At 37.1% G+C, this 288,358-nt stretch overlaps 1 protein-coding gene across 1 annotated transcript; it reads left to right on the top strand.

Moving 5' to 3' along the window:
- The first annotated feature begins 60,185 nt into the window (after positions 1–60,185).
- Positions 60,186–252,356, top strand: SPON1 (spondin 1). The gene is made up of 16 exons (XM_082059584.1): positions 60,186–60,590; positions 67,327–67,433; positions 98,395–98,528; positions 122,535–122,608; positions 123,362–123,484; positions 127,756–127,904; positions 219,170–219,234; positions 242,012–242,213; positions 243,245–243,385; positions 243,763–243,838; positions 244,275–244,457; positions 244,794–244,964; positions 245,079–245,246; positions 246,129–246,293; positions 247,538–247,801; positions 248,636–252,356. Exons 1-16 carry the CDS (start codon positions 60,368–60,370, stop codon positions 248,797–248,799), a joined length of 2,409 nt encoding a protein of 802 aa, XP_081915710.1. The 5' UTR covers positions 60,186–60,367; the 3' UTR covers positions 248,800–252,356.
- Positions 252,357–288,358: the final 36,002 nt, after the last annotated feature.

The raw sequence follows: 288,358 nt of genomic DNA, 5'->3' as shown, positions 1-288,358 counted from the left end.
TACAGCATTAACTGAGGTCTTACAAAGTTCAAATCCTAACTCAACACTGGGTTTCTCCATAACTGCTGAATGTCTAAGACATTTTGGCCTGGGCTTTTTACTGAAAGTGATCTCTGTAGTGTTTATAAGTAGACAAGATTTCACCCGAACTGTTGAGCTAAGTGATGCTGATCTAATAAGTGTGTCTTTCTAAACTAGAGCACTAGGTACCTCTAATCCTTCTAAGAAACCCACATACATGGCAGTGTGCTGCAGTTTTGTGGAAGCTAATACTACTATACTACTGATCAAACAGAGTATATAAACTCCAGGTTTTTCTCAGAGGAGCCACTAATTTATCTCTTTTCTCTACCTGGAAAATAGCTTTTCTAACTTGAGGAAACACTGTTATTTTTTATTAACACTCTTCTGTCTTTGAAGGGAAGTGGTCAACAGTTTTGAAAGTGTAGGGTGGCTGACACACAGGGTGGTCACATTATCTTTGCTTCCATGGGCAATCAGGCTAAAAATAGGCAGGGAGATCTATAATAACTTTGATTTTGATTATATATTTCAAAGCCCAATTTTTTGTGAAAATGTTTTGATGAATTTTTAAACAGTCTCATAGAAATCCAGGAAAAGCATTTGCACTCTCAGTTACTTCAAAAAAGTAGTTCTTAATTAGTTCCTGGTACTTTTTCTTCAGTTAATTATTCTTACTGGTTGTACTGTAAATCCAAATGCTAACTTTTTGTAATTGCATACTTCCTTGTTTCAGACATGATAACCAAATTTAAGAAAATTAAAGTAGGTGTTTAAAGAATATGTATATTCATAGACTAATCATATATTCAGTTAAATATTTTAGTCTTGATGTCAAAGTCACTGACATAAAATAAATGTTGCTGTTGTTTTAAATAACTTATCGAGGCATAGGCTGAATACCTTATTTACATTGTTGCAGAACTCACCATGTATGTCACACCTTTATGAATGTGCAAAACCAAATTCTGTACCTGAGAGAAATTCTTCGGGCAGGGTGATGGGAGGAGGAGGGTAAAAATTATGATCTGTTCCATGTGTACCCCAGTGGCTGCTAAGGACAGATAGTCAAACGAAATCTGAAAAATAGATGATAATACTAAAACAAAAAAGACACCAAAGAGAGGTTTTATGTAAGTGTTGGTTAGACTGTTAAAAAGGGGAAAGAAGAGACAGTTATCAAAGGAGCAAAACACAAGTTTTCCTACTTTCAGATAATGACAGTTCTGCTAATATCTATGCTGCCTGTTTGAAAGGGTATAGGATTCATTTGTAGCTCCAAACTTGTAGTGTTTGTCAGAGTTAGCTTATGTTTAATGTTCATTACCTGTAGTTATACAGGTATACACTTTGCTAGCAGTCTGAAATATGTCTGTGCTGCCAAAGTACTGTTAAATAAGCCCTGTAAACAGTGATGATTAGACTTTTCCTCTTTTTATAGTTCCAAAGCAGAAAGAACCATTAGGTTTATCCGATGAGCCTTTTTACATATTACAGTCCATTACATTTCATCCAGATATCACATTTTACATATGAAGATTTCAGTAAACAAGTAAATTAAGCCAATTAATCTAGGAGATTTTACTTTATGCAACACACTGAATAGCAGGGATCAAGATGCATTTACTGTCAAGTATCTGCAGCAGCCAAAAAATTGAACGAGATATTCCTAGGTGATATCAATTGCCTTTTAAAGTATATTGCTGTTGCATCCCAGTTTCCCCTTAATCTAGGCTGTTTATTAAACAAGGTACCCCATAGCTGGAACTGTTCGTATATTTTTGTTGTGAATAAGGATATCTTGAAACAATACTGGAAGTCTTCAAGGGGAAGAATGGTGATGATTCTTTGACTCTTTTCAGTGGTCTTATGGGTTGGAGTCTGTGCTTGTCCCTTTAATCAAGAATTTCTGAATTTATTTTAACTCATTCTATACCACTTTCTTGTAACTCACTTCTTCCTTAGGTCTTTAACACAATTGCAACTGGCATTTTCTCCTTGGTCTCAGCTTTTACTTGTGTTTGCTTTGAGTAAAATGGCCTTATAGTACTTAGCTGCATTATCTTTGTTTCAAATTCCTCTCATTCTTCCAGTTTCCCTGACAACTTTCAAAGAAACGTCCTGTGGTAAAGGGTTTTCTGAGCTTAGCCCAGAGGTGTTGCTCTTAGAGGAAAAAAGCAAACTCTCCAAAAAGAGAAAATGGGAATGCTACAAATGAATGCAAACTATGTCTTAAACTTTTCCAAAATGATTAAAAGGATGATCTGTTGTGGTGGTGATGCCATGAAACAATGCAGGACTGTGAAGGAAGGGTGCAGTATGTGACCATTCACTGTAATCATAAGGCAGAAGATCATCAGGAGAAGAGAAAGATGGCCTTAAACTGCAGGTTTACATTCAAATCTACATTTTATTGTGGTTTGGTGACAATAAAAAGGCCCTCGGTTCAATCCTGGTTTTAAGACTTAAAGTTTCACAAGTTTTTCTTCCTCATAGTTAAATAGAAATTATGACATGCTGATTTTTCTTGTTCCTGAGCGGAAGGATTATTTCAGCTGATGCAGGAATGCTGACAGAAAACAGTAAATCTCAAATAATTGGATTTGCGAGAGTTAACTTGTCCATTTCTGATGCTTTACAAATGCCTGTAGTTTCAGATGGTCCAGTTTCCCGTTTACACCAACCTTACATCTCCCTGAGCTACTCTTTGTTTCAGGTTCATGACTTTAAATACCTTTAATTTTTAAAGACTTTAAAGTACTTTTAACCACTGACAGTTTTACAGGAAGAAAACATCACACTATGAGGAAACATTAAAGGGTTTATTTTTTCTTTTAAAAATAAGTCCAATTATCATTATTTTGAATTACAGCAAGCACTTTACAGAAAAATAATTTACAAAAATATAGAAAAATATGCATGTCAAAGGATCAGTTTTAAATATCAGTACATCAAGTAGATGCGTATACCATGTCTGCGTTTCTTCTCTTTAGCCCTATGTTTTTATGTCCCCATTCTGTCAGTCTGCAGTTTTAAACAAACAGTTCCAAATGTCACTGATATTTTTGCTTAAAAGACAGAATCTGTAACCCTTCAGAGATTGCATTAATAGCTGCAGCAGTTTGCTATACACAGTATTTCAACATTTTCCTTAAACACACATTTTAGGAGCACTAAATCTGTTAATCCTTAACCTTTCTTTCCTTTTTTTTTTTTTTTTACTAAAAGAGAATGTTAAATTAAATGATGCATTATTAATAAGCATTGTTTAAAATGGAATCTAGAAAAGACAATGCTATATATCAGGGCTGTCAAACTAATTTTCACTGGGGGCCACATCAGACTTGTGGTTGCCTTCAAAACATCGAATGTAATTTTTGGACTGTATAAATGCAACTACTCCTACATTTACACAGTCCTAAAATTACATTCAGCCTTTTGAAGGCAACCACAAGTCTGATGTGGCCCCCAGTGAAAATTAGTTTGACACCCCTGCTCTGTACAACCTGTTACAAAGAATAAACTACACCTAATTTCTCTATCCACCTGTACTGGTATTACAGTGTTTCCCTGTTTATTGTTCACATAATTACTTATTTTAGCTTGATTTTTTTACTATCTGTTTACTTATTCCTTTGCCTATATATGGACATACAAATACGCATCCTGCACTGTTGCCATTAAGCCTCTTAGTATAAGGCAGTGTAAGGCTCTTAGATTTATTTCCCGTTACTATTTTAAATACCTGCCTAGTCAGGTTTCTCGATTTTTTTCCCCTGGCTTGGGGTAAAAAGTAGAGAAGTTTTAAGTGAGATAGAAGTGGGCTATGGCAAAGGACGCTGTTGCTTTTGCTTCTTTAATGAAGCACCAGCCTGTGAAGTATGCAGGGTTGTGTGTCAATACCTTCCAAGACCAGCATTATGCCTGGGGTCGCATTTAACCCAAAGCACATCTGCTGTGTCTCATGGCAGTTAACATATCCATTTCTTCCCCAATTTCAGTAGAGAGAAACTTCGATATGTGCATAGACCAAATTCTTCTCTCTGCACATGCAGGTTCTGTGATTCTTAATGAGTTTATTAACGTTCCTGAGTGGAGGAGTTGGCTATAATGGCTGGATGAGATCCTTAGCTGTATTTTGAAGTTAGACTGTCCCAATTTCTGAGATGAAAAACTTCAAGTCTAACCTAAATACAGTTTAAAGCATCAAAGACCAAAGAAAAGAACTCACAATTTTTTTTTTCTACAAGTATTTTCATTTCATGAAGAAATTCAGTAGGTATCTAAGTGTAATAATCAAGAAAGGTTATCATATCCCAACATACTTTTCCAATTTCCTATAGTTTGTGGGGGTCATTTTGAGGAAGGAACACTGTGTAAACTTTCCTTGTTCTTGTATTATTGCCTGGGTCTTTTTCAGCCACTGTTGGACCTTCATGGTGGCAAGCCAGAGGGATCTTTGTCTACTTTGTGTTATAGTGGAGAAGTTTGGATACAAGTGTTCTATCATCAAATCAGCATTTTAATATTGCAAACATTATAGAGTGTCATATGTTAAAATCTAAGATGTCATGAGTTTTGCCTTTCTTCTTTTTATGTTATTGAAACATTGGTTACAATCTCACTAGAGAGACAATATTCCTCTTTTGAGAGAAACTGAGCTAAAAAAAACCATATGTGCCAAAGGGGAACTACTTGGAACAACAGCAATTTATGGAGTCTCACAGGAATTTATATTTGGCCTTAAATGATATTTTTAATCATCTTGTGAAATGATTGGTTTCGACAACAGTAGTGTGTGCAGTAAGGTAGGAAGTATCATCTGCTGATACCTTGGTGTACAAGTTTATACATTGAAAACTTCTGTCTGTTTTGTAGACTGAACTGGGCAAATAAATTTTCTCAATGCTGCAAATGTCTTCTGGATTACACAGCTCCCAAGAGCTGGCAGTCTAGCCAGAGCTGAGCAAGTGTTCTCACTTTTGAAAAGTCTGCTTGCCTGGACATTAGCCTACCTGCTCAGTTCTGATTTGCCAGAATATATACTATGGCTTTCATCTTTTGGACTCAGTCTATGACCATTTCACATAAACAGGAGAGCCAAGATGTTGTGAAATAAAGTCAAATTACTTCGTAAATGAAGCACACTGATACCTTTGCAGAGATACAGCAGAAAAGCATTTTAAAAAGAGTATGATTATTTGTAAGGCTTTTGTTCTTTTTCTGAAAGAATACAACATATGCTTGGACAGCTTTCAGATAGCTGCCCATGTGCCTGGGTGCTTTGAAGAGGTACCAAATAAAATGTTACATAGCTGCTGGTGCTCGGGGAAGGGAGCAGTGGCTTCGTGCCCTGTCTGCTCCGCTCGCGTCTGCAAAACTGAAGCAGATTTGCTGCTGAGAACAGCATGATTGGCTCAATACCAGGGGGTATTTGAAGGCACTCTGAACCAATTGCTGTAGTCTGAGTACTGGCTTAGTTGATTGTCTAGTGATGAGTCTGATTTGAAAGCATTACATTTCAAAACAGGTTACTAAATAGCTCAATTTTTTGGAGAAGCTGTTAGGAATCTCACTCTATACTAATGTTTATATTTTAAATTAGTTTACTTACTGTGTTCAAGATGATACATTTCTACCTCCTGATTTTCAAAGAAATCTTTTCACATGCTTGTGTAATGTCAAGCAATACCAGCAGATGTTATCCCTAACTAAACACAGGAGAACAGACTACTGTGTTTGTGTTAGGCTTCAGTTTGGAAATTTTTCTTCTCATCATGAACTCTGGAGTTGAACAGGAATTATTTGTTTTGACTGGAAGATTCATTTCAAACAAACATACAAACAAATAAAAGTTTGGCATAACTGTAGCCATTCATTCTTCTAAGGCAGAATTGCAGAATTTTAGATCAAAATAAGGGAAGGTATCATACTACATTCCCTTGCCCCACAGCACTTACAGTAGGCTGAGGCCTAAAGTGGTTCACTGAGATTTGGATATTGCAGTACAAGAGTCCTCTTCTTCCTATTCTAAGCACGAATTTAAGCTCTTAAACCTCAGTTTCCTGAGTACTCTAAACAAAATTACCTCAGCTTTGAGAATGTGGGTGGTCATTCTCTTAACAGCTTTTGGCTAAAATCCCTAAAAGTATCAACTTTAATGTAACATCTCAGATGTTTGCATAAGGCAGGGGAACTATTTCTCTTTCTATCTCATCCTGAGTGTTTCTGTATTATATCTAGCAGCATTTTGCTCTTAATGTCCAGCTGTGTGAATTTGTTGTTTGAAAGAGGAAACTTTGTATTTGATAATTTGACATTGAGCTTTTTAAAGTAAATGCCACAATCATTGTAGCTCTAATCTCTTCTACCTCTGTCAATCAACTCCTCTGATTAAATGACAAATTGTTTTCTTTTGTACCAAGCCATACTTAGGACTTCCATTTTGTACTTCCATATTTTCTTTTGGAATGTCTCAGTACAATGGTTAAAGATCTGTGGATATTTTTGTTTTGTTTTGTTTTCCTGCTTTGAATTTTATTCCTGTACTGATTTTTGATTAGGAGTGTGCTTTTGAATTATCCAGTTGTCCCCAGTCTGTTGAGCTTTGGTTCATAACCTGAAGCAGTCTCAGAGCACTTGCCCTGGATTACTTTTAGATGAAACTGACTGGAGAATACATTCTAGGAACAAGTCTAATGCATTCCAACCAGTCACTGGGTGTTCAGCCCCCAGCACCAGACCCCAGCTTGTCCAAGGTAAAAGTCTCAAAACATAGGGGAAGAGGACATGTGGTCCTCAGCTCTGGATTTCTGCTCCAGCTCTGCTACTTGCCAGTTAGGGTATAGCTGTAGAGAAACATTGGGTATGTTGCATTCTCTTATGCTTTTTCACTTTCTGGAAGCTCATCTGTACTTTAATGACCCATTTTCCCTTTTCAGTAGCTGTGCTGTCCAGGCAATAGATCATTTACAATACAGTACAATCTGTCAATGATTCGTACTTGGCTACAATAATAGTGGATTTTATATGTGTTTTTCTGTACATGGTATAAAATACATAAGCAATTAAAAGAAATCTTGAGGGGCAATGCCATTTAAAATTCAGTTAAACAACTTAGGAAACCAAAGATTACAAGCACTAATTTTTTGCTTTGAGATGATGCTGAGACATCAGGTATCTGAGAACGTCCTCCACTTCATTAATTGTCTTGATACTTTCAGTAAATTGTTTGTTTCTTCTGAATTCTGATGTGGGTTTATATTATTTATTTCTTAAAATTCTTTATCCCTGATTCTTCCCCTCAGGGAAATTTATTATAAGCATACTCTAAATAATCATGAGTGCCACACACCCAAGCATGATCCAAAGCCACTGAAGCTAGAGGGGGAATTTACTTTCAATTTTAAGGAGTATTGGACCATATTGCATTTATTTATTACATTTTAAATTTATGGTTCACAGTTATTGCTTATGTTACAATCCACAGGTATCCGTGCTTATCACCCAGAAGCTGATGACAAATTACATTGCAGTTATTCCATAGAAATAAGTTTACGGTGAGGTAACTCAGAATTCCCATTTCAATTTAAAAACTGGACTATTTTGTGAAAATGATTTTGCCTTAAACATTTTGTTACAAAACACACTGTAATCATTAACAGAGCCCAATGGAAAAAGTGATAGTGTAGCATGAGTCTTTGTTTTTAAAGGTGGTTTCTTGATGGTTATAATTATTTATCTTGGTTTGTTTGAGTTTAAACCTTCAGTTGATACTACAGACTCATTTTCTCAGGCTCAATATCTGCACATATGGAGAGATGGCCTCCCATCACATCTGTGTACATAAGATCAGCAAAAAGAGAGAAAAAATTACATCTCACTTTCTGATATGAAATAAGGCACAAAGCTTGGTTTGTCAATCAAAAGTTACAGAGAAAGCCTTGTGGGAAGAGTACATTATATTATTGAACCTGTGTTTGGTACAGACCCATGGAAAGATGCTATTTTTATGGGTGCCCAAATCTGTTGACAATTATTCCATAATTCTCGTGACCTTGATATGGTACTTATTGCTTACTCAGGTTTCCCATTAAATATGTTCTTTCTGTTCTTGAAATATAAATTCTGCAAAGTGTATTGCATATGTAATAAAGAGAAGTAAAATTTTGAAATAATCTTAACCAGTTAGCATTTTTTAAACAAATAAACAACCTGGGTTATGCCTATGAGGTGTCCCTTAACATCCCTTCATGTACCATCCAAACACTGAAAATTCAAAGCATACACTAAGAGTTCAGCTGTCCATTAATGCATCCAAGGAGTGAAATTCTTTCTTAGCCAAAAATTATAAGAAAATATATTGACAATTGTGAAAAAAAATATGAGATTTAATATTCAGTTTAGGAATTATTTATTCTAGTCATTTAAGTCCAGCCATCAGCATTAAACATAGTTAAGCCTAGTTCTCAGCATTCCTGCTTTACCTTTCTTGCCAGCATTGAATAACAGTTTAAGACTTCATTCTAAACAAACAACTCCTGCCTGCCCTCCTTATTGATAAAACAAACATATTTCTAAATTATTTCCCTGTTTTCAAGTAAAAATGTCAATAGCCTCTTTCTAAACCATCTTCCCAGAAGTTTCTGTGAATTTACTGGAGTAAAGAGGTATTGCACATACATAGTAATGTTTTAAAAACAGGTTTTCTACAGTACTTGTAGTTCAGCTGAAAACAATAATGCATGATGCATGGAAAATGGAAGAGTAACAAGATACAACAAAGTAGTTCAGTTGTAAACAAATAATTCTGATGGCTCTATTCCTTCATTTTAGTTTTTCATACTTCATTAATGAAAGCACAGTGTTTATAACAATCAATACAAAAAAAAAAAAAAAGGAGTTACTTAGTACAGTAGAGCACAAAGTTGTTGTTCATGGAAAGAAATAATTTCAAAAGCAATGGAATCAGTCTACTGACAACTAATCCAAGCTGTCATCAGTCTTAAAATTCTGCCCACACAGATGCTTACAAGTGTTGTGTTCTGAGGTCAGTGAGCTGCATAGAAATGAGTCTTTGGTATTTGCAGTGCTGCTTCATGAGCTTTTGTTATGTTTATGACTGTTTAATATGCAAGTAAAAAAAGGCAATATAACTAAAGTGTTAGTGACCTTTGGCTTTAGGTCGGTCACTGTTTCCTTCTGTCTTTGAGTTTAGTGGAACTAACAGAAATGAGAAACAACCTCAGACTATATTAGCTCTCTGGGCTTCATAATTAACTCCTAACCCTCCCCTTTGACCATTACAGGTAATTTCCACCTTCTGCTGTTTTACTTTCAGAGATGGTTCTAGAATATCTACAAGAAGCTACTTAGATTTTCTGGGTTTTAGGGTTTAGTTTTTTTGGGAAGACCTTAGGATTTAGCTGGGATACTTTCTAAGTTGAATGCATGCACTTGAAAACAAACGATGTTTGCTTAGTGCCATGCAGATGTCACAGATGACACTGACAGAAGTTAGCTTATTTATTAATGTATCAAAACCACTGACCTTTAAACACACAAAATGCTGTCCTAGATGTTTTAACTAAGTAGCCAATTTTCTAATTTGAAAAATCTTATTTGAGTTGATGTCTGCTTTCCCTCTCATTGATTTATTGGTATTTGTTCGGAATCACTTGTAAACCAATGCATTTGTTTCTCAAACATTTGTTTTTATCAATAGTTCATCTGCATCTGAGAAGACTCTTTCCTTGATCTCTTTCATGTCCATTTGGTTTTATTAACATTCCTCTCAAGATCTTATGAAATCTTCCATGATGTTTCCTTGTGTGTTTGCAGGTGTCTGTTTCACAAATAATTCCCTCAAGCTTTCTTATTAAAAAAAATCATTTGTTTGACTATATGAAGCACACAGGTGATACATCAATTCAAAACCCCTCCATTACTTTTTTTTTCTAAGATACAAAAGAAATAATGATAATAAAAGGTACTTTTTTGAGGGGAAAGAAGGGAGAGGCATATTTTGCTCTGGACGTGACTGAAAAGGCTAGAAGGTTAAGTGGACTCACTCAAGGAGAATAAATTCCTGTCCATGGTATAGGTGCTAACTTTTCAACAGAAGCATTTTTTTGAAAATACAAAACCCTTCTGTTCTCCTTCCTGAAACACCGTCTTCATGTGACATGTTTTCATTTTAGTGTATAGGAAATTCTGTACCAAAAGAAAAGAAACAGCTTCTTGCTTACTATGCAATGTATTCAGGAGGCCTGAAGTGTCAGGAGAGTTTTAGAGCTCAATCTTGTCATTATTTTTCTTTGACATTAGGGTTTAAGTTCAAAGAGTGTAACAGTGCAAAGGAGCATAATTTTACAGTTTGAAATCCTTGAATTCAGTACTTAATTTGTTTCAACACATATCATTTTTCAGAAGAATTATATTTGCTCAAGATCTAGTATCCCCTTTCTTCATTTAGTGTGTAACAATGTACCTTTGATAACTTCCAACAAGACATGGAACCAGAGCAAAGAAGCTATAAAAATAATGTGTAAAGACATTGCCTGTACAATGGTACATGGAAACAGAATCCATAATTTTCCAGTCTTTTGTTGTTGGTTAATATGTTTTATTTAGACTGAGCTCAAACTGTGGAATCCTTTGAGAAGTGTTGGTTTTAGACATTGATTTCTAGTGGCTTTCTAACGCTTTTATGTAGTTAAAAGCGAAATAGAATAGCACTAAAAGGAAATTGTCACTATTTTTCCAGTCTTTTTGTAAGTCTTCATTTGTAATGATTGCTGTAGATTTCAAGAATACATAGTCAGAACTTTTATTAATCATCTTCCTTTAAAGGACTTCTAGTTGGAGATCAATTTACTCAGAAGTGCAAAAACAATGCAGTGCCCTAAGGAATTTTCCTGACTGCCTGATATTCGACTATTATGAACAATCTAACTAAATCTTTAGTATTGGCTCTCTGTGTTGTATTGAAAAAAACTCATACATTTGTTTTTTCTTGTTTGTTTGTTTCTCAAATTGAAATAAAAACTTTAGAGACACATGGCACTCAAACACCTTAGCAAGTTACATCCTGTGATACACAGGAGCTGTGGAATGAACAGTAAAATCATAGCAAAATGTTCTGCAGGATTACTATTGAATAAGGTAGATACAGAAAATTTAGACATATATAAATACAGATTTGCTTATGTAGGAAAGCCTTCAATTGATATTCCTAGCAGCTTCTCTGGAAATCAGATCTAGTTTTATTTTTTCAAAAGAATTTCCGTCAATATTTCGATTTTATGTAGAAAAATTGTGCTTTTTTCTGGTGCCTTTTTTTTTTTTTGGAAAATTTCTTACTGTAAAAGCTTCATTTATTTGAAAATATTATTTATCATCAAAGTCTTTTTACTGGATACTAAAATGTAGCATGGAAAGCACACGTGTGTTTTGAACTGTACAAATGATATCAGGACCTGTGTCACCCTTGTTCTGTTCTTCCCTCCCTTCACACAGCTGTCTGCTCCCTCACCTCTGTCTCTGTTGACTGGAACACTGTCCTGTTCAATACTGCTGTCAGTGAGCTCTCTCTCCCTAGACATTACCCACATATCTTTCTTTTATACATCTTTCTTTCATGTTTGTTTCTTTTTATCTTTTCCTTGACAATTGTTTTTATGAATAAATGACTTTACTTTTTTATATTTCTTCTTGGTGACTGTTAGAAATTGTTGTCTGTTGTTGTCTGATGTCATCGGACATCAGACTTCAAACATTTAAAAACCACAAAATGCTCTTGGTGTAATTATTGTGAAATATTAATTAAAAGTATGGTGCATATTACCACTCTGTAATGAATCCTAAAGTTGCTTGTTTCTTATGTGAGGTATAGCCAGGCAAACTCAGTATATAACCCTCTTCAAAGGCAAATGATAGAGAATAATAATTTTTGGGAAGCTGTGTACCAGGTTAATATGTGTCAAGGGGTGACAACTGAAAGTCATCATCTTACAGGAGGTCTTCCACATCTTCTGTTTGAAATTTATAGATTCCGTTGAGGTGTTTTGGAGCTTGGAATGAGGGAAGATGCAGGCATGAAATAAAACATTTTTAGCAGTTCCAAGTATATTGCTCTAGTCACTATTTGCTTTATTTATGAGCCTATCAGACGCAAATGCATACTCACTCTTACCTGTGACAAACTGACAAGTGGGATATAAAAATGAAAGATTTTTTCCCTTAGCTGGTGGCTTAGGAATCATTGATCTTCTCTAAACTAACATTAATCTCAGAAAGGCAGCGAGAGGCTTGTAGGTCTTTCATGGAGGTTGAAGGCGGTAAATTGAAAAATGGAAAAAAGATCCCTTTGTCCATATTCCTTATTGTTGGGAATATTTTATAACACTGTGGTTACCAGTTTATTATAACTTTTATTTCACTAACGTTTAATACTTGGAGCACAACTATGCACTCTCTCAAGTAATTAGCTTAGGCAGTAGTCTACAATGTAATTGATTGGAAAACTAGACTTCTTTTGCTGCATGCATCATTAACAGAAACACTCTGGTGAGGAACTCTTAGAAATCCTCTGAAATATTCAGTACAACAATCTCTAGTGAGAAATTCCAAAGCAGTGACAGATAGTATCTTATTTTCTGAGCAGATCAGGTAATTTGAAAGAGCACAAAAGTGCATGGAGGCAATTAATTTTTAGCTTTCTGAAATTAAAGTAGCAGGGCTTGGGAGCAAGATGTGCAGATATTTTGGGGAGTATGTTGGATGTTTTGATTACTATGCCATCTAAATTCCTCCTTCTGCATTTCCCACTCCTTAGTTCTGCGTTAAAAGTTTATAACCTGTGATGGCTGCTTTGTCTTTGTGAGAAAGGGCCCAGACTGGTGAAACTGGATTTGAATTCCAGTTAGGACACAAAATTTGTACCAGGTCCTTTTGCCTATAAGAGATATTCAGATGATGTAAATGTTTCAAAATTTATAAAATGAGTTTGTACATGGTTGATAATTCCATATAACACATTAAATGCACAGACCTTGCTTTTAGAACAAAAAAAGTAGAACTTGGCAGCAGCAGCAAATACAATGATTTTGTATGTTCTTTCTTCTACAATAAAAACAAACTTCTCTCTCCTAGCCCCTCAGATCTGTCACAGGGACATAAACACACTTGTCAGTGTTGCAGCTTATTTTCTCTGATTAGTAAAATATGTAAGGAGAAACGTCTTGTTCTTGTGCAACTTGGGAAAAATCTCTAAACTCTCACATTTCTCTCTGACATAAACCAATGTAATGTCTTACTGTTATTCATCTGTTGTTATCTGTCCTCTAATACTTAGGATAACTCATGCCGGTGCATGTAAAATTGGTTATATACCATAGAGCTGTGCTGTTTCATCAGTCTAGAAGTATTCATTGGCCATCTCTCAGGTTATCATCACTGTTGCAAAAGGTAAAGTGCTCCTGAGTAAACTCTGGATATGCCAGAAAGACTGGAAAATGGCTAAGAGTGAATAACATGCCTTCCACTGTCCAACTTTGGCCCTGCTTTTCAGCAATACATCCATTTCATTGTAGATTTATCTACGTTACTAAATTCTTGCTGGTCTTTTATAAATGCATGCTTTTAGTTTTTGAAGTATTTGAAAATGTCGTTCCTGTGAAATAGAAACTGTCACCAGCCATGAAGACTTGGCTATCTTTGTATTTTAGAGTATTGCTTGAGAATGGGATTTGGTTTCTTTTGTATGGTAGGTCCTGAATCAGAGGGAGAGGGTGTCTCAGCCTGAACCTAAATGACTTCGGGTTTTATGATGGCTGATTAAAGGGAGTCAAATCCTGAACCGTTCTTGTGTTCCGTTTTGCAAATTAAATTAGGTAGTTTTCAGAAAAGTTAAAGTTCACCAACTGACTGTTTATAAGAAAGAGAAAGCAGACATAGAACCCCATCTTTGACAGATAAAAAAGTAACTCCAGGGTTGGCAAATGTTGAATGTTACTGGTTTTTGGCTAAACCCACTACTTCAGGAAGAATATCTCTGAACTAATATCTTTGAATTGCTTTTTCACATTTGATTTTTCCATTTTCTGCATCTCTCACACTATCTTAGTGATAAAATTGTACACTATAATGAGTTTAAATTATTAGTTAAAATTGAAAGAATTCCCTATTTGCACGATTTTACAGTAAACTATTTCTGAAACAGTGTCTATAATGTGTATTGTAAGCTTTCAAGTCATGTAATCCTAATTATGGATGTAATATATCTAGCCATATAGTAATGACATGACTAGATAAAGAAAGAAAAGTTTTTAATTATAGCATGTTTATTCAATGGTGTGCAGAGGCTACAATAACTCTGAAAAGTACATACTAATAGTTTCCATTGTTCATAAATGAACGAAATATTTTTATGCCAGAGGAATAAAATTCTTTTGACTTACTAAGATTTGGGCCATTTTTGAGAGTTGATAGTATTTTCTTTCAATTATGAAGCATATATAATGTTCCAAGTTTGAACTGTGACTTCTGTAGAGAAAGGGAGATGTGGAGATTAGACTTGTATCGCTGAAAATATACTTGGTACTAAAACTTAATGGATCAAGACATTTATAACTGTGTTTTCACATCTTTTACTCATACACAATTTTGCCAAATTATTGCCATCAGCCTGTTATTTTTATTCCCCATGTATTTACATATACTCTTTCTCAAATACTGTAAAACTGTGTGGAAAAAAAAAATGCTAAATTATTTTTGAGAGAGAAAAACTGAAAGAAAAACATGATAGAAGTTATGTTCTTGTCTAAAGTATCCAATTATAATCAAATAAATTAACAAGTTGTGCTTAGTGTTTCCCTTGGGTGGATTTTGTAGTTTAGACAGCTGAATGGTTCAAGACTATATCAAAGGAGGAACCCTTAGCTGGTCTCCAAAGAGAAGGAAAATGTCCAGGTGAGATGCTAACTTGCTGCTTTTTTTCTATTAAAAATATCCATGTGGGTTACAGATCAAACACCTTTTTTTCCTCCATCCTGATATTGTGTAACAGTCTTTCAGTTTTGATATGAAACACCTTGTCAACTCACTTGCATTTCTGTCCTGTTCTCTCAGAATGTCTCTGTGCTCTCCCTGTTCAGCACATGCGTCCTCCCAGTGAAACCTGGGGTGTGACAGATTAAACTCAGTGGTTGGTATTTTGTCTTCCCTGCTATTACTGTAAACTGGTTTTTTTTTGTTTGTTTGTGGGGTTTTGTTTTTGTTTTTCACTTGGCTATTCACTTAGACATCACCAAGAGTTCTCTGGTTTAGTCATTTAATTCTACTGACTTTATTTTAGATGATAGAGATTATAAACCATTCCTAGAAACACATTTGCTATTGAAAGTGTTTACCTTTTATCTTTCTCATATTTGTTTTGATGACAGTTCATCTTTCTGCTAATTTAGTATATTGTCTTGATTAAAAACCTGTATTAGCTTTTTCTACTGTGTGTGAGCTACAACAGTTCTGGAATCTGTGAAATTGTTTCTGTTTCTTATTTCTTTCTTCAATACGGAGCAGTGTCCTGACTTGGACGGGTGTGCTGTTCTGGTGTTTGTGTGGTGGTTTTTACTTTTTTGTTTGGTTGGTTGGTTTTTTGTTTGTTGTTGTTGGGGGTATTTTGTTTGTTTCATTTGTTTGGGGTTTTTTTTTGCTGGTTGTTTATTTTTGCTAGACCTCAGCTCTAAACTCTGTATGTCTCTTTATTGAATGTCACTTTTTTATAGCACCTTTGATCCTCGGTTGCATTAAAAATGGAACCTCACTACATATACCTCATTATGGACACATATATCCCCATTTCTCCTACATATTTGAAGATTTTTTTTTTCACTCCCAGCAGTATTTGTTAATTAATAAGCTGCACAACAAGAGTAAAACAGCATCTCATGGAAATACAGCGGTCAAAGAAAAAGAATCAATTACATGTTCTGTGTTGTGAAAGGCTGTTCATGGCATTCTTTGAAAGGGAAGAGAGGCAAAGTTAATTTACTGAGTAATATGTTGCAAGTATGAGAGAACAGAACCAATCATTAAAATGAATTGCATCCCTATAGACATTTTAAGTGTCTGAGATACAGTGGTGGGCAAAGCTTTAGAAACAGTTGTTTGTCATTGTGTAGAGACACAAATATACATGACAAAGAGCAAGCAACAGCAGTGAGTGATCTTTGCCTTGAGGCAAAGAGCCACCTGCGTGTCCATCAGCTGGTGACTTCTGGTGGGGTAACACAATGCCAGGTGCTCAGAAAGAGCCCTGGGAACTGTTTACTTCTCAGAAATAAAATGCCTTCTTTTCAGTTCTGTAGCCTGCAGTGAACATCCTAAAAGTACTGCCTTGAAGAAGAGGGAGGTGTACAGTTCTGAGATGCTAATTAAGTTGTGGGCCAGGTTTATTTTGAGGTATATAAAAAAACTGGGGAATGGTTTAATATATAGGTGTTGGAGAGGAATATTAAATGATATTGCATATTAGATGATAATGAAGTTTAGCAAATCTCTGTACTCATAAAGCAAATGTGGTTTGCGAGAGAGATGGGTTTTTACCACCGCTTTTATATCCTGAGGGAGTGGGTGGAGATAGGGAAAATAGATACATGATATTAAATACTATATTAATAGATTATATTAAAATAGATCTACCATGTCCTTACAAAATCATGGCCCCTTTGAGCCAGATATTCTCTGCCCATACTTGACAGCATTTTAGTACCTAAATACACAGAATGTGGGGAAAAGAGGGAAACAGCACAGTATGCATCTGTTAGAATAACACGTGTCAGAGGTACTTTTCAATGACAATCACGAATTGCACATATATAATATGATGATCCTTCCTTAATGTTAGCTTTTGGCTTGACTACTTCTTGTGCACAACTTTCTATTTTGTGAGGAATAAAAGGAAGTCTGATTATTAATGGGTAGAAAACATTACATTAGAAATAAAGAATGTTTGACAGTGCAAATACTCTGAAACTGTTTGGTTAGATGTGTCATTGTGTGAACCACATAACATAATAAGGGTGAGTTTTCACTCCACATATCAATTTAATTCTCTCTTCCTGGACTGTAGCTGAAATTCCAGACAGGTATAGATGGTTAGTTTGAAGCAATATTTATTTTATCTCTTTTGGAATACTGTAGATCAACATTTTCAAGGGAAAGAAATAAAGAGCTTTTTAATCAATGAGTTGCAAAACTTTTCCAGATCTGCTGGTGTGTCTTGGGTGTTTCTGAAACAATTTTATAATAATGAGAGGAATATTTGAGATAGTATGTGTTGGAATTTACTAAGTGTATAGCAATGAGATCCAGAGAAGACTCTAAAGTGACTTAGAGTTTGTCTGGAAGACAAAACAGTTCTGTCTGCCTTTCTGTACGATAGGTCTGTTCTTGCCATAGAAATGTTGCTAAAGCAAACTTGAGTTTATTGATGTTCTTTAAATGGCTTAGATCATTAGACCTCAGCCGGTAGTCCCACTGTTTTTTGTGACAAGCACATTTGCTTGCTTTTTTAAATATAAAGTATTTTTAATGTAGATTTTTAAAGTATATATTGGTGGCACTTTGTTAAGATGGTTACTCACAAATTGATACAAAGATAGATCAGGTTTCAATCTAAACAAAACACAAAAGATTATTTTGCCAAGACTTTAAAAGGGTCAGTCTTTAAAAATCACAGAACAACACTCCTTTATGTAATATAGTCATTTAAAAGAAAATAAGAGTTATTAATTATTTCTTTGTAGCATTCTTTGGGACTTCTGATTGCAAAAGCTCATGCTAAATATTTTCAGTAAATTAATATAACAAACTACCCTAGTTTGTCTTGGTTTTCTGTAATACTTTTGTAGGAGATTTAGATAGTAATCAAATCCATCTCTTCTCTGTTTCAGAGAAAATAAAGATTTCTCTTCTAAGCAAAGCTAATAGTTTTGAGATATTATTTTCATAGCTGTAATGTCTTCTGATCATAGGGCAGGCATTGTCTTGTGTACTGTAAGGACAGAACAATATTCCTAAAGGCAGAGAAACTGAGAACAGGTGGAAGAGAAATCCATATAGAACTGGTAGTAGAACTAATATCACTGGACAAGTGGAAGTATTAGAGAAGGAAAGAGAATGAGAAATCTTTCGGTGTGTTATATGAAAGAAAAGAATCAGGGAGAAGAAAGGGGATGGAAGCTGAGTGGAAGTGAAGGAAACAGTCAATACTTTTAATCGGTTCTGGTCTGGAAGAAACACGCAAAATCCTTTGCAGTTTTAGAAGATAGCTCATGGCTGTGGGAGTCAGTTTAAATTGGGAGAGGTATAGCTGCTCAGCCAGAAATACAACAGAACCAAAGAAGAAAGCAAATGTCTAAAGGGTGAAGCCAGCTGGACAGCAGGAATTGGGAAAAGATGCTTTGAAGCATAGCACCAAGAGTAGCAGATATTGTGGGGAAGAGAGATTCGGTGTCTGATAGATAAGATACTGCGGGCAAAAGAACCAAGAAAAAAAAAGAAGCACATGTACTATAGAATGTATGGAATGACACATAAACTCCTCATGGAAGAGGAGCAGGTGGAAGGTGGCTGAAAGATACAGTGAACCACCACAGATGAGCAGAAGTCATGGAAAGTGTCTCAGATGTGTGACAACGAGAGGGAAGGAACCAACAGGTCATTCTGAAACAGCTTAGGAGCTGGTCAAAGGAGAAACAAGTCATTCAAAGCAAATTCAGAAGAGCGGTATAAAGCAAGCCTGATGCTTTGGTGGAATGACCACAAGATTGACATTTGGCAGAGATGGAGATGCTAAACCTTGATGACTAGCTTGAAGTGTGAGTTTTATGAGCCACCACAGTCTTCTCACCTCACAGAAACTTCCATAGAGAGTAAGGATGATGAACAGAGATGAGTATGTAGTAGCTGACAGCAATATACAGGAAGAAAGAATTAGAATTTCAGAACTTCAAAAAGTATAAAAAGAATAAAGGGCAAGGAAGAAAGAACTCAAAATGACACCAGCTTATATGGAAAACTACAGTCTGACCTCCACACATCCATCAGGAGAAAATGACAGTAAATGAAGAATTAAATGAGAAAATAACGCATATCAATTACTGAACCTCATAATAGGGGCTGAATCTATTTCAGAAATTGCAGTGGGCTGACCCTGGCCAGGTGCCCATCAAAGGCACTGTCCTCCTCAGCTGGACAGGGAAGAGAAAATATAATGAAAGGCTCATGGGTCAAGATAAGGACAGGGAGAGATCACTCACCAATTACTGTCACAGACAAAACAGAGTTGGCTTGGAGAAATTAGTTTAATTTATTGCCAATCAAATCAGAGCAGGATAATGAGAAATAAAACCAAATCTTTAAACACCTTCCTTCTCATCCCTCCCTTCTTCCCAGGCTCAACTTTAATCCTGAATTCTCTACCTCCTCCCCAACAGTAGCACAGGGGGATGGGGAGTGGGGGTTGTGGTCATTTCATCACATGTCTCTGCCACTCCTTCCTCCTCACCCTCTTCCCCTGCTCCAGCATGGGATCCCTCCCACAGGAGACAGTCACCCACGAACTTCTCCAACATGAGTCCTTCCCATAGGCTGCAGTTCTTCACTAACTGCACCAGCATGGGTCCCTTCCATGGTGTGCAGTCCTTCTGGAACAGATTGCTCCAGCCTGGGCTCCCCACAGGGTCACAAGTCCTGCCAGCAAACCTGCTTCAGTGTGCGCTCCTCTTTCCATGGGGCCACAGGTCCTGCCCAGAGCCTGCTTCAGCACGGGCTTCCCATGGGGTCACAGCCTCCTTTGGACACATCCACCTGCTCTGGCATGGGGTCCTCCCTGTGCTGCAGGTGGAGATCTGCTCCAGCATGGACGTCCATGGGCTGCAGGGGGACAGTGGCCTCACCATGGGCTGCACCACAGGCTGCAGAGCAATCTCTGCTTAAGCACCTGGAGCACCTCCTGCTCCTCCTTCTCCACTGAGCCTGGTGTCTGCAGGGCTGTTTCTCTCAGATATTCTCACTTCTTTCTTCAGCTGTGGTTGACTTTTTGCCCCCTTCTTAAATATGTTATCACAGAGGCACTACCACCATCACTGATGGGCTCAGCCTTGGCCAGAGGTGGGTCTGTCTTGGAACCAGTGGTATTGGCTCTGTCCAGATGTAGAGGAAGCTTCTTGCAACTTCTCACAGAATACAAGAATACAAGATTAATTATTTTCCTGCAGTAAGACATTGTATTGAATATAATTTAATTCCGATAGCTTACCACGTGGCTTACTTGTGAATGTTTACATGTAAGCCGTTTCTCCTTCTAAATGTTCATACATAGTGAAGTAGTTTTAATTTCACTGGGTTCTAAAAGCAGAAGTCAGTCTGACTGCAGGAATTGCAGCCTAACAGCAAAAGCAGGAGTTATTGTGGAGAAAATACATTCAGTGTTTGAATGATCAATTCAGTTGGGCAAAAGACCACACATTACATGGGGTAGGAAGCAGAATTTAAGAGTATTGACTTCTATCTTTACATATGCCAACTTCCTAATTCTATTTGTATATCACATGAGCTACGCTGTTAGTAATCCATTCAGTAAGAAAATCAAGCTACTCTTGTAAAGCCTGAGAAATCTGATAGTTTTCACCATCAGGAGGATTTTCTGGAAGCACCATTGAGTGCTTCCAAATGTTGAAACAAATTCCAAACATACAAAACAAATCCAAGTGTTTTTAATTCATTCTCCTAAAACATTTAAGGCTGTATATTGTATGCACATGTATAAGTAGATGTTCTAGTTTCAATTTGGAATTATTAAAAAAATCTGAAAGATAAGACCGGTGCATAAATCAGCAAATCACTGAAACTTACACTTAATATGTATTGTCCTTAAGGAGGAGGCATTTAGGGATGCAAGTACATGTGAAAGCCTACTCCTGTATCTTTCTTTTTAATTTTATTCTTTTGCTTTTTAAAATCTGATTCTGGCACTGGGTTAATAATTGGTTCTTATTACCCCAGCCAAGGTTAGGACTCTACCATACAAAATTATATCCCTGTTTTTTAGAGGAGGTGAATGAAAGCGAAATAAAATTACTTTCCAACATTAACACAGGATGCATATAGACTGCAGTGTGAATTGAACAAAAGCTGGATGAAAACACCTCTACAGGAAGATGACAGTGAAAATAACCACTGAATTCTCTCTCTTTTTTTGTGTTTTGTTTTCCCTTCAGTTATACATAAATGGGGTAGAGTCTTGGGGTAGCCCACAGAACTGTAACAAAATTTTGTACAAGTCCCAGATGGTTTCATTTACTATTCTAAATAAAAATTAAAACTGCTGTTAGCTCAGAACTTTCAAGTTAGAAAATTCATCTAAAAATGAAAGTGAAAAGTAAAAAGATGGGAACTCAGTTTCGATTTCTTTTAGAATTATCCCAGAAAGACTCGTTCAGTTTAAGAATAGTTTAGTGACAGCTCCAAATTTATGTCCTAATAGAATACTTGCAGATATGAGAAGAATAAAGAAAGGGATTGTTTTTCCTTCTGAAATATTGCTTTTATTTTCTAGTGGGAATAGGAAAAAAGAGATATGTGTTGTGTCTCCAGAAAATTTCATTATGCTTGCACTTATTAGATGCAAATAATGATACTGTAACAGCTAAAGCAGTTTCTGAAATGATTCCAGAAGCTGAGACATTTAAAAATAATTCTTTTGATTGTTAGTCTAGTTCTGAAACAAACACTAAGTTTAGATTTTTTTAGAGGGGTAGGTTTTTTTGTCTGTTTGGAATATGTATAAATCATGGTTCTTCCTTTTAGTTTAACATGTTGAATGATACCTGAAGTACAAACTGATTTGAAAAGATTTATATTATTGCTGACCATGCTTTTAGTATTAGAATGTTGTAGTCATAGCGGTTTAAGGATATCAAGTAATGTTTGGTGTGCAGAGGGAATGTTTTTTTTTTGTTAACTCACTGTTGGAAGAAGTGGCTAAACTTTTCCCCCTACCCAACAACATGAACTGGCTTATTTGTCTTGTGTTCTGACTTCCTGTAGACTTGGGTTATGATAATGTTACTCTGATGTTTCCTACAGGGATTATCTAGATACAGGTGGTTCCTTTTATGGTATAGGATCAGAATCTTCATCTTTGCTCGTCTTTGTTCTGGCTTCATCACAGGTGTGAGTACTCTGGTGGCACTGCGAGTTTCGGAATTACGGCACCTGTGGGGCAGCTCTAGATCAGGAATGTGCAAAAATCTGGGAAGAGCGATGTTGAGGCTGTCTTGATGTTTTTTGCATTCTGTTGCACTGTCTGTCAAAGGTATTTGTTATTTACTGTTTTCTTCTGTGGCTTGTGTTGAATGAAGTATTGAGGATTCTTTGCTTTGGAAATTCTATCAGATTTAGGTCCTGTTAGTTCCATGACCATGCTATGGCCTATGTATGTGAAGCAGATACTGAATTAGACTTGCACTCACAATTAATTCAAAGTGAATGGCTGCCACACCTTTACCTGACGCATAATGAGGAATTTTTCCAGAATAGGTTTTAAATTTCATTGCATTTTGTGTAAAGTGCTAAATACTTGATTGCAAGTTGTATTCAAACATCTGGAATGGAAATTTTCTCTTTCAGAAGGTGTTTCTCTGTAGAATAACACCACATAATTAATTCTGCTCATTTACTGGGGAGTCATTATTCACATCAAAGAAAGTAAACTTTAAATCTGTATTCTGTGCCATAGGTTCTAGAGGGGTGATGAACTGTGACATGAGGCTCTGAATAAATTTAACAGCTGTGAAATTGCATAAAAACACATTTATTTGCATATAAAAAATGGGAGTCTTTGGATATGAATGAGATACTTCTGTTACCAAAGGAAATTTCTACAAAAAGCATTTATAAAAAAATGAAGGCACTCTCCAAAGACATTTATGAAGACATTGAAAGTGTTATCATATTCATTGGTCTGGATTGTCTCACCGGTTACTTGATTTACCTGTTAAGGATAATTGCTGGATTTTATGTAGAAAAACCATTGAGGTTCAATAAGAGAGTGTCATTTCACTGGCTTTCAAAACAACATTATGTAAATACACGGTAATGAGTTCACACCAGGAGAGAGAATTCAATGAGGTTTTTTTTTTTTCCTTGATCACACGCATTGTCTAAATTTGAACTCCAGATTTGTCACTGGCTTGACATGTTTTTGATAAACAAGTATTGGGACTTAATGAGCAAGTATGAAGTGTGTAATATCATAGGAGAAACAACGTAAGAGTGTCAAAATGATTCTAATGGACAGTGAAGTCTTTGCAGCACAAATTTAATGTCTTACACAAAGAGTCTCTGTAGGAAGAATGATAATGCTCTTTGATGGTCTAACAGTTTCTCCTCCTCAGGGACACCTAGTAAAGGAATCCTTGAAATGTTTTGTATCAGCCTTTTTTAATATCCCTTGTCAGTTTTAGATTGTTCTTTTCTGTTTAGTTAAATGAATTTCACTTTTGACATACACTCTAAAGTGTAGTTCTACTCCATAAAAATGACACTATTGGGTCCTATATTTACTTTACTTCAGCAACTAAATGTCAAGTATATTTACTGTTGAAAGCATTACTTGATAAATCCCACATCTGAAAACTCAGGCTAGATTGTAAAAGCTGCATGTATTTATTTTTTCTTTTTGTCTGTTTTCACTGATGGAGGAAAAGTTCTGCAAGAGAAATTATGCTTCTGGGCTTGCAGAAGTATAGCTGACCAGAACTCATTGGACAGCTGTTTTGGTGATGCCCAGGAAGAAAAAGAAATCAATTTTCTTTCCCTTATCTGGGACAAATATATATGGGGGTTTGTCATTTAAGCTGAGATATGGCTGATCGTCCACAAGGATCCAATCTGTTCTGTAGTTTGTCATAGTCTGTGTTAGAAGCCTCATGGGTGTGTATTCCTTCAGCTGCAGAACTGTGTCCAGCCCTTGGATGTTACTGCCAGGCCAATTTGCTGTAGACAGAAATCAACTATATCTCAAACTAGGTGTCCTGAGGTATAATGCTAAGGTGTATGTCTTCTAACTAGTCTTCCTTCCTGAAAGAAGGTCTGGACCCTCTAGATCAGGGCTGTCAAACTCATTTTCACTACTCCTACATTTATACAGTCCTAAAATTATATTTGGACCTTTGAAGGCAACCGCGAGGATGATGTGGCCCCTGGTGAAAATGAGTTTGACAGCCCTGCTGTAGATCATCACCGTCTTGTGGACCCTGAAATGAAGGGCACACAGACTTTAGAAAACATTTTATAAAGCCGTCACATCTGAATTGTTCTCAAAGCACAAAAGATTCACAGAAAAGAAAGTGAAGAGCAATCAACATGTATGTGCAAAACTATCCCATTACTGTCCATGTCATTCAGAGGAACCTTTGGGTTCCAGCCATTTGATTTGTGGGACTATTCCCTTTCCTCTTTCTTTACCTTGTCAGTCTTGCCTTCAGGCTCTCATCTCTTCTAAAATCATCAGCCTCTCAAGAAAGGGAAGGCTTAGCTATACATGTTAGGTGGCCTTGTTTGGCTTCAAATCTACTACATATGATTTGCTGCTTGTATTGTTAGCCCACAGTCCAAATTGGGAACATTTGCTACCAGTGATCCTGGAAACAAACACACTTTGGATAGATGGCTGCTTAGATTAGTAATTCTGGATCATTGCCATTCCTTTATCAACCCAGAATATACCAGTCTAACAGGGAGATCTAAAGGCACAAATTAACTGACAGTAAAAATTAAAACAACAGTTCAGAAAGCAAAATTGTGGATGTATTTTTAGTCCACTTTAAAGAAAGCTTTTAAGTGAGGTTAAAGCAGCTCAAATTTCTGTTCAGCCTGAATTCTGTGAATTGTGCATGTGGTTGTACAATATGTGCTGAAGCTGTGCGGCCACAAACTTGCTGCTGTTGGTGCTTGTGCTGCCTTGATTGAAGAATGAAACTAGTCACAACCATTAATCAGTAACCTTTGCAGAAATTATATGTTTGAAGAAATATTTCTGAGCATGCTACATCTGATAATAATTTTAAAACATATAGAATGTTTTCCTTAACAGTTATTATAATGTTTTATAACAAGAACAGATGTTTTCTAATGAACATACTGTGTTTTAATGTGTTTGAAAAACAAAGCCACACAACATCTATTTGTATTCTAATGTGGTTTTTTTACAGGCTATGCTCATTGGGCTTTTATTGACATGGATAAGTTTTGTTCAGGTGAGATGTACAGTTTGAGGTTTCCCAAATTTTATTTCATTTCTCAGTAACAAAGCTTGATTTTTAAAAAATCTGTTAGCAAAACATTCTTGATGTTTTCCTATGTTTGAAAAGTGTGTGTCAATATACAGCAACTGCTGCCATGCCAATGTCACTCTCAATGGTATACGGTTGCAAATAAAATTAAAAGCAACCGGTCATAAAAAAAAATTTGGATCATAACCCTTTCCAAAGGGTACAACATTATAATGCCCTGGCCTCCATCAGACAGATTCAATGGTGATTTGTAAGATTAAATATTCCTTTGAATTCATTCACTTTGTTAGTGACAATCTACTGTAAAAGGATCAGATTAAAAAAAAAAATTGTGCTGACCTAAAATTTTAATTAAAAAAGTAATCAGGTTATTGGAGGAAAAGGTAACTGTTTTGAGTAAGCATTCCTGAAATGTAACATGAAAAGAACATTAGTGTTTTTATTACCTAGGAGTAACAACTCAAACTCAAGTGTTCCAGCATATCTTCTGAAACCTGGAAAGGTTTATCTGAAAGTATATCTGAAAACAAAGCTGCATGATGAAGTTTTAAATTAGCATCTTAATCTAAGATGATTCATGCTACTTCTCTGACAAAAACTGTGTCCTGTGGCCCCTGTCACTCCTAGAGGACCTGACTGGCCCTGGGCTCTGCTCCTCCATTGCTCTGTGCCTCCAGGAATCATCAGGTGCAGCTGGAAACCTTCCCATCCAGCTTGCCCAGCTTCTGGGGGCTCTTCAGGGTGCCCTGAGCATTCTCTGTCCTCCCCAGCACCCTCATGGGGGGCCTGAACCACCCCAGTCCCCAAGTTTCCCAGGCAGTGTCCCATTTCCAGTTGCGTGCTTCTATGTCCACTGAAATATCCCCTTCAACACCTCTTTCTGAGCAAGTCCAGGTTGTGCAGCATGGGAGGACACACATGGCTGGGAGAGGGGGCCAGATGGCACTAATAAGACTTAATGGCCCTAAGGAGCCTCAGCTGGGTCCTCTCCACCCCCACAGACCCAGGAGCCCATTTGAGCTTAGCTGTGAGGAGGTCTACAGCTTCTGCTCCTCACAAAGAAAATGGATTTCAGTGCACGGCTAGCAAGCTTACAGAAGCAGTAAGTACTGGAATTTATTCTCTCCTGATTTCAGCGCTTCTCAAGTTAGGCTGACTGCAGTGGAACTGATCCTGGTGTCTTCCAAATCCAGGAGTTAGTGGATATTTTTATATAGATTTCTGGAAGGTAAGTTAGGCTTATCAGAAGCTGAACCTTAAAGAACAAAATCAGGCTGCTTAGGTGAAAGTGTTTTGACTAAATATCCAGAACTGTGGGAATGTACCTGAGCTTTTTCATTTATGTTAGTTAATCAAGTTTAAAATGATAAATATGCACTGCTCTCTGTGAGATTGCTTGTTTAATTGGTTATTAAATGTTTTCCACATTTATTCTTGCTTGAGGTGGAGGGAAGGCATGGAAACCTTGATCAGCAACTTGTGAAACTCAATGTATTTTCTGATCCCATGTTCCCTTACTAATTATCCTGTGAGAACAATTTGATGTTTGGTCAGGTAACATAACAAGCTATCAAAGTAGGCCATTGGTTATAAAATAGTTACAGATTGGTAATGTTGCCATGGACATACAGAATATATATTTTCACATTCAGAAAGGTAAAAAAAAAAAATTGTGTTCTATAGTAAAGAATTTCACTTACATCCACAAAAAAAAAAAAAAAAAACAAACCTGGCAAGAAATTATCTCCTAGAATCTGTACAGTTTTTTTTCTTCCTCATTCTTAGTTTGGGTTTTCTAGATCTTTCCAATAGGAAGTCCTCTGCAAACTTGCCAAAATTGTATGAAAAATGTATGTTAAATTTGATAGCAAATATACTTCAGAGAAAAACAACCAGTGAAGCTGACATGTAATGTTTTGTGACCTTACTGCTTTGTTAAATAGGCTGTTACCCCTGGCCTAAGAATTCTTACAGTGATGTCAGTGGATAAAGTGATTGTTTAAAATACTTACAGGTGAGACTTATAGAATTAGCTGTAGGTTTTAGATTATTTCCCCTAAACTCTTAGGCCTATGAGAGGGTAGAAACTCTGAATATGATTGTCTTTGGGTAGATTTTCCTCTCGCAGTGAGAATTTCACGTGTTGGATCATTGTGTATACCTCTTGTAATGCTAGGTACCGTAAAGGAACATACCTACAGTACTTGGCAGTGTATTGTTTAATTTCTGGCTCTGTGTTTATTGAAAGGAATAAAAAAAACAGCAGGCTTTTTTGTGCAGGGTGTGGAAAGTGATAAAGAGTCTTAAAGGGAAGAGGGGGTAGGGGGGGAAAACACTGCTCAATGATGGAGGAAATACCTAGAAGTAGCCAGAGAGACTTTATTTCTGTCTTGGAAATGATTTGATTGTTACATAAGATTTATGCAAACTGTAGAAAATAAAGCTTTTTTGTGATAGAAGTGGATACTACATGCCACAGAACTGGAGGGATCACTAAGGTCATTTTGGCAGAGAGCAGGGGGTTTTTCGGTACAGACTATTCACTTGGAGTGAGAGTTCAACCTCTTCAACACAACTGCTACTCTGTTTTTTTCCACCATTAAGTCTTGACTGATTGATGTCAATTGAACTGAGGAAGATGCTGCTGCTGAAGACATTCAGAAAGAGACAGCAAAAGATTTATGTGGGATGTTGAATCTCATATGTAGAGATGCTGGGCATTCCAGCGTGGAGATCTGTTCTGAGAAGCCAGCACCTCTTGTAGCTTATGATCATAGTCTTGACTTTTCTAGGTATTCTCTTCTTGTTTCTGTTGTTATTTATTAAGAATTATTATATTGCTAAAAGCACGTAAAAAAATTTACGTGAAATGCTCTGTAATGAATCTTGAGCCTTTGAGACCCTTTGAGATCCTGCAGCATTTCATCTCAATCTTCACTAATGCTTTTCTACTTAATTAAAGCAAGAAGGGGCATGAAAATTGAAATGTAGAACAGGCTGTGGATTACTGTGATTATTCCCCCCCCACTTTATCTGTGGAGCTCTTGCTCACAGTTTGTGTTGTTCACAGTAAGAAAGTGATTTCTCTCTTGTGTGAGCTGTACGTTTCCTTCTGAAGAAAATCTTCCTATATGATTAGCATGTCTTCCCTTAACACTTTAGCGTCATTAATTGCTTCTTTATTTGCAAAGTTTTGAACTACATTTTGGGTTTGAACTTGACTCTGTAATGATCAAGTATTCTGGTATATACGGAGACTTTCCACAAAAGTCAAGTTTTCCCTGCATTTAGTACTTGGAGATTTTTTCCTTTAAAATGAACTTCCTCACCCCTGCCCCAGACTATAAATACAACTACAGAAACTATTCTCCAGTTGCTATATAGTTGTTGCTATACATACCATACAAGATTTGAGTTTTGGATTCTGTGGTTCCTTTTGGATGGTCTGTCCACACAAAGTCTTTTCTAATCTGCTGTATGTAAACAATATCTTTTCTCTCTGAATTATTTAGAACATTTTAAAGTGTCCCCCAGAAAACTTGTTTCTGCTCATAGTTAATGCATAGAAACACTAACTTTTTGTCTGTGGATTCTGACTGAGGAGATACGGACACATTTGATCCAAAATGAATGTATGTTTGTTTAAATCAAAACAGGACCAGATTTAGAAGCAAGAGACTGGAAGAATGAATTTGCCTTATAACTGAATGACGTGAAAGTAATAAAATTCTCTTCTCCCCCTTTCATGGTATTCTCTATCCCTAATTTACTGTCAAGGTTGCTGAAACACAGAAAATAAACTGCATATCCTATGTGAGGGATCATCTGTTTTTTATATGGTTTTCCAGGAATATTTTTAGCTAAATGTTGGTGTTTTTTTGCTGATCAAGGCAATTTCCTCTGAGTATTTATTTCCAGGCATCTTTCTGCAGAGACAAGGTGGTTTTCTCACCCTTGTCTCCCCTACACTTCTGAAAACTAGTTTTCTTTATGTGATCATTAGTTCATTTCTGAAAGTAGTAGGAGTTGTAAATCTTAACCTGGGTCACTAGGATGTCTGGTGCTGTCTCTTAAATGTACTTCAAGTACATGGAATTGTCCTGTTCAGACTTGGTAGTTTGTTCACCTTCGGGTGGAACAAGGAAACACAAACACTTCATGTTTCTTTGTTTGCCATCTTTTAAGAACAACAGCATTTGCTTCTTTATGGGAAAGAGAGAAACGTGGGACATGTACAATAATCCTAAACATGTTACAAGGTATTTCCACATTGAACATAGACTGTGACTCTAGTTGCAAAGTTGTTTTTTGTACACTTATAGAATTGCTTACTCAGTGTTAAGAAGGGAACTCTTGCTGTAATTGTGTCATGTGAAAATAATTGCTGTTAATGTAAAAATTTTAATTTGTTCATGTTGCAGCTCCTTCCCAGGAAACTTTACTATATGTGAATTGTATTATAGTATGATGTTAAGCTACAGTTTACATGTAGTAAAATGATGCAGAGAACAGGCATTATACCACCCACAGTTTTAATGCCATTAATGAATGACATATTTCTCATAGGGCTGAGGAGGAGAGAGGCCAGTTGCTTTAAAGCACAAAATCCTGATCCCATTAAAACCATCAGGAGTCTTGTCATCGACTTGTTCCTTCCAAGATATGGCAGCGCCGACCAACACCAAACAAAAAAAAAATCCCCACAAAACCTTTCAATAATAATCTCCCATATTTATTCTGTATAAACATTTATCACTTTTCCACCCAGATTAAGAGCTGAAAATATATGCGTTCAAAGGCTGTCTTGACAGATCAATGATCTTGTAACTAAAGTTGGCCATAAAAGAGAACTTCCCACTTCATCCTACAAGCAAGGTGTGGATATCTTTATTTATATAGGTGAAATCCTGGCTCATCTCCGAAGTTATGGAAAAGGTGGTACAAAGATTCTTTATGGCCTGTACAGTTGAAGATTGAAGACCCCCTGCCCTGCCTTCCCCAAAAAAAAGGATCTAGCTGAGCTCTGTTACTTTGGAAGCGGAGATAGCTTGCTGTCTTTTTGAAAGAGCTTAAAAAGTAAATGCTGAATTAATCTGGTTATGTGCCCAGCATTCTTTGGAAAAACAGTTGTATTAAAGGTTGTAGGAAAGAAAAAATATCCATGAAAGATTAGAAGGTTAGTAGAATGTTTCCGCTTCAAGGTTGTCACAGTAGGTTTATGTTCTCATTCTGGGACAGTCTAGCAGTGCATCTAGTTAATCTACATACCCCTCCTGTGATATGATTAAATAATGTTTCTATTTAGCTATGTGTGCCTCACTTTCTGTTGATATTTTTGCTTTACTGTTTAACTGTCATAACTTCCTGATTGTTGATTTCCTTTGTGTGGATTTTCAATTTTCTAAATATGATTCAGGGGCTAACTTTGTACTTATGTTTGGACTAATTTTCCTTTGTGCCATGGATTTTATGCCTAAATTTCAGCAAATTGTTCCTTCATAGTTTCTTTCCTACAATTTCTTTTCATGCTAGTAATGGGGGTTTTTCTGTATTCTTTTGTGTATGTTACAATCAGTTATTTTGTAGTCAGTTCTCTAGTTGTCATTGCAATTCCTTTATTTAACCAGTCCTTCCGTGTCAGAAAAAGCCTTTTCTTCTGTTTGCCTTTAACTTAGTTGAGCATCACTTATATAATTTAAAATGCAAAATCATTGGGTTTGGGCATAATGCCCAGAAACTGCATGTTTCCAGTTTGTATCATCACAGTAACCACCGCTATGTTGAAACAGGCTGACTTCACTAACAGTAGCTTTCTCCGGGTCTGATGGCCAGTAATACCATGAATTCTACATTTTCACTCTTATCGCTTTGGGATTTGTCGTTTATTATCTATAATAGCTTTCTTCTCATTAGCAAGCCGTATCAGTAGATGTATATTTAAGAACTGTAATAGATCTATTTTTTTCTTATACTCTTAATTATTTGCATTGCTGAACTACATAATGAAAATCAGAATATTAATGTATTTTCTGTATGGAAACACTGCTTTTCATTAAGCTTTATGGAAATTTAATGTAACTCATGGACTTTTACATCCAAATTTTAATTTTGACATTTTTCACTTTCATTCTGCATACACTACTTCACACACCCAGAAAACACAAAAGGCTAGAGATGGACTTCAAAAAGAAACAGAAGTTGGTGGATCTAGAAATGTTCATGTGCCACCAGTAACTCCTTTGCTCAGCACTAGTTATTCCTATTTAGAATGATGAAATTATTACCTTAGTGGGAAACGTTTGGCAATGAGAAAACCAAGCTGGTGTTTTGGTTTGTTGTTGTTGTTTTGTTTTTTGTTTCTTTCTTTGTTTTTGTTGTTGGTTGGTTTTTTTTGTTTGTTTGTTTTGTGTTTTGTTTTCTACTATGGTGTTATAGCAATAGTACACAACATGCATAAATTTTGTAAAGCTCTCTGAAATCTACAACTGCAAATAGGTTGCTTCCAAGACTTTATTATTTAATCACTATTACCTGTTATTTTCTCTATTCAAGGTTTTAAAACTCTGCAAGATTTTCTTAATATTCTTTAGCAAATGTCTAATCCAGTTTGCTACAATTGTTTCCCATTTTACTTTAAAACAAAACCAAAATGAATGATCCCTGGAAAACCTTTAATGTGGTTCCAGAGATCTTGCCATAATTCCTTGTATGGTGTTAAGCTGTAGAAATTAATTTCATAACTGTGGTGACTACTAAATTTTCCAGGAGTTCAAGATGTGACTGGGCTAATCCATATTAGGAAAAAGTGAAAGAAAAATGTGAACTAGATTGGGGAATGCAATGCTGGAGTAGTATCAAAATAACTATTCCTTCTCCTTCTACTGTTTCTGAGGTATCCGCTGTCAAATAGTGCAATAGGTGGGTCTCTGGTCTCACCCAGGCTGGCTTTCCTGTGTTATGTTATTGATTCATTCTACAGCCTTTTCTTGTCCATGCATCTGGTGGGCCCACAGCACTGCCTTGTTGCCCACACTGACTTGTTCTCTTCATATGTATCTGTTTTAATCTCTTTCTGAAATACCAATCATAAAATCATTGAATGGTTTGGGTCAGATGGGACCTTCAAAGATGTAGTCCAACCCACCTGCCATGGGCAGATCCCTCTTTTACTAGATCAGGTTGCTCAAAGTCCTGTCCTTCAAGTCTCTTAGTTATTTTGGGCTTCATTCTCTGTTGCAACGTTTTGTGTCACTGAGAACATAGTGGATAGAAATCCAAAAGGAAAGAAAACAGTGGTATTCTTTTTGCTCTGTAATATTTTTCTGCATTATCTTATTTACTGCTGGCAACAACCTCCTCAAACAGGTAAATGAGACTCCCTTGAGTGGAGGTGATGATTAGTTATAAGCAAATGTCAGCAGATCTTACAAACTCTATTAGTGGATTTAACTTCTGAACAATTTCCCAGCTTTTTGAGGCTTTCATCAAGCCACTGTCAGGTTTGGCTGAAAATTAGGAGGACTTTGAAAAGACGCAGGCTGAAAAGTCTTCCAAGATTAATATAATCCCACTGAGCTGTGTGCAGTTAAAACCAAATTCATGGTGCACATTTGGAAGTTAGTATAGTAGTTCCTGAAAAGAGATCCATTGTAGAGTTCTCAATGTTATGATATCTTATTATTTGCTGTATTATTTTGGGGCAGTGCATGAGACACTTCGAACACACCTGTGGTGTGAACAGGCAGTGGAACAAAGAAATAATTCAAATCTTTAAACTTAAGTTAGTAAGCTTATTTTTTTTTTTTTTTTTTTTTTTAGCTAGTGTGGAAAAAAGTTGTAGAACCTGAGAGTTTATACATTTTGCAGGTGTTGTGTGTATATTGTTTGTGGGTCTTTTGTTTGGTTAGTTTTGGGTTTTTCGGTTTCTTTTTGGGTGTTGGTTGGGTTATTGTAGGGTTTTTGTTTGTTTGTTTGGCTTGGGGTTTGTGTTGTGTGGGTTTTTGTTTTGTTTGGGTTTTTTTTTCTTTGTGTGTGGTGTTTTGTTTTGTTTTTCCCTCATGAATATTTAGCCTTTGTCACTTCTGGCACTTCCTAAACGTCTGTACCCATATTTGAAGAGAGCAATGAACTACTGGTAGAGCTGGTATGTACATAGTGATGAAAGGTGGGGGACTGATCACACGTTGCTGCAGTGATAAAGCAACCACATAGAGAACTGTGCTGTCTTGCTGGAGTATTATGGTGACAAGGATGTATATAACCATTTGTGGAACAACCTCAGATAGGAACTTTAAAGGACATTGAAATGCCATCAAAGCTAGGCAATTGCATTTTACAAGCATTATATTTTTCAGTATTTAACTACTGGAATAGAATAATAACCAGAGACTTCCCTCCAGTTCAATAGGTGCTTGCTTTCGTGCAAAATACCTTTTTCTGACCTTTTTTAAAAGAGCTTATTTCTGCATCTTCCACATAAGCAGATACTGGAAAATGCATTCTTTCCCCTGGAAGACAACCTTTTAAATGGCTCAAGCTCATTACTAGGGAAATGCTAACATTTCAGTCCGAAAGATCAAGAAATCTCTTGGGTCCTGTTCTTGTCAGGATCCAAGGCCTTCTGCATTGAAAATTTGAAGTAAGGATCTGGTGTATTGTATGCTGCTGTTTATAAATTTACCAATGAATCGAAAAGCCATAAGGAACACAGAACTGTGGGGTATACCTTCTATTTCTTCCTGTGTGGTTTGAGGTCAGCAGGCCAGTCCTAACACTCAATGATAAAACTTGATCTGGTGTGAAAAACCTTGCATTCTTGTGGACTGTCATGTTTGCAGATCAGAAATTTATTAAGGCATCATAAAAAATAATATTTCTCAAGGCAATTAATAATTTTTCTTTAGCAGTGAAAGTCAAGCTAAGCTACTAACATGAATTCAGTAAATGAGGGTATACTCAGATTTGTTAGAATTCCTAAAATCATTGAAACAGGTTGAGTAACTAAATACTACTGCTTTCAAGTACAGGTTTAGTTGGGGTACATCCTTATATGCACACTGAGATGACTAAATGTTTTTGTTAATCTTGCTCACGCTACCTGAAATTCTCTCTGAAGTTGCCATGACTTTTGAGGTGAAACCCAGGAATTTCGTATGGATATAGAGCAACGGAAGTAGTGTTGATAGTAGAAAATGTAAGGCTGCAATGGAAAGTGGGGTGGAATAGCAGTAGGCAGGAAGGTGATGACTTGTCTTGGCTTGGGCTGGTGTTAGCAGCCAACTATGTGCCTAATCATAAACTTCTGTATTGATGGAGAGGGCTAGAAAGAAGCAGCACCATCTACTGACTAAAACACATCATTACCAACCCAAATCAGAAATTCCAATGCGACATGTGTGTTCTAACCATGTGAATGTAATTACCAGACCTCCCCGGTTTATTAGCTAGCTAAATAACAATAATAATAGCCTTGCTTATGGGTTCTTATTATTTAATTTATCTTCATTTTTTTTAAAGTTACTCTCTTTTGATTTGATATAGATTTTAAAGCTGATCTTGTTGGCTTCCTGACAATTCAGTTGATGTGAAGACTTTTAAATATATACTTGTTAATGTTATGTGTAGCTTCTGGGTTAGCGACATTGCTTAGGGAATAGGAAGCTGCTGTAGTATTTTACATAAATAAGTTGTTAGGGTGATAAGTAGAAACCTGAATGTTCAGATCCTCAAAGGTATTTATGCACCTAATGAATTCATTGGAAATATGAGTTAGATACCTGTGGGGAATTGGTCTTGCACAGGAGTTATTTGGCTTTAATGTAAGGCTTCGGCAATAAGGAGAACAGCTTTGGCTTGGTGCTGTCCATTCTGAGCTTGCTGTGATAAGCCAATAAAGCTCAGTTGTGTAATGTGTGAGAACACATTGTTTCCCGTGGAAGGCTTTATTCTTTTGTGTGTGCCTAAACGTGAGTTGACCCCTGTTGAATTTTTTTTTTTTGGTAAGGATTTTCTGTTTAAGGTGTTTTACAGTTGTAGTATTTGATTCTATAGCACATTGCTACAAGATGTTTACCACAGGACAAATTCTTGTCATGATAATCTGGAATTTTCCATGAATGCTGGTAAAAATTTCCAGATCCAGAAAGGTAATAAGGATGAAACTGATTTTCAGGGTAAGTCTGATAAATATCTCATCTAGAATACTGACATAATATGCTTTAATTCAAGAGATGACTGAAAAAAGTTTTGCCAAAAATAGTTTTAGGTCTTTCTTCCAAATTACTTAGAACTTTTACCATCTGCTACAGGTCTTCTGAACCTTCTTTTTAAAGGCCTTGTGTAAAAGACACAATGCTGTTCTGGTTGATGCTTAATTTATATACTTTATAAAGATAAAGGAAGGAATTATTTATGTTGTTGTTTGACATGGACATGAACATTACTCTTGACTCTCCCAAATGAATTATATTTTCTCGTAAACTGTAATTCTGGGATTTTTTCTTAAGCCAAACTCTTTTACCTGCCCCTTTGAAATGTCATAACCATTCATTGATATTTTTAAAATGGCTTTCCAGGTCTGGAGGCAAAGGGTGAAAATGGTGGTCTAACTCTTTGAAAGCAAAATGAATTTTAAGTGGGAATTTGAAATCATGAGAATATCAATGTCTTGCATTTTTATTCTTGAATATCAGTATGATTGATTAACTTTTTAAAATATTTGATTTCCAAATACTGTACCTGAGTTGTAATTCAGCTTTCAATATTTTATGAGCAGATTTCTTGAAATGGTTGCCACTGAGTTGCTCAATGATCTGATTTCACGTGTACAGCGTGTTAAAACATCAAAGTGAGAAAAACTCCAAGTGCAAGTAGCTGATCCCTGATTGTTACATCACTAAAATATTTTTATGTACAGTGGAGTCCTTTCCTTTTTGCCTAATAGATAACTGTTTATCTCTGTTAAATAGAAAGTTTGAGCCTCTGGAGACTGTCAGGTTCTGGCACACGTTCATCTAGCCTGAAATAAAGACTTGCTTTAGAAGCATCGAATTCCTCAAACTGTAGCATTAGTGGGCTTCATCTCTTTCAACAGATTTGAGGCTGGTAGAAATATCTCTGCTTTATGACATAACCCACATCTTAAAATTTGAGAATCCTTTTTATATTCTGTCAGGTCCTAACTAATTAACCTCATGAGGATCCAGCAAGGTAGTAATTCTCTCTTCTTTGACCTGTTTTAAATTTGAAAAAAAAAAAAAGTCTCAATTCAGATGAAGATCAAATTAATTTAAGTCAGATCAAATAATGGTAGATATGGCTATGAAGCTGAGCAAAAAAGTGGTAGCAAGTTGATATTTGTGGTAAGCCTAAATATCTTTGTGTTATGATTGAAATAGAAGTATGTGAATATTCTGTCAGAAATGTGTGTGTGACTTGCTGATACTTGCCTAAATGTTATTGTTTTCATACTTTGATATTTTGCTATCCCAGTTCCTCAATTCACAATGGCATTTTTTTAAGGTCTTAAGGAAGCAGTAAATTTATTCCTGTCCTAAATGCCAGAATCAGAATTTATGGATTTTTCATTATCCTCTGGAGAAGGTTTAATTATCCCTCAAGAAACTTTGATGATGATCATCTCCATACCCTGGGGCAGGGAGAAAGAACTGTTGTGGTGTTTCTTAAACCTCTTATTAATGGAAACTGCAGGCACTAGCTCTAATTGTTTATAAAATACCTTCTGTCACATTTGCCTAAAAACACAGATAAAGATTACCTGCTGCATCTTACTCCAAAAATTATTAGATAAAATTACATTGTGTTAGGCCTCCATATTTACTGAGGTCTGGTTGCTGAAAATTTTATTCAGTCTGAGTAATTTTTTTCATTAAAAGTTGCTCTGTGTTTGTTTGGTGTTTTACATGCAATCAGAATTAGGCTATATGTCTAAAGCTGTAAAATCCTCAAGGAATTAAATTTTCAAGCAAATGGAAATTACTTGATTGTTCAATTTTTTACAAGTTTAAATTTGAGTTGACTTTTAATCTCAGAAGTCTAAACAAAATCCAGCATTTGAACATTTTAGGAGCGTTTGTGATCTAGAGTTTTACTTTGTCTCTAGAGTAAGTTGTTTGCAAACCCAAATACTGGAAGCTGAAATCCAAACATTTTTCTTGGTTTCTTTGCTCCTTCTGCTTTCCTCTTAAAGTGCTAAATAGATTCAGACTTTTCTCAAGCTGCAGCTTAGGCTTTACTGAAAGCATTGGGAAGTTTAACAAACTTTCCAACAGACCAGCCTCCAGCTTGTAGTATGTAAACAAGCTGCTGCTAAGTTCTTGTGGTTTACTATTTTGATATAACAATTAAGGAAAAGTAACTTAATTGCCTTCTGAATAAATGTATTTTCTCTGATTTACCAATTCCTAGTAGTTACATCCTAAACCAGCAGGAAATTTATGTGAAACACTGAATCACAGATTCACAGAATGTTAGGGATTGGAAGGGACCTCATAGAATCACTGTAAGAGTCTAGGTTCTTTGGTCACTAGCTGAAAGAAGAATAGTTGGAAGTTAAATCTAATTAAAGGAGTACTTGTCCCTTGTTATTTCAGTATTATTTTGAAAATCAAAATATAAGTAATACAATTGATGACATAAAGAAATCTTGAAGTGTTTGAGTAACAACTCCCCCAAAATATTTTCTCTGATAATTTTCCCAAAAAGTAGCATTACATTGAAGTAACCAGTCCAGTGAACTGGATTTATTATAACTCATTTAAATACCTGCCACCTGCATACTTCATTGAGAAGGAAATACTGTAGATTTAGGAAGAGCTGACTACTTTTGTGTAGATTGAACTAAACAATTTTTTTTTCTGCTATTTTCTGATTGATGTAACTGCTAGACTGTATAATATATAAATTTCTAAAAACTGGAAGTGATTGAGGTAGAAGCTTTACTAGCCATAAGAAATTACATATTCATATACTATTAATCAGTAATAAATATTATGGCAATACAGCCATGAAGATCGTTTGCTGTGAATATGCTGTTCTTGAGTAAGAATTTGTAGAGGTGTACGGGTCTTCCAATATCAGACACAGTTCCTTGTTTTATAGTGAAACTTGTCACAGAATCACAGAATGTCAGGAATTAGAAGGGACCTCGAAAGCTCATCCAGTCCAATCCCCCTGCCGGAGCAGGAACACCCAGATGAGGTTACACAGGAAGGTGTCCAGGCGGGTTTTGAATGTCTCCAGAGGAGACTCCACAACCCCCCTGGGCAGCCTGTTCCAGTGTCTGTCACCCTCACTGAGAAGAAGTTTCTTCTCAAATTTAAGTGGAACCTCTTGTGTTCCAGTTTGAACCCATTATCCCTCGCCCTATCATTGCTTGTCACCGAGAAGAGCCTGGCTCCATCCTCATGACACTCACTCTTTATATATTTGTAAACATTAATGAGGTCACCCCTCAGTCTCTTCTTCTCCAAGCTCAAGAGCCTCAGCTCCCTCAGCCTTTCCTCAGAAGGGAGATGCTCCACTCCCTTCATCACCTTTGTTGCCATGCACTGGACTCTCTCCAGCAGTTCCCTGTCCTTCTGGAACTGAGGGACCCAGAAAATCTGTAATTTTATTTAAAATTCACACTGTATTTATACCTTTATTCCTTTCCTGACAGCTGGTCAATTTCAATGGTTCCGTGCAGCAAGAGAATAATCTGAACAAAACCTACAGAACTTAGCCTTTCCCCAGAACCAGTGCAGGATCTAATTTCTTATGTTGGCTTTGGTTCTAGGAACTGAGACCTACTTTCCTTAGGATCAATTAATGAATCACGTTCCACTATGTCAAAATTGTGGAGAAGGACAGCTCTTGAAGTGGAGTCTGATCGCATTTATATCTAAGTACTTCAGAGAAATGTATTACAAGAAAAAAAAAAAAAGAATATAAATGGTGTTTTGAGAGAATATAACTTAGTGGGGCAAATAAATCTGATAAAATGTTGCTTTACTGTATTTTATAGATAAAAAGGTGCAGTTGATCTTTACAGCATAGGTGAATATATGTAACATTGTTAGCTTTATTTGAAACACACAAGATACTTCAGGTAATCAATCTTCTACTTTCAAAAGTGCTTTTTGATGTGATACTTAGTTGACATTTCGAGTCCTTGCATCTATGAAACCAGTTTCTATTTAACGTATCTATGTATAAAGCAGGGACAGTACATACTATAAGCAAAAATTGGAAATCAATATAGCCTAGCATTATTCAATATTACAGCTTGTGTTAATTACTGGTCTGGGATTTATTTGAACGCAGATAGCTTATTATACCATTATCCATTCAGATTTTTAAGTGTTCTCTCTCCCTGTTTGCATGAACAGCTTATTCTAAACATTAATCTCATTTTTAAAAATTGCTGCAAAATGTTAGATTTGAATAACTGACACAGGATAAATATTATGACTTTCCTTGTCAATAAAAACTTAAAAAATTGGAATGCAGCCTGTAGAATTGCAGAATACCCAGTGCCACTGAGTATCTCTTTTGCATTAAGGCAACTTTGGAGGGAGAACAAGCAATAATAAAGGTTAAAAGAAATTACTAATTTTGTTAGTGTCTCTGGAATTACTTTCATTGATTCCGGTTAGGAGTAAGAGTGGGTTCTGAAGCTGGAGTGAGCTGGTCTGAAGACTCATATGTACTCTGACAACTGAATAACCATTGCTTTTGCCTGATTATTTCTGCCTCTGTGGTTGAAAGTACAAATGCTAAAATGCTGTGCTGTGAAAGGCATTAATCTTGTAGGTATTATGGTCCTGAACAAAAACTAGGATCATTTAAAAGCATGTTCACATGAATGGTATGGTTAATTTTACAGACTGCAGGGTCAGATGAGCAAGAGAAATGTTCTTTGTTGCATTTTACTCTTTCTCTCCCTTGGCATCCTTCCATAATGTTATCTATTTACTTAATACTTCTTATATTCATAGTCTGAATGAGTCGAATAATGCTCACCTCTGAGCACAGATATCCTTGAACACCATGCTGCTACTGACATTCATTGAAAAGATTTCTGTGCTGGATGAACCAATGTAAAAGGGATTCCTAGTTTTCCCTTTCATGATAAACAGCATCAGACCAGAGTAAAAATACTATGGTGAATATCTGGCAATTGCATATTATTGCCTTTGATTTAAATGTTCGTGCATGTAGTTAATATACGTTGTTGGAAGAGGGTTATGATCGTCAAAGTGTATTTGATCAGGAAAAAATGAGTTAGGATGTTCTCATATATCATAACTACAAATTCTACACTGAGAACAAATGCAATTAAAAGTGATAACAGAAGGGCAAGATAGAATTATTACAGCTATAACACCTCATTCATTCAAAACTATGCCCACATTTTTTTTTTTTTTTTTGTGCAAAAGTTTTCTCCTGAGACAAATATATAATAAAATTTTAATTAAGTATCTCTAAAGTACTGTATATAAACTAATATTATCCCATCCTATTGTTGAAAGAACTAGAACACAAAGAATTAAGTGATCTGTCCATGCTTAAACTGCTGTCTTGGAAAAGACTCATATTGGGTTTTCTGGGTAGCGGCTTAAAATGCCTTTGCATATCCTAAGCAAATATATAGGCAGTATGGGCAATCACTTGGCAAAATTAATAATTTATGTAATATTGAATACCTTCATCTGATCAGATTGAAGATTAGAACAAAATTTAATCCTGATGCCTTGAAATTAGGGTACTGTCTCAAATCTCTTGTTTCTTACACTGAGCACAAGCTCCAACAGAGTGGGACAAAATCTCACCAAGACAACTGATAACCTGACTTACCTAAGTACCCTTTTGAGTTGCAGAAATAAAATTTGATTCTCTGCCCAAAAGGACATCACAGACTTAAGCCTGTTATTAGGAGACTCTGAAATGAGGTGAATTCTGGAGCACAAACACAATTCCTAAATGATGTTTTGTAAAATCAGTTTTGTTCTTGGGCTGCGTGGGAAGTGAAATTGATGGTTACTTTTTCCAAAGTGACTAATTGACTGAGGCTCTTGGGGGTCCAAAACTCAAAGAAGGCCAGAGAAGTTAGCATCAGGATTTAATTACTGCTCTAAACAGTGTTTCTTTCAGGACCTTTGCCTGGAAATACAGTGTTGTAGGATGATTTCTGAAAAAGTGAAAGGAATGCGAAGCACAGTGCACAGAGTTTTGGATAAGTGGTTTTATATGGAGCACATCCTTATAATCAATATAAATTTATGAATACTTTCTTCTATTTTAAAAACGATTTTTATTATTGGCAAAACCTCTTGGTGGAGACAACTTTTAACCAGGTTCATGCTCTTTGTAAAACAAATGCATTATAAAGATTCATGGGAGTAGAAAAATAAAATATTGTGCTGTGTTAGCCAGCTGATGATGCTTATAATTATCCCTCCCCTGACTGACTCTTTTAACCATGGTAGATTCCCATATATGCATCATTCAGATAGGAGGCTGTTGCCATATGCACTTAGTAACATTAAACAGAGATATATTTTGATGAAACTGACATACTCCTAGTATCTAATAATTGTGCCAAGATTGGGGCATACATGTTTTGGGTTGCTTGAAAAGGAGACAAGTGCCAGCCTTTTTTATTAGGAGTCTTCCTGCTTTAATTCTGTCTGGAATGGTACTGGTTTGAGAATCTGTTGTGATCTTAAGGTTGTTTATTATTCTGTGTTGTTTCTCATAACTAGACACCTTTAATAATGGAAACTTAAGCATCTGATGGGTGGGTGGCATTGACTGAGGATTTTAAGATTCTGTGTATTTTTGGCACCAGAGTTACCTAGTGGATTTAGCACTCGTTTTGTATGTGAGCCTAGAGTAACAGAGCACATAAATAATGTACAAAGCTGTACATTACAGGAGAAAGATAAAAAGTTATGCCTCCAGTTAGTATGAATCATTGTCTCATTTGAAAAATAGAACAATGAGCCATCTAAAAATGTGCAATCATGAAATTGGAGACTGTCACACAAATGCATATGCATTATTTCTACATAGCTATCACCTAATGTACACCTTCCAAAGGATATACCTAGATTTTTGGTTTAAGAAGTATCACAGAATGTTAGGGTTTAGGAGGGACCTCGAAAGATCATCCAGTCCAATCCCCCTGCCGGAGCAGGAACACCCAGATGAGGTTACACAGGAAGGTGTCCAGGCAGGTTTTGAATGTCTCCAGAGAAGGAGACTCCACAACCTCCCTGGGCAGCCTGTTCCAGTGTCTGTCACCCTCACTGAGAAGAAGTTTCTTCTCATATTTAAGTGGAACCTCTTGTGTTCCAGTTTGTACCCATTGCCCCTTAAGGGAGATGCTCCACTCCCTTCAGCATCTTTGTTGCCCTGCGCTGGACCCTCTCCAGCAGTTCCCTGTCCTTCTTGAACTGAGGGGCCCAGAACTGGACACAATATTCCAGATGTGGTCTCACCACATCTGGGGGATGTGGTGAGAAAAGGGCAGAAAAGGGCAGAAAAGAGGGGAAGCAGAACCTCTCTCGACCTACTAACCACCCCCCTTCTAATACACCCCGGGATGCCATTGGCCTTCCTGGCCACAAGAGCACAGTGCTGGCTGATGGTCATCCTGCTGTCCACCAGGACCCCTGTTCTCTTCAGTCATATCTTACAAGCGCAATTGTGCTTGAATGAACCAGTTATTGCTCTCTCATTAAGTGACAGATGTGAAAACTACTGCATTCAGCTAACTGTGCAATGCTGTGCGATGGGACAGTTAGTTTGCTGGTATGATTTTGGGTGTCTGTCTGTATATTTAGTTGTGTTTCAGTCTGTCACAGACAAACCAGAAAGGGGATTCCTGTGGCTGAAATGATGGACACCTCTGAACTCGCATTTTAGTTTTCCAAGTCACCTTAGCTAGGCGCAAAGGAGACTTAAAATGCCGAGGAAACCTCTTCTTAGCCTAACTATGTACAATAATTTTAGTCTGTAGTTTAGTTTAAATAGTTTTATTAGTGTCTCTTGCATGTACCTTTTGGAATGAAAATATTTTATCCTTTCCAAAATTTTGTTGACTTACTGTTTCTACAGCAGGCAATGTTGTTTTTCACATTCAGTATACATTAAACATTCAGTGTGCACTTCAAGTTCTCTTTGCAATAAGACGAACCATTTAAAAAACCTAATTTATGTAATGTAGCATTTGTCTGCCATTACAATCTAAAATAAATCTTAATCCACATTTGGCAGAACATGTGTTTTGTGGGAGAGACAATGGCAAAGACCTGAATAAATCTACACACCTAAACAAAAGAAGTAAAAAAAGAAACAATTCATTAATAAAAAAACACTTGGAGCACCGGTTAGTCTAATTCCCTTCTGCTTTAAACAGTTGTAATTCCAGAGGAAGCTTTCCCTGGCAGCATTTCAGGGAAAGGCTCATATTTTCATTATGAGGAATATCTCTTGAAAAATATCCTTAATTAGGTCAGGATGGAATGTGGTTTCTATAACACAGATTGCCAACTTGTTTTTGCATTTTTATCATTATCAACCTGTTTATTGCAATCAGTTATATAAAACTTTGAAGAATACTGATAAGGAGTGATGATTTGGAGACTGGTCTCTTATTCCACTAGCTCTACTGAGTCATAGCTGTTTTCTGCCCTTTAGCTTTCAACTTTTCTGAAAGAAATTATTTTCCTTAGCTTTGGGAACAATCAGTAGCATAAGATACCTTTTGTAGTTCAAAAATATGCAATTCTGCAACAGCTGAAACATCAATAATCTTTTAAAAAGTGAATATGGAATTTCTATTGGGCTTATTTTGATTCACAAATGTCTGCGGACCACTTAAATTCAAGTATAATTCTGTTAGTGCAAATATGGATACTTATCATTTTGCAAGTAAAAGGTTTCAAGTCTTCTTTCAAAAAGGAGTGACTGACAACCAGGAAACTTTAGCCAGAGCAACAGGATGTCTGCCCTTTAAAGGGGGAGTGGTGTTGTTTTATACCTGCTTTGTAAATGCTTTTGCAGATCATTCCTTGTTTCCACTTCTCCACAATCCCAAGCTCCTGAATACGTTTCCTTAAAATGTTTCCAAGTGCATTTTGCCTTATACAGATTCACTGCCTTGGTGGAGAGGAGTTAAAATGACAACAGGGATGTTTTACCTTGCTTCCATTGCCAGGGAAGCTTCATGGTCAAACAAATAAAAGACTTATGAAAAAGCCTTAAAATCGGTCTAAGATACAAGATGGAATGAGATACCCTATATTCATATGAAGACAGTTTGGCCATAATCTTAAGAAATCCTTCTTTGTTGCTGAACTTCCCACCTCTGAGACGTGTCCCAGCCAAAGATCTGGCACTACTAAAGGCACTCTTTGTCCATACATTTCAGATTATTTTTTCTAGTGTATTTTCTGGTATATTGAATTTTATTTAAATGGTTAGTTTACAACTGCAGCAGTACAGCCCTTTGCTAATTAGCATGTTATGTATTGGTAAAATCATACAGCACTTGACACTTATTTCTGTCTTTTGGAAAAAAATAGAATTATAAAACAAAATCCTTCAAACTATTTCTAAATGCTAGATTTACTAATTTGTTAGTAATTAAATAAATGCTTAGACACCAGTGACCCACTACTCTGATGTCCTGCACTCGCTTTAGTAAATGCTATTGTCTTTACAAATGGAATGTAAAATTCTGCTGTATATTTTCACAAAAGTTTGAAGACGTTGCAAGTATGAGAGTGCATAACTCAGCATCTGTGGCAGATTACACAAAGAAAACACTAAGAAATGAGATTAGAAAAAAAAAAAATCCCCGCATCTAGGTTAATTGTTATTTTGGGAGATCTTCCTGAGTTATTTTCAGCTTTAGACAATCAAGTCTTATCCTGTTATTTTTCACAACCATGCTACTGTGGACAGTTTGTGTAAGAATTTGCTTTCTAATTTTTTTTATTGTTTATGTTCCACCTCCTTAAGTATCACATGTAACTGACCTTTAAAAGCTGTAACTCCCTTTAAATGAAATTTTAAAGGTATTTTTGAGTCCCAGTTTACTTATGGCCACAAACTCCAGGTACACAGATGAGAGTTAGTTACTATTAGTTTACAATTACTTATTTTTTATTAACCATTCTTCCAGAAATTGTGCAGTTCTGATTTTTCTCTGGTTCTGGAAAAATCTACTTGCATTTGACTTTTCCTCAGTATGTTTCAATAGTTGTAATTCAGCAGCCCATTTCCTACATACCGTCATACGTTGCATAGATTAACTAAATTGCAAGGACTTGTATGTGATCATAAATTCTTGCAATAAGTACAGCAGAGGAATACTTTAAGAAATTTCCACTCTGGGCTCTAATGTTATGTCTAATTTCCTTACACGAAAGCATTTCTAACTGACCCATTTTGTCTCCAGCTGTACCCCATGACACAAGATGCCTAGCTTTACAAAATGCCTCATGAATATCATCTTTGAAAGAAGACTTTCTAAATGATCCACAATCAGTTTTCAAAAACATCATCTCTCATCAAATATTATTCAGATTTTCCCTGTGCACAACGTCTTTCTGCTTCAATAACACATTATCTTTTTTAAAGGCATCTTTCCTGTTACAGTGCGAGCACCATCCTGAGATGCAGGAGTGTCATTGTACTTTCAATTAGGGTAGAACAGACCCAGTCAAACAAATCACAGGGTCCTTTTATCAATCTTGTCACTTCCCGGTATGTATGAAGAAGCTCAAATGAAGATACCGAATTTGCATAGCACATGTGACCCTGACTCTGCATTTGAAATTTAAGGAAAGTAGAACTGAGTGTCTGGAAAGCAAAGTCAGAAAGCATTTTGACTCCCCAAAGGCTGTCCTATAGGGAAGCCTTTCACAGAATGTTTTATTAGTTTTTGCTTCGGAGGTTTTTCCAACTCTGTGTCTTTGTACTTCAGTGAGGATTGGTTATGGATAGATTCCATATACGCTGATGCTTGTCCTTTGATGAAATGTCCAGGTATTAAAAAACCTTCAAGTAAGAGTATAGCTTATTTCATTAGAGGATCATTTTTTCTCTTTATTTCAATGAGATCATGCTATGGCCTTTTTAAAAAATGTTATTTCTATAGTTGCAAGTTCAAATCACATTTGTTGCCATTACCTTTTTGTACACGTCTGCAAACAATTCTCTTGCTATTTTTTTATTTTTATTTTTAGGCAGTTTCAAATATCAAATAACTTCTGAGGACAAGGTAAACATTTTGTTTTCCAAATGCTGTGTAGTTTTCAAAATCTCTTGTTTATCTGTCTAGAACTTAAATTCTTAAACCAGACTGCATGTATTTTATCCTTATAAAACAGTAGAAGGCAATAACATAGCACTAAGCTGTTCAGGATTTAGTTAGTGACAAAACAACAGAGGTACTTCTGTCCATGTCATTACATACCTTAACACTTTTTAAAATATCTGTTGAAAGTTTTATGACCTACCTGGTGCATTCTCTGCTATAAAGTTTCATAGGATTGTTCCAGTGGTTAAATCACAGTCGTAAAGAACCCATTTGTCAATCATTGTATTGTGACTAATTCTTCATAAATGAGGTTCCACTGTGGAACTGAGTACTAACATGCAGTATTTCATTAAGTGAAAGAGCATAAAGGCTTCCTTATTACAAAATACTAGAACTTCACTTTACAACTTCTAAAGTCTCAAGTCATTAATAGTGTAGATAAGAAGCAGAGGGTACTTACAAATTCTTGATGCCAGATCCAATGGATTTAAGTGGACATGAAAGTAAGAGAGATGAGTTTATGTACTGTTAAAAGATAACAAAGTAAACTTTGCAGTGTGAAAGTTACTTTTTTCCACACATTTTATTAATACATAATTTAATTGTAAATATACTTACTGTAATAATGCCATAGTTTGTTGAACCTTTAACTTAAAGTCAGTTCAGAATTTTCAAGGCCTTCATTCAAATAATTTGGACATGTGTTATTTTATGAAGTTTACTTTAGGACAAATTTACTTGACTTGTGAGTCTGGATCAGACTCCTAACAATTATAAAGACTTTGAAGTGCAGTCTCTACTGCTTTAGCCTCATTTCAATTAAGTCTGTTCTGACTAAAATTCTAAAATGAGCAAATCGATCAGAACCTCTGTTATTTTTAGTCTTACTGCAGTCAGGCTGAAAACACTGAAGTGGATTTGTTTCTTGGCAGAGGGAAATCTGTTCTATACTGAATTTTTTAAAAAATAATATTTTAATTAACTAATGATGGCATACTATTTTTTAATGAAAAAAAATGGTCTGTTCTGCAGGTCTCTGTTAAAGTGAATAAGGTATAAATTAATAATTAGCGTTTTCCACTGACAGTGGTTTTCAAAAGTTACTCTGCACTACTATTACACAGAACACATTACTCATAATTACGAAGTGAATTTTTCAATAAATAGTATTGTTCTTGTTTTGATCAACAGTCGTCCAAGAACAATTTATTCAATTGAAATACTTCTGACCTACAAAAATTGCTTTGAAAGTGATAACATTGAATGGATGATAATTTTAGGTGAGGTTGGTTTTAAAACTGACTAGCATTTGAGACTCATGCACAGGAAAACACTGTGTTTTTTCCAGTCGACATGGATTTCATATAGAGACATGTATGTCTACATGCATATACTCACTCCTATATTTATATTATTTTCTGTAATTTATAAATACAGTATACAGAATGCAATTACAATAGACCTTGTCTAAGTGGCCTATCTGACAGCATCATATGCCTATTTTTTAATAAAACAATAAAAGGGAAAGACACAAGATTTTATTAATTGGAGGTTCTCTGAGTCAACATTATGTTCTTCAAGAATGAGTTAATTACTTTTACAATAACATCTAAAATGACAGACACTTTTTAGAGTTAAGCACAGGTGGGTTTGCAAGCACAGTATTAGTGAAAAGTAAAACTTGTATTGATAGATTTATGTTATCCAAATAAATTGGAGAAATAATACGAAGTAAGAAGAATGTAAATGTATAAGGATGGATGGAGCATGTGACAGGTGGGAAGAATCAACTGTACAAGCAATAAATGGGGAATGACTAACAAGGCTGCAATACTGTTGAAGGAGGAAAAGATAGGTACAATGAATGTAAATATGAACAGATGATTTAAAAATTAACTATTTCCAAAGTAGCAGACATTTTCCTGCACTGAGGATGTGAATTGGTCAGGAATAGTTTTGAAAATAATTGTCCTGCTTTGGTATAGTTCAAAGACTCTTTCAGGCCTGTTTTCTGTGCTTTCCAATGTTTTCTTTTAAAAACCTCACAAAGTGATTTAAACTCTTCTTCATACTACAAATGCACTTTCTTGAAGTACCTGTTGCATGACTGCAGCAGGTCAGTAAACAAAACTGGCTTCTGTTCCTCCATACACCGTATGCCAGTTGTGCTACAATGATTTCAAATGGCATGTTCATCTTAACAAATCTGAGCAGCTTGAGTTTGTTTGTCTCTGTGCTATGAATTAAATTGACGAAAAAATTTTGGTTGGGAAGAAATGGGCTCCAGGTCAGATCAAGAGGAACTGGAGGGTTCTCTAGTTTTAAAGTTTCTCTCAGGATATTGGAGAATGTTTTTGGCTTTTGATGTTTGTCTAGGTGATGTAATGGAACTTTTTGAGGGGACTGAACTTAATGATCAAGTAATTCTCTCTAGTTATATGTCCTTCTCCCAGCACAGCTCATCAAGTTTATGGCTTTGCATTATTCACAGTCTGTGGCATTAATTATTTTTTGTCAAAGAAATGAAGACTGATTTCCTCAAGTATTCCTGAAGTTCTTGAGTGCATAGCCAATTTAAAAGCTTAATCAGTCATGTTTTGAGTTTTCTTGTGGGGACTGGAGCTTTTCCAAGGGTATGCAACTGTCTCCAGATACCTTTGTGTTATAGTACCTTTTCCAGCTTACGCGTTGTAGTCATTAAGGCTATGTCTTATGTGCTTTTTCTATTTTGGATTTATGAAAATCATCACAAAACTCCTTTCTACACTTAGTCTTTTGAGATTGCTATGGCCTATATAGCACATTCTGCCATTCTTACTTGCCACATCTAGAACTATTCTTTTGGAGTTCTTTCTCAAAGTGCAATGTCTGTCTCTCTTTAATCTTATACTCATATGCTTTATAACATGCATCTTTTTAATAGCCAGGTTTTGGTTCCTTTCTTATGTTTGGGGGTTTTATTTATACATTTTTTTCAACTTTTCCAGTGCTCTAAAAATAACTTAAGGCAACAATGATCCCAATTGCTTTTGGAAATAATGAGAACACAACATGTGTGAATACCTGCTGGCTCAAATCCCAAAGAGCGCTGGGATGAAGCAACATCTCATTTCCAAACTCTGTCTGTGCTCAGGTCTAGGTGAAAAGTCCATGGTCTTTGTGAGGATCTGTTTAACCTTGACAAGACAGACACAGATATCTGGGCCTGTCATGGGACTCAATTAGAGTGTCTGTACAGGAGGCTTCAAAAAGCCCAGCCAAGCAAAGGTATCTAGGAAGGCAATTCTGACAGTGGAAATCTAAGCTTCCCAAAAGTCCTATTTTGGACAAGTGAAATTTTAGTTGAAACTAGACTGTTAGGAACACACCTTTATTACTGATTTCATTATGCTTACAAGAAACTCCCAGTCTATTAGAGTCATGTTTAGGAATTAAAGAAAAAAAAATAAAAAGTATTATTTGGCTTACATTTTAGTGACATTTTATAGTGCCATAATAGTATTTCTATAAAAGCTATTCCTAAGACTGTGTTAACAATATAATATTTGCTTCTGAACATAGTTCTCACAGAAGCCAAAGTAGCATAGCAGGGTCAATTAGCTACGTGTGTAGATATTTTTCTTTTTTTGTTCGTTCATTTTGTTTGTGTTTTTTGTTTGTTTGTGTTTGTTTGGTTTTTTTTAGGAAAGGAGGATGCTTTAGAGTCACTGACAAGTTATTTGCATTTCTATTATGTACCAAGTGCTAGTACCTCTAACTGATAGTGGTGAAATTACGTGACAGCCCAATTAAAAACCAAATCAACCAACCAAACAAAATTCCCTGCACAGTATTTCCTCCCTGTCACACTAAACTATTGGAGTACTTGTCTTTCATGGATTCTTACAAATGCTCTATCTATTCTATGCAGTTATTTTGGACTGAAAGAAATATATCCCTGTAAGGAGGGGGAAAGATAGTTTAGCTCTATGTGTTATGGGGATACAAGGAATGAAAGCTGAAAAAAATAATTAATTGCCTCCATGTTTGTCCCCAAAGAAACAAATACAAACCCACAAATACTATCTATAGTATCAGGATTTTTTGCATTATGATTGGTATATATGTACCTATGTACACAATCAATTTTCTTTTTTACATTGTTGTGTTAGCGCAAGAGTGAGTAATACAGTACTTTGTCAGTTGTCTAAGAATTAATGGATGTAAATAATTACCATAATTATCTAAACTACAGTAACTTCATTTATTCACTTTTTCTGTATCTTGATACAGCATGGACTATGATATATATCAGAAAAGATTATTTAATCTGCTAAAACCCATTAATACTGCCTGCCTTTTGTTATAGTTATCTCAAGAATTTTAGTGCTTTTCCCTGTGTGACTGTGGAAACACTACACATCATCTAAAGGCCTTTGTTAACCTGCACTCAATATTGCAGACAATTTTTATCAGCACTGAATAATGTAGATTTTTAAAAAGATGTATATTTTACTAGCAGCAAAACTTTTTTGTTATGCACATAGAAAAAAGGTATAAAACCCAATATTTTTGGACATGTGTTCTACACTTGATTTTCATACTTTCGGTGCTGAGTAATGATCAAAAGATCATAATGACTTAAGAGGATTGATCAAATATGGTATTAGATGATATTTTGCTTTGCACAGAAGAAGTTGGGACACATAGTTCAAGAAATCCAGAGATAAACAGATATATAGTTAATAAATGTATTGGATTCTAGGCTTTTTGAGGGTGGGGTTAGAAAAGTGTATGCATTTCAGTGTCCAGAATTTATCTTCATAGATTTTCTGATTCACTCAGAAGTATTCCAAATGAATCTGTGAGTTTGCAGAGCTGCAGTCTGGAGGTTGTCAGACTTCATTGCCTGCGCTCAGGCAAAAGATGTGAAAAATAAAACAACAAACCCCAACCAAACAAAAGACAAAGCCAAAACCAACTAATTTGTTGGCAAATTACCAGCCATTACTTTGCTTGTAGTTACTAATAGATTCTGTCTCCAAGACAGTGACATCTTTCCCAGCACACCAGGTGAACCTCTTTGGGGAGATCTATAAATGACAAGACTCTCGGCTGCTATTTCCAAACTTTTCTCAGAAAACTGTCTCTCTGTTCTTATCATCAAGGTAAACTAGCAAAATACTTTCCAAATTTGAGCCTGCAAACTAAAATGTAGCTTGTGGGACACAGAAACCCGGGAGCTCAGAGAAGTTGTTTTATGGCACACCCTGGTATTCCTCTCCCACACTAACTTCTGTTTATTCTGTAGGCTATAACATAACTCTCTTTTTCACCTACTTATCACCCTCCTCCTCTCTTTCTAACACCTCCCTCCTTCATTCCTTCTAACATTCTCTTTACTTCATAGGTATCAATTACCTTTCTGCACAGAGATAGAGTAATGAACATGTAGCTGACTAAACTCTGAGAAATTGTTGTCAACATGCATCTAGCTTTGTAAAATAGCTCTTTTTCAGACCTGCAGAAGGGCTGGTGTGTTTGAATGTTTGTCCATTTTTTTTTCAGCTACACCAGCTGGTCTGGGAAAAGAGATTTCCTCCTCCCACAAATCCTGTTTTGCATTACCAGCTTGCAATTTTAACCTTATGTACTGAGGACAAATAAAATAAGATGACATGTCCACAGAACCCTCAATGAGGTACATTGTTAGCATAGTACTTTTGCTTATTTGATCTTCCATCTGTTTACCAAGCAAGAAATATTTTAACATATGATTCCCCCCGCCTTGTATATGAATACACATATTTGAAAGTTTTTCATATATGTAATTTTTACTCATTTGCTGTTAGATAGTTTGGATTCTTTTCTACATTGCAGCCACAAAACTTCTTTTGATATGAAGAAGAAATTAGTCTGCAAATATTTGAAAGGTTTCCCAAGGGTCCTTTAATATTTGAACTGGAAATCTGAGATTTAAGAAACATTATTGGAGAACTATTGTCTTTTTTCTGATATCCCAAATTGCAGAATCTCTCTGCAGAGAGTCTCTGGATAGTGACTATCTGTTCTTCATCTGCATTCCTAGTGTCCCACTTGAATATCTGGCAATACTTGGCATAACTGTGAATTGCACAAATACACTGAAAGAAAACTTCCTAAAAAAAAACATTCAGCATCCAAAACCTGCTTTAAACAATGTTCTAATACTTGTAGAGCTTTTAACGTTGCCTGCAGTAATAATATGCAGGTATTAGCTATTCTTAGGTCATGATCTTATCTGTAGATCTCAGTGCTTGACAAAGATATTCTGCTATCCTGCCTGATAGGGAACTGAGCTATGGAGAGACTTTGTGAGCTCAGACTCAGCCCAGCTGTTCAGTGACAGAATACATTCTGAAATGCAGGTCCCTTCTCAGTCCTGCACTCTCAACTGGACCACACTCTCTCCTTCGTAGTATGTTGCTGATGTCAGATGGAGATATAAGTAGCTGATTTAGATTCCCAGGGAAAATGGGTCTTGTAATGGAAGTGTCAACAGTCTGTAAACTACAGAAGTGCTGCAGTTGACAGTCTGAGGTTCAAATAAATCTGCCATCTAATGATATATGAAAAAAAAAAATGCATCAGTCCAACATTATAATAAATATTTTCTTTAAAAGGAAGAAGGGCTACTGAATCCAACAGGAGAACATGGAGAAAATAAATTCCTAACACGTAGCAGGAGGTTGTTGTAAAAAGCTTGCTTGGGGAGATGACTCTATTTTGCAAACATCAGCATGCTTGAATTATAGTCCCAGTGTGGAAATGTGTCAGTGAGTTCGCTGATGGCATCACTTTATATTTATGTTTTCTTCTGTTTTCTTCTGTCTCGATTTCATGGTTAGTGCCAGAAATGCCAAAGAATTTTTCATATTCATGCCATCTATTTGTTAGGAGGGGGTTGTTGTTGTTTTGCAGGTTCTGGGAAGGTTTTTGGTCTTTGAAGATGATGTAATTATTTGGTTTGTGTTGATGGGGTGTGTTACTTCACAAGAGCATTTTCTTTCCACATTTAAGATTGAATTGCTATTGTAGTCTTGGCAAGTATTTATGTAATTTACTCCTTATCAGAATACTAGTATCAGAGTTGATTGAATCTTTAATTTTTTACTATATCACTATAACTTTTTTAGAAGTATGGATTGATTAAATAAATAATAGGCATACACAGAGCTTGGTGAATATTTTTATAAATTACTTGTCCAGATACAATGAGTCATTTTCTTTGACTGCACAAAATGCCTTTCATGTTCTTCCAGGAAAAATGTCCAGCCTGGGAATCAGTAAAAAAAGGAATTCTCCTGTATGCAAAATTGAATTTCTTTTAATATTTGCCCTGAATTTTTATCCTGGCCATTCTTGAAAGTTCCTTCCAACTCTCAGAATTCAGCTACCAAAAAAACCCAGGAGCTTTATCACATAAATCACATGTCTTAGTGGAATAAAAATGCAGGGTGAGCAGGTCAAAGCAACAGCCAATCTACAGGTGTTGAGCAATTCAAAAGCTAAGATATGGTGATAAGAAAATGCTGAATAATGAAGTCTAAGTAGCAAAGATGCTGAAAAGCTGAATTCAGTTTGATCATTGTTCATTACTATTTTAGCCAGATTTGGTCAAGTTAGAGGCACTGAAGTCAAAGCTAATGCAAGAGAATCAGCAAAAATGTAAAATCAGTGAAAGGTGATTGAATAAATTACCAAGATGCTGAATTTTAGGTTGGGATTAAGTTTTTTAAATTAACATAAACCCTTGCAGTCCTATCGTTGTTTGGTTTAGTTTGGAAGGACAGTAGATGAACTTAGTTGTATGTGTGGTGTTTTTTTTGTTTGGTTGGTTTTTGTTGTTATTTGTTTGTGGGTTGTGTGATTTTTTTGTTTGTCTGGGGGTGGTGGTGGTGCGTGTTTTGTTTTGGTGCGGGGATTTTTTTGTGTTTTGTTGTTGTTTATTTGGGTGTTGTTTTGTTTGTTTGTTGTGTGTGGTTTTTAAGAGCTGAACTTTTACTCTGTGATGAAAGGTTATGGCTATGGACACGGTGATGGGACCATTGCAAGGCAGCCGTGGTGGACACCTGGTTGAGGTGCAGCAGGTGGGGCTGGCATGAGCACTAGAGGGGGAGCACTAGGGATCATGTCTCCTCTTCCCCTGCCACGGAAACTGGGCTGTTTTTAAAGGCAGGGACTGGTGAGGGAGGCAGTCATGTGTAATTGGAGGAAATGTGACCTAGAAATTGCTGGTGCTCTAGGTTTGCAGCAATGAATTTCTTTAAGAGCAAATGAAGCCTCATGCTGGGCTTAGAAAAACCTTTTCTGTTTAATCTGCTCTTGGGAGTTCTTAGGGATTCCCAAGATAGCTCTTGAGTTGTTGTGTGGGATAAAGGGAGAGATTATTTTTTTTTTTTAAAGAACATATTTACTCTATAGTACTGGAAGGAATCCTGAGTTTAAATATTCCAAGATGCCTGTGTCTTTCCTTAGTAAACCTCCTCACCAAAATAGACTGAGTGTGGAAGATGAGTTTCTGTCAACATTTGAGCTTGAAAGATCCATTCAAGAGCAGCCTCAGCTCAAATCCTGTTCTGCCTGTGTTACCCAGGGTGCTTGGCAAGACTTTCTACATCTTTTGTGCCCTCTGTGCCATTTCAAATATATGTTTTGTCCAACAGTTTTCCAGCTTCATTTAGTTGTTGTCCCAGTTAAGCCCAAAAGCAGCCTTAACAGAGCTTTTCTCTCTTCCTCTGTTTCTCTCAGCTTTTCAGGGTTTCTCTAATAATACGATGCTATTCTCATCGTGTCAGGAACCAAATATTTCTATAATAAGTGTTAGAAATGAAAACTCTCTGTATTGTCAGTATAAAAATATGTTGAAGACACACATGACTGAACAGGCAAATGTAATTGAGTTACTGGGAAGTTTAATATTGGAGATGCATTGTATTGACTGACAGTACTATAAATGGTGAACAGACCTCTGCAAACATTTACTGTCATTACTTTTCACAACTTAGATTCCTAAGAGAAAGGAAGTTGTGAATAGTGCCAAAGAGCCATAAGAAATCATTTAAAATGTCTTCCAAGCCTTTTCCTTTGTCTATTAGGACAACAGATATCTCTAGATCTTTTTCTAAACAGGCTTCAAAGACAGCATGGACTAACTGGTATTAGAAGAACCTTATCCTCACTGTAGATAGAGGGGAATTTTAGTAGCAATGAGATTATTATTCCATCTAAATCAATAAAGGAAGTTTTTATCTTGTTTAAGAAAAACTGACTGTGACTGCTGATGGGGGTGAATGGAGATAGAGATGCAAATTAGACCAGTAGCTAGATCTACAGTAAGACATAAAGGTCTAAAAATAGGATAGGCATATTAGAAAATGCAGTCCTCAATTTCCCAGCTTACCTTCCCAGTCACCAAAGGTTTTATTGCAGATTATTTAGCAATGCTATTTGTCAGTCATCTGATGCACTCTTGCTTTGCCTGAACAGAAGTATCCTCTGTCTTGGCATTGATGAGCAGCTAAACATGCAGGTCATGAGGAGAAGATCTTATGTCTCTTAATTTGGTAGTGGTGTTCAGAATGCACTTACTGTAAACTTCCAATGCTAGGCAATCACCTAAATACTGAATAACTATTGATACCAATACAATTAATTTCTCCTGAGGAAGAAAATGCACCCTGGATATCATTCTCTAGACAATGCATCTTAATTGATAGAGTACCCTCACTTTCCTCTCCAGCTATTCATTTGAGCTTTGGCTCAACTTCAGAAGGAAGTCTAACATTTCCATAAGGGGCTGAGGGTGCTTCTAGAAGACTTAGATCTTCACAGTTAGAAACTTTCTGAGAAGTGAGAGATAAGGATTTGAATACCTGTGAAGCAAGCAAGCAATTGAAACCCGTGTCTCTCTGACATCCTAAATGAATACTTTAATCACCAGCTCTTGTGTAAAAGAGTAGGCATAATTCTTGCCAGCCATCTTTTGAAAGAGATGTATTCTCTCGCTGTTATTACTATCTTTATTTATATAATATATTAAAGCTAGGCTTGAGCTTCTAGCTCCTGTGTTTGGGAAGGTGAATCCTACAGCCCACTGAAGTTATCAGGCATCTGATGGCCATGAGATTTGGGATACCTGACACCTTGATGTTTCTTATTGAGTAGTCTATTGGTCTCTGCGCTGTGAACTAACTCTCCTAAGGGGTCTAATAGACTTTTAATCAATTTACCTGAAGTTTAGGTTGTGGGCTAAGGGCCTTAAAATCAGGTATTGCGTAACTAAGCATTGCATTGCATATTGTTGCTTTGTAGGTAATTCCCAAGATTTCAAATAGCTATTTGAAATCATAGAAGCGTAAGGAAAGAGAAAGTTTGAAATGCCACCTACAATATATTCCAATAAATGCAGGGATATTTGTCAGTAGTTAGTACACTCTACTGAAATGCCATTTAAAAAATGACATTTATTGGAAAAGCAAAAAGTAAGAAAGACTGCAGATCTTGTGCAATGCTTTTGTTTGTTAGGAAAGCTCACTCTGTGGGAGCAAGGGGAGGGAAGAGAGTTTCTGCCAACCATTACAGCTCTATCAAATGCAATATTACCCCAGCAATGATTGTTATGGCTAATAGTCATGGACAGCAACTTTATTCATCCCAGAAAGTACACAAAGAAAAGCAGCACTGCAGTCTCTAAGATACGAAGCTTTCTCTGTTAAATTTGACATGGATGGTTGGATTCATCAGTTCACATGCCTCTTTCACTGATACATCATTCTGGATGCTTTAGGCAAACACACACTAATTAGTAGAACAAATAGAAACCCCTGAGAATGCCCATGCTTAATGGCATTACCCATATTCTAAACTGTCTGTACAACAAATTACTCATTTCATGGCTGGAGGCAGTGCAAGTTAACTTATCTGTATCAGTTGCTAAGTTGAAGCATTCACTTTTAACAAGACACATGGTATTATACCTTTCTAGGAACCTTTCTAACACTTTAGCTTTTAAACAAAAAAGAAACTAGAAGAAACAGGCCACACCAAGTCAGGGATTAATAAAAGAGATATAGGATCTATTGTAAGTTTAATAAGTCAATAGATGCTGATGATGAATTAGTTAACTTTTAATTAGTTTGGTACCATATGAAACCAAAAAACTTGTGAAGAGGAACCAAAATTAAATCCTTGGAGGAGTGTTGAGTTAGAATGCAGAACTCTGGCTCAGAACAAAGGCAGATTGTGGAGAAGCATGTGTGGTTCCTGCCGTGAATGTTGCAGTTAGGTAATTGCTTTTCAATCACTCTCGGCAAAAGAAATGACAAGTCAACTATGGAGAATGAGGCAAATTGACTGGCATCTTATACCAGTATGGTTACAGTTGTCTTGGCATTTTCAGTGTCATATGTGTTTGCTTTTCTTCACTGATAAATTTGACTGAAGAACCTGGATAAAGTGAACCTTGTTCTCGTAAAATAAATGAGCTGAACATGGCGGTCAAATGATCCCCAGAAGTCTATGACATTGCTGAACTGTAGTCACTTAATTACCTAACTGAACATGAGTCTTTGGATGCATGCAACGAAATATCTGCATAACCAAGCCAACTCAAAGGTTCACTAGCAAAAGCAGACTTGAATATTGCCCTAAAGACAATAGATCGAGATGCCCTCATAAGGTTGGATGGGAGGTGGGGCTGTGAAGAAAGAGGATTGAGTGGAGGGAGGTGACCTGAGAGATTACACTGGAAAGTCAGGATTGCTCTTTCTACTTAATTCCAGCAGGACAAGAGGAACAGGAAAAGCAACTTGTGATGGAAAGACCATTTATCCTTCCATAGTCAAACCCTTTTCTCAGCAGCAGAAGTCTGTACAGCCAGCCTGGCTCTCCCAGCGGTCTGGCAGAAGCAATGTAGGTGGTACCACATCCAGTGTTGCAGGTGCCTAAGTAGGTGTGTGCTTAAGAATTGGATGTTACCATTCAGTGTGGTTACAAGAGCTTTGACTGCCACCTCTTCACAAGCATATGGATGGTCACTGTCAATAACTCCTTGTTTGCAACAAAAGCTAAAATCTCATCCAACTGCTAAAACTATTTTTACTGAAAATATATTTTGAGGATGTACTGGTTTGAATTATTTATAAACACGTAACAGAGACTAAAATATACACAAGCTTACAGTATCAAAGCTCTTGGCAATTAATCTTCCAGAAAATAAAAGATTCAGCATCCTCACTGAGACTTTAAGAAAGAAACACCTTTATTTGGCATACAAGAATATGTTATCACCAAACAACTTCCACAGGTAAGTTTGGAACCCAAAAATGTACAGATCTGATACTAGAAAATGCCTTAGGAGGTGCCAGAAGGGTTTCAAGCTGCTTGCTGTTTCACATACTTCTTGGAAGTTCTGCTTAAATGTGGTTGTATTCATCAATCTGCTACAGTCTTGTCCCAGAGAAAGTGGTTAGAAAGGGGTTTGTGCCCACTTGTACATCTGGCATCCTGAAAGTATTCAGGTCCTGATCAAGGACATACCTTTCCAACTTTTCCCTCCACTTAAAGAGCAGTGGAGGGAGGGAGGGAAAGAAGAGCAGCATTTAGGGCTCAAAACCCTGGAGTTAATGACCCTGGGGTCTACCTTAGCTTTTTTCCCAACTGCTGTGGACTTATTTTGTGGATTTAGATAAGCATCCTTGTGCCTCAGTGTGCCTTGTGTAAAGGAGAAATAATGAGATTTGCTCTCTCCTTGCATCTGCTTGAATTTTTCTGAGTGTGGGAGCAGAGCTCCTGTGTTCACCTAGGTGTGTTCACAGCTGTTGTATATTCTGTGCTTGCATGTACACTTACACAGCCTGCAACTCTGGTATGCACAGTTGCAGGTTGATGTAGAAATGGATCTCGTGTTTCTGGCACATCATCTCTCCACATCTGTCTCCTCTGTGGCACTCGAGATGCTCACACCCGAGAAGCTGCAGCCGATGCTCCTTGCTCATCAAGCGTGCAGAGAGCAAGCGCTTGTCTTGGACCATCTGCGCTGATTTAGTTGATAATGTTTACCCTGTCTGTTGTTTGGAGAAAGATAGGGGGTGGTGGGGTTTCGGGAAATTCTTTGAGCCTTGTTATCCCTACAGTAACTATAGACTTTGGCAGGAATGCGGGTGATTAATGTCAGGTCTGTGGGCTTAGCGCAAGCGACAGCAGCGCTCCCCGCCGCTGCGTTGGGTGTCTGGGAGACAGCAGCGTCCCCCTGCTCTTCACCAAACCCTGTGAATGCAGCTCGGCTAAATAAACATTACCGAGCTGCTAATCACACGCTCTGAAACAAAACAGCACTTCACTTCGGGATCTGGGCAAGATCAGACTTCCCTCCCTCCTTCTCTCCCCTCCCCTCTCTCTCTGCCCCCTCCCTGCTTTTCCCCTCCCTCCCTCCCTCTCCCCGGCAGCCGCTCAGCCGGTCCCTCCGACCTGGCAGCCTCATGCTGGGGGCCGCTGCCGGCTGGGGCTGAGCGAGCGCTGCCTCCCCTGCCTGTGCTGCCCGCCCTGCCCGCCCCCCGGGCCCGGCTCCCCTCGCCACCCGGCTCCCCGGCACCGCCACCGCCCCGCCGATAAAAAGTTGTTGGGAGCGCCGAGGATGGGAGCGCATCTGCAGCCTCTAGCCCTGCGGCTTCTGGCGTTGACTTTCCCCTTGGTGGCGAAGGGTTTTTCTGACGAAACCTTGGAGAAAGCCGCGAAATCCGAGGGATATTGCAGCCGGATCCTGCGAGCCCAAGGCACCAGGAGGGAAGGGTATAATGAATTTAGCCTCAGGGTAGAGGGCGATCCAGAATTTTACAAGCCTGGAAACAGTTACCGGGGTAAGTTGGCCATCCTCTACTGCCGATACTAGCGATAATGGTCAGGACAAGTGTCTCTGAAACTATAACATGTCTCTGCCTGTCATCTCTGTATCCCTTTTGGCGTGTGTGTGTGTGACTGTGTGGGTTAAGACAGGGTAATATACTCCCACACATTACTTTATTGGGGATGCTTTCATGACAAGTGAGAGGGAGTTGGATTTCACAGTATCGCTTTGCTCCCAAACACTAACTCAGTATTAAGAGGAATTTCCTTTCATTTCTCAATCCTCTCTGCCTGCTCAGTGTTAGCACAAGATCACAAGTTGATGTGGTACAAAGCACACCCTCTTCCCTCGTTTACCTACTTCTATGGGATTTCTTCCTTTCCCTTTAAATGTAACACAGTGAACAGGAGAAGCTTTAACATAAAGCAGGAAGGAGAGAAAACTGGGAGCTAATTGCTCTTGCCCTGAAATATGAATGTTAATATAATGAGTTAGCATATGGGCAAACAGTGATGCAGCATGCTGCCAACTTCCCACATTTTCCATTTATGTTTATCCCACCCTCCTATTTTTTTAGGGGGCGGGAGGTGGGGAGAGGGAGGAAATGAACAGATGGTTCAAACAGGAAAGAGGCAAAGATGGTGCTAATGACCACTGTAAATAAGAAGTGGAGACATTAGTTTCTCGCGGAGTGTTTCACATATAATCATTGAAATTAAGTTCCAAAGCACATTTCAGCGTATTTTTCTAATCAATAGGCAAAGGCAGTTTTTGGTTACTTGTCCTGCCTCACCATGTAACGCCTTTGGAAACAAATCTTCTTGGTGTATACTGTTAACTTTGTATTTTAAAAGTATTTTGAAATAATTTGGATGTTTTTAGGTACCATAAATAATGTACTTAATAGGCATCACTTTGGAAAACAAACTTTGAGAGTTTCTTCTTAGTGTTTCTCTTGACTGACCTTAGATGCAGTGTAAAAAGCAATGTTTTCCCATGGCATGAACATGGCAATCTTGGTATAGATAGGGAGAAAGAAGTTTGCATATAGCATGATCATCATATTCTCTTAAAGGCTGAAAAATATATCTGCAGCTGTGATTAACCTGTTTTGAGTATTGGCCTGTAACTTTGCATGATTTTTGATATTTATTTTTTCTCAATAATTGTTTATTTTATTGTGGTATGAGGAAATGCACGTTTCCCACAACTAGTTAACCGTTCTAGACATTAGGCTTAGTTTCTTGAGTCTAAAAGATTTCATGTTGCGTGTCAGTTTCAAACTTCTACAAAGCAGGATAAAGACAAGTGTCAAGTTCTTTGACAGTGATAGATGTGAATGTTCTTTAAAAGTTTTGGAATTTACTTCTGTGACAGCATTATTGGATATTTTCAGTTACCTACCAAAGAAGTTTCTATTTTATGGAAATATAGGAGAGAAACTCCTAGATGAATTAGCAGAACTAATTTTGCGGAGAAATTAAGGTTTAGCATTAGGAACTAAATTAAAAAAAATCATATTACAATGCTGTATCTTCTTGGAAGAGAGAAAATCACAGCTAACAGTAAGAAGTTGAAATGTACATCAAAATATGTGCCCTGTTTTTGGTATTTAAGATGTAAGTGTTCAGGTGGTATATAAGCTTATCTAGATAGTAATTTAAGGACACTTTTTGAATTGTTGGAAGAATGTAAGTAAATGTCACCATAACATATGCATTATCTACGCAATAGTTTAACAGCTTTAGAGAAAGTTTCAAGAGATCATTTTCAAAAGAAATTCTCACTACAACTGGAACTATATTATTGTTTTATACAAAGGTTAGAAAATCCAACTAATGATACAGAAATGCAGGATTGTGGCAGGTTTGTAGGGCTTTTTATCTGTGAATTACTAGATGTACAACACTGCAGAAGATTTGCACAACTTCCGTTGTGTTGGAGCCAAATGTGCTTGTTTCCATGGCCCCTGTTTGATTTAATGCAATCTGGATCCTTGGCACATTTCCTAGTGGGTTCCTAGAATAAACTAGTATTTATGCAAGGTGGATAACACAGGAATTAACTGTATGTACAAATGCCACACTCCACCAAATTGATGGTGTAGAGGCATCCATTTATGTTTGTGACTCTCTTGATCACTGGTTGACCTGGCAACCATGTAAGACTCTCAAACTGCAATGACTGGAGGAAACACTGCAGCACTCCTGCAGTGCAGGAATCAGGAGACCACACTTCACAGCTGCCATGTGCCTTTCGCAAAATTTTTGTGGCTTCCCTGCACTTACTCACCCTTAAATCAACCAGGTTCTATTTGCCCTAAGGGGAAATTGTGGGTAGATCTGTGTGTATGGAAGCCTGGGTTTTCCACCTCTCTGGAGCTGTGATAGAGGAAAATGGCTCTGAGCACTGAGTAACCTCTTTGAATGAGTAGACACCTCCTCTGGTCTGCAAACACCAGCAGCAGGAAATAAAGACACTGTCTCCTGCCTCAGACAGTTAAAACTGAAGTAGCAATAGAGCTGAGGACCCATCATTCTTTTGTCCCTAATGTCTAACATGACCGATTTCTAGCATCTTATTTGAGACTCTTGATGCTGTAGCCTGCAAGGGGCCTTTATCTGCCTGGTCTTTCAGGCTGCAATATTGTTGCCTCTCACCTTGTTGGAGCAGGCAGCCAATGCATGTGATGGCCAGGTCTTCTCGTAGTACCAGGTTTGTGGGCACACCATCCTGGGATTGAGGTCCTCTCCTACCCGCTGGTTAACTTAGACCTTGATGTAGCTGCTTTTGCTCCCACTGAAGGTCAATGGTCCCATTGCATTCAAAGGGCGCAAATGAGCCTTAAGTTTAGATGGTGTATGAGGTAATGATCCTTGAAAGTACTTAGTCCTAGCTTTATTGATCTGTACAGTTAGATTAATGATTGCATGAGATTTCCATGAAAAATGGGTGGAGTTTCATCCTGTTAAAAATGTAGATGAAATGGCTTTTAAAAAAAGGCAATAATATGTCCATTTCACGTGCTAACAAGCAATGTACATAGTTTCCTCCATAATATCATGAAATTGCTATTCTGATGAAGAAAATGAAGATTTGACTAGTATAGTCCTTGGATATACCTTCTGTGTGGATACTGTTCCTGGTTTTAATGGAATTTTCACTTGTATGTCTGGTCACCTTCTTAGTTTTCAAGGACAAGCTCAGTTAATGTTACACTGCTCCATTGTACTGGTTTGTGGACTTCTAATAAATATTTTTTTTCTTTCTTCCCCTCAACATGCAAACACTCTTTTCTATACTTAATTTGTGAAACATGGAGTTTCTTTATAGTGGATAAAAGGAAATATTAAAATTGTATTTGTTGGTACTTGTGCAATATACAAACAGGATGTGCCGTAGTGTAGGATGTGGAAAGTCAGATTTCCTGCCTGAAACCAAAGGACCAGTTGCTTTGATCACCCCACCTTTGGCTGGGGACTCTGAGGAAAGAAGAGTGTGTTGAAGGTGTTTGCCAAAGTGCAACTTGTAAGGTAACGAGAGGTTTGCTGGAGGGGTTGGAAGCAGACAAAAGTAATTGTTGATACATAATCTCTTTAAAGTGAGATCCTTAACTTTGAGACTTGCACTGAGATTTAACTGATTGTTACAGGAAGTTGGTATTGTTCAATGAATGTTAATTAATGTGAATGGAGGGTGATACTCAGGTGTTCTTTAAAGTGGCAGAGTTTAGCCCAAGAAGGTCTCTCAACTCTTCTGCAATGAGCAGCTGCTTTTTCTTGTGAAAACCTGTTGTAGTCTGACAGCTTCCCACTGCTGCCCATGCCACATGAGTCTCCTTCTGTGCCAAAACAATTGGTTCAGTGGCCACAGAACCATCACCAGAATAAGGTGCTGTGTTCAGGAGTGCTTCAAATAAAGCCTTGCACTGCCATGGTATCTTGGCACACTGGCTAGTTCAGAGAACTGACCAAAATCTTTTCAGCTCCAGTGTTAATGTTCTGGTCTAGCTCAGGGGTGAGCCAAGCACACCTTCTTCTTTGTATCTTTACACTGAGATTTCACGGGCACTTAAATACCATGCAAGTCCACTCTGCTCCTGAAGGTCATCACCCTCCCGACCCCTCACTTGTACCTGGGTGTCCCCAGCTCTGGCAGAAGCACTTCTGGGCTGCACAGTGTGGCCTCCCAGGGACTGGACCCAGCTGAACTTGTGCTACTTTTCAGCTGGATGTGTTCCCTGGTTCAGCTGCCGGCACAGCTGCCTGGATGTGGCTGCTGTACAAGCAGTGTGGGGTGGAGAGGGCAGGATCACTCATGTTGGAGGAAGCCTGGATTTATTCTGGGATGAAATGACTGTGCAACCACAGCATGAGTATTGCTGACCCCAGGCATTCAAAAACTATGAGTCAGGCTTTGGAATTACCATTTTTTTTTTTTTCCATGATGGCTTTTGTAGCATTTCGGCTATCCTCTATTTTATAGGCAGGTGTTTTGTTTAGAATTTTGAAAACTGTTTGGTTTGATCTGTAAATTTGTGAAGAAAATGATGAAAATTGTTGAGTCAATTCACAGCTGGATTCTCTATTTGCTTGCATAAGTATTTAAGTATTTCTGGTATAATCTTTTGCTCATAGTGATTCAGAGTTTTGAATTCCATATAATATATGGAAAAATTGTTGCATGTAAGAGACATTTATGACAATTAGTTTCTAAGAATCAGTGTTCAAGCAAGTGTAATGTGTTCATCCTTGTTGAGTTCAGCAGCGTGCTGTTCTCAATTACTGCAACTGAGAGACTGGTGGTGGATTTTCGTTTAGACAGAGCTGCAGAAGTTTGCAAGATTAGGTTAGTACTAATTATTGGGCAGATAATTTATTAATGAATTGGAGCAATACTTAGAAATGTAATCAGAAATTTTAATGCTATTACGCTACTACTCAATTCATCTATATAAAATGTGAAAGTTTCTTTCTTCCCCAAAATGATGAGGTTTAACCTCATCATTGGTTAACGGTTTAATTCCATACAATTAAGTGTGTGCTGAAAATCTTAAGAGTTGGGAGATTTGCCACTCTGCCCATCACTACTCTAGTTTTGTACAAGTGTTTCCAGGTGCACAGGTCTGAACATGGCACTTTCACAAAAGATTAAATATTGAAATGCATATTCTTCCAATCCTCCTTTTCTCACATGTAGTCAGAAAAGTATTTGTACAAACACCATGTTTTTTAGACCCACATACAGCTGTATAATGCTAGAAATCTTCAACTATCCTATCTTATATTTTTTCACTATTGAATTTCTAGATCAAAGAGCTCTCCACATGTTCCAAATGAACTCTGGGTGTATTTTGAAATCCATATGTTGTAAGGGCAATTTGTCATTTTTAATAACTTGTTTCGACCTATTTGTGCAACAGAGAGTCTCTTGTGAATACTCTTCTATGAAGCAGCATTGGTAGTTGCAGTTCACTCATTAAAACTATGGGTGGTCTTCAGTTTTTATTGTGTTAGTTAGGGTTTGAGAGTGTGACAATAGTGTACTACAAGCAATGCTGTCTGCATTACGCTTAAAGTAAAAGCTACTTAAAAGTATTAGTAGTCCTGTTTTTTGTCTCTCTTTCTTTAATTAAAAAATCTTTTTCCCTAAAGTTTACCTCCTGTTTCCAAAAAGGGTTCCTATACGGTGTCGAAAAGTGTTTACTAATTTTAAAACTCCCCCAAAAGTTGTGCCTAAAAGCTCTGCCTCATTCCATGTTTCTGATGGTGTTCAAAAGAGCCACTGCTGACATAGCTCAGATGTTGCTGGGTGTTTAGACACTGATGATGGCAAATAGAAAAATCATGCAAAGGTATCTTACACTGGCAGAAAATGGGGTTGTAATTCTGATGCTGAGCATGGTAAAAAGCAGGTTAGTCAGCATCATGTTATTTGTTCTCTGCTGGTGGATCCAGTGTTGCCTTCCCAGTCCAGACTGGTGTGTGAGGGAAGTGTGTTTTGCTGATGTGCAAGATGCTTTGGCAGTTGGAGCTGGCAGCACAATATTTAGACGTCAGCTTTAGCCACGAGTTTAATTTTGTGTACTGCTCATCCCTGAGGTTGGGGGAGAGGAAGGATGGGTTTAGAGTGAACATCTGCATCAGCTGGAGAACTGTGGTGAGTGTAGCTGAGTTGAAGCAGGTGATACGGTCATCCTGCTTTGCAGCTAGAGAAACTTTGTGTGCTCTAAAATGCCTAAATCCCTGTCTATGCTCAGAGCAGGACAAAAGCAGCTGTTCCCTCACATCTAAAAAACAAACAAAACCCACAAAACACACACACACAGAAAACAACAAACAAACCAACCCCCCCCCCCCGCTCTGACCAAACCAAACACTTGTGTTCCCGCTCCCAAAGAATAAAATAAACCTCTTGTAAATCTGATGTAAATCTGAGCAGATTAGCAATCTGCTTTCAAAAAAAAACACAAACAAAACAAACAAACAAACAAAAGAGGGAGATTGTGTGTGTTGAGGGAAAAAATAGCTGGGGTATTTCATACTGTGCCAGTGTTTTTCAGATTATGTGGAAAACTGGACTGAACATTTTTGTGTTCTGGCTGGCTCTGCTCCATGTTGTTTGTGCTCTATCTTTTGTTAACATCAACTTAAAACACACACCTTCCAGGCTGAACTGTGAAATGGTGTGCAAGTGACTGATTTCACAATTAATGTTGTGTTTTCATTATTTCTCTGATTCTATTCCAGTGACGCTTTCTGCTGCCACTCCCGCTTACTTTCGAGGATTCACGTTGATCGCTCTCAAGGAGGGAAAAGAAGGTGACAAAGAAGAAGATCACGCAGGAGCTTTTCAGGTAAGAGAATTTTCCTTGACTTGTATCTCTAGGAGTTTCTTTACTGTGTGCTTGGCTCAAAGGGAGAAGTTATATACACAGTGGAATGCAGACTATGCTTAAGAAAGCATAAATATTTGTAGATATTAACAAGAGAACAGCACAACATATTTTATATTCCACGCAACTTCTTCAAGAAGTCGAGGCTTTTGTACCTTGTCTTCAGCTTGCCTTCCCACATTCTTACTGTTGAGGAGCACCAATTATTTAAAATAAAGCCTAGGACACCTAAATTTGTTATTAAAAGTGACTATGAAAATGGTTTAATTCACATTTTGCTTTTTGTATTTTTTGCCTAGATTTTTTTTCCATTCAGATGTAGATTATGACTCTTGAGAAGTGTTTGCCACGGCTGTAATGACTGTTTTATCAGTCATAAATCAGATTCTGCTGTTTCATTGATGCTTAGTAGTACTTTACTTAACAAACACATTCAGTGAGATGAAATGTTGTTTATAATTTTTAAAAGCATCAGAATACAAAGTGGTGATTCACAAAATAGTATTTCCAGCTCTTTCAAGATCACATTGCCTGAAAGGAATTCTGGAATTGAGAATACGCATCATAATTATGAAAGTAGGTAGAAATGATGTAGGTTTGTTGTTGGATTCTCAGATGAGATATCATTTGCTATTTGACTTTCTAAACTTAGAAATATTGTCGAATTATATTGTTATAATTTACATGATAGGTAATAACATTGATACTCACTTTAATAGTGGGTAGAATTCATTTGCCTCAAAGAAGCATTTACATGTTTTCAAGGGAAATAATCAGAAGTTCTAATTTTAGTGATCTGTAAGGAGACAGAAATCAATTACTCCTAGCATCTCTTCCTGAAGCCTCTGGGTTCTCTTGTATATAGAAAATACAATGTGCAAACTCAATACATGTTTGCCCTGTTTTCCTATTAAGTTTGCCTAGAGGACCCTTTCTGGTTTTCATACATTTTTGTAAGAAAATTAAGAATAAGTGAGACCTTATTTGATGTTGGAGAATAACTCCATCTTCTGTAAAATTAAATTATTTCCTAATATTGTTTGGGAGAAGTCTGTTTAATATGGACAGTTTGTGGTGTTTGTTAGTTTGTTTTTTTGTGTGTGTGGTGGGAGTTGTTTGTTTGTTTGTTTGTTTTTAGAAAAAGCTAACATTAAAGCATCAGCAGCTGTTAAAAAGTAGAAATGTCAGTGCTTCATCTATTTTAAAAGAAACTTTTCACCATTCGTTTCTATATTTCAGTCGTTAATGCCTCTGTAGCTGTGGCTACTGGGAAAGACTTGGCCTGAGTTTTCCCTTTATGGCCAGGCATGTGCCTAACTCGTAGTAAGTTTTGCTTAACTACAAAGGAATTTTGAACTCAGCAGAGTGGGATGCAAATGGCAATTTTATATAGATCAAAAAAAAGTCCAATGGATGTCAGTGGAGAGAAGATTGTTTAATTAGCTTTATTTTATGGATTGTGATCTGAAATCAGTATTCCAGTCGGAATAGTGTTTCAAATTTTATGCATAACTAAATTTGTATTTCTGTGGCACAGACAGTACTCACTGTGCTCATCCCACATTAGCACAATTAACTGAAGTTTATTCAGAGAGTGCCCGCCAGTTCTACCTGTGTTGATACAGGTTTAAGATTGTTATTTAAGTATCCAGTGAATGTTTATAGTGATCAATATCGATGTCTCTTGTATCATGGCTAGATGCTGTGCTAGTAAATAGAAGAGGAAAAAAGATGTTTAGTTCAAGGGTTTGCACTGTGTTTTTATTATAACGTGAAGATCCTAATAGTGTCTAAACAGCTGTGCAGAGTAAGAAGAAATTGTGTGTACAATAACTTGTATGCCACTCATTTATTTCCTGTGCTCAGATGGAAAATATGTTATTCAATGAATTACCTAGTGGAACAGAACTCTGTGTAAATTCCTTAATAGTGGCAAGAGACTAAATGCTACTTCTGGACTACTCACATAACCCTCTGCCTCCATGAGGAGACATGTTTACTGTTCAAATAATAGTCAAATGAAAGCAAATGAATGCACTGTGTGAAGCAGTATATCCAGGATAGAAAGAAATGAAAGTGGGCCAGATAACACATATGCTTTCTCCCCATGCCTCAGGGACTGTAGAACACCATATTTTCAAGGCTGTGAGCACCACTTTCAAATCATGAAGTATGGGTTGGAATGTCTTTCATGGGGAAAAGCCAAATTGTACACTTTGGGCAAGATCCCATTGGTGCTGTGGCTCCTGGTTTGCACAGCTGCTGGCTGTTAAACTGACCCACAGGTGCAATGCCTCAAAGTGATGTGGAGGGGCATGTGGAAGAGTAGCAAGGTGATAAATAAGGGCTAATATCTCAGTGACTGACATGGACATGGGACACACAGGCTGTAAAATGTCATTTTCAGTGGTCACAGTCACACTGCAGCAGGCTGAGCTCTGCAGCCCCTTTCAGAGGATGAACACGTAGTGAGCAGCTGCCATGAGCTGGCCCTGCTGGGGCTTTGCTTTGCCTTTTATTAATATAGCCTCCTCATGGCTCATTTGCTCTTGCCTGACTCTGCAAGTTAGCAGGTGTGGTCAATCTTCATTAGTCCTTAGGCTGCAGGGTCTTGATCTTATGCACAGCACAGCTGTTAAAATTCTTTGCATTTTTTTTCTGTAATCTTTGGTTACCTTTATACTTGCCATGGAGTAGAGACCTTTAGAGAAATGTAGTTTGGACACCATAATTCTAAATCTGTTTTCCTCTGCGAAAACGAAGACTTTAAAAATCTGATTTTACTGTTGCTTGTTTATTTAATGCAGCCAAACTCTTTTTCTTTGTCCTTGTAGCACACTCAGGGCACAATTTGTCTTTAAAATAAAACACGTTGTCTCCCACAAACTTGCAAACATATGTTAAACAGCTAAATTAAATATGGTTGCAGAATTAAAGATGCCAAATGCAGTCATAGAAGATTGCAGATATAATAATATGGCTCTTACTTATGCTAGTGGTAATTGTACAACTCGGGGGTGCAGTGCTGCACTGACAGATTTGGATATCATGCCCCTTTGGCCTCTTTACACAAGCCATTCCCAACTGTTGTTGTGCAGACTGCTGATCTTTTCTCTTTTGTAATGTTCAGCAACAGTCTGCAAATTGTTTGAAGGCAAATTGTACTCGAGGGCAGCAATCAAGCACCGATTGACAATAGAACAGTATCTATACAGGCTATTTTAATCAAAGTATGTATGCAGTGTAATAGATTCAGTCTGGTAAATAATGTAGAACACTAGAAATTTAGTGCTCATCTATCTTCCCCATTCTCTGAGGAAGAATAAATATTCCAAGAAAATAGTTGGTGGATGTTTTATTAATCTATTCTGAAGAAATGTTCAACAACAACAACAACAACAAAATCATCTCCCCAAGTGGCCTGTTCAAAGACTTCAGTATATTTTATAGAAAATTTAAGGAAAACTTCATAGAGTTTTAGTAATGTCTAAACCTGAGTCTTCAATAATAGTGGTTAAATTGCTCTTCAATCAGAATATCTTCCTAAATTAATTTCTGTATATTTTATGAGACAGTTTTTTTTCTGAGGTTTCACTCATTCCCTCTCCAATTCCATGCACTCTATACCTGTTTCTTATTAAAATTTTAATATTTTGATTATAGGGCATCCTTTTTTTCAATTTTACCATTTCTGCTGTCAAGTTGAGAGTCCAGTTTTACTTATTCCCCAGAATTGTACACAATAGTCAACCTGAAGCATATAATCTGATAGAATTTAGATACAATAATCATTTGGAACGTCGTAATTGCTTCCCTTGTCTTCATGCAGAATCCTGTAAGTGTATTTGACTTACAGGAGCACCTCAGTGTTGTATGGGAGGCCCATGATAAAGTCCTAAATCCTCCCTGCATATACTGCTGCCTACATTGTGATTCCTCATTGCTCTCTGCATTTTATTCCTTCTAAGTCTAAAGCTTTGTATTTGTCTTACTGAATGTCATCTTGACTGCATCTTCAATTTATCAAGAATGCTCGGAACTACAATCTTGTCCTTCACAGTGTTCACCATTCTGCCAAACACTGGTGCATCTTGTCGGCTTCATAAATGCATGCTTGATGATTAAGCAGTCAATATAAAATATTGTGTGCGAATGTGACCTGATTTTTCTCATGTGCAGTGATAGACTGAGTCATAAAGACACAAAATTAGACACTTTTCTGTATTGTTTTGGCACAATCTATTGTTAGATTCTTATGTTCACTATTTTCATCACAGTTTGTGTTAAATGCGTTCATCATAGTGGTGTTCCTGGAGGTGTCCTTTTGACTTTCTTTGCTCTAGAGTGAATCAAGAAATTCTTAATTTAGGTCACTGAATTTAATGACCCACCAGTGCAAAACTGTTGTAAGAACAAGAACGGGCATTGCAGTAGCAAGAGTGAAGGTTTCAATAAAAGTGTGACATTTCTAAAAGCTAGGGAATCATGCTGAAGAAGAAAATATTTAAGGAAAATTGGAGTAGTAGTGACATAAGTAAGGTAAGTGGTCCTTACTCAAACTCTTCCTTCTTCAGGTTTACCCTGAAAAAATAGCCCCAAATGTTGCCTTTGTTTTTGAAGACATGCTGACTGGTGACCATCTCTTTTGATGCTGTTGGGCTGACTGATGTGCTTACCGAAGCTTTTAGATTAAAAGGTATTTTTACAAGCTCTTAGAAAAGCAGTTCCTTAGTTGCTGTGTTCCAGCATTTTGTGGGAATCTTGCAGTATATCATCTGCTTTAAAAGGTGCATTTTGAAAGTAGTCATCTTAATAGGCTTTTAGCCATGTCTCATGATTTATTTATTCTTGTGTGTATAAGCAACATTTGTTTACACTAAAACAAAAAGACTGCAATCATTTATTAAACTTTTAAATTAAAATTAAGCTATCCTTACGTAATATTGGTGTTGCACTCACCCTGTATATGTTTTGAGTATTTTTTTTTAACAGATACTATCTACCTGTGGCTTTAAACCTCCTAATTATGTGGTTGTGACACATATACCTACTTGGCATTTGTCAAACAGAAAAGAATACAAAGCTGTGTATGTTGGTTTCAGAGAGAGACATATGCTGTACCCCCAAGAAGTGGGGGAATGTAGTTGCATCCAAACTCCTAAATGAAAATTACCTTTCTATCAGCAGCAGAGAAATCAATAGCTGCACGCATTTATTAAATTGATGATTCAAACCTGGTCTTCTGTGTTTGCGAGAGTATTCCTGAATTTTCTTTCTATAAGAAATTATTGCATATATTTTTCTGGACAAAAAAGAAACATTTTTATAATGGTAAAAAAAAACTCTAGTTCACCTTTCCTGAAGAGTGGAATTGATGGTCCTTGATGAAAAATTTCACACATCTTTCTAGAACTCTCTGACTTCCATATTGTGATACTTGGGGATGAAATATGAGCTTTTAAAAAATGAGGCACTTTCCACAGCCAGTTCTAGCATTGGTTGGAAAATAGGAACACTCTGAATGAGGTTAAGTACAAAAATATCAGGTACACTGGAGAAACCTTAAGCTGAATCACTTATTGGCAATGTTTTGGTTAAACATTATCTCTGGAGATAGTTATATCTTGCTCCCAAGAGTAAAAGATAATAACTGAAAATAAGAGTGATGAGCACCAGGAACTTGCAGAAGAGAAACAGCTCTGTGGTAGTGATTATATGCTACTGATGAGGCTGTAGAAAAAGCAAACTACATTCTGACTGTGTAGGGGCTTTTGCATTCTACTGTTACATTTGTTTGTTCTGGTTTGGGCTTGTGTTATGAAAGAGACACAAATTTTTATACTGTAACATTTCGTACTTTTTACATATACTGAATGTTGGCTTATTATACTTTGGGAACTCCCTCAACTCATTGTATACGTTGCTGGTGTGTATTTTAGAATTAATTATTAAAATCATAAAATCACACAAAATCAGAAAATATAAGAAATTTCCAAATACTGCTTTGTAATTTTTTTTTTTTTTTACAGTGAATCTTTGAAGTAGTAGCTAAGACATACTTATTAAGAGGAAATAAATATTGTACTTGGTTGCAGTGTAACTTAGCTCACTACTGAACAACAATGGGTTTCAGTTTCTTAGCCTACACTCTTACTCCTGTTGACAATTGGCTTATCTCAGCTTTGTGAGTTTTTGTGTAGCTTCCTGGTTTATTGTGTGACAGGGAAAGAGCTAAGAGGCTTTCTGTGAAAACCCTCTGGGATTTATGTGGCCCAGATTCTTCTACCATGGATGCTGGGATGCTGAGAGTCAACAGGTACAAGCTGATACCAGGCAGGTTAAGACCAGAATTAAGGAAGATCTTTTTCTCTACAAAGACAGTCAGGCTGTGGCAGAGATTGCCATGCAGTCTCCTCTCTTGGAGGTTTTGAAGACTTGCCTGGAGAGAAGTATTTGTATTTCTAGTATTGTATTTTGATAATTGCAGTTATAAACAGGTGCCAACACAAAAGGTAGTACCCAGTCTCTAGTACATACACTGTTCAGTACGGTTACACTCTGTGGTGTGAGAAGTGCGCAAACATTGTTTTACATGGGCATTTTGAATCACTCTAAACAAGTACATAAACATTGATTTTTATGTTGGGAACCTCATCTATATGTACCTTTGTGCTAAATATTCATACTCTGAGCACTCAAATCAAAGACCTTTTCCCCCCAGCCCCCCTTTGATAGGGGATATATAATCAACATCCCAACAGCATGAGTAACCCTGGCTTCCTCTTATCCAGCTTAATTTGAAATATACTGGAGTGGCTCTTGTAAGGGTTTTCTTGGTATTTTACTACTGTAACTTTAAAAAAAATTAATTAAAAAAAATTATTTGTATTTGATTTTAGTATCTCTTCTGCTTTTTTTTTTTTTTCCTTCCTCTTCGTCCTTTTTTTTCTTCTTGTCTCTCTGCTTGGCCATGGAAAAGAACATATGGCTTCTGGCCATGTAGCTTTTAGTGCTTTTTTTTGTTTGTTTGGTTGGGGTTTTTTTTGCCTGTTGGGGAAATTTTCTTTCTTGAGAATGATTTCAGATGATGATTGTGTCACAGTAAAAGCTTATATTTTTTTTAAAGGGTTATGCCTAAACAAATATTTTATTTGCTGATGTTTCAAGTTCAAAACCAAACCCAGGAAGCACGCCTCTTGAGATATGTTAGCTAAAACTCTAGGCTCCTTTTCAGATCCAAGGCTTATCAGAGTCAGGTTATCTCAAGTCTAACTCCTGCTCTGCCTTGCAGTCTGCCAATGTATGCAGCCTGCCTATGCAGTGCCAGACTACGTCATGGTAAGATATCAGGATTGCCTAATTAAATCTTCTGTTAAAAGAATATCTAATAGTTTATTCTGTTCCTTGGATTAGCACTAAACTGCAAGACCTTCTGGTTCTAAGAGGCTCCTCAAGAGGCCCACCAGAGAATTGTTTCATAGAATTTGTCACTGACACTCAACAAACCAGCTCCTCTATGTGGGAAGGAGTGTAAAGAGAGGAAATGGCCCTGGAAGCACTGTCACTTTCTGTCTTGGAGACTCCAGTCCACTCTTCAGACATGTCAGCATTGGGAGTGCCCTTCTGGGCCTTTTGGGACTATTTGATGCCTTATGAGATCTCTGCTCGGGTCTTGCTTCCAGATTTGAGGCCAGTTTTGCGTTTGCAATTATTTCCCTATGAGCTGAAGTCTTATTCTGGGAGTACAGATTCCACTAATTCTCTTTTGTCAAACAGAAGATGATGCACATTCCTCCTCTGGGTGGTGTTTAAGAGCACATATCCACTTCCGTGACTCTAAAGGAATGTATTTCAAATATCTCTTTTCTCCAGGCCAGGTATTAATATATCTCTTTTCTCCAGGCCAGATAATCTACCTAGCTCATTGCTGTTCCACTGTCAGTCTTTATTCAGATAGTGACTCACCTGAGCCAGAAACTTTAGAAAATACATTTAACCCTTTGACAACAGACAGATGTTTACAGCTACCATAAGGTAACTGTCATGGGTTACAACTCTAGATATAGAGGCTCATTCAATGAAACTTCTATTCAGCATCTTTTTGTTGATAATGTTGCCACCAGGCTTTCTTTCCTAGATTTCCCTTTTGGTCTCCTCATTGTTTACCAGCTTCATCTAAGACTCTCATCAATTATTCTAGATTCTTTGTGTGTCTACTGAGAAGGATTAGCATCCTTATCTCATTAGCTCCTGTTATCCTCCTTTAATGCTCCAAGAAATACTTCTCGTGTAGCTATTTGCCATTCTGCAGCATCAGAAAACCTTCAGTGTGTCAGTTCAAATCAATGGGACCTTAGAGCAAGTGTCTGTTCTTTGCACTTCCACTTTACATCAGGTTACAAAGCTTTTAGCAGGTATTCCCTACTGACCTGGACTTCTTCAGCTGTCACTGGCTGTAATCCTAACTGGGACAGCTATGGATCTGGACAACCATGGTATCCCCATAGTGACACGGGGCTTTAAAAGCAAGGGTTATTCTGGGGAAATGTGCTTTTTCTGACACTTCTCTCCAAATGAACACTGCCAGCTGGCAGACAATGACTAGACTATAGAAATACAGAATTGTCTGTACTGGAAAGTTTTTTCTTATAACATGCTTTCTTTTCCCTTCAGGTGGCTTGAGAGGAGGGAGAGGGAAGGGAAGAGGTGAGTGAAGGTGATGATAAGGGCTGAGGCTCAACTTGACAGTTTCTCTAGGCTATATGGACTTTTCTGCTGCTTAAAGAAAACCCTACTGTCAGTCCTCTGGACTTTTGAGGAAAGTACACATATGCCAGTAGAGGGTCTCCCAAATAAATTTAAATGGTCTTCCTTCTTGTTTGCTTTCTTCTTTTTCTTTCTTTTTTTTTTTTTTTTTTTTTTTTCTTCTTCTTCTCTCCAGTATCTTCAGAAAGGCTCTGGTGACTTAGAAATTGAGTGGTACTCTTAAATTTGTTTATGAATAGGTGGTGTAGGCAAAAAGTTATTTTTCATCACAACTCATTGTTGAATTAATTGCTATCAGACTAAACATAATGCTTTCTATGACACTTGTATTGAGAACTACTTTCTGAGTTTAGAAGGCAAATTTGCATTATCAAAGTGACAATATATTTAGCTTTCATTATTCTGGACTGCCTGTCTACACTTCTCAGACCTAGATGCAGTCCACCCTGACAGTCCTTCTCCTTTCCAACTGTTCCCTTTCTAATGATGGCAGGGACCTCTCAGTGTTTGCAAAGGGATACTGTTTCAACTTCCATTGCTGTCCTGAACAGTTGTAATTGATTATTCTCTTTGCTGTGATAGCTTTTTCTCATGACCTAGCAACCCAGGATCATTAGTCATCTGATCAGTATATTTACTCTACACCAGAAGGATGCAAGATCTATTCAGGTAAATGACCATATCTTTTTATTCTGCTGCATTCAACATGTTTACCTTTTGGTGCTTTGTCCTAATATACCTTCATAGTTTTTTTGTTGTTGTTTGTTTGTGGGGTTTTTTGGGGGTTGTGGTTTTTTTTTGTGTGTGTGTGTTTTTTTTTTTTTTTTTTTTAGTCATTTCACTTCATTCAGTCATGAGTGGAAATCTGTAATCATGTCGTCAGAATGATACATGAGGACTCATATAACTGAAAAAATTCCTTCTCATCCTAAATACATCAGATGTTTTGCTTCAATGCTAGTTTTTACTTGAGAGACTTATGTTTCTGATTAGGATGCTTGATTTTCTCTGGTTTACTTTCTCTGAAAACTGTATGGTAGTGCCAGGATGTAGCTTCAAGAAGTCTCCTTTCCTTGACCTTGTTGAGACTGTTTGGAGTTCTAGACCAAAGAGCCACATAGTATTGCTTTTCCTCTCACACCTGCTCTTGCTGAACTCTAGAAACTTGTTTCATCCAGCATGATGCTGGATTACTTCAGTGTAAAGTGACCTTGTTCATGCCTGTAATAAGGATACCACTAACTGAAAGTACTCATACAGAAGGGTCTCTTCAGGCATATGGACCAAGTTCAGTCATCAGAACTTCTCCTGGTTTGTTACCCCACATCTTGATTCTTTCCAGTTGCTTGCTTTCCACCTCAGCTTCTGCTTAATGGTCACTTGAACACTATCTTCTTCCATTAATATAAAGCCCTGCCAGAGAGGCTCTCAGTGCTCATCTGCTGCTTAACTATAATTTTTCAGAGGCCTCCTGAGGAACTGCCCCAGTGGTCAGTGCCACCAGTGAGACTCATATTCAGTCCTGCCTGTTGTCCTGCAATCCTTCTGTTACTCACTGGCACTGATCCCATCTTGCCCCCTGCATCTCAGTCTGCAAGGATTTCCTGACTGCTGCTATAAGAGTAATGATTTTAGGGGTGACCTCTTATCTGCTAAATTGTTCTCTGACAGAATTGCCCTGGTACCTCTGCAAGACTCATCTTAATCAGCCTAGTCAGGAGATCTGACTTTCACTTTAAGCAGGAGGTAAGGTTATCTCCGCTTCCCTCCTTCCTTGACTTGCACCTCTAGTTCTGAGAATTTTCCTAATATAAAGAGAACTCTTGCCTTCTATATTGGCTGAACCAGCTCCTTTTATTTTTTTGGTATCTCTAGCAGGGAGAAACCAGGGAGCAGCCATAAATAGATTTGGTCTCATCCCTGAGACCACTTCTGAGTCAGGTTATTTCTCAAGCCATGTTATGGATGTTTCCATCCTAGGTAGCATTAGGACAGCTGCTTACTTATAGCACTGACTTACAGGAGCTTGACTTACTAATCAGGCAGTACAATATCAAGAATCTATCTAGAAATAATGCACCGCTTGCCAGTATAGTTATGCAGTTTTCTGAAATGATTCTTGGCTCCTATTCTAAGTAATTGCACTTGTGGAAGGACTTATTGCTGGGAATCCCCCAAGGTGGAAATCTGCATATCAACAGTCATTGAAAGGGGACAGAAAAATTACTTGTGAGTAATTATACTCCTCAAAGATTGGTTTACTTCTTTTTTTCTCTTTTTTACTATATATCTTCAACCATCTCCCCTTCTGCTCTGTTTTGTCTCCCTTTTCAGTTGCTGTGAGAGAAACTGAAAATCATGTGTTTCACTTTGCTTTTGTCGTGGCTGTATAAGAGGCAGGATATGAATGTACTCTACGTGTACTGCAAAAGCAGAATTTTCTGGCTTAAGTACTTTTGATTTCAATTGATATAAGCAAGTATATAATGTTTGCCTATATAGGCAAGATATTTCAAGAAGCCATTATTACTGGTAACCCACTTAACTTTGTATTAAAAAAAAATATTTTACCAAATAAATTCCCAAGCAATATTTGCTGGACAATGTTTTATATTTTTATGTGTAGTTACTTTTGATTATTAAAATAGCAGCATATTAAAATTATTTTTCATGTGAAAATAAATCAAGAATAGCAAAGGCATTCCTGATCCAGCTGCACAAAAGCTAATGTTTAGCTCTTGAGAATGCTTTTCATAGTACTCAGTAATTAGAAAGGGAAATTCCCTGCTGGTATAGAGCTACCATTTTGTTCCCCGTTCCCTGCATTGTCAGTGTGGGTAGAGTTATTATGCAATCCCTGGCAAGCTCATCCTACCAGACTGCTCACTAATTTGTAGGCTGTAGGTGTAAATTGAAAAGCCTTCATCCTGCTTCTGTTTACTTCACAGATTGAACTGGGCTCCAATTATTCTCATCCATGTGAATTGAGGCACTGTTGTTGCTCTTGCCTCTTTTTTTCCTTGTGGGTGGGCATAGCTCATTTGGACCTGCATTTCTCTTCAAAAGAAACATATAAAAGAATGTGTTTGTAAGAAGTAGTTTTAGTACTTACTGTTCTGTAACCTTAATGATTATATATCTTGATACAGTCACTGTAGTAGAGGTTCCTTAGGGTATTGCCAGTGTTTACTCATGATTTGTCAGGCACACATCAGGGTTTTGTTCTCTTGAAACTCATTTAATTTTTTTTTTCCACACCAACTGTATGAATAAAGCTGACTCTGCTTGTATGGGAGGCTTAATTATACCTGACATTGCTCGGTTTAGCCTGTTTATCACAGACTTACTTTAGCTAACCTACTGCTTTTTAAAGAGTAGGAAAAGAGAGAAGGGGAGAGAAGGGACATAAAGTAGCAAATCAAAGTTGAAAATAGATAGATACTTTCTACAACAACCTCTCTGGAGCAATATGTCACTTTCATGGGAAAATATGCACCTGTTTTATACTACTAATAGAAGAATGCTTTCTGGGATCTTCAGGGAGGTATTTTAAATGGTTGCTAAGGCAGCAGTTTGCGTCTTGTTGGTAGTCCTTTTGCTCTGGCCTCTCTGTACATGATAGTGTGGGAATCCCAGATAATAGGAATAAAACAAAAACCTGCAGTTAGTAAATTACCTCCCACACTAATCCTACATGTTAAGAAAATCTGCCCATGCATTGTGATAAATCCCAGTATTATTAAGATAAATGTTTTCTGTGTTTGCTGCATGCATAGGATCAGTGTGTTTTTTTGGCTTCCTTTGAGATCCTTTCAGTAACCTAGTTTTATTATCCATAAAGATTGTACAAAGTACTTATATGAATTAGATTTGGGTTATGATAAATTTAGACAGTGGGATTATATAATAGCCTTGGCTTCAAATACAGTGTGTTCCAAACAATCATTTGGAACTTTTTCTTAGAGGTTGTGTAAGATTTCCATAAAGGATGAAAAAGATCTGTATGGTACCTACTCAAAATTCTATGTATTAATCTCATTTTTTTCTTTTAGTTTATCTGATGCTCATCAGCTCATCTGATTACATTAGTTGAAAAATGTATCAAACTCACATAATAAACAACCAGCTTCATATGTGGTGCAGATGTTATGCAACTGCCAGCTTCCACAGAAAGAACATGGTATACATCACAACGTGTTCTTAGGTTTCTACACCCATTTGCCTCTAACTGCTGACTGTTAAAGAGATTTAGTATTTCTTTTCAGGAATAACAAACCTGATACAACCCAAGTGAAAGCTGGTCTTAGAGTATGACCATTTCTGTTCATACAAAAAAGTTAGTTTATGCCTGAGCCAAATAAGCCAGAATGGCATAAATATGGGAAGGAATGTTGCAAGTTTAAAAATATGGTAAACATACAAAGGCAGGATAAAATGCTGAGCTCACTGCTGTTAAGATACATGACTCTTGATATCTATCTCTTGTATGAATTTAGAGAAATCATGACTATATATATATTTTTTTTTCCAATTAACTTCACTGAATCTTGTTGTAATGATTTTCTGTTGTCAGTGCTACCAGATTAGTGTTTACATTTATGGTTATAACAGAGCTTTAAAATGTGCTTTTATGCTGCCTTTCTGCTGAAGATTTCAAAGGTTTTGTGTAAATTGAATTCCATAAACATTTTTGTAGAACACAGATTTGTGATATCTACTTTACAGAAGAGTAAATGTTGAAGCAACTTACTCAAGTTCTCATATCCTACTTTGGCCATTTTTAAACTTCAGGAGTTCTGTTCTCCACATACAGTATTTGCCTCTCAGGTCAACAACATTGAAATATTCATCTTTCTTGGATGTAAATACTGTCCATAAATCAAATAACAAACGTTTGTAAAATGCACAACATTCCAGCCAACTAAACGCAGTCCAACAGGTGAACTCTATCTCATGAGAAGTCTCATGCCATCTTTCACTTCTAAAGCTGAATTTTGGTGATATAGGAAATCTATTATACCTCAGTGGTTAGGGACAATCAGCCACACTAGTGTTTATTCAGGGACTTACAGGTGGGTAGTATCAATCTTACTTTGAATTACTGTCAATAAATTTCAATTAAAAGCTATATAAAACCTAAAGCCAGTGCTCCGGTTCAGTTATTTGTCTGTGCTTTTGCACAATATAACATGGGGACATGGGGATTTTTAAAGTATTGGGAACACAGTCTGTCTACACTGTGAGGTCCTTAAAAGCAATTCCAGTAACGGTAGCTGTTGTGCTGATAGGTATCAGAAGGACAAGCAAGTCCTTCCCACTGCAGGATTATCATGAGAAAGTCTTTCCAACTACTATTTTACTTAGCACTCTAGGCTGTTTGTCTCTTTTTTTGAGGAAAGGCTGAGGGAGCTGGGTCTCTTTAGCTTGGAGGAGACTGAGGGGTGACCTCATTAATGTTTACAGATATATAAAGGGTGAGTGTCACGAGGATGGAGCCAGGCTCTTCTTGGTGACAACCAATGATAGGACAAGGCGTAATGGGTACAAACTGGAACACAAGAGGTTCCACTAAAATTTGAGAAGAAACTTCTTCTCAGTGAGGGTGACAGACACTGGAACAGGCTGCCCAGGGGGTTGTGGAGTCTCCTACTCTGCAGACATTCAAAACCTGCCTGGACACCTTCCTGTGTAACCTCATCTGGGTGTTCCTGCTCTGGCAAGTGGATTGGACTGGATGATCTTTCGAGGTCCCTTCCAATCCCTGACATTCTGTGATTCTTTGTTGAAGTTGTTTCACTATCGCATATCTCATAGAATTTTTTTTCTCAAGTAGATTAGTCAGCAAAAGGTGTAAACACGGAAAAATAACTGAACCACAGTGCTGACTTTAAGTTTTATGCAGCTTTTAATTGAAATTTATTGACAGTAATTCAAAATAAGATTGATACTACCACATGTAATTCTGTGGATAAACACTAGTGTGGCTGATTGTCCCTAACCGCTGAGGTATAATAGATTTCCTATATCACCAAAATTCAGCTTTAGAAGTGAAAGATGGCATGAGCCTTGTCATGAGCTAGACATCACCTGCTGGACTGTATTAAGTTTCTGCAGTGAAAATCTGTGTTACTTTTAGTGCTTCCATGCTCACGTTCTGCAAATGTTTACATAGACATGTTAGACCATTTGCGTCACTTTTGTTGAAATTACAGGATTTTGGGTACATTATGCTCTCAGATGAAAGTTTTTATAGTTACGTGCTTCGGATTCTCACAAGGGAATCTAGAAGAAAGGGACAGCTGTTTTTAGTCATACATATCAACATTTCATCACTCTAAGAGAAGATGGTATTTTTTGGGTTTATCTGGTGCTGCACTTTATTTTTTCATTGTACTTTGACACTCCCTACCAAATACATATGAAGTCACATGACTGAAAGCAGCTTTGTTCAATGTTGGAAAAAGTACCTGTAGCAGTTTAAATATAGTAAATAAACACAAGGAAGCAAAAGAAACACTTTGTAATATATGTTAAAAATCATAAACAGAAATTGACTGTGTACTTCATAAAATCATAGGACAGCCCAGGTTGGAAGGGACCTTGAAAGATCATCTGGTCCAGCCTTTTGTGGGAAAGGGAGCCTGGATAAGATTGCCTGGCACCTTACCCAATCTCATCTTGAAAACTTCCAGTGATGGGTGTTCTACCACATCCCTGGGGAGGTTGTTCCAGTGATTGTTCTTACTGTAAAAATTCTTACACAGACATGAAACCTCTTGTGGTGTAACTTGTACTCATTGATCCTTGTCTCTTCTCCTTGTGAAGAGGGAGCCCATGTACTATTTGTAGCTGCCCTTTAAGTATTGGAATATTTTGATGAGGTTCCCCCTGAGCCTTCACTTTTCCAGGGGGAGAGGTGGAAGGAGAAATAACTCCTTCAGCCTTTCCTCAGAAGGCAAGTTCTCCAGCTCTTTTATCATCTTTGTGGCCTTCCTTTGAACCCTTTCCCATCTGTCTGCTTCTTTCTTGAATTGTGTGGACCAGAATTGGATTGGTTATTATATGTCATGTTCTCTCTCTCTCTGTCCCTTCTGACATGTTCACCTCTCCACCCAGTTTAGTGTAATCAGCAAATCTTGGTGAGGGTGCTTTCAGTCCCATCATAGAGATAAATTATGAAGATATTGAGCAATGTGGTGTTCATTGTTGACACTTGTCACTGTGGGTATTCCAAATGATGAGAGACTCCATAGTTCTGTCTGCCACTAAGAGTAAGTTAATATATATTAAAAGAAAAGCTTGTTTGACTGTTATTTTGCAATTGTAGAGCTCTTACTGCAAAAACAATTGTATAAATTATAGAAATTATACCCACCCCTTTTCAATCTCTTAATTGCTTGATTACATTTTCCTGTTATAAGTATCCAGGGAAATGTGGAAGGACCTGAGCCTGTTATCTCCCTTTCTCTGGAAGCTCTCATCATTGACATCTATTAAAACACAGCTAGAGTTGTAAAGTAAGGACAGCAATTGCAAGCTGACATGCTACTTTGCAACTTCACTTGTGGCTGGAATCCCCCATGCAAGTTAAGCCCTTCAGCGTGCTCAGAAAGAGCGCACATCATGCAGAGTGCACAAGATGAGCGCAGAAGTGTTGGGTTTCTCGTGAGGCCGCACCTACCCGTGTCCAGTTCTGTATGCTGCCATTTAAACTCTCTGTAGAATTATTCTTCTTCTGTGTCAATTTCCGTGGAAGTGTCTGGGGTTTTTTTTATGTCCTCTTTGAAAAGCACAAATGAGGGCACATATAGGGGAAGTTCATGTGCTTGGGACCTCAGTTTGGTCAGTCTTTTCAGATGGCTCTTAGAAGTTCAGTAGAAGAGTATCATCTCTTTTTTTCCATGGAAAGCTGATTCTTTGCTGAAAGGAAAGTGAATGCTTTATACTTTGTGCAGAACACCTTTGCAGCTGCCTTTTGCTTCATGACTATTGCTGTCTCTTCATACCTGAATGATCAGATAACATGGGAGCTGAATGCAAAGAATAAGGTTTCAAGATTTCTCAGAATCACGTGTAGTATCAATCTACAGCTAAACAGGAGGTGTATATCTTGTGACTATCCAACTATAAGCAGCACATAAAGAATAATACTGTGAGGTATTGAAGATAGAAGCAGCAGAAAGTATGGGCATTTTTTCCTGCTTTGCAATTAATGTTACAGTTTTCTTCTGTTGCTAACATATGAAAGGCACACCCAAACAATGCAGTAGGGCTACTTATTTTTCTCAATTAGGACTAGTAGTAAAAACGGCTACACAGAGGGGTCTTTGAACAACATAAGAAAATGAAACTGGTTGCAGTGTGAAATTTTCCCTATCAAAATATGCTACAGCGCTAACTAGTTAAACAATTAAATCACTTGGAAATTTCCAGTACAAAGGTCATCAGCACTTTGTATGTAGATAAAACTGAGGTATAGTATTCTTTTAATTACATTATTAACAACGGATAGATATTACAAATAAAATTTTGAAGTGACAGTAGAGGATGAAAAAGCAAAACATTTAATTTCAGAATGGATTGTTTAGAATGCATTTAATATTTTCCATATGCTTTAAAATGATATTTCACTAAAATGACATATTTCCAGAAGAAAAATTTATTTGGAAAAAATTATGTTTCGAAACTGGAAATCATGTAAAATAATGTTTTTCATACTACTTGTAGTTAGTAGTAATAGGACTTCTAAAGCCTCAATTTCTGTGTGGCAAGAAACACTACCAAGTTGATTAGAAACCTAGTTTATTTTAAAATATACCTTTGAAAAAATGGAATGTCTGGGGCGGGTTGGTTGGTTGGTTTGTTTTTGTTTTAAGATCTATTGTGTTTGTAGTGCATTTGATAACAACACAAAGTAAACCCTTGGAAACAGAGCCAGTGTAAATACAGTTTTTGCTTGTTTAATTCACATTATAGTTTATTCTGTTCTTCACATTCTTGATTCCATACATATTTTTGCAGTGCTGGAATATTACAGAAAAGGTGGTAGATTCTAGAGATCTTCAATTTAAAATTTTCCTTGCTTATTTGTCAAATTAATTTGGAAATTAATTTCTCAGTTTCTTAATGACTTTCACAAACAGCTGGTTTTTTTTCCCTTAAAGGAAATGTACTTACTTCTCCTTCTTGGCGTACGACTGAGTATGTTGAATTTCTACTCACCCTAATGAAATTTCAAATTAAACAGCTTTATAGTCTTGAAATACATATTCATTGGAATTAAATCCCTTTGAGATAAATTAGTGGTGTGGTTTTGTTTTGTTTTTCCTAAATATATTGTGCTCTTATCTGCATATATGGGAAGATGGGAGTACATTTTTTTTTTTTTTTTTTATTGGGAAGTCTATTTATGGCCAAGAAGTTGACACACATAGAGGAGCTTATATTTCTAAACAAAACATGCCAAACCATCAGGAAATAAAAACTTGGACTAGCGCATATATGTAGAGTTGCTCTGGAGTCTGCTTTCAGCTTTAGCTTTTGACTGTGACAGTGCAGTAAACCTTAGATTTTATTATGTTGTGTGCAGCTTGATAGTGCCAGGGCAAGAGGTGTGGGCAGGTCATATCCCACCTTGTCCCACTCAGATTTCTCCTTGCTCATCCTGCTCCTTCTCCGTGGGACCAGGAAGGAGCTTCCAGCCCCGGGAAGCCACAGCAGCGATTGTGGCACAGAACCGCAGTGTCTGGGCTGTCAGACACCCTCTGGCAGCATCTGGTATCACACATGCCCTCCTACCTCAGTCTTACCATGTTTCTCTCCTTCAGAAATTTGCTGTCCCATATGTGATTTTTCTCAGAAATGGATTTGGAACATACAAATAATTTCAGAAGCAGATTTATCAAAACCACTGCCTTTAATTTTTTTTTTTTTTTTAAGTGTGCTAGCTACTTGACAAAATTCATGGTCCATACATTAATACAAAACTACGACTAACTGAACATTTTATTTATTATATCACTTGAAGCAAAATGGAATCATTGTATCCTCTGAGGATTATGAAGAGCTACTGTACACATGTAAGGAGGGAGTACTATTTTAGTCCCTAACGTGACAACAGAGTTGAATCATTTTATGTTTTACAAAAGTTTTGTAGCTTTTAAAAATTAAATAGATAGTAGTGTCTGCAAGAGAAGACACCACTTATTTTGTTAGCTTGATCTCTATAACCATAGTAGTGTAAAACTTCTTCAGCCTTCTGCATAGGAGGAAGCCTCTTCATAGAAACATGCTGCTACTTGTCATGCCAGCTTCAGTGAGACAGAGTTGCATCGAACAAACCACATCTTTGCCACTGTACCCTGCTTGGAATGAATATGAAAGCAAGTTACCACTCTATCTATCTATCTATCTATCTATCTATCTATCTATCTATCTATCTATCATCTCTAAATATTTATATATATCTATATTTTTTAAACCTGGCAAAGTTTGTTAGTCCTTATAGTGTTAATCTATGCACAAGTACAATTTGATACAGTTCCATTTCAGTTTACAGCTTTTTTTTTGTAGAGTGCTTCAATCTACAGAGCTATGAAGGATTTTATTATAAGCCTTTCCCAAAATACTTCCTTATTTTATCTTTTCAGAATCTTTTTCTGCTTGTTTCCTTTAAGAAGATTTGTACAACTCTCCAGCAGGCATGATGAAATATATTGTTATATCCAAGAGAAGGTAGAACTTTTTTTAAAAAAAAATAAATAAACAAATCCCTTGAAGCTTTAACTTTACTTTTCCTGATATTCATGTCATTGTTTTGTTCCCATAATGAACATTTTGTGGAAGACAGTGTTCAGAAAGTGTCCAAAACATGTTTTAGTCCAGATTCAGTTTTAATATTTGGTGTTGTGAGGTTTTCGTTTAGTCACAGCGCTTAACCCAACTGGGACTTGAGTCATCATTTGAAGAGAACCTACCAAACTCTCGAAAAGAACTCTGAAGCCTGCCCACAAGACTCTCCTTTCTGCCAAACTGTGGTTTTGCTGCTGATTGACTGCAGTGTGTGTCTCTGAAGGAGAATCCTCTCATATTGGAAGAGAGAAAGCACAACTTTTACATTTCCTTGAAACTCTCAGCAAGCAGGTTCAATTTACCAGAAGGGTACTTTAGGTAATGTGAAATTAGGCTTTATAGGAAAGCTTGGACACAGAGGCAGGCAGGGGAATTGTTCATGAATAGATTTTATAATCCGTGATGCTCTCTAAGGAAGGAAAGAATTTGAGAATCTGTGTGTTAGTAGTTCATCAGCATATCAAAACTGAGAGGAGCCATACCTGGATTCTGATCTCTTGGCTGTGCCCAAGGTGCAGGCACACACAAAGAACATGGTGACTTTATAATTGCTCACAACTACTGTCAGTGCTGTCACAAACCCTTCCTGACTTTCTGCAGCTGTTCCGTGTGAACAGTATTCCTGATCTGACAGTTGATGCAGGTTCTTAAGCAAAAGATTTAAGAGCTCTTTTAAGGAGGTAAATGCCTTCTTAAATTTATCTGCATAAAGCCTGTAGTTCCAGATCACCACTATTTTTGCTCTAAATGTGGTTTTAGCAGTGGATTAAGTCTCTCTGAAATAGATTATGTTCTGTGTACAGTCATCTGAGGGCTAAGGGAATTTATGTGGAATCTGCTTGGACCAGTCTGGGATGTATATTTTGGCACTGAGACTTTCATGAGAAACATGAATAGCACATGTGCCAGAGCTGCTGATGCTTTAAAGCTCCAACACCAAGAAGGACAATAATGCTATTAAAATTGTGTATTTTCTGTAATCCTTAAATCCCTTCTTAACTTAAATGAGAGTTCCAAGTGAGGTAGCTATTCTTGGCAGTATATTCATAATGCTGAGTAGTATAATATTTTCTAAAATGAAGGATAAATGAAAAGCCTGAAAAAACTAAGCAACTGAGAAATGCTGATCCAGTAAAATGTGCAGACTCACATTTTACTATGTATTTCAAATGACTTTCATAAATTCTGGTGTACCTAATAGCAGAAGAGGCACTTCCTTTCTACTTTATTATCAAATGTTATTTGTATTGTAGAGAAGCGTTACCCCTATAATAATATTTTTATTATTTATGTGAGTAAGGAAGCCCTACCTATATTTAAGCCCACGCTGTGCTTTGTACTGCGCAATGTCATAGTTAGAAAAGGTTCCTTTGGCTGACAACTAATGCTCTGACAAATGCAGGAGAGAGCAAGGTTGAGGAGGAAGGTCACTGTTATCATCACTCTGCAGGGAGGACCTGAGACAGGTGGCTTCAGTAGAAGAACTATAGATGTTGTTTCACCAACCACTGTAAAATTTCTTCCTTATCTGGCTTTTTATGTGTCTCCTCAAATTTATTGTTCCTTTTTCTTTGATCAGTTGGTCTTGCAACTGTGTTCTTTTTTGGCATGTTGTTCCTGAAGTAAAAATGGCAGTTCCTGAGTTTTAAATTGGATTGATAAAGAGCCTGGATATCCTTGCCACACAAATGTAAATGAGAAGTGCCTGTGTGAGCAGAAGATAAGGACCATGTCTTCTGTGTGAGTCCACAGCAAATATTTCTCTGGCATTCACACTACTTGTGCCTTGCTCATTATGGTGCTAACGATATTGGCAATATGCAATTGTGGCAATAGTATGTGAAGAATGATAATCTTATCAAAAAGTAATTGTGTAATTAATTTCAAAAGGAAGAGCTACACCTCAGCAATATCATTTAACACCAACTTTACCAAATACTGAAATGCAGTAATTAGTGGGTAATGACTTACCTAGTCCATGTGCTTTGTTCTGATATGAAGCTCAGATTTTCTTGACTGCTCTTTGGTAAGCTTTCTAGAACCGATGATAAGAATATCAGGGTTTTTTTGGTTATTTACATTTCTCATCTGAGTGCTTAAAGCTTATTATTATGGTGAATAGAAGTTCTGGACCACTGAATTTAAAATATGCTATTGACTGGACTTGTATGGTGACTAGAGGTCCTTACTAATGAAATATCTATTAGTTACAGTGAAGGCACATCCTTCCAAGCATTTATAAGTGGTATTTTTTGTGCAAAGAGTTATGTGCAATGATAGAAGGAAAGACATATGGGTTCAGGAAAAGCCAAGTACTAGTATGAAAAAGTTTACCTACTTTTGACAAATTATTAAGAATGTGCTAACAAGATTTTCATTTGCTTATAGCAGAAAAGTAAATGCTGACTTTTAGGTAAAAAATGTGCTCACAGAAATCAGACAGTCCTTAAGTTTTACACAAGTGTGTCTAAAAACATAATTCTAATTTATCCTGGATTCAATCCTGCAAAGTAATGAGCACTCTGCCTCCAACTTTTTAAGGACTTCAAATAGTTTGCATAGCATAATACCTGGAAGTTGTTTTACGTGCATATTTATAAATATTTGTGTTGTGCTGAGACAGAAAGAATTCAAATTCATTCCTTAGCATATGGATTTGTAAAATGTGGCAAAAGAGTATTTTTTTAATGTATTGTTAGAGTTTGGTTTATGTGAATGTTCCTCTGCATGTGTGAGTGGCCCACTGTGTGGACGAGGGATTAAACTTTTATTCTCTAGAAGTTGTTTGTGAATTTTTGGTATTGCCAGATGCAGCACCATGTATGTGTGTGTGTATATATATATATATATATATATATGTATGTATGTATATATGTGTGTATATATGTATATAAACTGCATTAATATGGCCAAAGCACTCATGTTGCCTTAAACGTAAACTCTTGATAGAGACGTGCTATACGAGACTATTGATGAGCCCTAAGTACAAGACAACAAGCAAGGCCAGCTCTGGGAAGGAAGCTTGGAGGCATATTTTGTTTCTTTTACAACAAGGGCATTTTTTGTGAGGGTCAGAAACAAATGCAGAAGGAGTCTTGTTATTTGTCTTTAATTGAATATTTAAAAAAGTTCTAAGTTAGCTGTCTTAGGTATGATCTCAGTCCTGGACTAGCAAACCAGTGCTAGAAGGGAATCTTCATATTTTGGGGAAACTTTTCAGTCTCTTGTTTGTCCAGAAAGAAACACCTGTATATTGACCCTTTTAATGGAATATATCACTTTTCACTATTTTTTAATTGAGAAAACTTTTCATCCAGACAAAATTTTCAGGCAGAAGAAAGAGACAAAATGCTTCCAATCTGGACAGAGAGAAGGTTCAAGTGTCTGAGTCATTAGAATAGGGATTTCACTGTGGGGTTTTGCAGCCCTAAAGAGTGCTCCTCCACACAGTAACAGTTTATTTCAGGAGTTATTTCTCACCGTGTCTTCCTCTTGGATCCTTCTTCTTTATAAAACTGGTAAAACACATCAGTGGGCCAGCAGGGAAGAGAGTGCCTTTGCAACTTAGAGGGAAGGTCATCAAAATAAACAGAGCAGAGATTTGAAGATACTTTAGTGCTTTCATTACCTGACTGTCAAGCTAGTTTTCCTCCTTGGTTCAGTGAGTGTATAAGTGAGGTAGAATGGATGAGAAAAGAGACTGACTGAAGGTTACTAGTTTTGTAAAGGCTCACGCTGACAGTGAACTGCCTGATTTAGAATGGATATATGAATCTGCATCTTCTGTTTTAGAAGTAGAGTCTTCAGCTGAGCCCCAGAGCATGTGCTACTAGAATGTCTATCAGCTCTTGGAAGATAAATAAGTAAATAAGGTTTGTTTTCTAATCCCGGTGTGCAGCCAAATGAATATATAAACATTTTTTTTTTTGCAAAGCAAGTTTCTTATTTTTTAGCAGTATTTAAATTACCATTTTAAATTAATTGTGCCACAATCCCTTGATATGCTCAAAAAGCACTCTCGTATGTAAAAGATGCAATTGTCAAGCTGGAGTTCTGCCAGATTTAGCTTTTTTCTGCTTCCTGGCTTCTGTGAGCACCAGTGCACCAAGCTGCGAGATCTTTGACAGAATTTGGTTGTTCTTTTTACAAAAGTGAGACAAAGGCTTGATACACAGGGGGCAGCCCCAACTTTATGGCTTCCCTGGATTTCCCTGATTTGAATTCCTAGTTGACTCTTTAAGCCAATTTTCCATGTAATTTGAGGTATTGGCGCATCACAGAGCAGCCTGAAGATCTGGTATCTCCTATTTGATCTCCTAAAGTACTGCTGTTTATGAAGTCTGAGGCCAACTTGAGTTACAATAGGCCTTTAAGGATAAGAATAAGTATGTTTTTATAGATCATTTAATATATTTTGAAAAAGGAGCTGAATGTTGATATATCCCCCATTTCACAATTGAGAAACACACTACACTGACGTGATTTGTGAAAAGTTGCTCAGCAATAAAAGTCACATCTCACTTCCACTCATGTAGTATCCTCATTGCCAAATTTTATATCTGTATTTTATGAGGCTGCAAAAACCCATCTTCCTTTGCACAATCTTCCAATGCCTTTTATCCATTTAGAAGATCAGATTAAAATGCGCTCTTAAATATGAGGTAGCTTATTGCATCATATATAACTAGATAAAATGGCAGGAAATATTTTTAGGAGAGATGGCAACAGTTTGTCCTCTTTCCAAAGAAATGTGTGTATTATAAGCCTATATGAAAGGTCCTAACTGTAGTGAATGCACAATAGATAGACAAACCCCTTAAGTTTGTACTGCTTTCAAGTGACTGCTCTGTAAAATCCTTGATCATGAGGTTGATTTCTGTATAACATGGTTCAGCAAGGAACAGTTCTCCCAGGCTGAAGCACTTGAGGCATTACCTATCAAAAGTTATCTTTTCCCTGTAAAACTTCTTATCAGATTGAAATATTTTTTTTCCTAATAATACTAAATCTAAATAATCTATCTGAAAAAGTATTACACAATGAATTCTGCACGTATCTTTGAAGTTTTTTGTGGTTATAGTCTTATGTGATGTATGTTAGTTTTGTAACCTTGGAAGAACCATTTGCACTCTGATTTTCCAGTTATAAGTAGGAGGGAAATGAGAAACCCATGAGAGCCGGTGAGAAACTGAAGTGGTTGTGCCTTTTTTTTTTAAATATTGGATTTAGTTCTCTACAGCTGCTATTTTGGGTTGGCCTTGGCTCAGGTGAGGGGAGCTGCAGCTAGAGAACTACTTTGATTAATGCTGACTCTGTTCCTGGGGGGCCAGCAAAGGATGGCCACAGCACAGCCTTGTTCAGCGTCCCCATCATCCTCATTGGTTATTATTCTGTCTTAGGGCTGCAATAAAACAGTTCTGCTTCCTAATCCTTGGAAAAGAGTTTTGAAAGTCATATTTCTTCATTTAACTAAGTGTTCATAAAATTTACCCTTTTTTCATCTGCTTGCTTCATGCTTCCAAATGTGATCTATACTTAGACCTTAAGCTAATCCTGATTTCATTGAAAAGCAAGTTCAGTCTTCTAGCTACTGCCTGAATGTAATGAAAAAAACCCCAACTCACAAGCTGATGTGTTTGAATTGTTCAGCATAGAGTCTGACTTCGGTAAATTTACCTTAGATTTAGGTCTAACTTGATTAAATTCTATGTCAAGGTGAACCAAAATTTCTGTTTCTTCAAAACTGAAATTTTCAATCTTGTCCAGAATCCTCATAGATCATTTCAAATGCTGTAAAAGGAGCTGTGTAGACTGAGCACAAAGCATGAAGAATAAAGTTAAGCCATTTGTCATGCAAGGCACAGAGTCACTCATTGCTTTTGTACAAAACGTCACAAGAAGTTCCTTTACAGAATTTACTCGTGCCGATGTCCCTAATGCTGTGACTAATTTGTATGCCGTGATGCTTATGCCAGGGCACTCTCTTGGGCAAGAGACAATGGTTGCACTTTGAATCTTTGAGTGCCAAGGTGTGAAAAGCAAGTTCAGTCATCAAAATAATTTCCCTTTTTTTTTTTGGATAACATTGGCTGTTTTAAACTAGAATCTTTGAAGGGATTTTGTAAGGTGATACTACTTTAAAAGATTTTACCCTTTCCCTGCTGGAAATTAGTATTTACTAACAGCCTTTCAAAAATGAAGTGAGGGGATTTTTCTTAGTCAGAATAGCTACTTTTTAAAGAAAGTTATAGATGGAAACCAATGCATTTTATAGCTATGCAAATAATGACAGCTTTCTGTGCCTAATATAATTTCTCTGTCAGAGATTATAAAAGCAATATGTTATCCGGGAAAAGCTGGATTATCTGTCAGAAATACTAGTAATATAGTGTGATAAAGAAGCTTGAATAATTTTACCCAACTGTTTTCATAGAAATGTTAATGTTATAGTCAAGGAGAAAGATTCATAGGAAACAAAGATTAAACTTTGAACCCCAAGTCCATCCTAGTGACTGCTGAGATGGAAACTGTCTCAGTTCAGAACAATCTGTGTTCATTCATCTCTTGAGTTTCATGTGCAGCTTTTACTTAAGTGGCCATTTTCAATTTACAAGCATTAAGCCTTCAGCATAAACCCTAATCCAATGTGGTAATTTACAAGTGTATTTTGGCAATGTCTTTCTTCAGTAGCTTTTCAGACATTTTTTCTGGTGCTCTGAGGTGTGGCTCGTTATCAGACACCTCCAGCCTTCTGGTGCTGTGCTGAAGATGGCAAATCTCACTGAGAGCCAGCAGTGCTCAATGGTTTGAATTGTAGTCTACACCAGGATTCATTACTGACACTTCATAAAAAGTCCCAGCTCTGATTCTTCTGATTCTAAGTACAGACTGAAGGAAATATTGTGTCCTTCAGTCAAAGGAATTGGTTATGTGAAGCATATCTTTGAGGTAAGTTTTTTAAGCTGACTTTGTACGTCATTAGTTTTCTCTTCCGTATAATAAACTCTGTTCTAGATTAGTCCCTAAAGACTAAATATTATTATCATTATCTAAACCAAATGTTCTTTTTATAATGGGAAAGATTCCTCAAGGAGAAGATAGTTTTGCCACATTCTGGAAGTCAGACTCATTATTAGCTCTTTCAAAGAAGAAAACTGCCCACAGGAATGGTTATTGTGTGAACTTTTGTCTGTGTGGGCTGCCATTTATTTATTAACTCAGTTGTTCCAGTGGAACGCAGCTGTTTCAGTGGGTGGAAAGTGATGATGTGTCCACAGAATAAGAAATGGTGCTGAAGATGCTAGCCAGTAGTTTAAACTAATGAAGTGGACACAAGCCAGTAGACGATTTATGTAACTTCATCTCCTTTTGTACTTTATACTAATTCGTTTCTTTATTGTGTATAGCCTTTTAACTTTTTTTTTTTTTTTCTTTTAATACTGGTATAAATTTAATGATAGAGAGGACAACTGCATGGCTTCATTTTTTTGACTAACGTTTTACAGAGATGAAAACCAGCCAGATCTATCACTCAGCATGAAACATTCCAATTCTGAGAAAAGAAATTCTCTTATTCATCTGTTTAACAGCTAAGCAGTTATTCAGTCCTGCTTTTCAGGAACACCCAAAACTTGTCCTCAAATTTGTCAATGTTTGGAATATGCAAAGAATGCAGGACTGAGCCCAGAGCTGGTAAATTCTATCTTTTAATATCCTTACTTCCTTTTTTGTAGATTTACTCAAGTTCAGCCAAATTCTTCTTTCTGTGACACTTGTTCAAATCCAGGTTAACTCCAGGAGTCTTGTTCAGGATTTACACTAGTTCCCCATAAGGAATAAATTGGTCCAATAACACTACAGTCATAATTGGGGAGCGGGGGGATGGGTGTCATATAGAAATCCCCCCTCTGAGACCTCAGATTCTTCCACCAAGAGTTTATTTTAGTTTTTAAGTTTTTTGTCCTACTCATAGTTAATTTGCTGGCCCATTCCTGGAAATGTAAGGCTTCCCATTACAGATAACATGGGGTTTAAAAGCTATAACTTTGCAAATGCTATGTTTAAATCTGCATGCCTTTTTCCGGACAATTGCTTCCTTCATGCCTATGTGGTCTGACTTGATTGCAGAAGAAAGATCAGGATTGTATTCTTTTTAGAGATTACTTTTTCCCTGCCCACCACTAAAGTTGGCCAGAGCGCTATTGCTTTCTCCTATGTTATGTGTGAGTGCAATATCATCCACCACCCCAAAAGATCATGTCATTTGGATTCCTGTTGTATAAGTAGTGAATATTTTCTCTATCGCCCTTAAGAATTTTTATAAAATAAAATATAAACCCCTCATTTTTTCAACAAATATATTTGAGATGGGTTTATATTTGTCTGTAGTCCTAGAATCCAGTTAATTCTTCTGAGTTTTATAAAATATCTTAGAATAACTTTTTCTTTAATCCTCTCAGATTAACTGTCATTTGAGCTTTTTCAACTTGTTCAGGAGTTCTGTACTGTATTCAGTCAACATTAGGAGTCTTATTGAGAAAGTTTCTGTCTTATTTTTCTTCAAAGGAACTCTTTTTGAAGGATGTTATACTTTTATAGTCAAGTTTTCCCAGTAGATGCTGATTACCTAAGTCTTCTTGCTTTGCTGGTTAGTGATGCAGGAAATTGTGATGTAGCCTTGAGCTTCAACTGCTTCCTATTCTTCCAGGACTGTGTTTTAAAATGCAGCCAGAACTTTGAAATTCTTTCATTATAGGCATCTGTATTCCTTGAGAAAATTCATAACTTGCTAGGTTGCAGGAATTTGGTAGGCTATAGAAGTACAAAATATGTCTGCATTTCTGTGTTCAATTGTTGCTACTGGAGAAGGGCATGGATGTGCTCCAGCCTAATATGATTATCTAGACTTCAAACAACAAGGTTCTGGCTTTACAGTAGCAATAACTTTGCACAGTTGCTCATAACTCCTTCCTCAAGTATTAGTTATAGGATTCAGTTCCCTGTGATTTACTTAGCATGCAAATGCATCACAGATGGGTCCACAATGATGACTGCTGGAGGAATTATATTTGGACATATGAAAGCAGCGAAGTTCTTGTTAACAGAAAATAGCAACTCCAGACCTTGAGAACACAGGTTCATTTCCATTGGGCTTCTCAAGAAACATTCATTGATGAAGTGTGTGTCAGGTGAGCCAAACTAGATTTGGAAATACCAACATATGTGGAAGGTCCATTGATCACTGTTGAACAGCTTTTTTTTCTTCTTTTCTGGTCAGTTTTATTTATACTTACCTGTGATTACTTAATCTTTCTTGATCTGAACATATTTTTGAAGCTTTTAACCAAAGATGTGTGTTATGATACAACAGCAGCAGATTGCACCTGACGGGACAATATGAAGCTAGTTTAAATTGTACAGTAATTTTCAATATTTCTGGTTTTCTAGAAAAGCTGGCCTTTTTAAGAACTTTCAAATGACCTCCTAGAAGCCCTTTTAATGGGAATTATCCTGCTTTTGTATAACATACAATAGTATTCTTTTTTGTATGAGATAGTGTAAAGTCACCCATTCTTCACTCAAACCTTCCATCAAAATTGTGTTTTGACTGAGAATGGATTATTGTGAGATATGGATAGGGTTAATTGATATGGTCATGAATAATTGAGACCACCTTTCTGAGAGATAAGTAAACAGGTTTATTTCTTTATTTTACTGTTGTGGGAATAAGGCAGACAGAATAAATTCAGTTGATGGCCAAGGCAGAATTGTAGATTAGGGATTTCTTGATGATGGATTTAAGTTCATTAAATTGTATTGAGTAGAAGTAGAAATGGTGCAGTGCCTGCTTAAGCCTTCACTAGATCCCATGCTTCCCAATGCTTCATGTTAATTAAAATCTAGCAAAGCAGTAGCTGTATACATTGTGTTTGGTTACACGGATTCTATGAAGCGTTAAAAAAGTTGAAGAATATTAATGACTTTAGATTTAAAACTCATTAACCATTACCCTATTGACCAGCTAAATAGAGTTTCTCAGCAGTCCTCTGGGCCAGTGCCCTTCATTCTGTCATGGAAAACCAGAAAAGTTTGTTGGCTGCAGTAAAAATGTTTGGGAATGCTGACAGTATCATTGGGTGAGACAATGTGGGTGCCTGCTCACTAAAGATGATCTGGTCAGTCTATAGATTTGTCACTTTTTGAGAATATAAAATAGTATTTTTTGTCAAAATACTTGTTTAAAGTTACATTTACTGGCAGAAGATTTTTTTTTTTTTTTTTTTTTTTAAATTACAATCTGGTAAAACTGTGTGTCTTATTTAGAACCAGAACTCTGAAAAAGCTCATTCAGCATTGTGTTATAAATTGGCAAATACAGCTTCTTTCTCAAAATGGTAAGGTTTGTAATTCCTTGCTTGAATCTTGACCCAATGTAGTGTGAATTTTGTCTTCATTGAATGGAAGCGGATCACTGACTAATTTTGAAGAGAAATTTTGCAATACCACAGCATTGCCTTTTTCAAAAGAAACCGTAGCAGCTTCTGGTGAATTGTATTTGACATCTGATGAACAAAAGACTTAAGGTACAATCTATGAAGTACATCCATAGCAAGAAAGCTATTTTGTCACAGACACCTTTGACTAAAATCCTTAAAACAACATCAGTTCCAAATCAGTCTCTCTGGTTTTGTGTTGACTTATACCCCTTAAACCTTTCTGTTAAACATCAATCAATAAAAAAAGTAAAAATGTCTTCAGATTGGACTAAATAATGGTCTCCGGATGATAGATTATTATGATTCACGTATTACCTCTTTTGGCCTAGAGATTCTTCTGATGCCTGAAGAATAATACTGCTTAAACAAAGGCTGGTTTAAAAAGCAAACAAAAAAATAAACAAACTGAAACCCCTTCTTCTCTAGTACGTTCCATCTGTTCCAACCAGTTACCATAATATTAAAAAAAAAGGAAGGAAATTTTGCATGCTTTATTATTTTCAGTTCATTAACATTTACAGGAAGCTGCAGTAATTGGGTTCTGCAAAAACAGTTATTTGCAGCCACTCTCAGAAAGGACTAACTTCTGTTCACCTAGAACTGAATTGTTTTTCTGTCTTTGTTTTGTGGGCTTTTTGTTTTCATTTCGGTGAGTGATCTGCATGTTATAAATTATTTTACCAAAGTAGTGCTGAGCTAAGCAGAGAGGATTTATAAATAATCCCGCTGAAGGAAAACATAAACTGACAAAACATATTCAAGAGACATTGTCTTTATCTTTTCACATTCTTCTTTTTATATTTCCTTAGATCATAGATGAAGAAGAAACACAGTTCATGAGTAATTGTCCTGTTGCTGTCACTGAGAGCACACCCAGAAGACGGACACGCATTCAAGTGTTTTGGACGGCTCCTCCTACTGGTACAGGCTGTGTAATTCTGAAGTAAGTGTGTTAAAGCATATTAAACTAACCATTAAAGTAAAATTCAGTTAATAATAAGTCTAATACTTATTTGATGAAGAGCCATGGAAGTTTTCTGATGCTTTTTTCTCCTTTGCCATGCTTGACCAAGGATAGGTCTACTCACACAGTTAAATGTTAGTAACTTAAAGCCCAAGTGTTCAAAAGTTACTCCAAGCTTTCACGAATCATGGAACTGGTAACCCTAATTCTGACTTTTTGAGATCACAATTGCATCCATCTGGTTGAGATTTGCATAAAAACCATGATCTTAGTTGAGATTAATAATGGGAATTCTGTAGAGTCAGGATTTTCTAAATGTACCTTTATCAGTAAAATCAGATCTATTTTTTTAGAGGTGAATGCATTCATTCTGGAGCTGGTGATTTTTTAGTTATGTTCTCCTATTGAGTCACCATCCCTGGAGATGTTTAAAAGATGCATAGATGAGGTTCTTAGGGACATGGTTTAGAGGTGGTCTTGGTAGTGCTAGTTCAGTGGTTGGACTTAATGAACTTAAAGGCCTTTTCTGACCAAAATGATTCTGTTTCTATTATTTCTACAGTCTGTTTCTAAAGCATGTGTGTTCAAGCTTTTTAAGCAATAGACAAAGGTAAGATTACGTAGGTGCACTTTGCTTTAGGGCCACTCATTCATCTGTAGAAACCTGAAGTCACTTGTTACTATGAAAAATATCAGAACAAACTGCCAGAGAAATGTCCTGTCTCCTAAGATTTTACTTGTCATATTTAATAGGACAGATTGGTCAAATATGCATGGGCAGTTGAAATTTCTTTGCTTGCTTTGAATCTATGTCTCGGATAAGCATTTTCAATCGCTAAGATGTGTCCTGCAGCAGGTCAAAGAATTTCAAAGAGTCTTATCAGTATTGGGGATACCTTTAGAGACACAAAACACCTTTAGGCTTTTAAAGGAGATGCTGGCAACAAAGGATGGGCTGAAGGTAGTCCATACCAGTTCAGGAAAAAGTGTTGTTAAAATTGCAACTGGTTTCTGGACAGGTTGCAAAATTGCCACCAGCAAAACTGGTCCCCAGCTGCCCGGCCCTCACCCTGTGCTTCACTTCCTTCTCATTGTGCGGGTTGGCACAAGAGCTTGAACACCCTCTTCTTCCACATCTTGGGGGTGATCTTGCCCCAACCCTGACTCTGGCTGTGGAACAGACTCAAAGCTCTGGCATGTGCCAGAGCTTTCTACCTGCTGCCTCTCAATACCAGTGAAATAATTTTAAGATCCTCTGTTTTAACCTGTACTGAAGCAGTTCAAGAATACAAATACAGTATTTTCATAAGCTCGGGACAGAAAAGTGTACATCGGACTGCAGGAAAACTGTGAAGCCTGCTGCTTGCTGGATGCCCAGACAGATTGTGTGTTAAGGTTTATATATGGAACTTTTCAGTAAGCAATCAAGAAGGTTCTTTCAGTGTTGCTGAGCTGTTTATCAGTAAAGCTATTTGCTTTTCCCTCAGGACTGCCTCCTTTTTAGTTGTATAACAAATATTGCTTTAGACACTTGCTACTTCAGTAGTGTAATAATAAGGCAATGATGTTTTATACATCCTTTTAAAGAAACAAGATTTAAACTTTAATCCAATAATGATATGCAACAATGCAAGTTGTTGGATTTTTTTTTTCCATTACTGTCCTGAGTAAAATTGCCATTATAAAAAAAAAAATAAAATAAAAAATGAGCCAAGACCTATACTTTTCTCATTGAAACTTAAACATCTGTGGCTGAAGTTGGTTCAGGGGTTCTGCCTGGGTCTTATCTGCAAAGGAATGTAGTAAAGCTCCACCAGCTGCAGGAACCTTAAAAATGTTTCTTCTCTCTTCCCTCTGCTGGTTGAGTCATGTTGCATGTTTGACACTCAGATTTTTACACTGTGAAATACTTGCATTATTGAAGTGTGTATTTGCTGCTGGAAGTGAGAGGATGTTGTTAGGTACTTTCCAGTAAAAATTGTGAAAGATCCAGGCTTGCTCCCAATGGTTGCTTTATTGACCTCAGAGGGTAAGTAACTGCTCCATTCCTGAGGACATTTCAAAGAAAGAATGAAACAGTCGCCATTATTACCAGTTGCTGATGCCAGAAATTAACATCAAAATGTGGCATTTGTTTGTGCTGCAGTTGCAGTCCTCTGTGACACCATACACAGCAATCACTGATGTGGTTTTGGCATTAACAACATTTGCATTTTTTCTTTTGTATGTAAAGCTTTGACCACATTTGAATTAGAGTTTATGGTCAGCATTCTTTATAAACCTTTATGGCCAGCTCCCATAAAATAGCATAGAAATGTTGGGTGCAATTTTCAAAATTATTGTGTCATTTGTGAAAGCTTTAATGGTATAATAAAAAAATAAAGTCTAAAAGCAGTTATTATAAGTGCAAACTCATCATGGAAAATTTCTGAAATGTTGAAGTTCAGAGGAAACTAAAGCTGTCTGTATTTTTCTTTTTTTCTGTGTGTGATGGAATGCAAATAGTTTATTTATTATTTTTTATCAACACATATCTGTTTCAGTCCTTGGAGACTATCTGATCATTTTCTTTTAGAATTTCCAAAACAAAATGGCAGTGGTTTTGAGCCTGTTCTGAAACATAAGGGTATACTTCTTTTCATTATGTCCTGGTCTACTGACTTCAATATATAGAAAAGTCAAATATAGTCACAAGGTAAACTTAGCTGATGCATAAAAACTTAATATGGTTTTAGTGTCAAATACTGGGATGTTTTAGATTTATAATGGTATAATTAAATATAGAGGCTTCCAGGAAGTTTTTGTTGGACTAGTACGGATGTTTGGGAACCCTTTTTTTTATTATTGAAGTCTGCTATCTTTGATAGAAACACTTGATTACCCTCATTTGGCTAGTATTCTTCTTAGTGCTTTCTAGGCATCTTGCATGTGATCAGTTTGGTTGTGACAAGCATAAAGTGGCACAGACAAATGATAATCTGTAGTTGCCAGCTTCAGTAAAGGATGCTAAATCTTTTGGCATGAGCACGTATGTGTGTAATGCTAGCTTCCTGGGTGGCTGCAAAATACGAAGTTTAGGAGAATTAACATACATCTCGACTTATCACTACTTTGCTTTCTAAAACATCTCTTTTTTTGTGTGAAAATTTAGAATTGGGTGAAAAGAAAAAAAAAGAGGAAGATGGATTAACATACGATGTTGCACTGTAGTTGCTTAGTCAAGAAATCCATTCTCTTCATTCCCCCTGAGTGATGACAGTGAAATAGCCTAAAGGTTTGAATCCTTACAGACTCTTTTTTGAAGCTGCCAATGTACAGGAAGTACGTCAGGATGCCAACAAAAGCTGAGGCTCTGTTTGCCCAAGCGTTTAAGCCTGTGCTTGAGTCTCATTGAAGACACGAGACAGAAGATTTGCTTAAACATTACACATCGCTTGGGAGACCCTCAAGCTTTAAGCCCTTTTTCTACCAGCCTGTGGTGCATGCTAGGAACACTGTCCAGCTAAATCCAAATATAGAGAGGTACAGATTCCAGCATACCAGCTCCTAAAATGATTTCTGCAGATAGATGAGAAGGAGAAACAGTCCATCACTTTGGGGATGGCCCCAGACACTGCAAGACAATTTTAAGCACCTTGATTTTTAGGATGATGTAATGGAAATGGAATGTGTCATTGGCTCTCAGATTGTGTAGTCAGCCCCATCACACCACTAGGTAGTTGAATAGAAAGTTTTACTGTGTGGAACAAAGTTATTCTGAAAAGGTAAATCAACAGAATGTATTCAGATCTTACTTAACAATAAGGATTCATTTGACTGTGTGAGCACCTGTGCCAGTTTCTGAAGCTACCCAAATACCAGCATGAGCGGGAAAGTGCTTACATCAATGTCTGTCTTGCTTCTGTGGTTAAAGATGTCTATTTGAACCATTCTAAGCTGTCACACTGTGTGCAGTCTACTTGTTTTTGTATTCACAATGCAGAATTTAGTCCTTTTATCCCTATTTACTTTCCCTTGTGATTGGTCAGACATTAGGGTGCCATGTGGCAATATGGGAGGACCAGGTAATTTCCTTTCTCTTTTGATAGAAGTTTGTGTTCTAATGCTTATTTACTAGATTTCTGGGCTTTTTGGAATGCATTTGCTTTCTAGCATCTTTGAAAACATACTGTTAAAACTTTTATGAGAGATATTTATAATTTTTATGCAATGTGGAAGTTATATAAAACCTAATTATCTTATAGACAATTGAGCAGTGGCAGAGGCTGGCAGTATTTATATTATCACATAGAAATTTTTAGGTGTTTAAACCCTGATTTGGTTTAGGTGTTTAAACCCTGATTTTGGCTAATATTAGACTGCCTAATGCTGTAAAAAAAACAAAACCAAAACAAAACCCCACAAAACTAATGGGACATTTATCTAGTTTAACAAGGAAAGTCTTAAATATGGATTTAAATAAGTGATTTACACCATTGACAAAAAAAAAGGGAATAAATGTTTATTAAAAGTTTCTTAGGAGTGATAGTGGTTAGTTGTATTCCTCAAGATAAAATGTCTCAGTTCAGCGTGGTACTGGACAGGTAGGTAAAGGTCTGTATAATTGATGGAAAATATAGAACAAAAAAGTCTTCTGCAAGTACTTTTAGAATTCTGTAATATCAAAAGAGTGAAGAAAATTTTGTACATTGTCTTAGCTTCTCATATATTAAAATTTCATGGTAGGGAAAATCTTGTTAATATCCAAATTGATTAAATCTGTCAGCTGGTGTAGATCTCATGAAGAGTCAAGAATTGCTAGATGGTAATTATCTTTTCCTCCTTTAGCATTTGGTGATTTTTCACTGAGTCTGAGATTAATTGTTAATGTAGTAAACGATGGCCACATGCAGATAAGTTATATTCAATTTACCATTTAGAAAAGACACCACAGTTCTCTGATTGGCTCATGGAATAATTGAGTTTTCAGGCAACGGATGTGACTTGTATGGTAAATGTAACAAACTTTCTTGCTGACAAGTTATTTACTTCTGCTATACATATCATGCTTAAACAACCAACAAATTAATATCCAGTATCTGTAATAGTTTTTATTTGTCATAATGTCTCTGTTGTTTGTTTCTGGAAATGTTTTCTGAGTCATCTCTAGGGAATTTTTTAATAATTTTTGAGGAAAAGTGAGAAACTAATTATTTTTCTGCATATAATTATATTCATTATTTTAATTACATTGGGTTTTGTTTGTATGTAGTAAAAGGAATGTGCTGGTTTTAGTGGAAGTGAGTTAGCTTTATTTGTGCAGTTAGAAATTCTTCTCTTTCCTAGTTAGCACAGTTATTATTTGGATTTAGTTTGAGAACAAGAATATAACACCCTGGGAAGGAATTAATGTTTTTCTCCTAGTAAATTTCCAGTGGTTTTGAGCTGAAACAAAGGTAACGTAAGAACTTGCTCTTATCTTAATTGTTGTCCAGGAGCCGAGATCTCTCTGGGTTCTCTGCCTTCAAGTGTGAGGCAGCTGGGAAGGAGGATATGGAAGGGACAGACCTTGATGGACGTCCAGACTGATCAATAAGAATATTCCATCTCATCAGCGTCACACTTTCTTTTTAATGAGAGCTGGGTTTTCTGACTGGGGAGACCCATTCTGGTTCTTCTCCATTTGGGTTGTTTTCTTTCAGGAGTTTCTTTTAGTTTGGCCTTTTGACATCCTGCCATTTGCAGAGGCCTCTGGGTCTTTCTGCATTTTTGGCTTTTTCCCTCTTTCTCTCTATCCCTGGGATCAGCTGTTCGGGACCAGGACACCTTCTCTCTTCTTGGGACTGACAGCTCAGCATGAACAGAGTTCATGAGGAATTTCATTGACTATCTTTTATTTTACATTCCATTTTATATATACTAATAGTAGTAGTATATTAGTACCATTTTGTTATTTTATTAAACTCTTAATCTCAGTCCATGAGTTTCTCCCTTCTCTTTTGGTTCTCCCCCCTATTTGGGGGTGTGGAGGGTGGAGTGAGCAGGCAGCTATTGTGGTTTCGATTGCTAGCTGGGGTTAAAGCGTGACAAAGAGAGTAGAGGAATTTTAAAGAATTGCAGTTTTACAAATAAAAACTATGTTAATGCATACTTGATATACCAAATATGTCAAAATCTTTTAGGTAGGTGTGCTACGGTAGCAAACATAGGTATTGTACCTATGAGGACAAATTCAATACTAGTCCACTGTTTCCAGCCTCTGTGTAGATTCTGATTGTCCTCTTGCTTTTGAATCTTCAAAGCTCCGAGGGCAAATGAACTCCGGCTAGAGCTTTTTGAACATGTACTTTTTGATTTCTTGTAACTTCAAGCGTAATATTAATTCAGGTCACTTGGCATCTCACTCTGAGTAAACACTACACTGAAATGTGATGTTGGAAAGACTAAAAGAAGAACCAAATGGAAAGGAAACAAATGTCACAAAACCCCATGAGTTCATAACTACATATACTTAGTGAAAATGTCTTGATATGCAGCCAAATATCTTCTCTACACTCAGAACTCATGATGAGTTCCAACCAGAGAATTCTTGGGCCAGAAACAGAGCACAAGGCATCTGGATAATGAAACCCACAAAATGCAAGAGCAGCTCTGTGGTGTGTAAATTAATATACGACCAACTCAATAACACTGTGTTAAGAAAAGCATTTATCAGAAACGCCACATTGAAATGGTCAGAATGAAATGCATTTCAGAATTAGTCTCTCTTGCTAAAAATGTTGATATTATGATTCCCTATCACAAAAACAAGCTGCATAAATTTACTTCTACCAGAGAAGTTCCAGTTGTCAATGAACTGCAGAGTGAATCTGTGTCAGGCAGACTCCTTTAAGTGGGTGAAAGCAACAGTGCTTCCAAAACTATTGCTGCAGTCATATAAAAGGAACATTTGATAGATGATCACAGAGTTGAACTTAAAAAAAAAAGAAAAGAAAAAAAAAATGATGCATGGTTACAGCTGGCAAATTTCTGTGTTACTTTTCAGATTTTTTCCAAATTCTTTGTCAGTATCTACAAGGTGGCAGAAGGAGAAGTGGGGCAAGGTTTTAAGTTATTTACAGTCCTAGACTTGGGTGATTACACAGTATAAGTAGATTCTTTGCTACTCTCTGCTGCTTGTACCAGTAAAACATTTTCTTTTCTTTGCTAGGCTGTACTTAACCCTATATGTTCAATTTTCCTTGATTTGTTGGGATACTTACCTGAGTAATACATAGCTCAAGTCTTTTTCTAATATGCTTAATTGGGTGTTTCTTCAAATACATTATATGGGATGTATTCTTTAAATGCATCCTATTTGTTAGAAAATGTGAAATATGATGATTTTACATGTTCATTTAGGGTTGCTGAATACTTGTGGGTTTTATTTTCTGAAATAAGAGATAAGTGGATTTGTACTTATTGAAAAATCACTGATCAGTTTGAAGCTGATGATCTACTAGTAAATAGTTAAAGAGCTGTGAGGAGTTTGCTATAAAATTATGCCTCTAAATATTCAAGTGTAAAAACAAATAACAACCCCCCACTTCTTTGAATTGGGTATTAACCTTTATTGAGCCTTTTCCATTTATCCTTTCAGTCTCCCTGTGTGATTGTCCAGACACTTACATGTCAACAATTTTACATGACTGTTTATATATAATACTAATTCTGGGGCAATTGAGGACGATTCTAAAGCTTTCCATTATTTCTAAATATAACGACCAAGGAAAAACAGAGATCAATCTGCCTTCCTTGCTTTGCAGGAGCTCTCAGTAACAGTTATATGTTGTTTATGGAATGATAGAAGATAACAGTTCTCATGTTATAAATAGCTATATTGATTTTACCAGTAGAACTGATGAATCTTCTGCATGCAGAGAAATGATCAAAATTCCTGTACTAATAGTTTAAAAACCATAAATCTGTATGTTTCAGTTAACCAAAAGAAAGCTTCTGAACTTTATTTTTGAATAGAGATAATAGCAGTACAGCTTAATATGTCTTAGTGTGTAGCTTTGTGTATTTCTACACAACTAAGATAGCAATCTAAGATATTTCTATACACTCTAACCGTCCTTGGAACAAAATACCACATTTGATATATAGAAAATTTACTAATTTTCCATAAGTGATTCTTTGGACCTGCTTTCACTTTTCCCCGTTCTTCACTTTAAGGAGTAACAGAATTGTGCTCAGCTTTAAATGATTTGGGTTCATTTCTGTCTTTCACACTGGGTTATCATATGCAGCTTAAATAATTTTTCAATATCTATGTTTTCTCAAAGGCAACTAGAGGCCACTGCAAGATAAAAAAGATTATATTTTAGTAGTATTGAACTATTCTAATTCTTAAAAATAATTCAAATGTTCTCATCGTCCAGCTACGCAGCTTTTTTTTTTGTTTTTCCCAGTGTGACTAACTTACAACCCTATATTTTATTTTTTGGGCAAAGCACTCAAAGAGTTTGCTTGTATTAAGAAGGAAGAGTAACCTTCTTCATTTCTATACAGCTTCTATATTTATAGCAGCTCTAATATTAGATTGTAAAAATGCATATTTGCATTTTAATATATATGGTAGCAGCTCCATGGATCTGCACTTAGACACATGTACCTTTGAAACAGAAATATCTTTCTCACAGATTTAATGTTCACAACTTACAATGAGAGCACATGAATTTGGAAAGTCTTGTAAATGGATTTTCTAATAAAGTTGTGTTCTAATTTTTTTACAGCAAAATTAATATAGTAATTCTATAAAATCTAGCTAGATTCATTCATATGTAATTTTGTTTGCAAAGGCATAGTGTTACAAAGCAGCTTAATGCTTTTGCTACCAAAAGAGAGATTAATTCCTTGAAGAGTGCAAAGCAAAAGAAAAAGGGATAGGGAGGGAAGGAGTAAGGAGAGGATGATGGTCTTTCTTCTAGTGGTAAGCAGAATATAGTTTTGGGTTTATTATGAAAGATAATATTTCACACTGTACCTTTAAAATGTGTACAATAATTTCATAATAAAAAAATCAAGGTTATGACACATTTTCTGGTTAATGGAAGCCATGTGCAATTGCTCTCATTGGCCCACATGGTTATTATTTTGCTCTTGTGTTTTTGTAATCAAGCTGTTTTACAAAAAAATTAAAAATTCTGTCCTTTCCTGTGTGGTGGTGTAGGAATGCAGGCATTAGAAAACTGCAGCATACTTTATGATAAGACACTGATATCAGTTCTCTCTTTGATCATCAAGCTTTATTCAGACTTTCCAGGGCAATAGTGCAATTAAGATTAATCGTTAAGGTTAACAGTTGACGCAAACTCAAATACAAAACTGATAAGAAGTCAATTATATTCTCATTTGATACTCGGCAAAGATATATGGGATATTTAAAAATTTTGATTTTGTTTCTTAAGAATTATACATGCCAACTTCATTGGTCCTGCTAGATTCTCAATGCTGTTTTAAAGATACTTTCTATGTGTTTAAACTGTGCATTTGGAAATATCATATGAAGTAGCAAGTCAGGTGCAGTGCTTTCTAGTAATTCTACTTTCTGATCCTAAACTTGAAGATGTAGGAAAGCCATAGCAAGTGACTTTGAAATTCCCAATTCTTTTACTGTCTGAGAACAGTATGACAGTAGGATGAACTATGATTGACTTGCACTTGTCTACCTCAGTTCTTCTTGAAGGTGGAGCTTTGGCCATCCCCATAAGGAAGTGGGGCCAATACTTACTTATTGCTACTGTTTTGCTAAAAAGATTCCTCTGATGCGCATTATTCTCAGTTGCTGTAACCATCTTTCCAACCCATGTCTTCATTCTCCTTTTCTCTAGGCTACTCAACCCTTGCTCCTTCAATCTTTTTCCCCTTCTAAAGATCTGATTGTTCTCGTTAGTCTTGCCTGAACTTTCTACAAATGATCCATATCTTTGAATTGTGCTACCCCAAACTGGGCATTATGATCCTACAAATGCCTTACATGACTCCAAATGGTCTTAGAGAATGTGCTTCCACTGTAGTGTTTGCTGTTTTCCACAAGAGAACAACATTTACTTGTGTTCATCTTCTGATCCACTAGACTTCTGTCATCCTGCTATCAAATACTTCTCTCACTGTCTTTTCCATTTGTCTTTGTGCAAATAATTACTCTTATCTCAAACTAGGACTTTGTGTTTAACGTTATTTAATGACTGATTTCTGCAAATTTATGAACTGATTAACATTTTAAGCAACTGCACCGTTGGTACTGTCTGCAGTCAGTAACTTGTTCTCTATTCCATCATTCAAGTTATTAATGAAAATATTGATGTATGCATAACCGCACTGAACTTGAAACTCTTCAGTGAGTTCCAGCTGGGTCCTAAACTTACAAAAAAGCAAATTGATTTAAATGTATGAGTATTGCTGTCTAAGAAATCCTGCCATCTAATTCTGATGTAATTAATATGTAAACATTTTAAATACCTATTTGAAAAACTCTACTACTTCGATGTATCTGTGTACTTACAGATCTGAAAAGATGAAAAATCAAGAAAATATTTTTATTTAATAGTATTTTTTTAATGACAAAATTAGTGCTGGAGAAGGATAAAACCTGAAATAATTATTACATTAACTCTGATTTCTTTCTGGCTAAGTCTTTAGTAGAGTCTGGATTTTCGTAAATTTTAAGTAGTGGGATGGGATAAAAAATAAAAAAAGCCCCCATAATTTTCTTGTTGTTTGTTTGTAAATGAAAATCATTGTTAATTTAGGAGCTCAACAGCTGTAGAACATTTGCCATTCGGCAGCAGCTGTCTGTAGCACTCCAGTTTATTTTACAAACAGATGTTTAATTTTACTTCAATGCCATTGTCAAATTTTGAGGCAAAACAAATAGAGGAAAGGAATAGAAATAATCCTAATAGTCATAATTTTATTTCCTTTCAAAACATAAAGCAGAATAACTATCAATAACATGAAAACTGTTTTCAGTTTTTATTACCGAATTGTTTAAATCAGTTCTTTTATAACTGCATGAACAGAAATTAAGCTTTCTCAGTGCATGGTAATTCATGTTAAGCAAGTGATTTGTCTTATGTCAGGAACTGAAGGTGCTATTTTAATGTAGTATGCTACATTTTAAAATTGTGTATTTTATTTATGAATCAAAATGTCATACTATTTCTACAGTTTACAGATAAAGGGTTTTTTTCCTCTGTGTTAAAACCAGGGTGCCAGTGGGCCCACTATCACACAAACATGTTGTTTATTGTAGCATAATAGCTTTTGGATTTCACATGAACAAAAGTGAAGGGCAAATTGAGTCCAGAAATGATGAAATGAGATAATGAAAAAGCTAAGTAATATAACATGGTTCATTTTAGTAACCAATGATTTAATCCAGTATGTGCCCAGTGTCTAGGAATCTTTAATATAATGTGCTGTTAGAATATCTTGGCAAGATCCTCTGTTATTCACAATCTCTATATACCCAGATGAAAGAGTTGAAGTTAGCAGAGTATGGTGTCGATCCTTACAGCACTTTGGCAATTCTTAGATGTTACAAAGTCTAATTGAAATTAGCCATAAACATGGCATGTCTTACTAGTCATTTGCTTCTTCATAAAGCAATCTGTTCAGGTATTTCAAGACTATGTGTTTCTATGAGGGTACATTGGTAAGCCTGGAGTTAAATTTAAAAAACTATATTGGTTGTGCCAATTTGTATGAAATTTTCTGTGTTAGCAAAATCCTTCTGGCATGCTGAGTTTAGTATTTACTGAGTTGTCTGCATGCACACAACAATCTAGAAAAGCTCTGCACAACACCTTTTACAGTTAAATTTTCAAGCACAGCTATATTTCATTATGAAAGGCAAATGCTTGAATTAACAGTGTCAGATTCTGCCATCCTTAATTATATTGAATAGTATTTAAATTCTCATGTGGATTTAAATATAATAAGTGGAGACTGTCTAAGAGTTACGTATTATATAAATAAGCATCTCAGAACCTGAACAACATATTTATGTTGATACCTTTTTTTTCCACATATGAAGCAACACACAACATTTTTTTTTTGCTTAAAAGAGCAGCTACATGTATTATTGCAATTCTTTAGAAATTATGAAAGACAAAAACTCCTAGAAAAGTAATTGCTCTTTGTATAAACTGACTCTTTTTGTCTTTCTACTTACCTGGTTTGACAATTTTTGGAAGGGATTTGTGAAAGCCTTGATATATTAAATTTAACAAACAATTGGGTGGGCTATTTCTTTTCCTTGCAGCAATTAGGCATCAACTTTTTCTATCTTTTCTACTTCATTAGGTATGCATTAAGTATCTTTGCTATTTGGACAGCAGTAGTCTGAATGCTTTTTGCACTGCTTTCCTGAAGAAATGGATTTGTTGCTCGTTGAGTTCATTGCTTCAACAGAATGTAGTTTAAAGTCTTGCAATGCAGCAGAAAGCACTTTTGATTTCTATAATGGTTTCTGGGTTTTCATTTGCTGCAGAAAGGATCAGCTTGCAGACACAGGGACCTGTGTCTAGAGAAGGATTCAGCTCTGTTCGTTAGAAGGATAATGAGCTTGATGCTCCTCACTGCACAGACACTGTGTGTAGCCTGGTGATACCCTTAATATGTACCAAAAACCCATTTAAATTCTACAGATTACCAATCATAATGTTTCTTCCCATAGATTTCTCTGAAAATATGCTTATTCCATACATAGAAAAAAAGTGTGTTCTCTCACACTGCAATTGGCTTGCAGTTGTTTGCTGAAGTAAATATATGATGAGACAAGGAACTTTCATATACAAAAATATAAAAATGTTCAACACTGCTGAGACGATGCCTTATATTGAGGTACAACCATTTCATGGCAGTTCATAAAGAAATTGTCTTGTTCATCAGAGTTAATTTAGATAACAAATACAAATGAATATGCATTTATCTATTTTTTTCTGAATAAATTACGGACAAAGCATTGTCTTCTATATAGTGAAGAAAAATAAAAAGCTCTTCATTCTTGCCAGTTTTATGGTAGTAGTTTGTACTTCTGACACACACAGTTCTACTCACAAAATACTAAATTTGTTCAGGCAAGTAAATAAAGTAAAGCTAAACTCATGAAGAAAAGACAAATTTCACAGATACTCAGATATGTGTTTTCTGCATTGTCTTTATCAGCAAACCACTTGGCTTAGCAAGAATAAAGTTTCATGTTCTGCCCTTATAATTTTCTATTTTTCCAGTGGCTACTCATGCATCAGCAGTAGTTCAGGCTGTGATTCTCTTCTGATTAAGTGAAACTGAAGTTGGTAATTGATTTCAGCAGAAGGTCGGTCAGTTCTCAATAGTGTCATCTTGCAATCAACAGCAGCAGAAGATTGCAGGGCACATCTAGGTTTTCAAAATACCCTGAATATCAGCGCAGTTGATAATTATATGGTTTTAATTTTCAAAGCGTACATTTTTTCTGTCTCTTGTTCTGTGTAAATGTTTGGTGGGAGCAAAAGACTGCCCGCTGTAAAAGACAAAATCAGATAGGTATACCTTATGGTTTTGTCTTGTAGATCAGGTGACTTGTTTTCCTTCTTGCTTCAGTTTAAAAATCTAAACCAACTATTTGAAAAGTTTAAATTATACCGCTTGGGCGTCAATCTCAAAAACATAATTGATTCACCTATTTCCCATATGCATCTGAAAGAGCACTCCTGCTTGTCTCTACAATGCCTGACCCCTTGCTCCTTTTCCTCCTGTATCTCAGTTATCCACATTAAAACATCTGCCTCTCAGAGTTTCTAATGAAGTTAAGAATCTAATCAACTGCATTTTTGTTCCAAATGAAACCTGGTAGGGCTGGATTCCAGTTCTTAGCCTATGCCTGCGTCTCAAAGCTGCCAGGATGAAGGGTAATTTATCATCTTAATCCTTTCCATTACTACTTACTACTGTTCCCAATTCTCCTTTAATAGTTCTATTCATGTGCTCTCCTTGTCTTGATGATTGAGGGAGATACAGACTGTGTAGCTTTTGCTTAATCCCTGATCTTTTGAGCATAGTTGTAATCACTTCCTCCATGGAATGATGACCTTTATCTGGGTCAACAAGACTTCAGGAGCCCCACAGAGGCAAAGGCTTCTTGATACTGCTGTTTTTTTTTTTTCCCTCTCTCTGCTGCTATATGTTGTTTTATAGAAAAGGCTTCAAACCACCTTGAGCAGGAATCAGTCCCTACTTCCAAGGAATTTCATTACTACAGCCTGTTTTGAGGAGCTAAGGTATATAATTTATACAATCTATATGCAACATCCACAGTCTGCCAACCTACTGCTGCAGCAAAGAGATATAACTAGACTTTGCTCTTGCCCTTCCTATGTACATCTCTGGCATTTTTTGATCCATTTCCTAGCACCTGTTTCTGTACCTTTCAACATTGCTATTTCCTTGATGCTAAGAGTATTTTTCTTATTTTTTCTGAAGCTTGTTTAACAATTCTTCTTTCTTCATTTACTTTCTTGGTGTTTTTGTTTCTGCTGTGCTCTTGTAAGAGCTATTACTGTCTGCTTCCTATGTCCCAAGTCATCTGCCACTTTAGATGCTGAATCTACCTTTTTCTTCTGTTCAGCTTCGTACTTGTTATTTCTTTGAGCCTTCAGGTGCCTAATTCATAACTGATTCCCGTGGCAATTCCTGTGCTTATAAATCTCTTCTGCACCAATACTTATTCAAAAATAGCTCTGTTGCCCATCCTTTATCTTCTCCTAATATAGTCAAACATGCAACATTGTGTTTCCCTTCACACAATAATCTGAATCAGATAAAATCACAATTGACCCAGCCTTTTGTTGTCTTTAAACTTCAAGGATTACTGTAGTCTGCTGGGCTGTCCTGTTTAGAGTGTTCTCTTCTGTGTTGTCCCATTCAGGTTCAAGGGATGCATGCTGTGGGCACCATTTCCATCAATATACTCTGAAATTCCACTAGTGAACCAAAGGTGATTTGTGCCATAACGTTGTACTGAAATCCTTCAAAATCTTCCTCAATCCCATATGTAGGTGTTGTTTGTAAATGATTGGGCATTGACCTTCTGTTCCTGTATTGATTAGGGCACCATAAAGGAGAGCATGTTACTGCAGGTTTCTGAGCCTAATCTGTGGTTTGTCAATATTAATGTCCACATAGCAATAGAAATATTGGAAGCTCTGTGCTTCCTGTCAGTGCTCCTGGCAGAGTAGACTTTAAAGGAGACATTTTATTTGCATCACGATAGGGGCAGTACATGTGAATATTTCATTTTTGTATTGTCTAAGCTGTTAAGCATTCCCAAGCATGAGCTGAAGAGCACAGCTCTGGTATTGATATTTTTATGTATTCGTAGGTTACTGGGGCCAGCTTGTTTTTTTGATCTATTGTAGCAAAACTGTTACCAGTGCTACTGGTGTGGTAGCTAATCAGACACAAGTTTGTATTGTATTGTATTTGGCATTTTTAGGGCTGAAGCAGGGAGAGTAAAAACAGGCTCACTGCCATTGCATTCTCTAAAAACCTATGTAATGAAGTTTTGCAGTGATGTTTGCTACAAATCCTTACTGAAACTAATTTTTGCAACCACAATAATTGTATGAACTAGAGATGCTACCTGAACGCTTTCCTCAGACACAAACTTGCTGCGGCAGGTGTTGAACAGAGAGTAAGAAAAGCTTGGTGAGAACCTCCCTAATGATGTAGAATAATTTCATGGATTAATTTGATAATTCTTTGATAATTATGTGTTGCATCAGCAGGGTGGTCTTTCAACTGTTTTGCAAATACAATTTGAATGTGCCTTCTTCCCATATAATCTCCCTTTAGAATAAGGAACCCTTTTATCTTTATTGGTCCTTTCTTTCCTTTCGCTTCTCTGCACTCGCACCTTTCAGTGTAAACAACCAGTAGCTACTGGCATTAGCTGTCTGAATGTTCAGTAGGTTGCAGTCTTAGATGTCAGAAGAAGCTCCTAGAAGAGATTCAGTTGCTACAGGTATTAATTCTTGAAAGCTGAAACGTGTCTCAGCTGCGCTAAGGAAATGGCAAGTCTTGTCTTCTGATGGTTCCAGGTCCAGTGGATTGCGGTGTCAGACTAAACTTCAAATACTAAAGGTATTTCATAAAAATTAAACACCCTTAGCCAAATACATTCATAATATTAAGATCTCTTTTAAGAAGTAATATTAAGCATTTTAATATCAAATCAAGTTAGCTTAGTGTCGGTGGGTGTTAATTTGTTCTGTCGCCCATTATGGCTCGATAACCTTCAGGCTCCTGTCAACTGAAATGAGCTGAAGATTTTTCTGGATGGGAAAACATCAAATGCTTTATTTTAATTTGGATTCTTGCCACTGAATACCCAGTAATCAGTATTTACAAGTGGGTGGACCTGGTTAGAATGTTGCGCTTGACATACTATTTTTGTCTGTACAAGCAAATAATTTACTCATTAAAATATAACTTCAGTGTATTAGTAGCTGACACCTCTTCCAAAACAATAGTTGGAGAATGACAGCTCTGATCCTTCTGGTTTTATCTGCAAATTTGCTTACTTCCTTCCCAAATTTCCCAAGAATATTAAAAATTTATAACAATTTTTCTGAATTTTTGGAGAACTTTTTTAGACTTCATTAACCAGGTACTCATACTGATGTCTAACCTTTACTTATTTTGCTTTTATAATACGATATACAAAAAAGTGTTGTGGTTTGTGTTTGTTTTATTTTTTTAACCCCCAACCTGGAGTGAGGAAAGGCAGCTCAAGAGGGAGGGAAATATATGTTGGGTATAGAGATTAAAAGAAATATTGTAGAAGGGCAAGTATGTTTCTTATTGTGTCATGGCTGTCCACACTTGCTGTGCAATAATGGCAAAATCAACAGAAGTCAAGTAGTGACAGCAGGGAACTTGAGGACTGGTGAAGAGTAGGACATGTGGGAGGGTTTGAAATGTGACCTTTGCCTGTGTAGTTTGTTTTCTGCTGCATCCTGGCACAGAAGGTAAAGCAGGCTGTTGAACATAAAAATGGGGTCATGGCTGCCTGTTCCTTTTCTTGCTTCTCCTGAACACTCAGAGGAATCAAGTCTTTGAGTTCCCTGTGCAAGTGGGTAAGTGTCGTACAGGTTGCACAGACCTTTTAAGCAGCAATAAAATAATGGTTGGCAAGTTCATCTTTTCATTTTGATTTTAGGATTTGTAAGTTAATACACAGGTCCTTTGCATTGGTTAGCGCAATGAATATAGCTATTGGGTAATGTGACTTTGGGCTCACTAGTTTGATAAAAACTACACTCCCATATTGGATAAATTGCTCCCATCTACTATACAAAAACAGTACTTGGAATAGCAAGATTAATCTATCCTCCAGCCTTCCTCACTTTTCTCTACAGTGTAATTTATATTGCTTAGTTTTTAAATTCAAGGAGATGGTACTTGCTAAAAAAATGGTGGCTAGTAAAATACCTGGTGAATAGCATTTGCCTTAAAGCAATGTGAAATTTTCTCAAAAGTTCTAGACAGACGTATTCTTTCATCTTTTTTGCCTTTTGTAGGTTTTTTGGTTGTTTTTTTTTTTTTCTTTTGCAAGTAATAGGTGTAGTGTACATGTCAGAAATGATTTTGTCAGTATGAGTTTTTATCCTGAAGATTTTAGATTTAATATTTATGTCTTGTGACCATTCAAGCAAAGAACAGAGAGATTTTCTGAGGACAAATACAAGATAGCAGCATATATAATTGTGTTTTCCCTTAGAGCTTTTTGTTGTATTATATATGATGGCAAAATCAGTCAGTGAGCTCCTGTGTATGCGTGTGATGGTAGACCCAAGTATGATATGAAGGACAACCAAAAGGATTTTGAAGCAAATTTGTAAGACAAGTTTAAAGTACTTTGCTCTTGCTGTGGGGTTTCTCTCAATTGTATTTTCTGATGGTATGAGTGAAATGTTGAAAAATAAAACTGAAGAAGGATATTCTGTTGTATAAGTATGCATTGATTTTTTTTTTTTTTAAGGGTTTTATTTATTTTTTTTTAAGTGAGCATCTTTTATTGTTTTTCATCTGACTAATCTATCAGAGAAAAGGCACTCATCCTGTGCAGGGATGTAAATGTTGGCTTATAGCAACACTGATAAACTCCACATTAATATGACTTTTATCCAACATCAAATAACAAATCTAGCTGGTTTGCCTAAACTAGGTTAGCAACATACTTAAACAAATGAGCAAACCCAACAAAATTACAGCAAGCAGTGGAATCACCATCCATGAAGGGGTTTAAAAGGTGTTTAGATGAGGTTCTCAGGGACAAGGGTTAGTGCCGGAGTTAGGTTATGGTTGGACTTGATGATCCTGAGGGTCTCTTCCAACTGAAATGATTCTGTGATTCTAAAAAACACACTGTGTTAACTCCTAAATTAGGCATTAAGAAATAAATAATTTTATGCAAGTTTTCAATTGTACTGACTCTTGTCAGTGATGGCTGATGACAAAATTAGATTCTGGTGTATATAGAGCTTGTTCTTTGATGAGGCTGAGCACAGTTTCAGAGTTGAAAATGATTTTGGAGAATGTAGTTGTCGAATACCCTACCAGTATAAAAGTTGCTGGGCATCTAATGGCTAAAGGGTGTTACTTTCAGAGGAATTTTATTTTTTTATGATTTTTTTTAAAATAAAAGTCTCCTAAATATTAGAAAGAGAAGTAAATGTTGTTGGTAAAATTCTGGGAGTTTGCACATTTCCTGACCTTGTAAGTCCTTGCCAGAAATGTAGTGTTATTTTTTTTTCTAAGACAACACAGCAGGTAATACAATGAGAATGTCCTAGAGAATGCATTAGAATTACAAAATGCACAAGTACCAACAAAATTACTGTAGATACAAATACATGGTTTTCACCTCACTTTCTGGGGCTAAGGTAAATGGTACATTTAGAAGTTATTTCTCTCCAAAAGACAACAAAACCAAAAAGGTAGAAGAACTTAACATCCTGTTAAGTATAATTGTTCTCTGTAACTTTCTGGGGTGAAAACCAACTTATAATAATGTAATTAAATCAGTAAGGCATGGAATAATTAAGGAAAATAATTCGGATGGCTGAAGGGCAAGACAAAGTTAACCCATAAGTAATACACAACAGAAAAAGTCTCTTATATGCAATCCAGTGATTTATTTCTCAATATGCAGGTAAAACTTAGGGTATCCTCACCAGGTCTGGCAAAAACTGTTTTATTTTAATGTAACTCTAATATTGTACTTAATAGTTTTGATATAAGCTTAAAAAATGTCATAGGAACAATTCTTATAGAGCCTCCTCCTTACTACTTTTGTCACATCATTACACCCACAGAGACAATTTAAAATAAGAATATTTCTGTTGATACTGGGATTTGACAAAAAGAGTAAGGAAAATGATCTAAAGGTGTTTCTATGGAAGAAATTAAAAAAAAAAAAAAACAACAAACCCCTGTGTTTCTGGTAGTACTTGGAACATTCCCAAAGCTGCTCTGAATTTTTATGGTTTATGGCATTTCCTGTTTGTTTGGTAGAGCTTTTCACAGCAGGATGGTACAGTCAGTGTGCAACTGTGCTGAAGAGGGACCTTCTTATTGCAGGGAAGTCTTTCAGGGCAGGTCTCACTCCCCTCATGCTCTGATGTGGTCTGACCAAATGGAGAAAGGACAGAGACTCTGACCTGCTTGTAGCCAACCTACAACGTTCCAAAGCAGTGCTGCCGAAACAAATACTACAGAAGTTGCTAGATATTCTTTAATTTTGCTGAGAGAACTACAAACCAGAAATAATAAGTAACACGTTTAGGAGGTTTTTGTGAGATTTGTTAGTTCGTTTTGTGTGAGGGGTTTTGTTTGTTTGTCTTTATGAACAGGTGTTGCTACATGTATATATGCCTGTACCATATAATTATGCACCTTAGTTTGGTGATGGAAAAGCTTTAACACAAACCCAGAAGTATCACTTTGAAGAAAAAGGGAAACAAACAAATTTTTTTTTTTTGAGTCATATCTGTTACCTTTTTCTTTTTATTCCATGATATGCTGGCAAAGAGAGAATCAAGTCAATTAAAGATCCACTCAAGTATGTTAACATGTAGGGGAAAACAATCAGATCTCTCCTCCCATAAAGTCCAGACAGCACTGGATGTTGGAAGTGGTGGGAAGGATTTATGCAGATTCAGCAGATATGTACCTTGTGTAAATTCTTAAAAGCTTTCTTACCTCTCTATAAAAGTTAGACATTCCATTTTTAAGCTGTTTTTCTACTCCTCAAAACTGAAGGAAAGTGTATTTATTCCAAATCAGAATAATATTGTTTCTCTGTGAGTATTTGTAAAGTTGTGTGCCTGCTTTTGATATTTAAGCAGCCATCTAATATGCCAATCTGGTTCCACTTGGAATCAGTAATAAAACTTCCATTTAGGTTATTGGCTCCATGTATAATTTCAGACACAGCTGAAGAGACAATGACTCAGAAAGCTGTGAAGCTTTTGTTGTTAGAAAAGCAACTGTTCCCTTGACATTTCACAGTGACAAGCTAACTGCAGGAATGAAAAAAAAGTACACTTCAGGCTTCAAACTATCTTTCTACATTTTATTTCTAAAATAACTGCTTCTCAAATTAAATACTCATCATATCTTTGCTATCTGCAGATTTGGGAGCTCCTTTATCAAGCAGCTGGTTCCTTGTTTGGATTTTCTAAGTTTTTGTTTTTGTTATTGTTTTGTTTGGCTTAAGGTTTTTTATTTGCTTATTTGGGGTGGGGTTGTGTTTGGTTTTGGTTTTGTTTTTTTGAGTAATCTTTGGGGAACCTGCTCTTCAAAATGATATTTAAAGCACAGGATCATAGAATAATTTAGCTTAGAAGGGACCTCTGGAAGTCATTTAGTCTACCTGTCTGTTTGAAGTAGGTGTTGTTAGGTCAGGTAGGTTGAGTTTGTTAGTAAGACCTGGGTCTGACCAAGTTTTGAGTATTTTCAGGGGTGGAGACTGCACAAACTGTTTAGGCAAGCTGTTCCAGTGTTTGATCACTTTGACCATCCTTGTGATGAGAAATATTTTCATCGTACCTGTATGACACTTCTTGTGTCCCCATTTTGTTGCTTTGCATCCTGCCATCATGCATTTCTGAGAAGCAACTGGTTGTACCTCTTCTGTATCTTTCCAATAAGTAGTTGAAGACAGCAAGCAGTAAGATTCTTCCTTTTCTCAGCCTTTACTTAGACATCATGGGTTGTAATCCTCTTGATGGCCCTTCACTGGACTTTCTGTAGTAATGCAATGTCTTTCTTTAACTGAGCAGCCCCAAACTGACTGTAATACTCTAGATGTGGTTTCACAAGTACTAAATGGAGGGGAAGAAATCATGTTCCTTGACCAGGTTGCTATGCTTTTGCTGAAACCACCCAAAAGTCTGGTGGCTGCCTCAGTGGCAATGGCATGCTGCTTGGGTCATGGTCTGCTTGTCCACCAGGACCCCCAAGGCCTTGTCTGCAAAGCTGCTCTCTGGCTAACAGATGCCCAGTACTGTTGTAACTGCATTATTCCATCCTATATACAAGACTTTCCCTTTGACTTTTCATGAGGTTCATGCAAACTCATTTTTCATGTCTGTTGGGAATCTGCCCATCCAAATAGTAGCCTTACCCTCCAGCATGTCAGCTGCTCCCCCAGTTTAGTATCACCTGCAAACTTGTTGAGATTGCATTCCATTTCCTCATCCAGGACATCAATGGAGATGCTATTGACCCTAATATCAGTCCTGGAAAATAGCTGCTGGTAACTAGCCAGTGTATAAGAATTTAGAGTCTTGACAATATTTGAAATGTGATGATGCATATACATTTCAGTTCAGGTTGGTGTTACTTTGCATTTTATGAATAAATCAACCTGCATGACTGCTTTTCAGTTTTACAGTACAGTGTTTGAAAACAGTGATTGATGGTATATAAAAAATTGTATACGTTTCATTGAGTCCGTGTGAAAGTATTGGTTCTCAATTGCAGTGTAGCATCCAAAAAGTCTTTAAAGTTATCTTTGATTTTCAACCTGAAGGCTGGAAAAAGGGAGCATGTCATTGTCACAGGCTCGCCATTGGACTCATAGTCTTGCTAGCAGTTGTTTTAGTGGTTGTTTGTTTTCTTTTTTTTCCACTTGTTTCTTGTTAGAAACCCTGAAAAAGATTGCTCAGAAAGTTTCCATTCTACTTCTCACATAATTGGTCAGTGTATTCTGGCACCGTTTAAATTGTCCCACAACAGTTCTCATATTAATTAAAGGAAGATTTAACTAACTCTAGGTTTCATTCACTATTACTTGCTACAGGCTCATATTTACCCCTACTGACAGACCATGCCCATGCTTTCTGTAAAAGTCAGTCTTGCTCTTCTGTTTCATGCTGGTTTTTTTTTGCAGCCTTGGTTGGTTGCCTGTATTTTCCTTTACCACATCTTCCATTAGAAGATGCCAGCCCTACTAAGGGTGAGAGCACACTGTAGCTTCTACACCCTTTCTGGTTCGATCTAGCTTTAAGAGGTTTACAAAACCCAGTTATTCTCCTGGTTGCTTTATAATATGAAACGAAAGATTCTTTCCTATCCTACTCTGACTTTGTATCTTGGCAAAGAAAGGACAGTAAAATTGCATCTTATTTTTGATAATTTTATGGGGTGAGACATTGTCAAAGAAAGGTTTATGTAACTACAACAACACTTCTAAGCACAAACAGTTTTATTTTTCTTCTCACTTCAACTGATACGAGTGAGGAATAACTCTAGAGAAACAAAGATAATTAATTTGAGTGTAAAGTTGAGGTAAGACAAGAATCTGGTCCTTGCTATTTAGGGTTTTAAATATGAGTAGTACAAAATGTTGCTGGAAGAATGTGCTCCCATACTGGTAAACAAAGAAGAATGCCAGCTCCCAAAGCAGGTTCTCCTTAGAAAACTCCCTGTCCATATAAAATCTTTGAATTTAACCAAGTTCTGTGTTCTTATAGAAAGAAGATAAAGTTTACATGTTAATTAGATTTTTATAGTGAAAAATGGTCAAATAAGCTGAGGACTGGAAGAGGTCACCAGAACCATTTCAACTTATTTTCCAGTTGACATTTTTTTTGAGATTTACTGGGTGGTGGTTATGATACCAGTCTGCAAGAACCTGAGCTTAGTGCTTTGCTGATTTGAAGATCTTTGATGCAAAATTCAATCTATAGGCTATCAGATGCAAGGTTAAAAATTTCAGCAATACATTCCCAGCTGTAAAAGTAAAATTGCACAGTAACTCTGGTTTTGCCTGTATGGTTTTCAGATTCAGCCGCCCTGCCTTGCCACCACATCGAGGCTTATAAACTCACACTTTGTTGGAACTATAAGCCTTAATAAAATATTATAGATTGAATAAATTTTGAAGTGGTTTGTCTTTGGGAACCTTTGAATTGCTTTTAAAGACTTTCTCTTATCCTAGCTCTTTCTAACTTTCATTTTACATGATATTTGCACTGGATTGCTGTCATATTTCAGAGGTATTTATCTCTTCAAAATGACATGTAATTTCCTACAAACAGCTGCTTCCTTTAGCTGTACTATTTTTCTGAAATTGAATATAATTTCAATATTTTAATATAACATTTGGTTGAAATATCGAATATTCAGTTGACCTTCATGCATTTCAAGAGCATAGATCCTCACCATATGACTGCGATCACTTTTCTAAAGGTACTAACGTTCCAGGTTTCTGTAAAATGTGGTAAAATTCAAATGCAAGTTGAAATAAAATTATCCTATCTGTAGTCCTGTATTGTGTGTATGTAATGTCGGAAGCGGCAAATATGCCTGGGCTTTAGCAATCCAGTTCTATCCTTTTGCAACCTTATCATACATTTCCTTCTCCCTTTAAGGGATGAATATATTTAAAACCATTTTTTTTCTTTATAGAGCCAGTATTGTGCAGAAGCGCATAATTTATTTTCAAGATGAGGGTTCTCTCACCAAAAAAATTTGTGAACAAGGTAAGGTAAAGAAAAACATCTGTCTGACCTCCTTGTTGTGTTCTACATATTTCTCTTAACTCATTATATCAAACTAAAATTTTGAGGCCTTGTACAGTTTCATCCTGGTTCAAATTTGGGATCTTCCAGTCAGTTATGTTCTTCCTTATCACACATACTGTTCCACATACAATCTTCCTTGCCTTCTCCTAAATGTGAAATGTGCAACTTTTTACCTGGTCTTTGTGTAAAACCTGTTTGTCTCCAGGGCACTTAGTTTATTGAACCTTGGGCTATTTCATCCTTTCCTAAACCTAAACATTGAAGCTGGTTATGACATCCACTGGAGAATTTATATGCTTTGGCTCTCCCGAAATTTCAAGCTTATTGCATTTTGAGAACGGCTGAGGCTTTGTCCATATCAGCTAAGAACCAGAAACAAACGCGTTTGAAATCTGAACATGATTGAAATAGCAGTGCCTTCTTATTTTAAAATGTAGATTGAAATAATTATATCCACTCATAAATATGATCCAGGTATTTCAGGGTTCTAGTCTAGTCTAGTGTAGCCCAACTTAAAAAAAAACCCCAAAAACCACAAACACAAACCCCAAGCCAAACAAAACCAACAACAACAACAAATAAACACAAAAAAAACCCAGAAAAAAACGCTTAACTAAGATTTAGTTATTGAAGTATTTTTATGGCAACTCTGCTGTCATCTGTTGATTTGAGTTGTAACCACTTTCAATGTGTACTTTGCTGCTTTTTCAGACTCAGCCTCAGAAGGTGTGACTGACAAACCAATTTTAGATTGTTGTGCCTGTGGAACTGCCAAATACAGGCTAACTTTTTATGGAAACTGGTCAGAAAAGACACATCCCAAAGATTTTCCACGTGAGTATCATTCCTTTACTATTGTACCATACAGGGACTGTGAAGAGAATGGGAGCCTGTTGCATGACACATTAGTTATTTACAGCTCAGCAGTGTAAATTATGACATATATGGAATACTGCACAGTATTGAAAATCCATGGATCTTTCTGTGAATGCTATATCTTACAAATAAATTCTATTGATTTACCTGACCTTTGAACTGAGGTGCATATGAGATCACATTTTCAAGATTTCTTTGTGGTGAGGAAGGTGTGTGGGGTGTTTGTGGGTTTTGTTTGGGTGTGTGGTGGATTTTTTTGTTTGCCCTTTTTTTTCTTTTTGGTTGTGTGTTTCTTTTTTGTTAGTGGTGGTTTTTTGTTGTTTTGTTTTGTTATGTTTTTATTTGTGGGGTGGGGTTGGTGTGGTGTTTTTTCCCAATCATGACAATCTAGCCAGTATGTTTTCCCTCAAAGACTTTTGAAAGATTCTGGATAGTTTTGACAAACCCCAAAACTTACTGCCCAAGAACTGGGCTTAGCTTTTCTCCAAAGAATTTATTTTGTCAGATGAAGTATTTTCTTTTGCTACTACATAGAAATGTTTCTGGAAGGTACGTGCAAAACTTTTAATTCTGGGAAACTCTTTCAAGGTTTTCACAGATTCCATGGATAGGTAATAATTTTACATTTATTATACCAGTGCAATTAAAATACCTCTGTTCTGTTAAATCTTACAGTGTGTTTGTTTAGGAGTTATCAGATGCACCCACTCTATAAAGCATTGCTTAGAGTGAAACCACTGCAACACAATGTTGTTTGGCGAGTGTCAACCGTAGAGTGAACAGAGCGAGGTGTTCCATAGCTGTAGAAAGGGTTCAAAAACTACATCTTAAACCACTTTTGCTTTCATGGATCTCAGATGGACTGGAAACAACCCAAAAAGCATAAAAAAACTCCCACCAACTAACTAAAAAAACATAACCAACCAACCAAAAACTGAATTGCAAACTAAAGCTTTAAAAAAAATGAGCATAGTTTTCAGGTAATTTTTGCAAGTTATCACAACTCCTGATAGTAGGACTAGTAGAAGCTGAGTATTTCATTTGTTATTAAATCTGGCTCAAGGGGAAGTATTAAATTTCCTATCACATCTTGCTAGTCAGAAAGATTTATATTTACATATGCCCTGTGGCTTAAAAGCATTTATTCTCTCTGTTTATCACCCTTATATGATAACAGAAATATATATGCTCTCCATCATGATTTGATATATGCCAGAGGATACATTCTCATGTTGTGATGACACCTTGATCTTTATGCAAAAATACACATACAAGTGTGTAAGTTAAGGAACTACTCATACAACAAGGAAGTGAAATAACACTATTGGAAAGCTGCCAGTGTTCTGTTTACTGTCTTAAAAACTGAATGCTGATATCGGCCTGGTGATGCAAAATAATTCTGCCCTTGTACTGCTCAGATTATTTCACGTAGAGAGGTATCTTTGATGCTTAGAGGAAAAGGCATAAGAAATACCGAGTTGTCTCTTTGTTCTTGTAAGAAATGGGAGATTCAAGGTGAGGAGTGAAACATTTGTGAATCTGTAAAAAGTATAAGGTAGATGTAGCTTACTTTGAACAGCTCATTTGGGCAAGTGGGTGGGCCAGGAGCTCTCTCCACAGAGCCAATATCTTGAGGGAGAGGTGTGTGGTGGAAGAGACTGGGCTCTGGTTGCAAAGACAGCAGATGTTCCTGTCCTGTTCAGGATATGGAGGGAGAGAAGCTTTGGAGCCCATGGAACAATTCATTATCCATTTTACTAAAGGCTTGAAGGCAGTCTGGGTCCTCTCTGTAGTGATACATTCTTCTTTTGTGGAACTATGTAGAACCTTCTCTTTCAATAAGTTTCAGTAGGTGTCACTTAGTGTGTGTTACAGTGAATCCTATTGTCTGACTCATTAGATAGTCAGGCCTGTGTGCTGGGAAGAATGAATGAGCAGAACTGGTGGTTTCATCACTGGAGCTGAATAACAGTCTCTCTCTGTGGTTTGACAAGGTGCCAGCATATACTTAAGGAAAAATTACTAGATCTTGTATCAAGAAACCATCTTCTGACATTGTTGTGTTGTCAGCTATTACCTGTGGGGAGGGGGAGCTTTAGTTTTGTTTTTTCTCCATTTGGAGCTCAATTACTGGCTAGCTTTCATCAATTCGGAAAACATCAAGCCTGCTACAATTCAGAGCTCAATAAGTGTATTTTGGTCCAAGTTTAGCACTGAGGAAACTATGGAGACTGTTTGCTGTGTTGCTAGACCATCTACCTCATCTATCTCTTCTGTTTGCTACACTTTTCTAGCTTCTTTTCCACCCTATCATTGGTGTTCATTTTTTTCTAATCTATTTTCTGTTCTCCTGTGATTAGTTTTCTGCATCTGACTTTATCTATTCAATTCTCTACCCTGTCTTTTTCAATTTCATTGTCTCTCCTTTCACATCTTAAATTTGCATTCCTTTTGTTTACTTAATTATTCATTTTTCATTTATTTATTATCATTTTCAGCTGTTTTCACTGCTGCTCTCTACATTTTGCATTGCAAAGAAAAATATTAAATATTGTCTCAATCCATCATTCTGTCTCTCTAACCTCCTACAGTCTTTGTGTTGCTACCAGGCTGTTTCCTTATGTGAGCAGTTCATTTTCTCATCCTTTTCCCTTAAGCCCATATCCTTACAGAGTGTTATTTGGCACTTAAGTGAATTAATTTTTATTTCCAATCCTGTGGAACTTCTGTGACTCCTTATTTCTGCTCGATTCTCTTTTCAGTCAGACTTCTCTAAGGTTTTCTCTTCAAACTTTTCCATTGTTTTCCTGTTCAACAAGACAAGAAATGAGACTAGGAATCTTTTTGCCTAGCTCAGCAACTCTTACACTATGACAAATTTTAGCAAGCAAACTTGGTGAATATAGAAGCACCAAACTTCCCTAAATTAAAGGGAACTCCTACTAATGAGCATGGGGGGAGACATGGTACAAGTATGCAGAAGCAGAAAAACCAGCTATGTTAGTGCCAATAAGAGCGGTTCTTTACCAGTACTGAAAAAGTTTCCTGGAAATAGTCCTGGACAGCATTTGCTCATAGAAAGCAAATTTTTCACCTCCATTTCAGCAGGAAGCTGCTGGGCAAAGTTTCTAGCTGTAAGCCCTTTACAGCTCTGTGCCTGATAATGTTTGGGCACAAAACGAAAATCTGTAACATTTAATGATTGTGTAATCACAAAGGGCAACAAAGATGACGAAGGGAGTGGAGCATCTCCCTTATGAGGAAAGGCTGAGGGAGCTGGGGCTCTTTAGCTTGGAGAAGAGGAGACTGAGGGGTGACCTCATTAATGTTTGCAGATATATAAAGGGTGAGTGTCACAAGGATGGAGCCAGGCTCTTCTCGGTGACAGCCAATGGTAGGACAAGGGGTAATGGGTTCAAATTGGAACACAAGAGGTTCCACTTAAATTTGAGAAGAAACTTCTCAGTAAAGGTAACAGACACTGGGACAGGCTGCCCAGGGGGGTTGTGGAGTCTCCTACTCTGGAGACATTCAAAACCCACCTGGACGCCTTCCTGTGTAACCTCATCTGGGTGTTCCTGCTCCGGCAGGGGGATTGGACTGGATGAGCTTTTGAGGTCCCTTCCAATCCCTAACATTCTATGATTCTGTAATCACGTTTCTATCTACCTTTTCCTGGTAATCTGCTGTCACCACCCAAACATAAATTGAAGGACTGTTGGAAACCGGCAAGGAAATGAACTGCTGTTAAATCTTGGAATGACCACTAAAGTCTTCCCTTGAAGGTTTCATCCACATAAATATATTACGTGGAAACCTAAAATTAACAGGATTCTTAAACTCCCTGGAGAAGTGAAATCTTTGGTGAAGAAATAAATATACTAAGCCTGTCTGTGTGGGGAGACTGCTTGATTAGCCAGAATACAATCTTCCTCACCATTTCTGTCTGTGTTATTATATCTAATGATTACTGACACTTTATTTCTGTAGTTCACTGGCTTGTTCTTTAGTACTCTGAAGACACGATGCATTGATGTAGTGAGAACTGACAGCACATAACACATGCAAGAGCTTGGTACTGGTGAAGATTGTACACCTCAAGCCTTTCACTTAAATAAAAAATCAGGAATTTTGCTTCGAGGCTGTCTTGATGTTAGCAACTGTTGATGTTATAAAAGCCAGAATGTTGATGTACTCTTAATTCTTTTCTCTTATCCACCTCCCAAAAGGGCGCACCAACCATTGGTCTGCGATCATTGGTAGTTCTCACTCAAAGAACTACATCCTTTGGGAGTACGGAGGGTATGCCAGTGAAGGTGTCAAACAAGTCGCAGAGTTGGGGTCCCCAGTAAAGATGGAAGAAGAAATTCGACAGCAAGTAGGTGTAATTTAATGCATGCTTTAAAAAAATGCATCCTACCTTGGCTTGTGAACAATTTGTCATTGACAATATCTGTGAATGTCATTTTGCTGGCTCGTTTTCAGTTAAGCAGATTAGGAGATCTACCTTTCTAGACACATTCTCTAGGATCAAAGTCTGTTTTCTATTCCCAGGTACACCAAGGTTTATTATAGGATAAAGAGTTTGTTTGACTTTTTGTTTCTTTTTAATGTGCATTTAAGCTGCACTAATATTTTTGAGAGGTACTGAGGTGAAGTTCTACAACCAAGACAGCAGCAGTAGTAATGCCAGGAGCTAAGCTGCCAACATTTCATGCAGTCTTTATTTATTTATTTAACTTTTTCTCTTGCAATATCCCTGCCTGCCTTGAGAGTTGGTAGCATTGTTTCCTTCCCCACACTTCCTAATCTACCTAGGGATCCATTTTCGCCTTTTCCGTTTCTTGTTCCACCTTCATTTCTGCTGTCATCCTTCCAGCCTTCTGTCGTGGGATGATGGGAGGACTTAATTTATTAAAATCACTCTCTCTCAAGATGCTTTTCAGCTTTCTGAAGATAGAAGCGCACAGCTGTAATGTGCCCAGTGAAGGTAATGCACTTCTTACATGGCCAGACTTGGATCTGGAAATCTACTCTCTCTACCGTGTTTTGTAGGCACTTTCTTAGGTGAATACATAAACACATATTTAAGTAATCAGAATCTGTGTCATTGACATTATCTGAAGTTTTATTCACAAAAAACCCCAATGATTTTTATGAATTATTACTAAAAATTGCCTGTCCATGTATGGAACAAAACGAGGCTTTCTTTAAGTGGAGCTTTGTTAAGAGGTGTCCTAACAATTATGTGTCATTAACTAAAGATTCTCAAGCGTGAACATTTCTGCTCCCTATTTGACAGACTGCTGAATCATCAGCTGCTTTTCTTCTTGACTGAGCACCTCCAAATGCTCGGATTTGTGTTCTTACTGTAAAGAGCCTGTGTGATATTTTTGCATGGATGGCCCTGGGTACTGAAAACTTGCTTTGTAGTTTGTTTATGTGGGAGAAGTTAAAGGAGCTAATCAGCCTCTTTGTTAAACTTTTCCTGGCAGCCTGGAAGGAAAGCTCACATCACATAAGTGATTTAGTAAAACAATCTGTCGAGCGCTTGATGTGTACAATAGGATAATTTGTGTGTTATGCTTCAGGGGTTATAAATGAACAAACAGAGAAAGGAAAAGGAATGATATGAGCAAAAGAATGCTCATTGACCTCTTGTATCTCTGAAATACATTCACTCTCTCATTTTGTTCTCAGAAAGTCTGATTTGTCCAGAACTTGTTAAATGATAAACTACCTGGACAGAAACAAATACAGAATTTGAAAGGGGAATTGTGTATCCATATAGTGATTTCTCTGTTTAAACAACAAAAACCTAAGATGGTTAAAACATGGATCAAAATTTTTAAAAAGTGTAATGTTAAATGTTCTGTCCTAGGTAGATGAAGCAAGTCGTAGTGACATAGAGACATAGCTGCTCCTCTTGGATTTAAATGTCTCAAGAGAGCTCATTTGGTTTTGCTTAAGTGTTTTAGTATAAATACCAAGTCACTTTGCCACTTTTTTTTTTTTAACTAGGATAGGTAATATTCTGTACCTTACCACTTTCTCCAGGAAACAGTTTGTACTTTCTGCATATTCCTTGTGGACAAAGAGATAACATTCTTACAGGTTGGGTTTAATGCTCTCTGAAAGGTCAGTGAGGGGGGACACCTATTTCCATTGTCTTCAGTGGCCTCAGATTAGAGCTGTCTATGCCTCCAGACATTTGGGAAGAGCAAGTTCTGCTTTCCAGTAAGGTGCTTATAAATTTTTTGACACATAATTAAAGTTATGTGAAGACAATTTCTTCATTGAAGATGAAACCTGAAATATCCAAAACTTTCTACACAATAAAATATATCATTGTTATGACTCTATAAAAAAATTGATTTTTTACAAAATAGTTCTGGTTTGGATTTTTTTAATATATCCATGTAATTTTTAAAAAATGGAGTAAAAAATACAGCAATATAATTGTTGGATTTGTTTGTTTATTTATTTATTTATTTTGAGAACTGTAATTTCAGTTGAATAGTTACCATTTCATTACCTGTTTTCCAACACAGCGCTGTGATCTTCCATTGAAAAATGGGTCATTAGATTTTTCTGACTGAAGCTGGTAAATCACCTGAATTACAAAAAGGAATCTGTAGTATATTGATTACTTTTTGTTATAGTTCCAGGTGAGTTATTATCATGTTTACTGAAGCAGGCTCAAAATTTTGCTTTTTGAATTATCTGTTATTGAGTACTTATAAAAGTTAAAAATCAGCTAATCAACCAGGGAGGTTCAGCTGTTGTCACTCATGGAAACTAGAAGAAATTGGCCAACTGAAATGTCTCTCTTTGCTTAACCAAACCTTCAGTGAATGGCACCAATGTACCCACAGGGTTCCCTTCCTCCTTAGTCCCTAGGACAGGATTTAGTTCCCACCCACTTTTCAGAGGCACCGGCCCCAGGAACACTTAGGAAATATTAATATGACTATAAAGTCTAATGTGAAAAGTACAGTCACTGTTCTTACAACCAGTCCAAAAGCCCTTTAGGTTTCTCTGCAAAGCCCACTGAAATTTGCAGTAGATTTTTCAACTTGGTGCAGCAGTGAAGTAGTAAACACTGTCTCAGCATGCTTTCTACTTTAGTTACAGCCTGACTACATTTTTTAAATTCTATATTTAACCTAATTCTGGGCAGACCAAACTGCTTGATTGTAAATTTGCATCTAGACTTTTGTTTGCTCAGTTAGACTCCTCTGTTGCTCTGTGCATACACCTCTATTGTGAGTTATAGTACTTCTTATTCCTTTTGAAAATGTTAAGTGGCAGATTTTCCACCCTTTCCTTTTGGAAGGTATACTTGGTATAATATTTTAAAATTTCTGGCATGTTGGTAATTTAGAACACTGGAAATGCCTGTTTACTATGCTAAGTTTCTGCCAAAAATAAATTGTTGCCTATTTATGTCAAAAAGGGAAGCTTTATCTACCAGTAAATAATTCATGCAGCAGGATTCAGAACACCTCTTCTAGGGTAGCTTCTATCTTGTAATAAATTTATGCTGGAAACTGTAGTTAAGGTGATTCATGGTTTGTGTTCTTTTCCTTAAAAAACAAACAAAAACTGTTGATCACAATTGCATTCTTTTTTTTTGGTACTTGATTATAATAAAGGCATCCCCTACTAAGAAATAAAGCTGATGTTGAATGCTGTACCATTTTGCTCTTGGTGGCCATATGGTTAATTACTGTGAGTATGATACCAATGTAGGTCAAAGTACAGCATTCATTTTGAAAAGACATGTTTTTAAAAGGTGCCCTTTTTCTGACAACTACTGAAATACAGAAAATAAAGGCTTTAAAAATATTTAGTTTTCTTTTATCTCTTTCTGGTGATGTATAAGGCAAATACTTAGAGTTCTCTTTCTGGCTTTGCTTTTCAAGTAAAGTGAAAATCAACTTTTTGTTTCCTGACATAACAGTAAATAAATTGTGTTTCTACAAATCCTTATTCTGAAGAAAGTTTGGAAACCCCAAATTTAAGTTTCTTCACGGAATTTTATTTCTGTAGGCTTATATTAAAAACATAGCCACTGTGTGTTCCCATCAGCAAGCTAGCATTTGCTTTCAATAGTTACTCTGGTCTCTAATTGGAATTTCAAAAGTTTTAATTGCTTATGCAACCATTAAACAATCATGTTTTGGCTTTAAAAATAACTAAACATGTGGAATGTTCACTTTGACATAGCAAAAAGAAAGAAACATTATTTCCTGTATTATTTCCTGGGCCAAAACACGAAAGATTCAATATATGTTTAAAAGTTCATGCAGGCAACCAATAAAAATGAATTGAGTTTCATTTGAGTACTCTGAAAACATCATTGTGCTTTGGAGGATCATGAGAGCTGGCAGATATTGAACACGCTTTGTGCAAAGTGTCTTTTGATAGTGGTAAATTCCCTGGTTTTAGAAGACCAGGCAAAATATCATTTTGAAATTGTATTTAGCCTCGGGTCAAAACTTCAGTAAAATAGTGGATTGGTTAACCATGCTTTTTTGTGTTTTGTCAAGTTGCTTTTTGCCAGGTTTAGTAATAAGAACAGGAAAATGCAGTAGGATTACGTGAAACTCACTGTAAGTAGAGTTGTAAATATTTGTGAAACATGCTGGTTAGGGTGGCTCATTTGGATTTGTGGTAGATCTTTAATCTACTTGTTTTAGTTACGTGCAGAGCCAGGGCAGGTATTTCATTGCCATTGAGCAATGAAGGTCCTTTCTGCTGTTAAAGATCTGTGAAAATCAGACGTTTTTTGCACTCGTGATCTAGAAAGTGTTAAACAACTGTAGTTTTGTTCTATTAAGGATGGATGTTTCTCTTTCAAGAAACTGCCTTTGTGATGTAACGGGACTCGTGCAGCCACAGAGAAGTCGACAGGCGCGAGCTATTGTTGTTTCAAAAATTGTCATAATATATGGGGGTGTATGTTGCGTTGCAGGAAACTTCTTTACTTAAAATTAGGAAGTGGTTTTGGAAATTGTCAGCACTGAACAGGCTTCTGTTAGGACATGGTTTTGATATGGAATAACCTCACGTTGACTTGTGCACACTGCATGTAGCTTTGCCATTCATGGTCAGCTGAGGATTGCTGATTGTTCTGGTAACAGACAAATAGAGATGATATGTGTGTGTGTGTGTTTATAACAGTGGTTACTATTTGCTAATAAATAAAGCAGCTTGATTTTTAAAACTCCAGGTTGCAAACTCTCATCTTGCTTAATGAATTCCAGAGGTTTCAAACCTCTAGCTTGCATGGGAGCCTTTGAAGTTTTGCCGTCTGAATAATTGGTCAGTTATTGATATGAAACAATTTGCATAACCAAACAATGAGTTAAGGTTTTAACAGTTAGTTCAACCATCAGTTTCCCTTTCATTTACCTTAATTTGTCTTACTGCTTATTTTCTTACAATTATCACAGAGCCTCCATTTATAATATAAACCAGGAATACCTACAGCTTTTTAGTTAAATCTAATAGGTAGGTTCTTTGAATAAAAAAACCCCCTTCAAATGAGGTAGAATTCTTTTGCAGAAGACAGACCCTTCAAAAAAAAAAGTTTAACTCAAAGGCTGATCTTTCCTTCAGCGAATTCTGATCCTAACTCTTGCAGAAGTGGGACCAACAAAATTCCTGCCCTTTTAAATGTCTATAATAGAGAGGCACATCAAAGCTTACAAAGATTTGCTCTGCCCCTTTGATAACTGCCTGAATTGCAGTAAAGTGATGCTAGAGGAGGGAATAGTTGCTTCTGCGTTTGGTAGATTCATTCACTTGGACAGCATGCAATAATTTTAGCTCTCCAGTACACAGACATAAAAGTCACTAGGAGACATCATCTGTTCAAGACAACATGATTGGATTGCTAGACATTATTTGCTAATTTTAAAGTCTTTTAAAATATCATGCCTTTTCATTTCCTGCAGTTAGATTTTATCATAATGTTCTGCTGTCAGAAAATTATTGCTATCCTGTAGCAGATTCATCCAGTGGAAAGATGTGATGAAATTACTTTCAAATTATTCTTTTTTCGGTTTGCCACTGTAATATTTTTAAAATATTTCAGATGCACTGATTCTTCTTGTACTGCTAATACTGAGGGACAAACTCCATCTGATAGCAGAAGTTGAACACTCCTAACACCAGACTTTGGTTAGAGAAATCAGTCTGACTTGGATTTATTGCTTGCAACTATTTTGTTTTGGAATGGTAGCTTTAAATCCTAAGAAGGCACAATAGATACATTTTAGAAGCGACTCTAAGGTGCCCTGGAACTGTCTTACAGCAACACAAGCAGAATGTTAAGTAACACAAAAGGTAGAAAAGTAATGTCAAGTTGTTGGATGGGCACGCAGAACAGATGCATGGGCTCCTCCTCCCCTGGGAGCCATTGCCTAAACTCCAGTTGACTTGAGCGGAGGCTGTTTTTAAAGGGTCAGAGAACCTCTAAAAACAAAATTAGTGAAGAGTTTACTTCTCTCTGAATACTTTCATCTGCAGTGGCTTAACCTGTGATTAAAATGCGGTGGCTGCATAGCCAGAGACATTCAGCTGCCTATTAAGAGGTGCTGCAAATGCTAAAGAAGTGCCTGAACTCTCATTAGCAGCATTTGTCAGGAACCAGGGGACCTTCCCCTGTTTTCTCTCTTGTTGCATTGTAAATATTTTTCAAAGGAACAGCATGATATCATGGCTGAATCTGAAGAGTCCTACTAGCTCATTTCACTTGCAAATGCTTAATTATTCAGATAAATTTTCAACTTAAACAAAAACCGAGGAATAAACTCCACAATGTCAAGTTCATCATTCTGGCATTAGCTTTTTAGTCTGGGTTTCATTGTTGTTGTTTATTTGTTTAGGAACCTCAGTTCAGAACTCTATTACTGTGAGTATAACAGATGCTTATTTCCACCAAAATTCCAGCAGAACACTCAGAAAAATAATATGTGCAATTATCATACATATTTCCAAAACCAAATATGGATGCAAATATATGAATGCTACATGGTCTGTGTCATTTTCCAGGACAGCTCTTTTCAGTTAAACATCACTATCAAGGTTAACTGATTTCAAAATCTGTTTATTGCATTTGATGTGCAATGAATAGGCGCTTTCAGGTATTACGTTGCATATGTATTAATATGTAATGCATCAACTGGCCAAAGACACTGAATAGGGAGGTTATTCGTCAGTCTTTATTTCAACTTTTAACTTTCTTTTCTTAGATTGCTTTTCCAGTTGGAATCTGAAAGGGCTCTAATGTGTTGTAGTTTACTTCAGTCAAAAACAGGAGCAGGACTACTTATTTTTTGGGGGGTGGTGCAATGCAGAAAATTAATGCTGTTGACTTGTCTTTAGCTCAGGAAAGAATGACATGCTTGTAGATTCTACATTTCTTTGAAGTTCATCAGTCAAACATTGACATAAAATAACATATGAATGAATTTAGGGACTGTAATATATGCAGTGACCTGAAACAGATTCAAGAGTTAACCCAAGACTCCGATGAGACTGTCTGTTATTGTCATTAATTTCTGATTACAAACTCTCTGGATTCCTTTTTAAAAAGATGTTATTGAATTCTCTACCAGTCAGCTCTCTCCTTTAAATACAGGTCAACTCATTCATCATATTCTCGCTTCAGTCAGTGTTATTAATATCTTCAAATAAATACCATTACTTATATTGTGGGACATATTCTGTTACTCCAAGAACATTCTGTGAAACAAAGCTATATAGAAATTATTGGAAAAGAGACAATCAAGAGTAGAGTGGAATATTTGCTACCTGCATTGTTAATAACCAATATTTGGTGACAACATTGTAGCAAATGATTTAAAATACTGGGCTCAAAAGTACATATATTGATAACTAAAAATATTCTATAGCAAATTTGTTTTCAAATAATAATTTGGAAGTTTATGTGAGACAGTAACGTGTATCACAACATATAAGTTGATGTTTTGCCAGGATAAACACTGATTACCTCAAATGTGTATTTTCTTTGAGAGATAAGAAGCCAGCACTGTACCTGGCGTGGTCTATGAGGTGCTTAAATACTCTATACCTTACCTATATTGTAAGTCTTCTAATTTGGACAAGTCAGCTTATTCTTCTTGTCATATTTGTTCTATATAATACTAGTCAGTCTTGGGAAATGAAAAAAAAAAATGAGCTAAGTGACCAGATAAATTATTTTGTTTGTTTACAGAAATTGAATGCATCTGAAAATCACTATCCGTGCTATGTTTCCTATAAGCTGGTAACACTAATTTAGATGTTGAATATGTAATGATTTTTGGTTGTCTTCCCTTCTTGAATGCTTTCAATACTTTTAAGACATTTGATATTTTAAAAATATTTTATTTAAGAATAAATATCAACAGAGAAAACAGAACTCTTTAAAATAGCCTGGTTTTAAATTCCATTGAAATATGGAAAGGAGAAAGAGTATATTAAAGATTTTTTTTATTATAGACTGAAAATACACTTGGACTACATAGTTAATAAAGCTATTTTGATGCACAAACCAGATAAATGATTGATATTAGTTGCAGGTTTGGGGACTGGTTGTTGAATAACTGGCAGACAGATGTGCCTATAAACCAAGCAGAGGTTAAGTAAGTGTGAATGTGTTTCTGCTGTCATGGTTTAACCCCAGCTGGCAACTAAGCCCCACACAGCTGTTCACTTGCTCCCCTCCAATGGGTGGGAGAGAGAATCAAAGAATAAAAGTGGGGAAACTCGTGGGTTTGAGATAAAAAAAGCAAAAGCTGCTGGTCAAGCAAAGCAAAACAAGGAATTCATTCACCACTTCCCATGGGCAGGCAGATTTTCAGCCATCTTCAGGAAAGCTGGGCTCCATCATGTAGTAACCATTACTTGGGAAGACAAACACCATCACTCTGAATGTCTCCCTCTTCCTTATTCTTCCACCAAAATATACTCTGAGCATGATGTCATATGGTATGGAATATCCCCTTGGTCATCTTCCCCGGCTGTGGCCCAACCCAGCCTCTTGTGCATTCGCAGCCTTCTCGATGGTACAAACACTGCTGGGCAAGAACCAAAACATGAGAGTATCATCAACATTCATCTCATACCAAAACCAAGACACAGCACTATACCAGCTACTAGGAAGAGAACCAAGTGTATCCCAGCTGAAACCAGGATAGTGCCTTATGACATTTTAAATTTCATTATATGAGATGGGATTTATTGCTTTTACTTGGATATAAATTTCTGTGTTAGTTGACAGTGGAGTGATGGTGGAAGAGGATGGATGATTTTTTGAAAACTATGATTTTCAGCATACATAAATCAGAACTGCTAGTTTTCATTTCAAATAAGCTCATTCATCTATTAACTGTACCTACTTTTTTCAATTTGAGAGGATTCTTAATATGAGGGTGAGGAGAAATGGACAGTCAGTGGATTTGCCCACAGAGGAAGAAGTTGTAACTTTGTTCATTTTTTAGCTATAATGAACATAATCTGTATTTGACTTTGTAGTCATGGAGGTTGGGGCCAACAAAGTGGGGGTTTATGGTTTATGCTCAAATGCTAAGAGGAAAAAGCTGTGCTTTGGGGCTGTGTGGGAGGTTGAAGGCAAACCCTTGTACCACTGATATGAGCAATGTACATTCTAGCTAAAATTTTGTAAATTTATCTAGTTGCATATGAACCTAAAACAATACTGGTCAATAACTGCAGACTCTTTTCAGTGGACTTTTTGTTGTTCCCTATAATCATGCTCCAAAGCATCAAAATGTAGCACTTACTTTTAGTGTTCTTCCAAAACGATTAGATCAGTCAGGGCAAATACTCAGCTGAATCATCATTGTTATTTGATCCTCACAGCTTCAGTTTCTCACAACAATTTTCAGAACATGGTTTGTTACGTGTATGATTTTTTTGCTTGGCTGCTTCTTACAGCTGAGAATCGGCCTTTAAAAGCAGTTTTCTATAATTGCATGTAGTACATTTGGCTGAAAACTTCACTTTGTGACTTTCACACTTTTAAAATAAAAAACAAAGGAATAAATAGATCTTTGTCATGATTAGTTTTAAGGTAATCTGCACAAAGGTGAATGTGTGTATGTATAAAAATGTGTATAACATACAAAGACATGTGGCTATACAATTATATTTTAATGTTTAGATATGAGAAGGTTGTTGATAATAATTGTCTTATCTGTGTAAACTACATGAAAAGCTTGTAACTAGCCATACAAGTGTAACAAGAAATATATCTACTATGTAAAATCTGCTTGATCATCACTAGCTTGTCCTCTTGAGACTTTTTATGAAGAGACTAAGTTGTCATTGACTAATTAATACACAGCCATAAACAGTAGCATTCTGTTTTCTTTAAAACACAAGATACATGCATCCCCCCAATCTTTAGATTAAGAAAGGCATCCAGAAGTTCTTAAAAACAACTTTGCAACAAAGGTCTGTTGCTATCTCTTCTCCTTGGCTTAAAACAATCTACAATACTGCAAATAAATGAAAACTTTTGTTTATTTAAACTATATGACAAGACTTTGTGCTGTCATACTCATGAAACAGCTTGTCTGTTGATGGCAAATTGAAAATGCATGATTTCTTTTTAAGCATAGGAATTTGAATCCCACACACAGATCTTAGAAACGTAGTACAGATGATTTTTCTTTTCATTTTGCAAGTGGAAATGCAATTTTTCTACATACCATATAAATTCACTTTAATAATCACTCCCTAAGATTAAGGTTTAAAAATTTGTTATGTCATTAGTCAGATAAAAATGTTACATTTGAATTATATAGGGATAATACACAGTAGATAAGCTGTCAGTAAATTATCTGTCAACTGCTACTTTGGATGTTTTGGGGTTTTTTTTAATATATTATTTTTACACAGAAGACTGGATAGAGTTAGTGCATGTGTGCAATTCTGCTGCGCTTTTTCTCACTCCCTCTCTTTTGCTCTGTCCTTGTCATATCTGTTCATAGACAAGGGAGGAAGGGAGACTCAAGAAAGAGCAGACAGCCTTCATCACTGTTAGTACAGAAATGTGAAATGCTACAATATCATCAATACCCCATGTGCATCTGTCAGTCTGTTGTCATTGTCAGTCCTGTGTTCCCACCTGGGTTTAGGCTGCTCTATCACAGGCAGAGTTTCTGCTGCCAGTAGCAATGGTGTTTCCCCAGAGCTGTGTATGGTGTTCAGAGTGGTTTTGATCAGATACAAGCAATGCAATGATTTCAGAAAGACCAAGACCTGAATTTTTTAGGCACTGAGCATTTTTACAGGGTGCTACTTTCTATGTTTGCACATTGATATCTGTAGGTGAATATACTCTGTTCATTCTGAATTTTACATCAGTTCAGCAATGTTCAGAATGTGAAAGCAGGTTACTCCTTGATTATTCATATAATATCCATGATATTCGTGTTTCTTAATTCAGTCAGAAGTCTGCCTATGCAAAAGACAGTGCCTCTTTGCATGAATTGGACTCATCTGCCTGGGGCAACTTTAAGATGTAAAGAACAGTTTGAGTTCAACAGGCAATAGTTACGCTGCATTAACTCCCCAGTTGGAAACTATCGTTCTGGAGAGGTGTCTTTCTTGCATTTTAGCTTCTTAGTGTTTCAACACACTGAAAGACAGCAGACAAAGGAAGAAAACTGCCCAGAAGAACCCTAACACAGAGTAACAATACACATATCTGTTCCGCAGTAGCTTGTTGGGGTATTTGTAGTCAAATTCAAAGTTTAAAAGGTTATTTCTGTGAGAAGAATCCAGAGTACCCTGTTCTGGGAGTTACTGAGTAGAGACATCTTTCTTTAAAATTACTGCCTATAGTACCAATGCTCATTAGATGCGATTGAAAGACTCCTCATTACTATAATGACCATTGAATCAGCCCTCCACATCTTCACAGCCAGAGTCCTTAGCTGGTTGTAATCCCAGTGATTGCACTTGGAAAACTCTGTAAGCTTTCTTCTTGGAGTTAGCGTATGGGTTCATGACATACAGAACATTTGGGCTGTGTCATCTCATGTCACCTTACAGGACAGAGGTCTAAATCAAAACATTTAATTGTTTTAAAAGAGAAAACTTTCCACATGAAATTCAGATCTACATTTCAGAGTGAAATTCCAGGGGAAACAAGTGTCCACTTTTCTATGGGATAGATAGCGTGTTTGTAGTTAAGCAGAGACAGAGTTTATTTATGTCTTTCTTTACTTACTTTGTTCCTTTGACAAACGTTAGTGTTTATTTTGCTTGTGGAATCCCGTTTATAAATTTGCAGTACTTTCAGAAGGAATGCCACCCAGTCTCAGCACTTCTGCAACAGTGTTAAGGAAAGTAGATGGAAAAATTTATTTTCACTGAACAAATTAAGGAGAAAGCCTACTGTGTTCCATTGATACTCAGTTGTTTTAAATGTTTCCCTTTTCAAAAGTTAATTATGTGATTGCTGCATTACTTAAGAGCTGAGAAGAATGTATCTATAATGAGCAAAATCTGAATAGATTTTTTAATGCATCTTTTTTAGCTCTCCCTGTGGCTAGGAGTGCTTATTGAGATCTTCACTTAAAATAGATTATTGCTACTTTTTAAAAGTACTTTCCCATTCTCTGTAATTGATGTATTAGTATATCCCCTAAGCATATTTTCCTGTTCATCTTTACTTCATTAAGATTAAACAGAATGGTCATTAGATCATAACGAAATAAAATATTCACTTAGCTACATACTGCAAAAAAAGCTGCTATTATCTGTCAAATGTAAAGATTAACTTCGCCTTCAGGTACCTTTTTAATGGCTTTTTAAATATAGCCCTGAACCCCTGTAACTCACAATAACAGATGAAGAACTTTCTTCATCGAGGGAAGTATATCTTAATTAGGTGTTAGCCCTGGATTTTGCTCAGCTCACACTCTTAGCTGTGAAAGGTTTTTATCCTTGGTTATCTGAATTCATGACACAGTTGCAATGCAGGTTAAAATTAAGGAGACAATTTGTACTTTGTTACTTGCTGTGGACTTTTTAATAGGTTTTAATTAAAATGTCAAAGATCGCACTCTAGATATATTTCTTGTTCAAATAACAGTGGGGAGTATGAGTTTGTAAAGATATGAAATAATCCAATTTTCACTGTGCAAGCATGAATTGCATTTGTAAAGAGGTGTTCAATCATGAAACAAACCCAAACTTTTATTCTTAGCAATTTAGGATCGCAGAATGGTGTGTGTTTCCCTTATTTCCTATATTCCCTCATTACTGTTCTCTGTTGATCTTCTGAAGGAGAAAAATAGATTGTTTCAAATGGCGAAAGTCATTTTCAAAGGGCATCAAGGAACACAAAGGCCAGTTCTATTTTATGATTAATAACAGGTATAAAATACATAAAACATATGCAGCAGCACAACTGCAAAGCTGTTCTTGCCAGCAATGGTCACTCTTACTCTCTGCCAAACTAGATAAGCTTTGTAAAAGAAATATGGTATTAACGACTGATTAATTTTATCAGGAGCAACTGCAGTCAGATTTATTTTATTGACTATTTCATTGTCAGTGCTGTCATAGCTCTGAAGTCAGTGTTCACAGACAACCAGAGCAGTATGATTATTCAGTAGTATTGATTGTGACTGACAGTGAGGTCTCTCTCTATTAGTTCTTGTTTCTGGGGTATTTTTTTGACTGACCTGATATTACTGAGATCATTGAAGATTTAGCTCTTTCAAAATCATAATAATAAGTTTTGGGATGTTCTTGCTTATGTTTATTTTACTAGATTTTAAATGCTGTTGCTAATTTCTGTAACACTTAAGATCATCCAAGGGAAAAGGCCTTCTCTCAAAGAGTCTGGTGTGCTCTAATAGCAGTCCATGATTTTATTTACAACCATTAGCAAAATAACATACTTCATCCATTTTAAAAAAACTAATTTTTAGTAAAGTGTTCATGGAAAGATTATAGAAAATGGTCATTTTGATGTTATAAACTGAAAATATAGTCAGCAGATATTGTAAAATACCTTATTTTAATACCAAGTACATGTTTGACGAGATTAAGGCTTTCATTTTCTGAAATCAGAAACTTAGCTTTTGAGATAACAATTTTTTGGCATCAAAGCCACCACTTTCTTTCAGTAGTACTTTAGTCTTTTGAGCTGCAGGTACCTTCCTGAGTGTCCCGGGATCCCCAGGGTCATGTCAGCTGCTCATAACACCAGTTCAGTTCAGGTACTGGTCTGATCTCGCCACCGCTGCCTTCTCCCCATCCAGGAAGTAACGTGTTCTTCTCTACTTGACTCTGTGTTTTGACACATCTCTCCGAAGTTTGGTGTGCCTTGTCATTTGGTTGGGAACACAACTGTGATGCTTATAGGAAATTGTATTTCTTCTTTTTATCACTTCTCCTTGGGTGAAAAGATTCTTACTGACATGTTCCTTGCTTATTATGTAAAGCAGGTAATTAGCTGATTACCTGTGCTCCACTTAGCAGCATGATTGGATATGTGTCACTCTCAGCAATGTTGTAGAGTAATTTTCAGAAGAGGGCAGTTTACTCAGCGTATGTCATGTCCAGTGTCACCCTCGGTAGCCTGGAAGTCCTTCTCCTCGCTGTCTGCTGGAGTCCTTGAATGGGTCCCATTATCAGGGACTAGATCTTCTTTTTTTGGCATTGGACAATGATATCTACCTGCCCTAAGCCTGTGGCTGTGTGTCTCCCGTCCCAACCAAAGGCTCCGACAGAGCTGCAGCAAGTATCCTCAATAGCCTCAGTGGAGCTCCACTGGAGACAAGAACTGGAATAAAATTAACAATAAATAGTCAAGATAATTTTCTCCTTTGACAATTACCTGTAAATGTTTTCCGCCACACTATAAGCAGTGCAATAGCAGTGCCATTTCTTATGTGTTTGTTGTATGAAACAGAGGAGATTAGTTCCTTACATATTCAGTCTTACCTTTTCATCCCATCTTTCTTACTAATCTTCCTGTAATTGTACTGAAAAGCATCTTAGTAAATGTGTATCAACTTTTTCTGAAATTGTTTTCCAGGCTTCTTGTAAAGAACACCTATGTTTCAACCTCTCCCAGATTGTAAGCCATTATTTGGGCAATTCTTTTCTGCTTAATTTTAGGACTTTCCAGAGTTTATAGGATATATATTATTTTATTTAAGTAGCTCGTCAAATTAAGTGAAGGAATTCGGTTGCACGCCATTTATTCATCCTTAATGTTACATGAGAAAAATTTTCACCCTTTTTTTTTCTGTGGAAGATGTAACAAACTAGCTGGCAGGTTCCTTGTCAGTTTTTATTTCTGCCTTCGTGTCTTTTTAACACCTGTTTCAGGAGGGTCAGGCTTCATTCTAATTCCAGTATTATTTTGGCCAGTGTATATAACAAAAAATATACTGTGAAGCATTGTTAAATTTATAGGTAAATCACTAAAATTCCTAATTACTTCTAGTATATTTAGGCTGTCCAGATGTTAACTAAATCTCCTAACCTTTCTGATGGTGACTTTAAAGAGAAAGAAAAATAGCAACACAAACCCCCCCAACAAATAACAGTTAAATGTATTTCTTTTTATATCTACATGCCACAGGTCTTTTGTTTGTTTGATAAAGCAGGAGAAATATCTTGGTCTTTACAGAAAACATTAGAGATCTGTGATCTTATGAAATTCTAGTTTTTAGTAGCAGAAGAGATCGGGCCATATCCACCCAGTACAGTGCTGCCCTTGCATTTCAAGCACCCCCAGTCAGACTTCAGCCTAAGACAGAAGTCTCTGGAATAAGGATGATTGAGAAGAGCAACAGCTTTCCTATCTGAATGTTTATAGCTGCAGATCTTTTCTTTTTTCTAAACTGTTGTTGGCATGTAATAATGTAATTTCTTGTGGATATATACGAGCTTTGGGCCTGATTGCTACCTGTTGCTTTCCTCTTAGATGAGCTTGCTACTTCTCCATTAGACCTAGTGTAGACCCAAGTTGGCTTAAAGGATTTGGAAGACAGAATTAATAATATACAAAAATAAAAGGAAAATAATGATGGCCAGCTGGGGATAAGGCAGTTGCTTTGCACCTGAGTCACCACTGCACTTGACATTGCTTTTTCCTTGGGTTAGTCACTTATGTCCCCCGACTCTTAGATACCCTGTAGTATAAAGAGGTTATTGGTCCTCTCTTTTCTCATTATGGTGTAAGTAGAAAAAAAAATAAAATCTATTCATTTAGTACATGTTAGTGAAACATTTAAAAGTGAAGGGGGAGGAACTGGCTTATAATTTCTTTTATACATTTTGCTTAACTGATTACATAGTTCCTCAATGTCATCAAGACATTTTTTTTTTCCTACACTGATGTCCAGTAATATTTTCTATTCACAGAAGGTTCATCTAATGGTTCATTTAAAAAATATTTAATAAAAGAAACTTCCTAATACTCAGACAAGTAGAGTGTAGATCAGTGTAGTAGATCAGTGTAGAGTGGTTAACTGCCTTGCATATGTTTTATATTGGTGACTAAACTGGAAATTAACTTTCGGACCAATTTAACAACAAATCTATTTTTAAAGCTTTTCTTGGTTGCTATGTAGAAATTCTTCATAATCTCCATCAAGAAGTGTTTTTGTGTTTATGTCTCTTCATTGTATGTTATCTCTAGACTGAATTGTGAAAGAGCAAGATTGTGTTCCAGTGTCAAACAAAAGCTAAGTCAAAGGGTCTTTTCTCTGACTTCATGTGACTTTCAGAGTCTCTTCAGACTAAACTCTTTAATTATGATGTGATGCTGAAAGAGCTATATTCAAAGATTAATTTTCACAGGAACTTCATACTTAGTGGGAATATTAACTAGTAAGATAGGATGGGTAATACAGAAATATATTTTGATACCTTTTCTTCATTAGGTCATGGAAAAGTGTCTTGACAACTGTCCAAGGCAGAAAATGTGCAGTTGGGATTCTTTGGCTCAGCTAATGCTGCTGCATCCTGCAATAATGGACGCTTCAGTTTGTCTTTTGGTACCTGTGACAGGCAGTCAGACAGTCTGTGAACTGACTGAACACGTATATGTTGTGATAGTTAATATTGTATGAGCTTTTGTAAAGCACTCGTAAAATATTGTAAAGTGCTTTTGATTTTCGAGAAAGGGAATGTTACTTTGTTACGCTGTTACTCGTAATACCACAACCCCATGCAGGAGGAGGTTGACAGTGAAGGAGGGGTGGGAAGGAATGGATCATTTTGATGTTTCTAAGGTAGAAGGCAATTCATTTGATCGTCATTTGTGGAGAAATTGGAGTTTCTGTAGGAATTAATTAGAATCCTTTTAACAATTTTGCCTTTCTGTGAGTGTGGATGAAAGGAATTTGACCTGTTGTTTTTATGATAGCTAAGACTTGATGATACTGCCTTCATTTCTCTCAGTTTGTGAGGCATGAGAAAATAAGATGGGTTCTAAGCAGTGGGATAATTCTATTTTCTCACAGTGTATGAGAAGAGGAAGGCTGCCATGTGTTGATGAGATCATCACTTTAATAGCAGTCATTTATCTCAGTATGCTCTCTGGAGGTAAACACAACAATCACTTCTAAAGTTAAAAGCATAATTCAGCCTGGCTGTTCTCTTAATCTTGTTCTTATTGAGGTGACTTGCTTCAGCTGATCTATCTAAATGGTGAAGAATGCAGCAGACTATTTTTTCAAGAATGTCTTTTGTACTTCTTTTAGATTGATTTAGGATTCCATAGCAAATGCAAAAAAAAAAAAATCTCTTTTTAAGCAAAAGGCTGATCAGGCTGCGTGGAACGATACTGAAAAAGAGCATTTTTTTCATTATGCTGCACTAGAGAAATGCTGGCAAAAAGTTATTTTGCAAATTATGAAAAAAAATCATAAGTTCTCATCAGGAATCACACAGATCATTGCAATCAGTTTTGATGCTAGAAATAGTGCTGCTTTATACATGGAGTAAACTGGTTGCTAAGGGATAGGGAGGTTGAACGTTTTCACATTAAAGCATAGACTAATACCTGTGGGAGATTCTTATTAGAAGCTGTTAATAGGTGAATTAAAATTAATTTAGAAATAAAATTGTTAGAAAATGTCAATATCTGCAAACTCAAGAACACAGTGCTCTTACAAGAACTTAATCCAGAGGTCTGTTGGATTGATCATAAATTTTTCTGCATCTGTTTTGGTTGCTGATAGAAGAGAAACTCCTGTTTTTGCATCCATACATTCAGTTTTTTACTTATGAGGGTGAATGCTTGATACTCCAGTTTTTGTTTCTCTTTCCAAGGAGATTTTATGCTTTCCCCTAGTGTAGCAGCAAGGAGCCCAACTTGTTTCATTCCCTGCCAAGTAAAGAACAGAGCTGTTGTTCCCTTTCTTTTCACTTTTCCAGGGACTTAGTTTATACAGAACAAGATCTTAGCATGAGAATGGTGGTGCGTTGCTGTGAGTTTTGTGGATGTGTTATTCGGGTGTTGACTCCAAAGTGTGGTTTCAATGAGTCCACAGAACCAAAAAAGTGTATGCTAGTCCTCCCAGTGCTAAATTAAAGGGTTTGTCTCTCTGCAGGTATAGAAAACACTTTTACAGTCATGTAGGATAATAATTCCTTGTCCAAAATTCAGACAAGTTTTTTAACATCTATCAAAGCATTCACCTGTTAGCAGTTCAGGTCTACTTATATACGTTTTCAAAAATTGTACCTGTAAATTTTGCAAACAAGATGAAGTACTTCTCAGAAAACTTTAAATAAATTATTAATCAATTTGTACATTATTTCTATAATTATTTATTCTCTAATATCTTTTTTCTTAATGCATAGCTGTAGAAGTTGGAGCTGTTAAAAGTTTTCTCCTCTAAAATAAGAACACTATTTAAGCAAAGGAAAAAAAAAATCCCTTGTACATAATTGGCTACTTGTAATAGGCATTTCACATTTACTTGACTTGAGTTACTGAGTTTAATAATGGTCAAGAAGCAAGTAGTGACATGAAGAAAAAAAGGAATAGTTAACATTGAGGAGAAATGTATTGATTTAATTAAATTTCTGTCAGGTGCCCTAGAAAGAAACATCAAATTAAAGCCAGTTATATTGGTTAGATATTTCAGATCTGACACAAATGAAGTCTTTATTAATTCCTTGATTCTTAATTGTTTTATTTGCATCACAGCACACCATAGCTCTTTGATATGGTTCTGCTCTTGCTCCCGTTGTAATTTCTTAGGACTTGGGCACAGGAGAGAGGAATTCAAACCCGTCTCCTTAATTACTTAGTTTCTTTTAATATTCGTATATTACCTGCAGGATTTATTTGATGACCACTGCTACTGCTGTCATCTGAAGAACCAGCTTACAAGCTCTTTTATCTTATGGCACATCTTGAAGGCTAGAACTTGCCCTTATCCCCAGTGTATATATGAAACACTGGGCACAGATATTTGTCAAAAGGGTGTGTGGGAAGTCTTTGGTGGAACAGATAATTACTCCACTGCTTGCTACTTAATGCTACCTCTGAGAACTTGAATGTGCAGAATCAAAGCCAGTAGAAGCCAATGTTGTCTCATAACTTCTCTCTAGTACCTTCTGTGTAGATTTGTAGTGAAGAGTGAGCAGTGTTGTTAAAAGAAAAAAAAAAAAAATTTGTGTTTTAAATTTTTTTTATGATTTTGCTATTATGTTATACATTATATATTTATCAAAGAAGCATCTGGTCATGTAGCATTACTACTATGTTATGAAGTAATATATACAATTAGTCATTTCAAACAAACAAAAAACCCCACTTCAAATAAAGAACATAAATATTTTATTTCAGAAATTTGAAATATGGCGATTCACACAAGTTCTGATTTTCTTCCTAAATCAATTTTTTACTAAACTGATATTTTTATTGTGATGAGACTAGAGAATCTCTTTCATATATTGAAATGACCAAGAGAAGGAAAATGAATGAAAACTGTGTCATGCCCACCCTACACGACCAACACTGGCAATCCAATCAGTTAATATGAGAAAGAAGAGGAACAAAACCAATTTAGCTACTGGAACAAAATCTATATTGAGGAAGACCAAATTCCTCTGATATATGAGGGGAGAAAGTTAAGGACAAATCAGTTTCTGCTGAAGCAGCATGCTACTAGAATCGTGTCACGTTAATGAAAAACAAAATTATACTGGCAAACAGCGTATTTCCCGTCTTTGCAGAGGGAACTAGTTTTGAGTTTGTATAGGCAGGATTCCCCCAAGCAAATATCCTGAATCACAAAGGATCAGCCTCCACCAACAGTGTCGATGCTCCCAAATCAAGCTAATAGAAGGTCATTTGTCTCATACCTTGGAAATAGCTCTTGCCTTCTTTTTCCAATGTACGCATTCTTTTCAAATTACAGTTTGAAACCCAGGAGAAAACAGAGTGAGAAGAGTCTCATACACAAGAGAAACTTGTTTCAGTCAAATGCTTTCCTTTTGTTTCTGAAAAGTAGCAACTTCTACAGTGCCAATGCAATTTTAGATTAAGGTATTTGAAAATGTCACTAGATTTTTGTTTGAATCTGCTGTGAAAGTGTCTCAGCCCTTATGATCACTGCCAATTGTGACCCGATAAAATATATTTTTTTTCCACGTATTGATATAGTTTAGATGTTCTGTACCCATTTTCTCCACCATCATTGGGTTTTTTAGCTTTTGTACTGACCTTGTAGCTGTTCCACTCTTGCCACCCATTATGAACCAAGTAGGGGAGGCCAGTGCTGAACCCTGATTTCCTCGGCATTAGAGGAAAATGTGTATGGTAGTTATGCAGATATATGCTTGGTTGACTGCTGCCTCACAGCTTGTACAGTTCTGATCACTATAGCAATCTAAGCATATGGAGCTGTAAGCACAACATATCAGCCTGGTTTTAGACCTGTATCATCTCACATTACAGCCAGAAGAGTGTTTTATTTTTCCACGGCAGAGTTATTAGTGCATATATGCATCCACACTAGCACTAATTTTGACCCTTAGAACCTTTGGCACCCTGTGAAATCAGACTTTTGTTTAAATGTTAATAACACTTGGGAGGTTTAACGCCATTGGTACCTGCTTTCAAATGCAAAATTTTGTCAATAAAGTGGAAATAAATTTAATAGGCTTAATGGCAGCTTTAAAGTAGCTTATCTGTGACCTTTTTGAGTCATTAAGGTGTTTGCTGACAATGCAGACTAACAGCAGTATGGCTTTAATACTACTGTGTGAGGAATTACTTAATTTTAAAAGGCTTCAGCAAATTTTCATTCCTTAATCCGTTCCCATTCTGTCTGCCTGCTAGAACCTGTCTGTACTCCAAATACCTTATCTTCTTCCTTGACAGGGAATTTCTAAACATACATAAATCCGTGGACCTAATTGCTGTTGAATATTTTTCCAAATGTGTTTCCAGGGAAACAGTCTGAACCATAAAAATACCATGACTCTGAAGTTAAGATATTTATGCTGTCTATACCTCTGGTCTTTTCTTTAGATTTTGCTTGAGACAATCTTCTTTTTGAAATAATAATTATTTTAAATTTTAAAATAATGATCAATTAGACTGAAGTTAGATCACCCAGTTCTTCTAAATCAACTCCCACATTGTCTAAAAATACAGCATGCCTTGATGCAGTAACGAAGGTACATTGTTTATGCTGAAATGCAGTGGTTTGCATTATTAATAACCAGAATAACTTTTGTTCTGTGGCTAAAATAGCGGAAGAAGACAGTGTAATAGACAGGTCTCATAGAGCTTTGAGTGTGTCAGGATGACGGATGGATGAAAGTGAAATGAGTGAGACTGACTTAAGGCATTTGAGCGCATACAAGCCACACCTATTGGTGTATATTAGCTTTTGCACTGATTTCATGTTTGAATGGTGGGAAATGTAGTAAATGCAATAATTTTCCAGAGACAATTGTAAAATTGACTGAGTGAATGACTATCGGGGAGTGATATTCTTGTCATGTTACATGTCTTGCTGTATTAACAGATGATAGTAATTGTAGCAAGATTGAAATAATGTCTTACGTAAATCTTAATATTTATTAATTTTATGAAAAAGTAAAAAAGGTTACAATTATAAGAAAAACCTAACATGGTGTAATAAACCTCTCAGTTGTAAGTAGTTTTTTGTGATTTATCAAAATCCATTTAAATCCATTAAAATACTTTTTAAAAATGTAGCTATAGTAATTTGCTGCTTGATAGTACTTGAAATTCACATATTGAAATTCACATACTTGAAAGGGATTATTACCAACACTATTCAGGGGAATTCCTGTTGCCTTATATTTTCCTCAAGAGCTGCATCTTGTATTTCAGTAGCACTCAGGTTTTTTTACATTATCATTTTTTTTCCTGCTCTTAGAGCTGGAATTAATGTTATTCTCTGCTTTTCTCTCACTGACTCTGTGTTTCAGCAAATCACAACATAGCCATTAACATTGACTATGAGCTGAAACATGGGTGCTCAACATTGGAGTATATAATTTAAAAAAAAATCACTTTTATTTTGCAAGTGTTTTTTTACAGAAAAGTGTAGAATAATGGTTCATTGTGAAAAGTCATTTGAAATACCATCTATTTCAGTAAAAAAAATTATCACCAGATGTTTCTTATACGTAACTTCATTTTCTAATGGGAGTATAAAATTCATACCCAGATATTTATTTGGCAAGTCTTAGGATTCCATGTGAGGCAAAAAATCTTTAATATCGGTGAAGTAGCTTGTTGTGTGTAGAAATTGTTGGCCATCTAATGTGCATATATAGATAGTGTGTAGTTAGTTTCCACACAATTTGAAAAATATGTTTGCATGTATAATGACGTTCCTTTTTCTTCAGAAAGATTTACGCTTTTTAAATTCTAAACTTTGGAGAAGTTCACAGAGAAACTATGAAAATCCACCAGACATGGCATTTCAGTGCACTATGCAATTTAGGAATATGATACCTTTATTGAAATTCCTTTATTATCTTTAATCTTGATGGGGTTTTGTATCTATTTTTATCTGATCATATATAACAGGATTAATGTTAATGATATGGAATAGAAGTGCTTGGAATAAATTGATTTTTCATCACGGTTGTCAAATGCCTTAACTCTATTTTCATCATCTAACTACCACACCTATTTATTACTTTGTATACTTCAAAACAAATTAGCATTGTCCCTTAAGTGTAAAGTTTTAATAGGGTAATACATTTTTAGCCAGAAGAAAAAAAAAAAAAAAAAAAAAGAAAAAAAAAAAGAAAAAAAAAAGGAGATTTTCAACTTAAAATATTTTAATTTTAAGAGTCAATTTTCTGTAATGATTAGAAAACATATTTCTCTGGACAGGTGCTATGTTACAGAAAATTCTGAGTATGAGTGTGTTTTTGTGAGAAAACTATTTATTGTTGCTGGTGCTTAGTATTTCTGGAGCTTTGCTGTGCTTTGGACACAGTGAAATGCTGCAATCACTGTCATGTTTTGCTTCTGCAAAATCCTGCCTCTTGGTACTGAATTAAAATCTGACACTGACTGCTCCCAGCAGCTCACTGGTGGCAATTAATTCGTCTCAATGTGGCGTCAGATAGAGTGCTGGCAAGACCACCTCCTTGTGTAGGTCAGGCTGGGAACACCCAGACGAGCTCACCCAGGTGTTAAATCAGGGTTTCCGTTGTGCTCTGGGGGGACACAGAGCTCAAGGAGGGATCATGAAGATGGTCCTGCACTTTTCATGGCTTTCTGTCTAAGAGAGTCTGCGTATCCCACCATAAAAAAAAAAGGCAAATTATATACAGTGTCAGGCACCTTGAACCCAGCCCTGTCTTGCTGGAATGCTGCCTCCCTGTGAAGTCTCATTTGGAGTGATCCCTGCCCAGCTTGGATTTGTTCCTCCAATTCTAAGACTGTAGGCATGAGATTACAAGATCATTTTGAATACCATTTTACTTCTTTGTATAATATTACCAGGCTAAGATGTTCAAATACCATGATTAAAACACAGTTTCATCAAGGTAGTTTTAAAATCAATTTATGAGAACTGGGGAAAATGAGATTTAGAAGAACTAGAGTCCTCTTTCTATAAGTGGTTTATATGCTCATTTTTTTGTTACATGATTCTATTTCCAATTGTGTTACAACCACAAGAACTGGAATTGTTTAAAATAAGAAAACTTTTAAAGTCATCAGACTTCTTGAGGTTTTAGGAAATACCTTGTTATAACAGCTTTGATAAAACTGTGAGATCTTCAACTCCATATAACCTTCCATCTGTCCATCCTTTACACCCTTCTTTACTCTCTAAACTATCCCCTAAACCCAAGACTAATCCCTGTGTTCATCACAAAGTATTTTAGGCTAAAATATGACTAGAAAGCACTTTGCCTCCTATTGGCTGCAGTATTATATCTATCCCCAGTGCACTGTGCACCCTTGCATATATTTGTTGAATTTTATATTCTCTGCATCACGTATACTACTGTTTTTTGCATATATAAATTACAGAAGCATGTGAACATAAATGAGAACTCAGCTTCTCAAAGGACTTAAATGCTTGCTTTTCTTTAAGTCACGTGTATTTATGCTTCATTATCACGGATCTTGAACTGTAACATTGTGGTTAAAATATATGAAAAGCATAGATATTCATTTTTAGGTTGGTTTCCTAAGAAACCAGTTTATATGATTGTGCTGTTCATCTGTCAGCTATAGATTTGAAGCCTACTGAGCAAACCCGAACAAGACATAGAAATTGAAAATGAATATCATTGTGTTAGAAGAAGATAATTAGGGAAAATTGTCAGGAGGTTAGAGGGGAAAGATGTGGGTGGATGCTTTCCTCTGAGGGAAGGGCAGGTTGACACGACACAGACATTCCCTTTCAGGCTCTGTGCTCAGGGAAGAGCAACTCAGCAAACTCAAACTTGCCTTCTTGCTGCAGTCACATTCACACACTTACTATGGTGATATTTCCTACAAGAACAATGTAAAAAGCTACCCTGTCACCTCAGGATGAATCCCCATCATGGAGTCGATGTTTTTGCTAAGTGTGACTGAACTAAAATAAGCTCATCTCCCAACTTAACTGAAGGATTCTCAGACTCTACCCAGGAAAGGAATCTTGAATCTCTTAACAGAAAGTACTTAAATTTTGTTGATGGGCAGACCTGCTTCAAATTAATACCTGCTTCAGATTATTATAGTCTCACTAAAAGAGTGTTGTCAAGCTTATAGCAGATAGCCCATTAGATTGACATAAATGTTTCTCAACTGTCTCAAAACCAATAAAGCAGATTAGTGAGCATCTGATCTCATTAATTTGCGACACATCAGTTTGGATGCCAGCAAAAGTTTTTATACTTTTTGCAGACTTATGGAACGCTGCTATTGAACTCCAACAATGCAGAATGGCAAAATTATAGATGCTGAATGTTAATGTCATAACTCAGCATTTTAGTATGTGTCTTGTGCTTCAGGTAAGAGCTTTCAATTCATTTAGTCAGCATGTTCAGGTCTTATTATAATTCTCAGATATATCAATATTATTTGTCAAGATGTAAGTTCTTCCAGTGGCCACATTGTGCTGTCCTCTAGATGGCTGAGTTTAGGGTCATATTTTCAGTACTAAGTTGGAAACACAAGTTTACTTTCTCTACTTTATATTGTGGTAAAATAATTTAGTTCCGTGGTTTTATTTCCATTCTGTAAGGTGGTGACCATAGAAATAATGCAGATTAATTAACTGAATTAATGTAGTCATATATGGCATTGTTGCAGCCATACGAATTCTTATTTTCATGGCAAGAAATAGTGAAATTAATATAGGAGTTGTATTGTCATAAATCAGGCATAGAAGGAATCTTTGTAGGATTTTGTCTTTCTTTTTCAAATGTAGCATGAAAAATTGTCATTGCTGTCCTGATTTCTTGCTGCATGTTTTCCCATGTTTCTTCATTTGTTGTTAATCAATCTAGTCAATTAAATAATTGTGGAAAAAAAATCAAAACTCTATTAAGTCTTACCCAAATTATATTTCTAAAAACATCAGATGAATAAAATACAAAGCTTTAACTGCAATAAGCTGGGAGGAAAAAATTGCTAACGATTCTGATTTTGGAATATTTATTATGGGTTGAAGAATACATTGATAAGAAAAAATATTGTGTGTAAAATATACTTAACCAAATATTAGGAAACTAGTATAGTTGGATGCTATTGATAGATCAGGCTTTCTGATAAAGGAATTAACGTATTTAGGCAGATAATCTTGAAGATGTCAAATATTCGGTGTGGTAATTTGTAAGGATTTGAAACTATTGGATTAACTAGAATTACTTACATTTTCACAATGCAGTGACTTAATTGTTCTGTTGTTACCAAATAATTAACATGGAATCAATGAAATTTTATAGCATCTCTCAAGTGGTATACTTGGGAACCTAGAAATTGATTTCTTTATATATTATAAAGAAGGAAATCTGATAAAATTTTACAAGCATGAGACAAACCCTAGATTTCTAATTGCAATTAGTTCTGTGTGTGGAACATGTTGTAGTGTGTAAAGCCACTTCTTTATTATATTAGTGACAAATTATTTTAGGGCTGAAGCAAAAATAACTGAGGAACACATTTTCAATATTCTTCAAATTGAATGTAATATTTTTAAATATGACAAAGAGTTTAATGAAAATGGAAAATGCAAATCCAATGAGATTAAGAAGAGAATCTTGCAGTGGGAGATCTGACTTTTTAGTCGTTTTCATCTTGCTATGCCATTGCAATTTTAAAATTATTTTAAAAGCATCCAAGAAAATTTACACATTATCGTGTATCAAAGACATGCTTTTAAGAAGGACAACATATTTTAATTTTACTGATTTATTCAAATAATTACTAGTCTCTGAATTTTAGTAAGGGTACAGTTTTCTATTTTTAAAAATAAAAATCAGGCCAGTGACCAATAGGTCTGTTCATAACTACGTTAAAAGTACCTTTTCAGGTCACAATGTCTGATTCCTCAACAGTTCCCTTTCAGTGAATGATAGCTCTAATCCTTGAGGTAAAGAAGATTTTTCTTCCATCCTGAGTGTAGGAAGCTTAGTTGAAGAGCTTTATCTCTTCAGAGGTATCTTAACTGAATAGTTATTTTTCTACTGTAATCTATTGTTGTGTATTAGCACCAAAGAAGATTCTCTGAATTTTCATTAAGAAAAAAGGCATCAGTGGCATAGAGCAACTCAAATGTGCCTAATGCATTTTGACAGAAGAAAGAAATTTTAAATCCTGCATAATAATGAAAATATGGTATCCCTGTATGGCATTTTGGGGGCTCCTGTACTGTCTAGAGTCTGATAGCTCATTCTGTGAGATTCCCATACCTCTACTCCATTCTCATCTCAGTCAATTCTGCATCCCAAAATCTTAGCAATTAATTTTCATTCTTGGTAATCCTCCTATCTACTCCCGAGCATACCTTCTCTCTTCCTACAGCAGCTCAGCAAGGAGATGGCTAATGCTCCACTGGGGGTTAGGAGGGAGGCAGATCCAGCATAATTGCCTAATGAGGATTGCCTTAGGGGGAAAATAAGCAAAAAGGACAAATGGGACCGAAATGGTATAAAATAACAATTGCTTGGGTAGATGTAAACCCCTGCCCTGACCACACACACACTGTGTGCACCTAGCAGGTGTAAAGGAAAATCAGTAAAGTTGAATAGAAAAGGTAATTCACCCTTTACAAAAGGAGAAGGTGATTCACAAGGACTCTTATCAGAGGTAGGAGTGCTGGGTCACCCTGCCAACATGTGGTTTGACCTGCCTTGCAGCTTCATATAACTGAATGTTAGTCTGCTTTTCTTTGTGTTTTCCTCAACAAGTCATTTTTCCTGGTGATTGATCTCTAAAATAAGCTCTAATAAGGAGTACCCAAATTTCCCTCTCCCCACCCTAAATAAATATCCACTTGTGATTTATTTTAGGGGAGGTCTGCTGGTGACATGCAGCAGCTCTCATAAGGAATGCAGGGGAATGCTGGATGAGTGAATAGGTGGATTCTGAGAAACTGAAAACCATGGAGGAGAATGTGTTTGAATATACAGTAAAATGTGCCACCTTGAGATTCTGTGTAGAGTGAATCTAGATAACATTGCCTGTTGCTGCCTGTGTTCCTCTGCTCTTCTTGCATCAAAAATATAAAAGTATAAACCAAATTCTTAGGTTTTATCCTTGTGGGTGGAAAAAATCTTGTAGTTTTATTCTGTCATGATGGATTTCTGCTCAAGCTGAAAGTGTGAGCGCATAAGTTAACCAGGAACAAAGAAAGAAAATCTGATGTTTCTGTTTGACAGGTTCTTTGAGGGCTGCTCACTCCAGAAGGCAGGGCTAATTTGGGTACCCTATGCCAGGTTGCAGATAGCACTGCAGAGATTTCAGCAAGCCATACTGCAAAGCTCTATCTTCTCAGAGGCCCACTGAGCCCACCCAAAACTCCTGCTTGGTAGATGCAGTTAGAGATGACCAAGTGATGCTTCCACCTTTAAATAAGCCTTGACAGTATCTGTTTTCTCACTCATTTTAAATAGGGAAATCTATGTGGAACAGTCGTGTAAAACTTTACATGAGCTAACAGTTCAAAACATTCAGATAAAACAGGATAGATTCTCAAGGAAACAGTTTCCCAGTGACATCTAATCCACCAGCTATCGTCACTGAGCACAAATACCCATATCTGAAACTCTTTGAAAGTGCTATACGCTGCCATAGTTCTGTCCAAATCTTTTTTCCTTTTTCTTTTTTTTTTCTACTATGTTGTAGGTTTTACTTCCAGCTACAGAAGCTGTTTTACAGTCACAGAGGTTAATGCAGATTTTCTTGATGTCTTTTTATGATTTGTCACGTTTTCTTGTGCCGTTCTCAAGAAGGTGGCAGATCTTCATTCCTGTGACGGGCAGCACTATTACAGAGTAGGTGCCAGCTGAATGGGGATAGAGCTCGTGCTTATCTGGTGATACCTCAAGGGGAATATAGCATTTGTGAAATTCTCTTTGTCTGTCAGAAGAGTCAAGGTATTTTCCTCCTCTCTTCTCAATTCACTTTTCAATCTCAATAGCTTATTGGAATGACAGGGTATCAAAACGTCTGGAAAGCTAATACCATACATCAAACACCTGTGTATTGCAGAGGTCTGACAGTGCTAACAGAATAGATGGATTTTATATAATCTCTGTCTGCTGAAAAGAATAAAAGAAAAATATTATAGACTTGACCTGTGATCTCAAAGAAATAGTCTGAGTTTTGGTTGGGTGGCTTGGCAGAGTTGGATGCACTGAATACTGTTTCAGTTGGTATTTAATAAGCAGAAATGCCCCATGTAGAACAGTAGTTATGATCATTATATTAAACATAGGAAATCCTCAGAGCATTGGTGTCATTTCTTCGAGCTGGTGTTTATTCCAGTTGCTGACCTTGTTTCAGGAATTTGAGTTTCATTACCACACTACCTCTGACATGTTGATAAGCTGGGCATCGGAAAGAATCAAGATAACATTCCTCACCTCCCACCCAGTTTTCACTGAGTCTCAGAAGACTTTCCTCTTTCCTATTTTCTATTTTCAACTTTAGACAGTTATCTACTGTTTTCTTAACTCCATACACCAACTCAAAACCTCCAGTCAATGCAACAAAATGTAATAGATGTGCTGCCCACTGAATGCTGGGATGCTGCCCATAAGTCCTCTCTCCAGACAGCTCTCAGAGAGGAAGATGAGCAGCCTCGTGGTGTGTCCCATGGAGAGTGGGTGTCTGGAGAGCTGGTGGCTGCAACAGGGACAGAGAGACACCAGGGTGCTAAGTGGGAGCACAGACTTGGGAAAAGACCAGGAGTGTAGAAACCAGAAGCAGAGATGGTATTGAGAGCTGGAATTGACTCTGATGGAAGGATCATGGGGCATTTTCCTTTCTTATTCCTCCACTACGTGCATTATTTAGGGGTGTACACAGTGGGAAAAATGGGTCTCAGCAGCCACAGACCCAAAGGATCTTGTTATCTCTGCTGTCTGCCTTTCCTCTACTACTTCTCTGCACTAATTGGTTTTGTCCAGGTGCATCATCTGTAATGGCAGACTGAATGTTAAGGTTTCCCTCCAGGGACAGAGATGACAGTGCAATTTTAGGAGAACCAAATTGTTCAAGCGGATCCTTCTTTCATATAACACAGCTTCTAGTACTGGGGAAAGACCAACTTGGTGTGAAGATTGTTTCAATATTGATTCGGTGTAAGGGTAGCTGGGAATTCAGAACTTCAAATGTTGAGAATGGATCACCCAAATACCAACATCCTAAGAGAAATGAGTGCTGAAAATGTCTAAAAGATCTATATGTATGAGTAAGTTTGCAGGAGTAACACACTTGTCTATCAAAGATCCTCGTGATGTTGAATTGGAGCAGAAACATATGTAATGTGGCTGTGAAAAAGGAAGTTTGGGAAGCTGTTGAATTATGCATTTTCTAGTTAAATTGCTACTTAGTGCTAGAGTTTAGCTTATGGAAGATGCAAATGTGTAGACATCTATGTAAACTTTACTATGGAGGAAACATGATGTAACATGCAGGGTGTGCGTTGGAAATGGATATTTGCTCATGCAGTGTAAAAATTAAATTGATTCACAACACTCAGTTTATCAAAATAGACTTTCTGCTTACTGTGAAGAAATCTTGTTGCTGACTTGAGTGTAGAGCCATGTTTAGCAAATTGGACTGAGAGAGATTTGAGGGAATTTATGCTGTTATGAGTTTACTATGCAGAGTACCAGTCACAAAGAGATGGAAAAAGCTATTAGTAAAAAATGTTCCTTAATTACTTCAGCGCAGAGAAAGAATAAAAGCATTATTTTTGAAGGAGGAAGCCTGGGAGAATTTTTGTGTCTGACCTTTTGCCCTCGGGATGTTTTGTGCAGCCTGGCTCTATTTCGTATCTGACTGCCATTCATTTCCTACTCTGTCTGATACAGCATTTGGTTCTGGTGAGACAGCCTTAGTAGTTATGTTTTCCTCAAGACTGGACCATTATCAGCATTGTTGTTGAAATAATTTTGGAAAGGTGTGAACAAATTAAGGGTGTGTAGTAAACCCAAAAGTAGTGATTTCTCCTCACAGACAAAGCATTTTAAATTATCATGTGAGATTTACTTAGGCTTTAAAACATTGGTACCTCCTAATAATCTGTTCCTTTGTTTCAGTTACCACAACCACTCAAGGACTGGCATTAATTAAAGTACTTCTTAATGGGATATTACCACTGAGTATGGTACTAATAGGCTGATTTTTCTGCATTGCTGTTCCATTTATCCTGTATGTGCTTCGCCTGTTACAAACTAATTTGTATATTACTCCTAGCCTATATATATCTTCTTAAATATTTGCAGAGCAGTGTGAACAATTTATGTATATTGTGTGTGTGTGTTGCCCTAAAGTGCTGTACGTAAACTTATTAGGAAGATGGAAATGCAGTGTCTTTTATAGGAATGTATCAAGTTATAATGGGATTCCTTGAGATCTCAGAATTCGCTTTGCAAGGTTGTTTACATTTAGTGCATTAAAAATATTTTTTAAAAGTTTTCTCCAGAAGGTGTAGGTGTGAGACTGCTAAATACAGCTTTTTCTTATTTCCCACCAAATTCACAAGTGATCTGCTCTGTGCTTGAGCTGGAGCTCTCAGTTAAACTAAGGCCTTTTCTAATCCTAAACAAATGCTGTGATTGACTCAATTTGCTTCATTCCTCTGAAAGAACAATAAAAAATTAGGAAAGGAAGGGCAGAGAATTTAGATGTCTTCTCTTGTCAGGGCCACATGCTGATTTGCTAATGTTTTAAATAGTTGCCCGCCTAGCTAGCTATTATTTTCAAGTACATCTTACCCTTGCTGTGCACTTGTAGTTATTCAGTTTTTGTTTTTATCTTGGGGGGCGTGTGGGGGAGGGTTCTGCATGTAGACCCTGGAGCTATTTCAATAAATGAGTTTAACAATGCCAATATAAAATGAGCTTACTGTAACCAGACAGTGCTCTTGGAGCCAGAGAAGAATTTCTGTGGTCCCTAAATAAACAAAGTCTGTTACAACAAATAGGCCATCGTAGCTCCCCCAGGGAGGCAGATTTCAGTCTGCTGCAGGATTTTCTTACAGCCCAGCAGAAATGTATCTGTGTCTATATGAACACACACATACATATATGAGAAGCAAATAACCTCTCATTTGTTTGGAATTTATGTCTTTTTAATTAGAAATGTGGAGACAAGACACTGTGATTTACTATCTTACTTCATAGCCCACTAAGTTGTATTTATATAATGTTTGGATGGAGAACTCCTCTTAGCAACAAGTTTGATGGAACAGCTGAACTAGTTTATGCTGTGAAGAATTAAAAACATGATGCTTTACTGATCACTTTTTCCAATATTGGAAAGGTTTGAACAAACAGAAAATTTGTAATAATATTTTGTTTCTTTTTAATTGAGAAGTACCCTCCTTTAAATTAGGCTTTCCCTACAGCTATGTTTTTAGGTTATGAGAAAATAGGTTTTGATCTTATAAAACAAAGCATTTTTTAAACTTAAATAATGTTATTTAGATGATAAGTCTCTATCCCAACCATCTTTAAGGGGAAAAGAAAGTACTACGGGATTTACTAGAAATTATGTTAATGAATTGAAATTTGGAATCTACTTGTGGATCAGTTTTGCTGATTTAAGGAACAGTATCTCATTTCTGAGCAATGTCTCATGTTTCTGGCAGGCTTTCTGTTTCACTTTTTTTAGTGCAACATGTTGCAGTGGACAGGGGAAACATCAGTCTCTAGTGAGCAAGCTAATAGTGATTTAGTAAGGTTTTGAAAGGATTTTGGAATTAAAAACCAAACAAAACAAAAACCAAACACAACTTCCTGTGGTAGGCAAGAGACAGCTAAAGGAGTACTAAGTCTTTAAGTCCTTTACAACAAGATTTAGAGGAAAAATGTGTGGTGGGATTTTTTTCCAATGGTTTATGATTATGACTATCACTTTGGATGCAAAGTTATTTTTCAGAGATTTATGGAATACAATATATAGTGAAACTATGGAAAAATATTATCAAAATAAAATTCTGAAGTTTTGTCATTACTCTTGAAAAATTAAATACCTGGTAATGAAACTCGATGAAAAACTAAGGAGGTTGTATAACAAGCACACTTTTTATTTGTTAGTAAATACATATGCATCCACGTAGAAACACGTGCACGCACAGTTTTTTAAGATTCGAACTTTGAAAACTCAAACCAAGTCCAAAAAATCAATTGAGGTTTATTCACACTGTTAGTATCATTGCTTAGTGTCATCATGTGCAAAATGGCAGCAATAGTGGACTTTATTAAGAATTATATTGATATGTGAGATGGAGTAAAATCTATCTCATTTTCTAGAGTAGTTTTGCAGTGTTAGCAGCAAGGAGAAGCAATAAAAAGTAGTTTATTGTACAAATGTCTCTCCAAACACACCCAGTAGAACGGCCAATGAAAAATGAACATCTTTTATATATATTAAAAAAGTCTCATTGTAACTACACATAAAAAAGTTATATTGGCTCATGTAGCCCCTAGTGTTACCTAGTAAAAAACTTTGCATTTTGCTCATTCTAGATTTAATAAGTGCTCTATCAACCACTCTTCTATTTCTTGACATAAAAGCTTCAAAAGAGGAAAATCAACTGCAGTATTTTTCCCCTCCTGCTTGTTTAAATCTTTCCAGTATTCTTTGAGCCTTGCCTTATTGGTTCACTGTTAGTGATAAAGATTCAAATTAAGGAATGAAGGAAAAGCTATTGGAATATCCAATGTCTTCATAAAGTTAGGGATGTTTCCTTTAACATTTATTCAGATTTGCATAATCTTGCATTATTTTGAATTTGCGTTGCACACAATTTTCTTCAAATAAGCAATGATATAATTAGTCTATATACCTATAAACCTAAATTAAATACCTAAATCTATTTTGATTCCCAAATGTGATAATACACTTAAGCTGTTTAGTTAAAAATGCTGGGTTTAGCTTTCAATTTGCATAAAAATGTTTTCAGATCTGGCATCATTTGCTTCTGCTATATATCTTTCTTGTACTCTCTGTTTTATACGCCCACTGAGATCCTGTACTGCAATTACTGCCATATGGGAAAGCAAGTTTAATTTTACAGTGGAAATCCAGCGTTGGGTAATCACATTGCCTGTCTAGAAACAGATAGGCATTAAGAGTAAAAATCATCCTATTAGATCTATCAAGCAAATCTCAGATAAGTAGTAGAGACTATGATTTATCTGAGATTATCTACAGAAATACTAATATTATCTCCTAGATTCTTCCATGGTAAATATGTCTTTTGGAACTTGCCATCCTTTCCGGCTTGAGACCAAGGAATTCAAAGAAAAAGTGGAGTGGGGCAATAAGTTGGGCATTTTAGACCTTCTTGCATCTACCTAGTTTTACCTTTTCAATTCCATTCAGGCTAGACATGAGGAAGAAACTTTTTACAATGAGGGTGGTAAAATACCAGCCTAGGTTGCCCAGATGGGTGGTCGACGCCCCATCCCTGGAGACATTCAAGGCCAGGCTGGACGGGGCGCTGAGCAACCTGATCTGGTTGAAGATGTCCCTGCTTATTCCAAGGGAACAACTAGATGAGCTTTGAAGGTCCCTTCCAACCCAAGCTATTCTATGATGATGTGAAACTAGGGTGAGGTCTGGTGCAAATGGGAGGTGGTTGGTTTTAAACCCAGCTTTTGCTTTAGATAGGGAATAGCATCAGTGCTACCCACGCTGGAGAGCCAGCTGCCAGGGCCCGAGAGAGCACAAACCTCTGCATGGCAAAGCTCTGCCGTGAGGAGCGGCTGGTCCTCAGCAGATGGAGTCAGGCACAGGTCTGCGGGGAGGCGGATGGACCGCAGGCTGCTAATGTGATCTGACACGCCACGCTCATGCCCTCGGTAGCGCGGCAATCACGCAATAAGCACGAGCTCTACAGGAGATCCAGTGAATGCTCCCTGCAGAATTCATCTGGTATCTTTTCAAAATCAACATGGCAACTTGTGACAGGTACAGTCTAACAGCCATATGTCTCTTGCCTAATTACAGGAAAAGTTGCCCACGTGCCTAAAATTAGTCAGAGAAATTAACTCTCAACATGGGGATGTTCAGCAGCACTGAAGTAAAATACAGGTGAACCAGAGAGAGCAATTCATTAATTAGTGTTGCGTGAAACGTGTGAGCACCTGCAGTACCTGTCAACAAAGCAGGACTACAAAACTGCTCTTTTGCAGAACTAAGGAGCTTGTCCACATGAGTTAATGTCCAGCAGCCCTGCTTGGGTGGAAGTTTCCTCTCCCAGCTGCCTTCACACTAACTGCATGAACTCTTCACACACACCTGGAGTGGAAGTCAATTTACAGAAAGCAAAGTGAGCATCTCTGGCACCACACCAGCCCCAGACACTCACTCAAAATAGTGTGCAGCTGTTCTAAGGAGATAAGCTGTCGATCAAATACTGACAGCTTAAAATAATTCTTCATAACCAAACTGCTATCCAGTGGTGGCAGTCATTCACAGAGGCTCTAAAATAGTGGTTTTTTCTTTTTGTTTTTCTCTTATTATACATACAAGTGGTATTGTATATCTTCCCTTTTTCTGAAATTTTATACAATGAGGCAAGCAGCAGGTCTTAAAGTATGCTTATGTGAGAATAATTTAAGAGAGAATTTAAGTGTTTTAACTAATTGACTTAAACTTTGACGGTATACGAGAGTTCAAAGGAGGCCAAAAGGTCCTCTGCAGATATATGCCTTGCTTAACCACAGTCAAAATTGGAAAGCCAAGTATCTTTACATGCGAATAGCTCCAACTCTGGTAGCTATTTGTGTAGTGAAGTGTTTCATTGACCTTTTCCCTCCAAAGCCACGAGCCCAAAACCTTGGTCAAACCATAAGTGGTCTTATCCTTGAGGAGTTTTCAAAACAGCTGCCTTTTGACCAGCTTGGCAGCCTCTGTTCAGGGCTGATACTGCAAATAACTACAGCAGTGGTGGGAGATTTCTTGCATAGCAACTAGTTTTATTATGCTAGTTTAACCTCTGGTTTTAAGAACATTCATGTAATACGTGGTTTGGAAAAGAAAATTTATTGCGGAGTTTATGCTATGAGAATGAAGACATTTCACATAACTTGAAAACTAAGCATTAAATGTTCTTAGTGCAGCTCAGGAAAGTGGCCTTGTAATCACATCTGTGTTTAATGCTTTTCTTCAGGCTGTAGGGGGGAAATCTTAAGGGTGAGAAAGCTTTCTGTAAGGCTCTCAAACTTCTGAAAGACATAATCAAAGCTAGATAATGTTTTCTGCATTACTGAAGAACAGAGAGAAATTTTTCCTAATTGGGTCTGTGTTATTCCTCCCAATTTTAAGCACGTCCCTAAGACACCTAAGTCTGGAAAGACTTTTCCCATGCCCTGTACAATATAATTAGATAACAGGCATCTCCACAGGATTAATTCATATTTTAAAGGAGAAAGGACAGATTGAGGAAATTTACTGTTAGAATGTTTTTCTTTCTTTGTAAGAAAGTACAAGACAGGTCATGACAAATGGAGGGCTGTGGCTTTTCTGTGAGGAAAGCTCTTAAGGTATTAAATTATATTGTGTCATCTGAGAAGAAAAAAGTTGCAACTCATTTCTTAGAGCTTTTAATGTTTTTTTGGGGGGGGGTTCTTTTGTTTTTTTTAAGTTTTCTGCATAGTGTAGGTATATAACCACTCAACACACAAGTAAACACATATACAATTATTTAATACTGCAGTTTGAATGAATTTTATTACTTAAACGGACAGTTCCCAAAAAAAAAGAGCCCACCAATTAGCTTTTACTTGCTTTTCAAACAATTCTGCAATTTCCAATAGCCAAAGATGGCACAGAAAAGGCTTTTATTACTTGAAAATAGAAGAACAGTCTAGAATATGCTACTGTTCTAAAAACATTTTTGTTTTATATTAGTTATCCAGTTCCAAGTTACATTCCAACTGTTAATTTCCACACAAAAGAAAATCAGTTATCTTAATTCCTTTCCTCTTTCTCCTGTATAAGCAGATTTAGACTTTTGGATCGATGTCAACACATACTGCCCCAATCCTTTTAGAAATCATTAAAAACTACAGAAAATCTGTAAATATATAGCATTGTAGGCATAGGAAGTTGAGTGGGAGAGCTCCAAAGTACTTCCTGAATAAAGGTAATATTTCAGCAACATTACTGAAAATTGGACAATTACCTGTGATTTCTGATTATGATGCCTCCTGTTCCTGAAACGTTGTGGATTTAGGGTTGTTATTTTTTTCTAATTTAAAATTTGTTGGGTTTTTTGTTTGGAGATTTTTCTCCTGAAGTTTACATACAAAGAGAAACTGAGATTGCAAATTTTATTTTCCATTTAGTTGGAGCACTTGTCATTTTTCTAGATTGTAACCTATGACAGTTACTGACCAGAAACATAATGTCAAAGTGTTCTTCAGCCCTTCAGCATCCTCAAACAAGCTGTTTTCCACCTCTAGGGCTGTGACAGCAATGCTGTCTTTGAGGCTGTGTCAATCTGCTCAGCAAGAGAGGGGTAGATAAAGTCTGGGAATGGTGCAGGGGTGATCAGGATCTTGGATTTGGGACAAGGTGCTATAGGTTGGAGCCCCTTCTGCATTGGACTGAAGAGATATTTCCTGACTTCTTGTGAAGGATTCCTTGATTCACTGCAGAAATGCCCAGATGAAGTCTGCTTGGTGCTAAGGTTGAACCGACAGCATTGCAGTCAAAACTGTAAGTTTGAGTGTCGATCTGGGTGACACCTGTAATGTTGAAGGGCCATTCTCTTACAAACCCAAGTATATTCAGTTCTTCTAAATTTAGAATCATAACATAATGAAATTAAGTATTAAAAATTACTTTTATTAATAGAGTATTCAAGTTTTCCCTGCTGCTTGTTTTGAAAGTAACTGGTTTTTATTCATGCTGGAGGCAGCGAGTTAGGTAACCTCTGCGTGAATAACAAGGGTAAAATCGTAAAATGGTTTGGATTGGAAGGAATCTTAAAGATCAGCTAGTTCCACCCCCCTTGCCATGGGCAGGGGCACCTTCCACTAGACCAGGTTGCTCAAAGCCTCATCCAGCCTGGCCTTGAACAGTTCCAGGGGCATCCACAGCTTCTCTGGGTAACCTGGTGCACAGCCTCACCACCCTCATGGTGAACAATTTCTTATCTCTAATCTAAATCTCCCCTCTTTCAGTTATGAGCCATTACCACTTTCTTCTATCACTACATGCTCTTGTAAAAAGTCCCTCTCCAGGTTTCTTGCAGGCCACCTTTAGGTATCAGAAGGTTGCTTTAAGGTGTCCCAGAGCCTTCTCTTCTCCAGGCTCAACAACCCCAATTCTCTCATCCTGTCTTCCTAGGAGAGGAGCTCCAGCCCTCTGATCATCTCCGTGGCCTCCTCTGGACTTGCTCCAACAGGTCCATGTCCTTCTTATGTTGGGACCCCCAGAGCTGAACGCAGCACTGCAGGTGGGGTCTCATGAGAGTGGAGTAGAAGGGGTTTTAGGATTCATTTTCCTGCACTATTTTTCCTGTCTCTTACATTTCAGCTGTAGATACTTATGCTGTAGACTAAAAAGCCCCGCAGGAGACCAAATGGTGCATGAACTTTTTATACAACTTCCTGCTTCATCCTGATGTAGTTTTTTTTTCACCTTTATCATCAGAATGGTTGATGTTTTACTGAAATGTTGGCAGATGGGGAGCAGGAAAGGAACCAACTGATGTTAACGGTTCAACAACAACAGGAAAAAAAAATACAGAAAGAATAGCTGGAGAATGTACTGTTTTTCTGGAATAATGGCCTTCCTCAAAACACTCAGTTCTCCTTGAGCTGTGGCTGCTTCTAGTCATTTCTTAACGTGTAAGCAGGGCCAGGCTTGAACCTGTTTCAGGCTTTAGGTTCCAACTGTTTTATTTATCTCCAGCTTGACAAAGGTAGCATGGTAACCATTATAGTAAGCCACAAAAGGAAATGTTACGAGATAAGTTGTGGCTTCTCCCTCTGTTCTTTATTCTTGTTTTTCTGTAACTGTGTTGAGCAACCATTGTACAAAGTTTGATGGAATTAGTAATTCCCAGCATATAAGGACGAAGAAGTGACAACAGTTACAGTTTGTTCTGATAAATATTTTGTGTTAGTGCAGTATTATCATTTGTCCCTGCAAGCTCCTAAAAAGCAATAATACAAATGTTAAGATAATGTTAATGGCTTGCAATAAGTAGGCTAGTGGTGTGGCCCATTCAGCACTATGTAGAGGTCAAGAACTTTACTAGTGATACTGCTTTTCTTACTGGACCTATTACATTATATATATGCTATATGTACTATACAATATACTCTCTACATCCCTTTCCCCAAAATAAAAACTCACTAAATTTGTTTCGTTTGTTTACCATGTCGTCTATTACCTCCTGAGCATGTTCAAAGTTATGTATTTTGAATGAAAATATCTTCAAAGAAACTCAACCAATTTAAAAGGAGAAAGTGTAAGCTGGTGGTACATGACAAAGATAATTCCTGCCATATTTATTACCACAAGGTATCTTCATAAATGGCCCTAAGTCATAACACAGCATTTCTCAGTCATTGAATTTCTAATCTCCAGATAGATGGAGTTGTTTGTTTTGGTTTGGGCTTGTTTTTTCTTAACTGACGTGCAGTTCTCTGCTATTCCAAGTCAATGTGACCCATTCATATTTAACTGTTGCAGACTAAAGCCTGAATTTGATATGGATATGGGGCTGAGTTTTATGATGAACTCTTTTAAAAATTATTTTTATTTTTTATATTTTATTTTTACATTGAGTGGTGAGTAATGATGTGTGAATGTGTGCATAAGTGCTACAGTTAGGAACTCAGGACACAATGTCTGCTGATTCCAAATAAGGTTTAACAAAGTTTGCTTCCTGCTGTGTGTAAATTTGTTCTAATGTTCTGCTCTCTGTTGCTCCAGTGGGGATATTTTTAATTTGTTCTTGGCTTATGTTGCTCCTTTCAAAATTAAAAAAGTTAAAAGTCCATCAGTCTAAATTTTGTAATCTAAACCTTCCTCGGCATTGTAATTAGAAACTAACCAGGTACTCATGTAGTGAGCGACTAGCATCTGTTAAATAAATAAATACTTAAAAAAAAAAAAAAAAAAGCTATGGTATACTTCATTCCTTATTGGGTGGTATCCCTAGAGACTTGATTGCTTATAAGAAGATTCAGGAAATGTATGTCTTCCATAGCAGCTATGTACCAACAAGGACAATATTATGCAAATCTTACATGATCAAACTTCCGGTTACATGGCAATTTTTGAGTGATAAACATAGAATGAGAATGGGTTGACCTATAAAGAACTGATGGATATAAAGGGGAAAATGTCTGTCCATATTCCATGACAATTCATGGTAGAGTTGAGTCTTGTGGGATCAGTAGATCCTTCCACTGTATACATCACTACATTTACCTACTTCTACATGGAGATCACTGACTTCTACTTGACTAAAGCATAGTCTCTCTTTGACTAAGTCTGATCTCCCAAAAAGAAGTCCAAGCTTAAACTGGAGACAAGGCATAGGGAATTTCTTGGTAGGTTGCTTTAGTGATTAATCACTAAAAGACTTCTAGAAATGTGAGCAGGTTTCTCCAAGTCCCCTGAAAGAACTACACCCAAGAAGACTGCAGTGTTTGACAGAATTAGTAAATCAGACCTGATAGGTCATGAACGTACTCAGTGATTGTTTCAAGACCAAGCATAAACGATACTTTAACTTACGGCAGCAGATTTTATTTAAAGCTATTTAGAATTCTTCACTAATTCCTGCTAATGCATTAACAAATTACATTTGGAAAATTTGGTTTTAACATCTAATTTTTTCATACTCTATCTGAAAAGTTTTCTTTCAGAGTCATTTTGAAAACATATGTTTGAATTCTTGTGCTTTCTTTCAACAAGGAATAAGTTTGTCCCTGGAAGAAAGAGAAAGGCCAGTAAGACAAGGTTGGCTAAATAATGATATGCAGTTCTTAAAGAGTTTAAGTGAATTAAGATGAAATCTTTAGAAAAACAAAAAAGAATGGCTGTCCATGGAAACATTAAATGAGGCAAATGAACTGTGCAACAAATTAGAGGGACTAAAAAGATAATTTCACAAGCAAGTAAAGGAATTGAAAAATAAAAGAACAACAACAACAACAAAAAACCAAACAGAAAACAAAAGAAACAAACAAAAAAAAACAGGTAAATTTGTTTCTTTAAAAGAAACTTCTGAATATTTCCAGACAGCTAAACAGTGAGGAAGCCAAACTACTTCTTTGGTTTTTCTTACAGGCAAGATGAAGATAGCTCTCTCACATGTATTCTTTGCATGTATTTTAAATGAAACCTTAATTTATAAAGTATTATGTCCTGGAGAGATTAAAATGTCTAAATTACAATAAGTCATCATAGCTGAATATAGTCATTTATAACTGAGGAAGGTTACATATAGCAGAATTCTATATAAAACAAAACTCATGTTGTTAATTTGAGTGTCTGTTCAAAAAATATTTCAGGCAGTTACAAATCCACATAGTGTGGGGAAAAAAAATCAGTAAGTACAATTTTTGCAAGTCTTTCAAGAGTGAATGAGTTTTCTGTACAAGCTACAGGCAACAAGTAAAACATTTTGGTGCTTTGGTCTGAATGAGGTGAAAAAATCAGTCACCTTGATGTGGCTAAAAGGAAAACCAGAACTCTGGCAAAACTTCAAGTTCTTTTTAATTTAACTATAACACTGAGCACCGAAGTTCCTAATACTTTGCAATCTTTTTTGGCAGCATTTTGTTTCTTGTAGTCTTTTTTTATTCTTCAACTACTGTTAGGGTCTCTTAGCCTTAACTGCTTCTTAAATGTGTTTTTCCGTGGGGAGTATAAAATAAAGAATAGTATATTAATGTTGTTCAAGATTACCTACTTATGGTTTTTTTTTTTTCCTCAGAATGTGAGAATAATGGATTAAATTAAAAGACTCAAAATACAAAATGGATCAGAAGTAATGTTTATTCAGTGTGCTTTTGACTATGGAATTAATTGTTGTAACCCTTTCTAAGTCCTATTCTAAACAATGATTTCAAAAGCTGTGATTAATATTTATTTTTATATACACATTTGGCACGACTAAACTGTATAGAATGAACTAAGGACACTGAGATTTGAACTCTAATTGCCTGCATTTATGAAGAAAAATAGGCTCATAGAGAATGTGTAATTGTCTTTGCTGGGTTTGTTATAGATTTCTATGAAGGAACAACATCTCAGCACACAGGTCTGGAAACACTGGAAGCTATATTTTGGTGATCTTGGCAATAATTACTTACAGACATTGAAAGACTTGATAATGTCATAAACTAAGGAAACATTTTGGCATTAACAGTAATGGTAATTGGTGAAATTCACTTTTTTTTTCTTTTTTTTTTTTTTTTGGTCATCAGCCTGAAGCTGCTGAAATGTAGGCAATTTTTTTCTTTTTCTGATTTCATACCTAACACTCAAGAGCTGCTTATCTGTGCACACTTACTATCTTTTTCCTTTTTCCAGGATTCAGTTTTCTGGCTTGTGCCTATCTTTTCCCTAAGACTGAAAATTTTCATCGTCATTTTGAATATCTGTATTCAAATGCAGATTTTGTCTTTGTAGCTGTGACCAAGTAGAAGGTGTCTTTGAAGAAATGCTAATAGGTGTGCTGTGATAAGGCACTGCTCCTTAGACATACCTTCCTCCTTAAGAACATTTCTTTGAAATCTAGACTAAAAAAATAAACCATTTTGCTCTTATCAACATTGCTTTAATGTGCTCAGTATACTGCATCTGTATAAAACCAGAAAAGTTAACAGGTGATAGGGAGCTATTCATTTTCTCTACTGAATGTGGGAGGGTCTGCTTTATTCCAGTACATAAAGGGATTTTGAAAGAAACAGCTATTTATGTTGTTTTTCTTCTTCTTTATGATGTAGCTGATTACCATCCTGCATTTACTGAAAGGACAGGCCAACCCTGGGTACATGATAAAAAAAATGCTGAAACCTGGTTTATCATCTGTATCATAGAGATGCAGAGTACTGCAGCAATGAAATTACTTGGATGGGAAATGCAATCAGGGTAGCTTGAAATCTAATGTATAGAAAACTCGTAAAAAGAAAAAAAAAAAGAGGAGAGAAAAGGATGCAAAGCCCATAAATTACATTCTTGTATGAAATTTGAGAGAACTAGAAAAATTGCAGATCCTGAAAGATTCTGTTTCTGTAAGAGAGAGAGAAAAGTTTCTTCATTGAGAAAAGATCACTAAAAAGAAAAATGTCATGCACAACTACTCACAAGATAGTATGTGATTTGCTGCATTTATCAAGTTACGCGATCATACTCAAGAATTGCAAGACAGCTTTGAAGTTAAAGAAAATTCCTAATAATTTTATTATTCTCTCTTAAAAGCAGGTAAAGTCCTTTTAACTGCATTTGGTATCATTTTTCATATGAACCCATTAGAGTTAAATTAATGTATTTGTAGAGATAGCTCAGTCATCCCAAATTACTTTTCTGTCTGATGTCCAAGCCTTTGATAGCATACTTTGTGTTTGAATTGAATTTTGGAGAGACACTAAGCATGTTAATTAGATTCTCTTTGTGCTCTAAGAGGGAAGAAAAGCAGAAGGGATAATTTTTAAGATTTCAGTTGATCACTGTTTGCAGTGCCTATATCTCTTTCCTACAATATTACATGCAATGAGAAGTAGACATATCTAGCATTGACATTTTCACTATTTCATCTGAATTTGCTAAAGGTATATTTGGCTTTTCCTTTGGATAATATGCATCTAGTACAGAATATTTTTTTTTTAAATTAAGTTTTAAAAAATATTATCCTGAGTGTTTTGTTTAAAGGTTAATATATTCTGTTACAACAACACTGTTTTATGACATGTAAACTGCACAGATACTTGACTGGGACAAAAGTATAGCACACGTCAGCTAAATAGGGAAGGTATTTATGTTATAGCTGGTCCTTTTTTGCATCAAATAGGCCAACAGTATTGTGAGGTCTCAGTAATGACGAGGAGAGGAGGCAAAGAGCTTTATTCACAGTTACTGGTAGGACCAAGTGCCAGGAGGCATCATTGCCTGTCGGCATCCACCAATGTCTTCATTGCCATGCCTGTGATTTAGAGCAGCACTAGGTGCATTAGTACATGCACCTGAGGAGATAAGGACAAGCACTTTCCTCTACAAACATGTTCCTGTGGCTGAGAGTAGAGCAGTGAAGACCTTCCTCGATCTCCTACTTCATGCTCCTAATTCTGCTGCCAGGAGGGGTTTGGATGTGGAGTCTGACTGGAGCATCCGCTGCCTGGAGCATCACTGTCCCCAGTGCCACACACACACGCAGAAAACTGAAAGGGAGAAAAGGAAAACCTAGTGAAAGAGAGAATAGAGTAATGAAAATAATAACTGTACCAGTGAATGAAGACATGAAACGAGGGAAGCAATGAGGTGGAACAGAAACAATTTCATAATTACCGATCTAAAGAAAACTGGAGTACAGCCTATGAAATGAACAAAAGTGGCATTTATTGTTGTGCTTATGAAGGCCAACAGGTTTATTTCACAGTTGTTGGGAAAGTTTTAAGGTATTAGAAAAATATAGAAGTGTAGGGAGAAAACAGAGGGCAAGTTACAACCTTTGTAACTCGCCCACACTGACAGTCTTTGGAAGTAAGGAGCTGGGTGAAGAAAGTGGCACAGCTGAGCAGGGGCTTCCTGGAGAGCTGCCTCCTCTGAGCCAGCAACGTGTCAAGGGAGGGAGTCCAGACATTGACCACCAACAGAAAGATTATGGATCTGCTAGAGAGAGGTGATCTGACAGCTGTGAGGAGATCTGGAAGTATGGAGACATAGAAAAATGAAGCCCCAGATGAGAGAGAGAATTGAGGTCAAAACAGGAACAGATGTGGACTAAAAATAGAAGGACAAGAAAAAGATAGATGCAAAGGTCCTTGCAAGCAGACAGATAACAGGGAGGAGGGAGAGACATCTTATTAAAAGAGAGATGGAAAAGCAATGATAACACAAAAGGAAGAAAAAATTGCAGTGCAAATTAAGAAGCCTCTTACCTCTCTTTTAATTCAAGTAATTCTTATTTAGCTCTAACTAAATCAACCCTTGAATCCTCAGCCTGTGTTATTACTTGGAAAAGACATGAACTTTATGTAAAGGGCACCAGGGTAGACATTACTGAAAACCTCTGCAAACTCAAGATAATGATATTAAGGGAATTAGCGGAGTTAAAGTACAGTCTACATTTAGTTCTAATTAGACAAAAGATAGTAGCCAAATTACTACATAAAATTTAGATAGAGAATTCAAACAAGTTACAGAAATCGTGGAAATCTATAACTTCCGGGTCTGGTATGATTCCCTGACTTCTCCCTAATGTATCTGCTCCATTCTGCTGCTTGTTCCCAATAATTCCATATGATCTGGGGAACCAGACCCTTTCTTGCTGATAGACCAGAGCCTGACCTCAGTCATACCTGTGTCTGAGCCCCCAGCAAGTGCCTGGCTGACAGTTTTCACATGGCGTTCCTGGTAGGAGCTTCTTTCTGGCAGAGGAACAGGGAATGAGAGTGAAGTTTACTTCCAACAGCAACAGAAAGACCTATAACCAACTCTGTCAAGGTTCTTTAGCTTTCCTTTCCCACAAACCCAAAATTCTGCAGGAGGGATAGTATCTATTCAACAACTTGTTCATTCTCTTTTCCCCATTTTCTGCAACATCTCTAAAGATGATACTCCTGACTTATAGTGAATCTTTGATCCTATAATAGAAAGAGAAAGAACAGTGTGAGAAAAAAATTTGAGTTAGAAATCTTACTTGCCTGAGAATGGATCCTGAGAGACCATCAGAGCCAAACTGGCAAAGTGAATGGAGAATGTGGACTTTTGCCTTTTGTGCTATGGAGTAACTGTACCCAAAAAAACTGGTTGTTTAATTTCCAAGTATCGGTATGCAGCAACTCATGAATGTCACAAAATGTTTATCTTGGCATTTCCAGTGAATTCCTCAGAAACAATCTTGTGATTCCCAAATATCTAATTTTCTTGTTTCACTTAGGTTGGTATTTAAAACAGACCAACTTGATTTTGAGTTATAACCCCAAGAGCTTTCCTACAGTGGTGAGGCATAATGGCAACAAACTGACCCTGTGAATAGTTCTTGTTTGCTTGTTTAAATACAGCAATTTGAAATGATGCTTTGCATATGCATAGATAAGCCTTCTGTAATAGCAGAAATAACAAATGTTTTTTTCTCTGACTTAATGTAAGATTGCAAAGGATTCATTTTTTGTTCCTGTTGCTACCATTACTAACTTTATGCCATGCACAAATTTTCAAAGAACGAGGTGAAAGTAGTTTTACATGATTTCTTATGCTCTTTTTCCATTATATTCTCATGTTTACAGCAGACTCTCTCCTGTTCTCCCCTCTAGCAGTTTTGTTATTATTCTCCTTTTAAATTCCTTCGAGTGGCTTTCAGTAAGCTGTATGTGTAGCCTTTCATCAGGTAGAAAGAGGAAAACTGGCAGATTCCTTACATGTAAAAATAGCATTTTGCTTTTATGGCAGTGCTATGCAAGAATTGGTATATTGGTACCAACTAACAAAATTGCGTTGGTAATGAACTCATCTGAATGTTTGGTCTTACATATATATTCATTTTACATGGGGAGGTTTCCCATGTTAATTTCTCTAGATTTGTAGCAATCCATAAGCAGTGTTATCCATTTCATAGATCTTATCTTAAAGGGACGGGACCACTTAAAAGGCTGGTTTATGACTTATCTCTGCTCTTCTGCCTGAATTTATAAACCTGTAACCGCTTGTCTCTGAGCCCACATGCCATTTCCCTATATTTATGATTGTGTGACTTCTTTCAGCAGCTACAGTATTGTTTCTATGGAAAAATATGTCTGAGTGTAATTATAGGCAGCCCTCAAAAATGACTAGTGCAAAAATTTGGGAATTTGCATTCTAACATTTTTACTTATTATACAGGCTCCTCTTTTCCAATAACAATGTACTGATTATAGAGAGGGAAGGTAGGAGATAACAGTTCACCTTTGAAGCTGTGAGAGAGGAAGGATAAAGACCATTCTCTGCCACAAAAATATATGATGTGTGCAGTTCAGCCTCTGTGCTTCCCACTTCTGCTTTGTGAGTCAGCTTAACAGGTGACAAACAAATTTGCCTTTTGTAGCAGAGGAGGGTGTAATGGAGCTAGTAAGGAGAGTCAGAGGGAAGAGCCCAGCTTCCCTCCAGCGAGCTGCACATACAGAAAGGGTAAATACAGCACAAAACAGGAGGAAAAATGAAACTTTGACAGTTCTCCTCTCCAAGTTTTTAGTAGCAGCAGAACAGATACCTTTGCTAAGGAGTAGTCCAAAAGGAAGTGAAACAGGGGTCAGGGAAACTCAAAGACAAGAAACACTGGTAGAGCATTTGTGTGCATTAGAGGGAGAGGACAAAAAAAAGATTCATAGGTGTCGAAAGGATGCTGTTGTTCTTGGGGCTGTTACAGAGCATGGCAATACTTTGTATTTAGACTAAAAAAATGCCTGTATTTGTACCTTTATCAAATATGCATGGGTAGCAAGATGAAACATACACCAACATAATATCCTTGAGCAGAAGGCTGAACTATGTTCCTATTACTAAATCACAGAATTGACTGTTCATATGCAAATCTTCCATTATGGCCTCCTGAAAAACCTTCCCATAACAATGTTTGTGATTAATTAATGTGGGACTTGTTATTTCTTGACAAACGTGAAAAGTAGTAGAGTCACATGTGTTGTTCCCCATCATTGTGAATTGAGTGCAAGGTCTCAGCACAGTGACTCTGTGAACAAGCTTTTCTGTGGATAGTTTATATTATCACAGCTCTCATGTCACATCATCAGATCCACATAAGCATGTAGTCCATACTGGCATTTTTGGGCTTCTCTGGAGTCTACAACTTTGCATTCATGATGCTTGAAGATGCTGATAGGAATGGCACTTTATCTTTGTTTTTTGTGTCACCTATTGCATGTAAAAATAAACTAGAGCCATATAATCTAAAAGCACCTTTGTCTCCAGGCATTTCATGAACTGTCCATCCTACAGTGCTACCAAATTTTCATAGCTGTTACAGACAAGAAAGTTTTGTTTCCAATAAAGCTAGTGAGAAAAATAGTTAGGAGGAGGGACATGACCTAGGACTCTTTCTGACTCTGTTCCCTCACCCATCCTATCCTAATTAAGGAAACTTTTGGAAGATTTGGTGGACTAAAGAGTAATTTGAAAACTGAGTAAAGAGGTCGAGAATTGTTATCTCAAGGTTGTAACATCCTGTACAAATAAGAGTATCCCTGACACTGAGCAATTTGATTTTCCTAAATTATGGCCCTGATATCATTGATCCTAGGTACGTTTATGTGATGCATAAAGCCTGAGATGGAGTCTAGTTTGGAGCTTTAATTTTCTTCCAGTTCAAATCGTTGAAATACTTAAGTCTTGAGGCACTTGGGGACCTCCTGATGTAGGGGAACTATTTCTTCTCCTACCTAAAATTAATTCACCTCATATATAAGGAGGAGGCAGAGGAGGGCTGGTAGCCATCTGAAGGAGCTCTGCTCCGGCACCGGAGGGAGGCACAGGGAAAAGCAGCACACTCATCTCCAGGGTCCTGCACCCTGCGAGCCCATGGTAAGATGAGGGTAGTGACTGTAGGAACCGCCCTGGCGTCCCTGCTCCCCAAGCTGAGCAAAAAGCCACCAGCTCAGCACAAGCCTCTTCAGCCACTTCTGGGAACCAACTCCCATCCAGACCTGCTCGGGCCACTGAGCTGCAAGTCATGGTTTTCCAGCTGATACCTGTGCTTAACCACAGGGGTGATGCCGATCTTAAACTTATTATACATTTTTAATGTAGCTCTGGGTGGACTGAAGAGGAAGTGTGGTCCCAATTCCAGGAATGTAGAGCATCAGATTGTGTTTTCTGGCAATTTACCTCACTGCTGAGTGAACGAACGAGGACTCAAATGACCTCTTCTTGAAGACAGGAGCAAAAGCTTCTGATTAGGAAAAAATGTCTGCTGAATTGGCTTAACTTCTTCCCTCCACCCTGATTTTTAGGTCCTAAACTATGTAATATAAATGATCTAATGCTGGGCCAATTTCAGTGCACAGCCAAAACTGCCTCAAGGAAGGATCATATCTAGTATAATTTATATTCATTTTTAGACAGTTGTGCTATAATGAGTATTTTCACTATACCTAGTCAGTGGAGTTCTCTACCTGAAGAGTGCTTGTGCTAACCTATTCCTTAAAGAAGCTGCTTCAGCCTTTGGCGAAAGGTTCATTCCTGAAGATTTCTGTTTTCCTTGTGTAAGTCTTGATTGTATTTCTTCGTAATGAATTAATTCCATATGTATTCTGAAAGCAGCCTTTGTAAAGCCTTATATACTTCATTTGCAGTGTATGTTGTGAGAACATTTTGATGGATTTCAGTGGAAAATTTCAATGGACTTCAGAAACAGTCTAAAGCATGAGGGGAGTTTAGAAAAAGCATGCCATACTCGTGAACCAAAGCTTCTATGAGAGCTGTAAACATAGGAGACATATCTAGATAGGAAAACTTGTCTTAAAAGACAATTAAGGTAGAGAGAAACATCAGAAATTAATAGTTCACATAATCAAGTAGTGTTCACATTGATAGTTTTCAGTCCTTTGAGTTTGCCACCCATCCGCTATGCAAGGTTTTATTATAAAATAAATTTCCTTTAAAATGGAGTAATGTTCTCAAATATGGGCTTGTGGAGTTCTGGACTCATTCTCTTTCTGTGATTTCTGTATTTAGTATGTATTAACTGTAAACACAAGGTCTTTTTTTCCATTTTGCTCTACTTGGAATTCACATGCACTCTTGCAAGTCTTTTAACACCTATATTCTCCTGCATGCATAAGACTCTCCCTGACACTTGGCAGTCTGATTTTTTTCTAAATTATGGCCCTGATTTCATTGATCTGAACCCCTTGTTGGTTTGACTGCACTCAGTATATAACAAGAAATTTGTGAGTGTTCCTGTTAATAAGAAACAGATATACACGTCTCCTCAGTTGACTTTGAAATAACAGAAATTTTAAGCCAAATGCATTCCTAATTCTTCAAACAGAAAACTGGACAACATAAACCACAGGGAACCAGACCCACTGAGTGAAGCTGTCTGATGTTTACAGTGCAGTTTTTGAGACCAGAAGCATATATAATTGAAATTATGTTTCAGGGGGACCTGTCATAGGATTTTTTGCATATGGAATAACATACACTTAGTGAACAATTTGAAAACACTGTCTCTTTCATCCCATTAAAAATCCAGATGTTCTGCACCTTTGTCTTCTCATTTGTGAAGAAGAGAAACACTGTTGCCATTGCACAATAAGGTCTAGAAATGGAAATGAGGTGGATATTTGCTGCCTGTGTGCTGAGTATTTTCTGCCTATTTGTGGTGAGATATCAATGCAAATATTTGTAAGTTGTCATGTGGGGAAATCTACTCTGTATCAAATTATTAGATTGGTCTGTATTAAATTATCATAATGATCTGGTTTGCCATAAATTTTTATTTTCATATAGACTTATAGTACAGAAGTTACACAAAATACTACAACATCTGACCTCTAATTAAATGACGAATCTGTTATTAGGGTGATGAATATCTCAGGAGACTGGGATAAAACAGAAAATTACACTGATAAGCAGAGTTCCAGCTGGAATTCAGCCAAGGCAGCAGTGCTGTGAAATGGTGCATCATCAAATGGGAAATGATGGCTATTTGAGAAACAAGTTTTGTATCCTCAGATTCCTAAGTTATCTCCCCAGCTTTACAGCTAATGCCTGTGGTAACATCTCGGAGAAGATGCCAATGTTTGTAAAGATGCTGGTGGTACACTATTCCCTCTTTTGTAAGAAGTGATCCTGCTACTGAAAATTTAAGATACAAAAGCTGGTTTGCACAAGAGAAACCTATAAAATCCCCAGCTCAGCTGACCATCCTCTGAGAATTAATTTAGTGGGAACAGAACAGTGAGAATCAAATTTAAGGACTGGAAAATCCCCATCTTTCACATACAAAAAATATAATATAATATAATATAATATAATATAATATAATATAATATAATATAATATAATATAATATAATATAATATAATATAATATAATATAATATAATATAATATAATATAATTATAATATAATATAATAATCAGTTGAATGTGTTTATATTTAGGTCTAGAGATGTCAGTAAATTGGATCTGTATAGTGAACGTTTTCTGGAGTCAAAATCTGCCTCTTTTTTCCAAAGCTCAGTGGAGCAAAAGGCTTAGAGCTTTTTGGCACATGGGTGGCAACAGAAGGTTTGATGCAAGGGACTTCTGAATACATGGAATAAATACAGCTGAAATAATCTCACAGTGGAGTAAGAAGCTCTAGTTCCACATCTGTTGTTGTTATCTCACCAAAAGAAGCCCTTCATGGCACAGTTTCTACCATGTCAAATAACTTGACTAAATAATGCAACTTTTGATATTCATTCAGAGACCGTTACTAGAAAGGAGCAAAACTATTGTCCAGTTTGAGATCTGTCAGCACAGCTGGTGGCAACAGAAGGTTTGATGCAAGGGACTTCTGAATACATGGAATAAATACAGCTGAAATAATCTCACAGTGGAGTAAGAAGCTCTAGTTCCACATCTGTTGTTGTTATCTCACCAAAAGAAGCCCTTCATGGCACAGTTTCTACCATGTCAAATAACTTGACTAAATAATGCAACTTTTGATATTCATTCAGAGACCGTTACTAGAAAGGAGCAAAACTATTGTCCAGTTTGAGATCTGTCAGCACAGCCCATAGAATTTTACCAGACCCTCAATTTAATACAAATTTTTGAACTGTATACATTCACACCCTAAATAGTTCAAGTCACCAAAACCTTCCAGATAAGAGATAAGAAATTCTTGTGTTTAATAGCCTCCTTGGTAGAAATTCACATCTTAATTCAGAGTTGGATTTCTCCCACAACAGCTTTCAGACATTGGATATTCTTAGGGCTTTATTTGCCAGATTGGATAAGCAACATTTTTGGACTTTTTTGCATGTCCACAAACCCACTATCTGCACCATTCAGAAACAAACCAATCACTTCCACTTCTGAGAAAATTCTTCTGTTTGTCAGGATAGATGAAGTACTGGAGGAGATCTTCATCAATGTCCTCCTGCAATGCTGCTCCTTTCGTTGATTTAGGCGAGAGCCTGAGGGTGACTCCAGAGGCTTTGCACTTAGGCTTCTGCTGGGAACAGGCTTGCCAGTGCTTTAATTAAGACAGGAATCACCTCTGCCAGAAAGATGGGATTTGTCCCTTGGCACAGACACAAATGTGCCCAAATATACTTCTTGCATAAAGGAGAGGACTCCTGCCAGTCCTCTCTCTGGTGGTGGTAAGGGCTTACAGTTTCTAGTTCCTCCTTAGATATAATTTTTCAAATATCATGCTCAACAAAGAGATAATATGTCTTGGTGGGGCCAGGGATATCAAAGATGACATCAGGTAGTTGAATGAGTCTTTTTCTAGAGGGTAGTGACTTGTTCAGGGCTGGACAGAAAGCCCTGCAAGAGAGAAAAGCAGGTCTCTGCTGCTGCTGGATCTTCTGAGATGCTCAGGGAGGGTCAAGGGAGGAGCTCAGGTGTCACTGGGACTGCAGCTGGTCATAGTCATGTTGGAAGCTCTTGTGTCCTGGAAACACCTGAGAGTGTGACCCTCTGCTTCTCTTCTATTTTCTGGTCAAAACTATTTAGCACACTTGTAATCATTCTGAATTTCTTAGAGGATTAAGACAATGACAGTGTTATATCCAGCGTTATCTAGTTCATAAGATGAATTTTAGTTCAAAAAATAAATAAATTAATTTTCTGTGGAAAGTTATTTTTCTCAAAGAAAAAGGTCGATTTGAATACCTGTAGACCTCATGTATTTAGAAAGAAGAATGCTATTGAGAGAATTATGTTTTCTATTTGGTAGTACTGAGCAGATGTAGTATAGAAGTCTGACTAATATTAATATATTAGTTTGTATTAGTTGCATAAAACCTAGCATTAAGACAAAAAGTAGGCTATGTAGTCCCTTCTATTTAAATCTCTTCAGTTAGAAGAGCCCACTGCGTTCTTGCTGCCTGGTAAATGTGAGTTGAGTTTCAAAGTGATATCAAGGCAATCTAGCAAGGAAAATTATTTTGGGTGCTCCTTTCTTGCCAGTGATTAAATAAGGCAACAGTCTTGATTTAAACTTGGAATTACCTAAGCAAAAGTGCAGGATTATTAAGAGCATATATACAGGACTTGTGTGTATCTAGAAAATGTTAAATCATTTAAGAAATAGCTTTTAGATTTCTCAGATATACTGCTGGGCACATTTAAAATATGCTAGAAGTTGCACAAAAAGAAAGCTACTCATTTTGCTCATTTCCTCTAGAATAATCTTTACCAAGTTTCTGCAGAAGTGTTTTACTGTAGCATCACTTATGCCAGAAATTCTAACTTTTTGGAACTCAGCTATTTCATGCTCAAGTGATTCCTGGAACAGCAGGGAGATTTTCATAAATACATGATGGGGCAGATGTTGTACTGAGATCTGCTCAGTGAAAACCGATTCCCAGTTTGGCTCCCCAGCTCTGCTGTTTCAGATAATCACAGTGAAAGTGAGGGGTAGTGACATGCCATTAAGCCTGGTACTGCCGCACACTGGGGATCTTTATCTCCTGCTACATTTTTTTAATGCTATAAACTCAGAATAAAGTCAGGGGCATGCTGTCTGCAACAGTTTGAAAACAGTCTGTATTTCTCAGTTATTACTGTGTTTCACAAAGAAATATGGCAGTGGTCCATAGCAAATCCTATTATCAGAACAATGATGTGACACAGTCTGTTTGGTTGTGCTTAAGTATGGATAAATAAACATGTATTTTTTATTCCCTCTGCATTCCCACCCCTGCTGTAAGGTTCAGTATTCAGGACACTCCTGTTCAGCTTTATATATTATGAGTCTAAACAGGTTTACATAAAGTTAAACCAAGGTGAATGTAGAAAAACAGTGAAGGAGTAGGCTTATGGAAAACAAAAGTCTGAAAATAAGAAATCTGTTGCTAGAAATACTTCTGCAGAAAATGTAACATGATTCATAACCATTTGACTTTATTGAACGAGTTTATCCATGTAACTTGAAGCAAGGTCCTGCCTGACTTCTGTGCAGTGAAGTCTCAGATGAGGAGAAATGTCCCTGTCCCCTGCTGTATGAAGGCCACCCACGACCTCAGTGTTACGTTATCTTGAAGAGGTGATCTCCTTTCTAACAGTGTCCTCCCTGCTCCCCAGAGACGTGTCTGAGAAGCAGAGGAGACATGTAAGTCCTGCCAGAGGTGTCTGCCTGCAGCCCTGTGCTTACATCAGACCATGTGGTTATGGATCTCTGAATCTTTGAAAGCAGCAGCTGATGTTTTCCTTCTGCCTATGTAGGAAGCTTTGGGATTTTTTGTTTTCTTTTCTTTGCTTATTTGACAAGGAAAAATGATACTTAACCAATTCATGGGAGAGTAGGTGTTCATTTGCATCTTAATCTTTTTGTTTTTCTCTTCTCTGGAGACCTAGAGATGAAGGACACCTCTTTTTGAGATGCTCTTTCTGCAAGGGCAACAGCTTTTCTTTCCTTCTCTCCTTCTGTTCCTTCCTTTTCTCTCTTTCCTTTCTCTCCCTCTTTTGAAAAGGGAGAAGAAAAAGAAGAGCCTCTTTAGAGAGTGAAAAATATAGAGGGTGGTAAAACAGCATTTGGAGGGAGAATTTGGAGCAGATAATTATTCGTTCTTAGCCCTTTAATAACTGGAAAAAGAAAATAACTCATGTTTCAAAATCTTCACCATATTACTGGCTGGGCATTTTTCTGTAAAACTTCAACACAGGTCTTTATGTCAGACATTATTTTTGGAATTTGAAAGATAGTCACTGCAAAGACTGGGACATATTGATTTTGGCCTGCGTGTCATTTGTTTGCTTAGAAGTTACTTTCAAGTTGCTTTCAAAAGTTATTTGTTTAGAAGTTATCTTCAAACAAATTAATGAAGGTAGTAAAAACATGACATAATGCTGGAAAATATTTGTTTTTTGCACACTTTCCAAATAAAATCAGGTCAAATATCAGCTTCATGGATAATTCTTTACAACATACAACCAAAATCTGGGATATTGTTGGCTTAAGAGATGGCATAAAACTTGCTTTGTTTAGTACATGAGTAGCAAGTGGGTCACTGTATCTCCATAGGACAATAAATAGGCATGACTTTAGCCTGAATAGACTCCAAGACATGTAATCTCCATTGTTTATTGTTTTTGATGTACTAATGTGACTAATGTGAGCATGATGTTTCACAGTTAAATCTTGCTGTCTTGGTGAAAGGTATTGCTGCCTGACCCCCTGCTACAGAAGATAGCAGGGCAGAAAAGCATATTTGCCCATCCTCAGAATCTTAATGTGCAAATAATATTCTTGCTTAAAATGTACATGGAGATGGGCTTGTGATAAGGTTTTAAACTAGGAATTGGGGATCTGAGAAAAAGGGATGGATTGTGAACCGCTCACAGGGCCACACTCTGGCTGAATAAAACTTTCGGGACAAACTTAGACCCAAAGAGGAGTCTGAAATTTAGGATTTTGTGTTCTAGTGACTTTGATTTGCATAGTCCAGAATTATATCTCTAAAGATTTGATTGTATGAGAAATGCAGGACTAGGTCACAAGTTGAAAAGTACAGCAATACTGACAAAAAAAATCCTGATTTTGTCAATAGCCGTGGCACCCAGTGAATGTGTCTGGCCTTTTAAATAGGCTTAAGCTTTTTGAATCACAGAAATAATGTTTGATGAGACAAGGGCAGAAATAAGGAACACTAGGTCAAGAAGAATTACATTTTGTTCTTTCAAAAGCTAAAATGAAGTAATTTAATTGATTTGGTTTACAAAAAATGCAAACAACAGTTTGCTCATTTAGATAATGAAATTAGAAGAAAACTCCTGATGAAATCTTGAAAATATGTTTGCTGGACATGACTAATATTTTCCTGGTGCTAGCACAAATAGAAGGAAGTTAAAAATGTTACTTTGAATGTATTTTCTGATAGGCCTGTTTTCCCCAGTTTTTGTAGTAATTATTGTTAATTCTTTTGTTTGTTTTGTGTGATTCTTTAAATGGTGGGTACACAGATATGCTGAAGAAGTTAGTATACTGATCCATGTGTGATCTGAATAAAAGAAAAAGCATCTTGTTCTTTTTGCAAACTTTCAGAATATTTTCCTGAAAGAAATAAGAGTATTAATGCCCTTTTCTATGAATTTAGGATTGTCAGAAAATCTCTTATTTTTCTTTCCGAATGCATTGAAAAAAGCCAAAGCATTTAAAACCACTCCATGAGCTTTTATCAAGCTGTTATCAGCTCTTATCCATTTTACAAGCCTTTAGGTGGTATATTTAGTCCTGAATAGTGACTAGTATTGGCCTAAACCTATTGATTTTCCTCTCATAAATCACACTGTTATTAAATAGCAAAACTTGATACTAATAAAACTGGGTCTTCATTTTAAAACAATAAAACAAAATACTAGGCAGTATTGAGGAGCCCAGAAAGAGACAACAGCAATCAAGATTTGTTTTCATTCATAATTAATGTTTTAAAAATGCTTCCTGGGAAAACAGAAAAGAAGTTGCCAAAATGGGGAATTATGGGGCTGATGAAAAAAATGTATTTAGTTTATACATTTTTTGGCTCATTTTCAGGCAATTAAGCTGCAGGTACATTCATTTGGTTGCTGAACATTTTACTTGAAAATTCTGAAATTGATGAGCTATTTATTAAAGTCATTCTTTCTAACTAGCACCATAATTATGCAAGGAATTACAGTCTCTTCATTTATTTTTCTGGAGTGATTAGCCTGTGATGCTATAAATCTCATTTACGAGAATGACTTATATTTATAATGTTTTAATTAAAATTGGATTGGGAAGCAAATGGGAGAATTTACATTCAACATATACGGTTGTGTCAAACACATTGATGGCAGTTGTATTTTTATTAGCTTAGGATAATTAATTGGGGTATTTATGTACTAATATTACCTAATTAACTCAGCAGCAAGGTAATTAATTTAGTTAACGGTTGTCCAAGAAAAAAAAAATGGTGTAGTTGTATAGCCAGCTTCTCTCATTTCACTGTATTATTCTCGGTTACATGAGTTTTTCAAATAGGTATTGTCTTCTAAAAGGATTCTGAAACTAGATAATACATCTATTTTATTGGAGAGGGCAATTTTTGCATTTTACCCATGTGGAAAACCAAGGTATAGTATAAATTACACAGGGAGAGAACAGAGCAATTGGATGCTCTTCACTTTCAAAGATGCTGTTAGATACAGAATGCCATCCATCAACAGCAATTGCTGTCATATCTTTGCTTTTAAATTCAAAATACATATTTATTTTAAAACATACTTTATTGCAACATTACTGAATATGTGATGTGTTTAAGATTCAGGCATAAATGTTAGACACTGGGCAGATATATAACTAAAAAGAAAAAATGATACAGGTTCTGCTCTCATGCATGGGTATGCAAAACCTTGAAAAAAAAGTTTAGGTCAGCCTTTCCAAGAGATAGTTTTAGGATGAGGCATGGAGAATTATGTGCAAGATACCTAATTAAAAAGCATTCTGCCATATTTTCCACATACGAAGCAGAGTTCACTGACATTTTAATGGTGCACAAGGTGTTTTGGAAATTTTTATGTTCATATTTTTGCCCACCTATTGCCTCTGCCATAATGTGTGTGCTAAAGCTGCCTTTGAAAAACCCCCAACCTATTTACTTGCAATTCACGAATGTTTCGTCTCATTATTTCTACTGAAAAGACTGAGTTCAGCAATTCTTGCTGTAGGACCATTCTTAGAGTCTCGGCATCCAGAATACTCTTTGGGTTACAAACTAGTGGAAAAGTCAAGTTGAGAGTGGTGACAGTGACAGACCACAGCCCAGTGTGGTCAGAGCACATCAAGACAGCTACACTGGGCGAGACCAAACGTCCACCCATGGCCGTGGCCGCATTGTCCCCTCACCAGGAATAAGCTTGGCCTGGGTGACAAGGAACAGTCACAAATAGCCCCCGGTGCCACGGGATAACCGGGCACGGCTGTGATTCCTCCTGATACTCTCCCAGCCTCCAAGAATTTTCAACTCAGTGACTTCCCAGGCTACGCATGGTTTCTCTTTACTTAGTTCCTCATTAATTCCATCTCCATCAACTGTCTCCCCTTAAACAACTCAGTAGGTCCTTTGGATGTCCCATGACACTATGCACACATGTTTAATGTCCTTCAGGTGACACATCACTTCTTTTTGTCAGTTTTGAACCTGAACACCATGAGCTTTGTTTTATGCCCCTTAATTCTTAGAGATTATTTCCATCCACTGACCGGAGTTAAAGGGTTTAGTATATGATTGCTGCACTAACCTGCTCCCATGGAACCTTATGTCCATGTTTCCTGCGAGCCTTGCAGGATGGTGGTTTTGAGTGAGATTCTCCCAGTTTACCTGCCTTTTTTTCTTTTTTAAGGAGTGTTAGTTTATTTTCCTCTACTTAGAAACATACCTAAATTAATGTCAGATCAGTTCTTAACAATTTTGTGGTTTAAGATTTACTTACATTAGCCATATAAGTAGACACAGCGGAATGTAAAAATCGAGTGATTTGGAAAAGCAGCATACTGAAATCCCTAGAGTGCTTGAAAGAACAAATGTCATTGAACTCCAAAAAGTGGTTCTGTGGAAAGGCTACTGGCATCTTTGACTCGCAAGAACATCTAATCAGTTTTGGGGAGGGAAGAAATATCCAGTCAAATGGTTTATTGACTTTACAGACCAAAAGGTCAGGTCAGAAACCTGCTGACTGCCCACTTAGACCTAAGTAGCTCCTTACAGATCCCTACAGAAGCTTTAAAGACTATTTTTCTGTGTCCTTTCTACTTTTTAGCGTTCACTTCTGTACATCTGTTTCATTGCTCCTGTTCCTGAAAATGTTACTTTACCTTTGAGTATATTATAAATCCTGTTGATTGAGTGAGCCTAGTGGTTTTGGTTTTGGGTTGTTTTTGTTGTTGGTTTTTTTTTGGTTGTTTTGTCTCCCCAAAATGCAGTAACACAGGCTAAACAACCAACAGCTTTGGTAGCCATTGCTTTGGAAAACTTATTGTCTTAAAGGAGCTCTCAACTCTGTACTTTTAAACATTTACATGACTTCCCTCATACCTTTCCTCACAGATTTTTTTTTTAATTTACTCTGCTGAACGATACACAGCAGATGCCATCTCTTTCTTTGCAGCTGCTTTAAATGTCATCCCGTAAGCAAACCGTGGGCTAATATTTGTCTTTCATACTTTATCATTACTTTGTCATTATCAAAAGACACTCTATCATGCATTTATTTGTAGCTATCTAGTCCTAAATGAGATGTATGTCATAATAATTCATACAGCATCATGTCTCAGTGCCTAATTTAAAAATTGATGACTTAAATTCATCAATGCTTCTGGCGTTCCCTGAAATATCCTCTTACTTTTTGTCATAACTATACTTGAGAATTTCCTAGGTTGATTCATAAGCCTACTCCTAATCTAAAAGAATGCAAATGACAAAGTTACATTTCTAATTTATTTAGAAAGGGTAGAGGTGGTGAGGTTGTTTCAGAATGGCAAGGATAATACTTGGGTTTTCTAACTTGAGCTATTTGGATCTTTATTGTGTTTGCATACCAGATTTGAGAACTAGAAACCAACAGAAGTATTTTCCCCAGTTATGGTATAAAAGACAGGAACCCAGTCATTCTTTAACATTTCTGTAAAGAAGTCTAATTAATCAAATGTCCTAAGTCTCTCATTGAAAGTCTGTTTTTCCACATCTGGATATTTTCGCATTAAAAAAAAAAAAAACTTTTCTCCCCTCTCCCTCATTTTTTTCATTTGTTTTGATTTGTATTTCTGGATGTGGAAGCCAGTCCTAGTATTAATCCACATAATCCGGTGACAAATACTTTAATTTCCCTTCTCCTACTTGTTATTTACCTCATTATACATAAAAATCTCAATTAGTATTCTTCATGGTTCGTCATACTTGATTAGTCACAGTTTCCTAAACCATTTCCAGAATGAGTTTTCTAGGCTTCTGTTCCTTTGATTATACATTCTATATGCTTTGTTCCTAAACTTCAGATATTATATTTAAATCTATTTATAAACCTATGCAGTGAATGAGCCTAATTTACCAAGTGATCTGTGCAGTATAGTTGATCTGTCCTTAACTTTCTGCAACATGTTGCCTGATTTGGCATCATATGAAATATTTTTAGCAAGGGTTCTATATATTTTTGTTCCAAATTACTGCTAGGGTTATACTTAGCTGTCTGCTGAGGACACGTTCATGTGGTACCCTCTAAATATGACTCCATGGCTGATGATTTCCTGTTATGTTTTGACATTTCTGTGAGGAGGAAATCTGCAGAACAGAGCATGCTGAGCAGGTAAATCTACATTCTTTTGTAGTCTTGAGTTTTCAGAATAAGTAATTTTTATCTATTAATTTCAATGATAGTGTGATCAAAGACACTACGTATTATTTGTAATCTTCTAAAGTGCTTATCATTATTGTATTCAAGTATCTCTCTTATCAATTTTTTAATGAATTGCCATATTCTCTTGTTGTTAGGAAAATACAGTTACCCATACATTATTAGGTAGCTATTTCAGTGATGGCACATAGCACATGTATTGCCACTGAAGCAGAGGTTGTGGGATGCAATCTTGATAGGTGGTAACTCTAGGCACGAGTGGCATCTCAAAACTTCTTTTATTTTCTCATATATGTTTCGGAAATGTCTTCATCAGTGAAGTCATGGGGTGTTTAGGAGGAACACTGAACATTAGAAATAAATTATCAAGTATCAGAAAGGCTAGAAAATAAGAAAGATCTAAAAGATGTTTTAAATATCCACCTACAAAATGATGGATATATTCCTGTGTACCCTTTAAATGCTTTTCTGCAGTATCCCCGGCTCCAACATGTATCTAATCGTGCCAGAGAAGCATCATTCTGCAGCATCTCTTTTACAAAAGACAACCTGAGCAGTCTCCCTCCTAACCTTGCTTGACAGCCACAGGACAAAAGTGCAAATAGAGTAGAATGATTTTGTTTTTCTTAAGTTGGGTTGTGGTTGGAGTGGGCTGGGGGTGGGTAGAGCAGGGGTTGTATTTTTAAATAGCAGTGGTTGACACCTCCTTTAAATGCTTCCAGTAGCACTAGCATATGAACACAGTGACTAACAGTGCCTGACAATTTCAGTTTTACTGCTGTTATTGCTTTGACAGGCTTTGACTTTCTGCCAATTCAGCTGGAAAGAGGCTTTATATCCCCTTTGCCCCACTGGCTTTCCAGATTCTCTGTCTTTTTTCTAACCACACGTTTCTTCCTCTCACAATTTTGATTTCTCTGGAGTGATGGCCACAATCACCCCTTCCCCCCCACCCTGTGGCCACCTGTGCTGTCTCTGCTGTTAAATCATTAAGACACACACACATTCTGAGAAAAAGGGAGAGACATAATTGTGACATTAATTAATCTTTTGCCTCATTATTTTTTTCATTAAACCGTCTGTCTTTGACTTGAACAGGAGCCACAACTGCTTGGTACTTCTAAACATTAAGTGCAGAGTCAGTATGTCCACTAACGGCCTTCACCCTGACCATGACCTGTTGGCCTGTCCCATGAATGAAGCATTTCTGTACTTGTCAGTCTCTTTAGAAGACATATGAGCTCCCAGTGAATAGCTGGAGATGCTGGGTGATGAACTGTAGAGGTTTATCTTTTTACCAGTTCCTGATCTGGTGGCAATACAAAAACAGGCAAAGCTTTGTGAACTTATTTTTGTTGAGAGAAACCCAGTTTGTCAAGAAAATAAAGGGAAAGTTGAGGACCAAGATCAAGGTTCTCACTAGTTCATCATATCTTCTTCTCTTCATGTTTAAGCCTGTCACTTTCTATCATATTTATAATTGTTAGTTTGAGAGAAAATAAGATCACTGAAGTTATTCATGTCCTTCGAGTACTTAAGCTCATGGGTCCCAGTAAGCCAAATGGGCAGCTATCAGGAATTGTAACTATCCACAAGTAGGGCTAAAATGAGCTGTTGACGTCAACTTGTTTTTAAATAAGTATACACAACAAGAAATCTCATTGTCTTTTCTGTTCTCCTTTCTGGGACATGAAGACTACCTTGGCACTGTGGAATGAGTTATTTCTTCACTCTGAATGGTGCTGCCAGGTCCAGGCTCTTAGAAAAATGATGCCATCTTTTCGTGTTCTCCCGCTAGTTGATGGCTTAGAAAAACTATCTGCCACCATCAATCTACAGTGGACATGGAGTTCCCTACCAAAAATTTAACAGAAGAAGGATCTTTTTTGTCTCCTATTGTTGTCTTGTAGTCACCTACTGTCAGAGCATTTGTAAGAAATATATTTTGTCTGCAGCTAAACTGATACCACAGATTTTTTTTTTTTTTTGTCCACATGCATCAATACTTCATTGTTAAGGAGTAGGTAAAGATTGAATATAGAATAGTAGGACAAAACAAAGAAACTATTACAAAATTCCCCACAGATTATATTAATTTTTGAGCTTTTGTAGTTCCTTTCAAGTCAACAGAATGATTTTTACTTATGTTAGAGGTATAGTTGTCAAATGAATACTTTCTAGAGGAAGTTTTTAAACTGTGAGCAGAGTCTACAACAGCTAATTGTAGCATGAGTGGTCAGTTGTAAAAGCTTGTCATTTTCCTTTGACACCCAAATATATCACCTAGAGTTCTCAGGTCTTCTGTAATGAAAGAATGGACAATACTTAGGTACCTTATCTAAGGAAACATTGTAAAGCCTTTAAAAAAAATGGCTGAGTATCAGGGAAAAAAGAATTTTAGAGTAAAAATATGTATTAACTATTGGTAATTTATAATCATTATGTTCTGCAATAACCTAAAAACTACCATCTGGCACAAAGAATAGTGAATCCAAACGATATGCTCATACTTAGGAAGTTTATTAGTATCACTCTGGTGAAATGGCTGGAAATGACTTCCCATTTGCTGTTCTAGCAGCAGTGATAAAAGCACATGAAAACACACTAATAGGGAATTTTTACAGGATATTTATCCTTCCTCAGAAGAAATCTCCTAGATGTGCCAAGATATTTTGGGCAACAAACTCTAAACAACTTTCTAGATTCTCTTTTATGATCTCCTGTCATTGAGGGATACTGTCTCTCCACTCAGTGCCTCACTGTTGTCAGTAAATTTTATCCACATAGGACATTCTCTGAAGGATGGATGCAGTACTTGAATTTTTTTCGATAGGCCCAAGTGAGACCCAAATAATGTTCCGTTATCTGGAGACTCACAGTGTGAGCTAGTCTTTAAGCATATGTTGCCTTGACCATCTCCGGTCTTTTAACAGACATTTAAATTTACAAGACATTCTGACAGTGGCCTTTAAACACAGCTTGCTATGTGAAAACTGAATAAGAATTTCACATATACACACATATTCCTTCCTTCCCTCCTTCCTTCCTTCCTTCCTCGTACATTTTTCATGTTACTTTGTATCAGTACAGAATTGTAATTTATAGCTCTTTGATTTTGAAATCTAAGATAAGGTTTTTCTGAGATATATAAACTGGATATCCATTCACATTAAACTATACATTTCATGCAGAGTTTTATGTGGAGTAATAACAGAAATTTTACTGAAGTAAATAGAAAATTCCAAATATTTATTGACCTGGGCTCAGGTCAATTAAGTCCTAGTTTCATTTTGATTAGTTTGCTGGCCCATTTGAGATGTAATTTATTAGGTATAATTAATACTCTTGTACTTATAATTTTTATACAAGCCCCAATATATATTAAATTGAAATAAAAACTCTTAAGTAACTGCAATATAATGTCAGCTCAGAAACTCTTATTATAAAACAAAGTCTGCATCTTTTGTTGTGAAATTTAGATTAATTGAAACAGCTCTCCTGGGGTGCCTACAATTCATGTCTCATTCATAAAGCGACAGAATGATAAATAGCTATATAATTTACTTTAGTTGGCTAGAAATATTTGATCTTTTAGTGTTCTCAATGTAACTAAAATCAGATAAGAGCCAGCTGACAGTAGTCATTCTTGGAACTTCTGCAACTCATTCCAGTAAGAACCATTGTGGGTTTGAAGTTTTCCATGTTAAAAATGCATACCTGTTTCTGTGCAAACCTTGACCTGTAGTGAGCACAACAGTGACTTCTGGTTAAATATAATTAAGAGTTACACTTGACTGATTTTCCTAGACAATTGTTGTATTTGGGTAGTCTGAAGAACCAGGGGGACAAAGTTCATTCAAAGATTTTCAATATCTTGAAAATATTCTCCACTTGTAAAACAAGTTAAAATAAATAATTGTATGCAAGTTCAACAATGCATTGTTATTGAGATCGAGTGAAGATTTCTTTGTACTGTCGCAGAAGCATAAAGAAGCCTTATTGTAACTGTACTGTAAATAATAATCAGGCTCTTGTGTTTTGTGGTCATTCTGCATATCCTTGTGGTGTGGGGAAAAGAAATTCAGAAACATTAGATTTAAAAAAAAAAAAAACTAGGAGGATTATTTTCAGTCATATATGAGGCAAAATATTATCTTCAATAGAATGGTGATAGATTTTTTTGGCTTAAAAGTTTTGCAAACTAAATGGAATCCTAGAGAAGGCCAACAGGAACATATTCTAGTAAACATTTGCTAATAACTGTAAATGAAATCTTTAATTCTGATCATAAGACAACCCCTCTGTCTGGAACCTTTTTTCAGCTGGGTTGATGTCACTTTTTCCATCTTTGACAAGAAAATTAATTGTGTTTCTAAGTGTGAATTTAAAGTCTTTCAGTGTCCTATGGTTTTCATCAGCTCAGGTTTATATTCAGGTTTTGAATACCACTGGATGAGATTTGCTAGACTTCTGAGAAATGTTTACCATTATTTCTTCCTGTGTCAGTATGCAGAAACAGGTCACAAGCATAGAAGGTGGCTCTCCAGTGAGAGTAATAGGATAACCACAGAATTGTTGAGGTTGGAAGGTACCTTGGAGATCATTTAGCCCAATCACCTGCTCAAAACAAGGTTAATCAAAGCTGATTGCTCAGGAACGTGTCCTGTCAGGTTTTGAGAGTCTCCAAAGAGAGACACTCCACAACCTCTCTGGGCAAGTGGTGCCGGTGTTTGACCACCCTCCCAGGGAGCAAAAAAGATTCCCCAAACACTCTGCCCTGACAAGCCTTTTCATGTTTCAAAATGGCATTCCCTGTTTGTGTCCCTTCTTGTGTCACTGGGCACCACTGAGAAGAAAGAGTTGGGCTCCATCTTTGACCGCCTTGAGCCTTCCCTTTTCTGTGCTGTACAGTTCCAGCTCTCTCAGCCTCTCCTCAACTGACAGGTGCTCCAGTCCCTTAGTCACCTTTGTGACCTTCACCATACCTACTCAACTGTGTCTGTATCTCTCTTGCACTGGGGAGCCCAGAATTGGACCCACAGCTCCAGAAGTATCTCAGCAGTGCTGAGAAGAGGGGAAGGATCACATCCCTTGACCTTCTGGCAATGCTCTGCCTGATGCAGCCCTGGAGACTATTGACTGTCATTGCCACAAAGGAATGGCTCTGGGTCACAGTGAACTTGGTGAACCTCCAGGGCCTTTTCTGCAAAACAACTGTCTGGAGAGTCAGCCCACACTCTGTACTGGAGCATGGGCTTGTTTCTTCCCAGGTGCAGGACTTCGAATTTCCTTTTGTTGAACTTCATAACGTCCCTGTTGGCCCATTTCTTCAGCCTGTGGGGTCTCTCTGAATGACAGCAAACCCATGTGGTGAGCCACCCAGACCTGCCAACTGTGTGAGGGCAGGAATTCACTCATTTGCCTCTCAGGATTATATTTTCCAAACATTCCTTATGGTACTTGCATACAAAAGATTTCTACAAGATAGATAAGGATTATCCTTACTTTTTAGAAACTAGTTATGATGGGAGTAAAACATCTAAATACCTTTATAAATACTGTTAAAGTTTGAGCAAGGTAGTGTTCTGGCATGGAACTGAATTCTATAGCTCAGTTTCAGAATTAACTCAACTACATCTTCCTTGACTAAGATGTTATAGTTTTGTTCTTAAGTGCCTTATTTTTCATAATGTCTGAGGTTGCTAGTACCTCAGAACTCAAAAGCTGTGCAAAATATGAGTATTTCCAGAGATGAAAGCAGTTATCAGACTGAAAGCATATCAGGTGAGAGACTTTGATTTCCTCATAGAAGACTTTTGGAGGGATTTTTTTTTGTTTGTTTTTATTCTTCCACTTTCATCTCACACTCTCCAGAGTATCAAAAAGAGAATATTCTGTTTCATGGCTCATTCCAAAAAGAGCGACATTTAACACAAACATGGTTGCAATTTATAGAGGAAAATACTCCTTAGTTCCCAGACAGAGACAGTGGTCGTACAGGAGCAGAGTTTACATTTATAAGAGAACTATTTCAAACTGACTTGTGTCCTTCTCTGGCTCAAAGAACCAGGGAGGTCACTTTCAAAAGTGTGCAGTAGGGAAGATAGTTATTTTTCTTTGAATGTACATTACAGATATATTTCATTAAAAAGTTCCTCCACCTACAAATAGAGATGCTGCATACAACAGCACATAGAAGCTTTGTGCTCTCCTGGTGTGTCATTATAAGAAGTGAGCCTTGACCCATCTGTTTCTTGAAAATATTGTGCTCATCTTGTTGTAGCTCGAATATACTTTATAGGTCAGTATAAAAAAACAAAGAGAGAGGCCATAAAAATCCTGAAAGCCCAATTACCCCATCAAGTCAGTGTTTCTAAGGTGAATTAATCAAAGTGTTTGTTACTGACAAAGACCTGAGAGATAAGCAACTACTGCAAGCAAAAACTGTTGAACCTATTCACTTCTTGAAGTTTCATTAAAAGCCCTGGTGTCCTTGGAATGGAAAGAGCCACATGGAGGCTTATGAAAATACAGCAATCACTAGATTTTAACAAATAATACGGTACCACCAGCAAAGAGAATAAAGGAAAAACCTCTTATAACAGTCAGTTTTTCTGCAAAGGTTACCAAAATTTTTGCCATCACTTTGATTTATAAGCTTTTCACAAAATGTTGTCTCTTAGCAGTATCTTGCTCCAATATAGCTACATATTAATGCACAGCATTGTCCTTCAGTACTTCTATTGTTGAAAAGGAACCTTAGTTCATTGTGGTGCTTTGTAAATGCTGCAACAAACATTAAGGAACTGTAATATAACAATCTTAAATAACAGAATGTAACGATATAATAAACACCATAACAACCACCATTATGGCTAAGTGGCTAATGCACTCAAACCTACCAATAACTGAATTTTAGGGTCACCGACAATTCTGAAGAAAACATCCAGAAATGAAAAAAATTACCAAAATAATCTAAAAAAACCCAATTGAAACCTATTTTAGGTCAAATAAAATTGAAATCAACTTTAAAACCTTCCTACTCTTTCAGTATTTTGTTTTAGGGCTTGTTTTGAATGCCCAGGCAAAGTGCATTCAACACAAAAATGAGAATTGAAGTAGGAAAGGGGACTTTAGGGGATATTTGCTCTCTTGCAATCTCAGACCTGCCAGGGCTCAGGCTGGTGACCTAAAACGCCACTGAGGTACCATCAGGTGACTTGTGCAAAGCCACAGAAGCTGCCAAGTATCTGATTTATCCTAAGTCGGCAAATGGCTGATGGTTTATTTTTTCTACTACATTTTTTTATTATGTTTGTTTTTCTACTTCTTCTTTAATTGTGAGTTTTGTTTATATGTATGGCTCATCACTAATGTATTTTAATGTATACTGCATCATCTGGGAAAAATAGAATAAAGCTACATAAATCTGTTTATAAACATGTTACTGAGTAGAACTCTTTGCCAAGGGAAAAGCATCCAAGATGTTTTAATTGACAGTTTGGTTCAAGCGCACGTATCTCATTTGTGAATATCTCCACGTATTAACAGCACTCACATTTACCCATTTACAGTCATAAATTAATGTACACGTGGATAATAGGTACAGTAAGCTTAGCAGTGAGAGCATGTTCAAAAGCAAAGTGCACAGCAATAATCAATGTTCATTTTCATGAATGTAATAAGTCACAGCACAGAACAAAGAGGAGGCTGTGTGATGTTACATAGTGAATGACCAGCTGTGAAAAATGGAATATTCAGTGGATTTACAAAAGGTCCAGCTAAGGGAGTATCGAGTTGGAGAGGTCATTTTTTTTCCTCAGCCTGAAAGAGTCACAAGCTAAGATTTTTCTCTTTCTTCAGAGAGCAGAATGATTTTGAGTCAAATGAGGGAATTAAATATTTAAAGACTGTCAGAAAAACATATCTGTAAGCATGCACACATTTTTTAGAATCGATGAATGTAACTCATTTTCTATCCAGCATTGAACCGAATTTTTACTCTTGAGATAGTTTTGCACCTGAACATTACAAACCATAGTGTGTGGGCCAATGGTAAAAATGCCTTATTCTTTCAGAGCAGAGGGATACATTACAATATTTTCCAAAAGGAAAATTGTCAAATATTGTTTTCAGTAAGATTTTTACTCACAGGAAATCTATGTTAGCAAGTACAGCACATGCACCCTCTTATTTAACTAGTACATACTCCAAGGGCCACATTTTCAGACAGACTTCTATATGTGTACATATAAGCTGACTGTACAAATAATTTTATTTAGATGTACATAAACTCCCCATTACTGCAAACTTATATTAGGAAAATTAAATATGTGCGTTTAAGTTCTGAAAGTATTATCTTACAGTAGCAGAAGACGAGAACAGTTGAACTTCTTTTGACAAGTAGGGGATGCTCAGAAATCTCAGTCAGAGATTTGTTTGGCTCTGATAGGTTGGTCTCACTTATATATACACACATGAAGTTTTGTTTGGGGGTTTGTTGGGAGGGTGCACTCTTCATGAAAGATAGACCCACATGCTTCTCAGAAAACCCACAGAGGATCCAAACCAAGACCACTCTCACATGTTCTTCTTGCACCTCTTTTTAACAGTGTCTCTCTATGGGATGGGGTTTAGATGTGCAAGGAGACTGAATTGGAGCTTAATTTTCAGTCATGCATAATGTAGATAATGATCCTGCCTCCCATATCTCTTTTGCATCCTGTTTAAATTATTGCCTACTTTTTTGTCCACTTTAAGCTAAAATATCTAGTGGCTTAACAGCAGCTTTTACTCTTTAAAATGTACTTAGAAATCCAGTTTAGGATGCTAATTTGCTTAAGGATGGAACAGAACTACTTTTTTTTTTCTTGATAAAAGCTCTTTCTGCATTTTAATCTACTAATCAACAGTAATAGGCTATGGAAATATAGAGGCATGGTAGTGTTTTTTAAGAGGGGCATTACTAACTACTCACACATGATTTTATTAAAAGTATGAAGCATTTTAAGATGTTCTTCCAGCATCTCAAGTATTTCAGTTCATCCAGTCAAAAAGTCCAACTTACTCTGACATCTGTGTGCGATCAGAATAGTGACTGAACTCAAAGAACGGCCTGAAGTAAAAGTGCAGCCTGAGACAGCTACATAAGCTGTTTGTAGCTGTTCCGTAGCACAATATTTGCTTTTCCCAGTGAACTGGAATATTTTTTCTGTTCAACTATTTTGTGCTGGGGTTTTTGTTTGCATGTTTATTTTCCAAAAGTGAGACAATCCTGGCTGTCTTCAACTCTCAGAAAATTGGCCAGGGTAATGGAAGAGCCTTAAATTCAGGCAAGGCTCCCAGTGTTGCAACAAGCCTATGATTCCCCATCTCACTTGTCTGGACAGCTGCCGCGACCAACAGGCAGCACACAGAGCAGGCAGCTTGGAGAATCAGCCTCATCTCAACTCCATGGCGGGGAGCCAAAAAAACCCTAAAAGTCATGGCTTAAGCAAAAAGCCGAGTCCCCTTTAGAAACATATGCAGTGTGCTCCTGGATTTGTGAGACTTCTAAGTACCAGTCATGAGCAAATTAAATGAGATCCCAGGCTCCCAAGCAGCTTGCTAGATGGGAAACCAAGCATATTTCCAGCAGAAAACTGCCCAGACTTTGAAGGAATTAATTAAAATAAATATGTATTACTACAGTCTCTTTCTACCTCAGCAAATTAATATTGTTTCACTGAAAAATTGTCATCCACCTGTAATTATATTAACCCTTGATTTGCATAGTGTCTTGCATATTTCAGAACAGACTTTTCTGCAATGAATACCATTGAAGAAGGTATAACAGGTTGCTCTAACAAAAAGGTAACACACAACATATTGCCTTAACGTTTTGCTTTAACATATTGCCTTAATCAAAATACCACCTCTTCTCCTTCCTGTTTCTTACTTCTCCTGTTTCTCTCCATGTCTGTCATCCTGGGATAAGAACTTGTTACTTCCTGACAGCAACACACGGTTGTGGCTTTAAATGTGGCAACAAAATCTTGTATTTATTGTGCAAATGACTCATCCTTCCTGACAGTCACAGTTTCTGGTATTTAACAGTGCAATAGCTGCTTTGATGCATTAGACAGACTGAAAGTCCTTCTAACCATGAACCAAACTGCTGACCAGTAGCTGTAAGGAATGTGCAGGAATAAGGCAACATAGAGATGCTTCTTCTGAAAGTGTAGTGACTTTGGGCACACTGTGGTCAGCATGCAATAAGCTAAGGTGGCTCCAAACCAACAGGAGTTTAACCAGATAGACAGGGACTAAGATCCCCCCCAAAGATGAGTACTGTGAACTTAGCTTTGTGCGTCTACCCCATGGTTCAATGATTGTAGCGTAGTGCAGAAAGACCCAAACTAGCTTTAAACTAGCCTAGCTATGGCAACAAAGACATCTGCACAAACTAATTTATCCTACAGTGAGAAACCATCACCTGCCCCTCAGTGTAAATCCTTTTGGACCATCAACAAAGAAAAGGGAAGGGAATTGGAAAGGAACTCTGTTGCCATACCTACAGCTATTAATTCCTAAATGGTTTCACATAAAACAACCTTCATTCATTTCTACTGTGCCAAGTATTATTGATTTTTGCTGCTGCATCAGTGGTTTAAAGACCTGACCAGTGCCTCTGGGCATAGATGTGTTATATTTTTATAGGCACGTAAGACAGAGATAATCCATGCCCAAGGCAGCAATCAAGGTAAAAGACAACAGAATGTTGAAAATATATGGGGAGAAAAGGGGAATAGCAAGATAGTTAAAACTGCATGTGAACCAAGAGATAAGAAGTAGTAATACTGAAACAAGAAGATGAAGTTGCATTACTATTTCTCCCGTACCATGTGTGAAATTAATTACGGATAATTATTGCAGCATTATAGGATAAAGCAGTGAATTTAGTGTTTATGATGTGAATGTGTTCATTAACAAAAGACTTGCTTGTTCTTGTAACAGGCATACAACAGGTCACTATAGACCCACCAAATACCATCTTGTTAGTGAATGAACACTGGTGTGCTTTCATCATGTTTTGTGAAATTAATTAGCTGTGACAAGGTAGCAGACATAGCACTTTTAATGCTATTGAAAGCATCTAAGACAAATAACAGGAAGTCATATTTTATTCTGCATCACAGCACATATTCAAACATGAAAGGTTTGCTGATATGACTGCTTGAAACAAGGCTCCACAGATGAAGACAGTAATTTAGTAGGGTTAATTTCGGCTAACAATTATTGTTTTGGTAATCACTACAGGTCTCAGGCTTATACAAGCCTCCCAGGTCAACTCTGCTTCTCCTGGAAATCCATGTTTCAGTTGTCTTTGATCAACAATAGAGAGAAATCTGCACCCTGTAAATTTTCTTACTCTGCCTTAGAGCACTGGAATACTGATTTTAATCTTTGCTTCTCATTTATTCAATTAGTGTAATTGCATATGAATGTCTCTTCTTTGTATTTTTTCTTTTTCTTGTAATGTTCTCACAACTCAGTCAGTAATACCGGCCTTCGCTGGGAGCACTGGGAAGGTATCTGAGCCTGGACATCATGACAGCACAACCAAAGTTGGGCCAAGACAATCAGTGACTTGAATCACTGGTGGCATGTTCCTATTGAAGCAGGCTTTCCCCAGTCTTTGGTTGTGCTCCCAGAAAAATGTTACCCAGAGAGATAAGAGTCGTATTTTTAAGCATCAGTTATCAGTCCTATGCCTAGTTTGAATAGATCTTTATACTTCTGTTTCACGCACAGATTATCTATGGATTTAAGATATGTTAGAAACTAGATTAGAACTTGCAAATTTTAAGTGTACATACACAAGATGCATCTTCATAGCTTATAGTTGCAAATAATTTTCATATTCACTGAAATAATATGTTAATTGAATTAATATCTTCATATTTCTTTAAAAATCACACCTACTCATAGTTGACTAGGTCTTTACGTTTTTATGCATACTGTGTCCAAATCTTCGTTTTCCATGTTCCCATGGTGATCACTTATTGAAGTTTAACAAAAACTTACTATGTTCTTGAAACCAAAGATTTTCCATTCATTGTTGTATAAAATACCACCATTTATGTGTAATCAGAGGGTTTCAGAATCCTATTTATACAAACTAAATTATAAAAGCATTCACATATACTATAATTGCTGTGTGATAAAAATTATGTATTTAAGCTACACAGTATATTGGCTGAATGCATGTAAGAAATTACAGCACTTCAATGACAAGCTGAAATGTAGTATTGAAAAGCTGATTTTATATTTTATACATAAAGTAGCAGAATTATAATAGTAATGCTAACTTTGAAATACTATTGATGGCTAGCACTCTGTCAATAGATAGACATCTGGTTATTCTAAAATAATTTCTCAAGCCATTGGCATGATGATTTTCTTTTTAAGGGAATGTATTAGAAGTACTGTATTCAACATTAGTCTGCACAAGATTAGGTATAATTCAAGAGTTCTCCATTAATCAAGCAATGGGAACTTTATGACAAGATCTTTGCATACAGATATGTGTTTATAATGAATAAATGAGTACTTCTTACCAGACAAAAATATTACATTCTTTATTGTGCTGGGACCCTCACAAAACAGTCTAGAAATGTCAAACATTCTGAAATATAAGCTCTTACTGAATTTTGATTCTCTCAAATCCTACATATATTGATGAGACTAAGTCCTTTACTGTGATGAGGTAAAACATGGATCACCCCTCAGGCAGATGTTAAAGAAGAAATGCATGGATAAGAAGGCTGGAAAAACTGTTAACCAGTTTTGTGCTATTTGATCAGTTGACAGTGTTGAGAAGAGTTTGTTCTACAGACACCCAGACATCAGCCGCATGCTTATCTAGATGGAAGTCAGTACAATGAATGTATTAGGGGAATTATTTCAGGCATCTTGTTTAACAATATGTCCTTTAGTTCTAATGTGTTCCAGAAGAAGTTATGCTTTGGGGATGAATAAGCAATTGATTATTTTCACTTAAGTTATTTGAAGGAAAGCTACCTCCTACTAAAATGGAAAATCCAGTCTTCCAGCATTGCAACATAATAAAGGTCCTGGACTTTCTTCAATCACACTTTAATAAGAAGTTTGTGGTGATTTTAAGAACTAGATTTTCCAAGGCCAAATTAATTGTAAAGCATTTCAATTCCATGGCCTGGAATAAAAGCCCAAGTTTTTGGGAAAACACACTAAATATCAGGGGTTCTACAAGTAAGATAGGCCTCTTGCTTCTCAAGTGAATGCAGATTTATTCAAGGGGTCTTATGCTAAAATACAAACAAACATAAAGTTGTAAGGCTGAAGTCTTTTTTCCAATCTCTTTCTAGAATGGTCCTTTTGACTCATGGAAACCCTTAGCAATATATTTCACAGGTTTCAATTTGAGATAAATGGATCTATTTCCCTCCCTTTGAAATATTCTGAGGCAGATATCAACAATAACCTTAATACTTCTCTGAATATTGTTTCCTTTTTCTTCTTTTTCTGTCCAAATGAATCAAGGTGAAATAGTTTTAGAAGCTGCTCAAAACATCCAGAAAGATCTGTATCACAATAAAAGGAAAAATAGGATACAATCTTGAAGAATTTGTCATAGTTCTTTTAACCATGATAATTGCAAATAAAATCACAATAAATTAATCTATCTAGGTGGTTCTTTGCACTTGAAATATATGAATAACATGTGGTATCTCAAAAGCTGCAAACAACCTGAACACACCCATTTTATTTTATTAGGCTTAAAGCCCAAAATACTCCAGGTGCTTTCCAAACAGAGATGGCTTGCATCTTCGACTTTGTGTCATTGCTAACAAAAAATCCATGAGGTTTTGTTGGTGAATTTGTCTCACTTCAAATGACCCAGGTATTACAGTGCACAAGATGAATCCATGTGACTACAATTCTGTACTCACTGAAATCCCCACAAAGCTCTTTTTTCACCTTTGATCTGTTGTTCTGGCATAAGCATTTTTGCTTGTAGACATGAAAACTTGCTGAAGGTTGTGGGTGGGTTGGTTGGTTTTGTTTGTGTGTTTGTTCCAGAATGCTGATGAAATAGAAAGTGAAATTGTGTTCGTTTTTTTTTTTTTTTTTAATGATTATGCTTCAGGTAATTAATTCATAAGTCATTTCTAGGCCCTAGAGATTTCTGTGACACATCAGAGCTGATGTTGTAGTAAAGATAATGGAATTAACTGGTATGTAGAGAGTATAGATTCTGAAATGCTGGCACTGTGCATTCGTGAAGCCTTCTGTCGCTGCAGAATGATGGAGCTCTGAAATACATCTTCCTTTCTTTGCCTAGGTAAGCAAACAAATGGAAAGAAAACAAACAAACAAACGAAAAGAAGTAGAGCTAATGAATACTGCAAGAGCTCCCTGCCCTAATACTAGCTAGAGATCACAGTATTAACCTTTTGTTTTTAATAACAAGTTACATTCTATCCTCTGAAATGCGTGCAAAGCTTTCAGTCTCAGCAGTTAAGTATTCATCTCCAAAGGAAAAGTTTAGACCCAAAATTGAATTGACTACATGTTTAGCATTTATCTGTGGCTTTTTTCTACTTTCAGTCCATGGCCATGTGCTGTTTGAAAACAGAGAGAAAACATTTAAAACCAGATGATTACTGTTCTGAACATGGCAACAAGGAGAGCAGGAGGACACCTGCAGTTTGAACATCTCCAGAAGAGTCAGGAGATGACTCGGTTCCAACTCGGTTCCAACCAGGGTTGTGTCTGGTTGATGGGTAGATGGAGATGCTGGTCGTTAATGATCTCTTGGGGTAGTCCTGCAGGCCTCACCACTTTGATCTCTCCCTCGACCTGGTTCTTCAGTGTTCAGTGGCATAGGAGGACAAGGGTTGCAAATTGTTTCTTGAAAAATTATCTTGACCAGTTGTTACATATTTTCCAGCAACCAGACACATTTTTAGTACTGAATAAACAAGGCCCAGATTCAAAGTAATGTTAAGACCCCCACAGCAACTACTTTGTTGTTATTTGCTAATTAGCCTGAAACATCTGCTCCTTCCCTTTCTCCTCTCATCTCTGTTCTTTTGAAAATTATTGCTGCAAGGAACAGAAAAAGACCTTCAGAATAATAAAGGTAATCAGAAAAAATAGAAAAAAATCACACCTCACTGTGAAGTTAGCCTTGCACTGCAGTGTTTGGGCCACAGTTATTATTTTGGCTACTTTTCAATTCTGCACATCCTATAGAAAAATGTTGTTACAAAAATGTACAATTCCCTGTGCTTCATTCAGCCAGATTAATATTGGCCAGTTAGTACAGAAATTGAGAGCAAGTACCTCATCTGAAACCAGTGGACATGTTCATCATTTGTGGTCATAACATTTCAGTGTATCAAATATTTTATAAGATAACAAAAATATTTCTAATATCTGATGCTTCATACATGTGTCAGAGAAACAACATCTATCCTGCATTCCCAGGACATTTTTTCAAGAAATGTTGGTTAAAAACAACTCATCAGAACATGGATAAACTTGTACCTTCCACATTCATGAATGTTTTCTTGCTTAACATTTCAATTGCAGAGAGTACATTTTTGCAACTGACTGTGATGTTTTTGTTTTTACTGATGATAATCTCTCCCTGGAGAAATACCAACTTTCCTATATGCTCACTTTTGCCCTAGATACAGCATAAACGTGCTCCTGCAGACAACAGAAATTACATACACATATCAGAGGACAAAAAAGGACTTTCTACTAAGATCAAATCCCCAGTCTTTAATTTTAGTGAGCATTGAATTCAGAACTTGTCTCTACAGCAGAAATAGAAAACCAGTAAAACAGTCTCTGAGGCTGTTGGAAGAGACACAGAAATAATCTTTGTACTGTCCCTGCTGGTCTTTTTATCAGGAATCTCACAAGAATGCTCAGCTAAAACATACTTCAAGTAAATGACTCCCCTAATCATCATGCTAAAATGTTAAAGATTTGGGAAGTGTGGTGATATTTTCATCAAGAATGTTATTGTAGGAAATTCCTTTGTTAGGGAATTGTGTATTAACTTGTTTTCCTTGCTCAAACACTGAGGCTTCATTTATTTGAGCACTGCCTTTAAAGCAGCTGTTAAGAAAACAATAGGACCACTAATCTAAAATAAAATAATATAATTAAAAAGTAAATCACTGCTGACACCAAAGTGTATTTAAAAGCAGCTGCAGTCAATAAGATGGTTGGATTTTAGTTCACAAAAATGAAAGGCATGCAGCCACATGGGACCAATAATTCTGGATGATTTATCATAGAAGAAATGTGCTGAACGAATCAGTAGAAATGTGGACCTGAAAGCAGAAAAAAGAAACTGTGAATGTTTAAGGCTTTTTGTAAGCTCTCGTGGAGCCATAGGAAGTAGTGATTAAGAGAACAGTCTTTGAGTAAGGCTGATACAATCAGGACTATATTTCTGATCAGCAAGAGAGAGGTATTCAGAGCAGTTTAGAAGTCTCTGTATCTGGGAAGGGTGCAAGGAACTATATGTAAAGCAGGTGGAAAGAAAAAAAAAATCATAATTCCTTTAGTAGTCTGATCATATCTTATAAAGTGTTAAATTCAGATTCACCTGGCCATGCTTATAGTAAGTAATACCTTTCTTCAAAGGTACTATCATAACTTTCGTGTAATTCAGTTATCTGAGAATAAACTAACATTATTTGTGTATAATATCTACACTTGCAAATGCTCTTACCTGATGTTTAGAGCAACTCTGACTCAGAAAATGAATCATTGATAAGGTATAAGCCTGTGAGCAATCTGGATCTTTTCACATTTTTCTGTGAGAGAGAGGTTTGTTTTCATCTCTAAAATGAGCAGACCATTTTGGAGAAATTGAAGCTGGGTGTCTAAGAGCGTTAAGCCTTGGCTCTGTAGTACTGGGTTTGTTCCCAGAGTTTTCACAAATGTTTGTCTGACAGGAGGAAGGTTTACAGGAAGACATAATGCCCCAAAATTAAGTTAATTCTAAAGTTCAAACTTTTATTATATTTAATTAATTGTACAGCTAAGTGACAGGGAGGAGATAGACCATGTGAGACAGCAGGAAGTGTTCCTAATCAGAGAGCACTGGATCTTAGTTCCCAGGCTTTGAAAATATTTTGTAGGTTTTCCTGACCATCAGAATATGTCTTAGTGGAAATTGCATTTCCCTTTTTCTTGACTGTGTGATTTCTTTCTAAGGCACAATGTATTTTCTTTTTCATTTCATTTACATAGTTCCCATGAAATGTTATTACTTCTGTTTGGGTTTTGGCACAGCAAGTAGCATTGTACAGAGTCTGTTGGTGCAGGGAAAACTTAGTTTTGATATTACAGTAGTCAAGAGTGGATGAAGTGGCAAAAGGCCATTTTCTTTCTGATTGGGGTAGAGATGGATGAGACCGAATTAGTAGTCTGAGATAATTTTTTTTTGAGGAGAGAGACTTTTTTTCAAGTATAGCTTATAATGCAATGATTCCAGAGCAGGATGAGATATAAAAACTTTCCAGCTTTGTAGATGGTATTGATAGAAAGAAATTGTTAAAAATTATCATCTATCTTCCTTAGACAGCTGTCTTAATTTTTAAGCCCATTATAGTCAGGTGCATGTCGGAAAGACACACATTTGTTCTTCAAAGCCAAGTGCGTGCCTTCTAAGAGCCTGGATTATAGCATGCTTTTGGGGTTGGTTTTCCGTGGGTTTTGGTTTTGTGAAAGATGTATTTCACAGACAGTTTGATCATGCTTGCTGGATTAATTAATAATTTAACCACAAATTCAAATTGACAGTCCAGATTGTAGCTGGCACTGTGTTTGTATGTAATTCCTTACATAATCAGAAGGTGAATAATCAAGTCCTTCAGTATTGTAGAGAAAGTTTGGTGTCCCCACCTTTACTTGTGAATTAGCAGGTGTAATTCCTTCAGTTTTAAATAAGACTAGTGGCTGTACAATTGTCAGCCTTATTTCTTGCAAGTCATATTGTTGTATCATCATAGTGCTGGAAGTCAGTGAACATGCTTGGAAAAAAACTTTCTGAACCGTAAGTGGTTTATTTGTTCTGTTAACTTTGCCACAGTTTCTGTGTCTGTACAATGGTGCAAATGATTTACAGGAGACCTCTAGAACTTAATTATTGTTTAAAAGCATTTTTTTAATTCCTTGAGGCAAGGTGCCATGAAAATACAAAGTGCTATTAATTGTCTTATCAGACTTTAGAGAATACCACAGTAATTGCATATTTAATAGCCTTTCAGTAGTTACTGTGGTGCAACAACTCGGCAATTGCACAGAATCACAGAATGTCAGGGATTGGAAGGGACCTTAAAAGATCACCTAGTCCAATCCCCCTGCCAGAGCAGGAACACCCAGATGAGGTTACACAGGAAGGTGTCCAGGTAGGTCTTGAATGCTTCCAGAGTAGGAGACTCCACAACCCCTCTGGGAAGCCTCTTTCCAGTGTCTGTCACCCTCACTGAGAAGAAGTTTCTCCTCAAATTTAAGTGGAACCTTTTGTATTCCAGTTTGCACCCATTACCCCTTGCTCTGTCATGGAGCCTGGCTCCATCCTCGTGACACTCACCCTTAGATATATCTGTAAACATTAATGAGGTCACCCCTCAGTCTCCTCTTCTCCAAGCTCAAAAGCCCCAGCTCCCTCAACCTTTCCTCATAAGGGAGATGCTCCACTCCCTTCATCATCTTCATTGCCCTGCGCTGGACTCTCTCCAGCAGTTCCCTGTCCTCCTTGAACTGAGGGGCCCAGAACTGGACACAATATTCCAGATGCGGTCTCACCAGGGCAGAGTAGAGGGGAAGGAGAACCTCTCTTGACCTACTAACCACCCCCCTTCTAATACACCCCAGGATGCCATTGGCCTTGCTGGCTACAAGGGCACAGTGCTGGCTCATGGTCATCCTGCTGTCTACCAGGACCTCCAGGTCCCTTTCCCCTACACTGCTCTCTAAATTCCATTCCATTTTCATCAGTTTCTTTCAGTGTGCAATTGCAGTGTCAGGAGGAGACAAAATGGAACGACTGTGAATTTTGCATGCTTTTGCATTAGAAACATGAATGCCAAAAACATTCATTCTGATTAGCCAAAGGATGACGTATCTTTAAAGTTACTCCAGTGAATAGAGTCCAAGCACTGGCTTTGTAATGAGATGTGGCATTTACCATGCTTTGCTGCTCTGATTATTAACCACTTTGGAAGTTTGCCCTGCAATAATGGAGCAGTTCTAATCTCTTTAGAGATTCGGAAAAAGAAAACAATCTAATTTTATTTTTTAAGGATAGTAAATTATTTTAATAAAGTGGCTTAACACCTTGAATTAGGACTTCAGGGGGTCCAGTCTGGCCTGCTACTTTCGTACAAATTATAAAGGGAATGATGTTTGTGTTCAGTGTTCTTCTGGAAATCCCTCAGCAGGAGTGTGATATAAGGGAACTTGAGGAGAGGAGAAAAAAAAAGGATGAAGGAAAATAAATGCCTATCCAGAGTATCTCCGATTTAAAGAAACCGAGCACAATTCTAATATGGTACAATTCTGATTATGGATTTACTACAAAAGAAAGAGCTTATTAGACGTCTAAAGGAATAAAAATGAGATGATCACAACAGAAATATGTGCTTGTCATGGTTTAATTCCAGATGGCAACTAAACACCACACAGCCTCTCGCTCACTAACCCGCTTTGGGGTGGGGGAGAGAATAGAAAGTGTAAAAGTGAAAGAAACTCATGGGTTGAGATAAAGACAGTTTAATAATTGAAATAAAATAATAATAATAATAATAAATTCTAATGCAAAGGAAAACAACAAAAAGTGAAATAAACCCAAGAAAAACATGTGATGCAAACTAAAGACAAGGGCTCACCACCAACTGACTGATGCCCAGGCTGTCCCCAGACAGTGGCCCTCCTGCTAAATTTCCCCCTGGTTTATATGCTGACCATGATGTCATATGGTGTGGAATATCCCTTTGGTCAGCTGGGGTCAGCTGTTCCACCTGTGTAGCCTCCCAATTTTTTGTACACCCCCAGCCTCCTCACTGGTTGGGAGGTGTGAGAACCAGAAGAGGCCTCGACTCTACGTGAGCACTGCTCAGTGATAACAAAAACATCCATGTGTTATCAGCACTGTTTTCAGTGTTTCCAAAGCACAGCCCCATAGGAGCTACTATGAAGAAAATTAACAATACCCCAGCCAAAACCAGCACAGTGCTTTACTACTGGAATGGGAAATATGGTTTTTTTGGCTCTGAACATGACATGGAATATTCCAAATGCCTGTTTCATGGCATAATAATGCATTGTGTCATTTCATGATAACATGACTAACAGCTAAACTCTAACATTTAAACCTGCCTTCAGCACATAAGCTTTAGAGATAAGCATATCTATAGGTCAGTGGTTTGAAAACAACCATGGGAAACAGCAAGGGATATACATCACAATAAGCATTTTTAGCAGTACGCAAAGGCCCACCACAGCTTTAAGGTGTGTCCTTACAAGTTAATGGTATTCTACAGCTAAAATGAAAATATTTACATTTATCCTGACCTCACTGCAGTGACTGTTTCTCACTATTTTCTTATTTTTAGAATTAATATTGCGGCAAGCAAGTGCGGTGCAATATGGTGAATACCTCCTTTTAGAGTGCAAGCCTCTGTTCATGTTCCTTAATTTAGAACTATTCTGATCATAAAATAACTACATGAGTACTACACTCAGCAATTTGATGTCCTAGGGATTTTCCAGAGTATTTTAGAGATGCTCTTAAGACAAATACATTTCTTCATGTCTGGCTTATTACAGAGAGAACATCACCCATTTATCACTGATTACTATAGGATGACATACAGCATATTGGCTACGGGGTTTAATTCTTATTTCTCGCTTCTATTTTTGCTGTTTTAAGTAAGCAACTAGAAACCTAAACAGGACTTTCTACAGTGGAATTAATAGCTCTTCCCTGTTACGTTAATTACATCAATTGCAGATGTCACTCTAATAGCAGCTCCTACTGTTTTTAAAGCTGTACGTCTTATGTAATTCCTCTTCTAATATTAATTGTGCTCCGTGGCACGTGCAAAGTATCGCCATATTAACTGATCTAAAGATACCTGGAGCTCCTTAAGCAACAAGTCGTGTGGGCCCTGGGTAGGGGGATAACCTTCATCTGACCTCCTACACTCTTCTGAAGGAACACAAAAAATAAATCCTAATAGCATTTCCCAGCTGCCTGACTGCTGGGGAGCCAAAGCAAACCATCAGAGGTGGGAGACAATATGACCTAGCTCAAGCCCCTGAAATTTCTAAGTAGTAAGGAAACTTTTCTGGGTCAGTCCCAGCTTCTGGATATGTCTCCGCGTAACATGTACTCAATCAAGTGTATACAAATCCACCATGGGGAACAGGACAGGAGAGTTCCTTGTCTAAAGAAAAGAAAAGGTACCCACACCCCCAAAAGCTGGTCCTGCCCCAGGATGGGTAGTGCAGCAAGCATCCTTCTGTCTGTCCTTACTTACAGAAGTGCAGAAGGTGAGGCAAAATTTAGGTATGAAATCAGGGATAGCAGACTGGAGCCACTATCTGTGGAGGACTGTGTAGATTATCCTTTGAGTCACACCATGTAGAATGAGCTGGTTTTTGAAGGGAAAGGAGTTACAAGGAAAGGAGGTGGTAAAGGCAGCACCTGATGGGAAAAACAGCAATACCTTGGAGAAATCTGTGACATTTCTCTCAAAAACCCACTCTCGGAAATCCTGTCAAAGACTGAGATGACTTTATCCAAAATCTGAAACAAGTGTGTTTTGGTCATTAAATTCTGAGACACGGCAGAGCATAAACCAGGAGACTACACAGTGCCAGAGAAATGGTCCACAAGGGCAGCAACCTGTTTGTCATGGCAATGGGTGAAAGTGTATGAGGGGAGGAAGAGATGTGAAATCGATACCTCTAAAAGAATGCTCCTTTCAAGATAACAGAAAATATAATTCATTATAGGATCCTCAATTCCTTATTTTGTCTAAAGGCTACATTTTTGGTTGAGTTTTTTTGTGGGGTTATATTTTTTTGGAAGGAATGGCAAAGGGTGGCACAGACACAACATCTTTAATGAAGGGGAATTAAGCTGTTGTGATTGCCTCTGTACAGCAGTGAAAGAACATTTAGCATATTTATATTGCACATTCTGAATGAAAAAAAAAGTACATTGATTTGTCAAAATGCTGTCAAGGGTCAGGAAAGCTCACCTCCTGAGCTAATGTGCTGGTCTTATTTAAAATCGCTTTCTATTATCTGAATAATTATTTCTCCTCCATTCAAGATACCACGTCTGGCTAATGTCTGAAAGAAGCAGCAGGATGAATAATTGTGATACCTGGAGTCTTGCTGCTGCATTTGCCAGAAGACAGAATTGTTCTCTGTCCCGCTTCTCTGGGCTGTTTCTCAGAGCAGACCCAGCCTTCTCCCGAGGTTTCCTGCTGGTATTTGAAGCAGTTGAAAATCACTTATTCGTCTCATGCCCAAGAACCTGTTTCAATGCTTTCATCCCTGACTGTTCTGAAACTATTTGAAGGAGTCTGAGCAAAAAATGCTGTAGTTACCTGAATATGAGTCTGATGAGTGAACACAGTGCTTTAAAACACTTTTATTGTTATCTCCAGTGAATGCAGTTTTTGTCTTGCTGCTTGCAGGTTGCCATTCAATTGCATACATCTGCTTTATTATACACAGAATGCCTTGATGAGCTGGATTGGGGTTTGGTTTATTTTGTTTGTTTCCCCCGTTTTTTTTCTGGTGTGCTCACTGTTTCCAGATCATTTGTGAGTTCAAAGTAACAGTAGCTTTATAGCACTATATATAGGTTTAAAGGCTAGTTTAGTCTAAAGGATTGATGAAATTGAGAAAGTTAAGACAGAAGGAGGACAAAGGGGTATGTGTTAGATAAACCTATTAAACAAAGGGTGGGAGTTACACCACTTATTGCCAGCTTCAAAATCTACTATAATCCCCTAGTTTAAAAGCTAGACATTCTAAAGTGTAGTAAAAAGATCTTCCCTTGTTTTTGGGAAAGTACTTTAAGATCCCAAAATGTTTCTGTATTCCTGAAGACAGCAAAGCGTTCTGTATAGAATAAAGCAAAATGTGCAGTCAAAAATCAACACACAATCAAGAACTGGATTCACAAGGGAGGTCCTTTTCCTCTTCCTACAGAATCTGCTCAGCCACAGAAAATGAGATCTCAAATACTCAGAAATACCTAGGACTCATTAACACACACTGCTAAACCTCAATACTATGCAAAAATGAATTATTGCTTTATTGGGACACCCTAAATTATGTAACTGCACCTTAATGGAAATAAAATAGAGCATATGATTTTCACTGTTGCCATTAGCAACAGTTCTGTTATTAATTTCAGCCTACATTCCCTTCCTGAAACAACCACTTCATTGAAAGAAAACCCTGTGGGACAGGTAATGCAGAAGGTTGTTAATGCAAAGTGAATCAGTGCTTTTGTGATTTATGCTGAGAGAAACAATGAACATTCTTCTCTTTGCATCCTATCCTAGTAATTTTTAACAAAATCAGGAATTATAATTCCTATAATTCCCTTTTAAAAGCTTTTTATTTTTAAACATGCATTATCAGCTAGCATCTGTGCAGTCCCCATCTTGGAATAGTAGCTTTAACAGATATTTCTGTATTTTCTGGGCAACATTTTGGGAAAATTTCCAGCCTGATTATCTAATGGAGCAATGTTTTCTTGTAAAAGTAAATACAAAATTGCCAAGTATCAAATTCAGGAGGGTTTATCCTGTACAGCACAGCAGTTAGACTGGAACTGTCTGAAGCACTGAGTTACTTGCTCTTCTGTAATAGATCCTGTTCAAACAGTAACAATTCAAGATTGGATTTCAATGCTCATCTTTCCTCCCATTTGTCTTCAGTTGCACCCTGACAGTATTTATCTAGCTCAGCCCACAAAATTGTGGGTTTGTAATAGAGTGGATTTTATTAAAAACCTGAAAATTCCCCCAAACTTTCAAATTTGGTGAACTGAAAAAACACAAATTTAATATTCTCTGAAATATCATTACCTATTTTTTGAAGAAAAGAAATAAGAGTTTTTAACTGAAGAAATGGCTGTTTGTACAGAGAAATATTGAATTTGTATGTACTATAATCAAATAATGAATTCCATTCAGGCATATTTATATATCTTGTAGTATGCGGGGTTTTCTCAGCTGCCACAAAATCGCTATCATAACAACAGAGAAGTCAAAATAAAATGGACAAACACAATCCCAAAACTGTGCTAGTGTCTTTAAGAATAATCTGCCTGAATCAGTCAGTCATAGAATTAAACCGAATTCAGTTGTCATCAAATGGTAGAAATAAGTCTTTGTCTTTAATTATGGGCGCTTTTTTTTCTTCCAAATGAAGCAATTTGTGACTAAAAGCTTAACCTTTTCTAAAATGTTCTCTTTTACGAACTGGAAAAAAAACATCTTCTGCACGTTCTTTCATCAAAAATTCTCTGCATGTTAAAGAGAACTGCATCTCACCACTGAGGCTCAGGGCAACTTCAGCAACCTCTGTGGTTGCACCCACAGGAAAATAGATGTTGATGTATTACCAGCTCACAATAGTAGCCTTGCAAGTAAGATTTTGTAATGACTGTGTGAATAGCAATGGGAAACTTCTGATGTGCTCTACATAAACAAGAAATCTTCAGAAACCTGGGCAGCCTCAAAATAGGCTGATAGCTTATGGAGTTAATCAAACCTGCCCGTTCAGAGTCCTTTAGAGGAGATTGCATTCTCTGTTACTACAAAGCAAATGTGTATAGTTACATGAAGATGAACTCCAGAGCAGATAAAGCTGTATGTCACTGCTTTTATCTCACAAATATTTTATTACCACAGAACATAAAACTATTTCCTTTTTCTTTTAATTTTTTTACAAATTTCACTAATGTGCCTGTGTCAGTGCCTGCTGTTTATTCAAATATGTCTGTAAAACTGAGGTAGGCAAGATGTCTACAGATTTTATCAACCAGGAGAAAATATGCCATACTTCACCTAATATCCATGGAAGTCCATTATGTTTTGATTATTAATTAACCAGATACTTTGTGTTAGTTAATACTTTAAATACAAGATTGTTCTTTATCTTTCTTTCAACCTGGAAAAAAGTGTGTATTTGTATTGGGATAAAACAGAACTTTTTATCTCATCTTGTAATTTAATTTCTGGCACATCTGCTGCAGTTGAATTTTTCAGAAATGAATATCATGTAATTCAATTTCTACAGAAAGCTATCCTATTGAATCATAGCAATTGTATGACATCAAAGAAGGTACAACTTACTCATAACTTCAGTAGAATTTAAGAATGTCTGCTTAAAATTACAGTTACTTCTCTCTTACCTGACAGCATCTTTCCAGCATTACGTGGTTATTAGATTAAAAAAGCCATAGTCCAGAGCTCAGAACTCCTCCTTCTTCAGCAAGTAGCCTGTGAGTCTTGCACTCTGGTCCCAAAACTGAAGACTTTTTTTCAGGCTGTGGTAGTTTCATCAGTGGACTAGATAGCAATGCCGGCTAGATGGTCTTTCACTCAGCAGCAGGGACAGATGTTTGTATCATCTCTTAAATGTTTTCTTTTAACACCACTCTGTAACAAGACATCTAACTATACAGTGTATGCAGCAATAAGGAGCCAAAATTTGAGGTTTTGAAGACTTCTATTAGCCTGAAAGTATTTTCATTAACTGAAGAAGTCAGGGATACTGAACACACGCTTTTCACATCCTACAGGGATTTTTGTGTCTGCATAGGGCAGAGGTGGAACAAGGTCTATTTATACTTATCATCGAAGACTGGTCAGCTTTTAAAAGTTCCCAACTATCCCCCCCAAAGCACTATATCATTCTCAGTTTCATAGCGTTTGATTCCCCACAGAAGACATACTGTGCATTCTACTTTTTCATTGTAACCTTATCTCTTTCTGCAATAACAAATTATTTTTTGAGGGAAAGGATGGTCCTGCAGTGGAGATGGTATCTCAAACCTCAAATATGTAGGTTTATTTCCAGAAGACATTCAATTCATCATCTGTGAATTTGAGAATTTCTTTTTCTTCTTCCTAAGAATCTTGTGAAAATAAGTCCACTGTGGATCAAAAAGCATTCAGATATTATGAGGATGAGTGTTGTGAAAGGAATTAAATGTTCTCTTTTCTAAAACAATTGAATGAATGCCCTGCAGTGGTGGTGTGAAATGCGTGAAATTAAGCTGTGGCTTTAAACAGGTGTTTTTCATTCCCACAGTTCATTGAATCTGACTGATTTTGATGTCAGATAATACATTGTCATTTGTTTAGCTGAACCGAATCAAATCATTATTATGAAGTGCTAAGTGATCTACACAGCAACATTTTCTAATGTTATTTGGCACACATAAAATAAAAATAGTCATAAAAATTAGTCATGAAAATAACTTCCAGTACAGAAAATATACTACTCACAGTGGTTACCGAAAAAGCACCGGGAGCACATGAAATAGTTTACATGGCTCTCCAGATCCTACTAATCTCACTTTTGTTCTAAAGGTATTCAGATGATACTTAAAAGTTTTGCTGAAAGCTTTCATACCATTTTAATGGACGTTACCCTTTAAACAAGCTGTTTTAGATCCCCTTGGTTGAAGAAAGACTTCAAATCAAATTCTGTCTTTAATGCTGCTTTTTTGAGCTATGTACCACATTCTGTTCTTGAAGATGAGGAAATGTTTTTAATCTTTTGTAAAGTGCACAGCTGTACAATCCAATTTAGCAGTGGTTTCATACCACAGGGTTCTACTTGTTGCCATTTAATGACTTCATTCTGCATGCACCTTCATTTGTACATTGCAGGAACAAATAGATGTAAAGTAAATGATTAATTTTTACCGATTTCAGAATGTCAGTTATGCTGTCTGTAATTAGAATGACATTATTGACTTTTTAAATTCATACTATTAGGATATTTTGGAGGATGGTACTTTCATGGGAACAGCTATTATTAAGTTAACCGCCCACTCCCAGCTTGAAGCAAAATGTAGAAAGGGGATCTGGAGAGAAGGATCGTTGTTTGCTGGTTTTGCATGTTTTAGTTTAGGCCACAATCCAAAAACTATTGAAGTCAATCTAGAAACTACTTTGGCTTCACTGGGTTTCCTGAGCAAGCTCTAAGCATGTAGGGAGGCGTGTATTCTATTTTAACTGGAAACCGAAATAGTTTAATTGAACTAAAAACTTAAATTGAAGAAGAGGCTTCAGTAGGCTCTACAAAGATTTTATACTGGTTTGTGATTATACTCACCTACACTTTTCAAAGGAATTTACCATGAAGGCTCCTGAGAACTTCTAGTAATTTAATTATTAAATTGTGTCTTCCTGCTTGTAGGAGTAGCAGAGATGCTGCATCCATGGCATCTCTCAGCAAGTGAAGGCACTGACACACTGGTGTCAGCACGATGCGAGGAGCTGAGTGTGCCGGGGCTGGCCGGCAGAAACTCACTTGCAAATTCCCAAGTATCAATTCTGTGATGTGTACTCAAGAAGGAAACCCCCTTAAATGTGAAAAGGAGAGGGTAGCAATGTTCCTCCTGTGTATCTCCTTACAACTGACAGTCCAAATTCAGTCCTTGACAACTTCCACATGCACAGAGGCATAACGTAGGCTCCACAGTCATCCCCTTTTTATTTTTCCCCTTTTGTTGTTGGGAGAGGCATGTATGAGACATTACCTAAAGGACTTTGAGCAGCACCAAGCAAGTGCATTGGTATTCTTCCCTTTAACTTGTTCTGGCATTGTAACATTTTGATGCTCCATCATTGTGCAAATGATCTAGTTTTCTTTTCCCAAACCTAACAGTTTCATTACTTGGGAATCATTGCTTCCCTGCCAAATACCTAAATGATGACAACTTGTAATGTACAACAGCGAAACATCCTAGTTCTTTTTGCCACATTTTGATGTGAATTTGAGAGCTTGTTTATTTAAAAAATCTAAACAAAACTTTGGGAATATGAAGAGAGAAAAATGGCTACAAATGTAATACAACTGCATAATTGCAATACCAGTCTGGAATAACAATGATTTAATTCAAGTTGCAGATTAATCTTTTGTAATTGTCAAGGAGCTCTAGGTACCAAAAATGTATGCTTTAATTCCAGACCCATCAAAACACTGGATTCTGCATCTTTTGATTTTGGTTACTGTTCAGGAAGTGATCATGAATTCAGCTCTTGCATCTGAAATTTCACCTCCCTTAAAAATTCAGGGATGTCTGAATGCACCATGCTCTGTTCCTTATTTTCTTCCCTTGGCACTTCCTACTAAACTATTAATCATGGTTCCTCCACTTTCGGTATGCATTTTTAATTTGAATAGCACATGTTAAAATGCTTTCAGACATGAGCGATTTGGATTTTACTGACACGAATATTGGCTTCTATTAGATAAGTAGTGTATTATTTTAATAAACGTAACCATCTGCGCTCATAGCAGACTTTCTTTGGGATGTTACAACACACAGTTAATAATTTTGAATGCAAATGTGTTCTCAAGACAAGTAAATGAAGATATGCCTGGCTGGAAACTCTTAGAGTGTTGAAACAGGGAAAATTACAAATTAAGGCAAATTCCATTGACAAGTAATGTCTTTTAACTTCAGACCTTTAACTTCATTCAGTTAATCAGTTTCCTTTTAAATCACTTTGAGGGGAAAGCTGTCTCTTCCACTTTTGAAGGCATGGAAGTAAGAAGAAGGTTGCCGTAGATGATGGACGTGATGTATCTCCCCTCTCATTGGGGAGGATGGGAGAGGCTGCTCTGGCGGCTCAGAACTGCTGCTGCTCACCCAGGGCCTGCCCCAGAGCATCCGCCTGCTGGCACAGCTTTGCCATGGGCTGTTTGATTGCTCCATTGCATCCTAAAATTCTCTTTATTCGAGCTATATTAGTAGTAAGGGAGTTTGATTAAATCTTTATATACTTACTTGCACTTATAGAGTCAGACTTTCCACTATCTTAGGTCAGGACATTTAATATGGTACAGGCTTTGGCCAAGCATCTGTATTTTTAAAAAGGATTTTCAATAAATGGCTTATCCATTGACTCAGGTTGAGGGAGAGGTCATGCCACATATGAAATACCAAGAATTAAAACATTGTGTGCTACAGGGAGGGCCCATTAGTGCTGTAATTACTTTGTTTCAGTAAAAGAAAAAAAGGAGTCAGAAAATATTGAGAGTGGTAGAAACAACCAGTGAAAATCATTTTCTTTACACAGGGGTATATATGGACTAGAGCTAGTCTGGGGTGTCAGAACTATTGCTATCAAGCAGCAAATGGCACTATTATCACTAAACTGAAAGGTCAGCTCTGTTGGAGATGCCAATTATGGGTAATGTATGAGGTGGGTTTCTTAGTCTAATTGGAAAATATTTTCAAAAGACAGTGGAAATCATGTGGGTGAATTGTGAACTTTGTGTTCCTCTAGGCAAATTGCTGGGGTGGATTCCTAAGGGAGATGGGCAAAATGCTTCTAAACTATTGTGATAGATGTCTTTTGGGCACCAGTCCTTGTTAACAGTCTCCTGCCTTTGTCCCGGGTTTATTGTACCAATAGAAACTTTAAAACTACTGATGCAGGAATTCCTATAGACTTTAGGAAATAATCTGTGGGCTTCCACAGGTGGCTGCTATATTCCACCCTATAATTTCCATGTGCATAAATGGAGAGTGAGGAGGAAGTGCTGTCAATGTCTCTGCTTGGAGGAGATTGCAGTGCATCCACCATGGACTCTTTACATCTTTACACATATAAGGACAATAAATAATACATCATACATGCTCACAGGATGTATAAGATTGCCTGCAGCAGCAGCCTCTAGTTTCTTCCTTGCCTCTTGGCCCCTGGATCTGTAACACATTAAAAGCAATTTTTATGTCCTTGATTCCTTTAACCTGGTGAGTTCCTCTGGCCACAAGGATTGTCAGAGAGTCAAAAAATCAGCAGCCCAAGGTATAGTTTTTGCCAATAAACTACTACATGTGGACTAACAGCCCAGGATACAGCACAATTATCTTCCTGTAATAGTGTTACCGGAACAAACTCATTTTGGTCATATTGGTTTGGGGTATTTTCCCAATGCAAAGTTCTTCTCCTTATTTATACTTATCATCACTGTGCACCACTCTGAAAGCTTTCCCTTCTGCTCATGGTCCAAAAATAACATGGTCTGCAAACTGCCAGTGGTGTTTTAAGCTTACTTCAGTTCCTGCAGAAGGGAGAGACTGTGCCCAAGGGCTGACTGCATTTGCTTGCTGCTCTTGCCTCCTGCATTCCTACAGGCTCCTTGAGGAACCCTGTGCCACTGAGGACATGAGGTGCTCGAACAATTAAAAGGACAAAGCATATATTTCATGGCCAGAATCTGGAGGCACAGTTTGATCTAGTGCCTCTTCCATTTTATCAGTAAGTCGTATTACTCTCATTGTAAAATTGTTCCAATCTTGTTTTGTCTCTCTCTTCACAGAGTGATGAGGTCTTAACAGTCATCAAGGCGAAAGCGCAGTGGCCTGCCTGGCAACCTCTGAATGTGTAAGTAAGTAGGGAATAGTATGTCTCAATAGCCTTGTGTTTATGCTGGCTAATGGACCACTTATTATCTCACATAATCATTCGCTCTTGTAAAGAAACAATTTAAAAACATTTTGATAGATGAGTTTTTAAGCTTTTTTTGGTTTTGCCAACAACTACTGCTCTCTTTCGTCTTTAGCATCTCTTCATTTTTTACATGCTTTGGTTCACTGTTACAGGAGGTTTATGCTGTGGTCTGTGTGCCTACATTGAACAATAATGTTTATTCAATCCTTGCTCAAATATATATTGTACTATTCTACATGTAGTACTTTTTTAGCATCCTGTGTCACAAACTGTGACAACGCACTGTGTCGATACAGCAAATTCTCAATCCACCAACAGAAACTCTTAAAGGACTAATTCCTCAAAATGCTTACCTGAAACACTCTATGATATTATAGCATCATGATACTGATAATAGTATAACTATAGTTGTTTTACCAGTGAGAAAGCAAATCCTTCCTCAGATCCCAACTCTGGGTTCTCTGGCACTCAGCATAAAATACGACAAAACCCTTATTTCAGGACACTCTTGAATTTACTGGTTGTCTTTGGGGCAGGGGCGAGGGTCAGGAGTGATGGTTCCTGCATAACTTATTTCTGCTTGACCCAAAGTTCATACTAATTATCCCGGGCCAAATGGGTGAGACTTACAAGAAGTGACTAAAGATGAGAAACCAGTATAAGGGGTCATCCCATTAGCTGAAAGTCAAATTAAGTCCTTGGAGAAGCAGGGCAATTAATCTACTGCAAGACTGTAGGGGCCAGGTAGTCCCATTTCCTTTGTAAAAAGTAGAAGGGAAGCAGTTATTGGAACATCGTGTCTGTTTTTGTCATCTGTTTTTCGGAAGGTATGTGAAAATTTTGAGGTTAGTCAGAAAAAAGCTGCAAAAGAGTTCAGTTTTTAGAAAACATCCCCTGCCATAAGAGGCTTAGAAACTCTTAAGCAGCTTAGGACTTAAGCTATTCAGTTTATCCCCTCCCTGCTGAAAAAAAAAAAAAAAAATAAAAAAAAAAATAAAAAAAAAAAAAAAAGTAAGGGTTAGGAGGTGAGCACAGCTTAAGTAGTGAAAAGATTTCTGATAGCTGATCCTTCTTTAATCTAGAAAAAAAGAACCAAACCCACAACCAACTATGAAATCCCTCGTAGCATGGAATCTAAAGAAATTAGTGACAAGCAAATTCTCACTAAAGGTATAGGAAAAGGCTTTAACAGTGTGACTGACCTTCAGAGCAGCTTACCTGAACATCAGATGGATTTTCCATCCCTTGAATGTATTTTAACCCTGAGACAGAGTTGTAGGGTCTGCACGGGAATCGTGGGTTAGGCTGCATTTTGTCTGCTGCTATGCAAGCGGTCAGTCAAAATGACAGTAATGGCTTGCTCTATTTATGGTCTTATTCCCCTGAAATGGTCAGTATTTGGATTTGGTAGTGTTTGCCATGTAGTAGTTGTCGATTGCATATTTTTCATTGCTGTTTTCTTTCCATTCACTCCAAATTAGCACTTTAAAATGGAAACTTTTGTCGATTTCTCTGTTCTGTGAGGTCTCTGACTGAAAGAAGCCATTCTTTTTTCCCTTCCAATTTCAGTTATTTTCCTGAAGCAACATTTCTGTATAGTGTTTCTGTATCAAAGTGAACAATACTAGTAGGAACTGACTGCTCTGGCTGCTTGGAAGGCTTTGGCATTGACAGGAAAGCAGGTTTGTACTTTGTTAATGGGAAGATGGAGCGAGGATTTCCTGCTCCAGAGTCTCAATCCATCATCTTTCAAATACACTGAATATATTACATGGCAAAAAATCAAAGCTAATTAAAGCATGTTGCCCCTGGTCATAACAACTAATTTAATACAGCACAAAATACTTTAATAGTTTAATACTTCACAAAAAAGTTGAGAGTGAACAACTTCTGATACTTTCTAGGCATGTTCTTTAACAGACATGCCTGCAAATGTTTCTACAACATCCTCTAGATGATCTTCCAGTCAATTCTTATCTTTTCTATATGGTAATTCCCACCTTTCAATAATATCAAAAGCGCTAAAACTTGGTATTTGTGCTTTAAAATGCTGCACAAGGTCTTCCCTAGCAAATGTTCCTTCACAGGTAGTGTTAGAATTTTGGCTTTTTTTTTTTTTTTAATCATACAACATGCTTTTTCCTTTTTATTCCATTTAAAAATATGATCTAAGCTTCAAAGGAAGACAAAATTTTCAATAACCATTAACTTCTGGTATTAGTTTCCCATTTGCTGTTATGAATGGTCCTTCTTGGAATTTAGATTGGAGTTGTGCAAGTATTGGATAATGACTGCTCAGGATAAACATTTGGTGTATTATTATGTGTAATGCAGCTAAATTACTAGTCAAGAATTGACTTAAAGTCATTAATAACCTTCTTCTGCATAATCATTAGTTGTATATCTAATACACAGTAAGGTGTGATAGTGGTGCTAAAGTGGCGTTACAATGTGTCATAATATACACATGAGACTAAAAACCTTCCTGAATATGTTTTGTAGCAATTATAAAATGCATAATACTAGTGACCCAATTTACAGAAACCGAAAGTGTCCAAAGTTGGCAAATTCAGCCTGTTCACACTTCAAAGTTTACCTTCAGATTCCATATGGCAATTTTGATTGCTAACACTATCCAAGTTACAGTACCAAGTTAGTTATGGTGATTACACTTAAAATCAGAGGGAGGAGGGGAACAATTACCTGCAAAACTTGTGAGAGGGCTGTGAGAGAATGTATTTCATAGAATCATAAAATGTCCTGAGTTGGAAGGGACCCACAAGTATCACAGTATCACACAGTATCACAGTATGTTTGGGATTGGAAGAGACCTCAAAAGATCATCTAGTCCAATCCCGCTGCTGGAGCAGGAACACCTAGGTGAGGTCGCACAGGAACATGTCCAGGCGGGTTTTGAATGTCTCCAGAGAAGGAGACTCCACAACTTCCCTGGGCAGCCTGTTCCAGTGTCTGTCACCCTTACTGAGAAGAAGTTTCTTCTCAAATTTAAGTGGAACCTCTTGTGTTCCAGCTTGATCCCATTACCCCTTGTCCTATCATTGTTTGCCACCGAGAAGAGCCTGGCTCCATCCCCATGGCACTCACCCTTTATATATTTATAAACATTAATAAGGTCCCCCCTTAGTCTCCTCTTCTCCAAACTAAAGAGACCCAGCTCCCTCAGCCTTTCTTCAGAAGGGAGGTGCTCCACTCCCTTAATCATCTTCGTTGCCCTACGCTGGACTCTCTCCAGCAGTTCCCTGTCCTTCTGGAACTGAGGGGCCCAGAACTGGACACAATATTCCAGATGTGGTCTCACCAGGGCGGAGTAGAGGGGAAGGAGGACCTCTCTCGATCTACTAACCACCCCCCTTGGACCCTCCCCTCCCCTCCCCTGTCCTCCCCTCCCCTCCCTTCCCTTCCCTTCCCTTTTTTCTTCCTATCATTCATGTTCATTATTCTCCATCCAGTTTCTTATCCAGGGCACCAGCATGCAAAAAAACTCTCCTGAGCTGTTGCATGCAGGAGCATTTTTGGGTGAGCTTTGTGAACCAGTTTTATGGTTGTCCAACTGAGACAGCAATATTTGGAGCATGAGAAGTGCCAGACGAAGTAATAAAACAGTTTGCTGTTACTTACGTCTGTATTACCAAGCTGTGTGTTTGAAATGCTGACTTCAAAGTACTTGCAGGGAATGCATTCTTCCTTGAGTGTAATGGTATCAGTATACAGCATGCTGTCAAATGAAAGTAGTTTTTCTTATCTTACTTGTATAAACAAGAACACAGTTCATTGCTCCCTTCTTCACAGCTGTGTTTCAGGCAGAATCAAATTTTACTTTCATATTCAGCCGCAAATCATTGGCCTTTGATGGTATGGAGGATAAAATACAGTAAATACAGATAGTACAACTGGTATCCAAATCTGCATAACTGGTACCTGTAAAATAATCAGACATGGACAGAAGAATTTTGGGATAAAGACAGCAAGACTTTTAAAGACAGCATGCATCAAATTCCACAGGAGCTAATACCTTTAAAATCTTGCCTTGAATTGCCTTCCCCCAAATATATGTGGGTTTTGGTGTTTTTTTTACTGTATTTGTTATGCCTTTATTTCAAATCCAGACATCTCTATTGTGGAATCCAGCTTTTTCATTCAACACACCCTTTTATCTGAATAAGAGCTTGTCAGGATAAACCACCAGAAGAAAACATGTACAAATCCTGATGAATTAGTCCCACTCTATAATGTGAGTTACAGAGCCAGTTACAAAGAGAAAAATGGGACTTTTTGGGGAGGTGTGGGGACAGTCAGCTGTCAAACATGGTCACTATGTCCTCTGCGATTCCTCACCATCAGGGAAAGGCATTATCATACATGTCTTTCTTTTATATAACAGCATGTTTGTCATGATGGTTGGGGAGTAGGAGAAAGCACATTCTTCAGGTGGATCTCCACTCTTACAAAATGGCAGGACCTCCAAGCCAAGATACAACATCAGAACAAGGAATATAATTTCTCCATATAGTCCTCAGGTCTCTGAAAAAAAGAGTGAAATTGAAAATGGAGCATTGAACAGGAGTCACAGATTAATAGACATCTCTCTGGATGGCTTCTGACATTTCAAAAATATATCTAGTGTAAGTACATGGCTCTTTCATAATATAGGCAAAGGGAGAAGTATCTGAATAGTAACTCGATGTGCCTAATCACTTTTTTGTAATTCCTGTAAACCACAAGAGCATTCAGCCCTATGCGATAGTGTGGAATATGGACTTCCATGTACATATAGCCTAACACTGATAAATACAAACATGAGTCAGACAAAGGATGGAAATTATTCTGCAGTATGTCATATATTCCTTTATTAAACACTCAGTGCCTTATAGACTATTAAATACTGTTGCAGACAGTGTGTTTTTCCAAGTATTTTCATGTCTTCTTTCTGGCTTATCCTGATACATAAAAGGGCAATATTGATTTGAAAAACAAACAAAAAATTAATTTAAAGAGTAGCTTTAACTTATTGCCCTAAAACCTTTCAGATTCAAATAACAAACTGGCAAGAAGATCTCACTTCCCTGCATAAATTATCTGCCTGTTTCCCATTCCTTTCCTGCCAGAGTTTCAGTCTGCACCCCTTTCTAGGAGTAAGAATATGTTTGGATAGGGGTCTCCAGCAGTATGATTGTAATTATTGCTAAGCACATAAAGTGTGTTTTAATTATTGTGGTTTTTTAGTTTGTTTAATTATTTTTGTCTTCATAGATCAACCTATATTTCAATGCAAAAATTAAAGTTATGTTATTTATGAAATAGCATAGTGAGAATACCTGGCATTAAAATATTAGGTGTTTCTGAAATACTCACAAGCATTATTTTTCATACTCCTCTCTCATTTATCTTCTCCTTTTATGTGAAACCACCACTGTTTTCCAGTGTTTTTACCTCCTCAGTCCCTTCTTATTTACAACCAAGCACATCAAAGTGACAGGCATTCTTCTTTATTATAATTCTGAACTATTTGAAATTTGGAAAATTATCCCCTCCTTCCTTATGTCTCTTCTGTTTCCATTTCACTTCTTCCTGCTGTTTGCATGAATAGTCATCATCATGTGGTTTTCCTCTGCTTCTTGATCATGTGCAGAACTTACTCTTTTTCTCGTCCATTTAAACAGTTCATCCCCATTTATTTGGAGATTTCCTGAAAACACTTCAGTAAGCACTCAAAAGTGAAGCTTAGCTCAAAAGGAGGCCTATTCCTTTATACTCCAGATGGATAGGACTATTTAGTCCAGTTAGTATGGTTATCTCATCACGCCCTATAAATTAACCCATCAATCCCCTTCTATTTCAAGTTTTGCATATCCCTGACATCTTTTGTCTGACTATGACGATATTAGGACTGTTTTTCTTGGCTTGCAAGGAGGATATCAGAAAATGCAGCAGCATATTCCCAAGTATGGTTTTCATCATTGAGATGACAGATAATATGACTAAACTGGGCAACAAACTGTTTTAGAAATCAAATGAAGGATCTTCTATAGAAAGGTGAGGGGAAATGCAGAGATGCTGTGATACAAAATATGCTTGAGTTGATGGATCATACTAGGAGAAAATGATAACATACTCTTCTGCATTTTCCTTCTGTTGTTCTTGAGTGAAACCTCTTTCAGTCTTTGCTTTCTTCCAGAATTCTTCTGCCATAATTTGAGCAAAAAATGTTTGTTGTATGTTTTGATCCTACGGTGAATTTGCTATGATCAATGAGTCTTAATCACAGCATTTGGGAATCAAAAGCCAAGCCACAGATGAGTAGGGAATTTCTTCTATTTTGTTTGTTTCTCATGTTACTTCTTTTTTACTTACATTTTTTACTTTTTGCCTTTTTTTTTTTTTTTTTTTTTTTTTTTTTACTTTACTATAATCTTCTAGTATTCTTGTGCCCACAAAACTTCTCTTCCTTAAAGTAGCTTCCATATTTAGGTCATTGAACTATTACTTAGAGGTTGTTAAATGGAGAACCACTTAGGTCATAAATAGAGCTCTTTACTGTCTTCTGAAATGTAAAGAAATAACACTCTCTCTTCATCTTATGCTTTATTGTTAAGGATCTCACTTTACTGTCTGATATTGTACTCTTTACAACTTATACACCCTTAATGTGGTGTTGTTTCACTGATAAGTATCTTTGTGTAAAGCTACACAAGTTATGTATACTTTTACTTAAAAGAAGTCTTCAGCAGTGAAAACAGCTTTGCTAACCATTTGTGACTGCAAATGTTATTATCTAATCAGTTCCATCAGATGGCAGAGAGCTGAAACATAAACATTATCCATGTAAACATCATGTGTTGCTGAATTTCTCAGTTGACCTTCTCACATGTTGCAAGTTGTGTGAGGTTCACAGAGAGGCTAATTTACAAAAGGACATTGGAAGACACTTAGGCAACCATTTGCTATAAACACCTAATTCTAGGACTTTCAGTTCCTGAAGTGTTTACATACCTAAATAGCTATTAGTAACATTACTAAATGCATAAAAATACAACCAGCTTTCAGTGTTCTCAAAGTTCACTACATTTTCACAGGATGAGAGGACCGCTGTCAAACTAAACCATATTAACTTCCATAATTTAGTTGTTGCCCTGCCTGTTTTATCAGTGAGGGCCTGATCTTCACGTAAAATTCCAACCAGCAACATATGCAGTGCGAGATTTACTATCACATATCACGTTCTATTGGCTCAAGCCTTGACATTTTTTATGGAATAATTAAATATTTATTAGCCAAGGAAAGAAAGCAATCACTAGGATTTGCCTCTCACAAAAAGGGAAGGCGAGACAGAAGAGTCCTCTGAAGGAGATTGATGGGTAAAATGTTTGGCAATCAGTGAGTTAACCAGCTTTGTAAGATGGAGAAGGGGTATATGTGGAATAAGTACAGATCAGTAGATCAGTTGCATGTTCTCATTAATTAGAAATCAGTCTGTCTTTATTTTGTGGCACTTATGCAGTGGTAATAGCTTTTTCAGTTCCCTGGCAGCCTTGGAAGAGAGGCTGCTCCTGGCAAACAAAAATATTTTGTTCCATTTCCAGGGTTGTTTTTTTTTAATAACACCATCACATTACTGAAAATACATGTCGAATGCATCAATTATGTGAATTTTGAAAAAGAAAACACTTAGATTTGTCTCTTTTTTTGACTGATATTTGCTGAATTCAACTTGAGACAGTGTTTGTGTTCACTCAAAAATGCACTTTTAAAGGAGATGATAATTTGCAAATAATTTGCTTAGATCTAGCTGAAATTGATTTTCTATTACTTGCTTAATTTCTCTGTGCTGGAAAAAAAAGACAAAATTACATACATTTGTATTACATTTGTAATAAATGGAGTAGATTTTTAGAATTAAGATTTCAAGTAGACATTTCCTTCTGGGTTGTCCTATAAAACAAATATGTTATATAAGTAATCTTTTTTAAGATTTTCTGAAAATCTTTCAGAAGGAATCTATTTTAGGATTTATGTAATTGATCTTCATACCTATCTACCTGGATAATTTGAGAAATTAATTTACCTATCCAGCCATGTGAATTATCTATTTTGTTCTAAATGGCATATGTGGATAAAATATACATGCACACTTGCCACGATTGAAGTTGGCATTTTTCCTTTAATAAGCACTATATTAAAAATATTTACAGGCTATATTCAAAATCAGTACCTTGTTGTGCTACCTACTTTTGGAGTAATCTGGTTTGGAGAGCTTCATGCAGAGACTTTTGGAGGAAGAAGAAACAGATGCCCAGAGCAGTTTCATGGCTCTGATCAGTGATCCTGTGAAAAACCAAAAATCTGTTTTCTTCCTGTTTGTTTGTTGCCTCTGATTTTGCTAAATCGGAGCTAGTGTTAACAACTTGCTTATTTTCTTGTATCATCTTTTAATTTTGACGTGGTTCACTGCAGTTAATTATTGTAAATATTAAAGCATTTCAGACAGGGTTGGTATGTGCTGAAACCATCTGTGACAACAGCACAGGTCTGAGCCAGCTGGGCCATTCTGAACAAGAGCAGAGAAGGTACAGTTGTGCAGCCTTCAGACCAGATTAGTCCCCAGCATGTCCAAACACACCAAAAGAAAACCATCTTGTACAAGCTTATATGTTACAATTGCACCTTAAGTGACCTTCCTACAGAACTGCTACACTTTCTGTAGGGACAGACAGCACTTATTCTGAGCCGATAGTGTTTGTTTAACCGCTCAGGAAATCCATATAACCAAATACGGTCCATTTAGTTGTGTCATTATAAAATGAGCCCACCTGTTTGCACAGCCGTTATCCCGGGATGCTCCATGCCAGCACAAGGACGTGCTGGGTGGCTCATTAACTTCCTGACACCTCCTGGTTCCATGTGGATGCTCCTATGGACCGAACCCCAACAGAAACCCTTTTCCTCCAGAGCCAGATGTTTGCTGTGTGTAACTCAGAATGCCAATGGCAGTGCCAAATGATGTTCTCTGCTAAATCTATATTAATCAGCACTGAGAGGGGAAGATTCAAATCAATGCACCTTTCAGCTTTGATAACAAAGAGGCTTTAGATAAAAAATAATGAAATGCCCAGAGCCCTAGAGACCAGAGGCCTGACAATGTCTGTAAGTTAATTCTGTGAATTAGTCTTCCTAGAGCATCTTATTAAGGGTTGATAGAACTATTCACAAGTACCACGCTAAACTCCTCATAGCAGACAAACTAAAATTAATTGAAAAGTACCTACTAATTTTCTTTAATCAATTTTCATAGAGAAGTTCTGAATTTTGCAGTCACTCTGGTCCCTATGCATCCACTTAAATGATTTCAAATGAAGTGAAATTGTACCTTTACTTCTTTCAAAATGTTATGTAGTCACACAAGTTTTGTGTGGTGTCCAGGTGAGTAAATTCTGAGACTAGCTGCTCATTTTCAGATGATGTAATTCTTGCTGTCCCATTATGAATGCTGAAATGACTCCCTGTCCTGCCATGCAATGTACTTCCCATAAATAACTGATATAAGAATGTAATTGATAAAAATATAGATTAGAAATGAGTAAATTATTCAGTTGCTTAATTAATCACATCCTCAGGCTACCCAGATGAGAATTAAAAGGAGTACATGTTTGAACATGGATACTTGTTTTTGGGTTTAACTGGCATTCTGAACAGCAAAATACAGACTGACCTGCAGTTAACCAGATGTAATGGGCATAGCTTAAATTTTATCTATCGTTTTCTCCAAAGTGATAAGAAAAGCTCATATCATAGCGCTTTAATCATCTATTCACTGTATATGATTAACATTTGATTATACAAATTGATTATAAACACTTCCACCTAATGATTTGAAAAACAAATCATGCAGGTATAATTTCACCTAGTGTGACTAAGAGTCAGCAGAGGGTTATACAGAAAGCTTATTATTTACTGCTAATACTTATATTCCTCATAATGCTTATTTTTCTTGCACATTTGTGAGATGTTTTCTGCTAACTGAATGCTGCATTTACCTTCCACTTCCTCCATACTTTTAAGAGATTATGGCTCAGATATTTTCTTGTTTACAAGTTTATAAATCCTTCCATAGCTGCATTTAACTTTTTGAACACCTTACGACAGGCATATGGTTACATTACCTTTATGCTTCTTTTAATAAGAGAAAGTGAATGTAGTTAATCCTCTTGTTATAAATAAAAGTGTACTATAAAGCCAAGAAGCTGTTAAATCTTTTGGTGAGAAAAAGGTGAAAACATATGAAGGGCCGGGACATTATTTTAATTAAAAGAAAATAATATAGGTCACATGGGCGACTATTTGTGAGGCTGGGGGTGCACCTGGTGACTTCAGAGCATTTGTGACATAGTGGAACTTCAGTGGCTCTGTGTTTAGGGAGCTGAAGTGCAAAAGGTGCACAGTGGGGTTCACAGTCCTATTCTAAAAAAAAAAACCCATGCTATTTTGGACACCAATAATGTTTCATGCTACAATAGATTTTTTTTAAAGACTTTTTTCTTTTTTCCTTTAATACAATGAGAGAACTGTGAATAGTATGTCCCTTGCAGAATCATATTGATTCATATTATATATAATATATAATTGAATATATATGTAATATATAATTCAACAGATTGAATCATTATATAGAATGCATTATAAAATTAATAGCAGTAATACTACAGAAAAAGCAAAACAGTACTGTAAAGCTCCATAGAGACATGATCTTTATTACAAAGCTCAATACTCCCTCAACTTTAGATTATTTTCTTTAAAAGATCAATTAATATCTACACTACAGATAAATTCTTTTGTTGGTGTGCATGGTAATGCCATTAATGTTAGCTGATTTACTCCAAAGCTAAGGTGCAAATAATTTCATCAGTGTGTAACTGTTCATTTAGCATGTGGGACAATTTCTTACATTTGACCTTCCTCATGTGAATAACTGTGATTTGTGAGAGTACAGTCTCTCTATATGTAAAGTGGATAGCACAAACAGATCAAAAAGAATAACTTAATAAAAAATAAAACTTAAATAATTGTCATGTTAAGATAGTGTAAAATTGTTGCCTGGAGCAAACCTTAATGACCATCTACAGGATTCTTGGGGGGTAAAAATAGCTTATGTTAACTGCAGCTAATAGCTTAGAGTATCAACAGATCTTTGACCACAGTATTGGAACAGTACTTGGCTAACACATGGCTGGGAAGTGGGCCATAAAAACCCAACCAGTCGTTGCCATTATAACAGCAACATTACTGTACTTGAAGTACAATACTGGGATTTTCATTCAATAACAGCTGCATCCAGGAAAATAAAACTTCCAGCAAAGAAATAATTAAATTTGTACAAGCCTGTCTCATTGATGAAAAGTCATGATGAAAATTGAAAATAAAAGGATCTAAAATTGCTAGTAGCTAAAGTATGAAGAATTCATACAAGGAATAGGCTGATGAACTGTCTGAGTTACAAATTTATTCTCAGTGACTTGCCATTGTAATGAAGTGGGATGAGTGAAATGTGGTTTATATTTGACATCTCACTGGATCTCTGTTATCCTGAAAGAAAAGATATGAGTTTTTTGCTGAAGAATTATGATGTGCTTTTCCCTTGACAGATGAGTTTATTTAAATTTTGAGACACTTGAAAGTATTTTTAAGTCCCTAAGTGGCTCTCTTCAAGTACTGGTACACTTCTATAAGAATAGAAGTTGTAATATTGTATTGTATGGCCCATATTTTGCCTTAAATAGGTGGTATGGGAATATTTTAAAAAGATTTTGTGTGAGGTATGTCTTGTCTAAACTTAAACCCCTACTTTAATTCTATGGCAGAAGCATTAAATCTGCATAGTGAATGTGTTTATAACCATGAACAGTCTTCACAATGAAGGTAAGAATGTAAGAAAGATGCAGCCATGGGAGCAGATCTGTGGGGTGAAACAGTGCTGAGGAAGTGACACATTTTTGGGGGTGGGAGATGGCTTTGGGTGGCTGCTGGGAGTGGGAGCTCCCGGGGAAAAGCTCCGGGTGATGGGAAAGACATTGGGTCTGTACTCTAAGATTGCAACAGGATATGAACCAAAGCACAATGGGAAATTCACCTCAGAATTGCACCTCTGATCATAACAAAAACACCTGGATACACTTGTCCCTCTGTGCTCATGTGGGATGAGTTGTACCCACATTACAATTCATTGTTGGCACAGAGTAGTAGAAAGTGATTTCAGGATTTGCCTGAAAAGAGGGAAAGGGTATGCCAAATAATTTTCTTGTCTAAGTGAATTAGATTGATGGATTCATTTTTTTTTAACAAGTGCAAAATTTGGGAAACATTATCAATTATAGTTCACCTTGTAGGATGCTGAAAACAGTACCTTGTTTTCTATTGGTTTAATTTCACTTTGTGTTAATTATTCAGTTTGAAATTTTTCACACCAAATTAGAGGAAAATACAATGGTTAACTTAGGTTTAGAATGTTCTAATAGCTGTTTTCCTGTGAAGGTCTTGTATTACCATCTTTTGGAAAAAATGAATGATAAAAACTCATTCACATCTGACCAAGTTTAATGAATGCACAGAGATCTCAGTATTCCTATGATCACTTGTTAACATCTGGCAGCTCATTATTTCTTCAAAAACTGACCTTATTTGAGATGCCATATAAAGCATAAATGGATGAACAGAAATTTTGAGAAAGCCATAGTGGAAGCCAGTGAAACGCAGTGAGAACAAAATCAGAATGCAGAGCTCAGACTGATGGAGGAAACATTTTTGGATTGAAGTCTTTTGGAATGCAAAATAATTTGTAATAGTCAAAAATGAGCTATCTTGGTGAAACAGCTGGAAGAAGTGGAGGAAATCAGCACATACAAATTGGCATTTGCACACTATATCATGGCCAACAGTATTACTCTTGGAAGAAGTAATAAGAACCTGAGTTTATATAACACATAGACATAAATGTGTAACATTCATTCTTTTGCGACTGCACAATAAGTGATATTTTTCCTTACATTACTTATAAGAAGTAAAAAATAAATAAATATTGAAGTCCTAAAACTAAGAAATGGTCAAATTCCAACCTGTTTTCTTAGAAACTGATTTATTTTAAGTAAAAGCTTTTATGGGAAATAAATAAAAGGCAAAAAAAGTAGGCAGAAAAATACAGCATCTGTAAAATAAATTTAAGCACATCAATTAAATGTCTTGTTCAGATTTATGTACTCAATTTTTAGATTAGATCTTGTGTCATAGTCCTATATGGAAATTTCTTTCTCACAATGTTTGTTGTGTGGTGATGAGAAAAATGCTTCGTCTTTGAATAATACCCTCAGGTTTCATGGTAAATTGCTCACAAGGAAGTGGGTTTAGACTCTTTAAAACTCTCTTTAGTCATAAGCTGTAGTAGTAACAATAAATTCTTGCAGAACTTACTAGGCATTCTATGGTATCATCTAGTACTACAAAGAGAGCCATAAAAAACATGAACATACCATGTTCTGGTAGCTCTGTGTGTTTTAAGTGTAATCTTTTACTAGCATGGGTGTGCTATTTGAACCTTATGGTTACAAGTCATATTAAGTAGTTTGATGACGTGCACCCCAAGAATAGAAGATTATGATAGTCTGCAAAGATTTCTGTTGCTTCCTCCCACCCGCAGATATAGTGTTCTATAAATATATATTTTTATTTTTGCATGGCAACGTTTTATTTTGATAGTGCCACTACAGCATGTGTGTCTTTAATTTTATTTCTGTAAATCTCTGGAGGTTTGTTTTTTTTTCCTCAGGAATCCTTATCTCTCTTGTTATCTCCCACTGTCACATTGTGCTGTCTATCCTTAAAACAGGGTAAAAGCCAATATCTGTCAATCCAGATGTAAATGAAGTTTTGTGGAAACAAAATGACATCATAGTACTAGGAAACATTTTCAGAGTTTGGAGATGTTGTGTACAAAATGAGAGGAATGAACAGGCCAGACAGAGTTGCTTGTTCCTATGGCAACATGATGGTGAGTCTAGCTCAGCTCTTTTTTTCCTTTTATGATTTTATAGATAGCTGGGATTAATCCACTGAAGTTTAATATAGTCAAAAATAGAAGAATTTTAACCCCTGGTCTAATCAGAAAAAGCAATGCATAAAGGACAATCTGATAGACAAAAATAATACATAGGGAAAAAGTCATTTGTTGTGAGTTCTGATAACATGAAGGCAAATACATAAATCTCTCTGGAGCTGCAAAACAATTCTGAGTGCTCCAGCTTTGCATTTGGATAATGGTTGAACTCTTACATTTTAGATCAGAAAACCTTCTGTGGTAGCTTCTTCCTTCCTGTGGTATATCATTCCTCCACACTGGTGATGTGCTGTCTTAAGGACGACCATTTTTCCTAAAATGTGAGATGATCCCTCCTTGTACAACTTGAAGGACTTTGGAGGTGTCATAGAAGGGTCAATAAACCCCTGCCAGCTGTATGCAGGAGTAATTTACGTTGAATGAGCACTTTATGCATCAGCAGAGCTAATCAAAACTCTTTTGTTAAAAGGCTTTGACTTCAAAATGAAAGCTTTCACACAAGAATTGGATCTAAATGGTAAATTTATGGTTTTACATTGAAAATTGAAAATCTTCCTAGTGTTTTTTTATATTTTTTTTAATATAAATCCCTAATTTTATCCAAAAAAGCAGAAATATTTGTTTCACCCAGACTGGAAGAATTATTTGAAGTAAATCTCAGACAAAACACATTTAAAAATCCATAGAAAATGACTGGCATTTTTACCAGTTTTGATAATTTATCTGAATTTGAGATTGAATGTAACTGAGCTCTAAATACATGTACGTATTTTGATAATGAATATAAGATAAAAGCTTTAATCATATGACTTTCCATTTTATTAATATTTTACTAATTTTTTTACTAATGATATTTTACTAATTGTGCTAATATTTTAGTAAAATAACAAAAATGAGTAAACCCAACACCATACACTGCCCTTGCAACTTGGTTACTCCATTTTAAAGGCTCTACAGAGCCCCACTTGAATGAAGAACATAGTCCCGTTTTCTGTGAAAAATAAAAAGCTAAATAATGCTGCATTGTAGCACAAGGCTGCAAAATTCTGCCTCTCCTAGAATGAAGTCACATGCTATTGTACTGTGTTTTACCTGAGTCTTTGCATTTATGGTTATATACATTTATTAAGTGTTGACTGAAAGACCTAATCACAAAACTACATCATGTTTATAAAAAGAATCATGTCTTAAGTGTTATGTGTATTATTGAGACTTAGGGAAACTTCATTGTTTGACAGATGGTCTGACACCCACATGAAGAAATTCATAATTCAACCTCAAAAAGTGAGAAAGAACATATGTGTTTGTTGAAAAAGAAAAAAAAAATGGTATCAATCATTTTTTTGTCAGAGCAAGCACATATGGCAGTTCCATTTTCTATCACTTCCCATTTACTTTCTATTCAAAATTCAAATGTCACTAGGCAAGGAAAAAAGTTGAGCATTAAAACACAGGAAAGATTTAACTAAGAACAGTCGCTGCAATAACTTTACACTAATTGTTCGTGGAAATTAATGGCCATCCAATTAAATCAAACTTACTCATCCCATTCTACCCTTGCTTTTGTTTTCCTTAGATGTTCCTGCCATTGGTAGTTACTGTTTTATGATTATTTCCCAACCATCTGTTGTCCTTCCATGAGCCAAAATAATTTCCCTTTATAATGTTGTGAGTAATGGTGTATGCATTATTTTCATGCAATTATATGTCTACTTACTAATCCTATCTCCTAATTCTTGTGTAAATACTCACTGAGAAACTGGAACAATTTTTCATTTAAATTCCTAGTGAACAGAAATCTGTATGCAAAATTTCAAACTTTTAGTTGTTATCTCTTTGCATTGTTATCAATGTAATAATAATGAAACATTTACTCTGATTCCCACCTCCAGACACCAAAAAGCATATGTTGGTTAAATGGATATCGATGCTCAATGAAATTGAATGTGTGTCATATTAATACAGGTAGGGAGATGTTGGACACCTTCAGAGATTACACAGGGACCAGCAAAATGTAAAATACAGTTCTGAGCTTTTGACACTTGCAAAATAAATGCTTAGTAATATATTTTTAAATCTTTGAAAGGAATTTGAAGGGATATCTATATTTTGTAGATAATCCAATAAATACCTTCATAGTAATTTTTGTTAAAAGGAGATATTTGGTTTAATCTAATATTCAGAATAAATTAAATTGATAGCAAACCAGAGTTCATTGCTAAAACAGTCTCATAAGTAAGTCTATGTTGTTTATTTGATGTAGTTAATGGGAGAGGAAAAGATCAGAATTCTGGCTGTGATGGTTCTTATGCTGGGCTGAAGAACTGATCTCCATGACTTCCTCAGGACATGGTCAGGGCTTTGTAGATTCCCCAGATGAAAAGAAGATAAAAAGCAACCGTGCTCCTACAACATCCCACAGGATTTCCTTTGTAAATATAGCTGTAATTACTCTGGACAGACAATTGGTAGCCTAAGAAGTGAAGAAGAGAGAAGTTTCCTGAATTCACACAGGTAGAGTCCTTTACCTTTGTGGTTAGACTGGCCTGGATAAAAACATAGTGATGCAATACATTGCAAAAGGATTTCTGAAACATGGTTTGATTGTAAATGCACAGTAAGTGATCTAAAAAGTGAAGCTATTCTAAACAGGATAAATATTGATAGTACCATGTGGGATAAACACACCTAAATGGTTTCTGACAGCCTGCAAAGAACACCCAAAATATATCAGGATTTTTCAGAAATTGCAGTCTGAACTTGAGATAGCTGAGAATATTTTTCAGCAAGGAAACCCTGTTCACATTTGTTAATTATATCATTAAAGTATACTCATTCTGAAGGAATTAAATCAAATAGCTGGTATATTAATGAATAATATATCATCATTATCTAAAGCCGCATTCCAGGTACATTTAGATGACAATGTGAAAATGTCTGAAAGATGTGCTGCACAAAAGCCCTTCTTTTTTTAACGCTTTTAGAAAAATGCTCAGACTAATGATATTTTAGAACAGCATTTGTTCTGATTAGTGGTTTTAATGTCAGTGGTAATGATGTAATCCCTTAGCTGTGTATGCAAGTACATATACTTCTAACTGGTTATAGGCAATATTGACATTTTAAGAGCTTACACAGAGCGAAGTAAGGTTGTTATGCAGGCCTTTTTATAGTCCAAAAGGTAAATGTATAAGAATTTGTTGTGGCTTTCTGTATTCTTTCATCATGAAATAAAATAGCCAGACTCTTACTGTCACCTCCTCTGACTTGGTGCGCAGAAACAATAACACCTTGGCATTAAAGTGCTTTTCAACCTTTTCATAAGGATGTCAGTCAAATTTCTTTGACTCAGTGTTCATTTCATTGCAGTTTTCCTTTTTTTCTGTCTCTTTTGGAACATGCACATGTTTAAATTATTCATTGGGTTAAATGCTTACCTGCCCTATATTTCAGCAGAACTTAAGAAGGATTCTCCCCTTCTTTTGTGCAACTCTGAAGTTCTGATGTTGATATTTGCACATAAAACTTTGTTGTCCATATAATGGTCCTAATTCTTTTGCATCACTTCATAAATGGATCGCTTAATAATATGTCATCTAAATATACCCTCTAATGTGCTCTGTTAGTTGCAGTATTCTAGGAGAGTAGTACTTTCCATTCAATTTTAGATCTTCATTTTCTTCCTTTCTTTTCTGTGAAGCTAGTGCACTTTTCAGGATATGATTTTCAAGTTTATTCAGTAAAACAGATGTTGCGTAGGTGCTGCTGGTAGGCCGGAGGTGTAGAGTTGGGAGTTCAAGGGTGTGAAATGTGTTTCCATGCTCATAATGTTGTTCGTATCACTAGCAAAAAGTTCTAAAGATGAGTAAATAGATTGTTCATCCTGGGAAGTGTATATGTGCTGCCTCTAAAAAAAGAAGGATGCCACTTTGCTGACTAGGGTTATAACAGGCAAATCATTTACTATTTCCTTAAAATATGCACTTTTCATGATGTTTTTCACATCATCAGCAGCACTTAGAGCTGACGCTAAACGAGTGGCAGTGTGGTCCCCAGCATTCTCAACTACCTCACATCTCAAATGGTCATCAAACTTGGACTGGCTTTTCTTGTGTCAATGCTTTTTTCTTTCTGAAAAGGTTACCACATTATCCTTAGCACAAGCGAGATCAGATCCTGGTATACTCAAATAAATCTTGTATCCAGACTCTAATAATGGGCTTAAGACGATTATACTTTAACACAGCTCTGTGAAGAAACCTGGAGAGGTTTAAGCTATTTCCAACTACCATACAATCCATAAAGTTATTAAATCGATGGAATCAATCAGAACTTTTTTCCCTAGAATAAAATATGTAAAGTTACCTGAATAAGAATTTTATTTCAAACAGCTAAAATAACAATATTTTACACTCTCCTGTTGTCTCTAATATGTCCACTTAATCACAAAATTATTTTTTTACCCGCAACTGAAGTCAGAACATGGATAACAATGAAGCACTGTACAAATTCAATATTTCTGAAGATGTTTTAAGCTGTTGGCTTTTCCTTCAGTGCTGCCTAAAAAGCATCTAATACATCATTTTAATTGATTTGAAAAACTTATTTGCATATGTGCTGCCACAGCTGGAATCACTTCTAGTATCCAACTTGGTGAGTTTAACAGCTAGCAAGAGATTTTTTCTGCACTACACTGAACTTTGTAGTGGAAATGCAGATGCTCTTCATGTTCAAATCTGTCCTTATATGATAGGTTTTTGTGTTGCTGGAAAATTCTTTACGCATGGGTGAGACACATGGCTTTTTTGTATGAACAAAGTACCTGTAGCATCCAGTAGTAAAATTCACATTGATGCCAATGGTACAAGCTCAGCCATATAAATGGTTTTATTTGTTGAGTTAGTTGGTATCATAGACACAAAGACGACATGCTCGGGCTCCCTGTTTCTACTTCTATTACTTTTATACTAGTCAAATATTAAGCCAAAAGTAACCTAAAAGTTTTATTCTGCAAAATGTTATATTTTTACTATTTCTATCCAGCAACGCTTCACAACCACCTTCCTTATGTGTGCTCTATTACCTTTTACGAGGATATCACTAGAACACAACAGTATTGATTCAACACTCAGAAATGTATCTCGCAGCAAGTTGGGTTTTCTGCTGGTTTGTCAAAGGCTTTCTTAACCCTCCACCCCCAGTAGTGATAACATCTAGATTGTCACTTAGGGAAAAAACTTGTAAAGCAAAATCATGTTTGTGGTCTTATGACCTTAAAAAACAAACAAAACAAAATTAAACCAAAACACCACAGGGGAGAGAGGGGGGTGGGGGAAAGCACATTTTCTCATATTGCTCAGTATATAGCATCCCTAAAACAAGAGATCCAAATCATGCTAACAAAAGGAAAACAGAATAAAGATTAAAGAAAATTGAAAACTTTAGGATGCAGGACACTATCTAGCACTTTGCTTCACGCTGTACTATGTGACGGGAATTGTCAGCAGGCTCATCAGGCTCATAGTGGAAAAGTACTGTCTGCTTCAGCCAATGAAAGCAGATTCCCCAGCTTGCTGGGGATTTCAAGGTTGTCACCTAGAACTCACCTAATATTTAGGATTTGCTTTGCAACACACATATTTGCCACTGTTTTTATGCAAGTATATGTGTAGGGGAAAGAAAGGGGACATATATTTATCTCTTACAGCAAATTCACATTAATTGCAAATTTAAGAATTTTCCTGTGAACATTATCAAACCTGTTGCAGAAGAACACTTTTTTTAAATTTAAAGCCTTAAAATAGCAATATATACTTGTATTGAAAGCAGAGATACCCAACATTGAAACAAACAAACAAAAAAAACACAAACACCAAAGATCTTTATTGTATAAACGAAATCAGTGCTTCTCCCTGCACCTAGGTAGGTATTATTGATTGTGCCTTAGATCAGCCCATTTCCCTTTCTATATTACTGCAACTCCAAAAGGACTGTGAATTTTAAGCAATATTATACAGTTGTGGTTCCAATTTGTATGCACACTGCTTACAAGTATCCATGCAGAAATTAGTTAATAGAAAAAAGTAGCAAGTGCAACAAATACATTTTATGATAATATATATTTTAGATGCTTCTTAAACTTTGCATATCAAAAATATTATAATGCCCAATGTTATCCTGCACCACAAAGTGTACGTGCATTGTGTATGTGTCTGCACAAGAGTGGAGGAAGGAAGAGTAGAAAACTTGCCTCCATTCATCCTCTATTAATCTTTACCTTTCTGCGTTCAACAATTATGAGATAAAATACAGTAAAATGGCCATGAAACTCACTATCTGTCTTAAAGAAGGAGCAAGAGATAGGCAACTTTTTTGAAGTACTCCAGAATTGGAAAATTATGGGAGGCTCACGTTTACTGATAGAATTTAACACATGCAAAGGCTTGTAGGCAAAGAGTATCTCCTACTGAAATGCTCCTTTACACATTTTCAATATTGATATAGTTATAATTTAAATACACAATTAATTTTGATTTGTATTAATAACATGATTAATATTTACTTTTCTTAACAAGGTATTCAAAGCCTTAATCACACATGTCTATCACAAGAAGAACAGGTGACAAAAGATTTCCATTATAAAGTGTATAAAGTAGTCAAGTGATTTCCAACCTTTAAGTGGTGTCATTATGTCAGCCTCGCTTGTCTTTTCTGAGAGTGTGTGTGCACAGAGCACTGAAATATAATGTCACGCAATACATACCAACTAACAGTGTAGCAGCTCAGGTGCCAGACGCAGTACTGAGCGGTTCCACACTGCACTTGTGTTTCCCCTGAAAGAGCTGATTTGTGTCTCCATTCTGAAAAATCCATATTAGACATATTCTTAAGCTAAAGATCAGGTATAGAAACACACATCTCTGCTATTTTTGTCATGTACAGTTTTAAATACAAAATTCCTATAGGGAATTCTTAGAAACCTTTATAACGCAGTAAATCCTTTAGTTAATTGAAATCAGCAGGCTTTTTAACAGTAATCACTGCTATGTACTTGACAAATATATCAGGATACTGTATTTACACAGTGAAGTTGATACCATCATTCATTATTTTATTACTTTACATTAGACAAATTGTTCCATTGAAACCAGAGTTCTATCTGTCATGAAAAAAAAAGGCATTTGCATCTCTTTCTGGGAAAGGCAGGATTTATGTCATCAAACACTTAGAAACTCTCCTACTCAGAGCCTTTAATTCAATTTAAGATAATTTACACAGTAAGAACAACTTCTAAAGACTCTGGAACAGCAGTGGCCAGAACATTTTTCCCATTAGTAAACACATACTTCTGCAACATGCCTCTTGAAGGGGAACTAGATACACTAACTTAGACATATAATATTTAAAGCTGTGTGGTAACTACTCAAAATCATTGTCTTTGGGCTGTTCTGCTTTTTCTAAAGTGCTGAGAATGCTATGAGCCAGAAAGAATACACAAACAAAATGCCACATTTTTACAGTGAGGCAAGCATTTACAGGAAGAATAATCTCCTTATGACTAGAGAAGGACAATGCATATGCATTATATATATATTAAGATATACAGCTATCTAATGCAAAAAAAGAGAAGACAAATAACATTGTAAAAAAACTTTAAATGAAAATTAAACATGGTCTTTATATGCTCTTAAAACAATGTATTTTGGTATAAAATTAAAAAAAATAAATAAATCACTAACTTGACTCTGTATTGATCTAATCTTGTAACTGCCTGTAACTAAAGAAAACTTAAGACTGGTATTTGGCAGAACAGAATTGCCAAAATCATATTCTAAGTAACTCCACATTTGTTGTTGCTCATGACAAAGATGCCATGAAGATGTCCAGGTTTTAATCTGTGAATAGAAACCTCCAGTTCAGGCCTGATTTTATTTCCCGTTTGCATAGGAATGGGATAGTTGCTCGTCAGCCTTTCAGAGCACTGCGTGATTCAGCACAAATCCTTCTTAAGGGAACAGCTGACAAAGGCTGGATGAATAGAGGCGTTTTCACATACACTGGCAGAATCTTGCAAAAGTCTTGGCTGAACTCTCTAGGGCTGGCAATGGTCATTAATCTCTCACACAAGCACTAAAACTCTATTAATGAGTGCTTTTCTGCACACATACACACAGGAGCGCTTCCAAGAACTTTTGGCATTGGAATTTGAATTACCTTTTGGGGTGTAAAAAGTATCCCAGCAATCAAAACTTCAAATTTTTCTCAGTGCCATGACAGATTATTTTATTATTTTTATTATATGACTAAGACATAAGCATGCTGCTGCAGCTCTTTATTTCTACATCTCTCTTACCCATTAAACTGTAAATCTCCTTGAAAGATGTCAAAGCTGTTTCTCAGATGGCACACAGAGACCAAAAATACAAAGCACTGGGCAGGAGTCCCCTCCCTGTCCTGCTTCTCCATCACCACATACCAGACACAGTGTCATGCCGGTGGTCGGTATTTCCCAGTCTGACGCACCAGTTTCATTGCCCTCTGACAGCAAACTTGAATTCAGCTGTTCATAGTCTTCCTATGGCCAATTTGCAGGAGAGCTGCTCCCTCTGCTGAGTTTTCTGTCGATCGGCACCGGCACCTGATGTCCTTCCTCACCATGCTGGGTCCCAGCCCAGACTGGAACGTGGGTCTGTCTGCTGAAGACCTCTGCACCAAGGACTGCGGCTGGGTTCAGAGAGTTGTCCAGGATTTAATACCCTGGGATGCTGGCACAGACAGTGGTGTTACCTATGAGGTATGTGGACTATTTGTAATAGTCTCAAAAAGTAAAGTTTACTTTAAAGCAGTGAAGAACGATAGCTATTTGATCCCTGGCGCTGCCATAAACACGTATGATATTACTCTAGTAAAAATTTTACTTATAATGAATTAAAAAATCATTTATACAGTAACCTACAGTTACTGTCAGTCATTGTGTGAATTCCCTGAGCGTTATTGTTAGTACGATAATACTGCATTTTCCTGGGGTATTATTTATAGTCACCTATTGAATAAGCATAGGACTTGGTTTGCTCAAAACTAAGCATTAAGTTGTCCACCCCCTTTGATACAAATCTGTGTGCCATCAGCAGCCACATCAACTTGTTTTTTCTACTGTTTCAACCCAATGCCAGCTATTCTGCTTGGCACAAGAAACTTAAACATTCCCTACAGTGGACATTGAAACTCTGGACTTCTCATCACTACGAGACTCTAAAATAATTCATTTTCTCTGTCTCTATCACTCTTTCAGTGTAGGAAGAGATTTATACCAGCCCCAGGTGAAGACTTGGTTTTGACCAAATGAGTTACATCAAATTACTAAATTGGTTAAAAGTCCCCATAGGTGATAAGTGTACCTACACTATGTGTCTATACAGACAGTATAGACAGCTGAAGTTAGACAAGATTACTCATATCCTCAAATACCATGCATACTCCCTTTTCAGATGACAGAATATGGTGCTTTTATTCTTTCAGAACCAGTGTCTTTAGAACCCAAGGAAATTCTCCAGTTATAATGCAGCTCTAGAGGCACATTGAATATTTGTTTTTTTGTTAATGCCCCCCCTACAAGGGGTACCTCTTATTGTGAACCCAGTTTGAGGGCTGAATCCCAAAGTGTATGCACCTTACCATTAAGTATGAATATATCGAGTTCACCTTCTGTTGGAATTTTTCAATTTAGCATTTTGGAGAAATTTTTATATCTGCATCTGAATCATACAGTCATTAATAATTTTTAGTTTCTTTCTAAACCTTTTTTAAAAATTCTTTTTATTGCAGTCTCCTAACAAACCTACAGTGCCTCAAGAGAAGATCAGGCCACTTACAAGCTTAGATCATCCTCAAAGTCCATTTTATGATCCAGAAGGAGGATCTATCAAGCTGGTAGCCAGAGTTGTCATTGAAAGAATTGCACGCAAGGTACAATATATAAAATTCTCAAGCAACTGAAAAAAAAAAGACAAACCAAAACTACTTCACAAAGAAACAAAAAAAACCCAATCCTTCCTCTCCTCCCCACCCCGCAACCTACAATCCTAACTACAAGCCTACCTACAACAAAGATAATGGCAGAAAATTACTTAAACTGTTTCTTAAATGTAACACTGCATTAAGGTATTATTTCTCCTACTTCTGGTAATTACTACCTGTGCTTAATTGTGGAATACATGGGAATTAGAAGATTAAAAAGTCCTGCAGATGATGTACTAGTGTTTCACAATATACTGTTTTAGCCCCTTTCGCTGAATACACATTTGAGTTTTCTATGTCCAATCTCCACAATAATTTCTTTGCAGGGGGAGCAATGCAATATTGTACCTGACAACATAGATGATATTGTGGCAGATCTGGCACCAGAGGAAAAAGAAGAAGGTACTTTTAAAATTAGTTTGTGATGTACTAATTTATATTTCGTTCCATTCCCCACTGTAATTTCTAGATAAAGTACAAAACTGACTTAGAAGCAAAAGTCCCACTCACTGTCAAAAACTCGTTTAGGTTTTCATCTTTTCTGGTATCTACTGTTAGCCTTCTCTTACACAGCAAAGAAATTCCATGCACACCTGGAAGATGACAATAACAATAAAAGCAATAAGAGAAGCTTTTTGGGGTTCAAACTTTTTTTTGTTTCAATGAAAGAAATGAAAGTTGGTGATTTTTTTTTTCTTTTGGGTTAAAAACAGAGAAAATAGAGTGCAGGAGGAAAGAATGTATCCCAGTAGCATCTAAAGTAATTGACAGCCAAGTAAAGAAAAGTAAACAGAGGGCAATCTATTTTTAACATTCACGTCCTTTTCTTACTTTTTAGATGATACCCCTGAGACCTGCATATATTCAAACTGGTCACCATGGTCAGCCTGCAGCTCTTCTACCTGTGAAAAGGGCAAGAGGATGAGGCAGAGGATGCTTAAAGCTCAGCTGGACCTCAGTGTGCCCTGCCCAGATACCCAAGATTTTCAGCCTTGCATGGGTCCAGGCTGCAGTGATGAAGGTAATCAAGAGGAAAGGGTGGAGGAAAAGAATGCCTCGTAGGGTTTACTTTTCCTTTAAAGTTCTTAAAGCTGTTGGTTGCTGTAGTGTGGCTTGGGTTATAGCAAACAGGAATAATTGTCAAAGAATACAAATTGTCTCTGGTGAGTTCCGCAGCGCATCTAAGTCACTGTATGAAGTATTCAGACTTATAAGGGAAAATAAGTAAAGTAAGCAATAGAGGGGAGGACAAAACATGAGAGGCAGCATAAAAGTGATAGTGCACACAAATAGGCAGCTACAGATTTATCAGCAATTCTGTTGATATTAGCAATTGAAATGGTTCTCTGTATTTTAGATGGTTCCACTTGCATGATGTCTGACTGGATTACATGGTCCCCCTGTAGTGTTTCCTGTGGAATGGGAACGCGATCTAGAGAGAGATACGTAAAACAGTTCCCTGAAGATGGCTCTATGTGCAAAGTGCCCACTGAAGAGACTGAGAAATGTGTTGTAAATGAGGAGTGTTGTAAGTATTTTATTCACCTTTGTAAAATCCAGCCAGTAGCAGCAGCACTGCCCAAACCATTTTTTTTTTCATGAGATCTATTAGCAAACAATTTTCTCTGTCCATTTTGAATAGCCCCTAGCAGCTGCCTCGTCACTGAATGGGGAGAGTGGGACGAATGCAGTGCTAGCTGCGGCACGGGCATGAAGAAACGACACAGAATGATCAAAATGACTCCTGCTGATGGATCCATGTGTAAGGCAGAAACTACAGAGGCAGAGAAATGCATGATGCCTGAGTGCCGTAAGTATCCAGGACTTTATCTCCTCTGTTACCAAGTGAGGCATCATTTCTTACATGTTGCTCCATCACACAGAGAATATAGCTAAACTAGAAGCAATGTTGCTTTTTCTTGTTCTCCTTAAAATTCAGTCCCTTAGGGAATGTGCATTAAGTACAACATTCACCATTGGGATGAGTGTATCAGTAAAAAATATTAAGTGGAATCCTATTATTGTATTACCCATACAGTGATATGTATATTAGCAAGCCATACCTAAGTAACTCTGATTTATCAAATATGAGGTATATTTAGTCATAAGGTTAGAATAAAACAGTACCCTCTCCTTTTAGCCCATGAACAGTTCAGAAATATAAGTGCTCCTTTTTTATAGTCTACCAGCCTTACTGTCACTATTAATATTGGTTTTAATTTTTTAAGAGATGTTAAGATTTTCACCAAAGGTGGAAAGAATTAAGTTTAAAAAATATTTTTGATAGATAAAATGTGGAAGCATTGTATTTTAGACTATATCAACTTGACTTCCATTTCTGTCCATAGCAACAATCCAGGGTTTTTTACAGGAGTTATGATTGAAACATGCCTTCTTAATCTATTTATTCCCTGGAAGCACTGGCACTCTGCAGATATGAATAAGATATAGAGAAATATAGGAAAGAAAAGGTATTAAAAACAAGCAAACCTTTCATTTTAATATTGTGTTTTCTGAGCTTCTCCAGGAACCTCATTCAGCTTGTGATTCATTTTGTTCAAAGTGACAACAAAGTATAATTAGTTGATGACAGATAAATCATAGTACATTTTCCACCAGTATTATTTTCAAAATGTATATCTTCATAATTTATGTATAACAAGAATTCATTGCCTTTTTATTTTCATATTAGATACCATCCCCTGTTTACTCTCTCCCTGGTCTGAATGGAGTGACTGCAGTGTAACATGTGGGAAGGGAATGCGAACCCGGCAAAGGATTCTGAAATCTGCTGCTGAGCTTGGAGACTGCAATGAGGAGCTGGAACAGGCAGAGAAATGCATGCTGCCCGAATGCCGTAAGTGTGGGAAACTCTCTGGAAAGAGGAAGCGACTGTGTGTCAGTCTATGGGTCAAAACTCTATCACCATTTTTTAGCATCATTTCTTAGATAGGAGTATTATTGACTGTGGAATTTTTTTTTATTATTATTATAATCATTCACTTTCAGCTATTGAGTTCTGGAATATAACCACATCTTAATTTTTGCTTGCCTTATTTAACCTTATGCTGATGATCAATATTGCTTTGGGTATACAGTTTCTGCATATTTAACACACTACACTTCAGGCAACAGTTAGTGCACTTCCCAATAGTAAATAAGTCAGAATTATGAAACCTATTTTTCACTCAAATGCAGAATGTGTGCTAGGAAAGACAGAAGGATTAAAATCACCTGTGTGATTCTTTTAGCTCACAGAAAGAGCAATAAAAGAGACTCACTCCATCTTTGATACCTCTCTGAACTGTATTGCAGTCTTTTTACTGATCTGCAGCCCTTTGCAACCTGGAATATCACGAGCCAGTGGATGGTGTGGACACAGCTGCGTTGATTTTTTTACCTTACTCCACAAAAATCCCCCACTTCTTGGGTGGTATAAATTCCTAGTTCCTTTGCAGTCTTTGTGAAGCACGATAGCCTAAGGCACTGCTGAATGAATAAGTCCTGCTGCCAGATGGTTTATGAGGCTTTATAACTAATTATTTTTCACAGAAAGTGTTGGTTAAAAAGGCTTTTATACTGTAATTCAGCTTCTCTTAAATAGCATGAAATATAATTTTGATTATTATTCACTGGGGCTATAAGTTTTAAGCAGTACTGAAAGATGAAAACTTTTAAGACAAAATGTTATTAGTGAATCATGTTTATTGCATAACACTATAAGAAAAGCAAGGCTTAGATCTCAGAGGCCTGAGATTCTTTGTAAATATAACTCATTTTTTAACAGCTTTTTTCTGTAAAACAGACATATGGGTGTACAGAATGGAAAACTGAAGAAGGCACAGGAGAATTATTTATATTTCTTTGTAATTTTAGTGAACTGCCAGCACCACTCTTGAAAAAGAAATTGAGGAAAGTGTCAAATAATAGTTCTGCTAGAAATGGACTCAGAAAATTTTGATGTGTAGCCTCACAAAATTTGCTGAAAAGCCTCAAGGCTTCAGTTGCATTCATGTATTTAGGATGTAAAAACTCATTAGGCACATCTGTGTGTTTCTTCTTGACCTTATGTTTAGATCTCATGCATTTCCCTCTTTGCAGCCATCGACTGTGAATTAACAGAGTGGTCCCAGTGGTCTGAATGCAATACCTCGTGTGGAAAGGGCCATATGATCAGGACAAGAATGATTAAAATAGAACCACAGTTTGGAGGAACAGCATGCCCAGAAACCGTCCAGCGTACAAAGTGTCGACTAAGGAAATGCCTGCGAGGCCCAGGTATGGAAAAAAGGCGCTGGAAAGAGGCCCGGGAGAAAAGGAGAAGCGAACAAGCAAAAAAAAATATAGATAGTGAGCAATATCCAGGTAAGTGTCAAACTGTTATTCAGTAGGCTCATGTCTGTTTGTCTTTTCTGCACAACAAGAGTTAGTGGACAGCTCCACTTCATGCTGCGAGAACACTTTTAACATTTCAGTCTAGGGAAAGTTTCAGCAATAAAGCACAGCCACTTTCGGAGTTTGCCCATCATTAAAAACACGCAACCCATGTTTAGGGCTCAATGGAGAAAGGCTCCATCTGTCAGTGTCCCATCATTGAGAACATTTTAGCTTCTTCATTATGAAGTGTGGAATGTGAAAAATCTGGAATTTGGACCTGGCAAAGGGCTAATTGCAGTTTCTGCAGAGCTAGGTGATAATCTTTGCCTCCAGTTTGAACCTCTGAACTTGGAAAATATTTGTTCCTGGATCCAGTGACGAATTTCAAAACTGAACTGATTTCCACCCCAGTAACCTGATTCAGACTCAGACTGGTCTGAGAGATCTGCTCGGACTGCATTTTCAGTAAGAGACAGTATTTTAAAGCACTGATGCCTCAAATCAATAAAACATAATATCTTGTGGTATAGTATATATTATCAGGATAGGAATTACTGCTAAGCTGTGGTTCTTGCTCTGACATTTAGCAGTTTCTTAATTTTATCTGTGTTTTATATTGTAGACAGTAAATTTATTTTCAAATACATTTTTTCAATGTACGACAAATGAACCTTGATTATACTTAAGTGGGGTTTCTTAATTCCTACTGTCATGAACTAGGCAATAGGCTATCTTAGATTCAGAAGCTGTAAGTGTGCACACATGCGTAGTGGTACACGTACTGAAATACTAAAAACTTAATCAAATAACTTGTTTTTTTAGTTTGTAGGCTGAAACCATGGACTGCTTGGACAGAATGTTCTACATTCTGTGGAGGGGGAATTCAGGAACGCTACATGATGGTAAAGAAGAGGTCCAAAAGTACTCAGTTTACTAGTTGCAAAGACAAGAAGGAGCTAAGAGCATGTAATGTTCATCCTTGTTAACAAAACACCAGGCTCCCAAGTGATGCACTCCGAGCTAAATGGAAAGTCAACCTTGGTTTGATTTTTAAAACAAAAAAATATGTAAAGTGTATATCAGTTTTCATTTTTGCAGTGTGGTTTGCTTTTTAGTCTTGCTGGTGTAAGAAATGTATTTTATAAATATTTCCTCACAGATTTATGCTGAGAGTACATCTTTGGTGCTCCAGCCAGCCCTTAATGCATAAAAATAGTAGGTCATTATGAGTCATTTAACTAAAATACAGACATATCTGTGGACATGGAATAGCCATATAGAAATACTACTTGTAAAGACATGGGATGCATGCATATTAACATAACTAGGTTAAAGTGACATGTTTCATATGTGGGAGGATTTCTCTCTCAGTTTGATTTTGAAAATCCAAAGCAGTGCCTATGTGATACACAACTATGCCAAGGAGTCATTTCAGTAATGCTGGTTCAATAATATTAAAGGTGCATGTTTATCTTTTTACACTATTGGGTTAAGCTGATAGTTACAATAATTATCCTACAATGCTTTTCTTCACGTGGATGCTATGGTCCATGCAAAATGGTCTTTGTTTCTTTAAAACTTAAAAAGGAAATAATCTGTCATCTCAATAGAGATGACTGCCCACTACATAGTCACAAGTCAAAACAGCACACAAAGAAAATGTATGAATGTCATAATATATATTTAGATGCCATGTTCTTATATTGGGCCTATCAACTGCTTCACAAAATGGATACAGAACTAAAAGAAATTGGTGCAAACACAGACAGTCACGCAGCTGTTTCATGGAAAGGCTTCCACATGAGAGACAATAAAAAATTAGATTCATTCTTGTGAGGATGTTAATCACTAAAGAAGAAAGAAAGAGGTTTATAATCTAATAAAAATAGTAGAGAAAAGGTGAACCAGGTTCTCATGCATCCCTTCTAAGAAACAAAGGAGCATCTGAAATGAAACAATGACAGCCTCTGAAAATATTAATTACAGATTGACACAAATATGTTCACAGCAGTGTCATTTATGTGTTTTTACTCAGCGTATAGGAAGATATAAATTTACTAAATTTGTGAGAATTACTGATTTGTAGATATACTAGCCCAGATAAATGACTTCCCTGACTACTTGAACGATTAACCAAACTGCCTGAGATTAGAAAATATCTCCTCAGCATTCTAATTGCTTTTGCTGTTTTACATCATCTTCAGCTCTCATCCGTGTGCATAATCAGGTGTAGGACCAGTGAGACCTTGGGCTTCACTTGCTATTGGAATATAATACTGTCCTGTACAAGTTAACATTAAAGATGAGAGATGAAGGGAATGGGTTATCTTTTGGTACAGGAAAGGCAGCATACACCTATGTCTCTACATAAGTAATAATAATGCTGACTCCTAAAACAAGCTTGAGAGAAATGAATGGACAAACATTTCTTTTATAGTCTCTTTAAACCAGCTTTAAGTAATTTACTCTCTTCTTAGCCCTGGGTTACAATCCTGCTAACCAGGTTTCAAGTGTCTGCACTTGATGTGAACCACAACACGTTGCGGCTGTTCAGCTTCACCATCACCACCTCAGGCATCCTCTCATTGCAACCTATACCTGCACAGAGTGGGCTGGTTACATGACACTGTAGGGCTTTCCATCATCATTTCTCCACTGAACACTGCGAGAGCCGCTCTGGACTTCCACAGCTCTCACATCCTACCCCGTCAAGGTATTTTACAGCTTTTTTTAGACCTGGAATGAAAGGAAGCCCAGGGAAATAATGGAACCAACCACAGTGTTCAGCCTGTCTTGATGCTGCTAAATGAAATGGGTGCAAACACATGGTGAACCAAAACAGGAGGAAAAAAAAAATACAACAAGGTTTAATACTAAAACCAAACACTTTACATTTTGCACAGCTTGGCTTATTTAAAAATATTAATTCAGATAGTTTGCCTTCCTGTGCCTGTTGAAAACTTCTGCAGTTTATGTCTCTATAGCACTGTCACTACAGTGTAGCAGCAAGACAGTCCCGAAGTGATATGTGTATGACCTTACCTTGCACATTAATCATTACAACCAAAATAACACCAAACCCAACAACACACACACACACAAAAAAAAAAAAAAAAAACCAGCAGTGGAATGGCACAGATACTGAAGGCGTGACCATCTGAGCATATTTCAGGTGGAGAAACAGATGTGATGCTATGGCTGCAGAGAAGGGCTACAGCGACTGATGCTGGGTGCTCAGCCACTCACCACCTACCTTTGAGCTGCTCTTGCTGAGCCTGACAGAGGCTATCCCAGCTGAGGCTAAGCATCCAAAAAATAACCTTGGACTGTGACAAGAGGGGGTTTTGTAGGCTTGGATCTGTGAGATCTTGGGACATAGGGAGCACAAGAAGAAAGTTTCTCCTGAAAAGAGAAAAATTATTATATGAGTTTATGGACTATATTTTATCTCATCAGCCCTTATCACTCGGTCAAGCTAATCTTGCAAAACTGTGCCTGTTTCTGCAAACAATCCATTAAAACCAATGTTGAGTTGTTATTTTCATTTTAATGCTTATTCCAGTTCAGCAGGCTGTATTGTCTTTTAATTACTCCCTTTGCCAAAGGCAAAGTCAAAATACACCTTTAAGTATGTGGGAAATACACACCATCTTTCTTAATGTGCCCACAAAATTGACCATTGAAACAATCTGACATTCCTTTTACTGTGGTTCTTACTAATTTGATTCTCCATATACATTTCTTTTGTCTTAGGAGGCTGTTCAGTGTGACTTCCAGCCATTTCTCTTAGGCTCATTAAAGTTATGAATGTTGGAATTTTTTTTCCCTAACCACATTAATACATATGGTGACAAGATAGATTGCACTTGGGCAGAAATATGTGATCATTCCTGCTTAGGTTCAGCTTTTCACACTGTTTTTCTGTTGAAACACTTTACAAGTCACTTGTCTTTCTTCTAACTTGATACAAAAGAAATATTTAAACTTGTTACATTTTGTAAAAAAAGAAACAAACACAAAAACAAGTGAAGAAAAAAAATAAGAGGTTGATTTTCTATTCAGAAAAAAAAAAAAGCTCTGATATAAAATATGTAGAAGTATTGCATTGTTACTGTAAACTTTCTAGTAGTGTAATAGCCACTGATTATCAGTCAATAAAAATGAGAACTGTTATCTCCTGAATAATACTGCTGAACTGAAAGCACAGATATCACTCCAGTTTTGTAGACTTCAGTTATCAGATTTTAGCATTGTGTGTATGGGTTTTTTTCTAACATACAAACTGTAGAAGCTTTACACATAATAATAATAATAAAAAGTTAGGGGCTTAACAAATGTACAGTAGAACTCTGTGTGTGCAGCATTCAATTTAAACAAAATTTTGTTTGATTATGTTTTTAGATTTCCTTCATTGTTTTTGTTTGCTGTGGAATTATGAAAAAGCTACCATGAATATTTCTTACCAAAGTCTCGTGTAGATGTTTTGTAGCTGTCTGGCTAACACATTATTATTATTTTGGAATAAAGACATCTTTACTATGAATTTTATACTTGTACGAGATTCTGTTCAACTAATACGATTATGTATATCAAAAACCCACACACTTATCAATACAAGAAGTCATGCACTTATTTACATTGCACTTCTTCTCAAGCTAATGGGATGTCTATAGGGGGTTGGATTTTACTAGAGCCATTCTTTCCCCTTGAAGGTTATTTGCATCGAGTTTTTGGTCAAGTAGGTTTTTTTTGTCTATAAGAAACCACACAGTAATTTAGGATTGTTACTCGGATTACCCTGTATTACTCTCATGCCAGTTTTGTTGCTGGTGGTGTCAAAAATAAAAGAGAAACTATTTAAAAGAACACATTTTAAAGCCTGGTGATACACGAATGAAAAAAAAAAAAAATTAAAAATGAGCTTTCAAAGAGTCTGAGATTTTGTGCAACTTTCAACTGATGTTTTGTGTTACTAAAAGACTACTCAGGTGTACTGCAAGTGTATGTCATTGACAATTACACAGAAAAGTGCAACAGCTGGGGAAGCCACTCAGCAGAGCTGACGCTGTGGAAATGCAACTGTAAGTAATATCTTGCAGCCAGCTAGAAGTGCCCAGTGTGTTCACAAAAAAAAAAACCCACCCTGTTGTAAAACTAAAGAGTAACAAGGCTGAGGTGGACCTAGAGATAACAAGCCAGGAGGTGCTCACTGATAACTGAAGGCAGTCTGGTCCAGTAAAACTCCACGGGCATTTAGCTGTTTGCTCTTACTAGAAAGACTTTCAGTATGTCCAAGCAGCTGTTTTGGGGCAGGTTTATCAGTGCATCCAACAGCAGCAGGAGGCACCCTAGAAGCACCACTCCCCTGCAAAGAGCTGCCTCCCCACCAAGCATCCCTGCTGTGGTGGCATGGGGTGCCTGGGACCCGGACGGTGCCTCTGATCCTCTGCCACAGCATCACGCAACCTTTGTGGCCACTTTCAGAATCACAAAGGTTATCTCACATTTCTGTAATCCCTGCTTTGGTTTGCTGGCAAATAGAGGAGTTTCAGAAAAAAAAATCCTAATCCTTTTGTCTTCCAATAAGACCAAGAGCCCTGAGCCTGCCAGGTTGAGCAGAGGGATCACTGCAATGCCAGTCTGGCTTAGCAGGACAAGTCACCTTGTCCTCTTCACATAATGTATAACCAATGGACAAAGACTTTTCTGGAGGACAATTTACGGTACCCAAGTGAACCAACCAACTCTTTCTCCTCTGCCAATGTGAAACTAAGTGAATTTATGGGGCAATTTAATGTTCTGGCACATTGAATGGAGAGACATCTGGAACAGCAATCATGATCTTATGGCCCATGAAGCTGTATCTGAACAGCTTTTCCTCAGGAGGGGTCACAGAGCGCCTAAATCAGCAGAGTGAACATATGGCCTCTTCAAATACTAGCCATCTAAGTGATTGCCTGGGACTTACTTGACAGTATGCCTGGCCTAACTTAAGATGCTCTTCTTTGCATGGCCAACAAACCTAAACCATAACTAGGCTGGAAGAAAGACAATGGGTAGAGCAGGTCCTCAGCTGTGATTTGTAACATAAATCAATTAACTGTCCTTCTAGGGGTATCTGCCATCCTCAGGGCCACAGATACTGAGTTTCTGGAGTGGGAAAAAAATAGCAAACCCCTGAAAGTATGCAGAGCTCTTAGCTAAAATGTGAAGTCTATCATTGCAGACTATTTGACAACTATCATTTCCATTTCTGCTACAGCTATTAATGCCACAAATTATTGCCATGCAGCTGTGCTCTTAACTACAAAGCAAACTACTGTGTGTGTGTGTCTGTAAATATACATATCAATATATATATATATGGTATACAGTGCATACACATAAATTTTTTCATGATTTGGTTTTGGTTGTTGTTTTTGTTGTTGTTGGGTTTTTCACTTAGGAAGCAGCATACTAACTACTGGGGGGGCAAATACCCTTACCAGCCAATTGAAATGTGCTTAAAAAAATCTCTTGCTAACAAGTTTCAGGCACTTAGCATTCCTTCCTCCACATGCAAACCCATTTAAGATCTTTATTGCAACACTTTCAACTTTGGGACTCAGTCACTTTATGCAGTGTTGTACAAAACAAAGCAATTACAAGCCACCTGAACGACATTGAGTTTTGTCCCCTCTGGTTTCCAAAAGACAGAACGGTTTGTGCCATAACTGATGGGCACGTTAACTGCTCAGCAGGTAATGAATTTTTCATATGTGGTCTAGATAGCTTAACTCATCTAAAATGCTAACGCTTGGAGCTCTGCATTCTCAGCTTCTTCATAAAAGTCCTAAGGAACATTGTTTATTCTGCCATCTGTAGTAAAGTTGCTAACACTGAGGCAGGAAAGTCATCCCTTTCTGCTTGCTTACCACATTTGTACAAGTGGAGAAAATGGAGCTTCTTGTAACTCCCAATTTGCTTCCTTTTCATTAGCGTTTCTCACCGCCTCCCTCAATGCACTGTTTGGACCAGTGGTGACAATGCAGGCACAGGCCTAAGAGCAGCTCAGGCAACTCTTGGTGACTCTTTCAGTGGAAAAGTGCCCACTGCCTTCAAAAGGCAAAAAATCCCTGCATGTCCCCTCCATTGTGCCAACTACCACCTTAGTGCACTCAGCCCCAAGGCCATCCCAATCACCACAGTCATGACAGTGCCAACTGAACAGCTTCTCTGGGAAGCTTGGACATGCCACCAGATGATGTTCCACAGGGAAATGCCAAGGGCATGGTACAACACTTGCTTTTTAAGGCATTTCAGAAGTCCTCATTTTAGGCACAACAGGCTGGACTGTGAATCTCCAGACATGGTGAGCAACCACACTCCTGGTGCTCACCCATTAACACTGGAAGTGACCAAGGCCCTTAAACACTCACCTACCCAAGGCCCAAACACAGGAAGAACTCCAAACCAGCATGGTGTGCACCAAACTAGCTTTACCTAAACTATCTTTTAACCTGAAAAACAAACAAAAAAAACAAACAAAAAAACCCCCGCAAGTATGCATGAATTTAAACAAAAGGAGAGTAAACAGGACAAGTGACTAAATAACAGAATCTTTCCAAGTAATGTTGTCTCTTCCACCTAAAGACATGGATGATGCTGAAAAAAAAGTCAACCCCTGCCTTTGCGTGTAGCAGCCAGGGCTAGCATGGAGAAGGCGGTATGGTTTGTTCTATACAGAAAGCATCAGAATCTCAACCACAGCTCCTCTGCCAACACTGCCTGTAAAACTAGAGTGGGCAGGACCAATGCCAGAGTTAGGGTTAACAGAATAAAAACAACCCAGAGCTGAATTCCTTGCAGGACCATCCAGCTTTGGGGAGGTGGTGAGCACCACCCAGGGAGAGCCAGTGGCTCATCCCTGCACTTGAGCAGCTTAGGGCTTGGGTCAGCAGAATGAGAGGGCCTAAAAGCATCATCCAGCTCCTGGGAAGGTACTGGACAATACGTAACAGTAGCTAGTGGCACATCCACAAAGTCTCCTTAAGTAACACCCCCCATAGGACAAATGAGGTTAGGGTTTGGATTTATACTTCTATTGTGTCAGTGTAAGCACTGAGACAAGGGAGTTTGGCCAACAGCTGAAAAAAATGTAGATAATAGATCCACACTGTACCCATAAAGCTTGAGGTATTAAGTATTGTTTTCCCACAATACTTATCAACATTATTCAGAAGAACAAAATAAAAAGTTTTGAATTACAGAAGCCTTAAACCCACTTGAGCATCAAAGGGACAAAACCAGTGTCTAGAAAATTAAAGAAGGGGTCTAGATTATCATTTTTAAATGTGAAAGTGGTCTACATCATGAGTTCAAAATGCATAAAATGTTATGAATGGGAGAGTACAATCTCTATACCACTTACATGAAAAGATACAAGAAGATGTGCAAGTACAGGGACAGCACTTCCAAGTGCTAACAAGCAGCTCTACTACTTAGAAAGCTTAAAATATTTATGCTCTCTCTCTGAAGTCTCCATTAAAGCAAAAGACAAGCTTTTGTAATACAGTCTATTTGCAAACTTGTAGTTCTAGTTACTTTTCTATGAAATGTTTCAACTTCTAGTTTATAACTACCTTAAATGTCGGAAACGAGCATAAACATCTGTAAATGAAACATTCCTGAGGGACACAGCAGTGTACAGAAAGGAACACACCTACATGTACAGGCTTTAAATGTATTTACTGTAACCCTGCCTACCAGAGCAATAAAATCACAGCCCACAAGATGGCACTGGAAGCCAACACAGCTGCATGTTTAACAAAAATAATAAAATCCCAACTAAGAAGTAAAGTCTCCATACACAGCATCAGTGACTGCAAGGGTCTGCACAGGGTTTAGGCAGCATTTTTCTCTCTGTATTTCCCAGCTCACAACTGCTGACACCGGGAGCCTTACCATGCCTGCATACATGGCAGGTATCTGACATGAATTTTATCCTGGACACTGGACACAAACTGGATGGGAAGCGGGTGAGAGGGAGGTAGTGAAATAAGCTAACAATCTATTTTCTGCCCATGAAGCCGAAGATCGCTATGGATGGCTATTCCAGTGAGGCACCCATACCTTCCCCTAGAAAAAAACCATTTTTATGAATCTTCAGAAGCAGCGACATTGCAGAAATCCTGCAGACCAGGCAGTAAACCACTTTGCTGGGAGGCAGGAGTCCTAGGGCTTAAAACGCTCCTGCAAGGGAGGGCAAAGTAGATGAGGTTTAAAGTCCGCCCACCCGAATGCTTGTGCTGGGGCACAGGGGCCGGCAAACAGATTGAGCCTGGGGCTGCAGCCGGGCTTCCCAAGCCACCCGCAGCCCTGGCACGGAGGAGAACGTGTGGGCTGAAGTCAGGGCCAGAACTGCACAAGGGGTTTTGAGGCTGGTGTGACTCAAAAGTTATTTTACTGCCTACTTTCTTCTTGGGTAAGGTTTTCTGTACTCAAGACAGTAAAGTGCCTGTTATATTTGTGGCGGCCTTATTTTATTCACCACTATTCTGAGAAGATAAGCACTTTTTGAGTGAAAACGGCTTAGAACTGTTCAGAAGTTTGAATGACTTATTACAGACTGCACATTCTCTTATTGAAAAGCATGTAGAAAGCACTGCCTTTGTGCAAAGCCATCCAAGAAAAATATAACATGTGTGATGAACCCCACTATTAACAAGCACTCTTTACCATTTAACAGAACTAGTGAAGAAAAAAATAAATAAATAAATGAAAGGAAAACCTGTAATACTTATTTCATACAAATTTAAAGTCATGTCCAAAGCCACGTCCAGCATCACGCTGCCAGGCAGCATCGCTCCCTGTCCCCCTGCAAGCAGGACCTGCAGCACGCACATGTTCCATCAAACACATTCCAGGTGATAATAAACTGTACCAGACCGAATGCAGTGCTGTGCCACAGCAGGGATCTCAAGCTCCGGACAGCAGCTCCTGCAGTGACCCCTGAATTCTGCAGCCACACAGACAATAATAGCAGGTGGTAAGGAGAGCGGTGGGCACAGTGTATGCTGGCCGGCATGCTGAAAAAACGCTTTGCTCTGGTAACCCCTGATCCTCCCCTGCTGCACACGGAACCGCTTTGCTTAATAACATCCTTATATTGTTCAGTACACACAACCCCCAGACCTTTCCAGCACCAAGGTGCTCCCCTTGCGTGAAACCTGGAGAAACGTTGACAAAAACGGCAAAGAGCAGGGAGCAGAATGGTACCGTGTGACACGGTGTCAGCTGTGGCATCACTGCGAGGGGTGACACACCAGGAGCCAGCCAGCACGGGACTAATGTACCTGCGTAGGGACAGAACACATGGAGCTGCAGCATCTAAAAGGGATCGATGGCAAAAAGGGCTTTGATGGGTTTCAAGAGGAAGAAGGCCCAGGATCAAAGTGCTTTGTGTCTTTCTCGGGGGAAAAAAACCAAACCAAACCAAACCAAACCACACAAAAAAAAAACCCTCCAAACCAAAACAACAACAAAAAAACCCCACACACACGAACAAAAACAAACAAACAAACAACCTAAAAAAATCTTACACCACTGATTGGGTACAATATATGAAAGTTTTTTGGCTCAAAATCAGAAAAGACCAAAAAAAACCCCCAAAAAACCCCAAATCTGAAAAATCAGTCTTTTGGGGATTAAACAGAATTTTAAAAAATTCATATGCAAGTACCAATTTAGGAAAATTTTAACTACAGTTGAAATAAATTATTTAAAATATATTGTTTGATTTCACATGAGATATCTTAAAACAGCTTTTTCTCCTTTTTCACATTAAAGCACATTCTAAAATTAAAATAGTCTTAGAAGTCAAGAATAAAGTGGCCTTGTCTATTTTGATGCAATTTGGAAAATGTTTTCAGTGTGAGTAACTAGACAAAGCAGAACATTTCAAATTCTTTATCAAAAAAGTTAAATTATTAAATATTTTTTTCTATATTTTGCCAATAAGAAAAAAAATCAATTACCAATTAGAACAACAGGTATGCCTATTATTCCAAGTAACAGTTACCAAACTAATTCTCATTTACAGGAGGCACCTCTTTACTAATTAAAGTACAAATTTTACATTGGTGATCAGATTATGCAAAAAATACTCCTATTTTTTTAATGAGCCTTTAAAAATATCTTATGTACCCATTTTAGAACTTCAAATGTAAAATATAATTGCCAGCTAATTCTCATTTACAGTAGAAGCTGGTCTACTAATTAAGAATACACAAAAGCACTCCCAACATATTTTTATTTTATGACCTATAAAAAAAAAGCTTATTTATTAATTTTAGAATTTTAAATGTAAAATATCAGAGCCAGCTAGCTTAATATTTCTTTAAAATATTATATTTGTCACTGAGGTTTCTCTTTTCTGTCTATACTTGGATCATTAGGTGAAAATTTATGGTACGCACTGGCTTACAGAGCGTCCTGCCTGCACCATGTCAAGAAGGGAAAAGTTGTTGAAGGAGCAATTCGTGAGCAGAGCTGTACTGCCACAGTCTTCTCTGACCAGAGGACTAACAGGACACGTGGGGAACAGGTGTACCCTTTTTTGTATTGCTAGAAGCTGAAGTGCAGCGCTAATTCTAAAGTAGTATACATAAACATGTCTGAGGCTTGGTATATTTATCTTCTATGTCTGTTTAATATCTTGAAATACATTAACAATTAATAGATTGCCTTCCTGAAATAGTTTGCTCTCAGAGACATTTTTTTAGAGCTTTTCATTTCTATGGTGACCAAAACTGGACTGGTTTCTCTAACTGGGGACAGTTTGGTTATTTCTGTCCTGCTGCAGTCAGCTTTTTGTTTTCTAATTATAACAACAATTTTAAAAAATAATTAAAAAAAAAAAAAAAAACAGAAAAAAAAAAACCAGAACTGATTGTACAGAACACACCTCTAACTGAAACAGAGAGTATTTATTTTTGTGTTTCATTCATTGCAGAAAAAATAATTTCAATTAATTCCTTGAGTCCCTTCAATCAATTGCTCGAAGCTATTGCCAAAAGAAAGAAAGTTGCAGAAAGTAAATGCGTAATTTCTGCATCCAGACCAGCCGAGACTCCTCCAGTGTGTCTGCAGGCGGCAGCATGAGAGCAGCTATCAACCACAGTGGCTTTGCTGTCCCCAAGCCCCAGCGCGGGCACGGAGCTGGGTGATGAACAAGCGAGCAGAGCTTCTGTAAATCAGCAGAGCGCTTTTGACTCCTAAGAGTCAGACCTGCTGTGAAATGTTCCCAGGCTCAGCAGCACAAATCCAGACCCACAAGCACCAACACGCAACAGCAAGCGGGTTGGTCTGGTGGGTGCCAGGAAAAGAAGATGGGCGGCTGCTGCTGCAACCCCGCGGGGATCTAGAAAGGTCAGTTCTTTCTTCAGGCATCTACTGAACACATAGCTCCAGCTCAGAACAGACTCCTTGCATCCTCTAGAAAAACCACCGTCTCTTGAGAGCAAGATTTCTCTTTTAATTAAAACAGTACTTCAGAGAAAAATCACTTTGGCGTAGATCCAAATGAGAACTTTAACTGTTAAAATGATCAGTACTGTAATGCTTAAGCTTTAGGTACATGGCCTACAGAAAATACCTGCAACAACAATTTAGGCATCTGGAATCTCTCAGCGAATGTTTTGGATGAGTCAAGGCCCCCCAGAACTGATTCTAGAAATAACAGCATGGAAGCGATTGCTCCAATTTTCAAACTGCTCCTTTAGATCTGCTGTCTTCTCTGAACCATTTCTGATGGTATGAAGTGATTACACTAAAGTAACTGTATGCTTGGTGACATGACTACAGAAAAGCTCAAACAAAGCACAATGCTAGCTGAGCAAACTCTACTCATGAAACAACAAAACCTGGCCTCTCTTCCCTCCCCTCAAATCCTGAAAGACCAGAATGTTACAGAAGTGAGAACTATGTTGCTATGACTACTATAAATTAACATCAACATCTTCTCCTTAGCACTTTCCTTCTTAAAAATCTGTTTTTTAATCATATAAAATACTTTCAATATCAAAGTTTTCCATATGATGTTTCTGATTTAATGTATGCTAAAATCATTCAAATATTTCAATAATTCATTTAAGAGAACATGCATTGCTTTGTCCACGTTTAATCTTTATAACCTACCATGCCTTGTAGCAGGGACTTAAGATTTGTCCTCTTGCTGTCAGCAAGAGGAAGACACTCATTCTTCTGTCTTCATAAGAAGCTCATATGGATGAACTAGACAGCTTTATAATGAACCTCAGCACACAGCAACAGGTTCTAATTGCCCTGGTGAGCCTCCCCTGTCCCCCAAGGTGTACTCACCCCCACCTGACCCTGAGGGTTCACTGGCCGGAGAGATTCTCGCAAGCTCAGCCCTTGCCCTGGGTCCCTGCCTGAGGCCATGGCTGCTCTTGTGCTGTGCTGGCCTTGGAGCTGCCTTTGGGTGACAGAATTCTCTGGTCATCTGGAGTTGTGGCAGACCCTTGCTACTGTCACTGCACCAGCTTTGTCCTTCTTGTTTGGGCAGCTCAGTTGTAACTCAGAAAACGTTATGCCCTGGGCACATGACAACTACAAAGATGCACAAGCATGAGAAGATGCCCAGAAGCAGGTGGGCTTGTTGTGATGCATGAAACACAATGCCGACCACAAAGGCATCGCCTGAATGGGGTGTCCCATGGATTCAATTGCTTCACACTACAGTGCTTTGATGCCCAACTCTCTCCACACATTCTGGGAGGACAGAGAAGAGACAAAACTTGGGCTGCCGAGACAGAATTATTGTGTGGGACCAGCTCTCTATACCTCCATAAAGGAGGAATTATAACAATTTCTCTTCTCGCTTTTTTGCCTATTTAGATTGGGGAGCAGGTTGGATCAGGCATTGTTCTATAGTATGTTGTTTAGTGTAATGAGTCTTCACACCTTTCTCGTTCACTATGTATCTCACTGTAGCAATAATAATGTCTGAAAATCTGATCTCCGCAAAAATGATTCTTCCCTGTAGGAAAGAGGACTGACAAAGTGAATTGATCATACTTCCTTCCCAAAATAGGGTTAAGGTTGTGCATGTTTTGAATCCTATTAGTAAATTACATTACACAAGCCCAACATCTCTATTTGCTGCAGTGAAATTGCAAATTAACCCCCTTTAAAAGTAGGTCAGCTCACATCACCTGAAAGATCAGTACTGTGTGATCAATCTTAATATCGTTATCAAGTAATCTGTAGAAAACTGTTGGGCAGACAATGCATTCTGACTCCATGCCCAGGGCTTATGCTTTGTGATTAATGATTGTGCTATTCCCCATTTGTCCCCTGATAAGTTACACCTGTCCACCACTTAAGCAGACTTCATCTGAAATTCATGGAAGCACTAGAAACCACCAAAAGGGAAAGAAGAACAAAAGAGGAAAAATGTTCTCAATATTTAAGGGAAAAGTTGCTGCAAGTTCACATTTCAGATTCACTCTTTGACAACCATACACTTTCAGAGTGCTTCTGATTTAATGCTTTTAATACGTTTTACATGTTAGACTATGAATGTATGCTTACCAATTAAGATTTTTCCCATTATCCAACCCACCAAAAGAACCGAATGTGTCGTCTGCAGGTCAGACTGAATTAGGCTGCAGTCCTCCAAGTACCAGCTGATAAACCCATGTAATGTATGGGTTGTTGTAATGTATGGATAGTGGATATTTGTGCCATGCCATTTACTGAAACTATGTCTTTTTGCCCCATAATATTTTCTCAAAAGGTTATTGACTGAAGAATTGTTTTACTGCCATATGTGAACCATCTCTTTTGGCTGCTGCCAGTGCTGCAGTTCCTCTAGACACAGGAGGCCAGCTGAAGGCTCCTGGCTTCTAGGTCTGCCCTTCCAGTGGGATTTATACATGTTATGGACTTCATTTTGGATTAAATGCATTGTTTCTGTTGAACTACGGGTCCACATCACCAGTTGTGCTGGTGCAACTACTTGTGGGGTTGAACTGTGCTCAGGACAGCACCTCGGCTCAAAATGAAATCAAAACCTGAGGGGCTGCATGCTGCTGCACTGAGACAGAGATAAACTGCAGGCAGTACAAAGTGTCTTGAACTGAGATTGTCACAGGACACATTGTTACAGCTTCAACAGATGTGTTAGCACCTAATACATAGAAGAAGAGTTCTGTAAATTCCAAATATAACTTACATAGTAACAAGCACCTGTAGCTGTTTGCTTCATCTACTCCAGCATCTGTAAAACAATAGCATTTGAACAGTGCAAGGACAGGAACAGGGAGGACTTTGTTCTCGTATTTAAAGTCTGAGGCATTATAATGTTATGCACAGCTGCATTTTGCTTTCTTTGTTTTTCCTGACAGAATATTTTCTGTTATTTTTTTTCCAATCAGCCTGCTGGCAAAAAATGGTGTCACGTATTGGTATTTTATAACTGTGGCGAGCTCAGCCACATAGCAAGGAGAGCCTGCACACACCCCACCTCCAAAAAGCCCTTCTAAAATAAGAACTCAGCTGTTCAGAACTGGAAAAATATTTTTTCCAAAATCTTACCAAGAAAAGTATTGGGTGGGTGCTTTCAAGGTAATTTTGATGTTTTTCTCAGGTGAAACTTGGGAATATGCTCATAAGCTAGGGCAGAACATTTCCTGCATGAGTCTATAGAAGACAAACCACCCAGTGATCTCAAAAATATTTCAGTGTGTCAAAGAGGAAATAAATTTGAACAGCATTTCTTGGAGTTCTTTGCTCCTCTAGAAACTCCTCAGTACCCTCTTGCATTCTTTGATTTAATATTTAAAGAAATATTAATCGATCTCTCTGGGAGCCCTATAAAACTGAGTACATCTCTAGCTACAACAGAGCCAAGAGAAATTGTATAAAAACATAACATTCACATGGCTGATATGTAACTCTTCAACAAATTCATAATTCTTTATATCTCCTAGTTACACATTTCCTGCAGCCAAGAGATGACTAAAATGATTTAACCGAATTTCACAACTTTGCAGATAATAACTGAGAACAGCAGGCGAAATTGCAGGGAAAAAAAGGAAACCACTTTCCTGCCCCCCTCATCAGGACATTGCAGTGGCTTGCTCACAGAATAAACAACCTTCCCAGTACGAAAAGCAGTATGAATCTTGTGATTTGGAATCCAGGAATGTGACGGAGGGGTGGTTGTTGTTGTTTGGTTTTGTGTTGGTTTGTTTGTGTGGGGGTTTGTTTTGAATCCACATAATACACCACAAAATGTGGGATTTTTTTATGGAACACAAGTGTCCCATGTAAAGTTCTCCTCACAACTTTAAATAGACCTTGCCTTTTATGTGCTAGAAAAGGTGGTATTTAAATGCATAGGTATCTTCCTCTGCCAGACAGCTGAACCTCAAGCTCTATTCACAAGCATTTGATAAATTATATGTAGAGAAATACAATCCCCATCCCTTCCCCTGACATTTAAACATTCTTCTCATCAGAACCAAGCAAACTCCCTTGTAGAAGGGTGGGAAAGACATTGCACATTGTACTGGCACAAGCAAAAAGGAAATCCAAGAAGGGAAAAACACAGCCAAGGAGGCTCAGCTTCCCATCCTACTCTTCTCAGGACTGAGGAAAAGGGCTGGGACTACATGAGGCCAGATGGAGGAAGAAGCTTCCATGGAGCGGCTGAGCAAATGTTCTGTTGCCTGAGCAGGAGGCTTCCTCATCTTAGCCCTCTCTACATGCCTTCCAGCCATGTGCTGAGCCCGGGATTTGAACCATCTGTGCTAGATCTCCACAGTAATAATATAATGTTTTAGTTGGCCATAAAGTTGGGAAGAAACAACAAAAGAGATAAAATGTAATAAAAGCCAAAGAAGTGACAAAACAAATTAAATGACTGGAGAAAAAGCTTCATAAATATAATTGTTAACATCTCCATGAGCCAGTAATTTGACAGGCAAAATCAAGGATGACTCAGATATTTTCAAAAGTTTTTAAACGCCGAGTTGTTGTTCACAAATCTGACTTGATTTCATTTTTTGAGATCTCCTTTTGTTTTGTTATGTTGGATAGACACTTTGTACAGCGATGGTTTTATTTAACACACAAACAGAAAAACAAAAGTACCAAGCCTTGCGGATCTCACAGAGAGCTAACAGTTTTAAAGGCAACAATATGATTTCCCATAATCCGCTTCTATTACATGAGTGGCTACAAAAAAGAAACAGGGAGAAAAAAAATGAGGTCCCATTTAAGTTTTAGTTTAAACACTACTACTTAGTTACTGCCAAAATATTGTCAATATGCATCCGGAAACCCCTTTGACAAACAGTGGCTACAGGACATGAGTGCCTGTAACATTCTGTGCAAACACAAGAAGGGTTAAATCTATTCCTCTTTCTATCCCAAGGGGTTGTTATTATTTTTGTACGTATCACTAATGTTACCTGTCTTTCCTAGGCCAATAAATTTCCCATATAATACAATCATGTCAAACTGTGAGCAAACATGAATAATTTAGTGGTAAAATACTACAATATTAACCATTCAAAAGAAAATGTGAGGTGGAAAGAAGAGACTCATCCATCACAGGAAGCACTGGAGAGGCAGGAGTCTTTGAAAGGAAGTGGTAGAGATGTTCTGCTTTTAGACAACAGAACCACAATAAAAAGGCAGCGTTTCAGGCACGCCACCCGCTCCTTGCGTCTGACCTCCCACATCTAACATCAGCCTATGTCTAATGTTAGGATAAACTTTTAGCTGTCCTAGAGTGATGTCATGCAACAATCCAACTGCTGTAAATATGGTGCTTATTGTCATCAATGAAACAAAGTTTTTATACAGGACAAGAGCTTTTACTCCACCACAGGGGAAAGGGCTTTAAACAAGGAGAGAATAATCTTCTGTTCTTCAAATGCAACAGAGGTTTAAGTGCAAAGCTTAAGTGTCTTAAAAACAGAACCACAACTTATGTTTCTCTAGAAAAAGGGTTGGCAGAAAGGAGAATTGTTTTCACAGAACAGTATCAGCATGGAAACAGTACAATCCTAAAAAAAAGATAATGGGGAAGCAGTGAAGAAAAAGCTCATAGCTAGTGAGGAAGCCATTTACCTGCCATGATCAGGTGTGGCAGGTAAAATATTCTTCTGGTGTCTTAATTCTAGATTAAATCTGGTACTATACATATGACTCCTGGCATATTCAGGTAGAAGTGGGTCCATTGACTTTGTCTTCTGTTGATCACAGCAAAATTATTTACTATTACAAAGAATACAGATGCTGCAAACGGAGAGGAAGAGAAGGGAAGGATTATGCTAAAAGGAACATACGAACCAATAAAGATTTTATTTTCATATCAATGTAAGGGCATATAAAAAAACATTAGAATATAAGAGAAACTGAATCACAGTTTCTCTATATACATTCTGGAGTTTCTCCTATCAGAGTGGTCCTGATGTATTTCTCATCCTGCTCCACAGATTATTTTAATCTATCAAAGCATTAATAGATCTCAGACTGTTAAAGCCGTAGTATCTATATGCAGCTTCTACCAAAGTACGTCCCTTCACATATACTCCCATATGTTTTGTTCAGTCTGTTATTAAACTAATCAAACATGGCAGCTACTACTAATGGCTTGCTTTAATATTCTGCATCCATCACCACGTAGATAGGGTTTGTGTATGCTGCCACGGCTACATATGCTGAGCTCAGCTATGGGCATGTTCATACTGCCCTCCTATACAACTCGTGTTTATTCTCTGTTGCCACTGGTCAAAATCTCGTATTTATCATGGACAGGAGATTTAGATGCAGGCAGCGTTAGACTGACGCACTGACTTGCCAGATTTGGTGCAAAAATAATGGCAGAAATGTCACATATTCTAAATCCAAAAAGTGGATTTTGTAGCTTTCAAAAAATGCCCAATTACTGTCGTGTTTTCCCAGCTGTTCAAAAGATGTTATATTTTCCCTCTAACAGTGAAACGGCTCTTAGAGTGCTACAGAAAAGCTTGCTCGTAAGATTATTTTCATGTTTTCAAACACACGGCAATTCTCACACTCTACAAATTTCCCCCATTTCCAGTGTAATTTGATTTTGGTAGGTGATTAATATAACAGTGGCTTCAGCTTAACCCTTTTGAGCACATCCATCATTCTGGTCAGGATCATAAATAACAGTGCCCTCTCAAAAACTAAATAACGTACTTGACTGAAATATTCATGTTATGTATATGTGTATGTTTTCCACTCAAATAGCTTTACCTAATGACTCACGAAAGGCTTTAGTACATGAAAATGATGAGATTAAAAATTATGCCATTCGATACACTTGTTCCCTTACACCTCAGAACAGTATTAGCTAAACCCATTCATTTTACCTAAAGGGATCTCTATAACGTCTCATCTGCTAAAGAATTTCATTAAATTCTCCACTCCTAGTAGAAATAAGGTGCAATTTCAAACAGCCAGGGATTTTAGTTGCCTTTATCACTACTGAGATGCAGTAAATCCATATTTATTCAGTCTAACATAAATCAGATGATCTATATGTTAAAAGACCTCCCAGGATGTGACTAGCTGCTCATGGGGTAGGACTCATGAAGAACAAAATGACCTTTTCTCAGCATTACTATTTTTCACAGCATTTGTGAAATGCTGTGTACCAGAGAAACACCAATCAATATAACAACAGCTACAGTTACATAAATACAAAATAATTTCGAAACAAAAGGCCCAAATCATCACCAAATCTCAAGCCCCATAACATGGTTTGCTCTTTAACTGACATTGGTTTCAGAAAACTGAAAAGGAGCTTTCATTGCACCAAGCAAATTAGGAAATACTTCTCCTGCTAAACTGAGAAAGCGGAGGTGGAAGTCTCTCTGCTGTGGTATGAACATCCATAGTTCTGGCATCACCTAAATTTTCAGAGGCTGATTCAAAAATGTATGCTGTATTGTTGTGGAAGGAAGGTTTAGGAGGTACTAGCTGATGGTTTTGAAGATACAGTGTTAAATATATGCCTTCTATAGAAAACATAGGGGGCAGAAATAACTATCTGCTCTCCAACTTTTTAAAATCATGATACATCGTGCATTCATCAGAAGTAAAACTTTACTTGACTGTGAATATATTACATCCTTCAGCTCATAAACCAGCAGGAAATAATGTGTCCTGGAAAAAATATTTGTTGAAAATCCAACCCTCCATTTTTCATAAAATGGGTTCAACATACATATAATACATGTTGGTCTTATGAGTACCACAAGCAAGATTACATGTAACAGAGGGATTTTCAGAATCAATAAAGACAGTTCACACCCTATGGTCCCTTGTAGCATGCAATTACTCATCCAGTCTTTTATGCAGCTTATTCTCATGGTGCTTTGCATACACGACCTTGGGAGGCAGACTGGGGCTGAGGAGCTACTGATCAGAGGAGGGAAGAAAGGATTATGGTCCCTAGTTATAATTCCTGCAGGGTCTAGAGCTGTTCAAATATTCTTATATCATTGCCTCAGTGCCTGGGTTTTTTTTTTTGTTTTGGTGGGGTTTGTTTGTTTTTTTGTAGTTGTTTGTTTGGGGTCTATTTTTCCACACTTTCTTGCTGTAAATCAAACAAATTATTTTGTTTCTGCTACCAGCCTGAAGTACACAGTTTTCATTATGCCCATACAATTGTTTTCATACTGAATATTTAAATGCAGCAACAGTATTCGCATAAGTTATTACAGCAAATCATGCCCTCATGAGGATGCACAACACTTTTTAGGACCTAGCAAACAAAATTCCAGTCAAGTAAAGTTTTGTGAAGAATGTAAATATCACCCTCAGAGCAAGTTGTAGTTTTATTCTAAGCAGTGCTCTCAGCAGTGGGATTTAACTGACTTCTGTATCTGTCAAAGCATCTTCAAGGAAAGCATCCCCATCTTCAGCAGCTGAAGCAACCCTCTTCCATCCACCCATAGAAAAACAGCTCATTGATTTGAAATGCAATGTGGCTACACAACTGAGCATTAATGGCCCCTGGAAAGCTTTTGAAGGAGCTACATATAAATGATGTTAAACAGAGATAAGCCATGGAAGCTTCTGTACTTTCCTGAGTAGCTGAGTACAGCTGACAAAAAGTAGGGTTTTTTTTCCTGAAACAATAGAGGAAGGAAGTCTTTAGAAAAGCTAATTAGCTGAAGATACAGAGACTGGAAAAATATTTATAACAACTTGGTGCAAGGAAATGAAAACAGCAAAAAATCTGCTATTCATTTGCACACAAGCTTGTGGTTTTTTTGAAATCTTTAATCTAGAGACAAAAACCTGCTCTTGAAAACTAGTCTTCACCATGGCTTCTGGATGCTGGCTGGAGATCAGCATTATGCGTGATGCCCTAGCACCCAAAGCTCCAGCCAAAAGACATTCCCACTACAACTTAGTTTTCAGTTTTATGCAACATGTGTAATATATTATAATATAATTGGCTGTCTGAAACACTTCTGAAATACTATTTGACATAATTCTCCTGTATTTATTATCTGTCTAGGATCACTCTCTCTTTTCTCATACACATCATCTGGCATAATGAGTTTAAGAATCAAATTCTGATCTCCACATGGGTATATTATTACTCTGTGGAGAACAGAGATGTTGTCTGACAATAAAAAAGACAGGCTAATACAGCCTGTATCTATAGTACAGGACCCTTCATATCCCATGCCTTTCAATCAGAAAAATAAAATAACTTTCTCAGATGCTTTTCAGCTGTTGATACCCTGGCAAACATGTGAACAGAACATTTATTGCCTTCAGATCGCATACTTTGTGAAGTGAACCTGTATCAAAGGCATGACACTGCGAATGCACACCTTTGACATAAGGATGAACCCTCAATACATCTTGGCATCTCAAGCCCAATGTACGAGTTCCTGATTCTACATCAGGGAATAAGGACTGCGCAAAGCTCTTCCACTCACCACTATTTTCTCTCTTGTTGCTGAAAGAACAAAGTTTTCAGACTCACATTTATCCCACCCAGCCCCATGCACCAAGTCTTACCCACCTTACAAGTCATAGTTTGGATGAACAGTAAACCAGGAAAGACAGGACTTTACAGGGCATGACTCAGATCTTCCTATTCATTGCACAGGGCTTTGTAAAAGGTGTCTAAGTTAGATTTCCTCAACTGGGTATGTAAAGTTAGCTGGAGTAAATCCCCCCTTCTGCTCTTCTTACATGTAACCTGTTCTTGCCTTTCACTAGTTTCTGCTTTATTCTATGAGGTGTCTTTTTTAATTCCCCGTGGTTTCTGTATCTAACTGGATTCAGCTGAAGAGTAAAAGCTCCCCAAAAAGATCAGGATCTTACACTGTAAATCAGGACAACCTTTGTATACTTCTATCTTCCAAGTTGCTGCTATATTTTCCAGTGCCAGATTTAGCTACATATACAGTAAGATATTGTTAGGTGTGTTTAATGTAATGCAGTAATAAAACTCCTGTCTTCTAAATTACTCTTGTCTCCTACATTAGCACCCCTTTTACTCACTCATCCTTTGCCTCTGCATTCCCTCACAGTAGAGAAAGGAACCTTTTTGGTTTGGGTTGTGGTTTTTTGTTTGGTGTTGGTTTTGTTTTGTTTTCCATCTTGGGAAATACAGGTTCCACCTGCATAATGTTATCTGCTGTGTTCTGACAGATATTTAAGACAGCCAAATTTAGCTCAGTCAACATTTCACTGTAATTCAAACTTCTGTATGTGAAAGAACACCACATAAATGGAAATGTATCACTTAAGTCTTCAGTGCAGTAGGATTCCCACATTTTAAACACTAAATATTTTGTGAAGGGAAAGCAGCTTTCCTCTTCATCATCAGAACTCAACAGTAATTGTTGAACCTTCACCAATGAAGCACAGAGCCACTAAAACACTTAACTATGCCATCTGAGCGCTAAGCAAATACCAGTATTTACCTGTGAGGCTGCAACAAAATTTCATGTTTCTGGTCTGGCAGAAAGAGCTTTCTAGAATCAATATTCATATTGTTGTGGGGGAACGCATCTAATCTCTATGTAATCACTATACAATTTTTATTATTATTATTTATAAGACAATATAATGGGTAAATAACAGCAGCTCCATCTGTGTGCAGCGTTAATGAGAAGCTGATTCCAGAGAGCAGCGATTCATTAATCATCCTCCTTAAAATGAAAGAATAAACACAACAGCCTCCCACTGCACTAAGGAGACCAAGATCTGTGAAGCCTGTGAAATGGACTCTGAACATCATCCCTGGCTTAAACACACACCTGTGAGCTTAGCACCAAGTTGTTCCATCTCTCCAGTTCATATACATAACTTTTATTGAACAAAATATTATCCCCAAGCAAGATCAAGCGGCTTTTTACTTTAGACCCTGCGCAAACATATAGCTGAAAGGAAATTACACTCCTCCGAAAGCTTACCAGCTATGCCAACAAGCCAGGAAAAGAACCGGAGAGAAGAGAGGAGTAATGCATTCCATTTGCACTAATGTATGAATGTGAAGTATGTTAATAGCTTTAAACAGACTTCTTAATTCTTAAAAGAAAACAATCATTAATGCTTCTGTGGCTCCAGCAACATTAAAAATATTACAGTGACTTTTCATTAAAGAAAAACTTGAACCTGAACAAAGGCACCGACCTAAAATATTTTGTGAAGAACATCAAGGTGAAAAAGTATCTACAGAAATATTTATGATACTTTAAAGCCAAACCCTTATCGAACTTTTAAATATTTTCTGGCAATCATTCTGAAAAACCCTGCAGCTGCATCAATTCCAGTGAGACCAGTCTCATCATTAGAAGTACACACGGACATGGAGATGGCTTTGGCAATCACACATACCCTGGACAAAGGAAATAATGCCATTTAAGCTATGGGGGTTTGTTTTTTCAATGTCACACCCCAGCTAATGAACATATAATAAAAAGTAAAGCAGACTTTTCCCACTTGGTGGGAAATATTAGGGTTATAAAACCACAAAAATTTGATTCCTGTGCAGTGACCTATGAATTGCGCTCTGACTGTTCAGAACAGTCTGATGAATGAAGTTGTACATACACATCTCTCTTTATAAAGGTGGGGCCTCCCTATCACATTAGTGAGCATTCATGCAATTTGTACCCTGCTTTAAGTTAATGTTCTCAAAAATCCACCAGGTTTGGTTTTTTTTTTTTTTAATAATCAAAACATTATTTCACCTCAGATCTGCATTCTAGCCCTAATCCAATGACTAGTCCTGATGGTGACATTATACAAGTAATGTTCTTTTTCTCCATATTTCAATGACATTGTAATAATTAAAAAAAAAAAAAAGCAAAAATATGAATAGAAAATTAAGGCGAGCCAGCTTGGAAAGTAAAGGAAGATAAGGATTCATTAGAGCAATTTTATATAATGGGAATTATTAATTTGGCAAGACAATCTCTCAGTGGTGATGTCATTAATAATCAAGTGATTATAATAAAAAAAGACTCTCATTGCAGTTGTGGCAAATGACAATAAAACAGCCCTACAGTGAAAAAGTAGAACTATAATGTTTGTACTTCCCTCAAATTTCTGTTATGAAGTCAGTTTATAGACTAAATTTTGGTAGCAATTTCCTTTTTTTTTTATATCTGTATCATGTGCGCCTCTGTTGTCTTTTTATTATTACTGTCAAAACTACATTATAAAAAGGACAGAAGGGAAATAAAGCTGGAAATTTGATGCAAAGATAAATTATATATTGAAAGAAAAAATACGTTATCCTCTTTAAAATTATAGCTCCCACATGAAACTAGTGGTGTTCTGTCACTACTATGCGTAAGAATAATGAATATGCACAGCAGACACATATGTGCTTAATTATCACAGTTTCAAAAACATGCACATGCTTAATTTAAAGACCACTAAAACTTCAGCAGCATTGTTCTCCATACTTAGAGGTATGTGGGATTTTTTTCAGGTGTAGGGTCTCAGAGCATAATCATCCTATCATGAGGGCATTCCCTTCTACATATAAGCACAAACACACATGTATAGTGTGACAGGCTGAATATGTGTGACTGCAATATCTAGAGCCTCCTGCTCCTCCTGTGCAAGTATTAAGTGTTAGCCTACTTGTTTTGGAGGCCATTCATAGATGTGACAAAAAGACAGAAAACCCCACAGCTTCAAGACATCTTCCAGCTATACCAGATGGTATAATAAAATAAACTACCTATCCCTACAGCCCTCCCTGTTCCTGGATCTTTATATGATAGCTGCAATGCAAACAGAGTCAGTTCAGATATTCAGCAGTTTTATTCTTTACAGATATACTGAAGGAACAGGAAATACACTTTTAAATTCCAGCATATGCACGAAGCGGTTGTTTATTGGGATGACTGCTTGCAAAACATGAAGACACTTCATCAAAGTTAGAAATCAAAAAAATCTGAAAACAATGGCAGTTTTTCACACGTATAAAAGGGATTTTAAAAATACCCAAACTCAAGAAGCTGCAAAAGCAGGTGATCTGTGCAAAAGGCAATAACTGAACATGGAATACTGATGGAGAAAGAAGATAGAGCTTGCCAGGCACAGGCATCGTTTCATGGTTCTCTCCTCATCACCTCAGCCACGCTAAAATGTTATAGGGGCTCTAAGCAGTTGCCTGTTGGACACAAAGATTCATATTTTTTTTTTAGCAGCAAACCAGCAGATCACTATTTAAACTCACTGTATCATTCCACTGCCATATGCCAGGCAACAGAGGGCACAGGGCAATTAAAAAATAGGAGCTTCCTATGAAAATTTGAAATGTTGTATTATTAGTCTGTGAGAACACCAGATCATATAATGGACGTCAAAATTATTATATTAAAAATATTTATATTGTTATAAACATTACAACCTTAGTTTTGTTCCAAATCTTAGCTAGGCTAAGTATAAAAAGCAAATGCATTTATGATCATTGAAGATCACTATTGTCTGCTGCTTTTCTTATGGAATAGGGAAATATTAACCCCATTTTACAAATGGTAAGCTTTAAGGAAAAATAATTCATGACCAAAGAGCAGAAATCCTGAATTCTTGACTCCTAATAAAACCCATGTCTACTGGGAAAAGGGGAGAAAGAATGAGTCCCCCTGGTAAAATTGTAATGCTACTGTAAAGTAGCAGCCATCTTTTTGGGATTATTACTTCTATTTATGAATAAATATAGCATAAATGGTCTTGCAACAGAACAGCTCAGCAGAAATGAAACTTCTATATGAATAAAAAGGATTTGGATCATACTTCCAGCCTTTTGTTGAGTGACAAATGAACCAGTTTCTGCAGGCTGGAACGAGCAGAGAGAAACATGTATGCTGAACAATCACTGAGGAAATGGAAGCTAAACTCAGATTGCTTCAAACAATTTTCTGAAAGGTTTCAGCAAAGGTTACACAGGATTTCAAACACAAAAAGTAAACAGGACAAGAACTGGCATTATTGCTGGCATTTCCAGCGTTTACTAATTTGAGTACCTAAATACTGAGAAACGGCTGTATAATTTCACTATTTAAATCCATTGGTGGAAGGTGCATTGACATTTTAGGTCAGTCAATTTGCTTTTAAGTTCAGAAATAAGTTTTCTTCAAATTCTGCTAAGAGAACTGTGAGAGAAAAAAAAATGCAGAAAGAACAGATGATTTGTGAATTTGCCTTCTGTTCAAGAAGGGTGTTTTTTTTCACACTCTGTTGAAGAAAAAGAGAAGACAATGATTAGAGCACACAGAAGTGACTCGGTGCCTAGGTTCCTAACTTTTTTCCTTTTTCAACCTTGAACAGGTCCATTTTGGTATAGCTCAGATACTCTTTCTTCCCATTTGAGATTTGAGACAACTTAAGTAGGACACCCAGCTACAAGGGAATCCTTGGAATGCGAGCTCCAAAAACCAGGAGAAATCTCCCCATTATTTGTAAAAGTGATTGCTCACAATACCTGAAAACAAAACTAAACAAAAATCTCTTTGATGATAAGGAAGAAAAGGTAATATTCTAAACATTTATTTGAAAAAAACAAACACCACAACCCTATTACTCATACAGCATGAGGCAAATTTCATAAAGCTTGGAGATCAGCTCTGTCAGTAATGCACAGCTTATGCTCTTTCCAGGACTTAGTTTAAAAAGGCCATTTCTATGATTTTTCTTCGATTTATGTAGATTTTCAGTCTTTTTATCAAAGCCCATTGGAAATTTTGCAGATAATTGTAAAATTAATAGATTCAACATGAAACTTGATTAAGAACAGCCCACTTGATTTCAAGAACAGAGACACAATAAATACTTGATTGTCTTGCTGGAATTGGTGAAATTTTGGGGAACGCTTTATATAAACAGAGTATCAACTGGACCCAGGAAATCCTGTTAGGTTCACAGAGCAAAATTTCCTTTTAATGAACCCATGAGGGATGGCACAGGGGGAAAAGCACCTATGAGACAGTCCATCTGGGAGCTGGGAAAATATCATTTGCAGCCTTTTTGCTACCACCCAGACCACCCATGTGCATTTACAAAGTGCAGGACAGACAGCGAACTTTAGTTTCTGGGGGAAAAAACATTTTTAAAAAAATAATCAAAAAAAAAAATCTAAAAATGTCCAATCTAATGTTCGATGCTTTCAGTTCTAATTTGTCAGATTATCTTGGCTCAAAGTAGATAATAAATCACGGCCCAAAAGTTCTTTTCACTTAAGATCCGTCTTCTGAAGGGTTCTTTCCTTCTGATTAAAGATTTGAAACTTTAAATTGCCCTGATTACAAACTGCCAAGCAACTTAGAGAACCTAAGCACAGCATTTTTAACAACTTCATTAGCACAGCACGCAGCACAAACACAAATCCTATAGCAGACTTAAAGACGTGACAAAAGCACCGGGGCAGGGGAGGCTGCCAGTAAAACAGGCGATCTGGCTGCAACGGCTCCATTTCTCCTGCCAATAGCAACATCTTCAGCCGGGAGAGTATTTTTCAGCCACGCAGTGAGTTCACTTTTAGCTTTAAATCATGTGATCTTTACTTTTATGAGGTGAACTCATCCCTATGCAGTCGCTCGTGTGCATTGTGCAAGCTGTATTTTGTGAGATGCATGTCTGACACTGATGCCAGCAAAGACAATAAATCCATCTCTCTTCAAACTGCATTTGTAAAGAAATAGAGACTGGTTGTTTCTGCTGGCTGAAGACTCTTGTTTTAATGCACTACATAAGCTTTTCCCTTCAGCTGGCTGTTTAGCAGCAGGAGTCTTAATGCAAGTGGGAATCATATTGTGAACAAACAGTCTGACTGCTGCAAGTCTACTTTACATGGTTATGTAAAAAATACAAATTAGCATATGATTCTCCTACATATAATAGAAGCCAATTGCCTGGAAGAAATCCTACAGTTACCCACTTTACAATTTACTTAAGAAAAACATTTATTTCCAGTTGGAAACAACACAGTAATTTTTTTACAAAGGTGCTTGTAGAATTGCTTAAATCTGTATGAGGGAAGGCTGTTCTGTTGGGCACCAACGAAAATAAACATGTGCTTACAGAAGGGACTCTGATGCATAAGGTGTATTTTACTGTTATGCAAATTATGGAGTCTCAGTATCTGGGGTTTAACTATTATTATGTTTTTGATGTTCACCACTGTAACACCTGAAAACACCCTCTTCTATTAAGAAAATAACTAAGTATTTTTTCAGTCCCTGAAACAAATAAAATTAAAATCTGATTCCAAGCTAAATTTACATTGAACAAGGAGAACAAAAGATTCCATGAAGCCCCTCAAAGATTCTGCTTCTGCCAGTCTGATTTATAGGAAAGACCCTCAGACACATCTGCCAGTCACGCACATCAGAGCAGAAGCAAAACAAAGACCAGGATGATACTCGTGATTTTGCTTCCAGACTCATGGCAGAAAAACCACAACACAGTCAGGACACTGCACATGCACAACCACACACACACACACTGCCTTCCATATCTAGTTTTTGATCAACTAAATTTACCCTGAGTTTAGACAATTGAGCTACACATGTAAAAATCAAGCAGAAAATAAGTAAAAAAAAAAAAAAAAAAAAACACCTAAAAAATAAAACACTCAAGCCTATTTCATATATTGAAATATGACTATCTTATTAATAAATACATTTTAAGGGGAAACTGGAGTAAATATTATCAACTTTCAGCTCTATATATACAGATTTATGTGCTCCATTTTCTACAGTAAATTTCAGTGTAGAGCTATAAGGGAAAATTAGTAGTAACCATGATTCATTATATAGAAGTGAAGAGGAATTAGAGTTTGCTGTCACATTTGCAGTCAACCACATTAAAATAACTGTACTCCATTAGATCCTGAATCCATCTACACCTCTCTTCTCCAGCAATGGTCAGCAGTTGGTAACCAGGAATGGGAATAATATTTGGGCAAGTAGGCTGTGCTGCTTTCTCCAGCACACTCTGTCAGCCTTGCCTACACAAAGAGGAAAAGAATCATGAGATAACTGGGTTTTCTCCACACTGACAAGTGGCATTTTGGGTGGGTTTTAAGATTCTGTAGAATATTATCCCCCCGCTATAACACTCAATGCTTTTTGCATTTCACAAGTCTAACTTCCCATACCTACACTTAGAGCAGGAACTCAACTAGATGGGAACTGTGTGTGGTTAAAACAGTGTCCAAACCAGAATCTAATTTTTGGATGAGGGTCAACATCCACTTACAGGCTGTGTCTCAGCTGAAGATGCAAAGGCACTTAAAATAACGAGCTGAGCAGCACATCAGGATTGACTCGTATCAGTCTCAGCACCGAACTACGTGAAGTTTAGTATGTTAACAGCGACCGTCGATACCACAGCAAAGCTGAAATCCCCTGCAAACCAACATCAGTTTAGCTAAAAGAAAGATCCCACCTTTCCCCTTTTCTGAATTCTGTTTTGTTTCTTCTTAGCTTAAGACACTAGGATTGGAGTTTATACATCATGTCACAACGCTTCATCCAAGGAAACCTGAGAGGAAGAGTGAACATTAGGAAGTGTATGCAACTACTCACGTATCTATAACATGTTCAGTATTGGTGCCCAGAAGAGGCTATGCACTCTCCTGTGCAATAATCCCATGAAAAGTCCTCCAATAAATTGCAGGCAGAAACCTGGATACACACTAACAGGCAAAAGCATGCAACCACAAAAATCAGTGTAAAGCAGCGGCTTCTGAACATGTATGGTCAGCAACAACAATCAGTAGTTTGTTCCAACTGCAAATATTCACCTACATTGCCATGGTCTTGAAGAGAACAGAGACCTTTGCACAGACTACGAAAGGGTTTATACGTTTCTGCCTGCTGAATGAACCAACAGCCTATCCAGGGTTGCTGCTGGCAATTCTCAGCAGTCAAAGTAGCTGTTAAATCTTGAATTAGTTTGAAGTCAGGCTCATTAAATTCGGAAATGAACTACAAAGATGTTTTCAAAAAGGATGAGTTAGTCAATTTTTAATTACTTATTGAGGAGGGGTTTTCAGGAGAGTTCTTCTTCACAACTATGCAAAGCAATAAATATAACACATTTACAGCTGTTTTCATTTTCATGACAAACACCCAGAATGTGAAGGGAGTGCAGAGATGAAAAAAGGCTTGCTTCGACCAATATTTATGTAATGTTCTGTCTATGAGCACAAAGATACAAAAAAGCACAAACATAACATTCTGTTCTTCTTAAAAGAAATAATCCGTGTATTTACATTCAATCAAAAATAATGAGACCTTCTGTTCAAGTAGTCTTAAAACTCCCTTATACTCCAATCATACAAAGATACGCTTTGATCAAAATCTGGCATTTGTTCAGCATGCTCAACTGCTGGAAGATTCTGCAGGTTATTACTTGTAGCTTTCCCTGCTCATTCTCACATTAAATCTGGCTGCACTGATCCAATGAAAGAAAATCAATAGTGACAAAGTGATTTACTGAAATTATCATTCATGCCAGTAGGTTTTATGGTACTGAGTGCATTAGGTTCTGACTTGCTTTGGATCTGGAGTGCACCCTGGGTGGTTGCTGGCACCCTACAGCTCTGCTCCTGCTGACCTGCTGCAGTTTCCAAGAACGGGGCATCACTGCCCAGCAAGGCTGTAGGAGCAGCAGCAACAGATGGAGCAGAAGCCCACACCACCAAGAGTGAATTTTGGGCTTCCTTCCCCCATCTGCTTTCAGCCATCTCTCCTTTTCTGCCATGCATAATACCAAAACCCTTTTCTCAGTGCGTAGCACAAATTTTAACATGTGCAGAAGATTTTTCTATATATATTTTTTTTTTTTCAAGCAGATGTCTGTCAAAATATTGTGCCACAAGCAAAGTACTGCTTTCTGCCTCATCTCACCATGGGGGTGTGTTCCCTCATCCCACCTGTCTCTGTGATCAGGAGACCTTAATACACACTGAAATGTAAATCAGGCACATCACACAAACACTTTGAATGTCATGTTTGGCTTCATCAAGGGTTCCCCCTACACTACAAATAGCTTATGGACACCTATGCACTCACTAAACCCTTTACACAGTCACAATCACAGTGCAGGATGATTCTGCTGGATGGTTCTCAGACTCCACCACTACCCAACCTGTGACACCATCACTCACTTGTCCCAGAGTGCTCTGGGCAAGACAGCAGAATAAATCCTGCCCACCATGGAGTAGAACTGGGTGGTTGCTTTCAGCAGGTAACAAGGGATTTTTATTTCAACAAGAACAAAACAAGGAGATTTTGAGCCTCAGAGAAAGCGTGTTAAAATGAGAACCTTTTGCTCCAGAAAAACTCTTTTGTCTAAAGTTATATTAACTTCAATAACAAATTACTGGGAACAAAAAAAAAAAAAATACTTCTGGTAAACCTAGAAAAGATGTGATATGACACTTTGGAAGAAATAACCTGTGAGACAACTGAGAAGGGAACATTATATATTATTACATGTTACTATATTACATGTATCATACATGACTACACTATTACACAGCTGAGTTCCCCAATTATACCTAACTCTAGAGTTTAACCCTGACTTTCACTGCACAGATTCTATCCTTCCCTCACCTTCTCTCTTTCAAACACACAAACAGCTGGTATTCTTCCAGAGCAGGAAATCTGGATATATGTGCTAGAACTCAGCAAAGAGATCGCAGAACATATCAGTACATAAAATGTTTGCGAAACATCCATGCACATTTTGAAATGCACTTTAATGACAGGCTGGCTTAGCAAGGTCGAAAACAGTTTAGCTGATTATTTTCAGTACATATACCCCCAGTACTTGAAAGATTACAAATTCTGACAACCTTTTAGCAAGAAGTAGATATTTTCTGGTAAGACCTAGGACTTTGAATTTAGAATATTTTCTTCATTACTAAAATTTAAAAAGTTCCAATTAATTCAATCATCAGTTTAAGGTTTCACACTTTCAATTTTTCTACTCTGAATCAGAAATGTGACAAAAGCAGTTTAAAGAAAATAAGAAAAAGTTAACTAGCAGAACTTCAGCTGTAGTCACAGCTCCAAATATCACAACAATCTGCAACACTACCATAGCTTGGTAAACATAATGTATTGATAAACTTCTCTCTCACAAATTTGCCTGTCTGAAAAAAAAATAAATCATGGAGTGATTCATTTAAAAACATATCATGAAATAATTTAAAAGAAATTTTAATGTAAAAACTAAGTACTGACCATGTGGCCTTTTTCTACTAGAAATTCTGAAGAAGCTGCAAGAAATCAAATACTCTTTAAGGGTGAGCTCTACTACAAATAAAAGTCATCAGGAGCAATCATTTTTTATTTTACTCTAGTTAAGTCCCAACAAAGCATTTTTATTATAAAGCCTCAAAGTTGGAGACTTTAGCATTCCATTCTATAGGCTTGCAAGGAGTTTGAGATTTTAGGGTTCAACTTCAGAGACAAGCATCAGCTTTTAAAGCTTTTTAAAGCATGAAACAGCATAAAGCTGCGTGATTTATACTGGCTCGATAAGTGAAGGTTGAGTACAAGCCCACATTACCTTCTGCATAATCCTTGAAGCAATGTCCTCCAGCAATCAGCTCCCAGTTTGAATTTGAAATTCTCCAGGTATCTAAATTTGTCACACTCCAGCACTGCTTTTTCCTTTTCTAGGGGAATCAAACAGTCCCGTGGCCATCTCTTGGGATGCACGTAAATAGACATCGGGAAGCATGGGACTTCCTCAGCCCAGGGGGATGCCCTCAGCAAAACACTACGGGATATATTTTTCCTCTTGTGGTTTTTAAATTTGCCTTGCCATAATGACAAAGCGTCAATAGTTGTAACAGAAAGTGCCTTCCCCATCCCTCGCTGCTCAAACTCCCGAAGCAGGTGGTGGATGGGGGATGAATCATCTTCAGATGAACCTGCTGCTATTTCACTTCCTAGACTAAAGCTCAAACCCCTGAGCTTGGACATCAAAGAGGATTCCACCACCCTCACTTTTAGTCAATTTATGAAGAGTGTACTCTGGCCACTTCTTTAAAAGACAAACCAAAGCTACCCAGTTTCAACAGATGGCACAGAAACATGCACTCCACATGCACTAGGGCAAGTTCCTGTGGCTCTGACTTAAGGACTACGAGTTAATTTTCATTCCTCTCTCAGCTCATTCAAAGTAAGTACCCATAGATTGTTCTACAGTCTTGCTATCTTAAAAAGCTTTCCAGATGTGCCTAACCTTATTCTGCAGCATTTCTCCTTCCCTGAGATTTAAGTTTGTACAGTAACTGGCTCGTATGTGTACGTCCCAAATCTGGGTTCTGGATTCCCTACTTGTACAATCAATCTCAAAAAGTTAAATGTCACGACACTTAAACTCATGGAATCACGGACTTTTATTTTACCTCATTTTGCAGTCAGTTACTAATCCGTGTCATTATTTATATTTTAATATAAAATTCTTAATTCAAAGTACAAAAAAAAAAAATCTTATCTATACCTAGACCTAATGTTGATGTATTTTTCAAAATATATACAAAAATCTGGTAGTTCCATTTCTAAATCACAAATCCACCAAGATTTTCAGGTCCTTAACTGTTTAGACACTTAAATCAAAATCAGTGACACTCAGTGATTTAAACATGTTCACTGCATGGGCCCTTATTATGATTAAGTTTCTTCACTTCGTATGAATATTCAGTATCTGCCACACAAAGGGATTCCTGCACATCCCATGTGTAGAGAGTTGTATATATGGAATATTTCTGAACTTTGAACCCTCACAACTTGTTCATGATAACTTAGTAGATTCACAAAATTCTTAGCACACCTATACACAGCTTATATATACCCATTAGGTATGCAGGTCCACACATGCAGCACGTACTTTACAACAACTGCACTCCAGTGATACAGAGCACTTCAGATACAATAGCATTTGAGCAGAATATATTTATTAAGTTTTGGCTCAGAAGCCTTTCTACAGGGAAAAGTCATGCCAGGATGAGGTTGGTTTGATAAATAATGGAAGGAGATTTCATAACGCAGAACCCTATTATCCCTTCAATGCAAAATGCAAGGGAGGAAGAAAGCTGATAACGAAGTGGCATAAATTTCTCCTAATGGAGAGACAAACAGGTTCTTCTCTCAAGGAGAGCAGGATTAGGGTTTGTACAAAATGAGGCAGGACTAACAGCTATTAGTTACTCCAGGTTTTTCATTGGGTGGAAAGCTCAGCACCACCTGACTTCTCATAGCAGGATGACGGGATCAGCAGGCAGAAGGGGCAGCATGGGCTCCCAGAAACCAGAAACTCTTTAACCAGCCTGTTTGACACCCCCTGGCCATCTCCCCACTGATAACAAGTGATGACATAGTGCACAACTTGTCATGATTTCATTAAAAAAAAAATATTAAAAAAAAAAAATCAAGAAATGAAATTACATTATTTTTCTCAAGGATTGACCCCCAAGTTTTTTCTGTTTTCAGAAGACTGCACTTCCAGGAAAAGAGCTGTAGAAAACACAGCAATCTGTGATGAGGATTAAACAGATTTAAGATTTAAAAAAAAAAAAAACAAAACGCTACTTCATTCAGTACGTATGTACTTCTGTTTTCTTAACCACCCAGTTAAGCCACTGTTTATCTTGTCAGTTTATCTCTTCAACCATATATCACTGCCATCAACTTTATTTCTGACCGGGGGATGTAGGGGTGTGATGTAATCATGCAGTACAGTTGTTTGAACAATTCAGTGTTATCTGGGTATCCTTTTGCTATCCATCGTGGAGAATTTTATACTGCTTTCCAGATCACTCAAAGGAATTAAAGCTCTTCAGGACATGATTATTTTCCCCACAATTTCTTTCCCTTGCAAAAACAGAAAGAGAAGTTCAATCTGTTTTCACTGCAAATTCAAGAAGTATTAGACTACAAAGTCATGCTCAGGCAGTTGTACATATGGATGTCTGACGCCATATATCTTAATTTTCCTAAAATCAAGAGCAATTATTGCATGGACACTGTATATAAGCATGTTGAAACTGAGCCTCAGCTGATGCAGACACCATCTCCTTTTGATGCAACACAATACAATCAACATCCCTGGGAAACAAAAGCTTCGCATCAGGGTTTGCAGAGCACAAACAAAAGAGCAGCCTCAGGGGCAGATAATCAGTTTACACAGAACTTACTGTACTCCTGTTGTCAAGATGGAGAACAGCAGCAGAAATTAGTCTGAAGTGAAATTTCATTTTAGTATTGCTCAGTGTGTGACCAAAGAGACCACACTGCAATGAGAATTACTGCCCTTAGAAGGCTGCTGGTGAACGCACCTGACACTTCTCATCTCAGCATGTTAAGGGAGGTTAACTTTGCACAGAAACTGAGCAGGTATTTTCAGGTTCAGTTTTACAGTTTTTCCTGTCACTAAAGACAAACAAAGTCCTTGAACTGCTACTGCTCTTGCAAAATCCCCCAGGAGAATCTAGTAGCAAATAAAAGGACCGAGAGGATTAACCACGTTAGAAATAGTCTGTGTACTGTAATTTGAAACACTCAAACTGCCATCTCCTGCCATCACCTCTGCAGCAGCGGCTGCTCACGCTGCTGCCACTGCTGTGCCTGTATCCATCACCATCCTCTGCTGACACTGCTGTGCCTGTATCCATCACCATCCTCTGCTGACAGACACTGCTGTGCCTGTATCCATCACCATCCTCTCCCCCCATAACACAGTGTCAGCAACACCAGCCACGGTGGAAATGCAGTGACAGTGCAAAGCAAAGCGTCCAGCGGAGCAGCAACAGGGAAGGTGTTGGTAGCACATGGGGCAGTGACTGCTCGTGGGAGTGGGGCAGGAAGGGCTCCCAGACCCACATCTGCCAAAAACTACAGGCTGGGGAGCAATTACAGGCTGGCCCAGTGTTGTGATTTTACAGAAAAGGTGCAGTTCTTTGGTCAAAGACAAAAGGTGGAAAACTGTCAGCCCAGGACTGAAAAAACTCCTGTTTTCTCCACAAGGAAAACACTTGTCCTTCTGAAATGTAACATTTTTAACTTCACACAGAAAGCAAAGCACATAGCAAAAGTGAACAATTTTGCACATTTGACCAACACCTGTGAATCATTTTGTTTCGATAAAAATGGCCTTTGGTTAATTATCTAAGCATCCTTTGGTTAATTAGCCATTTGTCCAAAATAATTCCCCTGGGTCTAACTGTGATCCCAGGGGATGTCCCTCTTCTGTGCTATGAAAAGCTCTAAAGTAGTATCCTCTGCTTGTCTCTGTAGCATCATGTTATAAAATACAAAACATTCCACTAAATTTTCAGCTCTGTCTAATAGTATTTTTTTTTAGCATTATAGTATGATGACATGAAGCATCTATTGTTACATTAGTCATAAAAGAGCTCAGACATTCGTAATAGATTAAATGCTGCTAATCCAGTCTGACATCAGAGAACTGAAATCTAAAATGTGTTCTCAGAAGAACGAATGTCTGTAATTAACTGTATTGTGTTAAAAGGTCTGAGAGGGGCTGTCTTATCTCTATGACCTGTCCAGTGCATGCCTTTAAAGTATTCCCCTGTAAAAAGACTTCAACAATATTTTCAGCATTTTCTTTATTCAGCAGTTAGTATGGAAAGAGATTTTTATCCCACAGTCACTACTATCAGGAGACATTTTCTTGGAATACATTTAATTAAAAAAAAAAAAAAAAAAAAAAGAGGCACCTTAAGAGAAATAATCGCATTACACTTCAAAAACAATTAATTCAGGCATAATTCTGCTGATACTTTATGAGTACTGCTTGTTTCCCTGCTTACCAGAGAAACTCAACTTAGATTGCCTTTAGGAGTCACAGAATCACAGAATGTCAGGGATTGGAAGGGACCTCAAAAGATCATCCAGTGCAATCCCCCTGCCAGAGCAGGAACACCCAGATGAGGTTACACAGGAAGGCGTCCAGGCGGGTTTTGAATGTCTGCAGAGAAGGAGACTCCACAACCTCCCTGGGCAGCCTGTTCCAGTGTCTGTCACCCGCACTGAGAAGTTTCTTCTCAAATTTAAGTGGAACCTCTTGTGCTCCAGTTTGAACCCATTACCCCTTGTCCTACCACTGGCTGTCACAGAGAAGAGCCTGGCTCCATCCTCGTGACACTCACCCTTTATATATTTGTAAACATTAATAAGGTCACCCCTCAGTCTCCTCCAAACTAAAGAGCCCCAGCTCCCTCAGCCTTTCCTCATAAGGGAGATGTTCCACTCCCTTAATTATGGGGCAGCAGGCATTATTCTGAGCAAGGACAGACAAAACACAGGTTGCCATTTCATCATTACAGTTTCCTCACTCCCCATGCTCCATATTCTCTATTGCTATCACCCAAGTAACAAAGAATCAGAGATGAAAGGTGGTGAAAAATTCAGTATCATTACTATGAATTCTCCTGTTCCAGCTGCTTGCTCCTCACTTTAAATTACAATCTTCTGCATAGCCACCATAGCATAACCAATTGCATCAGAAGTGATTAAGTTGTTACACATAAATGAAGATTATCAAATTGAGGGAATCCTGGCTGGAGTATAGAGATCAAAAGATGAGAAAATCTGATCCTGCGTATAAAATAAAGTAGTAAATACACGTTCAACAAAATGAACTACCAACTGTGACACAAACTAGTATTCCTCCCTTGACTTTCTTGAAGCTATGATGATTTATGTCAGGTGAGGATCTGCTCTGGAGTTTAGCTTTGTCACGTATCATCAGTAATTTATTTGCAAATTATTAACGGTGTTCAGATATTCTTTTATACATTGTTACAATGGTCTCTTTACCACAGCATCAGCACTGCTCTACAACATATCCACAGCCTCCTCCCTGATGCTCTTGATTTCAGCCTTGTACTATAGTGACTCTCACATAAGAAGGTCCTTCTTGAAAAATGAAACCCTTCTAAACCAAAAGTTATTTAGAGCTCTACCAGTTATTCACCAAGGATCTGGCATATATGCTTTAAACAACTGTTCTTCCTCTTCTAAACAGTTTTGTCATTTAGCACATTTACCAAGCAACATTTTTCAAATTCTTTGACTGTAGCTGCAGGTCTCCTACCTTTCTGTGTCTACTGTTAAATGCTTCCATATAATGACCTAAGTGTGTTTTCTCACAGGCAATTCTCTGAACAGCAAACAAGAGCTTTTCAGTTCTTTCATGTGTCTAGAAAGAAGTCTTCAGTTTTGCCTGCAAAAAAATGACTGCACACTTCATTTACCACAAATGGTGAGCCTATGTCTTTGTATTTTTCTCCCCAGATTAACTGGAGAAACAGCAAGGCAGGCAAAGGCAGGACACAAGCAACTGCATGTACTCATGTAGTGTTTTTCAGTGCAACAGCAACTACACTGCAAACCAGCATCACTCAGGTTTATGAAGTTAATTATCCACAACCCAGCAAACACAAAGGCTTCCACTACAAAGTTTTAGGCAGATTTCTCATAGCAAAGTCAAAAATCTCAATATTAAGTCAATACTCTCCAGGAAGCGCTGATTCTTTATTTCAAAATAGCTGTTCAAACAATGCAATCACTGAGAAAGAAAACTGCTATGTGAAAGGAAAATGACTGAAGTCAAAATCTGCAACAGTTAACACGGTCTTTTTTGCCAACAGAAAATCACAGTAGGCAAGTATTTCTTATATACTTACAGTGTCATAACTAGTAACAGTACTTGAACACAGACATCAACTGGCTTGTCATGTCCAATTCTATGTATCTCAGGAAACCACACTGTATTAATCAGTTCATACGGCCTCCTTGTAGGATGTTTTTCTCCATTAAGAACACACAGCTAATCTTTTACTTTATCTAGTGCTTAAGACTGAGTGTCACAAAGCATCACAAAACTTGACAGTTGGTGCTTTAATAAGTTGCCCACTGACATTTGTGATGCTGCCACACCTGCATAGTGCTATGTCACACTAATAAAGATGCTAAAAGGTAATAAACCAAAAGGATGTAGTAAAATGTTTGAGAGATCAGCATCACCCTGTCTAATTCACAAGTTCAGTGTTCTATTCTAATTGGCTAAGTAGCTCATTGTGTCTCTCTTAGGAGATAACATTGCTAAAAGTTAGCTTAATTGCATATGCTAACGATACACACGGTTACCTTGCCAGTTCCATACACAATTCCAGTAATGGTACAAAACAAACAATTTTGGTCACCTACCAGCTAGAATTACTCCATGTAGATTTTTGAAATTATGCTTCCTTTCCTGCATATCTTAGGCCAAATTAGTGCCAGAATCATACAAGTGAAAGAAACTCCCTTCCTCCTTCTTACCAATCTCCGTATGAAAGGTATGTAACAGGACAAGAAAACACCCAAAAGAGTTTCACCATGGTTATACTGGACCCAGTTTCAATAGATTCAATGAAAAAAGCATGAAACAGCACTTGGATTGTTTTTCCCCTGCTTTACAACACACTGATGTACACTGAACTTTATTGCTTCTGAAAGCATCCTTGCAGCCGTTCAATGAGGTTTAAAAGTCTTCCAGTGACACAATCTTTATTGCGCATTAGATGTTATTGAAGTCTCTCATGCATACTTGGGCATAGCTTAAGCAATGTTAAATGCGTCTCAAAAAACCTACTATGCTGATGGCAATATTATTCACATTACAACTGTACCAAGAGACCCACCTCGAGGCCAGAGCCGCACTGAGCTACACACTGTATGTGCTGATAGCAAGAATTTGTGCCTGGCCCTAGGGGCTTACCATACTAATTGACCAAGCAGGAGAAACGGAAGAGAAAAATGAAGTTACAAAGACGCGCCTGAAGTTCATAGTCAAGCCAGGATTAGAAATCACATCTTTTGAATCATGGGTCAGTACCCTTTACAAAACCTGGTCCTTCAGCCTACACATGCACTAAGCAATGAGACACAACAGATGCTGTAAAGCTACCTTAAGTCACATCTC

The sequence above is a fragment of the Streptopelia decaocto genome (assembly GCF_964273445.1).
Source record: "Streptopelia decaocto genome assembly, chromosome: 7".
NCBI classification, from domain to species: domain Eukaryota; kingdom Metazoa; phylum Chordata; class Aves; order Columbiformes; family Columbidae; genus Streptopelia; species Streptopelia decaocto.
This window is presented reverse-complemented; position numbering and strand designations above follow the sequence as displayed.

Coding starts and splice junctions, on each gene's coding strand:
- SPON1 (XM_082059584.1), top strand. CDS start 60,368: ATGGGAGCGCATCTGCAGCCTCTAGCCCTGCGGCTTCTGGCGTTGACT. Junction 67,434..98,394: donor ATCACGCAGGAGCTTTTCAG/GTAAGAGAATTT, acceptor ATATTTCCTTAG/ATCATAGATGAAGAAGAAAC. Junction 123,485..127,755: donor ACATCCCAAAGATTTTCCAC/GTGAGTATCATT, acceptor ACCTCCCAAAAG/GGCGCACCAACCATTGGTCT.